Source organism: Sinohyriopsis cumingii, unplaced genomic scaffold (assembly GCF_028554795.1).
Source record: "Sinohyriopsis cumingii isolate HCF-2022 unplaced genomic scaffold, ASM2855479v2 utg001170l, whole genome shotgun sequence".
In the NCBI taxonomy this organism is placed as follows: Eukaryota; Metazoa; Mollusca; class Bivalvia; order Unionida; family Unionidae; genus Sinohyriopsis; species Sinohyriopsis cumingii.
In genome coordinates this window covers 675,785-964,142 of record NW_028315967.1, presented here as the reverse complement: position 1 = coordinate 964,142, position 288,358 = coordinate 675,785, and the positions used below count along the sequence as shown (strand labels likewise).

The 288,358-nt window shown below is 37.1% G+C and overlaps 4 protein-coding genes and 1 pseudogene across 12 annotated transcripts in view; 3 read left to right on the top strand and 2 right to left on the bottom strand.

Annotated features, from left to right (window-relative positions):
- LOC149772817 (aminopeptidase Ey-like) overlaps positions 1–22,965 on the top strand; it is a 51,085-nt gene extending 28,120 nt beyond the window's left edge. Inside the window, exons 10-20 of the mRNA XM_089947257.1 lie at positions 758–823; positions 1,578–1,643; positions 3,370–3,551; positions 7,552–7,652; positions 9,262–9,416; positions 11,493–11,548; positions 12,480–12,627; positions 13,332–13,408; positions 17,134–17,241; positions 20,168–20,335; positions 22,818–22,965. Coding sequence (XP_089803383.1) covers positions 758–823; positions 1,578–1,643; positions 3,370–3,551; positions 7,552–7,652; positions 9,262–9,416; positions 11,493–11,548; positions 12,480–12,627; positions 13,332–13,408; positions 17,134–17,241; positions 20,168–20,335; positions 22,818–22,965 — 1,275 coding nt within the window. The remainder of the gene's footprint in view (positions 1–757; positions 824–1,577; positions 1,644–3,369; positions 3,552–7,551; positions 7,653–9,261; positions 9,417–11,492; positions 11,549–12,479; positions 12,628–13,331; positions 13,409–17,133; positions 17,242–20,167; positions 20,336–22,817) is intronic.
- A 46,869-nt stretch (positions 22,966–69,834) lies between these two features.
- Positions 69,835–209,134, top strand: LOC149772815 (aminopeptidase N-like). Of its 6 annotated transcripts, XR_016417590.1 has the most exons (24): positions 69,854–69,880; positions 108,952–109,532; positions 141,660–141,941; positions 149,944–150,160; positions 150,930–151,085; positions 160,960–161,077; positions 163,816–163,936; positions 166,259–166,413; positions 166,943–167,056; positions 168,486–168,620; positions 169,856–169,921; positions 170,804–170,869; positions 172,551–172,732; positions 178,472–178,572; positions 179,867–180,021; positions 182,005–182,060; positions 183,147–183,294; positions 183,926–184,002; positions 187,893–188,000; positions 190,781–190,948; positions 193,245–193,388; positions 200,120–200,201; positions 205,407–206,829; positions 206,879–209,134. XR_016417590.1 is itself a non-coding variant. In XM_089947267.1 (23 exons), exons 2-23 carry the CDS (start codon positions 109,202–109,204, stop codon positions 205,557–205,559), a joined length of 3,135 nt encoding a protein of 1,044 aa, XP_089803393.1. In that variant the 5' UTR covers positions 69,835–69,857; positions 108,952–109,201; the 3' UTR covers positions 205,560–209,134. The 6 variants fall into 6 exon arrangements, 5 of the variants coding, with proteins under 5 accessions (XP_089803393.1, XP_089803397.1, XP_089803396.1 ...); XM_089947267.1 differs by having other exon boundaries at positions 69,835–69,857; positions 205,407–209,134; XM_089947271.1 differs by lacking the exon at positions 200,120–200,201 and adding an exon at positions 194,092–194,170 and having other exon boundaries at positions 69,850–69,880; positions 205,407–209,134.
- Positions 200,210–205,399, bottom strand: LOC149772816 (uncharacterized; annotated as a pseudogene).
- A 5,186-nt stretch (positions 209,135–214,320) lies between the features above and the next one.
- Positions 214,321–238,785, bottom strand: LOC149772814 (uncharacterized). Of its 4 annotated transcripts, none has more exons than XM_089947252.1 (5): positions 238,478–238,785; positions 234,430–234,552; positions 232,992–233,148; positions 223,693–223,851; positions 214,321–220,014 (listed from the first exon to the last, which is right to left on the bottom strand). In XM_089947252.1, the coding sequence occupies exons 2-5, from the start codon at positions 234,520–234,522 to the stop codon at positions 218,774–218,776; spliced, it is 1,650 nt and encodes a 549-aa protein (XP_089803378.1). In that variant the 5' UTR covers positions 234,523–234,552; positions 238,478–238,785; the 3' UTR covers positions 214,321–218,773. The 4 variants fall into 4 exon arrangements, with proteins under 4 accessions (XP_089803378.1, XP_089803377.1, XP_089803380.1 ...); XM_089947251.1 differs by having other exon boundaries at positions 238,537–238,785; XM_089947254.1 differs by having other exon boundaries at positions 238,503–238,523.
- A 44,427-nt stretch (positions 238,786–283,212) lies between these two features.
- Positions 283,213–288,358, top strand: part of LOC149772813 (uncharacterized) — a 10,326-nt gene continuing 5,180 nt past the window's right edge. Inside the window, exons 1-4 of the mRNA XM_089947258.1 lie at positions 283,213–283,340; positions 285,164–285,264; positions 286,266–286,422; positions 288,241–288,312. Of these exons, the coding sequence (XP_089803384.1) occupies positions 285,178–285,264; positions 286,266–286,422; positions 288,241–288,312 (316 nt within the window). The 5' untranslated portion in view covers positions 283,213–283,340; positions 285,164–285,177. The remainder of the gene's footprint in view (positions 283,341–285,163; positions 285,265–286,265; positions 286,423–288,240; positions 288,313–288,358) is intronic.

Below are 288,358 nucleotides of genomic sequence, written 5' to 3'. Positions count from 1 at the left end.
GTGAGATGGCAGTGATCCGTAACGGAGAGCGCTTTAGACCACTCGGCCACTGGGGGCCTCCATACATACAGACAGACGTACATACATTCATACATACATACATACAAACAGAAACACACACAGACATACAGACAGACAGACTAACAGACATTCATACATAGACATTCATAGATACATGCGTACATACATACATACATGCATGCATACAGATAGATAGACAGACATGCATAGATGCATACATACATACATACATACATACACACATACATACATACATACAGACAGACAGACATAGAGACAGACATACATACATAGAGACATACATGCACACATACATACATACAGACATACATACAGACAGACATACATACATACAGACAGACAGGGGGCCCAGAGTATCTGAGTGGTCTAAAGCGCTTTCTGTTACAGTTCACTGCCATCTCACCTCTGCCTGCGTGGGTACGAGACTCGGATTCAGCCAATGTAGGTATGTGAGAAAGCTTGCCAGTAGATTCTCGTGGGTCGGTGGTTCTTCCCGGGGTTTTCCCGGGTTTTTCCTCCACCATTAATACTGGCCGCCATGTATAGCCTATCATGTGCTGAAAAATGGTGTTAAAGCCCACAACAACAACAACAGACAGATATACACACATACAGACATATACACGTACATACTGAGAGACATACAGACAGATATACACACATACAGACAGACAGACAGACATAGGGACATACATATTTTTTATTTTTCTTCCAGGGAGCCTCTATTATCAGAATGATGAGGTTTTTCTTGGGAGAGAAAACTTTCCAGAAAGGTTTGACGGTAAGTTGGAGTTAATTTGCAGTACTGGCTAAAACCAAGAAGGAGGAAGTGGTGATGTGTGTGTGTGTCTGTGTGTGTGTGTAATGAACAAATTAAAAGTAAATTTAAACAGCTTCACATGTTAGGAAGAAACAAATATGTTTTACCCTTGAACAGAATTAACAATTACTCATTGACATCTTTATATGATACAAGTTTGTGATATATATATATATATATATATATATATATATATATATATATATATATATATATATATATATATATATATATATATATATATATATATGTATGTATGTATGTATGTATGTATTTATATTGAGGTTTCTCATAACTTTGCATTTTTAGAATAGAGTAAATTAAACTTGGGCTAGGTAGATACTAAAGTTGCGATTTTGCAACGGAGATTAAAAGAATGCTATGTTAAGGTTGTATCGATACATTTATTTCATTGTTGCAAAAATATTGTTATCAAAAGAGACTGCACATACATGCTTTATACCGAAAAGACCTTTTTATTCTTACTTCCTCAATTAAGGAAGGCATCTTTTTGGTCTACGTTGTTCAGTAGGATTCTAGTGTTGTCCAAGTCGAGTGCCTCATTCTCCAAACCTGCACAAATACCAAGTTAATTATGGCATATTAGTAACTCTTCATTGATTCTTTCAGGAACTCTATATATAGATTTAAATGGCAGTTTCATATTACATTATAAAATAAAAATTATTTTTTCTTGTTGTTTCAAACATTTCAGAGGTATCTGAAAAATAGGACATATGGTGCTGCTTCCCACAAAGACCTCTGGAATGCCCTGACTGAGGTAGGCAAACTTTTGCAACTTAATTGTCAGTAGATTTTATCTGTCCAGTAGAAGGTATGGTACTGCTATCCATGATGACCTCTGGAGTGCCCTAACACAGGATAGCCAGGGCCAGATTAAGGTTTTGGGTGCCTTTGGCACAACCAACATAGGGGCCCATAGCTATCCTGCCTTGTCCATAGATATGGTTGTAGTATTATTAACAACACTGCCTGTGAAATCAGATGATACTATATGGGGTCCCTTGAGCCTTGGGGGCCCTGCCTGTGAAATCAGACGATACTATACGATCCCCTTGAGCCTTGGAGGCACTGCCAGTGAAATCAGATGATAATATACAGGGCCCCTTGAGCATCAGGGGCCCTGCCTGTGAAATCAGGCGATAATATATGGGGTCCCTTGAGCCTCGGGGGTCCTGGGCACGTTGTCCACTTTGCCCAATGGATAATCCAGCCCTGAGGGTAGCACTACTTTACCAGCAGTAAAAGATATGGTGCTGCTTTCCATGATGACCTTTTGGATTGCTCTGATACAGGTAGGACTACTTTTAATGCAGTGATACAGGTAGGACTACTTTTAATGCAGTGATACAGGTAGGACTACTTTTAAAGCTACATTAACTGTCAGCATATTTTAATGCCCCCCTCCCTTCCCCCGCTTTTTAGAGGAAGGTGGGGACATCGCATTTGCATATCCATTCATTTGTTCGTCCATCTGCTTGTTATACTTCCTTCTCCACTCTGTATCATTAATGCCATTTGAGACAAGTTAATGAGTTGATGAAACTTGTTACAATGCTATATCACTGCTACGGGGCATATTGGGTTCCACCGTTATGATAATTGATTTAAAGACATAGATTAGTGTTTTCAGTATTGCCTTTCTTTAATGTAACTCTGCACCTGTTTCATGATAGATAGGTAAAACTGGTTTCAAGTTAGGTGTTTAAAGTGTGATGGGAATCACCTTCAAGGTCCTATATTCAAGAGCAAAGTCACAGATCAGAGGACTGACTTTCTTCCATCTGCTTTTTACATATGAAGCCAGAAGAAAAAAATCCTCATTCTAGCATCTCCGGATAAAACCTGTTAATTATATATATATATATATATATATATATATATATATATATATATATATATATATATATATATATATATATATATATATATATATATATATATTTGACGAGTTACATTTTTGGAGTTCTTATTCAAAGTAAATATCTTTTACTGTCGCTACGGGACTAACATTCACTAATGTGCTAGTTTCTCATTGACCATGCAAAAATATACAAAATATTGTATTCAGAAACTTATTATTATGAATGTGTTCTAGTACAGCTGAATTTACCTACATTTATCTAGGAAGAATTAACACTAATTTTTGCATGTTTTCTTCAGTCAATTTACCATGAAATGGGGAGACAATTGTCTTCAGAATTCTGTTTTACAAATAATTGGTTATTTAAGCGACATTCTATTCTTTACAAATTATCCTTACATTATGTACATAAAAGGAAAAGGAATATACAATACAATATATATATATATATATATATATATATATATATATATATATATATATATATATATATATATATATATATATATATATAGAGATATAGATATATATATATAATAGTTAGCATGTATTAAAATGACCGTTGTTTTCCCTAATTCCCATATTATTATTATTATTATTATTATTATTATTTCGGTCTCAGCAATCTCATGATGAAAAGAAACCAGTGAATGTTGGAGACATAATGGACACCTGGGTTCTGCAGATGAACTATCCGACAGTATATGTGAAGGTTGTAGATGAAAGCACACTTCAGCTGATCCAGACCCGATACCTTAGGGATCCCAATGCTACAGATCCTTTGAAATATAATTCATCATTCGGGTACTCGTTTTATGTCTATCTGTCTGTCTGTATGCAGTTATTGTGTGCTTGAGTGCATCTATACTTGTCAGTGTGTCTGTTTATCATTGTAATCCCGACCCATATTCGGGTATTAGTTTTTGAGTCTGCCCATCTATCTGCCGGTTTCTCCATTTCTCAGCCTACACATGCCAGATATACCATCAGCATTTTTAGTATCAAGGACTTCATTAAATACTTCAATACTGCAAATTTCTCCATTCCCAAATCACTATGGTGGTTAATGAAACCCCTTATAATAATATTAGACCTTGACAGGTCATAAAAACAAACATTTAAAATCCTGTCATCTTTCAGAGTAAATTCAAAGAAATAATGGCCTCAAAGTGTGGTCGTGCAATCCTGCATACAGCCAGCTTGAAAGATGCAAACAAATGTGTAGCTACAGTTGCAATACCTGAAAATACTATCTCGTGCTGAGTACCGGTCACAGCCTCTAATATTTTTACCTAGAATTCACCACTGTACTGAAATTAATTCAATATGTCAAAACATCTCTCTCTTCAAAAAATCATTATTCGTTCATGTTGCCTTTCCATACCAAATCCGTTTATATCCCAAATCTTACAGAAACATGATTTGTTCATATATATTGAAAATGCATTTGGGCACTGTATGCTGCCATGGCATGTTTGGTATCAATGGAGAGGTAACATATAATACAACCAAGGTTGCCCCGTATCCGCCCATTTGAATTTGGCAGACAAGCAACAACAGGTAAATTCTCTGAAAGTTTTGTCAAAGCCTTTAAGCAATCAAAATTATTTAGAAAACGATAAAGAACCATACAAAAATGGCCTCACTTGCTTATAAAATTATTAACTCATCAAAAACACCCATTCGAAAAAATTCACAAAATTCACCTCCAAGTACCATTCAATAGAAACTGAACCTATCAAAACCAGACAGTTACTGATTTTGCAAATGACGGGATATTTATAATTGTATAGACAGAACGTTCTGTAAGATTTTCATTGGTCCGCGTAGATGACACATCAACAAGAACGTGTATTTATGCATATTTCTGAAATCAAGGCGTGCCAGTAACCTCAGTCACATTATATCGCAGTAGATCTGGCATTTTGTAAATAAAAAATCACAATGTATTAGAATGTGAGGAATTTTCATCACCAAGAGGCATCTCTGTGAACCATTGGAAATCCCAATCCCAGTGCAACAGAAATTAAAATGAAAATCTGGCCTCGCATATTTTTGATAGACATGTATAACCAAAAACAATTAAAACTCAGTATGTTCATTCTTTTACATGCTTATCATTTGTGTGAACTAATTATGCTACCTAACAATTAAATTTCAGAATGTGTGTTGCATGCTGTGATCAAACCATTTGCCTCAGCAACCCGTTTAACTGATGGTACTGTTATATGGTATTCATCACCGCTCTGGTGGCCTAGTGGTTAGAGCATCCGCATTGGATGCGGGAGGTTGTGAGTTCAAACCCCGGCCGAGTCATACCAAAGACTAATGAAAATGGTACTAACATCTGCCTCGCTTGGCGCTCAGCATTAAGAAGTTAATGTTAGGACTGGTTGACCTGGTGTCAGGATAATGTGACTGGGTGGAACATCATGCTACATGTATGCGGCATGACGCCCCAGTGCTAGACATCACTATAAACTGCCACACTGCAGACATCATAGCGATATGAGTGAAAAAATTGTTAAAGCTATGTTAAAAATGCAACTCACACACACATATAGTATTCATCACTGATGGTACTGTTATATCGTATTCATCACTGATGGTACTGTTATATCGTATTCATCAATGATGGTAATGTTATATAATATTCATCATGGATGTACTGTTATATCGTATTCATCACTGATGGTACTGTTACATTGTATCCATCACTGATGGTACTGTTATATCGTATTCATCAATGATGGTAATGTTATATCGTATCCATCACTGATGGTACTGTTATATCGTATTCATCACTGATAGTACTGTTATATCGTATCCATCACTGATGGTACTGTTATATCGTATTCATCAATGGTGGTAATGTTATATAATATTCATCATGGATGTACTGTTATATCGTATTCATCACTGATAGTACTGTTACATCGTATTCATTACTGATGCTACTGTTACATCGTATCCATCACTGATGGTACTGTTATATCATATTCATCACTGATGGTACTGTTACATCGTATTCAATGGAATATAATTAAAAAAAAACAGGATAAGAAGTGTGAAGTTTGATATATATTAAAAGGCCGTATACTTATTTTGCCTTCACAAAATGAGTACTGAAAAATGATGTCAGTTCTTGATGAGATGCACAAAATACATATTCGGAAGTGGGGCATGTAATAATTACAAGTGGCATGAAATATTTGTTAGAATGTGGGGCATGTAATGATTACAAGTTACATGAAATACGTATTTGGAAGCGGGGCAGGTAATAATTACAAGTGACATGAAATACGTATTCGGAAGCGGGGCATGTAATAATTACAAGTGACATGAAATATTTGTTAGAATGTGGGGCATGTAATAATTACAAGTTACATGAAATACGTAATTGGAAATGGGGCAGGTAATAATTACAAGTGACATGATATACGTATTCGGAAGTGGGGCATGTAATAATTACAAGTGACATGAAATACATATTCGGAAGTGGGGCATATAATAATTACAAATGACATGAAATACGTATCCCAAAGTGGGGCATGTAATAAGTGCAAGTGACATAAAATATTTATTAGAATGTTGGGCATATAATAATTGCATGTTACATAAAATATTTAATAGAAAATGATGCATGTAATAATTACATGTGACATAAATGCTAGCGCAATAGATAGCTATAGAGTAACAATTTCAAATTGTAATGAATTTAACGACTTTTTAAGCCTGGAACTGCGGACAAGTGATCAATGTTTTGCCAAACTGGGCATGACCGATGCATTCATATACAACTCAACCATGGGTTTATTATTAAACAATGTTTTATGGTGTCTATTTCATCCTAATGATGCCATTCATGCATTCAGTATGCATGCCATAGTTGCCATCTTGAAAATCTTGTCATGTCTCCAGAACCGAACGTTGTCATGTTGATTTCGCCAGAAGACCTCTTTTGATGTCTAGTTCATCCTTAATGAAAATGGTGCCAAGCTGACATACATCTGACAAAATGGTGCCCGGCTGACATTTTGATAATTTGGAAGTCTTTATTGCAGAAGAATATCATAGGTGGTTTAAACAGTAGAAATGCAATTAACTTGAATTCCTGGAAATTCTCTTTAGTCAGTTGAGCATCAGTCCATTTGCGGGACTCTTGTTATCTTTTGTCTTTGTTGTTTTTGAACACATTGATATGGTAGGAGCAGAATAATTAAACTCAGATATCTTGGACAATTTCGGTTGTCATAATGAATAACAATCTTGATTGAAGATATCTTACGTGAATTAAAACTTGTTTATCTGTGATAGATTTAGAAGCCATATGTGTCATTACACATTTTGAAGTAAAAATATCAATGTCAAAAGCACCAGTTTAATACGTTATGTTTGTCTGTGTGTATATTATTGATTATTATACACTGCATCATACTTATAAAGGCCGTTTAAGCTGAAAGGGTATGTGGCAATTGTTATACTTTAGTTGCATCGGATAATTAACGAGACCAGCCAACTAATCGGATGTTGATAGGTGGCAATGTTTCTCATAGCATTCACCCCACCCACCTTTAATAGTAAAGTCTTAATTGTCTATCATTTTTCCAACCTTGTCAAGACAGGGACTTTGGAGGTCTTGATATACTATGCAAGGTATTAAATGTGTAACGATGTTTGAATGTATCTGCTTTCCAGGGTGAGAGGTGGTGTGATTGTACATATGGAAGAAAGGAGAGAGAATGACTGGCCAAAGGGCAGGCTTATGTGTTGCATATGATTATAAAATATGATTATTTTGTAGGTACAAGTGGGAAATACCATTTACTTTTACGACCAGTGTCCTATTGGATTTCAACCAAACAGACGCCGACGTGAAATGGTTTCACAAGAACCAGTCAACAAGTAAATATGTTTTCCTGTCCCTTAAAATTTCACAAAGAATCACGAAGATTATATAATGCGGACTTTGTATAGCACCTAATCTTTAGAAGCTCTAAGCGCTTTACAACATTAGACAACACCTATAAGATAAAAAACATATATAATGATATGATTACAAAAACAAACACCATGAAATTAGAAAACATAAAAAAACATGCTGAGAATATTTAAGGCAGGAAACATTATTAGGTCTTTAAGTTTGTTCTTGCAGTCGAAATAAGTGAGTTTTGAGAGCACTCTTGAATGGGATCACTATATGTGTGTGTGTGTATGTGTGTGTGTGTGTGTGTGTGTGTGTGTGTGTGTGTGTGATTAACATAATTCTACAACTGATCTGACGTAATGACTTTCACTTAAAGCAGTAAAGGAAAATATTACACACACACACATGCACACCCACACACACACTGTTAAGACTTAAAAATTAACGGGAACGAGTGAAAACCAACAAGTTTTTTTAAAATTCAACAAATAATTTGTTTCTCTACAAAACAAAGTGAAAATTTAAAAAGAACCTACAGTAGTATGAATTAGATCCCAAATAGTCCTTAAAGTTCTATCACAAGTCCCAAATAGTCCTAAACATTCTCTCACAAGTCCCAAATAGTCCTAAAAGTTATATCACAAGTCGCAAATAGTCCTAAAAGTTCTATCACAAGTCCAAATATATATGAAGATCCAACTGAATTTTAATGGTATTCCAAATAAAGTCCGATATTAGATGTGTTGATGTGCCTACTGTCTCAAATGTGCTAATGTGCAAATTATCCGCAGATTGGTGATGGGCTTACAGTCTGTTCATGTATCACAATAATATAATCCAACATGTTCTTGTCTGCATTCACTATAATTCCAAATTAATGTCCCATTCCAAGATTATTATTATGCATTTTGTAATTCCAGAGAATAATAATTTGAAAAAATAAATCCACCCAAATAAAAAACTGAACACATCAGTAAGAATGATTCTACTTCAGATGTTAAGGCAAGAATGAATAATATCAATGTAAACATACCCCTCTTCTTGACCTAGATCAGAATTACCATTTTCTGGAATTACTCGGTCAGCTTAATGGACATTTCCATTCTAGGAGTTTCTAAGGTCCGAATCAAGACTGTATCTTTAACTCAGATCAGAGTAAACATGTTTACCATTAATAATGATCTCAATGTTGAATCCACAATCATAGGGGAACATTTAGATATGTATTTTGTTGTTAATATATACATCATTAACTTGATTTTAGACAAAGGTCAAGGACAAACTCCAGACGTACATATCATATAATCAATGAGGAAAGCCAACAAATGATACAAATTAAATATACATAACAATCCATCCATCCATACATACATTCATACATATATATGTACATACTTGCATGCATAAACATTAGTATACACTCATACAGAGACAAAGGGACCTACAGAGAAACAGACATAAACACAGGCAAATGCATAGGTGTATGGAAAGAAACAGAGATTCAGACAGACAGACAGACAATGAATGACATAATGAATTTTATCTTTTATTTTTAGAATTTACTGTGTATTTTAATTTCCCCTACAGTGACATTGATGAATGTAAATGTCCCAATTCCTGACAATAACACAGCCTCACCACAGTGGATCATAGGAAATGTGATGCAGTACGGTTACTACAGGGTCAACTATGACCTTAATAATTGGAATGCCTTGATCCAACAGTTAAATACTGATCACACGGTAAATACAAATTGCTTTTTTGTAGTCTTCATCTTTTTAGCTTTATTGATGAGAGTCCTAAATGAAAATGCTGCTGCTCAGACACCCAATATGGCCAGTACCGTGACCATCTTGGAAATCATTATATTGTTGCTAATTCTAAATTGATCGTCATATCAACATCAGTTTTTATATATAATTTAGCTGGTTACAAATGAAAATGAGTCCGAACTGATATCCAATAAAGCGGCCATAGTGGCAATCTTGAAAGAAAATTATTTGTTACTCCTTGTATGCGGATGGCCATATCAGCATGGTGTTTGACTAAAATCTTCATATGATGTCAAGCTGGTGCTTAATACAAATGGTGTTTGACTACATAATCTTCCTATGATGTCTAGCTGGTGCTAAGTACAAAGGTGTTTGTCTAAAACATCTTCATATGATGTCAAGCTGGTGCTTAATACAAATGGTACTGATCTACATCATATATGGCCACCACAGCAGCCAGCTTGAAAATATTATCGCTGATCCTCTGGAATGGAAGCCATACTTACATGGGGTGTTCGCAAAAAGACTTCTTATGGTGACTAGTTGGACCTAAATAAAAATGGTGCCGATGTGAGGTCCAGTAAGGATGCCACGGGTTTTCACCAGATGTCGTATGATATCTAGCTAGTCATTGACGAAATGGTAAGAATCTAGTGTCGAATATGACTGCCCAAGCGGCAAGCTCGAAAATCTTGTTATCACTGATTTCCTGAATGAATGGTCTAATCAGCATAGGGTTTTCACTAAAAGATTTCTTAAAATGTTTTGTTGATCCTAAGGTAAATGGTGTTGATTTTATGTCCGATATGTGACCAAACTAAAAATCTTTTCCCAACTCATCTTAATGGAAAGTCTTTCTGACATTGACTTTTCATCTCAAGAGTTCTTATGGATTGATTTAATCTTTAATGAAATTGAATAGCCCTCAGTATGATGACTATGGTGGCCATCTAAAAAACGTTGCTATGTCTACTTCTCCGAAATGGACAGCTATGTGGTTTTCATCATTACATGTCTTAGTTCTTCTAAATGAAATCAGTATCAGTCATACATCCAATATGGCTGCCACAAAACTTGTGATTATTTTCCCTAAATGGATGATGTTATGACAGGTTTTCACTACAAAATTTCTAATGATGTATACATGTCTGAAATGAAAAGCTGACATCCAATATGTGGACCAGACCATCGGATTTGAAGATCTTGTCATTGCTGAAGAATCTCATATATGGTTTCAACACTCAGCAGTTAAAAGGAAGAAACAGTCAAATTTTGAATTCATCGAAATTCTTTTCACCCAGTTGTGTCAGGGCAATTGCTACTCCCAACCCCCAACCTCTCTCGCATTACCACTTTATGCTGGTACACGGTTATGAATAGTTTCAAGCTTTGACATTATTATTTTCAGCGACAGAAAATGCAGATGAGATCAATATTTGTTTCAAATACGTGAAAATCCACACAATTATCAATGCCACGGTAAAATTCAAATACTCCATAAAAATCGGACATTTTGTTTCTCGATCTCAGTCCATGAATAAAACACATCATTGTGGCAGGCTGGAATATGAATGCAAGAGTTTTCATCCCTACACAATTTATTTTATATATATAACCCTTTATTTTATGTATTCTTTTTATATGTGACCCCTATGTCCCAACAACATTTTACCCAGTGATTAATCATTCATTTGTAATAAACTCTTTCTACACCCTTTAGATATTGCTTATAGAATTAGTTTTAATCTTTGTTTTAGATGTGTGTAGGATATTAATAAACACGTCAGTGGTTAAGAGCATAAAAGTATGAATGAATGACTGAAGAAAGGAATAAATAAATTGATTGATTCGTCAATTGTTGATTGAATAAATGAAAGAAAGGAGGAAAAGTTGAATATTTAAATTTCCTTACTTACTATATATTTAAAAATGTTCGGCTGAAGAAAATCTATAAATATGTTTAATTGACAATGGTTACATTCTATCAAACAATTATGAAATAGTTCCTTTGACAATAATGTAGCAGTTATATATTGTAAATTTCAGGTCATCCACACAATCAATCGAGCCCAGATTATAAATGATGCCTGGAATTTAGCTAAGTAAGTCTCTTTTAGCTTTTCTCCTTAATTCCTGATATTTTTATTAGATTCTGTTATTTCATTCCATAATTATCAGGTTGGAATAATTTACAGTAATTATTGTCCTTATACAAAATCATAGTCTTTTACTATAGAACTTAATCGTATACCCGATAAAGAGAAAAAAAAATGTAGTTTTATGACTGCTACAAGTCAAAGAGCAAAAGAAATTATATGATGACCTTTTGTCCGTCCATCAGTTATCACAAGTTTTTAATCTCTACTCATCAATTACTGTGAGGATCGCCACCAAATTTTCATTCTAAGGGATTTTCAACAAAAGACTTTTTTGTTGGTTCTAATAGAACATGGTGCTGATCTAACATCCAGTATGGCTGCCAGATCATTTGGTGCTGATCTAACATCCAGTATGGCTGCCAGATCATATGGTGCTGATCTTACATCCAGTATGGCTGCCAGATCATTTGGTGCTGATCTAACATCCAGTATGGCTGCCAGATCATTTGGTGCTGATCTTACATCCAGTATGGCTGCCAGATCATTTGGTGCTGATCTTACATCCAGTATGGCTGCCAGATCATTTGGTGCTGATCTTACATCCAGTATGGCTGCCAGATCATTTGGTGCTGATCTTACATCCAGTATGGCTGCCAGATCATTTGGTGCTGATCTTACATCCAGTATGGCTGCCAGATCATTTGGTGCTGATCTTACATCCAGTATGGCTGCCAGATCGTTTAAACTAATAAGCAGTCTTATCTTGGTTTCCTTGAAATGATGTCAGACCTTTCAAAAGAGTCTTATCACACTGTATTATTCCTACTTATGCATGGACTACATTATTAAAATTCAAAATGCACAAGAAAATAAAATAAAAACTCGAAAAATTGTGATGGTGTTATTTAAAACTTTGTTCTTTTTCATTTCCTAGGTCAGGAGAATTAGATATGTCTGTAGCCTTGATGACGCTAGGATATCTGAACAAAGAAGAGGAATATATACCATGGAGTGCTGCAGTTTCTGAGCTTAATTTTATTAATAAAATGCTGAAACGACATTCCCTCTATGGCAATTTCAGTGTAAGTTTGGTTGTGAAAGAAGTTTTGAAGAATTCAGAAATTTTAAAGAATTATTAACTACTCTCAAAAGGTTATTTAATATGTCATTATATTTAAAACACAAAATTATTATCAAAATTATATACTGTAACATGATTTCTGAAATCAGTTTGGTCATACAATGTGTATATTCTATATTACTCATATTTTAATTTCACATTACTGCTGATTCTTTTTAAAACAATTTTCTTCACCTAATAGCACATGCACACATACACATGCACATAAACATATATTTAAAGCATATATACATGCATATCAATAATAAAATACATACTTCATTATATACATTATGCACATTGTTTGGCATCATCTAGTCTGAGATTTTTTCATCTCATGTAGTCACCTCGAGTATTCATGCTGTTACTTCAACTACTCTGTTGTCACTTCGAGTACTCATGTTGTCACTTTGAGTACCCATATTGTCACTTTGAGCACTCATGTTGTTACTTTGAGTGCTCATGTTGTCACTTCAAGTGTCATGTTATTACTTTGACTGCTAGTGTTGTCACTTTAAGTACTCCTGTTGTCACTTTGAGTACTCCTGTTGTCACTTCAAGTACTCCCATTGTCGCTTCAAGTACTCATCTTGTCACATTGATACTCCTGTTTTCACTTTGAGTACTCCTGTTGTAAAAAATAATATTATATATTTTCTTCTGTAGAAATTCATGTTAAAAAGGCTACGGGAGCCTTATAATAGAACCGGTCTTAACAACACAGGCGCTACTCATCTTGAATCGTAAGTATTGACTGGTTATATTTCTAATTCTATATGCTATTAAATGAGATATTTGCAACTAAATGTTATTGTCCTCCACACCAAAGAAAAAGAAGAAAATTTTGCAAAGGTGAGAAAATAATTTAAGACAATTTTGTTGACTTCCTAATTATTCCTTGGTGTGGAGAATGTGGGATGGTAATTTTGACTGTATAATGGTTTTATAGTTGCCCTAAAGTTGCCTTGTCCAGAGACTATTCAAGTTTGAGCTGATTTGAGATTATGTTTTAATTTTCTACCAATGAAAGTTGACTTTTAAAAGTAGATTGCTTTTTGATTGGTCAACAAAAATGTCAAGTTCACATTCAAGCTTGTATGATCCTAGATATTACCAAACTCGGAGCCTGAGTTTGAGCTCACGATTTTGTGTCAACCAGTCACAAAAAACTTAACATTGCAATGCCACCTTTGACTGGATAAAAGTAAAGAAGTTAGTGTGATATTTAGCACACTTGTTTCTTGCCTTTTCAAACGTTTTTTCGAGTCATCTCTTTATCAGACCACCTTTTAATTTTCGGGGCTGGGTGGTACCGTATGCTGGTATTTTCTTTTAAAGCACTGTAAAAATAAATGTTTACTTCCAGATAATAAAAGTTACCAAGAATATAATTTATAAGAAATTGACTATGACTTGGAGTGGTTTTTAGTCGGCTGGAAATTTCCTTAGGAGACGAGTTTTTATTTTCCTTCCTTCTATTGTCTCAAGACATCTTATTTAGTACGAATAATATAATTCATATAATAGGTAGTTTTTCTATAACTCGGGACAAGAATATATTTTGCATGCTACTTGACAGCCTCCCATTCTAAAACTTAAATGCTAAATACATATTGTTTCTTTGGGTCACCTTTCTGGCCTTTTGTCTCTTCATCCATTCGTGCTTCTTGCAACCACTGTAGCTCTGCAACCCTTACACAATGCTGGACGCCATTTGGTAGGTGATTTGCCTATTGCTTGATTTTTTGTAGATAAGACCTTTGAATGTTTCATTTTCCATCTCTCCATCGGCAATTCGTTCACACTTCCTGTCACCACAATAACTCTGGAATCTTTACACTTCATCTGATTCCATGTTGTTGGTAAATAACCTATGACAAATAAATCTGCCTTTTTAAGGTGTCATCTTTTCAGGTGAATTTTGATGGAATGATTGCTCTTTTTCGATTAATTTTAAATTTCAAATGCAGTATATCCTTGTAACCAGAATAGGTCTCAGAAACTATTTAACACATTTTTTTATTGCAGTTTGGTCTGTTCATTTTTTGTCTTGTAGTCCTAGCTATACCTTTTATGGGTTCATTCTCATCAGTTATATATTATAACCCTTCACAATTAACTCCCTGACCTCAAGGTGGACGTTGCCTGTCACTGGCCTACCGTATAACATATTCTAAGACATATTGCCATGAACATTGCATCAAAGACCTACATGTGCCTATTTGGGTTTAGCCTTATCTAATCCATTTTTCATCATTTATTGGAGATATACCCCAGATGGCTTGTCCACCTGACCTTGTTTTGGCAGCATTTGAGACCAGCCATTTGATTTTCATGCTACTTGTGGGGGTCAGGGATTTTCATTCGAACCAGATGATTTTACTTCTTATACATCAACATAATTTATTTTTTCAGCTAATATAATCGATAAAACAACAAAAAATGTGTTCTTCCAATCAGAGCAACATCTTTTGCAAGCCATTTGAAGATCTGGCATTGCAAACAAAATCTCATACCTCAGCTCCCCACAACTGAAATTTGAATTTTGGTGGTTGGTACCTTACATTCCTGAAGATTGTACACTTAAACCGAATCTGGGTTGCCTTGAACAACTTGGATTTTAAGCATCCTACAGCATCATTTACAAAGTTATACCCCGTGATTCTCTATCCCCCAGACTTTGGTTCCTGTAGTTTAACTTTACCAAGGATTTTAGTATTTTAACCATATCTGGCATTCAGCTTTACGTTGATGAGGTCATGGATGAGTGAAGAAGAGCTATGGCTCTCTATTGCCTCCTCTCCTAACTGTCACTTCCATGGCATAATTTAACTAAGGAACTGTCTCCTCTCCTAACTGTCACTTCCATGGCATAATTGAACTAAGGAACTGTCTCCTCTCCTAACTGTCACTTCCACAGCATAATTTAACTAAGGAACTGTCTCCTCTTCTGACTGTCACTTCCATGGCATAAGTTTGCTAAGGAACTGTCTCCTTTCCTAACTGTCACTTCCATGGCATAATTTTACTAAGGAACTGTCTCCTCTCCTATCACTTTCATGGCATAATTTTGCTAAGGAACTGTCTCCTCTCCTGTCACTTCCATGACAAAAGTTTACTAAAGAACTGTCTCCTATCCTAACTGTCACTTCCATGGCATAATTTTACTAAGGAACTGTCTCCTCTTCTAACTGTCACTTCCATGGCATAATTTTACTAAGGAACTGTCTCCTCTCCTGTCATTTTCATGGCATAATTTTACTAAGGAACCGTCTCCTCTCCTAACTATCATTTTCATGGCACAAGTTTACTAAGGAACTGTCTCCTCTCCTAACTGTCACTTCCATGACAAAAGTTTACTAAGGAACTGTCTCCTCTCCTGTCACTTCCATGGCATAATTTTGCTAAGAAATATTAGATTTCAACCAAATGTTTCATGCATCTGTATATTAATGAAACCTTGACTGAGCAAGATTTCCAGTTTTACATCAACATGTAGAGAAGTTGTAACTTTTGAACACCGATTCTCCTAACTTAATTTCCCAAAACAAGTTTATCTGTTTAAACTCCATCAAGTAAGTTGTAATAACTGGGGTCCTTTGGCCTCTCAAGAAAGATGTAGTAAATGGGCCCATTATAATCTACCTATCTCAACCAGCTCCAGATCTTGATAAAAAATACTTACCTGGTAGACAAAACAAATGCAAGCATGGGTATGAATTTCAAGATAAACAAATAGCTTGCAAACAATGTTTGTTGGTATTTTCGTTTCATTTTGACCAATTTCTTGATGAATGTTTGTCAAAATACAAATTGCTCTTAGTATCTGAGGACAAAGGAACTTATATTTTGTTGCTAAATATGTTTAGTCATGCTGTGTAAGTCCCCTTTTTGTCTTTATGTTAGGGAACATTACAAGCTAGTTATAGAATGTCAGTTATATGCCATATTTGCTGTTGCATCTGTCCCAAACTAAGATGCCATTCACTATACAAATTTGTCTCTTTCTGTTTATTTTTATTTTCCTTTGGTTCATCTCATTATTCTGTCACAACTTTCCGGTCAAGCATCGGTGGTTGAATGGGTTGCTGTCTTGATAAAATAACATGCACCAGAATTCACTGTTATAAATGTCTCTGGGAATTAAAAATCCTCAAACTTCGCTGCATACAAAATCGCATCATGGGAGGGTATTTAATTTTGATCTATTCTGCTTATCATAATAAATCCACCAAAAAGTTCATTTTTCTGTACTAAAATAAATCAACATTTGTGCACACATAAGTAAAAATAGCACAGCACCGCAGGTGAGACTAACCGTAGCTCTTTTATTCGAAAGAGAAATTCAAATTTTATTACTGGGTACCATCAAGTGATTCCGAAAATCAAAACTGGATTCAAATAAAGAATTTTGTAACTTAGTTCCATGCACAGCAATAAAGTATAATATAAGATTCTTTCTTTTTAGCTACTACCGATCCCTGATCGTTGGTCAAGCATGTTCCTATGGAAACAAGGACTGCAGGGAGGCAGCAAAAGAATCCTTCAAGTTGTGGATGACAACCAAAAACAATACGTAATGGAATATTTACCATTTTGGTGTAATCATGTGCATCACATTTGTATGCTCCTTCTTTTAATGGTACCATAAAAACATCCAAAGACGTGTGTCTGTTGAAATTAAAGTTTAGGCTTATGTGTCCATCATGGTCGTTACACAATGTATTTTGACCACATGACTCGCAATAAGCACAGCAGATACTGTACATTGCAATTACTTCTGATAAGAGGACATAGACTACCTGGTAATTACAAATAAATATAAGTAGTTAAGCAACTGCCACTAGATCAAGCACTTATTTTGTAATTTCAACACTTCAAAATTTTGTTTTGAACATGTAATAGTTAAGTCCTTCTCTGTGCATCCCTGGGGAAAGACGCTTAGCTCCTATTTCCTTCAACGATATAGCCAATAATGTCTTTAAAATGCCAATAAAATTAACAAAAGCAAAACAAAATTAATGTGGAAATAATTTTTCCTCAGGTCTTTATTAAATTTTACTCTTATTTTATAGTGAATGGCGATTTACTGTGAACAAGCACTGTCTAACATGATCATGATAGCACCTTATTCCATGCCTTATAAAAGCTATAGTCTGTTTGAAAATAGGTGACAGCATTTCCCATGCCTTACAAAAGTTATAGTCTGTTTGAAAATATGCACTGCCAAGTGACAGCATTTACCATGCCTTACAAAAGCTATAGTCTGTTTGAAAATGTGCACTACCAAATGACAGCAATTCCCATGCCTTAAAAAGCTATAGTCTGTTTGAAAATGTGCACTCCAAGTGACAGCAATTCCAATTCCTTACAAAAGCTATAGTCTGTTTGAAAATATGCACTGCCAAGTTACAGCAATTCCAAAGGGTTATGAATGCAATAGTCTGAAAATACACACTGTCAGGTGACAGACATTCATTTCCATGGGTTACAAATTGTATAGCCTGTTTGAAAATGTGCACTCCCAGCAGTAATAGTCTTAGAAAACATGGGGCCTGATTTGGATCATTTTGGCGGGGTCCCCTGGATTTGTGCATGATGCCCCTGTGAGCATGGCAGATGGAAATAAACTGTTAAACAAGTTTTGTATCATATTGAACTTAAAATTTGTATCCCATCACTTTAAAATTACTTTCACTCTTTATATATATTTTTACAAATTACAAATGCACGGGGCCCATGTTAACGTGGGGACCGATTGTGCCAAATTGGTCTAAGTGACCAAAGGCCGGCCCTGACTACCAGATGACAGACAATAATTCCCATGGGTTAAAAATGCTATAGTCTCTTTGAAAATGTACACTGGCAGCTGACAGTGATTGCATGGCTTACAAATGCTATAGTCTGTTTGAAATTGCACACTGCCTGGTGACATGCAGTCATTCACATGGGTTACAAATGCCACAGTCTGTTTGAAAATGTGCACTGGCAGCTGACAGTGATTGCATTGCTTACAAATGCTATAGTCTGTTTGAAATTGCACACTGCCTGGTGACATACAGTCATTCCCATGGGTTACAAATGCTATAGTCTGTTTGTAAACGTGCACTGGCAGCTGACAGTGATTGCATTGCTTACAAATGCTATAGTCTGTTTGAAATTGCGCACTGCCTGGTGACATACAGTCATTCCCATGGGTTACAAAAATGCAATAATCTGTTTGAAATGCACACTGCTAGGTGATGGGATGTTATTTCCATGGGTTACAAATGTTATAGTCTTTGTGAAAATGAACAATGCAAGGTGACGGAAAGTCATTCCCATGGGTTACAAATACAATAATCCATTTGAAAATGGAAACTGCTAGGTGACAGAAACTCATCCCCATGGGTTACAAATGCTATAGTCTCTTGGAAAATGAACACTGCAAGGTGACGGAAAGTCATTCCCATGGGTTACAAATGCAACAGTCTGTTTGAAAATGCACACTGCCAGGTGACGGAATGTCATTCCCATGCGTTACAAATGCAATAGTCTGTTTAAAAATGAACAGTGCAAGATGACGGAAAGTCATTCCCATAGGTTACATATGCTGTAGTCTTTTTGGAAATGCGCACTGACAGGTGAAGGAAACCCATTTCGACTGGTTACAAATGCAACAGTCTGTTTGAAAATGCGCACTACCAGATGACGAAAAGTCATTCCAATGGGTTACAAATGCAATAGTCTGTTTTAAAATGCACACTGCAAAGTGATAGTCATTCCCATGTGTTACAAATGCTATAGTCGGTGCACAGACCAGCAATTGGTTGCAGTTATTGTTTAAAGCAGACTATGTATTCTACTTAAAGTGATCACTTTTAATATCCAGCATATTGATATGTTGATTGGATAATAAATTAATTGTTTGCATTTTTACCATTATCAGTTGTTTTGAACATCAGAAAATCATACTAATTACGGGTTTGATTTTAGCTATCCTGGTTTTCATATTTTCCTCAAACTGATGAAATCAGAAATAGTTGGAAAATATATTTAATTTCAAAAAGAACTCAAAGATAATTTCCCACCATTGAAAACATGAAACTTAGAGCATCTGTAGTGATACTGATCATGTTTCTCCAGATTTTCAAACGTTGACGTTGGTTTTTCTGTCCTAAATATAGCGTTACTATGGGTATAATACTTGAGTGTAATACGGTCTTCACAAAAACGTCTTCCAATCCGATATATAGAGATTTTTCTCCGTTATAAACCATGTGTATGTCATGTACATTATAGGAAACTTCATACAGAGGTTGTGGAATGTAATCATAAGTGAGTTTAACAGCCTCTACATCTTTAGGTGTGTCATTGTATGTCAGTGGATATATATATAATCTGAGAGATCTTGAATCCGTGCAGTTTTATCATTGATTTAACTGGTAAAAAATTTTAAGTTTAGCTAAATACTTTGCTGATGTTTTTAATACTTTTCATCATGGCTGTCTTTTCTACTTTAGAATTGATCCAGAACTCAAATCAACTGTTTACTGCACTGCTATTGAAGAGGGTGGCCAAGAGGAATGGGAATTTGCTTACAGCCAATACAAAATAGAGAATCTAGCAGCCGAGCAATCTAGACTTCTCTCTGCTATGTCTTGCAGCAGACAAACGTGGATTTTAAGCCGGTAAGGGACTTTTAGAGCATTCTGGAGTGCAAACATTCCTTCTGTGTGCTTTCTCTTTTCGTTTAACATCCAGGCCATACAGAAGGTCTGAAATGACACAGAGGCCATGCTGTGAGTGGTGGAATATGTGGTATGTGTCATGAAGCTATCAGCCATGCATCTCGTCTTGGACTGGGTTTTGGATTATACTCTTCTGTTTACTAGGAATGGATCATTCTCTTGAATTTGGAAGTCTATCTCCAATTTCTACACACATGCTATTGCCATATCCTATCATTAATGGAACAGCTTACATCAGCTGTATACATCAAAATCAATTCTGTACACATTCCATATAGATGGTTGCTGACAACCAACGAGCAATCTGGTATTTCTTCTTTTCTTTTAAAACCTTCTTTTCACATGGTTCGTAAAATTTTGCCACTACTAGTTCATACATTCATGCGCACTGAAAGATATTTAAAACAAAGCTGAAAAATATGTTTTGTGTGTTCACAATTTCATTTCATTTTATTTCTCAGTCATAAAATGCTTTTGAAGGAAGTCGTATACCTAGGATAAAATATGAAAAGCTCAGCTATTAAATTACCTTAAGTTTTTCATTGTTTTGAATGATTACCGTTTTGATGAATGATTTAATGCTTCATATAATGGCAGTACTATTACTGGAATAATTCAAGACTAATTGTATTGAAAAAAATGGGAACCAGCCTGGAAATGGGGGAAGATAAGATAGGGTATATATTTGGTTGGCTGACCAGGATTGGTTGATAATGTAAATTATGTTTTAGGAAAAAGAATCTTTTGAGAGCTTATCATAGTTGTACATTAAATTTGTTTAGAGACATTGTTTTATTGATGGAATTTCAGTCCTTTAACAGACTTGATTTTGGAACACTCATGGCTGAAATTAGCACCTGACTCTTTGGTGCGGGATTGGAAGCACGTGTTTCATAGACACGTGGATCCAGAAAATGCCGTGGCTCATCTCCTTTTCTCTACACAGAAGCTGTCATTCAAGTTTCATCTATATTGATAAATATAGGTTTGATCATGAGTGCTCAGAAATTTAAAGTTATTGAACTTTTAATATCATGGTGTTTGCATAGGTTTAATATGGAAACTGAATTAGTACCGTGAGTCGCAGTATTCACAGGCAAATAGGTGAAGGTACTTCACTATTCTAGTCACACTAAAACAAAATGTGACTTCCATATCTGCTGTGATAACATGACTAGTTTTCCCACAATGCAGCTAGCAAATTGCTTTCACCCTCTATGTTGCTGATAAAAGTTGCCTCTCTGTCAACTTTGTCATATTGACTCCTTTGAGTTACACCGTCAACATGACTAGATAGGAGTACTAGTGAGAATAGAAATGTCTGCACATTTATTCACATGATATTCCTTTATCTAAAAAAATTACTTTGCCATGAAGTGGAAAATCACATTGCAGAGACTGAACAGTATATGTAGATATAATCTAGTGACCACTTAAGGCAGGGAGAAACGATTGTTTGGTTAGGAAACACTGTAAAAGGTTAGGGAATGTTACATAAGGACATTGATAATGAATTTGGCAGTGGAATATGAGAATGGCCATTTTGAACAGGGGACAGCTTAGTAGAGGTGACCGTTAGGACAGGTTTGACTGTATGTGAATTTGCTCAGCATTTATCATTGTAGATATGATGACTTTGAAAATGAATTTGATACACATTTATCTACCACGCCATTTTTGTAACAATGAATTTGATACACATGTATCTACCATGCCGTTTTTGCAACAATGAGTTTGATATACATGTATCTACCATGCCGGTTTTGTAACAATGAATTTGATACACATGTATCTACCATGCCGTTTTTGTAACAATGAATTTGATACACATGTATCTACCATGCCGTTTTTGTAACAATGAATTTGATACACATGTATCTACCATGCCGTTTTTGTAACAATGAATTTGATACACATGTATCTACCATGCCGTTTTTGTAACAATGAATTTGATACACGTGTATCTACCATGCCGTTTTTGTAACAATGATAAATATTATTTATCATGAGAAGTCTGATTATACAATAATATTTTGTATATTGATTTGTTTTCTTCACTTATTACAAACTGGACTGTGGCCTGAAGGCAAAGGTCATGGATTTGCTTTGGCATACTGCAGTGACGATATATGTTGTGTTTTTTGTTATGTCCAAGGTGTTATACTACATAAACTCTGAATAATGTGGTATATTTCTTACCCATTTATCCCGTATCATAGCTTTGTGTGTCTCATAATTTCCGAATCATGAAGAATAATAATAATTAAATGTCAAAGACATGTCCTACAGTAATGTTCTTCGTCAGTCAAAAGAAACATTTGCATCTATTTCAAATTTTAGTCATGAACTCTATTTCTATTTATTTCTAATATTTTCATTATTATGCAAATCTGCATCAATTCTACATTTTTAATTTTTGCAGATATTTAGAAATGGCATTCATGGATAATGGTGATATCAGGCTGCAAGATTCATTGTCTGTAATTCTTTGGATATCAATTAATTCAGTAGGGCGTGCTTTAGCATGGGACTTTTTAAGGGAACGCTTCCAGTCATTACTAGAAAAGTAAGTACATTATATCCTTACTTACTACATCTTGTGTTGTTGATTTAGAACTTGAGAACTATTTTCGAAACTTCAAATGCTTCATTCAGTCGTTATGGACAGATACTGTAAGTTTGACAACAAAAAGAGCTTGTTTGAAACCTCAGAGGCTAAAATGTGATAATTTACACATCAACCGGACTTCCGCCTGAGAAGAAGTTAGTTTGTCACATTTATCAAATTCCCAGTGTGTTTAATTGATTAAATGCTCATGTAGGTTTCACAGAGAATCCAAGAATAATGTAGTAGGACATGCATATAGTTGAATATTGGGTTACTATAAGGTGTGCCATGTTTACCTGTATAAGGTGTGCCATGTTTCCCTGTATTATTATGTGCACTCAGTATTAAACAGTGTTGACTGATATTTTAGGTTGCAGCGAAATGTGTATTTTTGCATCATATGATAAAGACAATGTTTTCATTGGTTACAGCATTGAAGGATATATTTTCTGCCAATAATATTGTTTTCAAGCAATCTGAAATCTGCAGTTTTCAGGTAGGACTTTACATTAGGTTTCATGTTGACAAAAATAGTGTTTATGTCGAGATTCCTCATGACTTGACATAATGTCTACGTGTATTAATTATCTTCCTATATCTTGCCATACCAGCATTCATAGTGGGGATAACAACCTCTTTCAACAGAGAGTTTGAATTACAGCAGGTATTTTTATAAGGTACAGGTGGTGGCACTCTTTTGTTCAGCAGAGAAAATGTGTGAGAAAAAATAAGATAAATATCTCATTTGTAAGTAAGACACATAAATGTGTGTGTGTGGATATATATATATATATATATATATATATATATATATATATATATATATATATATATGTTACATTTCAAGTCACTTTTCTTATGAAATATGAAAATTATTCACTTGAATAGTATGTGATATTTTAAAATATTTCATCTACTTATCCTCATGAAATATGAAAATTATTCACTTGAATAGCATGTGATATTTTAAAATGTTTCATCTACTCATCCTTTTGAAAAGAAAGATGGCATTTGCAAATGAATTGAAATAAAACAATAAAATGATTGTCCAGCATGTTTTCAAACAAATATGTGTTTAAATAACACATAATACATAGGTTCATTATAAACTTTATTGTAAATATAAATAATCTTTGGCATAATGGGAGCAAATCCTGTCACAGCACACTGTATCAGCCGAACTATGAAATGTTTCGATAGGAATACCTCAGGAAGAGAGACTTGGGGGAGTTTGTAGGGTTGTGAAGAGTGTCCGATACCTGTATGTGGAGCCACAAGGGGCTGATACGAGTTATATAGGGACACTGATAACCGAAACTCGATAAGTCTGATCCTGATGATTGCTATGATAACAAACATCAGCCGATACTCCATACATGCACCATATAAAACGGGTATGAAGTATATGGGCATAATAGCTGAGTACATTTAAGTACTGACACAAATTGGGAGTCAAAAGCAAACTTGTTAATTCATGAAACTTGGCAATGGCCCCTGGATTGTTTCTATAGGAATACCTCAGGAAGAGAGACTCGGGGGAGTTTGTAGGGTTGTGAAGAGTGCCCGATACCTGTATGTGGAGCCGCAAGGGGCTGATACGAGGTATATAGGGAGGAATGGTACGCTATGCAAGAAATGTCCCAGATAAACAACATGGTGGAGGGAAGGGAGGGGATGGTTCTTTCCGCAAATAATGTTAAAAACTAAATGCAACATCTGCACTGAAAGGAATGCATCTCTACAGGTGTATCAGTTATATGAATGATGCCTAACTGACACATAGTTTGATCACATGTCAGTCGTCTGATTAGTTCAAAATGACAATGTAGACAAAGAGGGACCAGCAAGGAACCAGAGAAGGACGCACTGTGTATTACTTAAACTACATTTAACCAATTAAATTATAATTTATAGCATAATTCTGATATGTAACATGGAACAGCCAAATTAATGTCCTTAAGATGATGTGGAACACACAATAGCCTCTACAAGCCAAATTAATGTCCTAACGATGATGTGGAATACAGAATAGTCTCTAACAGCAAAATTAATGTCCTAATGATGATGTGGAGCATGGAATAGCCTCTAAAAGCCAAATTAATGTCCTAACGATGATGTGGAACATGGGATAGCCTCTAAGAGCCAAATTAATGTCCTGAAGATCATAAATGATGTGGAACACAGAATAGTCTCTAACAGCAAAATTAATGTCCTAATGATGATGTGGAACATGGAATAGCCTCTAAAAGCCAAATTAATGTCCTAACGATGATATGGAACATGGAATAGCCTCTAACGGCCAAATTAATGTCCTAATGATGACGTGGAACACGAAATAGCCTCTACAAGCCAAATTAATGTCATAAATATGATGTGGAACACAGAATAGTCTCTAACAGCAAAATCAATGTCCTAATGATGATGTGGAATATGGAATAGCCTCTAAAAGCCTAATTAATGTCCTAACGAAGATGTGGAACACGAAATATCCTCTAACAGCCAAATTAATGTCCTAATGATGATGTGGAACAAGGGATAGCTTCTAACAGCTAAATTAATGTCATAAAGATAATGTGGAAAAGGAAATAGCCTCTAACGGCCAAATTGATGTCCTAACGATCATAGATGATGTGGAACACAGAATAGCCTCTAATGGCCAAATTAATGTCCTAATGATGATGTGGAACATGGAATAGCCTCTAAGGGCCAAATTAATGTCCTAAAGATGATGTGGAACATGGAATAGCCTCTAAGGGCCAAATTAATGTCCTAAAGATGATGTGGAACACGAAATAGCCTCTAACAGCCAGATTAATGTCCTAATGATGATGTGGAACATGGAAAAGCCTCTAACAGTCAAATTAATGTGCTAACGATGATGTGGAACATGGAAAAGCCGCTAACGGCCAAAGTAATGTCCTAACGATGATGTGCAACATGGAAAAGCCTTTAAGAGTCATCTAAATATTCTATTGAACATAAAGAACATGGAGTAGTCTGGAACAACCACAAATTTTCACGTGAATGTGTAGAGCAAGGAATTATCTGCAATAAGTAAATAAATGTTGTAGGGATAATATTGGACAGTGAATAATCAGAAATAGAAAGTTATTGTTCAAGAGAATATGTAGAACAAAGGAATTGTTTGGAACAACCAAGTTGTTCAAGAATAAGAAGTCCATCAAGGAAACCAATGATGATGGTTCTTACAATGAAGACTTTTAAGACCATGAGTCCCAGAAGTAACACATGATGATGGTTCTTACAATGAAGAAGTTTAAGTCCATGAGTCCCAGAAGGCAACACATGAATAAGCAACTATTATGCTTTAAATCAAAAATAAGAAGACCAACATCGAAATAATAAAGATTGTCTTAACATCAAGACCAAAAAACACGTGAAGGAAACTACTGAGAAGTACATCATAGAAAAAAACTTATGGAAATACTGAGACATACATCAAAGAAACCACTGACATCTGATCTTAAAAAATCAGTTGCTGAAAATGTGGCTTGTTCATATTTACAACTTTTCATTTAGCCTTTAGTGCTATCAGTAAGAGTGTTAATTTCATTAATTGCATTACTGAACTTTAATTGCAAATGTCGTGTTCTGAATTTTGAATATTGATCAATTTGACTGTTTTCACTTCTTTTTGAAGAGAAACAGCATTGTCTACAAATATGCGATGTTTATCATGTTACTACTCGTTCCATTGTCCATATGCATGGGAAATGGATTATAGCTATAACAGTGAAGGTGGCTTTGCAATAACTGAATGCAGGGGACAGGGATTATAGCTATAACAGTGAAGGTGGCTTTGCAATAACTGAATGCAGTGGACAGGGACTATAGCTATAACAGTGAAGGTGGCTTTGCAATAACTGAATGCAGGGGGCTTTATGCAAGTTCATTGCTATATTGGAAACATTGCATGTGAATTAAATTTAGTGCAAAACTGTTTTCTATCATGAGATGGAACACCCCTGTATAAAAAATCATTGACATTTCATTCAGTCAGTGTATATTGCTGTATCCCCTGCATTTTATGGTGTCAATCAGAACTAATTCCCAGCATCCGGTGAGGGTGACAACATGTCAGTAAAAGCTATTATGAATGCCTTCAGACTTAGATATCAACTGCTTGAAACTTTATGTTTAAAAAAAATTGTGAATAAGATAGAAAACTAATATGTACCGTACTTCAGATATATATTCATGCCATCAATTCTATTTAAGTTTTAGCTCACCTGTCTATTAGACTAAGTGATATTATGGCGTGATATGGTCCTACAGCCATCTTGCATGATGCAGTACTCATCATATGTCAAAAATTATTGTTTTTGAGGATCTTTTTCTACAAAACAAACAAATAAAAACAACCACACAATTTCAACCAGACATGACGAAGAACACCCTAGCATGAAGGTGTATGAAGTAATTTCAGTTGATGTTGATCCACAATTAAATATGGCTGCCATTACTAAAAATAGAAAAAAGGTTTAAGCTTCTTTTCAGAATTCACTGAATCAGATTTGACAGAGCTGGTATGAAGAACGTTAAAGTTTGTACAGTAGATTCTGATGTGCTGTCAAATATGGCCACTGTTACTAGAAACCCTAAAAAAAAACTTCTCAGAATCTAATGCAGAGAATTTGACATTATGCTAACCTGCCTTCAAATATGCCGTCTATTGCAACCCAACACCCCCAAAAACATTTAAACCATTGCTTCCTCTAGAAGCTTCTGGACCAATTTTGACTTTATATAACACACATAATCCTTCCTTATTCACATGATATTGATCTGGCATCACATATAACCACTGTTTTTAAATGCAGTAGAAGTCTTTAAACAACTTTTTAAAAACTGCTTAACAGGATTCAACCAAACCGAATGAAAAACATCCTGTTATGAAAGCCATTCAGTTTTGCAAAAATTACTCGTCTGACAACCATTACTAGCATTATAAGCAAATATGTCTACAGTTTGAAATGAATGTCTTTTAAGCTCCACTTGACAGAGTTAGAAGACAGCAATAGTATTGCACATCATTGTGGCTATCATCAAGTTGGTTTTCACAATAGCTTTACCACGAATGTGTGGATTTTAACAAACTTCGTTTGAAGCTTTATCTTGATGAGATCCCAAATTAGTTGCCTGCCTTTCCATCATAAGTGCTAGGCGCATAAAAAATACACAAATCTAAATAAGTGCTTAAAATGTCTGCCACAGTGACAACTTGAAAACCTTGCCATTCTTATATTAGAATGACTGCCACAGTAACAACTTGAAAACCTTGCCTTTCATATATTAGAATGTCCTCCACAGTGGCAACTTGAGGGTCATATTGATATTGTGCTTTATCTAGAGATTCTTATGGGGTCTAGTTGGTATAACATATACATGATGTCTAGTTGGTATAACATATACATGATGTCTAGTTGGTATAACATATACATGATGTCTAGTTGGTATAACATAAATGATGTCTAGTTGGTATAACATATACATGATGTCTAGTTGGTATAACATATAAATTATGTCTAGTTTGTATAACATATACATGATGTCTAGTTGGTATAACATACTTGATGTCAAATTGGTATAACATATACATGATGTCTAGTTGGTATAACATATACATGATGTCTAGTTGTTATAACATATACATGATGTCTAGTTGGTATAACATATAAATGATGTCTAGTTGGTATAATATATACATGATGTCTAGTCGGTTATATATATACATGATGTCTAGCTGGTATAACATATACATGATGTCTAGTTGGTATAACATATACATGATGTCAAGTTGGTATAACATATAAATGATGTCTAGTTGGTATAACATATACATGGTCCCATTCTGACTTTTGAATATGGCATCCATCTTGCAATCTTGTTATCATTGCTCATCCGAAATGAAACGTCATGTCAAGACAATATTTCCAGCGTAATTATTATACCTTGTTGGTCATAAATGAAAATCATGCCAAGCTGATATCCTGTACAGTATGTAAACCACATCAGCTAATTTGAGAATCATGTAATTACTGAAAAATATCACAGATGGTTTCAACACTCTGTAGTTAAAAGGAAGAAATTGTCTTAGTTTAAATTCCTGGAAATTGTTTTCTCCCAGTAAAACGTCAGCCCCTCTGTGGGACTGTTGCTTGTATACATTATGTGAGCTCTGTGCTAATAGGCCTGCTATATAATCATATACGTAAAACCATTTTCTCCAGTGTAAAATTAAATCAGTAATTGACCCAAGTGATGGTACGGCCTTGATATTGTCACATAATTACCTACATAACCACCCATCAGTCTCATGTATAGTGCAAGAATGTCTCTAAAACCCTGAAAGGTACCTATCATGTTTTGAGTGACTGGGATTGTGAATATAGTTGACACTGGCTTTTCCAGTTATAAAACGGACACTTCTGTCTTTATTTATGAAGTTCAATCTTCGAAGAATGTGAATGAATCCCATAATCTACGGTTATCTCTGAAAAATCATTGTGAACATAAATATCTGGCATTACTAATTTTCTTGTACTCACAACTGAACATGCTTTAAACCTAAACCATGGTACGTATATTATCAGATATGACTTTCCTTAAATGAAAATATTTGTGGCAAATCTTCACGGTAACCTGTTGACACTCTATTTTACAGGTGCATAAAAATACACAAATCTATATATGTGCTTTGAATGGAGTAGGTGGAAAAACGAGTTTGATGCGGCATAATGATATGTCTAGACCACCAGGCTGAGACGTACTAGTATTATTCCACATCACACAAGTTCATTCTCCCAACATAGAAAACAAAACTTGAACATGGTTTTGTATTTACTGGTATTGAATACTTTTTCATATCTCGGTTCATGCTGCAAATGGAATTTGAGCACATTGGGGTTTATAAAAGTTGATTTAATATTACAGAGACGTCAGTGAAAACACCTGAATAGTTCCAGTTTGGTTGTGTGATACAGAAGTATGGATTGAGCATCCAAGTCAAACACATGATCAACCATATTCGATAAAGTGCTAAAATGAGAATATAATAAACCATCGTCTTGTGTACATGATCTTGTCGGAATATTTGCTGCCTAATTCATGTGTTCTATTTTGCTTTATATACAGATATGGTGGTGAATCACTTTCATTTTCGTTCCTAGTACGTGGCATTACAGAACTATTTAACACCGATTTTGAGCTGGGACAGGTAATATTGGAGCAGCTAATTTTGTGATTTTATCTATATCTCCTTGCATGGTTATGGACTCTTTATAACTGTTGTTTTCTTGTATGGACATTTAAATTATAACTGCTTCTAAATCAGCTTCATAATAGACTTTAAATGGCAGTGTAATTAGAGGGGTGAATTTAACAGAATATATTATTTTGTTTTAGAATAATTCAATATTTTGCAAAACAAGTTTTGTTTGTGTTTGTGTGTTTGCAAAGATTGACAGCATATTAATTTTACAATCTGCATGGTAACTTCGATATTGTCAGTTCATTTATGATGTTGGACCCTATCATAAACTTAGTGGCTTCTTTTCTCAAGGACAACTTTTTTCCAAAGAGTTTGTTGAAACGGGAAGAAGAAATGACCTTAATTTCATTAAGATGGAATGATTCTGACTCAACAGTTTATGTATTATGTTGTAATGAAATTTAAAATATTTACCAACATACAAAGGCCGATTATTTTTTTTAAATTTGTTTTTAAAAATCTATTTAAAATATATTCGTGGGGACAGATCATGACAAAAATATGCTTGCGTCTAATACAATTGTTCCAGTTCCTTTTGTCCTTTTAGTGGCAGATATTATGTTTAAATTCATCTCTTTACAGAAGGGAATAAAAAGTAATGTAATGTTCACGATATAGACAAGAAGAGTTTGACAAATTAATCGACTTAGTGAAACATGTTTATAAATGACACTCAAGGATGCGTGAGTATTAGTTTTTAATGAACATGTTTCCTTATATGGTGGTGAACATTACAAATGTACGAAAGGGGTTTATTGAAAATATCATTTTGAAGTAGGTATTCTTTAAATAGATGTTTACTAAGGTAATTTGATCTGCATGGCCATTTTGTATGTTACCATGGTGGGGAGATCATATGATTTTCCAATATAAACCAATCGGAAACAAGCTGTCAAAAGTAACATTATTTGTGATTGGTCTAAACAAAAGCTTGAGCTCAAGAGTTTTATGATTTCCAGCTTTGGTCATAGGTTCCAGTTCATAGTTTCACAACTTGTTGTTAGTCATCTAGGTGAGTCAGTTCAGAGAAGTTTGTTTATACTGCATTCAGTCTCCTCTATTAATGACATGATGGCTTGTTCAAATCCAGTTAAAATGTATGTGATTGTGAATGGATCTGTGTTTTGTCATTTAAATAAAAAATACTTGGTCTCAACCTAAATGAGAAAAATGGTACGGGTATGAAATGGATTTTATTTTCAGTTGTACTAGTACATTTTCCATCTAATTACCACATTTCAACTCTCACCCTTTCTACCACATTCTAAATCTTACTGTCTGTATCTAGCACATTCTAACTCGTGCTGTCTGTATCTACCACATTCTAACTTGTGCTGTCTATATCTACCACATTCTAACTCGTGCTGTCTGCATCCACCACATTCTAACTTGTGCTGTCTGTATCTACCACATTCTAACTTGTGCTGTCTATATCTACCACATTCTAACTTGTGCTGTCTGTATCTACCACATTATAACTTGTGCTGTCTGCACCCACCACATTCTAACTTGTGCTGTCTGCATCTACCACATTCTAACTTGTGCTGTCTGTGTCTACTACAATCTAACTTGTGCTGTCTCTGTCTACCACATACTAACTCGTGCTGTCTGTATCCACCAAATTCTAACTTGTGCTGTCTGTATCTACCACATTCTAAATCGCGCTGTCAGTATCTACCACATTCTAACTCGTTCTGTATCTACCACATTCTAAATCTTACGAGTTTGATGCGGCATAAAGATATGTCACATTCTACTCATGCTGTCTGGATCTACCACATTCTACTCATGCTGTCTGTTTCTACCACATTCTAACTTGTGTTATCTGTATCTACCACATTCTAACTCATGCTGTCGGTATCTACCACATTCTAACTTGTGCTGTCGGTATCTACCACATTTGGGGCCCCCAGTGGCGAGTGCTCTAAAGCGCTCTCCGTTACGGATCACTGCCATCTCACCTCTGTCTGCGTGGGTTGAAGTCTCGGATTCTGCCAATGTGGGTATGTGAGAAAGTTTGTCAGTAGTTTCTCATGGGTCGGTGGTTCCTTCCGGGGTTTTCCCGGGTTCTTCCTCCACCATTAATACTGGCCACCATGTATAGCCTATCTTGTGCTGAAAAATGGCAGTAGTGAAGGGGGATACCCTACGGACAATGGGAATTAGCATTACAGAACCCCTTGTGACACTCTACGGCCAATGGAAATTTAACATGGCGAAAAATCGTGGGACACTCTACGGACAAGGGGAATTAACATGAGAATAAATCGTGGGACACTCTACGGACAAGGGGAATTTAACATGGGAATAAATCGTGGGACAATCTACGGACAAGGGGAATTTAACATGGATTTTTTTTTTTTTTTAAATTTTTTAAAAAAGGGGTAGGCAATGGAAAGGCTATCTCTTTTCGAGAAATATGGCTGGCCCTGAAAAGGGCCTTTGGTTTATGTTAATATGCCCTTAACATAAAGGGCATTTGCGACATCTTCTTTTCCTCAAACTTCGTCTTACAGCAGGGCCATACATCAGAGTCCTCTTGAGGCAACCTTGTCTCTCTATATAGACTCTTCTTATCCACAGGCTGCTGTTGGTCCTGTGGACAACGGTCCACTTGGATCGGACATACATGAGCATGTCCGTCCTGAACATCATTGTTGACACAAGGGTTGAAGATTCAACGTCTGTCCACATGTTGAGGCTCCGAGAATAGGTGAATCAATGCAGTGAACGGCGCTTATTTATAGGGACAGGAAGGATTGAAACGGATTGAGTTCATTCACCAATCCGAACACGCGTTACAGAATTCAGTCAGCCCGCATCCAATCCGAAGAGTGCAGTCTGTGACGTCACGTAGTCTATATAGATTCGCTAGCGCTTGTGTGCAGTCAATCTATGCGACAGTGATTCAACATGACGGAAACTCAGAAAACGATCCATTGGGGTGCACCAGTAGGGGAGACTGCCCAAGGGAACTCGGACTTATTTTCAGAAGAGGTGAATTGGGATTTTGTGGATTTTCTCTCCTCGCAAGAATTTGTTCCGGAACCTTCGTTACCTTCTTCATTACCGCAAGTGGAGAATTTTAGACAGAGACAGAAAGAAGAATTGGAGAAATTTATACAACGACAAAAGGAAGCGGAACAGGCTTTTCTCCTACAGCAACAGCAACAAGAAGAAGAGGTAAGAAAAAAACAACAGCAACAACAGTAAGAAGAAGTAGCAGCAAAGAAACAAGAGGGTGAAAATCAAACGGTCACGGTACTGTTGGACATTTTAGCGGAGTTAAGAAGTCTGAAACAAATGTATCAGACTTCTTTATCACGACCGAAGAGAATACGACCTTCCCGAGCTAAACACGTCAACCCTGTGACTAAGCCTACCGTACCACCCTTAGTGATTTCAACCCAATCATCATCAACATTACGCAGTCCAGAAGTAGGCCTTGGCCGTGGCAAAGGCATAAGGCAGTTAAAGTTGATTGCTTAAACTCACCCCTTCACCATGAAGAAAAAGGCCCTTTTCAGGGCCACCCACATTTCTCGAAAAGAAATACAATTTCAATTTGCCAATAACTCAAAAAAAAAACCACCCATTTTACCCTTATAGTACGTGTCTGTGTATGAGTGCGTGAGTGTAGCTTCTTATTTTAAAATCACAACTCAAAGACACTTACCTTATATCATTCATTTATTCTTTTCTCCATTTTTTTACAATCCAATTCACAACACAACACTTTAATAAAAAGTTCAATTACTTCTTCTTTCTCCTTGTTTACTCTCTCTGTTTTTTAAATTTCTTCACCGTCTTTTCCTCATTTTCTTCCCTTCTTCTTTTCTTCTTCTCCTGTTTCTTTGCCTCTTGTAAATAGAATTGTCTTTTTTCTTCCTCTTCTTCCTCAGAAGAATCCCTCTCTTCCTCTGAAGAATCCCTCTCTTCTTCTTCTGAAGAATTCCTCTTTTCTTCTGACTCCTCTTGTTTCTTTTTTGGGCAATCTGGAGACCAATGTCCTTTTTCTTTACAATAATAACAGGTATCTTGACTTTTGTCTTTTTTAGTCCCTGTTCTTGTTCTTTTTTGACGGTCTGGACACTCTGAAGACCAATGCCCTTTCTTCTGACAGATATAGCAAGTATCTTGACTTTTATCTCTAAAGGAAGGAGAGTAGTCCGTAGGCTGGTCTGAAGAGAATTTTCTAATGACCCCTCGCAAAGCTCTGACGAAACGTTCCATCTGGTTAGTCTCTTCCATCGTTGTGCTCGGCTTGAGAGTGAAATGAATAGTGAAAGGACAAGACACACACCCTTTTATATACGCTGGTCTGCTATGACTATAAAGTAGTTTATGGTGTTTGAACTTGAGTCATTTGACTTTTTGCTTTCAAGATGAAACGATCCCATTCATTCGAGAAGAAAGAAGAAGAAAGTAAGAGGCAGAAACGTGATCTATCGCCTCGTACCAGGGCTGAAATCTTGGCACAAATTCATGCCAGTGATTTTGAAGAGGACATGAGTGAACCAGAATCCGAACCCTCTAAACCAAGTCCACCACCCTTAGTCAACCCTGAAAAATACTATTCCATTCGAGAGACGGAAAAGCGCTCCTCTAGAAAATTTAGAACCACGGCTTACAAATACACGGTGAAGTTTAAAGATTTCAAGTCCGAAGTACCGTTAGAGAAAGCAGAAGTGTTCATCACCGAGGTGTGGGATTCTTTGCTCACTGCACTCAAGCGACAATGTCAACCCAAAGAAGACGATCGCTTGAGACTTTCCATACAACACGACGGTTTGAAATCCCCTGTTTGGATCGAGTTTAGCACCCCTGCAGAATTGACTGCTTCCAAAGTCATGGACAAGAGTCAACACGTACAACAATCTAATGATCAGTTTGACATCACCGATGGTAAAGCCACACTGGACATGACCCACGTCTCTCCTCCTCAAGGGACAGGACGCAAAAAGATGTTATTGGTGGACGACCTTCGCAACACCAAAACGAGTCTCGTCCGAATTAACAACCCTCATGACCAGATGTGTTTAGCCCGTGCCATCGTGGTGGGACGAATCTATGCCAACAAGAACGACACGGTAGAATGGAAAAGAACCTGGAACACTATTCAACGTTCCGACCGAGCGAAACAACGAAACGAAGCAGAACTCCTGTTACAACAAGCCGGACTGCCCAAAGACACACCCTGCGGCATTCCTGAGATGCAAAAATTGCAAGATGTCCTAGCTCCACGATACACCTTGAAAGTGCACCCTCAAGAAATGCGCGGACCTCTATTGTTTCGAGGCCAAGATTTTAAGGACGGAAAATACATTCATGTTTATCATCACGATGACCATTTCGATACCATTACCAGTATCACCGGATTCCTAGTATACGGTTATTACTGTGAGAAATGTGACCATGGTTATAACAATCGAGAGCAACACAAGCATTGTGGATCGAAATGCACAGGATGTTTGGCCTCTTCACCCTGTCTGAGCGAAGAACCAGTGCCTTGTTCCACTTGTCTGCGCACGTTTGTCAGCCCTACCTGTTACCAACAACATTTGAAGACGCAAGGTTCACAGAAAAAATGCGCTTGTCAACTCCTGAGATTGTGCTCTACGTGTGAACAAGTCATACGTACCAATAATACCAAGGCACACGTATGTTCAGGAAAGAAAAAATGTCACATTTGTCACCACATCGTGGACTTGGAACACCAATGTTACGTGCAAAAATACCAACCCCCAACAGAGAAAGAGGACGGTCACAAGAAGAAAGGCAATTTCATCTTTTTCGATTTCGAATGCATGCAAGAGACTGGCATTCACATTCCTAATTTCTGCGTGGCTCATCGAGCGTGCGAGAAGTGCATTCAAGAACCTATCTTCAGTCATTGCCCTCACTGCAGCAAGATTCCCGGAGGGCGTGAAAAAATCTTTCGGGGACCAAACACGTTAGCCGATTTTGCCCAATGGGTCTTAGACCCCGTCGACAAGACGTGGAGCCAAGAGGACATCGAACGTTACGGAGATTGTCATCGTCATGCCACGGTGATGGCTCACAATTTCTCCGGATACGATGGACAGTTTCTTTTGAGGTACTATACGGAACAAGGCACCGAGCGTCCTAAAGTGACTTTGAACGGAGCCAAAATCATTTTCATGCAAGTGGGACAAGTACAGTTTAAAGATTCGATGAGCTATTTGGCCATGCCTTTGAGTCGAATGCCTAAAACGTTTGGAATGACAGAAATGGCTAAAGGGTACTTTCCACACTTTTTCAATACGGAAGCCAATCAACACGCCGTTCTACCCCATTTACCTGAGGCTCACTATTACGACCCCGACAACATGCGTACCGAACAACGAGAAGCTTTCTACGCCTGGTACCAGGCTCACGCCTCGGACCCTTTCGACTTTCAGGAAGAAATGCTAAAGTATTGTCGTTCCGACGTGGACATTTTACGGCGTTGCTGTGGAAAATTTCGAGAACTGTTCATGGAACACGGAGGGGTCGATCCTTTGAAAGAAGCTTGCACCATTGCCAAAGCGTGTTCCTTAGTGTACCGCCAACGATTCATGCCTGAAAACACCGTGGCTGTCATCAGCCCTCAAACGACCCACTTTGTCAAACGTCAATACTCGGTCAAAGCCTTACGCTGGTTACATTACTTGTGCGACAAGGAAGACAAGTGGATTCAGCATGCCCGCAACGGAGGGGGCGAAAAGACCATCGGAACGTATTCGGTCGATGGCTGGGACTTAGAAAACCCCAAGATCGTGTACGAGTTTAACGGTTGCTTATTTCACGGATGTCCCGTTTGTTACCCTGACCGTGGCACTAAAAATCAGTTTTTCCAACGAACCATGGAAGACTTGTACCAGGACACTTGTCAGCGACGCCTAAAGTTAGAACAGCAAGGATACCAAGTGGTGGAAATGTGGGAACACGAGTACGATCACCGTTTGAAAACCGATCCCGAGTTTAAACATGCCGTGGAAAGTTACCAGTTCATGGACCCGCTGAACCCGAGGGATAGTTTGTACGGAGGAAGGACCAATGCCACCTGTTTGCTGTACCAAGCCGACGAAGAGAAAGGAGAAAAAATCAAATACTTGGACGTGTGTTCGCTGTATCCCTACGTGTGCAAATATTGTCGCTTTCCTGTAGGGCACCCGCAATTGTTAACGGAACACATCGACCTGAAAAACATTCGACAATACGAAGGCTTGATCAAGTGTAAAGTTTTGCCTCCCACGAACCTATACCATCCCGTCTTACCTCACCATTGTCAAGGCAAACTGATGTTTCCCTTGTGCCGTACTTGTGCCGAAACGTGCAACCAAGACCAGCCTTGTCATCACAGCCAGGAAGAACGGGCCTTGACGGGAACCTGGGTCAGCGTAGAATTGTTCAAAGCTCTGGACATGGGATACCAACTGTTAGAAGTGTACGAAATTTGCCACTTTCCCAAGACACAACAGTACCGCAAGGGTGATCCCAGTCAGAAAGGCATTTTCGCAGACTACGTGGATGCCTTTTTGAAACTGAAGCAAGAAGCCAGCGGCTATCCTTCCTGGTGTCACACTCCCGAAGACCACATACAATTCAAAGAGAAATACTACGAACAAGAAGGCATCACTTTAGACCACATCGAGAAAAACGAAGGTAGGAGATCGTTTGCCAAAGTGATGTTAAATTGCTTGTGGGGTAAAATGGCACAACGACCGTGTTTACCCAAGACGGAATATTTGACAGAACCTTCCCGCTACTTCCAGATGATTCACGACAAAACCAAATACATGAAACACGTGGACGTCGTTCGAGAGAATTTGATCTTGGTCAATTATGAAGAAGATCTGAACTTTGTACAAGACGACCCTTTTGGAAATGTCATCATTGCGGCTTACGTGACAGCTCATGCTCGCTTAAAATTGTACGAAGCTTTAGAACTGTTAGAAGAACGCGTCCTGTACTTTGACACGGACAGTTGCATTTACATCCATCACCCGATTCAACATCACCCTAACATCGAAGGAGACCGTTTAGGAGCCTGGACAGACGAGCATCCCGACGACAAGATTCTAAGTTTCGTCAGTGGCGGTCCCAAAAATTACGGCTACGAATACCGTGACAAACAAGGAGAAGTGCACACGACGTGCAAAGTGAAAGGACTGACTCTGAATTATCGTACCAGTCGTGTGGTCAACTTTGGGGTATTGAAAGAAGCCTTGCAATCGGGAGAGGATGGAAACTTTAAAGTGACCACTTACCAACCGAACAAGATTGTACGTTTACCCACTCACCACATCGTCAGTCGACCTTTGGAAAAAGTTTATCAAATCGTGTACCAGAAGCGAGTTCGACTTCCCAATCATTTCACCTTACCGTATGGACACGTTGGTATAAAACATTGGTTGTAAGAGGATAGCCACCCACCAGAAAGATGACTTCGCCACAGCAAGAATCGAGTGAGAAACCCGATGAGAACTCCAAGTTCAAACCCTACCATTTTCCAGTCTTCTTACCTGACTATTGTGATTGTGCCCGTCGATTGGACACGTTTCAGAAATGGCCTACGGATAGGGAAGGATTACCTTCTTCGCATGTTTTAGCTAGAACAGGATTTGTCTACTTGGGACCTGAGTCAGGATTGGGATACGAGGTACAGTGTTTCGCTTGCGGACTGAAGTTACGAATGGATCTATGTATCTATAAAGATTCAGCTATTCTGGAGCATACTCGATGGTCTCCGCATTGCCCTTACCTTTCTATGGCCTTTCCACCCATCACACTACGGTACAATGTTGACGGTACCTTAGAGACGGTACCTTCCAGAACAGGACATAAAAAACGTAAAAAAGGAAAGATGTACAAGCTGGAGACTGCATTGCGACTAGTATAAAAAAGGGGCTATGGTCAAGATCGATAGTTCATTGTGACTACCAAGACCGAGCGAACAAGATGAATACTTTGAAAGAGACATCGTTCCAGTTTGGGGATTGTGAAAAAGTTGTATCTTCCTCTAGTGTGACTAATATTGGATGGATAAGACCCATGCATTGCGACGGAAAATGTCCGGAAGGAAACTGCGATTGTCCATGTGGTTACCATTGTAATTGCGTAACGGAGTTTGCAGACGAGTGCGATTGTGAGCCTTGCGATGGATACGATGCTGTACCTTGTGACCTGAGCGATGATGTAAAGCATCATGGGAACTTTGTTCTCACTGCCCCTATCATGGAAAGTGATGCTGTGCGTGTCAAACCTGACGGATGCGAAAGCGATGCCGCTCGTCCTCTTAGACATTTTACCGGGTTTAAAGGGGAATGTCGACCTTCACGTTTACCTCCCTACGGATGTCATCCAGCCCTGAGCAAACTCCTGTTCATGTCACCCAACCCTCATCGAAACGAACCTGTGAAAGACGAATATTCGTTTCCTGTGCGTTTGTCGGAATACTGCGACTTTGAAAATCGTCTTCAATCGTTCAAAGGAAAATTGCCAAAGTATCTGGGAGGACCGACCCCTGAAGAATTAGCCAGAACCGGATTTTTCTACTTGGGCGAAGGAGATAAAGTCAAGTGCTTCAGTTGCAGTGTGTCACTTCACCACTGGGAACCGCAAGATTCGGCCTACGTTGAACATGCTCGATGGTCACCGAATTGTCATTACTTACCTTTAGTGGGACCGAGACATTGAAGTAACTTCTTACCATAATAATCTGTTCATGGATACTTTACAAGAGAACATTCGTGCTTTGCCTGTGGAGTTGAGAGAACGCATTTATCGAGAGCTGGTCAAAATACAAGTGAAACGTAAAGAACAATTGCATCCGTTACGTCACCGGTGTTTGAACCACTGGTACCTTCAGGCTATACAAGGACTGATTGAGTTGAAAGTGTTCCATTGGACAGACATTGATCAACGACCTCCTGGTTATAAAAAGGAATGGTTTGGTATTGACGATTCTATCTACTACATTGTAAACGTACTGCATCGAATTCCAGAGGAAGAGTTAACGAATTACCAACATCTTTCACGCAATGTCAACTTGGTGAAAGAGGAAACTTCTGAACGAATTGTAATGTGTAGATTAGTGGTGAAACGATTTAGATTCGACAATGAATTAAAACCATGTTTGTGCAAACAGTACATTTCTTGTGTCAGACCAAAGAGGATTTAGTATGACCTATTCATGGATACTTTGCTAGAGAACATTCGTGCTTTGCCTGTGGAGTTGAGAGAAAGGATTTACCGAGAGCTGGTCAAAATACAAGTGAAACGTAAAGAACAATTGCATCCGTTACGTCACCAGATCTTTAACCACTGGTACCTGAATGGTATAAGAGAACTGATTCGTCAGAAATTGTTTCAGTGGTCAGACCTTGTTCAATACTTCCAGGCCCCCGATGATTCACGTGTTGATCATTTTGGTTACTTCGAGATTCACCTAGAGCAACCCATTGAGGAAGACGAGGTAAAGGATTACCAACATTTGTTACGTGGAATCTACTTAGCGGAAGAGGAAACTTCTAATCGAACTCTGACGTTTCGGTTACAGTATGCAAGATTTACATTCCCAACTGGAAAACGAACATCACTGGCTAGAAAGTACGTGTATTCTTTTCGAAACAAAGAGACTATAAAAACAGGCTGCTATGCCACGACTTATGTCGTATGTCATCCAACAGATTCCGTGGAAGGAACTCAATGACCATATTCAAACCGTGGATCATTACCATCAATTATTACAAGAACTGTATCCATTCAATTTGGGACGACAAGTGGTGTGTGTCTTAGTGACTTGTTTTCTGGGATTTCGTTTACCAGCCGATTCCTTGTGGACTCTTTACGATCAGTACTTACCACCTCCATGGCCTTAAATGGTCACGAAAAACTTCTTTTGCTCAAAGCCTTGCGTTTTCATCTGGATACTTCTCGACCTCAACAGGAAAAAAAGATTCGTCAACTTTTAGCTACCCAAGACGTGTATGACGATGTGTGTGTAGCTTGTGACTTACATCCCCATTGGACAGATGTCCGTGCCTGGAAAGAATGGGGTTTTGAGGCTTGGACCCAAGAAGTGGCCCAGTATGCACGAGAGTTGTTCAAGGAAAAAAGTTACTTTTCAACCCGTGTTAGTGACGGTGCCAGAAGAACCCGTCACCCAGGACAGGACTGTCGTGGACAGGCCTGAAAGACCCTTTCGGGAGGACACTTGTGTGACCTTACCCCCTACTATAGAACTGGTTAGAACATTACCCAAAACATGTGATTGTTGTACAGACACTTGTGTTTATTCCACGTTCATAGTTATCATGTGCCTTTTATTGTTGTACTTAAGCCTTTGGCTTTTATGTATTTTTGTCTTTCGTATTCATGTTTGAAAAAAAAACATTCAATAAACGTGTTCTGAAAAAAGTATATAAACTCTTGTCTTGTTTGTTTTTCGTGTCACAAGTGACATTTCTCACACCATGGCTACCTCTACTGTCTCTGCTCCCTCTTCCTCTACTGTCAAAGTCATCGACGAACACTTAGATCGTGCCAGTTGGGAGGCTTTGTATCTTCGCCATCCCTTTAACATGCTCATTGCTGGACCTAGCGGTTCAGGCAAAACCGAATTCGTCAAACGTTTGATCGAACATAAACATCATTTGATCGATCGGCCCCCTCAACGGATCGTGTGGTGTTACAAAGAGTGGCAATCGGCGTACAGCCTCTTGCGAGAAAGTCAAGGCGATTCCATCGTGTTTGTGGAAGGCATTCCTAAAGAAGACGATGGCATCGTCTCTGACTCCCGTCTAACCCATTTGGTCATTTTCGACGACATGTTAGGAGAAGACGAAGAAGAAATTAAATTGTGGTTTACGCGCAAAGGGCATCACCGTAATGCCAGTGTCGTTTACATCACCCAAAATTTATTTCAACAAAGTAAAGCCCATCGCACCATCAGTCTCAATGCGCATTACGTGGTCTTGTTTAAAAGCCCTCGAGATAAATCGCAAGTGCAAGTCTTAGCCAAACAGTTAGGAACGCCTTGGCTGACTCAGGCGTACGACGATGCCACTCAAACTCCACACGCCTATTTACTCGTCGATTTGAAACCTACGACCCCCGAGGATTTGCGATTTCGTACCCACTTGTTTCACCACTGGTGCCAAGACGGAGGGCCTGTCCTGTACACGTCTCCGTCCTCGACTTCATTTCACTCCCCATGAAAAAAAATCTATAAAAACCTCAGACCCTTTTTCGTCTGTCTCACACAGTGCGAACATGACGTCCCTTCAGTCGCATCTTCCCGTCAAATTGATTCGTGCCTTGTATGGCATCAGTCGAGAAAAAGATCCACAAACACGAGCCCGTTTCTTAGAAGCTAGTCTCAAAGAAGTCTTACGATGGTTCACGGTGACGGCACGTCAATTACTCCAAGGAATCATTCAGATTCCTCATCAAACCCAACGCTTTTTCGATCGAAACAAAGTCGCTTTGGTCCAACTGGCCGATCCCCGCATCGACACTCAAACCAAAAAACAAATCATTTTGAAACCTGGAGGGAGCGGTACTCTAGGAGGGGTCATCATTCGCTCACTCTTAAGATGGGATCCTAATGCCCCCAAAGTTATCCCCAAGACAAAAGTCCAACGAAGCCCCAAGAAGAAAAAGAAAAAGACCAGGTCCCCAAGAAGAATAACTTCTCCAGTGGCAGGGCCCTCCTCTTACCAGACACCACCACCATCACCCCGGAAAAAGAAAAGAAGCCCCCATAAAAAGAAACAGAGAAAAAGTCCCCAGAAAAAGAAAAGTCCACAGAAGAAAACTAGTCGCAAGAGAGGCACATCGGCCAGGACGCAACCTTACACTCGCAAACCGCGACCTGCCACGGCAATGACTGCGTCTCCGGCAGCCTCACGTTTGTCCACTTCTCCGTTGATGTCACCAGGATCTGAAGAGTACTTGGAGACGTTGATCACACCAAGAACTTCTCCGTTGATGACCCCCAAAAGAACTTCCCCAGTGGCAGGACCTTCCAATTTAGCGGCAGTGGCTGCTGCTCACAAAGTACCTTCTCCCAAAATCAAAGTCCATGAAAGATCGGGCATGTTACAAAGTTTACTGGATTTGTCCAAGCAAGAACTGGCTCGATTTAGTCCGTTACGTACCCCTGCACGACGTGTCATGCCTGTCCTCAAACTGATACGACGTAAAGACAATCAATGGCGACGCGTTCCAGTATAAAAAAGACCTGTGACCGAGTAGGGTATCAGTGTTTTTTCGGTGCTCCTAAAGACTCAAAGATGTCACCCTCCAGAAAACCCCAAGGAAAGAAAAGGAAAGGACTGCCACCACGTTTAGCCAAACATGGGGACATGTTATCTGTCCTGTCCAAAGCTTCTCCACCCCTACGAAAAAAACTCATTCAAACGGCCTCCAAAGAGGTCATCGATACCGTGTGCGAATGTTGTTTGAACGTTTTGAAAGGCACGATCCCTTTGTCCAAACACCAGAAACAATGCTTAGGCAAACATCGTCACGTTCTTCGGAAAATGGTTCAAAAGAAAATTCCCATTCGTCAAAAAAAGAAGATGTTAGTCCAACGTGGAGGTATTTTACCTCTCTTGTTAGGCCCCATACTGAAAGGAGTCTTGGGAACCATGTTGGGAGGACTGGTGGGAGCAAGATAAAAAGGCCCTCGGAAGTCCCAAGATCTCAGAATTGACCCCTGACAACCCCATGGAAGGACGAAAACTAGCTTTAGTGCCTTACAAACGATGGATGGAATACCATCGGTGGCAAGAACAACGCACCCCGCATTTACCTCCCAATCCCAATTTGAGCGAGATGTCCCAGTTACAACACGAATTGCAATCCTTGATGGATCGCCAAGATTTGTCCGAAACAGAAAAATCGCAAAAGTACGGTCAACTCTTGCAAAGACTGCAACTCTTTCACCAGAAAGCTTTAGACGAAACAGCTTTACCCACTCTAAAAGATTTTAAGACCTTGATGAAAAGTCCAGCACCATCATCATCATTACCACCACCACCACCACCACCACCACTACCATCCCCAAGGGTCACCAGAGATGCTACCCCACAAAGACCTGAGGAAGAAGAGACGCGCGAAGTGTTTCAAACACCGTCAGGAGCTCCCATTTCGAGTAAGATTGCAGCATCCTTGTTGACCTTGTCCCCCACACCCCAACGAGAAGAAATGAAAGCTTGGGTTAAAAAGATGATGTCCACGCCTCCTTCGACAGAAGTGAAAAAGAAAGAAGGGAAACCAGAAGCGAAAAAAGAAAAGAAAACCAAAGCCATTCCATTGCCACCTCCACCACCACCACCACTACCTTCGACTTCTACTCCCGTAGCCCATCGGACACGTAAATCCGTTTCCAAACCACCCTTTCGACCCACCCAAAGTAGCATCACCGAAGAGTGGGTGACTTATTAACACACCAACACAAAAAATGGAAAAAGTCTTAGCCAGCATTTACTACGATCCCTCGCATCCTGCAGGTTACGCAGGAGTTCAAAAATTGTATCGTGCTGCCAAAACGCGACTGAAAAGTCTCCGTTTACCTCAAGTGCAACGATGGTTACAAGAACAAGCTACCTACACTTTACACAAACCCATTCGACGCAAGTTTGCCAGAAGTCGCACCCGAGTGGAAGGCATCGATCATCAATGGCAAGCCGATTTAGCCGATGTCTCTCATTTGGCCAGCTACAATCGTGGCTACAAATATTTGTTTTGTGTCATCGACGTCTTTTCCAAATTTGCCTGGGTCGTGCCCTTGACTTCCAATTCGAGCAGCGAGTTAGTGCGAGCCCTGCAACGGGTGTTGAAACAAAGCGGTCGTCACCCTCTTCGATGGCAAACGGACAAAGGCACCGAATTTCTGAACCAAGCTTTCCAAAAAGAATTAAAGAAACGTGACATTCATTTTTTTACCACCGAGAATCCCGAAACCAAAGCCAGCATCGTGGAACGTTTTCAACGCACTTTGAAAGAACGCATGTGGAAATATTTTACGCATCACCACACTCTGAAGTACATCGACATCTTACCGCACCTGGTGCAAGCGTACAACCAATCTTACCATCGAAGCATCGGACGTGCCCCGCAAGACGTGACCCCCGAGAACGAAGTGTTGGTGTTTGAGCGCCTGTTTGGTACATCCCCGACGAGGGCTGTCCCCAAGAAAAGTGGAGAGTTGACCGTAGGAGATTGGGTGCGCATTGGCAAAACCAAACGCACTTTCGACAAAGGTTACTTACCTAACTGGACGACCGAATTGTTTCGCGTCACTGGACGAGTGCATGGCCGTCATCCTGCCGTCTATAAATTGGAAGACATGAACGGAGAAGTGCTCAAAGGAACGTTTTATTTGCCCGAGTTACAACGTGTCACCAAAAAAGAAGACGACGTGTACGACATCGAAAGCATTCTCGAACGCAGAACCCGTAAAGTGGGCAAACGACGTGTCAAAGAAGTCAAAGTACGTTGGAAAGGATATCCACCCAGTTTCGATTCTTGGATCGACGCTTCGCAAGTCATCGACTATAAAAAGAAGAAGTGACCATCATGCCCTTTCACACAGCAGACGCAGCTACGTCGACCACTCCTTCTTCCCCTAGTTCTTCTGTGCAAGATTTACAAAAACAACCCTTGTGGGTGTGGTGCGGAGAACGTGTGCCTAAAACGCAAATCGTCTTTTTCTGCCAAATCTTCGTGGTGTATTGTGTCATCGGGGCAGCCATTGCCAATTTGAGTTTGCAACAAGGAGACAAACAATTGTGGACCATTTTATTGAGCAGTTGCATCGGTTACCTGCTTCCCAATCCCTCCCTGAAATTCTCCTCGAACGGGAACGTTGTGTCCAGTGCCAGTGCCAGTCACCACTCCAACAACAACCACAACCAGAACCCCATTTTGGGCGGAGACACACCTCTGACATCCACTAATATTCCCTCGGACAGCCACAGAACTCTGGAATTATGAGTCACCAAAACCAATTTTACTTAACCTGACCCAGTGACAGTTCCATGGAGGTGTTTCCCAACAACACGTTGTGCTGTTACACGGCCAAATTACCTCAGGCCATCCCCTTAGATCACGAAGCCCATTGGGAAGTGGCTTTAGTAGAAATGATTCACCCGACCCAAGTCCTCAATGTCCTTCCCAATCAAAATTATTTTACGGTTCAAGTTCATGACAATCAAGTGCAACAGTGGATGGATACCCATAGCAAATATACCATGAAAAACCCTAACAAAGAAAATGCAAAGTGGACCGACTATCACTTGTTCATTCCCCCAGGTTATTATTTTAGTGGTCAACATTTGGTCAACACCATAGCCACCAAGTTTAATGGTGTGTTTCTGAAAGCTTTGGTGACTGCCCAAAAAAGTGTCACCCTGGAGTACCACAAAACAGCTCGTCGCTTCCTGATAAAATTTCCTGAGGGGGATAAAATCATGTCTTTCTTATTTTGTCCTGAATTGTTTGACATGTTGGGCGGTGACATGGAGCTGAGGAAGAGAGGAGAACAAAAAACAAAACCCGAATTATCAGTCATTTCTGACAACGATTCTTTTGCCAAGTATTTTCGTACCCCGGTAGAACTGAACCAAGGACTGAATTTGATGTTCGTGTATTCCGATGTGGTGGAATATAACGTGGTGGGACACACCTCCGTGCCGTTACTGCGTGTCATTCCTTTCAAAGTGGATTCTGCCGCAAACGCTGAAGAGGAAGGTGGAAACACTTACCACGTTCACCGCGAATTTGTCCATCCTCACTATTTGCCGGTCAGCAAGTCGTATTTGGACACGGTCAACATTACTATAAAAGGAGATTTGGGACAAAATATTCCATTCACCAAAGGAAAAGTCACGGTGAAACTCCATTTTCGAAAACGGTTCTCTCACGACTCGTAAGCAAGTCATGTATCCAGTGTACCGAGGGGTGGCTCGACAGCGAGGACACGGTTTAGGAGATATGTTAAAATCGGCTTTTCGTTCGGTGGCCCCGGTGTTGAAACCGATGGTGACACGCGGATTACACGCCTTGAAAGATGCGGCACTGACACAAGGCAAAGAATTTCTCCAAAATGTCATCATCGACAAACAAAACCCTAAAGAAGCCTTCATGAGGGCAGGCAAAAATGTCTTGCTGCAAACGGGCAAAGACCTTTTGGGCCGACGAGACACACCTATAAATGCCCTGCACGCTACCGAATCAAGCATTCAGCAAGGACAAGGCAGAAAGAGACGACGAAGAAGAAAACACCCTTTCACCAGACTTCAAGCTAGAAAGGCCAAGAAAAGAAGAACCGTTCGAGACTTAGACGTTTTCGATTATTGAGAAAGAGACAAAAAAATGATGCACCGAGAATCTTGCGCCTGTTCCAAGACAGAACTGGATATGTTTGCCATGCCCCCCACCATGATGACGATGCAAGAATCCCAATGGGTGGAATTTCATCCCGTCTCCTCATTGACCGATTCCGCTCCCATCGAGTTTGAAATCAAAGGACAGCCCGAAGATTACATCGATCTGAATAGTAGTTACCTATACTTGAAAGTGAAAGTGATCGAACCACCCAACGCTAACATAGACGCTGATGAAGCAGTAGCTCCCGTCAATAATTTCATGCATTCCTTGTTTAGCGAAGTGGACTTGTACTTGAATAACAAACTGGTCAGCAGCAGCATGGATACTTACCCTTACCGAGCGTACCTGGAAAATCTCTTGACGTACGGAATAAATGCCAAGGACAGTCATCTGGATGCTTGCGTGGTATGGAGACCTGACAAAGCGACTAAGTTCAACGGCATTGTACTTGCTGGGGATGCTTCGAATCCAACGGGATTTGTAGGACGACAAAAGAAAATTTCTGGAAGTCGTAGTTTAGAACTGATGGATCGTTTGCATTTGGACATGTGGTTACAAGAAAAGTATTTGCTGAACGGGGTGGATGTCCGCCTGAGACTGAATCGCAGTAGTGCTGCTTTCCATTTGATGGCTGCTGCTGATGCCACTTACAAAACCATCATCCAAGAAGCCAGACTCTACGTGCGTCGTGTGGAAGTGTTACCTAAAGTAGGTAACGACATCAGTCAGACGTTGAGCAGAACAACCGCCAAGTATCCGATACGACGCGTAGAAGTGAAAACGTTCACCATTCCTGCTGGACAGCGATCCATGATCGAAGATCATCTGTTCCAAGGACAGTTACCCAAGCGTTTGATTGTTGGTATCGTCAAGAATACAGCCTTCAACGGAGCCTACAACGAAAATCCTTTTGAGTTTAAGCATTACAATGTGTCCAAAATCGAGGTCAGTCGCGATGGCAAGACCTTGTGTACCCGACCTTTCGAGCCTAACTTTGCCCAGAACAATTACTTGAGATCGTACTTGTCCCTGTACGAAGCTACCGGACAGTTAGGAACCAACACCAGTCACGGTATTAAGTACGAAGATTATACAGGAGGCTATGCTTTGTGGGCTTTCGATTTCACTCCTGACCAAGGCAGCGACGAGGGACATTTCCACCCTATAAAATCCGGCCAGATTCGTGTGGAACTTCAGTTTGCGAGTCCACTACCCGCAGATAACACAGTGAACGTCCTCCTGTATGCCGAATTCGATAATACCATAGAAATCAACAGTTTGAGAGAAGTCATTCTAGATTACTAGAAGCCATGGAAGACTGTTATCCCTCTTTACCTAGTGGAGAAACTTTAAAGATGAAATGTGAGGAGACCGTGGAAAAAGAAGAAGAAGTGATCATAATGAAGTCGAGATGGCCAGAACAAGAAGCCCATTTAGTCTCCTGTTTTGCCAAACACTTGGTCGACAAAATAACGGAATTGATCAAGAAAAATTGCTATGGATGTCAAAACGATCATCCCAGTCAAATTCAACACGATAAATGCCTGATGTTGAGTCAAGAAGAAAAATTGGACGAGTATCTGGACGAAGCTTGGAGTCTCATCTCGAACAAAGACGTGTTGCACCAGTGGTATAAAGACTTGCGTGAACATTCTTGTCCACCATTAACCACTCAAGAGATCCATCGTATCGAAGCTCTCCTGAATCAGAGTGAGGAAACAGAACGAATAACCGTTTATTCGTCAGACATTTTCAAGCAAAAAGTCAGGATCGAATTGACGACTTATTATTACCTGTGAAGAAGAAAAAAGCACACACAAAACATGGATACCTGGGAACTTTATTACCTTTTGAACCACAGTTCGTATACAGCTTCTTGGAATCCTGTCGTCTGTGCTAAAGACCATCAAGCTTACGTGATCAACACGGACGACAGTCATCTCCCAGGAACCCACTGGGTAGCCGTCTACTTTCCTCAAGAAGGATGTGTGGAATATTTCGATTCGTACGGATTGCCCCCTTTGGAAGACGATATCATCGACTTTATGAGAAGAAATGCTCAGACCACCCGATTCAATAACGTGAAATTGCAAGGCACAGATTCTTTGGTGTGTGGACAGTACTGTGTGTATTTTCTGCATCATCGCAGCCTGGGCTATTCCTTAGAACATTTAGTGACTCATTTCGATCCTCGTTCTTCTGCTAGAAACGATGTGAAAGTAGATCGATGGTTTTGTGACCATTATGCTTATCTTTTGTCTCAAGCTAGGAAACGTAGTGTCCATCAATGGCCTAATGATTTCCAACAGTGGAAATCACAATTTCATTCACAACGTTGTCAGCCCTGTTCAAAGTATATTATGAATTGAGAAAAAATGTTTGTGATTTGAAAAAAATTGTTTGATGTTATAGTGTTGGATTATTGTTAAAAATGTTAGAGTTGTTGTTTAGTGTTAAGTGATTTTTGAATAAAAATGTTGTGTTTTGAAAAAAATGCCTTTGTGGTTTGTTTAGCTATAAGAATGTTGGATTGATGCTCTTTCATTTCTTACTATCCCTCTCATGACACTCACTGAACGTTGCGACTCGAAAACCGTGTGGGGATGTTTTCCTTCACGTCCGCGCTTTGACTTTAAGAACCGGGGTTGTTTCAAGTCTGACCATCCATTGTCGACTCATCCTCCTAAGAAGATGTGTTCCAAACTAGCTAAGCTCAACGAAGCCTACGTGAATTTGCATAGGGTCAGACACAGTCTGATACCGAAGCCAGAAGAAATAGAGAATGTGAGAATGTTAAAAATCACTGAAGACCTGATAGAAGAGCTCTTCAGAGAAGAAATGAACAGAGAGAAAGAAGAATGGACAGAGAAGTACAGACTTCAGAGACAGCAGCAACAGCAGCAACAACAACAGCAGCATCAACCTGAAGCTGACAGAGGCTTTGTCGATTGCCGTATCGACACCAAAGAGTTCTTCTTCTCTTTCCGAAGAAGCAGACCTATTGCCAGAAAGTCTATCCTCAGAGGACATCGCATTCTTAGAAACTAAAAAAGAATGCCATAGCAAAAAACAAAAAAAAAACAGCCCTTTTCAGGGCTACCCAATACTCTAGAAAAGAAATAACCATCGATTTGCCAATGTGTGTAGATAGAGTAGTGTGAAAATAAACACTAACTCTTTTTCAAAAAATGTGAGGGTATGTGTTTGTGTATAGGATTGTGTGTTTGTGTGTTTGTAAGTGATAAAGTAGGTTGGTGTGGATAGTAGATTAAAATGATGTTTGTTTTTTTTTGGCTGTTAGAGGTGTATATTTGGAGTTAGATTGGATTGCTTTGCGTATGTGGATAGTCTATTGAAGTGATTTATAAAAAATTTTACAATAGTGATGGGTAGCATAAAAAAGTGAGTGAGTGTTTCTTTTAGGTCCGCCCGTTGCTGTTTTTTTTGGGTCACGATCTAGGTAAGATCAATTTTATGTTATTAGGGGATGTTTTCCATCACGTCCGCGCTTTCACTATAAATTGAAACTCGCTGGGCAGTCTAGCTACCCTTGTTGATTGATCAACACCAAAAATGAACACGAGACTGGAGAAACTGTTGGAACTTCATGTGCATCTTGAATATGCCAGGCGCATATTAAATGAACTGGCCGCGGAAGCCATTGTCGAGGAGGGAAGGATAAGAGAGGAGGAAAGAAGAAACAAAGAAGAGGAGGAGAGAAGATATAAAGAAGAAGAGGAAAGAAGATACAAAGAGGAGGAGAGAAGATACAAAGAAGAGGAGGAGGAGGAAAAGGAGAGAAGAAAAAATTTCAGAATCCCAGAGAGCGAAAATTGGGATTCTGAAGCGACATATCCTGCCTCTGCTCTCTCCCCCCAAAAGGTAAAAAGTAACTGGGGGATAAGATGTGTATGTGGTGCCAGGCCTGGAAGGTGCCACCATTAACCAGGTGTCCATGAAGTTCCAAACAAAACAGCCCTTTTCAGGGCTACCCAATACTCTAGAAAAGAAATAACGATCGATTTGCCAAAGTGTGTAGGTAGAGTAGTGTGAATATAAACACTAACTCTTTTTAAAAGATGTGAGGGTATGTGTTTGTGTGTTTGCGTGTTTGTAAGAGCTCAGGTATGTTTGTGTGAATAGTAGATTATGGGTTTCTTAGCGTATGTGGAGAGTATAGTTTGGGTTATATTATATGAAATGAAAAAGTAGGGGGATGTTTTCCTTCACGTTCGCGCGTTGTTGGGTCATGATCTAGGTAAGATCCATTTTATGTTTTTAGGGGGATGTTTTCCTTCACGTACGCGCTTTAAGTATAAGAACCCACAGTATTCGTCGTTCAAACCATTCTTCATAAAAGATGGCTTCAAACCACCTGGATAAATTTCAATCATTGCAAGACGTCCTTGACAATTTGGGAATGATAGAACAAATGCTCGTACGACTAGTTGAAGATCACTATTCTTATAGTCCGCATAGAGTAAAAATGGAAATTAATAATTTAAGAAAAGCAAAGGATATGATAAGTGGTGTGATGAAGGAAATAAAGGAGGAGAAGGAGGATGAAGAGGAAAAGATAAGAATAAGAACATGGAACGAAAAAATTGAAAAAGAAGAAGAAAATGAGAAGAGGAAGAAAGAAGAAGAGGAGGAAGAGAAGAAAGAAGAGAAGGAGAAAAAAAAGAAGAGAAAGAGTGTTGGAGATAAAATAAGAAGTTGGTGGAGGAAAAGAAGAAATTAGAAGCAGAAGAAAACCCAAAGGCCCTTTTCAGGGCCAGCCATATTTCTCGAAAAGAGATAGCCTTTCCGTTGCCTACCCCTTTTTTAAAAAATAAAAAATAAAAAAATCCCATGTTAAATTCCCCTTGTCCGTAGATTGTCCCACGATTTATTCCCATGTTAAATTCCCCTTGTCCGTAGAGTGTCCCACGATTTATTCCCATGTTAATTCCCCTTGTCCGTAGAGTGTCCCACGATTTTTCGCCATGTTAAATTTCCATTGTCCGTAGAGTGTCCCAAGGGGTTCTGTAATGCTAATTCCCATTGTCCGTAGGGTATCCCCCTTCACTACTAATGGCGTTAAACCCTACAACAACAGCAACAACATCTATCACATTCTAACTCGTGCTGTCGGTATCTGCCACATTCTAACTTGTGCTGTCTGTATCTACCACATTCTAACTTGTGCTGTCTTTATCTACCATATTCTAACTCAAGCTGTCTCTATCTACCACACTCTAACTCATGATGTCGTTATCTACCACATTCTAACTTGTACTATCTGTATATACCACATTCTAACTTATACTGTCTGTATCTACCACATTCTAACTTGTACTATCTGTATCTACCACATTCTAACTTGTACTATCTGTATATACCACATTCTAACTTGTACTATCTGTATCTACCACACTCTAACTTGTACTATCTGTATCTACCACATTCTAACTTCTACTATCTGTATATACCACATTCTAACTTATACTGTCTGTATCTACCACATTCTAACTTGTACTATCTGTATCTACCACATTCTAACTTGTACTATCTGTATCTACCACATTCTAACTTGTACTATCTGTATCTACCACATTCTAACTTATACTGTCTGTATCTACCACATTCTAACTTCTACTATGTGTATCTACCACATGCTACTCTTGCTCTCATCATCACATTTGAACTCTTGCTCTTTCTATAATATTTTAACATGCATGGATAACATTCTGATTAACCGTAGTGTTTATTAATCTTCCCATATATCATATTTTGCAATGATTGCTTTCTATTTGGTTTCACCAGATCTACAAAATAACTTCGAAAACATGCATGCATCCATCTCAAATGCTCTGCCACCAAAGAGTGTCTTCTTGGAATTATTCTGCAAGACTCCCAAGACTAATATATATTTTCTTTCCTCAGCTCTTTGTCAGTTGTTTCTTCACTTCATACGATGCCTTCTGTATGCCCTCTGTACATTTTTTAAAAATCTTTCCCAAACTAACATCAGCAATATTGCCTAAGAGTAAGTTGTCCACAGAAAATAGTCTTGTGTTGGTCAACTGCATTTAAATGAACTTAACAGATGATAAAATACATTTGTACATGACACTGGAAATTTAAATCAATAGATAGATAAAGGAATACATCAGTGGAAGGTCATGTCAAAAATACAGAGTTAACATTAAGTTGATATTTTATGTTAAATAAGGACTATATACGTCTTTCTCAATAGTCAACAAACTAAAAATATTAAATTATTAATGCCGTCCTTTGCTTTTTTGGGCATCTGTCCCTTTCTGTAGATAAATTAAATACAGTTGCAGTATTGTATCTTCATTCACTGTATATTTACTTTTATTTCTTTCGAAAAGCTGAGGGACTTTATGGCGAAATTTCCCAACCTGGGAGCAGGTGTGAGGGCCTTTGAGCAGGCTGTGGAGAAGACAAAGAGTAACATACAATGGATGACGAAAAACGTACCCCAAATCGATAAATGGCTGCAAGGTCAATTGATAACTGGATAGTGAAAAATGGGAAAGTCCAGGGAACATACAATACTGCAAAGAGAACTCATCCTGTTGTTATGACACATCTTGTGCACAAACTTTTTTCTCGGGTCAAAACTCGAGTGTCTTTATTGTTAACAACTTTGTTCAAAGTTATAAACACGAAAACATCTGTATTATTTTGCTGATTGGCCAGCACTGCAGTACAAGAGTCACTTTAACTCAAACAAACTATGATACAATTAGACAAAAACATACACAGGATGGAATCGACATTGTTTTGCTTGGTGTTAAAATAATACAGTCTATTTCAAATTTCTCATTAGGAAATTACTGCTGATCATATTTGTGAATTTTAAAGTATATTGGGACATTATATTGGATTGAAATGTAACTGTGTATTATCATTTAATTTTGGAGAAAAGAGATTTTGTTGTCTTCTGACAGATCAAAAGAGTCTATCAGTTACATATTAAGATAGACTGTATCATTTGCAAACCATTTAAATCAACGTGAAGATTCTTCTGATGTTTTGGTAACAATATTGTGTTAGGGATTGTTTGTTGGAGATATTATTAATTTAGCTTATGTACACACAGTTTAAAAGGAAAACGATGTTACAAGACATCCTGTATGTCTTTTTTATATTTTTTATTTTGTACATATATGGATCAAATTAATTTTTGTGCTCTAATCCTCTTACAGCTGTGGAGCCTGGCCTATAAACTCACAGGTCCTCTTACAGCTGGAGCCTGGTCTATAAGTTTACAGATCCTCTTACAGCTGTGGAGCCTGGCCTATAAGCTTACAGATTCTCTTACAGCTGTGGAGCCTGGCCTATAAACTTACAGATCGTCTTACAGCTGTGGAGCATGGTCTATAATTTTACAGGTCCTCTTACAGCTGTGGCGCCTGGCCTATAAGCTTACAGATCCTCTTACAGCTGTTGAGCCTGGTCTATAAGCTTACAGACCCTCTTACAGCTGTGGAACCTGGCCTATAATCTTACAGGTCCTCTTACAGTTGTGAAGCCTGGCCCATAAGCTTACAGGTCATCTTACAACTGTTGCGCCTTACCTATAATCTTACAGGTCCTCTTACAGCTGTGGGGCCTGGCATATAAGCCTACAGGTCATCTTACAACTGTTGCGCCTTACCTATAATCTTACAGGTCCTCTTACAGCTGTGGAGCCTGGCCTATAAGCTTACAGATCCTCTTACAGCTGTAGAGTCTGGCCTATAAACTTACAGATCCTCTTACAGCTGTAGAGCCTGGCATATAAGCTTACAGGTCCTCTTACAGCTATGGAACCTGGCCTATAAATTTACAGAACTTTCATTTAAGCAGAAACCCAGATTGAAATTTGAAAACTAATAATCAAAGGTACAGATATAGATTTTCAAAGAGATGAAAAAGATTAGCTTATGCATGCCCATTTCATTATATAAAGGGAATTTGTTGGTTGTGAAAATACTGAACATTAATTGTTAAATGTGCTCAAAAGTTTCTTTTGGTAATCCCCAGGCCATATCGCAGTGTCAGAGTTTAAAAAATAAAGCTGTGTTAATCCCCAGGCCATATCCCAGTGTCAGAGTTTAAAAATAAAGATTTGGTAATCCCCAGGCCGTATCCCAGTGTCAGAGTTTAAAAATAAAGATTTGGTAATCCCAAAGCCACATCCCAGTGTCAGAGTTTAAAAATTAAGATTTGGTAATCCCCAGGCCACATCCCAGTGTCAGAGTTTTAAAAAAAGGACTTGGTAAATGTCAGTGCATCATTACTGTACATATTTTAAAAAATTATATATGTTCATTTGCTTTGTTTTTTCACATGATGTTGTAGTATCAAATTTGTACAAGTTACACAGTGACAATACATTCATCACCATTTCTAATGCAAATACATTTTTACCTCTCTTTTCATTAATTTGATTCTGAGGACTTTTGAAATTAAAATTTTACTTCTTTAAAATTGTAAAGGACGGAAATTTTGTAAAGTAAAATATATAACCAAACTGCGTTGATTGTAAACGGACATAAAAATATGGCTGTTCAAAACATGTCATGTGACATTAAAGACAAACTATTTAAAATCAGGAACTTCAGTAGTATTAATGTTTTTTAATATTGAACTTGAAATACCCAACAATTTTAAAACTTACATAAACTTTACTGGAAATTTGTTATGAAAGGATGATACAGGTTGTATATAAGTGTAATAAATATTTTTGTATTGTAAAATAAAAACTGATTTTAAGGTACAAGGTAAAAGTAATGATTATTCTCCTCTACAAGTTAGACTTATCTTAAGAAATTTGATGATGAAAGGACATTGTTTCAGTCAGGGATAAAACTTAAAATTTATCAGAGGATAAAGTGTACATACAGAAATTACCAATGAAAAGGCTGCAATTTATATTAAGGATTGCATGGTATGTTTTGTTATTTATAAAAGGAAAAGCTAATATTATTCTGCTGGGTGTGTGAATATATATATATATATATATATATATATATATATATATATATATATATATATATATATATATATATATATATATATATATATATATATCTTATGTGCCTTCATAGATCCTACAAAAAAACTGCAGTGTTGTCTACTCAGCACTCATTCACTGTAAGGAACTTCACTATAACATGATTCCTGTTACAGATTGATTAAAGTCACAGATGTTATTTCATTAAGTGGTGATAAATTACTAGTATATAATATGTTAACATACTTCATCTTAAGGTAGCCTTACTATATGGTAGTACACTCTATGGCTCTAACGAATGGCATTATAATGAGGGAGTGTTGTAATCCATCTTCTAATGAATGACATTATAATGAGGGAGTGTTGTAATCTATCTTCTATGAATGGCATTATAGTGAGAGAGTGTTGTTGTCCCTCTTCTAATGAATGGCATTATAATGAGGGAGTGTTGTAATCCATCTTAATATACTGGTGTTTATAACAACCATAATGTTTGTAAAATATTGCTCATAGGTGACTGTACGAAGCTTTACAAATTCAATTTATTTTTATGATTTTAATACATAATTAGCTCTTGTACTGTCATTTTGTGAATAAATGACCAGCTTTTTTTATTGATTCATTGCAAAACAAAATAGACCACTCCGGTGGCCTGGTGGCTAGAGTGTCCGCCTCGGATGTGGGAGGTCATGGGTTCAATCCCCGGCCGAGTCATACCAAAGACTTACAAAAATGGTACTAACAGCTACCTCGCTTGGCGCTCAGCATTAAGAGGTTAGTGTTAGTACTGGTCGGCCTGGTGTCAGGATAATGTGACTGGGTGGGACATCATGCTACATGTCTGCGGCATGATGCCCCAGTGCTAGACATCACTATAAACTGTCACACTGCAGACATCGTAGCGATATGACTGAAAAATTGTTAAAGCTACATTAAAAATCCAAATCACACACACACACGCAAAACAAAATACAATATTCCAGGTTTTATGCACACCTGCCTTAAAAACATAAGCACTTGTACTTCTTTTTGCCCCAAATTCAGATAAAACCCATATTTCAACTGGACATTTTGATTGCAGTATGGCTGAAGGCATGAGGCTGCTTAAACCAATCCAGACATCAAGATTTGGATGAAACTTTGCCACGTGGGTTATATCTCAGTTGATGCTACATGTACTTTATTAGATGCTGCATGTACTTTATTAGATGTACATGTACTCAATTGATGCTACATGTACTTTATTAGATGCTGCATGTACTTTATTAGATGTACATGTACTTAATTGATGATACGTGTATTTTATTAGATGTGACCATCATGGATAGAGTAAAAGTTTTTTAGAGCCCCAACATTAACAAAGGGGGTGGGGAATTCTTCTAACAGGTGACATTGTTTAAAATATGACCTTGTTATCTTAAAATGAACATGGCATACTTCTCAAGTGCACAGTATGGAAGATAAATCAAAATATGGCATGTTCCGTGAGAATAAAATCTTAAATATTGAATTCAAATTTAAATTACAAGTTTAAATTTAAACCCAGGAATCTCCAGTTTGGCTGGAAAGTGTTATAATCAATCATGGTACAAATCCACCTACTTTACAACTTTAATAAAAATGTTTATGTCTTCGTGTAGTTTTAAAGAATCCATTTTGAAATTAAAATCTTAACCTGCATTGCAGAATAAAATACCACATATATCATCAGAAAACACAATCTTTGCATTAAACAAAGATACTTATTATTTACAAAAGTTTTGATTCATGATATATATATATATATTCTTTAATTTTTTAAATGTCAATACATGTACTACTGATGTCTTGAACTGTACACATAGTACACATATAGTATGTACACGTTAACAAAAAGGAACGGCTTTTTACAATGTAACCCGTTCTTGTGTGTGCATAGATACCTTGCATTTTAAGCAGAATCATTGATCATTGATTTTATATGAATTTTTATTATGCTATGAAAGGCTGAATAAATTTTAAATTAACCACTTGTTCTTTTTTTCTTGAAATCTCTGCTGTGATTGCCAGTGGCTTCTCGTGGGCCAGTGGTTCTTACCAGGGCTCTTCCTTCACAATTAATACTGCCTGCCATGTATAGCCTATCCTGTGCCTTGAAATTGCATTAAATCCAAAACAACAGCAAGATTCTGATTGCTAAAGATGTAAAATCAAGCAACAGAATCAAGACAGACCTATTCCAAATGCTTTTATTTTTAAGAGTTTAGTATCACACTTATGTATTGAAAACAATACGTTTGGTGAGTCAAACAAACCCCAGTCTGATTTTATTATGGAGAATTATGAACCAGTCATATCAAAGGGTTCTGTATCACTCATCTATGATTCTGCCAATCCTATCCCTATTGAAATTTTAAGATACACTGACACTGGAACTTCCGAGTCTGTTATTATCAGGAACTATCCCTTTATTATCAGGTACGGTCATTTTTCTTTGTTAATGTTCCTCTCCATTGTGTAAATTTGCCATCAGACTTAGTCTTGGGACCCGTGACTGTTGGAATAGTGCTGCTTTACCCGTTGAGGGCATTCGTTTATTACTAGGCAATGACCTAGCTGGAGATAAGGTTGTGGTTAATCCAGTTGTAACTGACAAGCTTTGTTTGGATCAGAAAGGTGATCCTATTGAAAAAGAAATCCCTGGTTTATACCCAGTTTGTGCAGTTACTAGAGCTATGGCAAAGAAACGCATTTGAGAATGGTGTTGATCAGGAGAGTATTTCTTTAGCTTACACATGTATTAGTCTGGCTTTTGATGAGACCGCTTCCGCTCCTCGTACTAATCAGTCAACAGGTACTGATCACAGTGATAGTGATGCTCCTTTCACCCCTCATTTTCTTTATTCTAATCAAGCTGACATACGACAATCACTTGACAAGCAGTAAATATATCCTGATATCTCCTGTTTGTTTCAGAGAATCATTAGCTAAACTGAAGCCACACAAGTACATGCTTTTTATTTTGTTGAAAATGAGGTCCTTATGAGAACATGCTAACGATTGGTCGGTGATCTACTATGTTTTACTTGGCTGCTCATTTAGGGATCAGAAAGATTTATTATGAGATCGTGAAACGTTTTTAATGGCCAAAAATTAAATTGCAATGTTTGTAAATACTGCAGATATTGTCACACTAGTCAAATGGTAGAAAACCCAATAGGTAGTAATTTAAGGCTCATCTGCAACCTATTCCAGCATTTGATGAACCGTTTAGCAGAAAAATTGGCAGATTATGTCGGTCCCTTACCTAAGAACAAGTCATGGGAATGATTTATATGAGAATGCTGTAATCACAGAAGTCAGATCATAAACTAATAAATATAGAAATTTGTGTAAAAAGTAGGGTTGAATATGGAAAAGGAATATGGAAACTCAATAATGAAATATTAGAGGAAAATGAATTAGCAGAGATAATAAAGAAATTGGGGGATTCATCAAAAGAGGAAAAAAGATATTATTAGAGAGTTGGACATGCCAGAAAGTTCAAAAATTGGAGAAGTAAGAAATATATTTAAAAAAGCTAGGGAAAATAAATACTGAAGAAATGGGGAAAAAAAAACTAAAAGGAAGATTAAATAAAATTCTGGAAGAAGAAAATAAAGGAAGGGAAATAAGGGCAGTGAAATTCACAAAACTATATAAAAGTGCAGAATAATTATATAAGAGTGAAGAGCTGAGAAAGGGAGGGGAGAAACATCTGGAACAATTAAGAGACAACAATTAAAGGCTAATAGGCAAAACGGCAATCATGGGCCATATTCGAAAATACTACACGGAGTTATACACAACTCAAATATTGATCAAAATAATATAAATGAATATCTATGTGAGAGAATATCGTCAGAACATTTGGACAAATGTGACGAATTTATCTTCAGAGAAGAAATAAGAAGTACTATTAAACAATTAACGAAAGATAAATCCCCAGGTAGAGATGGATTCATTGAGGAATTTTAATGAGAGTTATCACCGATCCTTGAATCGTTATACAATATTTTTTGATAAATGAAACAATGTCACCGTCAATGAGGGAGGGTTTAATCACATTAATCTACAAAGGGAAGTAGATTACAAAAGTTTAAGTAGAATTCTAGCGAATAGGTTGAAGAAGGGCATGGATGAAATGATAAATATAAATAAAACATGTGGGGCAAAATGGCGTGATATTCGAAAATAATATTAGGTATAAGAACAGTGATAGATTTCATACAGGAAACGGGTCAGAAAGGTGCCATTGTACTTTTCGACGAAGAAAAAGCTTTCGATAGATTGGAAGATAACTACATATAGAAAGTTCTAGAAATATTTTGATTTGGAAATTACTTCCGAAGATGGACTAAAATCCTGTATAATAAGATAACTTCAAGAATACGGGTAAATGGGGCAGTCACGGAAAAATTTGATATACAGAGATCAGTGAGGCAAGGATGCCCACTGTCAATGCTATTATACGTAATAGCAATTGAAATCCTAAGTATCAAAACGGATAAAAATCCTCAGTTTAAAAGAAGAATTCAAGATGTTCCTGCATGCAGATGATTGTACTAACTTTATGTGATGTGATGTGATTTTAATTTTTAACGTAGCTTTAACAATTTTTCAGTCATATCGCTACGATGTCTGCAATGTGGCAGTTTATAGTGATGTCTAGCACTGGGGCATCATGCCGCAGACATGTAGCATGATGTCCCACCCAGTCACATTATCCTGACACCAGGCCGACCAGTACTAACACTAACCTCTTAATGCTGAGCGCCAAGCGAGGCAGCTGTTAGTACCTTTTTTGTAAGTCTTTGGTATGACTCGGCCGGGGATCGAACCCACGACTTCCCGCATCCGAGGCGGACGCTCTAACCACTAGGCCACCGGGGCGGTTACTAACTTTATGAGGGATCCAATATCAGTTTAAGAACCAAGAAAAAACATCGAATCATTTGGAAAAGCTTCTGGGTAAAAAATAAATCACGATAAAACTGAGATATTAAAAACTAGGAAACTGGCAGGGAAATCATTTGGACTCACCACCACCACCACCATCTAATAAAAGATCGTGTAAAAACATTAGATTTTTTTATGGAAAGGAAGATGAGATAGAAAGCTATAGAAACATGATAAAGAAAATCAAAGAAAACACAAATATCTCTGCACTTACGCCACGTTGGATAATAGAGCGGGCCCAAGTGGCCAAGACATATCTGTATTCAAACATAAATTACACATTAAAATCGATTGACATAGAAAATAAGAAGCTAGATAAACTAGAAAATGAAATTATTAACTATATATGGGGTTGCAAGACGCACTATATAAAAAGGAAACTTTATATAGGGCAATAAAATAGGGGAGGGCTAGCATTGCACAGCCCAATACTATTAAAATGCACAATTATCTTAAATATAATAAAAATAATAAATTCTCTACCTAAAACACCATGGAACGTCCTCTATGTTTTTTGGTTTGATTTTACAATCAGGAATAAGGAAGAGACAAAAATAACACCTTAACAAAAAAATTACAAGTGCCCAGGAAAATTAGAAACATCAAGGAATTATTAGTCAAATATAGGATAAAAGGAATTCTGGGAAATAGATAAATATCAAACTTATGAATGGCTAAGAGAAGATATTACAAAAAACATACATAGCAAAGTTGAGCTGAGCGCCAAGCGAGGCAGCTGTAAGTACTATTGTATAAGTCTTTGGTATGACTCGGCCAGGGATCGAACCCTCGACCTCCCGCATCCGAGGCGGAAAGACTAGGAAATTGAAGCCTAGATCGGATGAACAACCTTTTAGGATACACTAGGGATAACATACCCCATCACAAATTTGTATTTAAATATTTTTTGATCAAAATTATATCTGGAAAAAAAAAGGAAATACATTCACACGCACCTTAGGGGGATACATAAACACATGAAAACACTATATAATTTTGGTAAATGGGGGGGGATCTGTCTAGTACCCCCCCAAAAAAAAAAAAAATTTTTTTTTAGACATTTTATAAGTGTTTTCATATTAGAAGTTCTTTTAGTGTTTTCTGATTAGAAGTTCATCAGTGTTTTCTGATTAGAAGTTTTAACGTTGTTTTTTCTAGTCAGAATTTGTATTATTGTTTTCTAATTAGAAGTTTATTGGTGTCTCCTACACTTTGTCAAAAGTAATTGACTGAAATAAATTAATTCAAGGAATAAGCAAATATTGGAGAGAGAGAGAGAGAGAGAGAGAGGGATGCTTATTAACTTAATAACATTTTTCATAAAGTTCTGTTTGGTAATATAATCACTTTAAATCGTGTACGGGTAAATTTTCTAACTCAGTTTATAAATTCAAGTTTACTTCAAATTGTTCGACATGTATATAGATAAATGTAACACATTATCAATCACGAAATAAAAAGAAAACATTCACGCTGAATACTGAATGCTCCTTTGTCTTGTCAACATTATAATTATGGCGTTGAACCTTACTATGTGTTTCCTTTCAAACGTGTGCCTTCAAAGTATCCAGATGATTGTATAACAAGGTGTGTCCCTAATGGATGGCTAATTTTGTACTTTGACCTATCACCATTAACGTTCGGTCATAAGTTTAAGTCGCACAACCCTCGCTTTGTAAACGTACAACAGTCACTTGTCCTTCTCGCGATCCTAGAACTTGGATTTTCTTGAACCGATATCCTTCTGAATTTTATTTCAGTCAGATCGCACAGGGTGAGACACTCAGGATAAGGATAAAGATGCGTCTCTCTCTCTCTCTCTCTCTCTCTCTCTCTCTCTCTGTTGCTGCTGCTATTGCTTATTTCTATATTTTGCCATTTTCCAACCTCGCTATATAGAGATATGATCAGAGATGCCGAAATTCGGAAATATAATAAAGGTTTAATGGATGTCGATTAAAATTATTTTTCATCCGCCGCCATTTTGTTTCTCCACTTCCGGTTTTATTCACATATGTACTTGTTTGCATTTGCATCTTGCAGATGGAGAGAATGGTGACATACCTCTAAAACTATATTTATTCAAGAAGATATATTAAAAATTAATGAATTAATTTTTCATGCGAAATGTTTTAAAATATCTTCTATGCGTGTTGAGTAAATGTAAAGAAATATTTCACAAGCGAAGTGGGAAACTGTATTGTCACGAGCGACAGTCTAAAGTTGGCCTCTTCGCAAGCGAAATAGTTTCTTATATATATATATAATTTTATGTTTATTAAAAATGTATATTTTTATTTATTTTAAAAAAAATATATTTTCTTTTTATTATATGTTTCTTTTATGCTCATCAAACTAGAAAGTATCGCAAATATCTTTTGACTAGAACTCCCCCTTTTTAAAAAATGTATTTAATGAAAATGTTTTCTTGGAATTAAAAGTTTCATTTCAAATGGAAGTTTTTCTGTTTAAAAATGTAAAATCTCTTAAATTTTTATGAGGAAAAACATTTGTTAAAATAGTTCAGAGGATGTAATGTAATAATTTCTGCACAAACAATATACTTATTTTTGTTGCTGTTTTGTTTATGATATGTTGTATGGTTTAAAAATGACATGCCTTCAAAGCATTGTGACTTATAATACTAAAATACATATATAAAAGATGCAGAAAGATCAAGATAGTATTTTTAGGGAATTGTTCCTATAAAATTGTCCTCAAAGAAATCTATCATGGGTAAGGTTTTGTTTATGGAAAATTGCCAAACCTGATATCATATAAAAATAAAGAAGTAAATACATTTTTTATATTAATTAGACTTAAATGATATTGTTTCAATAATATACTTAAATTTCAAAAATTCTACAATTATCGAGCATATAACAAAATTCCCTCTGCATTATTTTTTTAATAAAAGCCAATACTTTATTTTTTGCATCTAATATTTTCTCAAATCCTCTTTCTTTGCAAATATAAAAATTAGAGAAATTTCTCTTACTTTTATGTAAAAATTTATTTATTATTAAAACTAAATATTTTCTATGCAATAATTTAACAATTTAGAAAAATTAAAATAAAGGTTTTCTCATTATTTGCAACATAGTAGTAGCGGTGATGGTGGTAGCAATTGCAGTAGTAGTTGTAGTAGTAGTAGTAGTAGTAGTAGTTGTAGTAATTGCAGTAGTAGCTCTAGTAGTAATAGTAAAAGTAGTAATAGTAGTAGTAGTAGCAGCAGTAGTATTATTAATAGTAGTAATAGTAGTAGTAGCAGTAGTAGTAATAATAGTAGTGGTAGTAGTAATATTGTAGGCTGGTGATGGTAGTAGTACTATGATTATTGATAATAATATTAATAATAGTAGTGGTGGTGGTGGTGGTAGTGGTGGTGGTGATGGTGGTATTAGTAATAATAGTAGTAGTGGTTGTAGTTATAGTGAGGGTTGGTGGTGGTAGAAGTAGTAGTAATATTATTATTAATGATAATAATATTAATAGTAGTACTGGTGGTGTGGGTAGCAGCAGTTAGTAGTAGTGGTAGTGGCAGCAGTTAGTAGTAGTGGTAGTGGCAGTAGTAGTGGTGGTAGTGGCAGCAAAAGTAGCGATGATGGTTGTGTTGATGTTGGTACTAGTAATAGTAGTAGCTGCAGCAGTATTAGTAGTCGTCTTAACAGTAGTTTTAGTAGGAGGAGGAGGAGCAGGGGAGATGTTGTTGTTGTTAGAACAACAGTGCTGTGAGTATTGATTTGGTAATCATCATCGTCTGTTGATGACAGTAACATAGGGAGTGTTAATTATAACGGTTGTGGTGGTAGTGATTACATGACATCCGAATGCGATAGCCTGAAGGACCAAGAATGATATCAATGGCACAAGAGCAAGAAAATTCGAAGCAGTAACATCAATGACGATGACAAAAAGAGATGGAATAATGGCTTTGGCAACTAAGTGTTTTGTTTTTCACTCAAGTGACAAACTTCGCACCAGCTAATAAGTCTAACTTTCATCACCAGCCTATTATGATCTAAAAATGCAATTTATGTCCCGGAATTACACGTTATATTGCCCCATTTTCACTCACTAATGTTCTACAAAGATGGCCAAATCGTCAACAGTTCAATGATTTTATCGGCAGACGGTAAAACGTCTTTTATTTAGCATGTATGTTACTTAGTGTAGTGATTGGAAAATCAGTTATCAGAGAGAAAAACAAATATGTACGTTTTTTTAATCTCCCCCATACACCCCTGTAATAGATGTTACAAGTCTGTCGGGATGAGGTGCTGAACGGCGTTAACACCATCCCCTATAATAACTATCATATCTTCATAAATATTTCGCGGTGTTCATTATTTTTTCAGACACATATTTACCTATGAACAGTACTGCCAATAGGATCTGGAGATCCTTGACACTGAGTGTTTCTATCATTCTTTTATATGTATAACACAACTTTTCACTATGAAGCGAAAGCTTTAAAATCTATATATAAAAAAAAAAAACTTTAAGGGTAAACATATTGAGGACAAGAAACAATGCATGTGGATTAAGCATATTGAGAAGAAAACAAATACAGATTAAAAAGAAATAAATCTTAGTAATTCGATCAATATATGTCAAATTACGGTAGGCGATCTCTGCATTGTTCTTAATACGGTCCGAAAGCAATCACATGAAAAAGTCTCATGTAATATAAGTACTAACAAACAACAATAATAATTAGTCCAACTTGAGCTCATAGTTATGTTCACAACTATGACTTTGTTAGAGGAGGCATTGATAGATGGATAGATGGAGATACACAAAGATGATTTCGTTAGAGGAGGCAGAGATTGATGAAACAATTTTTAATTACACAAGTTTTAAAACTGCCACAAACTTACTTATTTGGTTGGACTTTAATATTTGAATGGTTAAGCTTTAATGTTTGATTGGTTAGGCTCTAATGTTTGATTGGTTTGATTGGTTATGCTTTAATCTTTTATTGGTTAGGCTTTAATGTTTAATTGGTTAGGCCTTATGGTTTGATTGGTTAGGCTTTAATGTTAGTTTGGTTAGGCTTTAATTGCACTTTCATCATTTATCATGCGGAACAAAATCGGGACTAAGTGCTCTTCTCCAGGATAAATCGAGAAAACCGAGCTGGTATGAGCAGATATCAAACCAGGAACCCTTGGATTATCAGTCCGCCTCGTCACTAGATGAATTGCAGCAGGTCCCCTCAAACTCGAAACTGTGTAATGGCCTTATTACTCGGTTTGAGGAAAAGATCACGGACTATGTTTGACAAGACCGAGGATCTGTACATAAACGTTGACAAGTATGATTCTTCACACGGTATCTCTGATATGGAGTTACCTCGATGAGCACCTTGATCCCATTAACTTGTATGCATTGGTAACGAAGCCAACACGTGCTTGTGAAAACTTTAGGTGGGAAAATAAGATCAGAACTTACTAGATAACCCCGACAATGATGATATCGACAACATGTTAGAAGTTGATCTGGAGATTCCAAAACTTCATCACGACATAAATGACTACCCATTAGCTACAGTGAAATTAATTTTCAACGAATATGATATATCTGATTCGCAGAAGAAATTCATAGAAGAAAAGGCTATTAATGCAACTGTACACAAATTACCATGCACACTGCAAAACAGAATGCCATATGTAATTCACTACAGTATCTTAAAGCTTTGCACTCAGGTCTAAAATTAACGAAAGTTTCATAAATCGTATTCTCTAATCCACAGTTTTGCTTGAAGCCGTGAATGGAGTTATATACCAGCTTAAGACAGAAGGCAATCATGTGGCTCAGCGTCGTCTAATCGATAGCCTTGGTTAAAGCCATGCATAGCGTTCTTCATCAGCGTAAAGCTTAATTCAAGCAATACATTTCTGATATAGGAAAACAAGATGGACAATCATAGGAAAACCTCATTTAAGGTGCGTACAAACGAAAAGAAATCCAGAACATCTAAAAGGACATTTCATTTGCGGATAACAAAAAATAATTTATCGCGATTTCGTATTGATCAGTATCAAAAAACGTGATTGACCAGACCAATCTATGTTGGATTGAAGATATTCGATTATAGAAAATGTTTATGTATGAACTATATTACAACAAGCGCAAACACAAATACAGCAGTCTGATGAGGCTACCTTTATTTGAAACTGAATCACTGCGCATCGTGTTAAGACAGGTCATCTTTTACTGGATTGTTTAAAGTGTTTGTGAATTTAAGATCAAAATTGTGCCCGTTTAAAACGGACGACGCAGATCCTTTTTTTAACTGAACAAAGAAAATCCACATCAGACAAATACGAAATTCGACATTTGCAGATATTGTATAAATTCGTTATTTGTGGGAATGTATGAATTCGTTATTTGCAGGGATTGTATGAATTCGTTATTTGCAGGGACTGTACTAATTTGATATTAGAGAATGTACAAATTCGATATTCGCAGGGACTGTATAAATATATTAGGGAATGTCTAAACTGGATAATTTCAGGAACTGTATGAATTGATACTAGCAGGAATTGTATAAATTCTGTATTTGCAGGGATTGTATAAATTCTGAATTTGCAGGGATTGCATAAATTCTGTATTTGCAGGCATTGTATAAATTCTGTATTTTCACGGATTGTATAAATTCTGTATTTTCACGGATTGTATAAATTCTGTATTTGCAGAGATTGTATAAATCCTGTATTTGCAGGGATTGTATAAATCCTGTATTTGCAGGGATTGTATAAATCCTGTATTTGCAGGGATTGTATAAATCCTGTATTTTCAGGGATTGTACAAATTCTGTATTTGCTGGAATTGCATGAATTCAATATTTAAATGCAGGTATTGTATATTCAGTCACGGTGACAATTATCGAGATATCCGCCGACGGAGATTTTGATGTCACGACTTGTATCATTACGACATACGTTTTCTAATTGATGGTGTGAAAATAGTGCCTTAAGGCTATTTCAAGTAAATCACTTTAAACAAATTAAATGTTTTGTAATATGGAGATAGTAGTGGAGTAGCGGCGAGTTATCGAGTATTAGCTAATCCTAATGAGTGAGTTTCCTTTGTCATTTTGTATAGTAATCCTTTCATTAATATATTATTGTGATGCATGTGACGCGTTGATGTGAATATACAAAGTTACTACAACTTCGTTTGCAGTTAATATTTAGTATGTCTTTTTAGCACTCCTTTTAAATTTGAAAAAAAAAAAACGCTTGATAAAAAAGCGATTGCGCTAATTCTCATTGCTTCAGTACTACATGTACGCTTTCTAATGACGTCATAACTTCTAGAAAATGACCCGGATGTCTAATGCTATCATCGGGGTGAAGATACGTGATTTATGTTTTTCTGAGAACAGAAAGAAGAATAATCCATCATGCTGGCGTGGAATAAGGAAACGTCAGCTTGTGGATCAATTTAATTTTTGTGTGGCCATGGACTGGAAAAGTTTCGTTTCTTCTTATTCTAACCCTTAGATTAGATTTCACTGTCCCACATCACTGCATACAGAGACTATAGTACTACTAATCTCAATCGATGTATCAATCAATCAATCAATCAATCAATCAACCAATCAATCAATCGAAAATGTGGAATTTAGAAGCGAAACATACATATATTAAGTAAATATTATGTTATATCTATTACATTCATTTTCCATCATGTCTTTGTTAATGTCCCACATAAGTGCATATTGGAATTATATTGCTCTCTCTCTCTCTCTCTCTCTCTCTCTCTGCACCATTCCAAGGTTCAAAAGATTTATACTATCTCGCAATAAGCGCAATGTTGTATGCGACGCCGATAAATTCAAAATTATCGAACACTCGAACTACATAAATTTAAAAAAGAGACAGCTCAGTATCTTAAAATGTTATGGTCATTAACCGCATTCGGATTAGAAAGTACTAGGCTCCCTTGTTAATATATTTCTTGCCAAAGTGTTAATTTTAGTTTTGCATCCTAACTGGTATACACTCCCAAACCATACAGTGTGATCGTGAATTTAATTAAAGTAAACAGTACCTAAACACGTCCATGTCACATGAGGGCTTGCAACATCCGTTTTGACTTGAATAAATAACTAGCGTCTCGGCTAGGACCAATACTATGTCACAGGATGTGAAAACGATTACAGGTAAATCTACTCTCTACGCTTAAGTAAGTGTCAACGTACATGTACTTGTGATCATTCAAATTTCGAACAGTCCTTCATCTATCTGTCTCTCTCAGTATGGGCTAAATTATAAATAATTTTGCTTACTTTGTGATGCTTTATGCTATCAGTTTAACCATCCAGTAATCGATCGATCGATAGATCTATCTGTATGTTTATCTGTCTGTCTGTATGTATGTATGTCAGTTTCTGAACAAGTCTAATGATGGGTTGGATCAGTATTCCTAAAAAGCGCATTCGGTACATGGTGTTTATCTCCCCAAAACAGTTGGCTTGAAAGTCGAGAGAAGAAAACAACAATATTTTAAAAGAAAAAAGGCGGCAAGATTTTAGAGGTAACATTTTGTCATGTATGCCCCTACCCCAATTCTTTTTTTAACGAGTAGCACTGTTTTCATTACATGTTTACTTTGAGGGGACAACGTATCTATTACATGATTATGATGACATATTTTTCTTCCGCTGCTTGTCAACATTTTTCCCGTGTAAATACTGTTATGAACTTTTGACATTTGTCACTTTCATTTAAGCATAGCTCGCTATGATAGATGCAACATACACTGTGCCAGTCTATACAATATTCTAATCATAATATATCCAGTCGACCTTTATGTGTCTTCTCGCTTCTGTATTTGTTCCGTTTCTTCTTGCTTTATTTCCCCTTTTCCTCGTAAACTCCTTACTGAATTGTCATTTATACGAATTTTCTGTATGGAATATCAGAAAGTGGTGGGGTGGGAGATTTGAGCTTTCTTCGTTGCTACACTCACATATGCTCCTCCTACCTTAGTTACAGGAATTAGATATCCTTGATCATTGACCATAGCTAGGACCATGCGGTATTTTAGTTGATTTCTAAATCCCGGATCTGACGTCACACCATGGGACATCAGATCAAGGTCAATATTGTTTGCATTTGGACATGACTTACAAGTTTTTAGACCAATCCGGTGGCCTAGTGATTCGAGCGTCCACTTCGAATACGGGAGGCCGCGGGTTCGAACCCTGGCCGAGTCATACCAAAGACTTTTAAACAAATTGTACAAACAGCTGCCTCGCTAGGCGCTCAAAAATAATATGATGTACGCTATATCACTGATATACCACGAGATGTATACATTTTTCATTAAAAGGAAACGAGGCTTGCAACTCAGTGCAAGGAGGAAGGTGTGACAGTAACATTCGTCCGCCTCATAAAGGAACGATCCCACTGGGATGGATCAAATATATATACATTTCGACTAAATGTAAATGTACTGGATAAAGATTTTGAACTGATGATGAATAATGAATCATTTTGGAGTTCTGGAATAAAATGTAGGGAATGGATAACAAACAGAAAATGGAGAGAAGGCTACTCACTTGATGAAACGCATGAGAATTACAAAATATATTCCTAATGGGCATAGCCATATGACTAGTAATTGCTTCTTAATTATAATTATGCTCATTATTTCAACATGGAATGTACGTGGTATAATGTCTAGCACGCAGAAACTAATTGAATTGTTACCAGACACAGATATATTTGTTATCACTGAACATTGGCTTTGTACAAAGAATCTAACGTATTTAGATAAATTACATGATGATTTCAAAGTAGTTGCGCTACCTACTGAAGAGATACAACAATGCTATAGAGGTAGTGGCGGGTTTGCCGTATTTTATAGATCATCACTATGCAAAGTAAGCACCTTACAAAATGAGTTCCCAAATATTATGGCGGTGAAAATCTTAGTGAGAGACTTGGAACCTATAATTTTGATTGCAACCTACTTTCCCTCGACAACTAGAACTGATGATGCATATGACAAATTTTGTGAAAATGTTTTTGATGTGTATGATAGGTATTCTGCTGAAAATATATGCATAATTATAGGCGACATGAATGCAGATCTTGTGTGTAAAAATCCATCAAGAAGAGATCTTGCTCTCAAAAAAAGAATAGAACAGAGAAACATAGTTGCTACGCTGGTGATAAAACCACATGAACATTACATCACGTATAGATCAAAAGACATGTCACGAACGTCCACACTTGATTATATATTAATACCTGAAATAATTAGAGGTGCTGTAAAAAGACACATAGTAAATGACAAAATTGATTTCTCAATATCGGATCACCTACCTATTACAGCGGCACTTGCAAAAGATATATTGAAGGAAAATAAAAAGACATGTGTATCTCCAAGAATGAAATAGAACTTGGCAAATTCATTAGAAATGAGTATGTATAAATCTGATGTTAGTGCATTCTTGAATTTCACCTATGAGTGTAAAAAGGTAGAAGATTTAGAGAAGTATAATGAATTGATAACTAAGAATGTAATAACTGCATCAGACCGATATATTCCAAAGTCCGAATTCAAATCGCACTTGAAACCATACTGGAAGAAAAGTGGGCTTGAAAAATTACATCAGAATATGAGAAAAGCGCGCGGAGAATGGATCAAAGCAGGAAAAAAATAGAAGCACAGAGTGTAGCATCAAAAGAAGATACATGGACGTGAAAAGAAAGTTTAGAAAGAAACATAGGCTAGAGAAAAAGGTATATAAAGAGTGCATATTTGAAGAGATAGAAAAGAGTGCAGAAATGGGAATAGACGAATTCTATGCAGTCATACGAGAAAATAGAAAAGATAAATCGGACATTGGTAATATTGCATTTCGAGGAGTAGAATCTAATACTTTGGATGAATGTGTCAATCTATGGAAACTATATTTTTCTGAATTAAGCGGTACAACAGATGAGGAACATAATGATTGTGTCAAAATGAAGAATATGTACGAAGAAAGCAAACTAGAGACTGATAACATAAAATGTAATAATATTACAGAGGAAGAAGTGTTGCAGCATATCAAGTCTCTAAAAACAAAAAAATCACCAGGCATTGATTGCATATCGAATGAACACTTAAAGTATGGTGGAAAATATTTAATCAGACATTTAACTGCCCTTTTTAATTACATGATCCAGTATGAGTATTTACCTAATGTATATAGATGTGGGATGATTATAACGATATACAAACAAAATGGTAAAGATAAAAAGGATCCGGTGAATTATCGTGGTATAACATTGACATCTTGTCTGGGAAAATTGTTTGAAAAAATATTGATGACCAGAATTCAAAAGTATTTAGACAAAATAAGCTTTCCACATCCTTATCAATTTGGATTTCGTAAGGAGGCTGGATCTATCTCCGCTGCTTTTACTCTTCAAGAATGTTTGATGTACTTTAATAATCATAACTCTAATGTATATGCTGTTTTTCTGGATAACGAAAAGGCATTCGATAGACTGTGGCATTGTGGACTACTAAAAAAAACTAAAAATATTAGGAATTAATGCAAAAATATGGAGAATAATCGTCCATTCCTACACACAGTCAAGTGCCTGTATAGCGTGTAGAGGATGTATATCTAACACATTTCCATTACGGAGAGGCGTTTCTCAAGGGCGTGTAATGTCGGCTTTTTTATTTCTCGTGTACATAAATGACCTATTGAATGAGCTAGTAATGACTAATTGCGGGATAACAGTGAATCAGATGAACATACCTGGCATGCTTTTGGTAGACGACACTACTCTACTAAGCTCTACGCTGAATGGATTGCAAATACTCGTGAATACAGCTTATCAGTATGCACAGAAGTGGAAATTGAAATATAACTCTAACAAGAGTAATTGGATGATATTTAGTAAAAAAAAGGAAGTGTACTCATCAAATGGAATTACTCTGGGATCACAGAATATTCCTAGAGCAAAAAAAGTAAAATATGCAGGAGTTACCTTTTCGCAATCAACGAAAACTAATGATCGTATAGTCTGTTCCTACGATAAAGCTAAACGTGTAACAAACTCACTATACTCAATTGGACTAAATGCAAATGAATCCTATAGTCTCTGTGAAAGTCTGGGAAAGAGATATATTGCCATCTGCTTTGTATGGCTCAGAACTCTGGTTTAATATGTCATATCAGGGCATTGAATCAATGGAGAAAATACAACGATATTTCGCCCGGAGAGTACAAGGCTTCCCTCAAAGATCGCCTATTGGATCTACGACATCATGCTTGGGGATGATATCAATGGAAGCTCGCATAGATAAGCAAAAACTCGTATTCCTTGGTCGCATGTGTAGAACATCAGCAAACTAAACTGCTAAAAAGGTTTTCTTCTGGGCTGTTGGAAATTTGATTTTTGACCCCCAACATAGCTACAACTCTTTTATATATGATGTAAATACTGTACTAAAAAGGTATGATTTAGAAGACTATCTCAACGACTTTATTTTCAATGGAAAATTTCCAGACAAAATAACATGGAAAAACTTAATTGAGACAAGAATACAGATATTTGAGGAGAGAAAACATGAAATGAGTATCAGAAATCCATCAGAGGGATTTGGTAGATTTTTAAAAATTAATCCAGGACTAAAAATGCATCATCTATGGAAAATAGCTTACACTGACTCAAGCAGAAAAATGGAATATGGGACATTAATTCGTATTGGAGGAATGCAAGCAAGACCTGGACTGTGTCCCCTATGTGGCAAAATGAGTCATGACCGTATTTTGCACATTTCGATGAATTGTGCCTTAACCTCAGACGACAGAAACCACTTGATGGAAAGTCTATTTTCGTATATGCCTCCAGTGATCTACCGTGATTTCTGTGATCAGATCGATGATGTTATACTGATTATACTACTTGGTGGTTTAAATGATATATCAGAACGTTTAGAATCTGAGGCATGGATAAATATGATCAGACTATCTACCAAGTATTTCATTAAGATAAAGGATATTATATATTCGATTCAATAGAGAACTCACACAGAATATAAGGAAAGAAATACTTGTACTGGATTGCAAAGCGATTAGGAAACTATTTTTGTTGTGAGGATACATTTTCAAATGTTCTATCGTATATATATATATATCTATCTAGATTAGTAATGATTTTAATTCATTTATTCGTTTGCTATTGGAAATAATTCAATAAGTAACGAATCCACTATTTTTGTGATTCTATGTATTTAAATGCATTTCTTTTTTGTCTTAAAATCTTCAGAAAATGGAGGAATAAAAGAATATCATCATCATCATCCTTTGCTCGGTTTGACTTCACTATTACCACCATTCAGAGAGAGAGAGATATGTCTTTGGACATTTTCATATTTGATTAATATTAATCGATATTTAGAACATTATAGTATCTTTAAGAAACACATCGCAGTATGTGTACCGCGTAACTTAGGAATTCACTGTATAATGTCGACGTGGTTTGCAACTTTTTATCATTGATAAACACTGTGGATAAATCCCAAGGAAAGCGTACACGTATCGTTACGAAGAATCATATTTTTGTAGGTTACTTGGTGCAATATATATTTCAAGTTTTAAATCCAGCCCAAATTTCTTTTCTCTCTCACTCCTGATTTCTGCGTAGTTCAGAAAGGATTGTGATGGAAATGTGTATCATATTAAATTCATTTAGAAAACGATAATTATTCATTCTTTTTAACGTTATTTTCATACGTCACTAATGATCAATGTGTGAAAATTCATCATTGATCTAGAATCAGCTACAGACGTTCGCTAGAATGTTTATATATGCGTATTATTGCGCCATGGGCAAACCACAATTTGATATACCACTAGTACTGATATATCAAATTGATTTATACAACACTTTAAATGCCATGCTATTTTATATATATATATATATATATATATATATATATATATATATATATATATATATATATATATATATATATATATATGGCATGAAAAGTCTGTGCAACTGGCTCTAATTTATAGGTTTATTTTTTCTTTAATATGCTGTGATTTGTGCAAAGTTCACTAGCACTGTACCGCAAATCGTCCAACAGCATTGCGCTTTCGCCTTCTGAAATGAGAAACTCTAAAACTTGTAAATATTCAATTCTCCCCCCCCCCCCCACCGTGCTAACATTTGTCAGACTTATTCGTTAGTTTCCAGTGTTGTCCACATTTTAAAAAAAAATCTTTTGATAATTTTAATAGGTGTTTACACACAACAGTAAGCAAACTTTCTAATATTTAACAGTGTTTAACACAGTTAAGAAAACAGCAATTTGCATACACACGTATTCTTCTGGATGAAGAGGGAAATATGAGCTTTTTTCTAATATTATTTATTGGTTTTTACTTGCAGCCACTTACCAAACTTGCAAAGCCATTTGTTCCCTACTACTGATGCGTGCTAATATATGCAGCTCATAAAATGAAAATATGGCAAATTTTGAATTATAAATATGTTAAAACATATCAGATGTTGAGTTATAAATGTGTTAATGGGCTGGTTTCCTATCATTTTGCAATAATATAACATTCTTGCAATATCATCTTTCTAAATTAGCTAATGAATATGTCATAATAAACAGTCATCAATGTTCGCTACTGACGCAATATTATTGAAGTTGAAAATTTTTCTATACTCTTTGATCGTACCGACGGTAACACTAATAACACATATTATATTTTCATGTCATGGACAAAATAATACAACAACAAAAAACACAATCTTGAGGTAAAATAATAAACAAGATTCGAAAGTGTTTTTATCCTGTCCTTCACCACAGTCTTGCTGTGTCCATTAGCACTGGACTTGAACACGATGGCCTAGTCGTTGTAAAAACTTATAATTGATGATGTACCACGATGGCCTAGTCGCTGTAAACACTTGTACGTGACACTGTACCACGATGGGCTAGTCGCTGTAAAGACTTGTCAGTAATGATGGACCATGATGGCCTGGTCGCTATAAAGACTTGTACGTGATGATGTACCCCGATGGCCTAGTCGTTGCAAAGACTTGTAATGATGATGTACTACTATGGCCTAGGCGCCGTAAAGACTTGTATGTGATGATGTACCACGATGACCTAGTCGTTATAAAGACTTGTACGTGATGATGTACCACAATGACCTAGTCTTTATAAAGACTTGTACGTGATGATGTACACTTAAACATCTTTCAATTAATCAATCAAATTTCACCCCAAAAAGGCATGCATATTGTTGCTCGGATTTATCCAACATAATGTATTATAACGTAGGTTGACGGCATAGCGGCATTGATGGAAAATAAAGAATAATTTTACATCATCTATAGATTTAGTCAAATTGTGATGGCTTGATGGATAGAAAAATATCTCAGGAGTAAAACAAGCCATATAGTATGGACGTGTGCATTTAAAGACGGAAATAGCAGAAAGAAATCGAGGGTCATGGGTGGAACGACGTGTTTGAAGTTCCGTACCTTCTCTCTCATATATTATGATAGAGAGGGTCTTATGTCAGAACGGGTCATCTATGGTATTTTTGTCACTCCGTGTGATTTTTTCCTTCAGATTATTGGGTTTTTTCCCCTCCACATCAAGCTCGCGTCGAGTAACTGTGCATTGTACAAGGACCAATTTTCACTTTTGCCGGTTGTGCTGACTGGTAGATGTGAGGCTGTCATTTAGGTAGGAAATCATTCATCTTTCTTAATTCTGTGTAATCGAATGGCATACAAATTTTTCATTAATAACGCAATAAAGGATTGTATCATTACGTTAATGCAGTTCATTGAGTACACAGTCATTTCACCATCCATGTAAAAGCTTAAAGACCACGCGAAAAGGGACTACACTAAACTTTAAAATGTTATTCACTCAGTACGTATTAGGAAGGCGTTTTGTCTTCATTTTTTCTCAGTTGGAGATGGGGCAAAACGCCTCTAAGTCTTTCCCACTCCATTGCACACACTGTTTCGATCTTTGACAGATGACCTTCAATGTTGCATAACGAATACACATAATGGTAGATACGGGGGACTGTGAAGTTCCAAATTATTGATAATCTCATAAAACATAATGTTCGCAGATAATAAATCATCCTAATAAAATATTAGATTTAATAAAACCGATTAAAAAAACGGTATTTGTTTTAGAAGTGACCTCGTGTGTTGCATGGTCGAATGCGCTCGCCTTTACGTGTCACTGACATCTCTGTCCACGCGGGTTCGAGTCACGGCTCGGTCAAACGTGTCTAAGACAGCTTGCTAGTAACTTCCTGTGGGTCCGCAGATCCAACCGGGATTTACCAGGTTCTTGTTCTACCAAATATACTGGCCGTTAGGAATATGTTATCATGTTCTTAAAAAATTGCGTTAATCTAACCAAGCAGACCAACTGATTTCCTTAGTGTACTGCTAAAGGTTTGCTCTACGAAGAGTTGTTCTTACTGCTACAGAAAAGGTTCAGAGGTCCCGTAAAAGTAATTTGGAAACTGAAGATTCGAAATTGTTATACAATGTTTGATTGACAATTACCAGCCACAAAAGGGTTTCGGGAACTAATTTTGTAGAAATTTATATTAACGAATTCAATTATTTTTTCTTCTCCAAATTATGACAACAATCCGCATCCGCAGAGAAATCATTCTTGCAAATAATCACATTCTCCAGTTTCACATATAAAAAAAACTTAAAATAAGTAAGTTATAAGAAGACATTTGTGCCGAACCGTAGATAGTTTTTATTCTCTTCTTCATAACCGGGTATTACCCTCACGTTTGCTATCGCGAAATAATATTAAGGCGTGGAGAGATTACAGTGAGGTCAAGAGATGTAAAAAAACAAAACAAAAACAATAAAACGTCCCTTTCGACAGCGAGCCTCACTGTAAAAACACCCGGCTATCATGTTTGTACATAGACAAGTTACCGACAAGGCCGTGGGTCCCCGAGTGGCCGAGTGGTCTAAAGCGCTCACCGTTACGGATCATTGCCATCTCACCTCTGCCTGCGTGGGTTCGAGTCTAAGGTTCGGCCAATGTGGGTGTGTGAGAAAGCTTGCCAGTAGTTTCTCGTGGGTTGGTGATTCTTTCAGGGATTTTCCCGGGTTCTTCCTCCACCATTAATACTGGCCGCCATGTATACCCTATTTTGTGCTGAAAAATGGCGTTAAACACAACAACAACCGACAAGGCCGGCCCAAGGAGTTTTGGCGCCCTAGTCGATAAGCCACTTTGCCCCCGCCCCTCTCCCCAGAGAACAAAATATCATTAAAGCACGAGAGCAGACCAGATTGTTAAACAAGAAGATTGTGTCGCGTCGTTTAAATTAGCGAACTAGAATTGTCTTTGTATTCTGGAACGCCTCGTCATCATGGGTAAAAATGCAGACCGTACAGTGATCTTAGAAATATCTTAACTGCCAACGCCGTGTCTTTTTCCAATGAATTGGATAATTTTGTCACTTTTTAAAATGCCATAATATGCATCAAAACGTGATGTAAAATTTTTTATAAGGTAATCCTCGATCAGGTGCAATATATAAGCCGAGCTTTACATTATTTTAGGTATCTTTTCGATTAACTGCGTACTGTACGTTGTTTAGGTCCATATCTCGGATTCTCAAGCGAGTTAACAGGGTTGATAATTAGGATGTTGGAGGGGGTCTTCTTTGTTTTTACTTCCAGTTGGGGATCTGACATCAATTAATCCCAGTATGTGAAGTTGAAACGTGTGTACATTTGTTTTGTATTGGATTATGTTAACACTGTATGGTCCTATTAAGTTACCTATGTCGGTGTTGTGCTTTCAGTCTAGAATAGATGTATTGTGGCACATCGCTGGGAACCTTTTGTGGACTGTGGGTGGCACATCGTTATCCAAATTACCATGGAGATTGCCTTCTGTGTTGGATTGATAGACGGAAAGACGGAAAAAAGTGTCAGCTGAATGCCTTACTTTTGACGTATTTCTTCTGTCGAGGCAAGATATTCATTGTTGTTTCTAATGTCAAAACCTTGGGAAGTTAGGATTTTTAAAAAAATCAAACGACTGCGTACAAGACAAAGTTGACGAACTTAAATCAGATTATTTTTTCTTCCTGTTTTCTTAATTTTTCTCGATTTGATCTCATTCCGTTTTATTAGGCTGGCAATAGCTATGATTATTGGCGTGTCATTTGTGTCTCACGGTCGTTGCCTGTTTTTAACAATTTTTATGTTTCGCTATATAATTCTACACTTAGACGTGGTTGAGCAATTAACTGTTTACCATTGCAGTTATCCAAGATGAAACGACTCATTGTAGTTGTGTGAGAAAAAGTGTAAAGAACCAGAACTGCCCAAAGAACTGCAACTGAATGTGAAAGTAGTAACAGAGGTATCACTGCGAGTACCTTTCTTCCAAAATACCTATTAATAGAAAACAGTATGATGCAATATTCTTTAATATATACACCCACATTTGTTGAAACCATATGGTTTTGTATTAAGGACATGCGCGTTAACACTATTCATTTGTAGGATTTTGTGGGTTTAAGTAGGATGTGATGTGATGTGATTTTGATTTTTAACGTAGCTTTAACAATTTTTCAGTCATATCGCTACGATGTCTGCAATGTGGCAGTTTATAGTGATGTCTAGCACTGGGGCATCATGCCGCAGACATGTAGCATGATGTCCCACCCAGTCACATTATCCTGACACCAGGCCGACCAGTCCTAACACTAACCTCTTAATGCTGAACGCCAAGTGAGGCAGCTGTTAGTACTATTTTTTAAGTCTCTGGTATGACTCGGCCGGGGATCGAACCCACGACCTCCCGCATCCGAGGCGGACGCTCTAACCACTAGGCCACCGGAACGGTGGGTTTAAGTAGGTACTAAAATGATTATACGAACGTCCTTAGAAATATTATGCATGTTGGATTATTCTGTGTAGTAATGATTTGTAGCCTGTTGTGACATACACAGATGGTTTTAATACATTTTGTTTGATAACTATGACAATATTCATATATTGCATGCCAAAAATATGTAAAATTTTTATATTAAATTGCTTTCGAATCTGTACACGTTGTATTACAAAATAGACAAATTAATAAAGGATTCAAGGGAGACTGTTGTACGCCATAGTAAATACAGTTCCAATAAATAAATAAATAAATAAATAAATATATACATAAACAGTCTTTTTTTAAAACAATGAGCAGTGAAAATGCATAATATTGTAAATATCAAAGCACAAGGGACGTTTGCTATACCCCTGAGTGGATTTTGTCGTAGGGCCTTTTATTCAGACAAGGGGCTTCTGTCCTAGTGAGTTTTGTCCTAAGGGACTTTTCTCATGGAATCACATAAATCATCCACCAGAAACGATCCATACAAGTTTCCAAAACGTATTTCCAGCTGGGTCCTTTGGGTTGGATCATTCAGGCAATTCAGTTAGTAAAATATCTTGAATCTCTTGTCTTGCTTTGTTTTTAAAATGTATGACTTAACATTCTTTTTGAAATTTTGTATATCTGAAGTGTTTTTGATACAATTTGGTAACATATTCTGGTGCTTTATTTCCAGGGCCGGCCTTATCCCGATTGGATAAATTTGGTCCAATCGGCCGCCGCGCTCACAGAGAGAAAGTAATTTTAAAGCGGCGGAAGAAAATTTTGTTCAATATCATATAAAACTTGTTTAAAAGTTTATTTCCAAATGCCGTGCTAGCAGGGGGCCTCGAGTAAATTCAGCTGGCCCCACCAAAATGATTCAAATCGGGCCCCGCGTTTGTTAAGACCATGACAGTTTATGGCATTGTAGAAGAAAGTCATCTAGTCTACGCTACAAACACATATCTAACATAATTATATTCACTTCTCCTTGTGGCAAATGGTGATGATCACTAATTTTGGCTTGAATACATAGAACTTTTCTCATAATGAACTCTCCGGTGGCCTAGTGGTTAGAGCTTCCACCTAGGATGTGGGAGGTCGCGGGTTCGCAATCTAGCCAAGCCATACCAAAGACATAATAAAATCGAACTAACAGCTGTCTCACTAGGTGCTCAGAATTAAGAGGTTAGTGTTAGGTCTGGTCTGCCTAATGTCAAGATAATTTCACTGGGTGGAACATAATGCTACATGTCTGCACGATGCCCCAGTAGGCCTACTAAACGTCACTGTAAACTGCCACACTGCAGACATCGTAGCGATATGACTAAGAGCTACGTTAAAAATCCAAAATCACACACACTCACACACACTTTTATCATAATTTTTTATGACCATGAAAAACTCAATTGTTTTACACTGTTCAGAGTATGTCATACTGTACTTAAAGTAAATCCAAATAGAGAAATGCAAATTAAGCGGTATAACTTATCATTTTCTCATCTTTGAAAGACGTTGTTTAAAATACACGTATGGCTTCAACTGGTGATTGTTTCTATACTGTCAAACAATCGCCTCGGGGCAACTAACTGACAATAGAGCTACGTAGGTTTATATACGTAACCAATCCAAGGAACGCTTAAGGCTATTGCTTTTGCTGTACTGTTTCAGTGAGCACACATACTAAACAGGTATATAAAAAAAGGTTTTACTTATTTTAGTTATATATCAGACCACATGCATATAAGAACTTGACAACTAATTTATAAGCGGTTTCAAACTGTATTATGAATATATTACAAATATCTGGTACATTTATAATTCAGAAAGAAAACACGTATATATAATTTGGTATAAAAATTATCATTTATATAGATACTTGGAAGTGTTACATTTGTATTTTTAAACAAGAATTGTCTTTCTTTCATCCCATGCAAATGAAGTGACTTTGAAGTGACTAACCGGTTTCAGTACACAATTTCTTTGCTGATGTGTGCGTGAGTCAGTGTCGCAATTTGTATTTTATTTATAGTTTTTCATTTTGATATTGGATGATCTTCTGGTTCTAAAGTAAAGTTAATGCACACTGTTTTATTACCGATAGTTAGGAAAATTATTATGCATGCCGTGCATAATTCCGTGGCTTTTCTAACTTCATTTGCCGAGCAGAAAATTGGTGTGGCCTTAATGCAGTCCTAAAAAAGGACCTGCAATAAAAATAAGGGACTTGTTCAGCAGACGAGAACATTGAAAACAAACATTGAAAATCACTAGACCGGCACATTGTGGAGTATTTTAAAACTCGTATTTGCTGTACAATCCAGAAGTTAATAAGCGAACGCATGTGCAGAGCATCACCATTAACCACAACTCTACACTGTATCAAATTAAATAGCTTTTAGCGGATAATTCATGAATTGGTCATGAAAGTAACTATGTCGGTATCAGATAATGTGAGTTAATTGGATGCAATAAAACTTTAAGTGAGATGTATTGAAGAAGGACAAGATGATTCAATGTTGATTTGTGTAATTTCATATAGCTATTTTAAGTCCCAGCTTCGTAAAAGTTCCTGACCTAAACTTATGTAAAAAAATTTATTTACTTTCAATCCAAATAAATTTGATAACGTCAATTTTAAATACAAAGGTATGAAGATTAAAGAGACTTCTCTCTAAATTGTTTGATAAAGAGATTTGTATACATGTAATGTACTTTAAGAAGGGTCTAACCTGTTGGGTCTTGTTTGTCTGTCCCGCTAGGTTCTCTACTGCATCTGACCTGCTAGGTCATGTCTGTCTGGCTTCGGGATAAGGGGAGACCAGTGGTATTTTATTAAAAACACTAACTAATGTTTATATCTATCTAAATAACACATTTAACGTTCTTTCCACCTCTCTAATTTATATCTATTACACCTTATATATATTAGGTATTATAACTGTGTTTCTTTTTCTGAGGTAACTTTAAGTTCTTTTATGTAGTTTCTCTCCGAAGTTCCCATTTTCCGTATATCAAACTTGTATGCATATAATCCCACCCACCCCCTCAACTTATCTCCAGAATATGATTGGCTAACTATTACTAAACTGAAGGACAGCTCACCCCCACCCCATCATACCAGAACTAAATGGTGTTGAAACAGCATTGCATAGGATCCAGTTACCCAGATTTGACATGATGCTGCAATATTTACCTAGATTTGTCCTAGCCTTCCTGAAACCCCAAAACTTGACCTGCTAATGATATATTTTCCCGCTCGCACGCCCAATGATGCTGACCTAGTTACCCAGATATATAATTACTTCACCCACATCCATTCCAGATATTCATATATTTCTCAAATTTTCACACCCAGCATAGTACTAGTAAGAGACCTGATACTGGTGCTGCTTTTCTGTTATTTCCTGTCCATTCGAACTTGTATATTTTACTTTTCCCACACACTAAAAAAGCCTTTGGTCATAAAGTGTATCATCTTGTCTTAGAATGATAATGTAAGTTGCCGCAAAAAAGGAAGTATATAAACTCTTATTATTTATCTAATTTTATTAAATTACTAAATTCCACGAGATCAGCAGGGTTTAGAAATCGATAAATTATAACAATAGAGGACTAACTGAATGATAATAATAATAATAATAAAGTTTTATGTAAATCGGTGACAATTAATCATCATTGTATCCCCTTATAATGCGCGTATTTATATAATACTGCACAGCTGTAAACAAAATGCAGATGGATAATAAGATCGTGTCAAGGACATAATATTTTTTTTTAAATGTGTAAATAAATGCTCTAATTAGATACATTATGTATCTACAGTACCAAAACAGTGAGACAGCAAAGTTGAGGGTTTTATTTGGTTTTGCAATGGAAATTTGGTAGGTTGAAACTGATCTTAAATTGGGAATGCTGCGTAGTTTTCCAGCGTGGAAATATTGATTGCTGACATTGATCTTAAATTGTGAGTGTTACGTGAAAATGATTCCAAAATTGGTACTGTTGCCTTGCTTTATAGCACGGAAAGGTAGTTAGCTGCAATGAATCTTAAATTGAGAGTGTTGCTTTGGTTTCTGGAAAGGAAATGTGGTTAGCTAAAATTGGGAGTGTTGTCTGAAACTGATTTAAATTGGGAAGTGTTGCTTGAAAGTTATGTTAAATTGAGAGTGCGGCCTTATTTTTCGTTATGGAAGGTTGGTTAGCTGAAATTGATCTCAGACTGGGAGAGTTGCCTTGTTTTGTAGCATGGAAAGGTGGTTTCTAGTATATGATGAATGTTTCTAAAAGTTACATACAATTACACGATTTAATTACTTTTATTATTATTATTATTATTATTATTATTTTCTTATGATGTTCGCTGTTACTTTCGTCTGGTCATTGACTAATTCATGCATTATTATGTAATATGTTCCATGTACTATGTTTTTAGTGTAATGCGTTTACTGAGAAAACATTTTGACTAATGCTTATAAATTGATGACACTTTCTGGTCTTCTCCCAAAGTAGAGTTATGTAAGTACGCGAAAAAGACTGCAATTTATATCTTGTCGCATAAGAGGGCATCAGATACCTTTTCTAATATATATGTTATAATAGTCTGCCAGTGACTCTGCGTACATCAGGCCTTTAGTACAGACCATTCTATATAGGCATGGTACAAGTGTAATCAGGAATTCAGATAACAAGAAATTCCTCTGCGAGTCTGGTGACTAGAGTTCAGATGGGAGACAGACACGCAGTACATTATTATGTTTCATTCTCCAGATCAGGGGTCGGCAACCTGCGGGACCAATGCCACCAGGAGGCACGTCAAGAGGTTTTGTGTCGCACGCGAAGAGCAGCCAAAACTCTCGTTTTTTAACAGTGTTACTCTCTTACTGGTGGCACGTGCTCGTTCATTTTGTAATTATTCCAGAAAAAAGTGACACGCTATGCAATTATCTCATGAAACTGACGCTTCCGACGTGGATGTTTCCAGTAAAAATGAAAAACGTAAAAGGTTTCCAAAGGTCTGCAACACGATGTTAGGAAACGCAGAGTACCTTGAAAAGAAAAAAAAAATCCAAGGAAACAGTGCTTAACGTCAAAAACCGGAACATACCTTACATAATGTATGAATCAGTCCAAACATGGATGTGGATAAGAGCAATTACCGCAGCGGACAATGATGCAGCATACATCCATTGATCGACCGCATTTCGGAATGAATCAATTAAAGCTTGTACAAATGTATATGTTTTGCGAAAACTTCGCTATCACAAGTTATATATATATATATATATATATATATATATATATATATATATATATATATATATATATATATTTGGTTTGAAAAAACCTAGTATTGATCTCGAAACAGCAGGTTATCCAATAACATACAAAATCAAGCAAGAGAAATTCGTTTCGTTTTCCTTCGTCATATATACCAAATTTTCAAGAGGTAAACTTGTCTATTCTCTAAATATAAATAGGTTTTGATAGAACAATCTAATGACAGGTATTTCTCTTGCTATCAATAAATAAGGACAAAAATCTAGCAAAAGAGAAACATTTCGATCTCTTAGATATATCAGGGTTTCAGAAGTTAAACTTTTTTTTTTAATATCCTATTTTTTTAAAGAAATAAAATCAATTAAGAAAAAAAATTGTTCAGTAATTATTTTAAAAATACGAAGTAGTTGTTGAATATGCTTCTCAAATTTATTTCGAAGATAAAATATAACATCGGACCTATCCAACCCCCATAACCCCGTGTCAAACAACAATCAACCAAATCATATTACATTCATGACTGATTTCTCACATTACTTCCAGTTCATTGAACCAGATCGCTCATGTGGCCTAAGTGGTTAGAGAATCCGCCTCAGATGCGGGAGGTCACGGGTTCGAACCATGGCCGAGTCACGTAACAAAGACATAAAAATGGTACAAGCAGATGCCTTACTTGGCGCTCAACATTAAGAAGGAAATGTTAGGACGTGTCATCCTGGTGTCAGGATAATGCGACTGGGACATAATGCAACACGTTTGAGGCATGATGCTAGACTGCAGACATCGTAGCGATATGACTAAAAAATTTTAAACGATGTTAAAAATCAAAATAACACACACACACACACACACACACACACACACACCATTCAAATGACCTATTCCCCGCAATAGTTCCAGGTAATTGATTCTGGAAAAGAGCAGCCGCTGGCTGCTTTGGAGATGAAGCACTGAGATGGGAGGGTGTGGGAGTGGTGATGATCTGTCATATTACATGAAATTTCCTGAAATGTTAGCAGTTAAGACAGACTTTATGTAGCTAGGTCAGGAAATCGTTTACATGTTCCATTTGTGAGGAAATGCAGAGAAAGAGAGAGAGCAATCGCGTCTATGGCTAAAGTTACGTCTATTTCTAGCCCCGGTTCACATTGACAGTTTTATGACATGTGATCGAGTGAGTGGTGGTGGGGTTCCAGTTTCTCCTCTGTCTCCAAACAAACTAAAGTCAAAATATAATGTAAGGTCCCGATAGATTTGATATTAATATACAAATACATGCATACATACATACATACATACATACATACATACATACATACTCAGGCACCAGCTTTAAAATTAATTATATCATAATTCTCAAACATAATCAAATACACACATAACAGTCGGTATCGTATCTATTCCTTGGTTACTGTTAATCGTGTAATAATATATGCTTGATGTACACACTCGCTGTGGCATTAGCAGTTCCGGGTAAATATGTAAAAATGGTTGGGGCCATATTATGTCAAGGAATATTTAGTTACAAAATTTCCTAGAGATTTTTTATATGATTGTATGTATTGATATATTTCATCTTGCAAAGGCGTTAGTTGACGCATTATTTTTCTCGTTTACGTTCTCGGTTGTTTGTTGTGTCTCATGATCTTGTATTATTTATAATCCGCGTTTTTATTAACCTGGTGTAATTTTTGCTGAAGAGGTAATAAAGTCATTTAGTCTGTCAATCATGGATACTCTTACGCACGCACTCACACACGCACGCACGTACGCACTCACACATGCATGCAAACATATACGTGCATTACTTTTGTCATGTAGAAAGACATACACATATTATTACGCTTGAATAAGTTTTTCATTTCCTTTTCTTTGATATTTCAAATTTAATATTAATTACAACAGAATATAGACGTACTGACATTCGTTGTATCGATTATCATCATCAAGCAAATGTTAAAAGAAGATCAGTGCCATTCCAAACCAAATACAAGTTAGCTCGGACTACATATTTGTGTGATTGCAGGTATTGAGGTGTTTCGTTTTATCAGTACGGTAGCTGACATAGTACTACTCTTTTATTTTAGTAACTTTTTGTGTTAAATGATCTTGTGTTATCCTGAATTTGATTAATCTGATACAAACTCCGTTCAACAAAACAACAGCGCTATATAAATAAATTACTAAGTTGTTGTTCAAGCTGTTTATTGACTTTTGTCCATAATCTAACAATGCAGGTACACATAAACAAACAAACCAAAACATTATCATCGTTAAAGTTATTACAAATGAGAAATGTTTTAAAAATAATAATAACAAAATAATAATATATGTGTATGTGGTCGTGGAGGTAACCCTTTGATTGACTGTCATACAAACTGATATTATATGTGGACGTAACCCCTTGACTGACTGTCATACAAACTGATCATATATGTGTATATGTATATATGTGGGTGTAACCCGTTGAATGACTGTCATACAAACTGATCATATATGTGTATACGTATATATGTGGGTGTAACCCGTTGAATGACTCTCATACAAACTGATTATATATGTGTATATGTGGACGTAACCCCTTGACTGACTGTCATACAAACTGATCATATATGTGTATATGTATATATGTGGGTGTAACCCGTTGAATGACTGTCATACAAACTGATTATATATGTGTATATGTGGACGTAACCCCTTGATTGACTGTCATACAAACTGATATTATATGTGGACGTAACCCCTTGACTGACTGTCATATAAACTGATCATATATGTGTATATGTATATATGTGGGTGTAACCCGTTGAAAGACTGTCATACAAACTGATTATATATGTGTATATGTGGACGTAACCCCTTGACTGAATGTCATACAAACTGATCATATATGTGTATATGTATATATGTGGGTGTAACCCGTTGAATGACTGTCATACAAACTGATTATATATGTGTATATGTGGACGTAACCCCTTGATTGACTGTCATACAAACTGATCTTATATGTGGACGTAACCCCTTGACTGACTGTCATACAAACTGATCATATATGTGTAAATGTGGACGTAACCCCTTGACTGACTGTCATACAAACTGATCATATATGTGTAAATGTGGACGTAACCCCTTGACTGACTGTCATACAAACTGATCATATATGTGTATATGTGGAGGTAACCCCATGATAAACTGCCATACAAACTGATCATAAATGTGTATTTGTGGAGGTAACCCCTTGACTGACTGAGGTATAAAAAATCATATTTGTGCAATGGTCGTGGACGTAACCCCTTGACTGACTGAAATACAAACTAATCATATATGTGTTTACACTAATTGTATACAAATAATAAACAGGATTTTCCAATCCTGAGAATTAAAATTAATTTTACTAAAACTTCGTCAGCCTAAAGCGAGTTAGATAAGTGATTATTGTTATAAGCACACATACCGAGAAACAGATCACGAGGATCCACGCGAGGTTGTGGAATAAGATACAAAGAAATGCAAGAAAAGCAGATACGCTTGCGCTATTAGAGTTCACAGATTAGCCACGGCCGGTTGTAGGCAAACCAGATAAACCAAAGCCCATTGAAAGACAACTGTGAGTCAGATCAGGTAATATGCGTAAAAAAGTGGAATACGGATACAGGTGGGAGCAAGAAGAGCCGAGTTATTTGCGTTATAAGGACTTCCCCTAGATGAACACCATCCGACTGTGAGACAGCTTCGTACACTGGCACATCGGTTACTTATCCAAATTCCTTCATGGACAAGCTAGCTGGATTCGCGTGAGTGGCCACTGATGAACACGACCACCACTATATTGATTTAACGCACTACTCCGTATTGCAGAGGTATGCGTTGCTGTCGAAAACCAAGGTCGAGTTGGAACTGATAATTTACATTGACCAGCCACGTTTTTGTTTAACGTGAAATACATGACGGGAATTCAATGGCGAATCATAGCTACGATCAAACGTGAACGAATACCTAGAAAAGTTATATGAATTATTTGGTCGATAATAATCTGTACGAAAATATCCTAGGCGCGTTTCAGTGGATAAAACCTGCACACGTGTATATACACAAACATGTACGAAAGCAACATCTCCGTCAGGTACTTCTTCGTTGTTGACTTGGAATACCCGGATGAGCTTCAACGCGCACAACAATTATTCTTCGGCCACATACACAGTATCACGTTCCACAGAAAGTTGATCCGTACCAGTGTGCTCTAGTGAAATATTACGGCATAAGTTTACGGAAATCCCAAAGCTTGTGCGAAACTGCGCCAGAAAATACTATATTGTCCACGTACGAAACAAAGAAGAAGAAAAAAAAACGCAAAGATTTGAAGGCTCTGCTTAAAGAAAAATCTCAGACTTCTCTTTGCGGTCAAAGCCACAATCACCCAAGCACGGCGATAAATCAAGTTCATTGTTTCCAAAATCGGTTTGCGCGTACCTGATGTTGAATCTGATCATTCTATATTGACGCAGGATCGACTACAAGCAGCCATGTTACTCAGACAGGCTTACGTATGAGACATCTGATGAACTATCATCGGCCGTCCAGTTCCTTCTGACAATCAATGAAGCCCTTACGGTTGATGACCCTGACCCGGAGCGTAATAATCTTATCGCGTACGACTATGTAATACTTGACCGGCCAGACGACCCTGTGAAGTTACCCTAGATATCAAAACATTATGCGCGCGTATCCCAAAGTGATCCTTGAGAACTGAAACATCTTAATCATGCATGGCGTCACAAAACATTCAGTAAAACTGGTATGCCACCGACGCTTCGTGTGTACGGTATTGCTCCAGGCACGTTTAGGATCACCACCATGATGCATTCTAATATAACCCGTGACGCAACCGGCGGATGTTACAGAACCTCTGGCTCTATCATGACCTCTCAAGATTACATAATCTTAGGTATCGTCTCAAATGCGCCCCTGAGTGGTCTGATATCGATTAATTTGTATATTTCATGTAATATATCTCGAATCACACATGTAAGTTTTACATCGTGTACTGAGACAGGCTGGTGCTGAACCTTCGCGGCGACAATACTGTTAAAACTGTATAATAATATAAAAATTAGGTCGATCTAATATAATGCACATCATGACAACTGTAAGTGGACGTGTAACACCCGTACGTATTGTCAACGTAAGAAGACCCGTTTACGCGGTAGAGTACGGCAATGGCCTTGGTAATGTCGTAAAAGGATTGTTTATAGGCACGACCAAAGGTGATGGTGGGTTGGCCTCGCGCGCAGCAACGATAGTCAAACAATTGCAATGTCATCGTTGACAGCATCAAAATCTCAGATATTACCCGGATTAAAAATCTGGAATCGCATGCGTTTCAAACGATTCGAGATTTACTTCGACGGTTCGTGACTCTGGCACCACCACAGTCGGATGCGCTTCCACATGAAAGTTTCACTCCCATCCATGGCAGCAATGCTTGCTTCGGCCGTTACAATTATCAATTAAGCTGTTCAAAATGTATTAGGCTAAACGGATAAAAGTGGCCGAATTCAGAAATGCACCAGATCCGACGCGGAACATGGTTTCATTCAAAATGATCAATATTACTCGTTCGATGCTGTGGATTTACAAGAAGGACGGGCAAAAAGAACCTTTCACGCAGGACACATCTCATTATTTTCTTGATTGTGATGCATTTTTAGAAACCCATGTAAAGATTTTACGTTGTGACAAAAATGCTGCATACGGGTTGAACAAGAAAATAGGATTTATCAAACCGAAATCATGCCGTAGCCCATTATCGCACGCTATCTCATGGTCAAAAAGGAAATCGAATCAATTCTAGATAATATCGAATGCGCTAGAACAATTCTTGGACTTTCTCGATACATCGACGATTTCGCGAGTTACACTGGCCCGTCGATCGTATTTGTTAAAGACACAAATGATCACCCTGACATATCAACTACAACGCTGAGGCCACTATGATCACTAGAAACAATAATGAATTCAACGGTTGATTAGTGCAGAGTGGAGCTCGCCTTTCCTGTACAATCCACCCACACACATATTTGTGTTTTGCACAGACTTTTGCAGTGTGATTGTCTGGCCCAAACACACAGTCGATTTAAACCGTGAAGCCAACGCAGCTACTGTTAAACTTGTGTTATGAGTCCATCACTAGCAACAGAATACCATTTGACATCATTTATGGATTTCCACGGAACATCTACGATTTCATTACTCGCGATGACCTCAGACTTGCACCGAATACATGTATGAGAATTCCCGTGGCAAATAAATATCCTAAAAACAATGAATTCAACGATTGACTCGTAATTGATTATATTTTTTATTAAAATAAAATGAGGGCCCCGAGTGGCCGAGTGGTCTAAAGCGCTCTCCGTTACGGATCACTGCCATCTCACCTCTGTCTGCGTGGGTTCGAGTCTTGGATTCGGCCAATGTCTGTATGTGAGAAAGCTTGCCAGTAGCTTTTCGAGGGTCGGTGGTTCTTTCTGGGGATTTCCCAGGTTCTTCCTCTGCCCGTCCTTCTTGTAAATCCACAGCATCGAACGAGTAATATTGATCATTTTGAATGAAACCATTAATACTGGCCACCATGTATAGCAGCATATCGTGTGCTGAAAATGGCGTTAAACCCTACAACAACAAATAAAATGTTGTACTAGCGGTGAAGCAGTTCAAAGCAGCCAAACGCCAACGAGGCGGAATAATTCTTAAGTAGTCCGCGGCCGAGGTCACGGCGATGAAACACGACCCTGGAATATTTCCAGTGCTCCCAGTTATTCCAGAGCCGATAGCATCTGCGTCCTCCATTGCTGCGTTAGGGGTCATCCGAAGCGCATCCGGTATAGCTCTAAAAACTTGGAACCAAGGTCTTCAGATGTGGATACCATATCACCATTATCAAATTTTGATTTACTCGGGATGAATTCGGACACCAATGGTATCAGGCGAGGACTGTTCACACGTGGAAAACTGGCATTGGCAACATGGATTCGCCAACACGACCTGGAACTCACTGATGACACCTCACCATATTTTGTATTTGAATCGTTCTGGCTGGAAATGGCCAGGTTTGCCACCAAAGTCGATTCGACGGAATGACGTAACTGGCTTGTTGAAGGAGCTGACTGAAATCAACTCTTGCTTTTCCAAGATAAAACCTGAACACCGCAAATATCCAACGTGAATATTATCCATATTATTGTCAAGCCACGTGACACTGTAGCGCAAAACCTGACCGAAATCGAATAGAGACTCCGGTTTGTCGGCGACGTTTATAAAATAATAACACATTTAAATACGAATAAAATATTACAAAATCAGGTGATGAAATGAGAGAGATCTCATCTTAAACATAAACGTTTTTAAATTGGTGCAATTTGCTGAGACTAAACAATTCGTAGATGCAAAACTTAGCTATCGATTACCTGATAACAACCTGTGGTTGACAACATAAGATTGTCAGTGAAATTTATATAGGAATCTGACGGCACGTGTCGGTTTCTACAAACAGAAAGAGGATGAGGAGCAGTAACACCTGGGGCATTTCGTGTAACACGTGGAAATATTGATGGATTTCATCTGACGTGTTGCAGACATATCCGGATATCATTTTATCACGTGCGTGTCCACTGACACATGATGGACTTTTAGTATTCGATTAGTAGAACAAAGACAATCATTGGAGAATCCTAAACTAAAATACCAATCTGTAGGGATGTTTTTTAAAGTCAGATAATAACTCATAATTATTTTTCGGTTGCTTGCCCTTTTAAGCTCAAAGAACAGAGATATATGACACAAATGCTTGGGATGAAGCTATGTTAACCGCCCTTGGTATTGTTTTCTAAAAGCCACTAGTCTTGTATATATGGCGGACAGCATGCATGTAGAAAAACTTGTTGCTTGAGATGATGGGGTAAACCTGAAATCAGAAGATGGTGTATTGGGCCAAGTGGGAGAGAGTGCCACCATGATGCTGATTTTGTAATATCTATGTGAAAATGATGTTAATAACTCATCGTATACAATTTAATATCTTTATACTGAGGGATAGACAGAAACTGATAGTTGGAACCACCTGCATATACCACTGCCATCTCGAGGTTAGCATGGAATCCTTGCATTAGCACTCACAATTTCCTGGTCGCTGGTAGCTACATCGCCGTCGGACGTGAAAACATCATAGGATGGTGTCCACAACGATGAACTGAAATTCACCTACAAACCACCGCGATAAAATTTCATGAACGTTATATCGAAGCACTAACATTAACTCGACCGGCAAATGAAAAATCCACACTGATATTTAACAAAGACGCGATTGTCCGTAATAGATCATGAAGCAAAATGAACACGATCGTTGATGACAACAAGCATTGGTACATTTTACCTACTTCTATGTCAATCTAAACGCGTGCAAGCAATCATTTGAGACGAAAATATTCCCCATGAAAATATTATAATAATTGCATGACAATTGTATCCGTATTGAAAATTGCTTAGTTTGGGAGTGCATATGCGTGTTGCAGCTAACCAATGCCAGCCTGTTGAGCAATTGTACTTCGCGGTTATATTATTAATAGAAGATCCGTGACGGACCCACACTATGCTACCCATGCGAAAAACTAATCGAAGCCGAATAACATATGCAAGATGAAATCACAATAAAGACCGTCTTATTCGTGCATGTTTTGTTGTGGATGCTATTTGCGTAATCACCGCTCTGCGACCACAGTTGGCCTGAATACTGCTTAAATGGCGACCACAGCGACTATCATAGGGACACCTGTTGAAATTTTGGTCGGAAATATATCAGTAGCAACTTGTGTGGCTGGCGCCGCGAGAAAAATACTTTCGTTACGGCTGCGTTCGCGAATACGTGTCTATTCGGAAATTATCAGGGCCGTCCAAAACAGTCTCATCACAATTACCAAGCTGTGCTCACGAGTCATCAAACGTAAAACAATTACAACGAGGTGCACACGAGCCATCATACATAAAACAATTAGTACGATGTGCTCACGGGACGTCAAATATAAAACAATTACCACGAGGCGATCACGAGCCATCAAACAGAAAACAATTATTAAGAGGTGCTCACGGGCCGTCAAATATAAAACAATTGCCATGATGTGCTCATGAACCATCAAACATAAAACAATTACAACGAGGTGCTCACGAGCCATCAAACATAAAACAATTACCACGAGACGCTAATGGGCCGTCAAACATAAAAAAATAATTACCACGTAGTGCTCACGAGCCGCCAAACATAAAACATTTACCACGAGGTGCTCACGAGCCATCAAACATAAAACAATTAGTACGAGGTGCTCACGGGCCGTCAAATATAGAACAATTACCACGAGGTGCTCATGAACCATCAAATATAAAACAATTAGTACGAGGTGCTCACGGGCCGTCAAATATAAAACAATTACCACGAGACGCTAATGGGCCGTCAAACATAAAAAAAAAAAAAAATTACCACGAGGTGCTCACGAGCCGTCAAACATAAAACATTTACCACGAGGCGCTCACGAGCCATCACACATGAAACATTTACCATGGGGCGCTCATCGGCCATCAAACATAAAACAATTACAATGAGGAGCTCACGGGCAAAATTGTGTTTGGACCCAGGATTGTCACCTATGGGAATGCGCGTGTGTAAAATGGGTCAAGTGATGTGGGTAGGCGTCGACCCAGATCCGTAACCTAAATTCCTTACTTTCACACAAATCGGCATTCTTTGCTTTTCACTAATGGCAGGCAGAGGCTGCATACCTTTAACATCTGGATTTTTAAAAAACCCACATTAACCCCTTATCATTTTATCATCTTTATGTTTATTAGGAATTCCAGTTATTTCCTATTGTCGATAACTTTTAAACTGAGATCGCCCAGTTACTGGACTGCGAGTAAAGAATTTTACGTCTGTGTGTTTGGCATGAAATTTGCTCATGGCTAACACTACATATTAAGTTATTTAGTTTTAGCAAAATCTAATTTTAAAAATGTCGGAAAATATTTGATTTAATGACTTGACAAGTACCTATATTGCCGAAGCACCATATGTTGCGATTACAAGTACCTATATTGCCGAAGCACCATATGTTGCGATTATCTTTTTTTTAAGTTATGAAAATGTTGTGTTTTTAACAGAGACACGTACTCAAGCCGACGTAATATACTTATGCTGATCAAAATATTTTTAGTATCTTGCTTTTTCAGATACGTGTATGAAAACAAACTTTCATTCAAGGCACTTCACCACAACGTTGCCGACTGCACATTCCCACATTAACCGACATAGCTGTAAACATAACGTATCTACCGTTGTAACAGTTCATCCGAATGTGGATAGCGTAGATGTAGACTTGTTAGTACACCATTGCATCATGTACCTGAAGAGCAGTGTCTGTGCTGATTGCTTTTTAATCACGAGTGGAACGACACTGAATCTAATCTGCCAATGCATTTTGAGACCACATATCAGGGTCTATGATGTTCCATTATCGATGTGTGTGTTGTGCACGGATAACTCTCTCTCTCTCTCTCTCTCTCTCTCTCTCTCTCTCTCTCTCTATATATATATATATATATATATATATATATATATATATATATATATATAGGGCACACTGCAACGCTAAACAAGATTCCAGCGGAAAATAATAATTATCATTGAAAATTGACGTCATATGGAAGCATTCCATACGTCATAATCATCGTTTCTCTATTACTATTTATGACATTTGCCTAAAACCAACTTTATTTTACACAGTAGAACACAAATAGATGGCATCATCAAGCTGGATACAAAAATAATCCGTTTTTTAAGTATGTTATACACTTTAGCTATCCAATACATTCCAGACATTACTAGAAATAATTGGGGGGTGGGGTGGTCTGAGAGTATAAAGGATATATTTCACATTGTGGGCGATTACCTCGAGTATTTTCGCCTACAAGATGAAATATATCCATTATTTAGACGATATAAGTAATATATGCTGTTCGTCTTGGAAACAAACCACAGTGACTCAGATCTTCCGATGATAATTTGGGTACCGACTGACCTCTGTTGGACGTGCGTTGTACCACGCATCGTTGTTTATAATTTCCCTATCAATTTAAAATGAACGACACAACATAGCATTCTAATTTCCCTTTAAATATAAAATGTACTACACGTAAAAACATTACAATGACAGATAGATGGTGTGTCAGGCAAGGCAATTACCCGGGGTGTCAGGCAAGGCAATTACCCGGGGTTCTAAAATATATATATATATATATATATATATATATATATATATATATATATATATATATATATATATATATATATATATATATAATGTACGCTGTATCGTTGATGTATCACCCACGAGATATTAAAATGTTTTATTAAAGGAAGTGAGGCTTTTCTCGTTTACTTATAATGAAAAAGTTGTACAAGGAGCTGCATAAGTCGTATATCAAAGATACAGCGGTACATACTATACATACGTTTTATTTATAGCAATTCTATTTTCATTCATGTTGATTAAATAAATATAAAACACACTTATGATTTAAGCATGAAAGATGGTTTAAATCAGGGCTCTCAAACTCAAACCACCCTGAGAGCCGCATGAGGGCATTTTCGATGGCCCAAGAGTCGCACCACCTTTGTTAACTCTCATGACACCTTGTGACGCCAATCATTTGGCGGGCCGCGTGTTTGAGATCCCAGGTTTAAATTAAGAAAGTGTGAAGAAAGTAGAGCACTACAAACGCAGCATGGTTAACTTGGACGTGTAGCCATCGACAATCCGACTGATAATGAAACGAGAGGAAAAATAAACTAAGAGAAACGAGGAAATAGCAAGAGGTAATTAAAACATTTAAATGTATTTACAGTTCATCTAAGTCATTATTATCATTTAATTAAAATATCTACCAATCCATACAATTGTTTCTATCCTCTATTTCTAATTTTCCCAGTTCATTTGGGTTCGTGTGAATACATCTTGCATCATTCATAGGTCCATATATATATATATATATATATATATATATATATATATATATATATATATATATATATATATATATATATATATATATATATATGTGTGTGTGTGTGTGTGTGTGTGTGTGTGAGAGAGAGAGAGAGAGAGAGAGAGAGGGAGTGTGTGTGTGTGTGAGAGAGAGAGAGAGACTACGCGAGGAAACGTCCTTTCAGACAATATGACGGCATATTTACAAACTGACGTAATATGAAGGATTTTCTAATGTCAAACCCTTGTTGCATTATGCATTATGCATTGATACCGTTTGTATCTCGATTAAATATTATCGATATTAACATGAAATAAAATGGGATGTATTCAGGAAAGATTGTTGTTTCAAAGCACCTTGAATCTCGTTATCTTAATGTTTATGCTACACTGGAAGAGTGAGAAAGAGAAAGAGAGAGAGACGTGGTTAGTGTAAATATGATTAATCACCTGCATTACAGCCAGTTTAATGTGTCAGTACTGTTGACAGTGAACTAGTTATTAATACTGTAGACACGTGTAACATCCTCCGGGTCGAGCGTATTCAAACGATGTACAACTGTTTTATGGTAGATAAAGAGTTTAATAAGAAGAAATGGTGTTAGTCCAACTGCCAATGATTCTCAGAAAGGTATGTTTATACTTATATGCATATATCTGAAGAAAATATGTCCAGTGGTCCTTTATTTGCAGGGTACAATTTTAATTGATACATTCCGTTTTCAGAGATAGATACATTGCGATATAATGCAACCGTACGATGCATCCCTTTTATGCTCGATAATAGATACTGTTGCACTTATCTCTCTCCCTCTCTCTCTCTCTCTCTCTCTCTCTCTCTCTTACACACATGCCTTTCCTTACAGCCAGGATACATCACGGATCACTATATCTGAGCAGATTTTGACGGAGTGCAGATTACAAGTGAGCCTGCTATCAGGTTCACAGTTAGATGCAAGGACATCGACGACAATTAGTGTTCCCAGTAATTTTGTGTAAAATTGCGGACATAAAACTTTTATCAGTAGACCCATTTTAAAGGTAAGCTATCATTATACTCTCTACACCCACCATCAACTGAGACGGATCTCAGCAAAACATATGATTTGCTCAGGAAATATAATCTACATGTCACCAAAAGAACCTTTTCGGCCGACGAAAGCTGCACAGCCACGAGAAATAGCGGTACGTGTATAACTAGGCCGATAAATCAGCTCTTCACCCGTAATGATATTGATGTTTGGATGAGGGGCTGATATCACATATTCATTATAAGCTGCAATTATCTGCATGCAAATTTGGCTGCACACATTGATGTATACTTATTACACTTACTGGTATTTCCTGTGACTGTGCAGCTACCATCGGCTGAAGGGTTCTTTTGGTGACATGTGGATTATATGTTCTGAGCAAATCATAGGTTTGGTGACTTGTAAATCCACATGGAATAACACAAACATCTGTCATGTGGCCATTTTGAATTTCGCGCTTGATATGGCTGTTACCAATTATCGGCATGTTTCTAAAGAGCATGCGGGTTTGTTCCTGAATGATCTGCTTGCAGCAAAATTACATATTTGAATGAACATTTGACATCATGTATTACTGTGGGATACGGACTTCATGTATTACTGTGGGATGTAGCCTTTGTTTTACTGTGGGATATAACCTTCAAGTGGTCCTGTGCTATATAGACCTCATGTATTAATGTGGGATACGGACTTCATATCTTACTGTGGGATACAGAATTTATGTATTACAGTGGGATACGGACTTCAAGTGTTACTGTGGGATTCAGCTGTCGTATGTTACTGTGGGATATAACCTTCATGTGTTACGGTCCTATATAGCCTTCATGCGTCGAAGTGCTTTATAGCCTTCGTGTGGTACTGTGTTATATAACTTCCATGTGTTAATGTGCTGTACAGCGTTCATGTGTTACTGTCTTTTATAACCTTCATGTGTTACTTTAAGATATGGTCATCATATTTTTCTGTGCTATAAGACCTTCATGTGTTACCGTGGAATGTAGTCTAAATGTGATAATGTGCTATATACCCTTCATGTGTTACTTGTAGGCTATATCATTCATGTGTTACTGCGTTATACAGCCTTCGTGTGTTACTGTGTGGTATAGCGTTCACGTGTTACTGCGCTATATATCCTTCATGTGTTACTGTGTTATATATCCTTCATGTGTTACTGTAGGGTATATCATTCATGTGTTACTGCGCTATACAGCCTTCATGTGTTACTGTGCTATATATCCTTCATGTGTTACTGTAGGCTATATCATTCAAGTGTTACTGCGCTATATGGACTTCGTGTGTTACTGTGCTATATAGCGTTCATGTGTTACTGTGTGGTATAGCGTTCGTGTGTTACTGTGTTATACAGCCTTCGTGTGTTACTGTGCTATATATCCTTCATGTGTTATTGTAGGCTATATCATTCATGTGTTACTGCACTATATGGACTTCGTGTGTTACTGTGCTATATAGCGTTCATGTGTTACTGTGTGGTATAGCGTTCGTGTGTTACTGTGTTATACAGCCTTCGTGTGTTACTGTGCTATATATCCTTCATGTGTTATTGTAGGCTATATCATTCATGTGTTACTGCGCTATATGGACTTCGTGTGTTACTGTGCTATATAGCGTTCATGTGTTACTGTGTGGTATAGCGTTCGTGTGTTACTGTGTTATACAGCCTTCGTGTGTTACTTTGTGGTATAGCGTTCATGTGTAACTGTGTGGTATATCATTCATGTGTTACTGCGCTATATATCCTTCATGTGTTAATGTAGGCTATATCATTCATGTGTTACTGTAGGGTATATCATTCATGTGTTATTGTTGGGTATAGCATTCATGTGTTACTGTGCTATATATCCTTCATGTGTTAATGTAGGCTATATCATTCATGTGTTACTGTAGGGTATATCATTCATGTGTTATTGTGCTATATATCCTTCATGTGTTAATGTAGGCTATGTCATTCATGTGTTACTGTAGGGTATATCATTCATGTGTTATTGTTGGGTATAGCATTCATGTGTTACTGTGCTATATAGCCTTCGTGTGTTACTGTGTGGTATAGCGTTCATATGTTACTGTGCGATATTTGTATACATGTGTCCTCAGTGCTGAAAGATATAGTTGGAGAAAAGAAGTTTAATCTTATTTTTTCTTTCTATAATTGAAAAATAGTATTGTATCGATATTCCATTGGCGGCATTAATCTCACTATCTTACCTCACTTGCATTTGGTTCACTTCGTACGTTACTATATTAGCTTTAAATCTTAACCTATTAAAACAACTTGTCGAAGTGTTTCAGCCGTTTGGACCGGTTTTCGATTTGGTTTTCTTGTCTGTGTGGCATTGGTTGCGTCAAAAACACTTCGACCATTTGTTGCACTTTACTGACACATTATACCATTGGCAACAAGCCAGAAGTGTTTCGCATGATCATGGTATAGAATGGTGACATTTGGCGTCCTTCCGTTGGATGTACAAATTAAGCAAATTAGTTAGGGTAAACCGTTTAGTATTGAAAGCGTCTGTGCAAAGAAAATCAGAAATAGTTGGACATTTTTAGCAATACTTTGTTTCCAGAATCTCGTCTGATTTTTCCTCACAAAAGATATAATTATTTTCCATCCCTTTATTCAAGATATCTTTCCATTGTATTTATAACTCGACCTACCTAAGATTTTACGAATATATGAAATATTTCAGAAGAAAATAATCATCTGTCTACTCCATTGTACTTATTCAGTTGTAACCATATCTAATTTTGTAATCCATAATACCTCATTTGTTATACTTAATTATTTTGTTCAAAACCATCGTACCGCTTCGTCTACAACGTCGGAATCTATCACGCAGGCTTCAGACGATGCCGTTTTTATCAAGCATGCCTATCACCAATGCTCGATTATCCTAGTAGCAAAAGTAGAATATGCTACGGGCCCCGCACTTTCAAGGGCCCCGTGCTAAATGCTTTCAAGCTATCAATTACCTATAAGTATATAATACTAGTAAGATAAGCTATGCAAGTCAGATTTAAATGGACTCGTATGGTAATCCAAACTTAACATAAAAATCACACACACACACACGCGCGCGCGCGCACGCACGCACGCACGCACTCTTCAAATACCGTAAAATCTGAACAATAAGAGCGTAAGGAAAAATGTGCATATGGAGAACTAGCGTATAATGAAAAGAGCATAAGGAAAATGAACACACATGGCAAATAAGAGCTCACGAAAAATGCGCACGTATGGAACATAATAGGAGGATGCATGGAATGCGTGGAATGCGTGCGAGTGTAAATTAGAGTATATATGGGCCTTCATATTTTTTCGCAGTTCGTATAATTTCGTCGTTCATATATTTTCGTAGCAAATCTAAGGAACATCTGTCTGTAAAGTAAAAACAAAGGCTATAACTTTAAATTTCATTATTTGTCTATTGATTTATTCGTAACTCGATGACAGGCGGGCATATTTTGTTTACTTTGATCGAATCTGCATGTTATTTCCTTTCGAATTAATCATCCGCAAGTAACATACTGTCGTATTATCTGGCTGTATAGCAAATGAAGAAAATACAATTACTTTATTATGCAAGCTAAAAATGTATGTGTTTTAAAATATTTTTAAAAAAATGTATGTCCCCTTTACAATATATGCTACAGGCCCCGCACTAACTTAATCCGGCACTGCCTATCACACGTGTGCTTCCGACGATACTTTTTCTACCAAGTTTGTTCATAACACGTGGGCTTTTGACGATACCATAACTACCAAGTATGTCTATAACACGTGGGCTTTTGACGATACCATAACTACCAAGTATGTCTATAACACGTGGGCTTTTGACGATACCATAACTACCAAGTATGTCTATAACACGTGGGCTTTTGACGATACCATAACTACCAAGTATGTCTATAACACGTGGGCTTTTGACGATACCATAACTACCAAGTATGTCCATAACACGTGGGCTTTTGACGATACCATAACTACCAAGTATGTCCATAACACGTGGGCTTTTGACGATACCATAACTACCAAGTATGTCTATAACACGTGGGCTTTTGACGATACCATAACTACCAAGCGTGCATTGCTTTATACTATATATCCCAAATTTGCTGCTGAAAATGACTAATTAACTAATTTTTTGTGAACGTAAATAAGTTTCTCCTTACCTGCAAGGACGTCATTGGGGACGGGGGCAAGGCTGTAAAATGTAAATGTGCTGTTGCCTATATACGAAAATTAACAAGCCCGTCAAGTTTTTGCCCCACCCCACATCATGTTCCGCCCCCCATAAAGTTTTGCCCCCCTCACAAAAAAAAAGATAAAGTTGAAATGACGTCCCTGCTTACCTGTAGTTAGAAGTATTAGTATTTTACTTATTAAATAACTGTTCCAATCTTTGTAAGTTTCTTCCTTGTTTCTTTCCATGTATCCTTCATTATGTTTTTCACTGTCTTCATCCTGAAAGTTTGAAGTTTTCTATTTTTTTTCCCTTTCTATTTCCCTTATCTATTTATGTTCCTCAAGATTTGTACAGCAGAAAATTTTGACCGTCAGTCATAATATAACATTCTGTCCCATGTTTGGTGCATCATACGACGATTGCAGAAACTGTAACCAACTCCATTAATGTCACTGCGTTTTATTTCATGAACATGTTCTACCAAAAGAACTTTCATGATTTCTCGGCCATTATAGCAAAGGCTGAAAAATTATATATTGGATGTAAGCAATAGAAAGTAACGTAGTTGTTACTGAATGCTATTCGCCTTTGATGGCATGCACCAGTATTTGCATGAGGGTCATTACTTTTTATTGTGTGGTACTTTGCTATGTGCAGATGGTGCCAATAATGGTCTCTTAAGGCTCGTGAAAACCTTTTGTTTTGAAGAAAACGAAATTAGAACTGTTGAATGGCCTGAGCAATCGCCTGACTCAGGTAGTATAGAAATACTCGTTAGACGGTGGAGAGAAGTCTGCAAAACACTTCGGAAGATATTTACCACATTTGATAAACCCTTCAGCGGATTCGTGCAATTTGCCCCACCCACCCACCCCGCACAAAAAAGTAACTTTAAGTTATGTTAAAGGACGTTTTCAACTATTCCAATTTTTTTCTGAATATTATTAATTCGATTCATGAGACCATGCAGTATGTCATTCAAATTAAAGAAGTTATCCTTTCACAACACCAACAATCAGTGGCAAACTCAGCGGGTTGCAGTGGGGGAGGTCCACCCAGGGCGACAGACTTAAGGTGGCGTGTCCGTCGGGAGAGTTGAAATACCAGTACATTTTTTTTTCAAAAACCAAATGAAAAATTCGCCAAAGTAAAAGTTATTTACAATTCGCTTATGACAGCACTTTACTGTTTAAAAATCTACTTGCAATCATAATATTTTTTCTGTGTGCTTACATTTTAAAATTATTTTTGGGGGTGCCAAAGAAAAGATCCGCCCCGGGTACCAAATACTTTAGGTACGCCCCTACGAAAAATAGCCACGTCGTCTTTATAATCCTCGCCGAGCACGTCTAGCTGTCATTTTCACCTGTACGTTGCTGTTCTCGATTTCATTTTCCCAGTTTGCAGTGGCAAATCATAAACTCATTTTTAAGATTTCAAGATCTTTTTAAATAGGAGACTTGTTCAATTTTAGAATACCTAATGCCCGAGATGCATCACAGCATCGAACACAGGTTGAACTGGGTAGAATTCCAATTCGCCAACTTTGGTTTGCGAGCCTGGTATGCTAACTTCTGAGTCACCGCGATTCACAGGTTTATAGTACAAAGCGTTAGTATAATTTCACTTACCGGTATAAAACTTTGAAATTAATCTAAATCTAAGTAAATAAATAAATTGTAATTTCTTTTTCTTCAGACGTTAAAAATCTAGAATATATCCTTTTCAATTAGTGCAATTCTTATTCAGTTGTATTTATCTCTATTGGTCTTTCAGCAGAAGAGCGTAGTTGATGGTCTCGTGCCCGTCGTATGTATATTTAAAATAAGTCTGTTATCACTACTCCTAAACTGCATGAAGGATTACCGTGAAATTTTACACACATGGTCCAGTTGTTCCTAAATGAAAATGATGTTGATCTAACATCCAAGATGACAGCCACGACAGCCATCTTAAACACCATGTTATCGCTTCTCCTCCTGAATGGATGGCCAAATCAACATGGAGTTTTCACAAGAACCTTCTTATGGCGTCGAGTTCTGTGAAAATCATGCTGGTCTTACGCCCATTGTGGCCGCCACCTCGACTTCTTGAAAATTCTGTCATCGCTAATTCCTCCTACATTGACGGTCATAGCACCATGGGGTTTTCACTAACAGACTCTTTACTATGTCTAAATGAAAACGGCGCCGATCTGACATCCACTATGGCCACCATGGCAAACGTCTTAAAATTAATGGTACAGCATCTCCACTTAAACAGAAAGTCACATTGATGTAAAGTTTTCACCAGCAGACCTCTTATGACGTCTAGCTTGTCCTAAATGAAAATGGTGCCGATCTGTGTGTGTGTGTGTGTGCTTTTGATTTTTAACGTAGCTTTAACAATGTTTCAGTCATATCGCTACGATGTCTGCAGTGTGGCAATTTATAGTGATGCTTAACACTGTCACATTATCCTTACACCAAGCTGACCAGTCCTAACACTAACCTCTTAATGCTGAGTGCCAAGCGAGGCAGCTGTTAAGTACCATTTTTATGTCTTTGGTATGACTCGGCCAGGGTTCAAACCCACGAGCTCCCGCATTGGTGGCGGACGCTCTTACATCTAGGCCACCGGAGAGGTCCTGTGCCGATCTGATGTCCAACTCGAAAATATTTGTATTGCTTCTGCTGAAAGGAAAGTCATATTTTGAGAATAGTGTTATATCTGATCGTCTATAAATGGATGGCTATATCAACATGGCATTTTTACCACAATCTCTCGCATAATACATCGAGTATGGCGGCCATGACAACTGTCGTTAAAATCCTCTTTAACTTTTCCCAATAAATATATGACATTTATGACATGGGGTTATCACCAATAGACTTCTAATGATTTCTACTTTGTTCTAAACAAATATGGTACCGAGCTGATGTCCAATATGTGCACCACAGCAGTTAATTTTAAATTCTTGTTATTGCTGAAAAATATCATAGGTGGTTTCAACACTTAATAGTTAAAAGGAAGAAATGATCTTATCTTGAATTCCTAGAAATTATTTAAGCCCAGTAGAACGTAGGTATATTGGATAAACTTTTGCGCATATGTGCTTAATGACAATGAAATGTATCAAGATGCAAGTCTTGAACAAGTTTCAATATGTACATGCGAATTAACCATATTAAACACAGTATGTTACGGATTATTAATTCGAAAGGAAATAACATGCAGATTCGATCAAAGTAAACAAAATATATGAACTACGAAATTATACGAACTGCGAAAAAATATGAAGGCCCATGTATACTCTAATTTACACTCGCACGCATTCCACACATTCCATGCATCCTCCTATTATGTTCCATACGTGCGCATTTTTCGTGAGCTCTTATTTGCCATGTGTGTTCATTTTCTATATGCTCTTTTCATTATAAACTAGTTCTCCATATGCACATTTTTCCTTACGCTCTTATTGTTCAGATTTTATGGTATTAAAAGAGTGAATGCGTGCGTGCGTGAGTGTGTGCGTGTGTGTGATTTTTATGTTAAGTTTGGATTACCATACGAGTCCATTTAAATCTGACTTGCATAGCTTATCTTGCATACTTTCACAGTTATTAACTTCAAACAAAAGACGATGGAAAATAAATATTGCATGCAAAGTTTTGTTGTTGCTTTGTTTCTTCTTCATTTGTGACGAAATAATATCTAACACCCCACCCACCGCCCAGCCCCCTCGACCGATCCAGCTTCATAGCTAATTGGACCTTAGCATAAAAGAGTGACTGCAAGAGATAGGAAAAACGGAAAATGGAAATTCCGGCTTTATTACCTGCACTTAACCCTGTCTATCTCAGTCTTTATTCCCTGCATTTTACGCGGTCTTCTTCGTCTTTATTCCCTGCATTTTACGCGGTCTTCTTCGTCTTTATTCCCTGCATTTTACGCGGTCTTCTTCGTCTTTATTCACATTATTAGCCTTGTCTGTCTACGTCTTTATTCCCTGTATTAACCAGGTATATCTCCGTCTTTATTCCCCTTTACCCCGTCTATCTCCGTCTTTATTCCCTGCATTTAACCCTGTCTCCGTCTTTATTCCCTGTATTAACCCGGTATATCTCCGTCTTTATTCCCCTTTGCCCCGTCTATCTCCGTCTTTATTCCATGCATTTAACCCTGTCTCTCCGTCTTTATCCCCTGCATTTAACCGGTTTATATTCGTCTTTATTCCATACATTTAATCCGGTATCTCTCCGTCTTTATTCCTTGTATTTAACCCAGTCTCTCTCCGTCTCTATTCCGTGCATTTAACCTGTCCTATATCCGTCCTCTTTTCCTGTATTTCATCCGCTCTCTCCCGTTTTGTTTTTGTTTTTTGTTTTTTTGTTCCCTGCGTTTAACCCGGGCTATATCTATCTTTATTCCCTGCATTTTGTCCGGTCTATATCTGTCTTTATTCCCTTCCTTTAATCCAGTCTCTCTCCGTCTTTATTCCCTGCGTATAATCTGGTCTCTTTCCGTCTTTATTCCCTGCATTTAACCCGATCCGATATCTCGCCAGCTTTATTGTCTCTAAAATATTTGTATTGTTTTAAATAAAAGCAAAAAAGTCAGATTGATTATCTTTTAAAGGGTTATATTTTGACCAGTGTGTAACTCTTAAGCTTATAATATTTGTAACCAAAAAGAAATGTATCAGTGTGGGTTGAATGTAATATTTTGATTTCACCTGCGCATGTGGTGATGTAAAAAAAAAAAAGAGGGAACAAAAACCAATTGCCCAACCACTTGCTTTTTGGAATCCCTTTATTAAGAGAGTGTCTGTATCGTGTGAAGTAGATCGTTTAGGAAAACATGTGAACGGCGTCATTCAGCTATTGATTATGTAATTCTATGCTGGCATAACATATATGTGGTGCGAAACGTACATCGTATGTTATCCTTTTTGTAAACATTAAAGGGGAAACAACAAGCATAGTGATGAGTCTTTTGTCCTTCTGTTATCTCTGTATATTCAGTGCAATGTCTTTTTTTTTCCCGACGGACTTTGCTGTTAGAATGAGATGCTGAGCATTGAATTTTGAGGAAAATAGAGCCGGAGGTAAAAGCTGGTTTCAAGTTAACTTTAAAAATAATTAAAAAATTTATGTATAATTTTAAGCCAGTCGAAGGTACGCCATATTTCAAATTTGATTTAACACTAAAAGTTTAGTTGGAATGCTTATCTGCAAATGGAATTTAAATATCTTGAACTAAATGCACAACGATTAAAGAATATCAAGGAATATTCAAATAATAATAATAATAATAATAATAATAATTTATATTTTCGTTTTATATCCCTTAAAATGCTAAGAAATGATGCGGGTGTAGAATGATACCTTTTTTAGTTAGCATCGCTGTTCCATTGTGGTGTTCATCATACTTCATATAAATTGTTCTTTGGCTCAGCGTAATTCCTTCGTTTCTTCAGATTAAAAACGTACTGAGAAAAGGGTGAGAAAATACACGGACTGGAAAGTTTTATAAGTTGTCTTCTCTGTTATCTAGACTTGTTCTTTTCATTCTGTTTTTCTCTTAAAATTATGGGAATGGAAAAATATACAATTACTTATCCAGAACAGAAAGTACATATAGAACAATCATAATAGTTATCTTCATTATTTTTACATTTTGTAAAATTGATTTACGACTAAAGCATAAATCAGCAACTGGAGTCGCAATATATATGACACTATTTTTCATCTCTTTAACAGGTTGGTAAACACGATTATCGTCCAAGTCGAATAATAAAGACTCCTCAGCGCTACTCCGAAAACCTGCGCGGGGTTTTTCGATAGCCAGTATATATAATACGGGCAGCGCATCACCCGATTCTATCAAATCAAGCCTGACTCCAGAAGCTCATATCTTAAGACAAGGACCTCGCCTTCTCCATTGCTCGTATTTCACTTTACGTCATTGTCATAAGAGATTTTCTCAGGCTTTTAAGGATTTCTTTTCAAAATGGGGGCCGATGCCTATGAAATGAAATCTTTCTCTAGTGATGTGTCATTGACTCACGGCAACGAAGGAAAACGAGGATGCTACGTAAGCACGGCTATGGGATTCGCTTTGGCCCTTATAGGGGTCCTCATTGCAGTTGGTGTCGGAATAATAGTTCATTTTGCTGGAAATAAAGGGACAATCCAGTGTCACTGCAACTTTCCGGGATCCAACGGAGATTCATCTGCAATTATAGGAGACAAATCCACGACAAAAGAACCGAACATACCCACTCCGACACCAAGCATCGGACAATGCAAACTTTGGGCATCTCAAGGAAACAAAGAAATATGTAAGTTTCTTTCTTTATCCTTGTTTCGCTCCAAATATTTCTTTCTAACGTAAGATCAAACTCATGTCTGTGTGTGTGCGTGTGTGTGTGTGTTTATATCTGACATATGTTCCAACCTATTTTTTCTTTTCATTTGCATTGTTCAGCGAAATCACTATTAACAAATTACATACATTTCGATTTAAAAATTGTGCAGAAAAAGTTCCTAAAACAGTATATGTATCGTACCTTGTGCTGAATACATATTTTGCAACTTTGCTTACACTCCAAAGGGAAGAATACATCCGTTTACATGTTTCAATATATTTAATTGCCTTGAGAAAACTAATGTCCAGGAATGGCGACAGAATTAGAAAAGGCTTAAAGCAGGAATGTCGACGAATATACCATATTATAATTTCTGCATACTGCTGGAAACGTCTTCCGGAGTTTCACTATTACCTTTCGTGACCAATTAAAACAAAACATCAGCTGCAAATAGAAGAGGGTGTTATACTGGCAATAATGTAATAGTGTAGTAATAATAGCAGGGACCATATGAAGACAAGGGAACTGGGGTTTGGGGAGATTTTTTTGTTTAATGCGCGGACCACATTTTTACACGTTCCGATGAAAATCGTGTCCCATCCGTGGATCGTTCATCGCTTCGTCCTTTGGAGCTAAGGACACTACACAATTACTGTTTTTCTATTTTTTTGTTTTATAAAGAAAATTTATATGCTGCTCATCGGTTTCAAGAATACAAACTATTGCTCCAGTTATAAACAGAAATATAACATACAACCCTGAATTATGCGTTTTAAACTCGAGTTCTCTTTAATGGAGGAAAAATAATAACAACCCGAATTTGACTTGGTCGCATGATTTATATCAATTAGGCCCAGTGTAACGCGATGAATACAATCTAACCTATTTTACTGGGTATCATATTTGCATCATGACCTCGACTGGATGAAACGTCATTGGACATTTTTACCAATCATTTGTGCAAACAAACGTGGACTTGAACAAAAACTACGTAAAATGACCTCATTCATATACGTTAAGGGCCTTCAGGTAACAAAAATGTACCGAAAGAAATACTGCTGAAAGTGGAAGAGTAAATATATACCTTTCAGTTATGATTGGCAGTCATACTGGATTACATCTAAAATATTGAATTATTGCTTATATTAGTGGCCTTGCACCCAAACAAACAGACACAGAGCAACTTCGGGGCGGGGGGGGGGGGGTGGCATGGGGCAGGAGTACGCCCAGTGGGGATCCAAATATCCCATTAAACTACTTTTTATTGGAGGGGCCCCACTAATTATGTTTGCAGGGAAGGGGATTTATTGCTAATTTAATGACTTATATGCATGTTTAAAATGATTATAAATGTGTTAACTGAAGTAATATATGTGAGTGTGCGGAAAACGGCAGAACACATTCCACAGTAGAATAACAGAAAACGTTTTCAGCTCTTTGTCTGTATTGCTAACGCTGTTGAAAAGGAAACAATTGCTCGATTGTTTTATGTTCTCCACAGAAAAGTGGCAAACTTATCAGCAATAGCTAAAATTGTATGATTGTGACCTTACTGTGGCCTTTAGTGTTCGCTTTAGCTTTGGGGCATTGTGTAATTACCGAAACAGACAACACTACATTCTCTTGCTGGTCTTACCTCTCTCTATTTCAAGCATACACAACGTAATCAACTATTGTTGGTGATTCCCCAGATGTTTTCATTGAGCGTTGTGCAACCTTCCGAAATTATGTCATTAAATTAGCGCATTCGAAAGGGATACATTTGAAAGATAGGGAAGGTCGAAAGTTCACAAATTTGGTACAAGACAATAAAGAACACTGTGAAGAAAGATAAGACTACGAACAGTTCGGAATCGTCTCATAGTTTTACTGATCCTGGAGGTCTTGGGGAGTTGGATGTTGAGATCGAGTTCTGTATTGTTTCGTGATTCCTGGCTTAATATCCGCACTATTCGACTCATAGTTCCGGGATGAATGTTACAAGGGTAGATTTTATATTGCAGTAGGGTATGTTGAAAGGACAAATATTGGTACAACATGATATCCTATATCCAAGTCACCTGTAGTGATCCGGATATCGGTACAGCATGATATCCTATATCCAAGTCACTTGTAGTGATCCGAATATCGGTACAACATGATATCCTATATCCAAGTCACTTGTAGTGATCCGGATATCGGTACAGCATGATATCCTATATCCAAGTCACTTGTAGTGATCCGAATATCGGTACAACATGATATCTTATATCCAAGTCACGTGTAGTGATCCGAATATCGGTACAACATGATATCCTATATCCAAGTCACCTGTAGTGATCCGAATGTCGGTACAACATTATATCCTATATCCAAGTCACCTGTAGTGATCCGAATATCGGTACAACATGATATCCTATATCCAAGTCACGTGTAGTGATCCGAATATCGGTACAACATGATATCCTATATCCAAGTCACGTGTAGTGATCCAGATAGTATTACTCCTTTGGCATCTCAAAGATTCCATTCACAAGACCTATAATGGCGTTCTGACAAGGTCGTAGCATCGGTTTCAACACTTCACAAACTGATAACTTTTTGAGTTTGCTCTTACCATTTTGGCATCCAGTTGGTTTATTCAGAAATGTGCCATATATAAAACAATCGTGTATGCATTCAAATGCCACCACCACCACAATAATAATAATAATAATAATAACTACAACAATAATACTGATAATAAGAGTATTCTTAATGATATAATAATAACAATAATAATAATAATGATAATAATTAATATTATTATTATTATTATCATTATTCGCAATAAGTTAATACTTCTTGTCTTCATTACTACGGCTACATTCTAAAAGCCAGACCTTGAATTTGTGCGTCATTATTAACTCGTATCATACGACAGACTTGATAGCAAAGCAATTATGGTCAAAGGACCCGGATTAGGTGTTTTGGAAATTTGTATATTTGTTGTCCATTCTGCTACACACTGCTTGAATTGCCCTCTCTTCCACTGAGGAAGAGGACTTCTCACATTCTTGTACATAAATAGCACATGAGCAGGTAGGCTTTCGGTCTGTATCCCCATTCTAATGGTAGTCAGTAGTTCCCTATCCTGCATCAAATGCCACCAGCGATACATCTTTAAAACTTAGGGAAAATTCATTGGAACTATAGTTATTGCCATACTATGGTATTTTCACTTATGAAGCATATTTGTGTTTTATCATTTGTCGTAATCACAAGGTCGAAAAATAAATTGAGTTAATCCTGGCAAGTTATATCTTATGTGGAATTGATAATATAGACATTTCTACGGACGAAATTTTCATAAGAGAAGATATAGGGAATTGGAGTGGTTATTACGTCATTTTATATTTAAATTTGATCAAACGTTACACGATTATATATGTTACGTTTGTCTGCCTGATTTCAAATTCGGCTCAAATCCATGTGACCTAAGCGTACTTTTTAAAAAGAATACCTGATATTATCACTAGGGAACCACAGAAACCCAATTGGTGCTACAATTTATTCCTAAGGTTTTTACAAGATTAGTTTTGAGAATTCTTTGAGAACGGAATTAAAGAAAATCTAATGATAAGGACTCAGATAAATAAAACATTTTCACTTACGGGAGATGAGGGTCTAGACGGGTTTTGTCAGTATGTTTAAATCATAGATTCAAGAAAATGGGAAGGTGACAGACGTGGACCCAACTACAGCGATTCACAGTCAGACAAAAGCAACACTCTATTTGTCATTCCTTAATAAATGTTATTGTTGTTCGTTCTGGGTTTAACGCCATTTTTCAGAACACAACGAACTATACAAGGTGAACAGTTTCACTGGTGGGGAAAGAAGACGCGTAAACCCCGGGAAGAGCCTCATACATGAATGAAGCTAGTGGCAAGCTTTCTCACATACCAACATTGGCTGAGCTCGAGACTCGACTCTGGCGCCAGGGGCCCTTTTAATAAATCAAACAGAGCCCGACTTGTGAGCTTCTGAATGAACAAACACATATTTGATAACTGGTCGTTAAGTTGGTGGCGCATGGGGAGTCGTCAATTGAAGACGAAGTTGACTCTCTCTCTCTCTCTCTCTCTCTCTCTCTCAGTGTTATCACCCATCACACGTAACAGAGGCACGTAAAGTACTTAGATATGCACTGTTTCTACTGAATAATAAATAGGGACAGAATATTCAAAAGTTCTACTCGACAACGAACAGTAAAACATGTTCATAGTTCTACTGGACAATGGAGAGTGACAGAATATTCAAAGTTATAATGGACAGTGGACACTGACAGAATATTCAAAGTTCTACTGAACAATGGACTGTGACAAAATATTCAAAAGTTACACTTGATGATAAACGGTTATAGAATATTCAAAGTTCTACTTTATAGTGGACAGTAAGAGAATATTCAAAGTTTAACCGGACAATGGACAAAGGGCATACTATTTAGAATTCTACTGGATAATGGACAGAATATACAAAGTTCTACTTTATAGTGGACAGTAACAGAATATTCAGAGACCTCAAAGATGAAGCTCATAAAATGCCTGGGACAACTTTCTGAGTCGAGTGGTCGTATTTCAAGTCAAGTAACACTACCTTGACTGTAAAGGGTTTAAAACTCGGAATACAAACAGGTGGTGCAATAAATGACAAATAAATCATGACCATTTCTATTATAGCACATAACGGCAATAAAAACGTTATTACTTAGTGTAATGCAATAAGCATGCTACAGGGTGTACGGCAATAAATGCAAGGCTCTCGATGTCTCAATTTGCTGAACAGGTTTCTTCTTGCCATTGTCACTTTTCAGGACAGTAGTTTCATTCAAGAAGAAAGGTATATTAAACAGCAGCAGCGAGTTTAAAACGCAAGGAGAATTTTATAGCATTGTATACAGTAAATGGAAGAGTATCTGACAAAGGGACAGTATTTAAACTGAGGCAGCTATTATAGCTATTGTATAGCATGGAATTGGATATGGCAAAAGGACAGTATGTAACATTGGGACAGCTATTATATAACTAATGAATTTATATGACACAGTGACATTATACCGCACTGAGATAGCTAATAAATAACACGTGGGAGGTCGCACAAGAACAACTATTATATAGCATTGAATTGGATATGGGACAGGGATATTGTATAGAACTGCTACAGCTAATATATAACGTGTGAGAGAGTATATCGCACAGGGATAATACATACACTAGGACAGCTAGTATATTACACAAGGACAGTATATAGCATAGGGACAGTTAGGATATAACATGGGGACAGTATATAACACGGGGACACTACATAACACAGGGACACTACATATCACAGGGACAATAGACAACACCGAGATTTGTAACTTCAGAGAACTTGCATTGCTAATGTCAGTAACAAAAGAAACCTTAGCTTTTCTCCATCTTAATTTATGTTCGTAATTGTATGATAAATAGTGGCGCAGAGAACGTCAGTGAATAGAGCATATACAAGTAAATTGTGTACATGTACGTGTCATACTAAATTTGTAATTTGATTTGCAAGAAGTGAACGTGCAAATTTCCGCGTAAATTCCAAATTGATTCTCTTCGCCTCTCATCTTTTGTCTTTCCCAAAACTGTTGCTTAATAAAACAAATTACATCTATGCACTTTCATGTGTTTTGCTAATCAAATGATATCTATATTTCCTATGTTAAAGACTGCATTATATACTTTTGCATAGTTTTGTTGAATTTCTGATAGATCTCTCTGATTTCCATAAAAGAAGCTTTCACAATGTTTACAGAAAACTATGCATGCTTTATTGTTATTGAGGTCGATTGGTGTTATTAAGGTTGAATCATGCATGCTGTATTGTTGTTGAGGACGAATGGCGTTACTGAGGTTGAATCATGTATGCTGTATTGTTATTGATGAAGACTGGTGTTACTGAGGTTTAATCATGCATGCTGTATTGTTATTGAGGAAGACTGGCATTACTGAGGTTTAATCGTGCATGCTTATTGTTATTGAGGAAGACTGGCATTACTGAGGTTTAATCATGCATGCTTATTGTTATTGAGGAAGACTGGCATTACTGAGGTTTAATCGTGCATGCTTATTGTTATTGAGGAAGACTGGTGTTACTGAGGTTTAGACCGCCCTATTCGTGAATTTGTTGTTTGATTTCGCATGAACTATTTACCTTCAAAATGTCAGAGTTCGCCATGCGACGAAATTCTATATTCACAAATATATCAGTTTTCGTCATACGACGAAAGTATTTTATTCACACCCAGCTAAAGTATGTATTCACAGAAATTTCATTTTACATATTCTCTGAAAATATCCTCTTCCTTTTTTAAACAAAGCAAAAATGTGACGATCTTTAAAAGCATTACATTTGTTTGAAATCAAGTTTAAAAAGTCACCAAGGGAAAAAATATTCATGTCGACAAAAGACTTTGGATTATTGAATATTCATTGATATATTTAAAGTTTAATTGTATATTTTACACGATGCTAATTTTGTCGCAAGTAATCTCTGATACACATTACAGGGCAAATCTTTCAGACGTTGTATAAGAAGTCTACCGACACCAAGTGTGCGTGCGTGGACACACGCCTTAATAAGAGTTATATGGTCCCCTCTTTGCATTAAAAAAATTATCGGCAGAAAAGGAGGGAGGTATGAAGAACTAAGGGTCTAATAAAAGCGCCTTCTAACGCCAAATTAAGGGAGGAAAAATGAGGTCAGACCGCAGGTGAAAACTACCAGGTATAGCTTTGGTAGTCTGTAACGTTAGGTTTACATACATTGATTACGTGCCTGTGATAAAAGAGTACCAGTGGTTTAGAACAGTGGGCAATAATTTATCGCTTAGACACGGACAGTATATAACACAGGGACTGGCAACTCCAGACAGCTACCAGATATTACCTGTCCTCTTTGGATCTGGCAAATGAGGATCTCCGAGGTCAGTCGGTCAATAAGATCAAACACACATCAGAGGTGAATATTGGCTTCATGCTAGAAATCTGTATGTAGTCACCTAGGACGAAGCTATATTATTTTATTTTATACCATTCCGATTTTAAAAATATTATTATTATTATTATTATTATATATATATATATATATATATATATATATATATATATATATATATATATATATATATATATAGTGATAAGCATCATCCTTCAACAAAAGAGAGAGGCCTATATAGAATGGCAGAACGACGGTGACTCAGTCTCAAAACGTGATCGCTTCAAATACATGCAGAGCAAAGCTCAGAGAGAACTCTGCATTATGCAAAATAGCTGGTGGGGCCGCAAAGCAGATGAAGCCCAGTATTAGGCAGACACTAAGAACTCGAAAGAGTTTTTCAAATCTCTGAAAGATGTCTATGGACCGTCGAAATCCTGCAGCACCCCACTTATCTCTTCTGACGGGACCACCCAGCTCAAGGAAAAAGAGAGTATCATCGAAAGGTAAAAGGAACACTTTTCCAACCTACTTAACATGTCCTCCACTGAAGACTCTGCTGCGTTAGACGCAATTGTCCTGAAGTCAACTATCTCGGACCTAGACTTTCCCCTACCACGGACGAAGTCGAGCGAGCCATCAAAATGATCAGCTCTGGAAATGCACCAGGCGCGGTTGGAATTCCTGTTGAACACATCAAAGCAGCTGGCCCTAGGGTACTTGAGGCACTGCACAGCACCCTGATCAACATTTTGGAGGAGTTTATGTCACAATAGTTCAAAGACACAGTGATCGTCACCTTATACAAAAACAAAGGGAACAAAGCTGACTGTGGTAACTACAGAGGCGTATCACTCCTGTCGATTGCAGGCAAGATTATGGCGCACGTCCTTCTCAACCGTATGGTCGGTAATGTCCCCGAAGGCCCAATGTAGCTTCAGACCAGATCGGAGCATGATCGACATGATCTTTAACAGTGAGACGAATACAGGACAAGTGCATTGAACAAAACATGAACTTCTACGGTGTCTTCATAGACCTCACAAAGGCCTTCGATACGGTCAACATAGATGCATTATGGGTCATATTATCACGACTCGGTTGCCCTAGGAAGTTCATTAAGATGATCCTAGAAGTGATGCGCCAAGGATAGACCTGGCTGGCGTGCAGCTGCTAGTAATGGGTGCAAAACTTTCGAGGATGTCCGCAGAACGAACGTCGCTGACGCCAGAGAACGCAGGAAGGCCTCAACGTCAAGAAGCAACCCATGCCTCCAGTGTACACACTGCTCAAAGGACATGCACATTTCGTATCGGACTCATCATCAGCGCAGGATTGACTTCATCGGGCCCGATGGTCAACCAACGATATATATATATATATATATATATATATATATATATATATATATATATATATATATATAATATATATATATATATATATATATATATATATATTGTGTGTGTGCGAGTGTGTTGTACCAAGAACTCTCTTTGTTATGTTAACTGTCTAACATATATAGGTCTCTGTTCAACTTAATTTTGAATTTGCCATAGTTGACAACACACTATTCGTTATTTTATTTATTTAAAAATATTAGTCCAAACTTTAAGTAAAACCAAGTTTAATTGTTTTACCCTCACGTTGGAGCATGCGTTACCGTCCCCTGATCCGTGTTCAGAAATGACGTACCATGGGAATAAGGAACTCGCTAAACGAAGTGATGAAAGCACGGTGGATTCACGACAGGCTTTGAAATGTACAACGATCATGGGGAAATTGAAGATATTTAAACGATTAACGTTATATCTATATTTAGATTAGTTATCACTGGCTAAAAATACGCCTTTAGTGATAACAATAGTTTGTGCACTTCTGCAGTCTCAATTTTCTGGCTATATTTTCTAAGCTTTATGTCATATTTAAAGATTTGAAGTAATCTAATTAGTAATTTTGTTGTTTCTCTTAATGGACAACCTTTTAGAATGCTACGACTGATTCGGTCTTTCATGGTAGGCAAGACGTGATTTTGAAAACGTTTAGGTCTCTTGTTTAAAGAAAACTCTCAATTATTACTCAATACCATTATATACTACAGTCAGTCATTCAAAATAAAAAACCACTTCTTCATTATATTATGAAGGGATACAATCGGTTGATTTTACCTTAGTGGAATATGAGATCCTCCCAAAATATGTGGATGTAAAATTGTCCTTGAAGTCATACTCATTGTTTTTGTATTTTTTTAAGTATTATTTCACAATTGAGCATTCACGAAGTCATTAGGCTTGAAAGTCGATCACACGCCATGCATGAACGGCCTTCGCTTGAAAATCGACCAAACATTTTGCATGAGTGGAATTCACTTGAAAACCGATTATACACCATGCATGCACGGCTTTAACTTGAAAATCGAATATACATCATGCATGAACGGTCTTCACCTGAAAATCGATTATGCACCATGCATGAACGACCTTCACTAGAAAATCGATTGCACATCATGCATGAACGGTCTTCACCTGAAAATCGATTATGCACCATGTATGAACGGCCTTCACTAGAAAATCGATTGCACATCATGCATGAACGGTCTTCACCTGAAAATCGATTATGCACCATGCATGAACGGCCTTCACTAGAAAATCGATTACACATCATGCATGAACGGTCTTCACCTGAAAATCGATTATGCACCATGCATGAACGGCCTTCACTTGAAAATCGATTACACATCATGCATGAATGGTCTTCACCTGAAAATCGATTACACATCATGCATGAACGGTCTTCACATGAAAATCGACTATACACTATCATTGAACGGCCTTCACTTGAAAATGGATCACACAGTATGTATGAACAGCCATGGCGAAGCGATTGTTGTTATTTGCAATCGACTTTCACGATTCATGAATGTAGTAAAAGTTATCATTAAATTAGTATAAATACAAATTGTTTAAAATAAACGAATCTCAACAACTAAATGAAACTAAATAATATAATTATATTTTAACCACTGTTTACAAATAGGTTCAAAACACGTAAGAGGACCCTTGAATACATTTTAGAAGGTATATCGAGTATCAACATGTATTCATGTATTTCGCATCAAAATTCAGATTTCTTTTTTAAGCTATCATTTTTCCGAAACCTTTTGCATAAGTGTCAAGGATAATTATTTAATCACGCACTCTCACAACTGTAGACAATAAAAGCATATCTGTATGTATTATATTCACTGTGAAATATGGTAGTAGTGCGGTTTGCAAGATACGTGTATGTGTACTATGAATGGGATTTTCTGTCCCTTTCCACAATCCACACTTTGATATTTGGCGGAGTATGAAATGAGTTTCCGGTTTCAGTCTATGTTAGAATCAGCCTTCAATTAACTTTTATTAGATTTATTTGTTAAAGACAGCCAGTAATTGTTCTAATTAGCCATTAAACAGATAACAACGTTTGCATTCCATGTTGCAATCTCTAACCTTTCACAGTTTGTCAAGTTATGGAAGTCGAGACATGGGGAGGGTTGGGTGGGCAAATCACAATAACAATGAATGGAAAGTCACGCGTTCACTGTGGGAAAAGATTGTTAAAAATATTGGGGAGGGGTGTAAGATGATATGAAATCGGATAGTAATAAGGCGAGAAGAATTTTTAAAATTGTTCCTAACTCCCCAATTAATCCAGCTTTGTGGGAAATTTGTAAGCATTTTCAATATCAACTTTACAATAAAACACATTCCTTTATGTACACATTGCTGGGTGTATTATCTTCGTGTTAGTGTCATTCTCTGTGTGTATTATCCTCGTGTTAGTGTTGTGTTATTGCTGTGTATAATCGTCGTGTTAGCGTCGTGCGCTGTGTGTATTATCGTCGTGTTAGTGTCGTGTTCTGATACTTTAGCATGTCCGGTTACTAACGATAGCATGGGCGTCTGGAACATTAATTCACAATATATTCTTGTAGACCTAAACAAGTATTCTTTGCTTTAATTCAATAGCAGTGTTGTCATTGAAAGCTGAAGCCAAGATAAGCGTAAAGTTAATTTTACCGAATCTATCGTGTCCACGACATGGTGCTGACAGAGAAACGCGATCTTACGGACATACCATATACCATTTCAAGGCGAGGGTATTATTTCCCCCTGTTCACTAGATAAAAGTCATTTCTAGAAAATTTCAAGCAAATTTTAGGTGATTTATATACACAAATATAATCAAGTTAGTGTTTCTGTGTTGCCAGGACCGAGTACGTGTTTCCATGGTTGGTCATGCGGCGACTTGAATTTCGTCGTGTGACGTAGATGTACTGACTAAAGTGTGATCCTCAGTTAAAACCGTGTAACAATATGGTAGATAAGTAGACGACCCTATATACAGGCACATTGCTTGTCGCCTAATGGAAAGCTAACCATTAAATAAATTAATTTAAAGTTAATAAAGGCTATTCTTTTCTTTTCATAAACGAAACGTCAAGAGTTTGAATTAGCGTAATTTTATTCCTAATTTGACGAAACACATTTTTTTTTTTTGCGCGTAAGCAAGAATATATTTTGAAGTCTTTTTGGTACAGCAGCACATCGGTGACTCTTTAGTGCAAAAGCAGTGGGAATAACGTGCCTTGACAGTTCGAAACCTCGACCTTTGCGGTGTGATCCAGTCCACCACCGAACCATCGCGCCACCTACCCCTAAGTCAGAACAAGCTTATTTAGTTAGACCGCCAAAACGCATACTAGGTTTTATTTCCAATCAGATCTACCTCCCCCGGAAACAGCTGTCCACCATCTTGTAGGTCAACGTGCCTTAGCCAGTTCTCATGTTCATAAGAAAAGTACCTTGCTACAGTGTTATACATGTTTCGTAAACTTGTACATTGTTGCGTTATATACTTAACAATACATGTGCTAATCTTACGCAAAAAAGATGGTTTGAAATCATGCAGGTTTTGATGGAACAGTTTGAAATCATGCAGGTTTTGATGGAATAGTTTGGAATCATGTAATTTTTTATGGAATAGTTTGGAATCATGTAATTTTTTATGGAATAGTTTGGAATCATGTAGTTTTTGATGGAATAGTTTGCATATATGCAGTTGTTAGCAGGTTACCCATTTGATGACTGACAAGTAATTTTAAAAGACTATGGCACCATATGAAAGCTATACTCGGAATCTCCTCTGCTAATTCCGTTAATTAATCTCAATGCGGCATCAGATGTTGATCGAATGCCGTGATGGGACTTCGTTTCATAAAATAGAAGTTTGACTTGATATATCACTCAGTACTCGTTACTCCAGCGTCTATCATGTTTAGGTAGAGGATCAATGTGAGCCAAAACGTTAGTCTCGGGCAGCAATGTATATTTCATTTTAATGCCGATTCTATTACATTTTGAAAATGACTTTCTGTGGAGTAGTGGGTTTTGTCATCTGGATCATTCCAAAGAATATAGTGTATATACATCCATTGACCACGAATTTAAGTATAAATCGGGCGAATAATTTAATAATTTTGATGTAAATCTAACGACAGACGAGTCGAATTTTGAGACGAGGCTGTCCATAATGAACGTACTATATCTTAGATGATATTTCTACAATAATGGCTTAAGAATTTGCTAAATATGTCAAAGTTCTTGACAATGCTAGCTAATAGGACACTGTTATATTTCTAAATGCTTTGAAATCGTGTAAGAAAGATAGTCAAAATTTTGACCCGAAAGGAATTATTAGCCAAAATATATTACGCTTAAAAGTCTATGCAGTAAAGCCGCTTAATCTATATATTTTTGTTTACACTTAAAGCAGTTCGTTATTGCTAATTTCTAATTAATTTATACGATCTGTGTTGGAACAAAAGTGTTTGGATTAGCGGAGTTTCATTGTAAACTTATTCCATTCTTGTGGAAGAGGAAGTTTTTTCTTAAAGTTTTGTAATTCTTTGTGTATCCTTTGTAAAATCCATACACTATCGATTAATTTTAGTACTTCTTTGTGTATCCTTTGTAAAATCCATACATTATCGATTAATTTTAGTAATTCTTTGTGTATCCTTTGTAAAATCCATACAGTATCGATTAATTTTAGTAATTCTTTGTGTATCTATGTCAAAGCTAAGACCCATCTGGAGAGACAAGAATATCTGTCTGAAAACTAAAATCAGACTATTGCGAGCTCTAGTCATCTCAGTCTTTTTATACTCATGTGAGGCATGGACCCTGACAGCAGAATTACAACGAAGAATCCAGTCACTTGAAATGAGATGCTACCGAACCATCCTTGGCATCTCTTACATGGACATGAAGAAGTGCGTAACACCATCAGGCGCGAAGTAGGCCAATATGAGGACCTCCTCACCACCGTCAAAAAGAGAAAGCTGAAATGGTATGGCCATGTCACTAGAGCCAACAGTCTATCCACAATAGTCCTGCAAGGCAGCGTCCAGGGTGGCAGAAGGAGAGGTAGACAGAGAAAAAAGTGGACTGACAACATCACAGAATGGACCAGGAAAAGTTTTGCGGAGACACAGGCATTGGCACATGATCGAGACAAGTGGAGGGAACTGGTCAGATGTTCACCAGCACAGTGCCTCGACGACAACACTAGGTCATGAGACTGATGATGATAATGATGATGACCGTGTATTCCACCCTGATTGGTACTAAAATAACTTTATTTTTATGAAGCATTATAGGCATGCACATTTGGGAAAAGTAACCATCCTATTGAGAAGCAGCCCTGAGGTCAAAGTTGAAAGCTAACATTGTCAGTTTGGGTTTCACATGATATGTCCACTTTCCTCATGTTTCCCGTTTCCCACTTTTTATCAACTTCATAGTTGCAAAATACGGAATGGCAACTATTGCGTCTCACGAACAAAAGGTCAAAACCATCAAGGTCACTGAACGTGATTTTTTTTCTTTCTTGATTTGTACATAATAACTCTTAACATGGACCCAGTTTTCATCACAACTCTTAACATGGACCCAATTTTCATAACTTTTAACATGGACCCAGTTTTCATCCTAACTATTAACATGGAACCAGTTTTCATAATAACTTTTAACATGGACCCAATTTTCATCCTAACTCCAGACATGGACCCAGTTTTCATCCTAACTCTTAACATTGACCCAACTTTCATCCTAACTCTTAACATGGAACCAATTTTCATAATAACTCTTAACATGGACTCAATTTTCATCCTAATTCCAGACATGGACCCAGTTTTCATCCTAACTCTTAACATTGACCCAATTTTCATCCTAATTCCAGACATGGACCCAGTTTTCATCCTAACTCTTAACATTGACCCAACTTTCATCCTAACTCTTAACATGGAACCAATTTTCATAATAACTTTTAACATGGACCCAATTTTCATCCTAATTCCAGACATCGACCCAACTTTCATCTTAACTCTTAACATGGATCGAGTTTTATCAAACTTCATTGACATACCACACTTTACAGCAGTAGCTTCTAATCAATATTGGGGACAGATTGATCTAAGGTCAAGGTCGCTGATCCTGAAATTGCATTGTTTTTACTCTCTCTCTCTCTCTCTCTCTCTCTCTCTCTCTCTCTCTCTCTCTCACACACACACACACACATGTACCCTTCCAGTCAAATAGCACGGAGAGCTTTGGATTTTATGGAGGGTCATTCAAACCTCAAGTTGACTTGTGTTAATGTTTTGATTTGGTTTATGCATAACGATATCAGGTCAGATGATTACGGTTCAAGATCATTTGAGGTCACAATGTCGTTGATTTTGCATTTGCAATAGCTTCAATGGCTGTTTTCTTCCGCTGAGTCACTTTCTAGCTGCTTACAACCATCATGATAATATACATAAACTTTTCGACATAAATATTGGTTCAATAACATTTCTAATCAGAATCTGGATCAATTGTTTGAGTTGAAGATTCCTGTAGCTACATCATGATTGTCGTCGTCGTCTTTGTCGTCATTTTCGTCATCATTATCATCATAAACAGCAGCACCATCACCATCACCAACATAATCAACAACAATAATATCCTTCCAGGCTATTGATCAAAAAGGGTGCGGGTTCGAATCCTGCCATCTTATCAGACCGGGTTGTTTCTTGTGGTTTTCAATGACCTTTATGTGTTTATGTTCCCTTCCGTACTTTTTGCCCTCGTAAATTCTCTGTAACCATTTATTAAAAAGAAGTATTGACTTATAAATAAATCTTACCCAGTAAGAACCTGAAGTGTTATCGACATTGATTTATAACCTTGTTGATGGATCGAAATGACATTCTCTCCTAGGTTGGGTCTATATTGGGTTAAGAAATAAGACATAGCAGTTATAAACATCGTATAAAATATAAGGCACTTATTGAGGGCCTATCGAAAGTGAAATAAATCCAGTCTAATCAACGGTTCCACTTAAAAATGCTATGACATTTTCTTGGGTTATATTGTCTTCCTTACAAGGACTTAATAGCTTAGAAAAAGTATTTTTAAGCTTAAACACCCTGAAAGCATTGCATTCACAAATCACGATGGAACCTCAACACAATCCAACAAGCTGTTTATTGTGTCTGCCATATATAAACGTGAATCTTCAAGTTAGAAGATTTACGTTTATTTCTCAAAACCCATGAATAATGTTTCTTTTCGTCTGCAATAAACGATTTCCATATTTATTTTCCGATTTATGTTCCAATTTAATTCCAGGTTTATTTTCTTGTTCATCGTCTTTATCTTGTTTTTTCTTTTCTTCAAACAACACTACTGCTATTACTATTACTGACCGCTCCGGTGACCTAATGGTTAGAGCGCCCGACTCGGATGCGGGAGGTCGCCGCGGGAGGTCGCAGGTTCGAACCCCGGCCGAGTCATACCAAAGACTTACAAAAACGGTACTAACAGCTGCCTCGCTTGACGCTCAGCATTAAGAGGTTTGTGTAAGGACTAGTCGGCTTGGTGTAAGTATAATGTGACTGGCTGGGACATCATGCTACATGTCTGCGGCATGATGCCCCAGTGCTAGACATCACTATAAACTGCCACACTGCAGACATTGTAGCGATATGACTGAAAACTTGTTAAAGATACGTTAAAAATCTAAATCACAAACACACACACTACTACTACTACTACTACTACTACTAATACTAATAATAATAATAACTTGAGCGACTACACTAGCTAACCATAGCTAATTCCCATATGACATTATTATAATCATCACTACTACAACCATTATCACCATGACCATCATCACCTTTTTTCATTCATATCCGCTTATCACATATTTCCCAGTTCATCATAGGCTAAAAGACAACCCATCCTTACAATGATTTTTAGATGTCATCAATTTAGTCCCTGTATAGTTGTAATCCTGTCCAAGTTCATCCTTGCAAAAATGAAGCATTTCAAGTGAAAACATGACGTACATGTTTAAATTATTCCAGCTGAACAACATCATGCACATGTTGACATAATTCCAAAACTACCCAACTGTTATGTATATTCAGTTTAATTGTTTGTTACTTTTTTTTATTTCATTACACGCTATTGTAATGTAACAGTGTATGCTGGACTTGACATTGTCCAAAACTGAGTCAATTTCTACTTAACCTGATTGACTTTTTAAATATATTTTTCATTTTATGTAAACAACTAATACATAGCTAAATTATTCTCTATGTATATGGGCTTTATATCAGGATCATTATTAATAGAAGAAGTATATATGTTTGTTTGGGTCAGAGTTTTGGACTTTCCTAAGTGAATTTTTCAGGTTATGGTTTTGATTTTGTAAACATCATAATCATTCTAGAAGGTTATTTTCCATCAGTTTATTTTAAAAATAGAAAATGCTAATTGTGACCTGAGGTCTAGTAGAGAACAATATAATCTTTTGATTGTGAGGAGTTGGTCATTCGTACTTTAACTAGCACTTTCAAGTTGTATTATGTTGTGACGAGTTGGGCTGAATTTTATTTTCTTCAAATTATTGAATTCAAGTGATTATTTTCTCTGGTAATACAAAGTGCTCTGATAACATTCTTGGATAACGACATTCACTGGAATTTATATTGAATTCAAACCTGGAATTATACGAGTGTGATTCAACAAAAGACTGTTGACACATCAGCACTCCATAAGCTATAACAGATACGTCACCGACTTCAGTTTTGGGATTTTTTTCCCTGGACTTGTACTTAATTTTATTCAGGACTTTAAATTACTTGGACTTGTGTCTGTAATTCTTGGATTATTTTGGGTATTATTCGCAATACCGTAAGTTCTCTTTTCTCATTTTCACTTTGTATTCTAGGAAAATAAATTATTTGCGAAATTTTACAAAGTTTATTGTTTTTCGCTCTTTTATGTTACTTATTTTAGGAGCATATACTCGTAACACAACATCATGTACATCCTGACGTCATTCCAATCCCCAACATCACGTTTATCTTGACATCATTCCAACTAAACAACATCACGTACGTACATGTTGACATCATTCTAGCTAAACAAGATCACGTACGTACATGTTGAAATATTCCAACTAAACAACATCACGTACATGTTGACATATTCCAACTAACAACATCACGTACGTACATGCTGACATATTCCAACTAAACAACATTACGTACGTACACATGCTGACATCATTCTAGCTAAACAACATCACGTACATGACATAATTCCAACTAGCCATCTGTAATATCACATCTATATTGACAATTTTATTATGATCATCGTTATCGTATATGCAATAAATATCGACCAAAAATGCTCTTCATTATGAAGAATAAAAGTTATGGTACTTGACAATTTGAATTTGGTTCTTAAGTCAAAAGTAGAACAAATAAAACTCTCGACGTAAATTAACATAGCCATATATTTTGGTACATGGACTAAAGAGCTATGCATGTGTTTGCCAAACGTATACATAAATATGTAAATGCAAACTGTGTATCCAATGCTATTATTTTTTCCTTTTATTAGTGTTCCTTCCGAAAGATACAATCCATTGTAATGGAAGACAAGAAGATGAATTTCAGTGTCTTCACTGTGCTTGTTGCATGGTGTGCGTGTGTGTGTGTGTGTGTGTGTGTGTGGTGATAATTGGAATGGATGAAGGAGCGAAGTTATCAACTGAACAAGTAACAAAAGACGTATAGAAATAAATTTGTAGACAAGCAGTAAAAACGGGCCAAACGGACGGAGAAACCAATGGATGGAAACAGTAGCGTATTAACGGGGGGGGGGGGGGGGAGGAGAGATGGACGGGGCGGTTGTCACCAGCGGCAGGTGTCCTGGGGCGCCACAACCCCTTTTTGCCTTCATAGTAGCCCCGGGCGCCATTTACCCTTAATACGCTACTGGATAGAAACAAGTTAAACAAATAGATATATAGATACAATGCAGTTATTAGATAGTGTCATAGCTCTTCATTTCAAGGATTTATTAGATTTTCGTGATTACTGGTTCAGTTACGAGACGTCGGTGTTGAGGAAATAGTCCCCAGCCCGAATAATTAGCCAGCTGCAGAAGGCAAACGTCACAGAGTGCAGTGTTGATAAGATTTCATAATGACATGGTTTAATTATTTTCGTAGTGAGTTCAGTCCAAAGCCGCATTAATGTCCAAACAGTCCCTATTAAAATCTAGTTGTTTGGATTGATTGTGTGTCTCCATGTGAAGTATTTATCATAGTGGCTGCTATATTGTACAGTTGAATAATTGAGAAGAGACTATTAAATTATCTTGAGACGCCTGCTATGATGGTAAATATGGTGTAGAGTTACAGTCGAAATGAGGTTTAAAATCATGATTTGACTGATCTAGGGTAGAATAAGGAAAGTAGTTCCTTGTATTTGGTGCTTGAGTTGTGTGGTTTTTTTTTTACGGCGTGAAATACTGGCACTACGTCATGGAAATGTAATAAGGAGACACCATGCAGTTGTAAGGTTTCCAATGTAATAAGGAGACACCATGCAGTTGTAAGGTTTCCATGCAATTGTGAAACTGTGATATGAATGTGTAGTTGTATATTTGTGCTCATGCATTGATTAGAGGAAAATAATGTATAGTCTGGACGCGTTGGAATTTCTAGTAGACAACGATTGTTGTCGAGAAGTCCTTGGAAATAAGGGAAAAAGAAGCGACTTCTAGAAGGATCCCATCAGGGTTGATTTCGCTCGGTAAAGAGACCCCTTGGCTTATGACAGTATTAAGGCAGATGAGTAGATAGTTTAGTATATTAGTATGATAAACAGATGGGTAGACAGTTTAGTATATTAGTATGATAAACATATAAAAAGACAGTTTAGTATATTAGTATGATAAACAAATGAGTAGACGGTTTAGTATATTAGTATGATGAACAGACGAGTAGACAATTTAGTATATTAGTATGATAAACAGATGAGTAGACGGTTTAGTATATTAGTATGATGACCAGATGAGTGGACAGTTTAGTATATTAGTGTGATCAACAGATGAGTAGACGGTTTAGTATATTAGTATGATGAACAGATGAGTGGACACTTTAGTATATTATTATGATAAACAGTAGACAGTTTAATATATTAGTATGATAAACAGATGAGTGGACACTTTAGTATATTATTATGATAAACAGTAGACAGTTTAATATATTAGTATGATAAACAGACGAGTGGACAGTTTAGTATATTAGTATGATGAACAGATGAGTAGACAGTTTAGTATATTAGTATGATAAACAGATGAGTGGGCAGTTTAGTATATTAGTATGATAAACAGAGTAGACGGTTTAGTATATTAGTACGATAAACAGATGAGTAGACAGTTTAGTATATTAGTATGATAAACAGATGAGTAGACAGTTTAGTTTATTAGTATGATACGCAGATGAGTGAACAGTTTAGTATATTAGTATGATAAACAGATGAGTAGACAGTTTAGTATATTAGCATGATAAACTGATGAGTAGACGGTTTAGTATATATGATAAACAGATGAGTGAACAGTTTATTATATTAGTATGATAAACAGATGAGTGGGCAGTTTAGTATATTAGTATGATAAACAGATGAGTGGGCAGTTTAGTATATTAGTATGATAAACAGAGTAGACGGTTTAGTATATTAGTACGATAAACAGATGAGTAGACAGTTTAGTATATTAGTATGATAAACAGATGAGTAGACAGTTTAGTTTATTAGTATGATACGCAGATGAGTGAACAGTTTAGTATATTAGTATGATAAACAGATGAGTAGACAGTTTAGTATATTAGTATGATAAACAGATGAGTATGAGTAGACAGTTTATCATATTAATATGATAAACAGATGAGTGAACAGTTTAGTATATTAGTATGATAAGCAGATGAGTAGACAGTTTAGTATATTAGTATGATAAACAGAGTAGACAGTTTAGTATATTAGTATGATAAACAGAGTAGACAGGTTAGTATATTAGTATGATAAACAGATGAGTATGAATAGACAGTTTATCGTATTAATATGATAAACAGATGAGTAAACGGTGTAGTATATTAGTATGATAAACAGATGAGTTGACAGTTTAGTATATTAGTATGATAAACAGATGAGTATGAGTAGACAGTTTATCATATTAATATGATAAACAGATGAGTGAACAGTTTAGTATATTAGTATGATAAACAGATGAGTAGACAGTTTAGTATATTAGTATGATAAACAGAGTAGACAGTTTAGTCTATTAGTATGATAAACAGAGTAGACAGATTAGTATATTAGTATGATAAACAGATGAGTAGACAGTTTAGTATATTAGTATGATAAACAAATGAGTAGACGGTTTAGTATGTTAGTATGATAACCAGATGAGTAGACAGTTTAGCATATTAGTATGATAAACAGATGAGTGAACAGTTTAGTATATCAGTATGATAAACAGATGAGTGAACAGTTTAGCATATTAGTATGTCGAACAGATGAGTGAACAGTTTAGCATATTAGTATGACGAACAGATGAGTAGACAGTTTATTATATTGGTATGATGAACAGATGAGTAGGCAGTTTATTATATTAATATGATCAACATAGCAGACAGTTGTTAATGTGCGGAACAGATGAGTAGACAGTTTTGATTATTAGTATGATAGACAGATGAGTGGACAGTTTAGTATGTTAGTATGATAAACAGATGAGTAGACATTTTTGTATATTAGTATTTTGAACAGATGAGTGAACAGTTTAGTATATTAGTATGATGAACAGATTGATAAACAGTTTAGTATATTAGTATGATAAGCAGATGAGTAGACATTTTAGTATATTAGTATGACGAACAGATATTGTTGTTGTTGTAAGGTTTAACGCCATTTTTCAGCACACAATAGGCTATACATGGCGGCCAGTATTAATGGTGGAGGAAGAACTTGGGAAATCCCCGGAAAGAACCACCGACCCTCGAGAAGCTACTGGCAATCTTTCTCACATTCCCACATTGGCCGAATCGGAGATTCGAACCCACGCAGACAGAGATGGAATGGCATTGATCCGTAACGGATAGCGCTTTAGACCACTCTGCCATTCGGGGCCCCGACGAACAGATCAGTGGACAGTTTAGTATTTATAGGTTACTGCTTTTTTATGGGAAATTATTATATGCTCATTTTTTCCCCCTTTAACTTTACATTGTCAGAATCGTTCAATATTCCCCGATACTGAACGTGCGCGACAATACACATATAGCATTCACGTGAATAAAGGAACTACTTTATATTGTAAACAAACAATGATGCAGACGCCAGCACTTTTGATTTGTAAACAAATTATATACACTCGCGTAAGAGGCTCTTTACGTTGTGGTTGTTTAAGTTTGTTTCTGAATGAACTAAAACATGTTTCGTAGACTGCAAAAACCCCAGCTGTTTTGGCACATTCCGCGTTGATACAATGTTACTGATTTAGGCTAGCTACATTATATAAAAGACGGAAGATTAGGTCCTTACAATAACATACAAGTGACAAGGCATATACTGTCTTCTTTATCTGGTGATAAGAATGGCAAAATAAAATATACTTACAGTTTTACATCCTGAATTTCCTCAAAATGTTTTTTCTTAATTCTGCAAATCCCAATTACATGAGCCATGTCATAGGTTTTCAATCTGGATGACACATTTCGAAATTGTGCTGTAATTTCGATGATAAGTGCAATTGCATCCTCCTTACTGCACTCAAAATGAAATAAGCATTAAATTCCATAGCGTCTTTTTGATAATTGCAATTGAAAGACTTCATATTTTTCCCACGTTATGATTTCAAACTTTCAATGACAGAAACAGAAACACATTTGCAGACGCAAACACGCTTCTCCCGCGCCATTCCAATCCGATGTATTTCATGTATAATTTGCACAGATGAATCCAGTCCAAAATTGCAAACTTTCGTCGAATCGAAACAAAATACCAAAATCTATTCATTCCTGATCAAATGGAAAAGTTGTTGCAATGCGCATTCATTCACAATATGACTGCAAATTTCAATTTTAACTAGACACGCCATTTTCTTTCGAAAGTTATGTCGAGCGCGCGACTAAGTTCATATTTATCTGCGTTTGGGTATTTAGTTTGGAATACGGCATTCATTCATTTAAAACCTTAGGTAGAATTAAAAAAATGAGCATATAATAAAACGGTTACTGCATTTATATGGGAAAATATGAACTCGTTTTTTCGGAAGGATATACTGCACTCACAAGTTCGTGCAGTATTCCATCCCAAAACTCGTTCATATTTTCCCATACAAATGCAGTAACCTATTAATATGAACTAGTTTTGGGATGGAATACTGCACGATCTTGGAAGTGAAGTATAACCTTCCGACAAAACGAGTTCATATTTTCCCATACAAATGCAGTAACCTTTTTATTATATGCTCATTTTTTTAAAATTCTACCTAAGGTTTAATTATATAAACAAAATGCACTACAAAAAACAACGTAAATGAATGTATGCCGCATTCCAAACTAAATACACAAGCGCAGATTTATCATTACACAACATTATTATTAATGCGCACGTAACTCCGCCCAGATAAATTTGAAGTTAGTCGCGCGCTCAACATAACTTTTGAAAGAAAATGGCGTCTAGTTAAAATTGAAATTTGCAGTCATATTGTGAATGAATGCGCATTGCAACAACTTTTCCATTTGATCAGGAATGAATAGATTTTGGTATTTTGTTTCGATTCGACGAAAGTTCGTGATTTTGGACTGGATTCATCTGTGCAAATTGTACATGAAATACATCGGATTGAAGCGGCGTGTGAGACGCGTGTTTACATCTGCAAGTGTTTGTTCTGTCATTGACTATTTGAAATCATTATGTGGGAAAAATATGAAGTGTTTCAAAAAGACGCTATTGAATTTAATGTTTATTTCATTTTGAGTACAGTAAGGAAGATGTAATTGCACTTGGAATATAGTGGACTTGATTATCAAGCTTGAGAACTCGTGACATGGCTCATGTAATTCGGATTTGCAGAACTAAGAAAGTACATTTTCAGGAAATTCTGGATGTAAAACTGTAAGTATATTTTTTTTTTTTTTTGCCGTTCTTATTACCAGCTAAAGGAGACAGTTTATGCCTTTAAAGCTTGCATGTTATTTGTAGGTACCAGGCGATTTTATGAAATCTGGTGTCTATCGCAAAATCTGAAACAATGTATAGTTAACGTGGAATGTAGCAAAACAGTTGGTATGTTGCAGTCCACGAAACATCTGCTTTCGTTCATTCAGAAACAAATTTAATCAACCAAAACGTATTGCGTCTACTATGCGAATGTACATGATTTGTTTACAAAGTAGTTCGTAATACACTATTGGCCAGCGCGTGGGTGCAATATGAAGGTGTGCAATATCGTAATATATTGAACGATTCTGATAATGTAAAGTTAACGGAGAAAAAAATGAGCATATAATAAATTAGTATGATAAACAGATGAGTGGGCGGTTTAGTATATTAGTATGATGAACAGATGAGTGAACAGTTTAGTATATTAGTATGATAAACAGATGAATAGGCAGTTTAGCAGATGAGTAGACAGTTTAGTATACTAGTATGACGAACAGATGAGTGGACAGTTTAGTATATTAGCATGATGAACAGATAAATAGACAGTTTAGTATATTAGTATGATGAACAGATAAATAGACAGTTTAGTATATTAGTATGATGAACAGATAAATAGACAGTTTAGTATATTAGTATGATAAGCAGATGAGTAGACAGTTTAGTATACTAGTATGACGAACAGATGAGTAGACAGTTTAGTATATTAGCATGATGAACAGATAAATAGACAGTTTAGTATATTAGTATGATGAACAGATAAATAGACAGTTTAGTATATTAGTATGATAAGTAGATGTGTAGACAGTTTAGTATATTAGCATGATGAACAGATAAATAGACAGTTTAGTATATTAGTATGATAAGCAGATGAGTAGACAGTTTAGTATACTAGTATGATGAACAGATGAGTGGACGATTTAGTATATTAGTATGATCAACAGATGAGTAGACAGTTTATTATATTAACATGATCAACAGATGAATAGACAGTTTAGTATATTAGTATGATAAACAGATGAGTAGACAGTTTAGATTATTAGTATGATAAACAGATGAGTGGACAGTTTAATATATTAGTATAATGAACAGATGGGTGGGTAGAGAGTTAAGTATATTGGTATGATAAACAGATTACTGCATATTTGACAATGTGATTTTGTTTGTTTGGTATTACAAATGAGTTACCTTAAACAGTTTCAATCTCTCAAAACATGTTTTAGTTTGTCCAGTGTAAACATGAATGATGATATATGGCGAAATCTTTGCGGAAAGTAATTCTGCAAGAGTCAACAGAATAAAATATAACAGCTTTATTTGTTTAAATGTGGGCTATTATTCTGTGTTGGCAGATGTATCCCTCGGTGACAAGTCTGTGCAAGACTTCTGTAACAAGATAACCGGGTTGGATTTCAGATTTATAACAGTACACTTTTGATGGTGATACAAATACAATGTTTAATGATGAATGACTTGAATGTGAAAAGAATTATGATTAATACATGCGTGTATAAGATCCAGATATTGGACAAATCAACATAATCCCCACGAACCTAATGATGCAACAAATGAAAATACAAATAAATGACCGTACACAGTACAAGGACAATGGTGAATAATTCACTAATTTCACACAACGACAAAAATGAGTTTTACTCAATTAGTAAAAGTGAATTCACTAAATTTGTGAAAAATGAGGTATTTTGCTCAAATAGTAAAATGATGAAAGCAGAGGGACAGATATACACAGTATCTTTATAGTCCCAAAACACTGGATATTACAATCCCCAAATTAGCCTACGGCTGAAAGATTACATGTATGGAGTTACACACTCCGTCAACAGCACACTTGGCAACCAGTCACAGGGTCAATCAAGCAGTCAGTATTCCAGCTAGTCACCGACCACCATTCAGTTCCTTGGTCAATCAAGCAGTCAGTGCCCACTAATTGGTCAGCAACACCGATCACCTGCTACTCGACCAACAACACTCTTCACTCAGCTCTATGGTTGCTATGGTTCAGCTTTACAGCTGCTATGGTCAGCTTCTGTGGTTAGCTCTACAGCTGATACTGCGTCAGTTCCGATCAGCTGAAAATACACCTGACACCATGTACCGTGCATGACACGGGCATATACGATAAAACGTAATGACATTATATACGGTAAGCTATACAGATTACATTATCGGCATAATAAATACAAAACAATAAACAGGTTCAGACATGAACCTACCCATGCCTGATAAGAATCCTACAGTACTAAAAATTTCTTAAAAATGCAACTTTATATTGCTAATATAAATCTCTTGCTAAGTCGCAAACAAGAATAGAAAATATAAGCATCATACTACGTAAGCTGAAGCTACATAGAAAATATACAAAAATAAATGTGGTAGTAAAATAGTTATAACTTATACACAAGAAATTAATAAATAACTTAAATACCTCTACAGCTGAAGATGTGCAAGTCCTTAAGTAGACTGCTCACTGACAAGACATTCCGTAATGTGAAGATTTAGTCTTACGGTGAGGCATTTATACACAGACGATGCAGCCATACATCATCTGTGTGGTTTAAGTGTTCGGTTTTTCCCATTGAAAGCACATCGCATGTGCGGCATTGGATGAACCGAACTGTTTTGAAATATTGTACAATATACATGAATCACCCTCGGGTATCGTTGTACACAAAAAACGAAACCCGAGTACATGTATTTAATAAATAAAGAGATTTATACAATTCCGTGACAACTTTTTGGATGCTTGTTATTAAATTGAATCTTTAAATTGTTATTAACGCAGCGACTGACACTCTAGGATGTTAAGAAACTTTTGGAAAATTAAGATTTAGGTCAAAACATAACTTATCCAGATATATATATATATATATATATATATATATATATATATATATATATATATATCTGGGTATCAATACAAATCTGTACAACGGTATAGCGAAATTATATTGGAGATCCAAAATTTAATGTTCTGGGGCAGGAGCCTATGACTTTCTTTTTCTTAATAAGATTATTCCATCTGTCAATAGCTGTAAAAATATTTTGCCCTGATTTACAGCAAAATGATATATATTATATCCATTGCATTATTTAAAAAAATATTTATATCTTGAGATAAAAGAAAGTAAATTATCTCAGCTCAAAAGAAAGTCGCACTCACTCTCCCCAAGAATATCTGGTTTGTAAAAATGTTTGTAATTATTTTGTCATAAAAACTGAAAACATGTTAATTTCATTAAATTCATAAGAAGATTACTATGGAATTTTCGTACATTCTTTACTAACTGAAATTACCGACGTAATGATACAGTGTAGAAGTACTGTGGCACGTACAAATGTAAAAAATTACCCCCATAAAACAGAATACTAGTAATACCACACACCTCTAACAATATCAATCTTGAAGATCTTGTCACTACGTATCCTAGATGGCTGGGCATATCGACATTATGGTTGCAACAAAAAGACATCTTACCGGTACGATATCACCACTTCTCCAAAGTGGCCATTTTATAAATGTATCATCATTCTTTCTCCAGAAAGAACAGTCTTATCAGCGTGAAGTTTTCACTGAAAGACATTTTGTGATTTGGTGCCAAACAGCCATCATGAAAATCTTTTTATCACTACTACTCCTAGATGGCTCGTCATATACACACTGTGCTTCTAGTAAAAGACGTATTACAGTATCTAATTGGTATAACTAGAAATGGCACCTGTCTGACATCGAATATGGCTACCATGGCACCCATCTGGAAAATCTTTTTACCATTTCTTCTACAAATGGAAATGTCACATGAGCATGGGATTTACACAAGAAGACTTCTTATTATATATTATTGGTCCTAAATGAAAATAGCGCCAAGTTAACATCCAGTATGGGACCGTCCATTTAGTACATACGGATGGAGGGGGAGGGGGTTAACCCAAATGCATATGCTTGCGTATGGGTGGGTGGAGGTCTACTGATAATGTACGTACACATAGGAAATGGAGGGATGGGTGAAACTTCGATTATAGTTTGTGTAATATGTAACCTGTTCGACTGGTTCAGTCGGTGTTTGAATTTTAGCGGACACTAGACAAACTTTTTAAAATTATACAACTTATTTGTTTGATTCAGTCCTGAGTGATATTCAATGTCACTGGACTAACTGTTTTATTAAACACATTAATATTATTAATCCTTGATCATTTCTGCATGGATTAAATATAGGCAGTTCTATAGAATTGGGGGTTGGTTTGCTTCGAGTGTGTGTGTCTGTGTGTGTAAAAAGTACGCATGTGTACAGGGAAAGGGAGGGGTCAGGCTTGCCAGATTTTTGCACACATACTGAATGGATGGCCTCTATGTCCACAGCAGCTAATTTCAAAATATAATTATTCCTGAAGAATATCAAATATGGTTTTTACACTCATCAGTAAAAAGGAGGAAATGATCGTATCTGTAATTTCCGTAATTTCATTTCAGCCAATAGGGCTTCAGTCCCATCTGTTTTGTGCACGATTATATCTATATATAATTATAGTAATATCATACATACATTTTATCTTCTTTGCACAGTAGAAGACTATGACGCTGTTTTTTTAAAGGGACATACAAATTTAGATATTAAGTTTCATCGTTGTTCTTCTATTTATTTTTATTTATTTAGTTTTTAGGAGATTGTACATACCTTGCCGACTTATCTTTTATCTGCTCGTTGATTGCAATGTTGTCATATTATTATTTCATGATTCTGCAACTGATGAGTCAGTATTAGAGAAATTGAATATATGTCAAATGAGTCAATATTAGAGAAATAGAATAGTATTAAATAAATCAATATTAGAGAAACAGAATGTATACTAAATGTTGGTCTCAAAGCTGTAACTGTCATATAAAATATTTTCTAATGTATTAATAAAAATGATTATCATTGTTGAGAACTAATTTTAATAATATCTTTGGCGACATTTGTAACTGGAACATTTAATCTATTGTTTTAAAGAAATAATGCTCTATAATCAGTGTAATTTTAGCCTATATCTAGTCATTGCAACACTTTGCTCTGGGCGATTTTATGCTTTGTGTCAGTTTTATATTGTGTCTGTATTGACATGAATAGCCTATTTTGTGTCTTTATTAACATGAATAACCTTAGCTTTAGTCTTTATTGACATGATTAGCCAATCTTGTGTCTTTTTTGACAGGAATAGCCTATCTTGTGTAAATATTGACAGGAATAGCCTATATTATATCCTTATTGACACGAATAACCAATGCTTCTTTATTAGCATGAATAGCCAATCAATGTGTCGCTATTGACAGGAATAGCCTATATTGTGTCAATATTGACATGAACAGCCTATAGAATATCTTTATTGACATGAATAACGAATGCTTGTGTCTTTATTGGCATGAACAGCCAATCTTGTGTCTTTATTGACATGAATAGCCTATTTTGTGTCTTTATTAACATGAATAACCTTAGCTTTAGTCTTTATTGGCATAAATAGCCAATCTTGTGTCTTTATTGACAGGAATAGCCTATCTTGTGTAAATATTGACAGGAATAGCCTATATTATATCCTTATTGACATGAATAACCAATGCTTGTGTCTTTATTGGCATGAATAGCCAATCATTAGTCGCTATTGACAGGAATAGCCTATATTGTGTCTATATTGACATGAATAGCCTATAGTATATCTTTATTGACATGAATAACCAATGCTTGTGTCTTTATTGGCATGAATAGCCAATCTTGTGTCTTTATTGACAGGAATAGGCTTTCTTGTGTAAATATTTACAGGAATATCCTATATTATATCTTTATTGACATGAATAACCAATGCTTGTGTCTTTATTGGTATGAATAGGCAATCTTGTGTCTTTATTGACAGGAATAGGCTTTCTTGTGTAAATTTTGACAGGGATAGCCTATATTATATCTTTATTGACATGAATAACCAATGCTTGTGTCTTTATTGGCATGAACAGCCAATCATGTGTCGCTGTTGACAGGAATAGCCTATATTGTATCTATATTGGCATGAATAACCTATGTTGTGTTTATATTGATAGGAATAGCCTATTTTGTGTCTTTATTGACATGAATAGCTTATTTTGTTGTTTTTATTGACATGAATTGCCTATGTTTGGTACCAGTGTATTACGTTTATCTGTTTTCCACTGTTCTCTTCAACTGCTTGGATATTCAAAATTCCCAAAATGTACTGAACTATTTTAGGAATATTTAAATTCTTTTCTAACCTTTTGACTGGGAACTCATTTATTTGTGAGCCAATGTTGCTGATTATCTTTTGAAAATAATAATTTATGCGAGTCAAATAGTTTGTGTATATTAAAGCCAGTTCTAATCCTTTCAAAGTATAAGACAATGCAGCTATAAAAGAATGGAACCATTCAAAGACAACTAAATCTGAACCTTACTAAACAAAAATATACTTCTCTCACGGAAAAAGAAGCTACATAGTGAAATTAAATGTAAACTAAAACGCTACCTTTTTCTTACAACTATATAAATATTTTGACCTTAAGTTTAGCAATTGGGGTAGTGTTTTGAAAATATTGCAGTTTAAGCTAAGTAGAAAAATTGGGGAAAAAAAGCATTTCACCTAAACTGTCTCATTATTAGAATATACAGATGTTTTTTGTTCTTCCTCAGATTCCAAAACTTTTGAAAAACTAGAATTAGAAACGACTAGAAATTTACTGGCCTTAAACGAAGTACCTATACTTGTAATATACACAGCGCTTGGGGTTGACTTCTTCTAGACAGATTTTGCTTCCACATTGTTTATTTTATCCCTTCCTCTTGTATGTATGGTATTTCACGCATGTTGGTAGCTGATATATCTAGCTTTAATTTTTCAGGTATAAAATTTTCAGCAAAATCGATTTTAAATTACACATAGCCTTTGGAATGTTATGCATGATTGAACTGAAACATAGCAGATCTTTACATCATTCTCAGGTCTTGTGTCACTGCCAAAAACTCATGTAATAGTGATAGAAAATATACATAATAATTGTAGTGGCTTAAAGGTAGATTTATTTATTAATCGTTTAATATACAGTGTTGTGTGTAGTTGGTATGGTATTTAAAATATTCATTGTTATTTATATTATAAACCTGTCAAAGAAAAAATTGCTTGTTATATAATTGGATACGTTCTTGCTCTCATTCTCACGAAGAAATGTCTTTTGTTTAATGAATGGCATCTTTACTCTAAAACACTCATATATGGGTTTACTTTATCGATAATTTTCTCAATTGTATCTTTTACATCGTCAGTTTAGGTGCTTGATTGTCTGTCCTCAAATTTACAAATAGTGTTTGGGGACTGAATGTAGGGAATGGGGTTTTGTAAAAAGGTGTCCTTTCTTTCCCGTAAAACTATTTTTCCCACCCACTCTATGTGTCAGCATGTAATATATCATAAAGTACAAAGAAGAGGTACATGATGTCTCGCCATGATAAACCCTGACCATTTTCATAATATGTATACCAATACACTCATTCAATCTGGCCTAATGAGCAGAAACCAAAATCCAAAACATATAGTATGTTTTCCTACCATGACAATATACACAAATTTTTTTATATAAAATATATCTGAAAATGGCATCCTTTGTACATTTTTTTACCTTTAACCTTCACCCCCACCCCCTGGTTTCCAGTGGATGAATTAAAAAAACAATACCCTTCAAATATACCAGCTACCTATAAAGTTTAAAGAATGTTTGTCTCACTCTCATTAGGAGATGTAGTAATGGACAAATGGAATATCACAATATTATTACACACAAAGGGTCTCATACCTAGCGAATCAAACTTATGCATGAGCATAGCTCAATGTCCATTGTTTCCCATTTCCAAAGACGTAAAGACACAATATGGTGTCAGCGGAAGAGTTCTGAAGTGTGTGAATACTGCACATATCTTTTCTAATTACCTAATGACCACACATAACGAAACTCTAAGTTCACACTTGCATGGAATTTCTTGTTTCACAAGTGCATGGCTCATCAGAAGTGGTTTCTAAGCTGACTAATACTTCTTGCAATGCAGTACAAAACTCGACCTAAGCTCGTAATGCAAAGAATTATTCCTATTTCAGATTAATGAACACATATAACTTAAAACTACAGACTTGGGTTGAGAAATATTTTCCCAACAACGACTCCCCATCATCAACAAATAGTTACTAAAGTCAAACAAAGCTAAACATGGAAACACAAATACAAATAACACATATCTTAGGTTTGTTACAATATCTCCAGCGTGTAATTTTTAACTTAACCTTGAGAAAAACAAACGAGAGAAAGTCCTTGTCTGACAGATATGTCTGTTTCCTTTTAGCCTTTCAATTGCATTTCACTTCACTACTGTGACAAGACAAGACGAAAAGACATCAACACTCCAGAGAAGAATACATGCATGTATATAAAAGAAAGTTTTTAATTTTCATAGGCGATGCCTGTCCAGTCCTGTCAACAGCAGCGACATCGTCTACACCGACACCTGCAGCGACTACTATGCCATCAACACCGACTCCAACCGAAAAACCACGTGTTACGGATGTTCGCCTTCCGACCGCTGTCAAACCTATTTTGTATACAGTTGAACTACAGCCTGATATGTACGGAAATAATCCATCAAACTTCAAGTTTAACGGTTCACTAACGCTGAATGTTCAATGTCTAAGTGCAACATGGAACATTACACTCCATATGAAACAACTGAACATCACAGGTAAGATGGATTATACTTTTATAAAACATGTTTGATTTTTTTCCATTTAAATAAAATAAATTTGTACTTCATTTAACTTATCTGCAACGAAAGGTTGAATTAATTTATCAGTATGACACACACACACACACACATACATATATATATATATATATATATATATATATATATATATATATATATATATATATATATATATATATATATATACATACATACATACCTGCTGCATACATAAATACAAGTAAAATTAAATCACATGATTTAAAATTATTGTAATATACTACTGTAATTCATTGTTAGCAATTTTTTTAACTCCTTTTGGTGAGGTTTTTTCTTAAGACGACTGCTTAAATGAGAACAAGTGCAAAGGTCAAAACAGCTTTGTTCACTTGATACTATAGCATGCATAGGATTCCGTAAAATGGTCCAGACATTACGAAAACTCTACAAATAAAAGTCCACATATATAGAGCGTCCACCTCAGGCGCTGGTGGTCTTGGGTTTGATTCCAGCCAAGTCATACCAAAGACTTCTAAAAAATGGTACTAACAGCTGCCTTGCTTAGCACTCAGCATTAAGAGGTTAGTGTTGGGACTGGTCGTCCTGGTGTCAGGATAATATGACTGGGTGAGACAGCATGCTACATGTCTGCAGCATGATGCCCCAGTGCTAGACATCACTATAAACTGTTACAGTGCAGACATCATAGCGATATGATTGAAAAATTGTTTAAGCCATGTTAAAAATTTGGGTCTCACGCACAAACGCACACACACACACACACACACACACACACATATATATAGTAAAAAAGAAAGATCAATTTCAGTACTCCAGTAAAATGTATACATATAGTATACTATTATAAACCTGAATGCCTGTTTTGAGTACTTAGCTAAAATTTACACATACATATCACTCCGAAGACATTAAAACTCTTTCACTTCGACTGACGTGTATATCCGCTGTATAAATGTGCCTAGCCTCACCAGTGACTGATAAATCCGCTTGTAAACAGAGCACTATTACTCCCGGTGACTGATATATCCGCTTGCCTTTTATGCTTCCTATACCCTAGTGACGGATAGATCCGCTCTGTATGTTCATGTTACAATTGGTCTTATTGGTCAATATATGGAAGTAAAAGGATATTCAACCAATCAAAATAGAGTTAACAAATGATTGTTCTGACTAAATCCGGGTTTCTTTTTCAAATATGTACCGCGTGTTTGTTAATACATGCATTTGTAGTTGACTGAAAACAATGGCGTTAGCTTATGATAGTGATTCAGATTCCGAATTTTCTGGTTTTTCTGAGGACGAATTTGACCACATTGAATTAAGAAGCATTGGTAGTGACATTGATCTATCTTCTTTGTCAAGTCTATCAGAAATTGAGACAGAATCCGATGATGAAGACGACGAATTGTGGACAAGAGATCGACGTGCCCCGAGAGTCACAGAGTTTACGGAAAGCGTCGGTTCAACTTTTGTTTTGGATGAGGGGAAAAAAGAAATTGATTTTTTCTATAAATTTTTTTCCCTGGCAATGATTGAAAGCATTGTTGCACAAACGAATGGATATGCGGCAAGATGTATCGAAGAAAAGCCTGATTCACTCTGGCAACCCACGACAATGGACGAAATGCTGGCCTTTCTAGGAATACATTTGATTATGTCAATCCTGGCACTTCCAGAATACAGTCTAGCTTGGCGATCAACATGGCCCTTCCAGATAATAAGTATTCCCACAATTATGACCAGAGTACGTTTTGAAAAGTTGTCGAAGTATTTCCATGTAAATGACACCAGGCAGAATCCTCCAAGACGCCAGCCCGGGCATGACAAATTGTGTCATGTAAGACCAGTTTTAGACGAAATTTCCAAAACGTGTCTCGAAAATTACAATGGTCATAAAGAGCAGAGTGTGGATGAAGGGATGATAGCATATAAAGGTAGATTATCCTTCAAGCAATATTTGCCTGCGAAGCCAACAAAGTTTGGAATAAAAGTTTGGGAGCGGGCAGACCCACACAATGGTTATGTGCACGAGTTTCAAGTGTACACTGGAAGAGAAGAAAGCCAGGCTGGACGCACAAAAGAAGAGGGCCTTGGTGCACGTGTGATAACTGATCCTACATCAAAAATACGTGGGAAATCACATGTAGTTTACATGGACAATTTTTTCTCCAGTCCAGCACTCTTTGAAGCACTCAGGAAAGAAAAAATTTATTGTCTCGGTACAGTGCGAGCAAATAGAAAGGGAATGCCAGAGGAAATAAAATCTGCCAAATTAAAGAACAGAGGCGACAGTGTCCTGATGACAAAAGGAAGCCTGTGTGCTATAGCTTGGAAGGACAAAAAAATTGTCCATTATCTTTCAACAAGTTGCAATCCAAGCGAGAGCAAGATGGTGCGTAGGAGACAAAAAAATGGAACCTACCAGGAAGTGCCAGCTCCGATTGTCTCTGAACTTTATAATAAATACATGTTTGGGGTTGACCTGGCAGACCAGAAAAGAATGCAGTACTCTACCTGTCGCAAAGCTACCAAATGGTGGAAATATCTGTTTTGGTTCTGCTTTGATGTTGCATTAGTTAATGCATTAATAACTATGCAGGAGTCGCCCAACCACAAACTTGTCACCAAAAAAAATAAAGAAATCAGACGGAGACAACTTGATTTTAGAATTGCACTTGCACAGCAGATGATAGGGACATTCCGAGGATCGAGAAAGAGAAAGGTTGTATCTGCAATTGATAACTGTGGAAATGCACATTGGCCCATACAAGCAGAGAAACCAGGGCGATGCAAAATGTGTACCAGAGAAAAAAGGCGGCATGAGGTGTCCATCATGTGCAAACAGTGTGATATCCGTCTATGTATAAAACATAACTGTTTCTCTAGATACCATGAGGAACTACTTAAGAAATAGTAGAACACAGTGACTAGGCATTTTTAGTAATTACATGTATATATTTGATAAATAACTTTGTATAAAAGACTCACAGATAAATTTTAGTGTTTTTACAAACAGTGTTTTGTGTTATATTCCTGGATTTTATATCATTCATGTGGATGTCAGCAGGATAAAATAATCAAACAGATATAAGGTAGTTATAGCTTTTATATATGCATGGTTTTAGTCTATAAATCAGAAAATAACTAACACAATTAGCCCATATCTCCACATCATCAGCTAAAAAGTTGAGATTTGGCTGCAGCAGCATTAGGCTCTGGTAGTCAGCCCACAAATCAGCTGCAGTAGTGACCCCAGCAGCTAGGCATAGCAGTGAGCCACTACAGTATCACTAGAAGTTAAAGAGTTAAGGTTTATTCTGAGTACTCACCTGAAATATACACATACATATCACTCCACAGATTTAACCAGATTGGGCATCTCGAAGTCAAGTGGACTGCTGTATGTGAGGTGATGTCCATGTACAGTGGAAGTTTCTCATTGGCATGGGCCTTAGCCAACACTTTTGTGGGTGCTTCCTGGTGATGCAGATGTGGAGGAGGAATGTTGCTAAGTACTTGCAGCCATGGTAAAGGAGTTGGAAGTAGTGTTCCAGAGATTATGCACATTGTTGTGTTGAGCTGGACATCAATTAACTTAGTGTAGGATGATCGAGCCCAGACAGGAGTGCAATACTCAGCTGTCAAATAAGAGGGCCAGTGCTGATGTCCTGAGTGTCTGAGCACTAGCACCCCAGGTTGAGCCAGCCAGTTTGCCGAGTAGGTTGTTTCAAGTGCTAAGTTTTGCTGCAGTTTTCTTCAGGTGGTTGTAGAATGTCAATGATCTGTCCAGAGTCACACTAAAGTTTGTTGGTGTCGGGTCGTGTTTTATTTGCTGCCCACTGAGGAGGATGCAATGCTCACATTTCGCATTTGCATTGTTAAGGTGGAAGACGCTGGAGACTGTCCTTGTTGTGCTTGGCTTTAGGTGGCATTTCTTGAAGAAGTCCATCATATCCTCCAGGTCCTTGTCCTGCAAATGAGCAACTTCAGGTCCCAAGAGCAATGTCATCTGAATACATGAACTTGCACGACTGTGTGTTACTGGTTAGTCAATGTTATAGATATTGAACAAACTTGGCAAAAGAACAGATCCTTGTGGGAGTCCATTAGTCTGATGCCTCCACGAGCTTCAGCTCTCTCTAATGTGCACTTCAAAGCGCCTGTTGTGAAGGAACAATTCAGTGGTCTAAACTATCCAGCACGGCAATACTCTGGAAGTTTTCAACAACAGCCCTGCATGCTAGACCATGTCATATGCCCAGTTGGAGCCAGAAAAACAACTCCAGTTCTAAGGTTCCTCTGAAACCCATTTTCAACAAATGTAGTCAGGGCAAGGACTTGATCGCAAGTGCTATGGCCATGCCTGAAGCCTGCCTGCTCAACAGTTATGATATTCAACAAGTCAGGACAAATTCTTTGGAGAATCAGGCGCTCCAGTACCTTGAAACAGACTGAAAGCAAGGAGATCGGCCGATAACCCGATACATTGTTGGGATCTTTGGCAGGCTTTGGGATCGCAGTAATCTTTGCCTGGTGCCACAAAGTCAGCATGAACTTTTCCCCACTAGCCTGGGTGTAAAAAGCAGCAAAGGCATTCCTGTGCCTTTGGGACAAGATGCTTTATGAACTCAGGCACTATGTTGTCATATCCTTTTGCTTTGCCTGATTTGATGCTGCAAAGCACCGTTTCAAGTTAAGATTTGTTGCCACTCATCTCTTACTTGACGTCGGTGCTGTTTCTCCAAGGGGGCCTCTGCCACTTGTAATAAGTGGCTAGCAACAGCATTTTGCTTGATGATAGAGTGAGCATGAACTGGTTGTTGCTAAGCAGTGCCAAGTCTTTGAATCAAGCTGCAGCATTTCTGGCTGGAGTGCATAAAGTTGAGTGACCCTGTAGTTTGCTCCCAGTGAGTGCACCTGGCAATGTGCTGGGAATCGATCAGGTGATCTGCTATGTCTGGATCTCTACATGCTTCATATTCCTTGAGAAGAGGCTGACATTCTTCATCCAAGCAGGGTGTATACAACTGGCCAATGATGGTCACCAATGGAGTTGATGCAGCAGAGGTCAGGTGAAAGGTCATGGGTAAGAAGGAGGTCATTGTTCATTTCCCTCTCTACCAGTCAGAGTGTGAGTAGCCCCAGTCAGGGGAATGGCTGTTGAAGTCACCAATATAGACGGTTGGGTGTTCTATATTTGGAATCATATTGTTGCCCCAGTGGGCACTGGGTAGTTTGTACACATTAGCAGTCTTGTACCCTCCAACCAGGACCACATCGCAGAATCTGGTTGAGGAAACTGGAGATGCACCATTAATGTCTCAGCGTGTATACATAGCATGGCCGAATTTGGAGTCAGGTATTGATGAAATAAGGTCAAAGCCTTCAATGGTGTATCGTTCTGCTACCTGGTCTGCTATGTGAGTCTCTGGCAGACATATTATGACGGTGGGCTATAGTGCTGATGATGGTTCATTTGACTGCTGTGAGACCCTTGATGTTAAGGTGTAAAAGTCGTAGGGCTGGTCCGATGGCTTGAAAGTCAGCGGACATTGACACGTCAGGGACTGCTATTGGTAGTGGCATGTAACCATAATTAATTGCTGTATTTGGTTTGCAAGTTGGATCCTTTGTTTCCACATCCCCGGGCAGAACCTTGGCTGACTACTGACGGGGAGTGCAACGTGAATTCAGATCCATGTTCTACGAAATATATGGCTTAGTTAAGACAATACTAGTAATACAAAATGAAGGTCTCTTTGGAGCATTTCACTAAAATGTACACATATAGTATACTACTCAAAAGAATCAAGGGTCCATTTTTTCTTGACGATACCTCTCAAACCGTTCTTTGGTATATATGTAAAGTAAGTTTCGCAGAGGTGCTTTTTGAATACTTATAATTTTTCGCCTGTAGTACTTTTTATATTACCATGGAAACAAAGTGTAGCATAAATACCACATAAATTGAGAGGACACCATAAGTAGTATACAGGCAGAGTCCTGGACCATAAGGTAAAATGGGTTTCTTAACATAAGGTGGAGAATTGGGAAGTATGCCATCTCTAGATGTTGTTTTGTGCATCTCTAGTGCACACCAGTGGTTTCGTTTGAAACTTTTTTTTGAGCAGACTTAGTCAAACCAAACCAACATCGTATGCGTGTCTGATCACACAAATATTTTCAGTGTCTTTCTTGTGGGTGATGAACCTTTGAAAAAGTACATAGTCAAAGCAGTTCTGTCTGATACATTATCACATTGCAGTTGCTATCATAAAAGGGCAGCGGCACCTCCTACTGCTGATGTTTCTGTCGTCCTCTATGGCGAATGATCTAGGTGTTCTACAGTTCTTAAGTCCAAAGTCCTTTCAGGTTCAGCTGGAAGGTCGTTGCTTGTTTAGCAACCCAGATTTTGTTCAGTGAAGGTAATGTGGACTTATACACCGGGGAAGCTTATCATGGCGATCTTGGCTGGACATCTTCGATGAGCATCTTCCATTTTAGCAAATCTTCTCTGACTTTCAATAGATAAAGCATTTGTGTTGGTATCCTCAGCTCAGTATCAATTTTGCATAGTAGTGACTTGTTAGAAATGATGTGAGGATAAGAGAATATGTTTGGCTTACATGAAGTCTGCAAAATATATGGGCTAGTTTAGACAATATGTATCATTTGTTTGTTTACGTAAGTCATAGACAAATGGATTTCTGTGAGTCGTCACTGCTTACTATAAATAGTACCACTTTGCTTGGTAAGAAAATAGGCTTACTTTTAAGAAATTGAGTCTCGAGAAACGTGTCTTTGGATTATTAATTTGATTAGGAAAAGATTACTCTATTGAAAAGACTTTGCACACATTATTCATTATTATCCTGTATTAAGGAAGAATAAAACTCTGCAGTGCTGTATTGCTTTAAACTCTGACAGAAAAATGCCCCATTTTATCAAGATTGAATGCAGTAAGGTGCGACATCTAAAATTATCAAAACACAAACTCCATTGGACATTCAATCACGTAAAGCTTTGTAAATTCATCTACTTTTTGGCCTTTATTATTTTGTCTTGTTTGTCATTGTTTTTCAACAAGATTCAGTGAGAATGGACAGTGCTTGGACTAGTTAAAAAGTAGTTTTGTATTGTTTGTGATCAGTTTTAGTACTACTGTTCATATAGCAGAAGAACTGATGCGACGGTCTTTCATCTGTCCATCCATCCATTAGCACAAGTTTGTTATTGCTACTTTTCCTAATCTGCTTTATTGATTGCCATGAAATTGGTGATCATCGAACATTCAATATGGGTGCCAGTCCTCCTGAACTGATTCTCATATGGACTTAACGTTTTCGCTAAAGGACTTCTTATCATGCTTAGTTGGTCTAAAAGAAAAAGGTGCTGATCTGACATTCATGATTACTGCCATGGAAGCCATCTTGAAAATCTATCATGATTCCTCCTAAAGATAGTGTTTTCACCAGAAGACTTCCAATGATGTCTATAGTTAGTCCAAAATGAAAATGGTGCCGATGTGACATTTAATGTAACCACCACATTCGAAAATCTTGTTCTTGCTATCATTACACCCCTTGAATGGATTAACATATCAACATGAGGTTTTCACATTTTAGACTTCTTATGCCATCCTGACATCCAATACGGCCACAGCAGTGGTCATAATGAAAATCTTATTATCTCCACTACAACTGTTTTTTGTTCAAGAGGGATTGGGAGGGACTAAGATTTGTTTTCGAAAACAAAGTTGGTCCCACACTTTGCTTAAAAAATGTTTATGGTCCCAGTCTAGTCTTTATCTCTATATCATTGTATGAACATTTTCTATCCTTCTTAAGGAATACAAAGAATATTTTGAGTCAAGAAATAATTACCTCCACTTCTTGATTGGTACGTGTCTCTTTACCTAACACGGAATAATGCTGGAATACACACTGGTCTCTAATTGGATGGTAATTTTATCCTTCAGGATCAATATCTGTTAAGGAGGTCAATGACAATGTAGACATTTTCAACGGGACTCAAGTGATCGATGCGGCTAGGGAGTTTCTGATACTTCCTGTAACTAAAGAGTTGCGGTCTGGCCACAATTACACAGTCACTATCAGTCAGTTCGAGGGAGCATTGAAAGACGATTTACATGGCCTGTATTTGAGCCGATATCAGAATGGTTCTGGCCAAACAGTGTATGATCTCTCTCTCTCTCTCGATCTCTCTCTCTTTCTCTCACACACACACAGAAACACACACATACGCATGTGCACAGTTATACAATTCTGTGAACCACTATTAAGCTAAGATATACTTTGCTGTATCTGACAGTTTCAGTTGTGGAAACTAGCCAAGACATATCTCATGTTTTTTCGTATATATTACATTGAAATTCTGTGTTTCTAAATGTTGTTAAGTGTAATTTATGAAATGGTAAATAAGAAAAATTGGAGATAAAAAATGGTTTTGGTGATGTCTGTTCACATCGTGATACTTAAAAGCATATTCAATCTATAAAAAGTCTAAGAAATTTTTTTAAAACTTTACATGTCAGTGGCATCTATATGGGAAAAGTTCGATGACACTTAAATAATATTAAGTAAACTGCAAACTCAATAAAACATACTTTTTTTCTCGAATTAAACATTTAGCCCTTCTTTCAGTATAGTGTTTTGGTATTATTGTTAAAAGCTACTATTACTACAGTTATAATATAAACTATTTTGCCCAGTATACACATGTAACTCAACCATAACTATTTTTTGTAGCTAAATTAGTTTAGCTATCCTAAAGGGATTTTGTTTTAAAGTTTGGTCTCAGTTAGAAAGCTTTTGCTCTTGGTCGATTTTACACATATGCCATCTAGAGATTTAACGTTTTGGTGAGCTACATTAAACCAGATTCTCATTTGCATGAAATAAACTATTTGCATGAAATAAAACTTTTTTGTCATACTTATTTCAGATATATTGCCACCACTCAGTTCCAGCCTACCGACGCAAGAAAGGCTTTTCCCTGTTTTGACGAGCCGGCTATAAAAGCTGCATTCGATATAACTCTAGTGAGAAAAGAACATATGAAGGCATTATCAAACATGCCTATAATACGAAATACAACAAGGTGAGGAAATAAAGTCTGTCCACTGAGCCAAATCCTTCATTTAAATAATTCCATTCTTTCATTGCACACCTGCAAGAATTATAAAGGAAATATTTCTGACTCAGTTGGCTGAAACTGAGGCTGAGCATTATCTAAACAAAACTGAGAGTGAGATAATTTAATGAACAAAAAAATTAAATATTCTAGGTATTTGGCCACAACTTTTCTTGCGCCAACAGATGCTAGGAAAGTATTTCCATGTCTGGATGAGCCAGCGATAAAGGCAAGATTTAACGTGACCCTTGTACATAAACAAGGGATGACAGCGCTATCCAATATGCCGATAATGCAGACGGAATCCAGGTGAGATATTGATATCCAAAAGCTTTTTTGTCAAAACTTCTTGAAAACTAAGCTGAACGTGAATCTCAGACCCCATTGAATTGTTAGGCGAGCAAGAGTGACCTAGGCTATGGAAATCCTTCATGTTATGTCATTGTAGCTTTTGTCCGAATAAAATTTGAGGCTTCCAGTGTTTTGTCTAAATAAAATATGAGGCTGCCAATGTTTGGTCAAAGAAAAATAAGCGGCGACTAATGTTTTGTCCAAACAATAATAGCCTGTCAGAGTTTTGTTTAAATAAAGTAAAAGGCTGCCAACTTTTTGGGACATTTAGCTTCAATTTAAGCTGCTTGCTAGAAAAAGTTTTGAGATTACAGGGATGACATTCTGAAGAAAAGTGTTTCAAACAGATCATGCCTTCTGGAATATGAATGTAACTAAATAATTTATATCACTTAATAATACTGTTTTATTTCATTCTGTCAGTGAAAAATGTCTAAGTATTGTATAAACAACCTAACCGTATTTAATACAAGATGATGTTTTTAATATTATTTTTACAAGGGTAAATTAATGCTTAAACCTTGAGATGATTAATTCGGATCTGTCTCATTTTGTCTCTGGATCAGTCCCATTCCATCTCTGATATAATTTATGCTAATCTGGTCAAGTCCCAACCAGTCTGCTCTGCAAATTCATCTACTCGTCTTCCTTGTCAGTTTTCAGACTCCAAACCTTTCTACTTGACTACAAATTCTGTACCCAAACATTTTATTGGGAAATGTGTATTTTAGGTCTACTAGTGACTGTTACTCTACTCCTCCTGATTGAACGAGAGTGACCCAGGCTATGGAAATCCTTCATGTTATGTCATTGTAGCTTATATCAGAATAAAAATTGAGGTGTCTAGTGTTTTTTCTAAATAAACTGAGGCTGCCAATGTTTGGTCAAAGTAAAAAAAGCAACTACTAATGTTTTGTCCAAATAAAATAATAGCCTGTCAGTTTTGTTTGAATTCTGTATTACAAAACGTGTATTTGTTACAAAGGGGTACTGGTGATAGTCCAGAAGAGCTTTCGGAATGGTCTGACGTCCATTCGTTCAATGTGGCTGCTACAGCGGCAGTATTGAAAATATTGCTGTCTCTACTCCTTCTGATTGGATGGGCGTATAAAATAGGGGTTTCACCAAAAGACTTCATATGATGTCTCATTCATCCAAAATGACTGATGCCTATCTGACATCCTATATGGTCACCAAGGCAGCCATTTAAAACTGTTATCGCTACCCCTCCTGAATCAATGGTCATATCATCATGGGGTTTTAAAACAATACTTTATACGATGTCAAGCTGTTCCTGAATAAGAATGATTATACTGTATTCTGAATCTTAAAAATTCTTATTATCACAATTATACCTGTTGGGTATGTACTTGTTTGTGGCAGTTTTATTTTTCCTTTTTCTGTACAGTGCCTATGCATGTATATAAAATTCAATATTTTGTAATATACAATCATTTTCTTAAAATAACAAAATAGACATGTCTCTCATTGTCCAAATAAGTCTGTTAAGCTGTTGTGTTCTCTCCAAGAAATTTTGCTTTTCAGGGACAAGAGATTTGTATGTTTTGTATTTAAATTATTTTATAATTAATTATGCATTGCCTGTTCAAATTTAATCTTTAAAAAATAATTTTCTTCTAAAGTTTTTATCTTGATGCCTGTTCATTGTGTACTTGAAGAGATGCCAGCATCACGTTACCTCTTTGTTTTTACATATTGCATGGAATTGGCCATGTAATTATCCACAGAGCAAACTTGCTAAGAAAATAGACAGTAAAGCATATCATATTGGACACCTGTATAAACGGAATAGTTGCTGTTAAAATGATCCTTAAGAACATTTTCTTTATTCCATTTACATACTGAACCTCTATAAAAGGGACACATGATAATCTGAAACATGATGTTCGTTTTAATGTCCTTTACATAATGATTTCACTTTGCATATATTAAATAAGTTTTTTGACTTAAATCAAAAATGTTATCCAAAACTTAATGTAGAACATATAATATTTCACCTCAAAAAATTCTGACAACTCAGCATCACTATATCAGATCTGAATGGCAGCAAACTGAACAGTAAAGAAAGTATACCTTACTCTGCACTATATGACACCAGTGATTTATTTTACTTTCCCATAAAAGGTATATAATCTGTTTAGAAATTGAAATAATCAAAAGATTTATAGTTTAAAAAACCAAGATCTGAATGCTTGGCAAGGGTGAAGAGAAATTGCCAAACATTGCATTTATCGAATGCTTCTTTAATTGTAGCTATAATTCATCTGTACATATCTGTAGAAATAGTTTTTTTCACCATAGATTTTTTCACTTGTGCAAATCAAAATCAATGCTTGATTTCAAATTAAATATGTTATCCAAATGCAGTATGTCCATCAACCACATCGAAAATCGAGGCCTCCTAGGTTAAAAAGATTACATTTAATGCGTCAGGTTAAGCACAAGAGATGCTTCAAGATGATTTGTTTGTGTAGGTAGAAGTGAGACTATAGTGGTCTCCCCATGGAAAGATGTCATGGCTCCAAATCGGCAGTTACTACTTTGACCCTTACCTGTTTTACACGTTTTTTTTACAAGGCCTTGCCATTAAGATCTACTTTGTGCACTTTCATCATCTGAAAGATTCCACTGAAACTTTTTACTTCATTATACGCAAGCTTCTACATAATCTCATTCTATTTTCATCGTAAGTGATTATTTTGCATTTCATTTGTCTAACATTATCATATTGATGAGCAAAACGTTGCCATTTTCATTACCTACAAGATGGTTTATAGTATTTATTATTAAATTCAGTAGTCAACTCCCCATGTAATAAGTTATGTGAGTAAATGTCTCTGCCATTTACCTTATTTCACAGACCACATTCACTCCAATTCCGACACAGATCAGGTCTGAGTACGATTATCTATTGCCATCGTATACAAAGTTGACAATCAGAGCATTCCATCATGATAAAGACTGCCTTGCCAGTACTGACATAGTACAGAGGTCTACCTGGAGCAGACATGGACATTCCTTCACCTATACAAACCCCAGTATTGGCTATGGTGATAATTTCATCGTTCAACAATTCCTGACTTCCACACCAGAAGTGATTCGTTACTGGGACCACAACTCCACCTCCTGCACAGCCTCAACCTACGTCATCTACCACCGGCACTGGGTCCTGTAATCTGGCACCCATCACGCCAGGAGCAGCCTCGGATCTGTTAGGGCACACAGCAAAACTGGCACCAGATTTTTTTCCATTCCACTGCCCTATTCTATAATGAACCCATGGAAATATTTTGGATAGGCACCGGACAGCACCTGGGTCCATCACCACCCAGTGTGATCTACGGTGACTCTCTTTTCATGGAATTATGGAATCCACATCGCACTTTTGGTGACTATCAGAGATCACTGTGTCCCAGTATGAATAGGCCGTCAGATACCCTGCTTCATCAGCTTAGTCTTTGCTACCTTTTCAGGAGGTTTCCTTACACCCAGTCTTGCGAGTTAGAAGTCACACACTCAAAGGCATCATCTCTTTTCCTCGTTCTGACATTGTTGAGAATCTTTGCATTGATGTCCAGTGAAGGCCCAGTCATCCTTTGATTGATTTCAGGAATCTTCTGGTCCCTAGCTCCCTTCTTGGACTCTCACAGAATTCCGAAACGTATAAAGCTCTTAACAAAAAGGACAAAACGACCAGTCTTGTTCCAAACAGCTTCCACAGTCTAGTCAAGTTGCTTATTTCTTGAACTTCTTTGAAAGGGAACTTCATGACCTAACTGTCAACATGCTTTTCATTTTGCAATGCGACTCCTAACAGGTTCTATCCCCTGTCTTTTTACATGAATTTTGAAATTCTTCCTAAACGCGCATGGACTGAAATCCGCATCTTGCAACGTTGTATAGATAGCTTCCATGCATGATGATTATCAATGTATGTAGTTAAGCAATCTGAACATAGCCTACTTCCTTCCATTGAGAGAGAACCCGCAGGCAAACATGTTCTGGAGTCATTCTCTTGTGTTGCTTGTGTTTTCTCAATGTGGCTGCTAACCTTATCACCCTTCAGTGCTAGTACAAGAGGACTCTGCAATTCATCCACCTATTTCAGTGATGGTTTTAGCATTGTCTGTCAAACCCAGTGATCACACATTCAGGTTGAATAGGATCCCCTATCAGCAAACGGATGGGAGGACCATGCCCATCTCAGGGTTGGTATGTCGCTGAATGATCAACCGATGAAAATTATAACCTGCATGTGGACATGCTTTTAGAAGAATGCTTCGGTTCAACAAGTCCAAAAACAACTCTCAGTTGAGCTAAGGTTTGTCTTTCCAGGAACATTCTGCTGGAGATGAATACCATAATGAATGCAGTTCGATCGTGCTGTCATTCTTACCATCACCTCAGATGTTGCCAGTTACTTAAGAAGACAAGGGAGAAAAAGTACCCAGGCCTCTGGCTTTCTTTTTTGGATCTTCTAAGTGTATTTGTCCACAAATCTACATTCCAGTCCACTACACTCAAGTTCTTAATGGATAGTTACAACCAATCCTTACGGCATGGTCCTTTAACTCCTCAGTCTTAAGTTAAATCTGTACCGGTTGGGGTCGACCCTCTTCGGACCTCCTTGCGATGAGCATTGACAAGCTCTAGACAAAAGTCTTACCAACTACTAAAAGCGCAGATGTTTTCTAACTGACGTCATCTAAGTGTGAGAATGGGACCAAAGACAGCCATCTCAAGTGTTAACCTCAAAGACCTGTCATCTCGGAGGATCTTTCTTAGTAGCACAAAAGACAACCTTTTTAGGTTGTTTAGCAGCTTTGCAATGAAGTAGGTTACTTTACTTCCACTGGATCTTAGGGAGTGGTGACACATTCTCCTCAGAACATTGGCCTATAAATAATATGATGTACTAATCTGCCTGTATATTACATGATTTCAAGTTCTAACATCTGCCTGTATATTACATGATATCATGTACTAACACTTGCCTGTATATTACATGATATCAGGTACAAACACTTGTCTGTATATTACATAATATCATGTACTAACATTTGCCTGTATATTACATAATATCATGTACTAACATTTGCCTGTATATTACATAATATCATGTAATAACACTTGCCTGTATATTACATGATATCAGGTACAAACACTTGTCTGTATATTACATAATATCATGTACTAACATTTGCCTGTATATTACATAATATCATGTACTAACATTTGCCTGTATATTACATAATATCATGTAATAACACTTGCCTGTATATTACATGATATCATGTACTAATATTTGCCTGTATATTACATGATATCATGTACTAACACTTGCCTTAATATTACATAACATCATGTACTAACACTTAACTGTATATTACATTATATCATGTACTAACACTTGCCTTAATATTAGATAATATCATGCACTAACACTTGCCTTAATATTACATAACATCATGTACTAACCCTTGACTGTATATTACATAGCATCATGTACTAACCCTTGACTGTATATTACATATCATGTACTAACACTTGACTGTATATTACATGAAATCATATACTAACACTTGCCTGAATATTACATGATATCATGTACATGTACTAACACTTGCCTGCATATTACATAATATCATGTAATAACCCTTACCTGTATATTACATGATATCATGTACTAACACTTGCGTGTATATTACATAATATCATGTACTAACACTTGCCTGTATATTACATGATATCATGTACTAACATGATATCATGTAGCAAGTTGGGGTTTACAGGGTCAGGTTGCTAGCCCCACGCCCAACCGTCCTCCTTTTACATCCGGGCTTGGGACCAGCAGTGACGGAGTTACACAATCAATTTACTCCACTAATATACCATCTGTTTCATCTTTTAATCTTAAACACAAAAATCAGGAAATGAGACCACAGAAAATCAAAGCTTTTGTTTGATTTTTATTTTGTTCTGAGCAGATGAAAAAGGCGGTAAAAGTTTATGTCCCAAATGATTGATTCAATACAAATTTGCATGCCAGAACAGAAATCATGTGATCTCCAGGCTAGATCGTTGTATTACACATGCTAATTGTGTGATCTCCAGGCTAGGGCATTGTATTACATGTGTTCATCATGTGATCTTCGCATATAAAGAGTATGATTTATCTCAAAGTAAAATATAAGACAAAGAAGTCGGAAATTTGTTTTATCTCTTAAAGATAATACTGATAATTTATCTGTGTGAGATAAGTATCCCAGATGAACCTTAAGTCTGAGAATGGCATTTCTAGATCTCAAAGTAAGCTTTGAGATAGAGAAGTGTTATATTATCACAGCAAGAAAAAACCCTGATAATTTAGGTCATGAGACAAGATCTCAAATGAACCTTAAGTCTGAGAATGGCATTTCTAGATCTCAAAGTAAGCTTTGAGATGGAGAAGTGTTATATTATCACAGCAAGAAAAAACCCTGATAATTTAGGTCATGAGACAAGATCTCAAATGAACATTAAGTCTGAGAATGACATTGCTAGACTGCAGAGTAAAATATGAGATAAAGAAGTGATAAAGTTGTATTATCTCTGCAAGAAAAATTGTCAGTTTAGGCCTTTGTGATAAGTATCTTGGATGAACTTAAAATCTGGGGTTATGATTTCTTGATCTCAGAGCAAAGTATGAGATGCAGATGTTAGGTATTCATATTCTCTGTAAAATAATACCAAGTATTTAAGCCAGTGAAATAAACCCCAGCTGAAACTTATGTCTCAGAACATGATTGCTTCATCTAAAAATAAAATATGAAATGGAGAAATCAGAAGTGTGATTTGCATCTGTAAGATTATACTGATAAAAAATCTCTACTGGACCTTGCATCTGAATATAGGATTGCTTTATGATAGTCAATTCTGTCAAAATGCAATATATACTTTTTTCCATTAGCAACTAATAAAGATGGAGCATGAAAGTTCAGCTGTACTATATGCGAAGTGTAGGACATCAGAAACTATCCAGGAAGAAATGTTTGATTAGTTTACATGTGGCAGTGTGTTTTCTGTTTTCTTTCTTCTTCTTGATGATGTTGTTGTTATACTCCAAGACCAATTGACACATGCAAAATGTTACTTCATTACTTCAGAATGTAGTACCAACGTGGCAAAGATATTAACTTTTATCAAGATTCTTGTGATACATATTTGGTCCTAAAAAGAAATGGTGCATGTCGTACATCCAATATGTCTGCCATGGTTGTCTTAAAAATCTTGCAGTCACAACTTCACCTGGATGGATGACCATTATGAAATGGGGTTTCACCCAAATGCTTCTAATGATGATTTGTCCGAAAAGAAAATATTACTGAGCTAGCCTCCAATGTGTGCCCGAAAGCAGTTAATTTGAAAATATTCTTATCGCTGAATAATAATAGAGATTGTTTCAACAGTTAAAAGGAAGAAATGGTCTTATATTGAATTCTTGGAGATTCTTTTTGCCCCATTGAGTGTTTGTCCCTTTGGGAGACTATTGTTTATTAGTCATAAACAAGAACTTATGGGATGGGATGGTTTTTCGTCCATCATCAGTCCATCCTTTAGCACAAGTGTGTTATCCTTCTAAGCTACTTGCAAGATTGTCATGAAGCTTTATCCACACATTTATCCAATCATTTAGTACTTGAATTGGTCCTGAATACAAAACAATATTGCTTGGACATCCAATATGGCCACCACAATGGCCATCTTGAAAATCGTGTCATCGCTACTCCTCCAGAACGAATTGTCATATCAACATAGGGTTTTAACTAAAAGATTTCTCATGATGTCTAGATGGTGCTAAATGACAATGGTTTTGATCTGATCTCCATCTTGAAAATCTTGTATCGCTAATCCTCCTACATAAACGGTCATATAAACACGGAGTCTTCAACACAGGGTCGTCACTAAAGGGTTTGTTACACTCTCCAGTTGGTTATATGACAATGGTGCCAATCTGATGTCCAGTATGGCTGCCATGACAACTATTATTTGCTCATCTCCTCAATGGATGGTCACATCAACATGGAGTTTTCATTAAAGCATTTCTACTGATGTCCAGTTGGTTCTAAATGAAAATTATATGGATCTGACAGCCAATATGGCCCCCTCAGTGGCCATCTTAAAAATAGTGTTATTGCTACTCCACCTGCATGGATGGTCAGATCAAAATGGGGTTTCACTAAAAGACTTAATATGTCACCTAGCTTGTCCTCAATAAAAGTGACATCCAATATGGCAAACATCTTAAAAGGGTCTAGGTATCACAATTCCATCTGAACAGCCATACGGATGTGTGGTTTTCACCAGAGAATGTCTTATGATGTTAAGTTGGTTCGAATTGCAAATAGTGTTGATATGATGACCATTATGAATGCCACAGCAGCCATGTAAAGAAGTCATATTGGCATATTGTTTCTACCAGAAGACTTTTATGATATCTAGTTAGTAATGATGAATATTGTTTTGATCTCTTGTCTAATATGGATAACACAATGTACAGTATGGATGCCACAGTGTCAAGAGTTGAGATGTTGTTATCACTGCTTTTTTTAATGAATACTCATATCAGTATAGTGTTGTCACCAAAAGACACTGTACAAAGTTTTGTTGCTAATAATTTAAATGATGCTGATCTGACATCTAACACTAGCCCAGCATGAAAATCTTGTTTTCATTCCTTCTTTTCAATGGAAAGTTATTTTTGGCATGGTGTTCTCATCAGACGAGCGCTTATGGTGTTTAGTTGGTCCTTAATAAAAATGTCTATTCTTAATTATAAGGGATCCACTGGGGCTCTCTTGAAAAAATTGTTAGTGCTGCATCTCCCAATAGTTTTGATATATCTGCATTGGGGTTTTCACCAATAGACTTATTATAATACCTAATTTGTCCTTAATGAAAATGGTGCCAATTGTGCATCCAATATGGCTGATATGATGACTGTCTTAAAAATCTTGTTGGCACTACTTTCCCGATTCATATGACAAGGGGTTTTAACCAAAAGACTTTTAATTAAGTCTACTTTGTCCTTCAGGGAACTCGTGTCATTTTTGCCTGGCTTATCATTTACGTTACTATGGCTCTGTGTGCAACAGTGGAGCTTCTAGTATCCAAACCTAGTTATAGGAACTTTCAATGAATTTAAACTACTGTAATGCCATGTTAAGGTTTCTAATACAATATACAATAAAAACTTCATTATCCGAACTGTTGATTGCCAGAAATATTTCACGTCACCAGATAAGTTGATGAAACCACTATTTTATTATATTTGTAATTTGTCTCACTTTGATAAGCAGTTATCACCCGAATTATTTTCATAGCCATGCATGTTTGTGCCTGCATTCATTTTAATTTGTATGACATGCTTTATTTAGGAAAAAGATATTAAACAATGTTTCGAATAATATTTAAACTGTTGATTTTTTAGGGGTGATGGATGGGTCGCTGATCATTTTCAAACGACACCGATTATGTCAACATACCTCCTTGCTTTCATCATTTGCGATTTCAATGTCCTCACTAATACTACGTCTGGTAATGTTACGGTAGGTACTTCATGTCATGAAAATAAGTTTACTCTAAATCAGGTGAGATTAATTTATTTCTTAGCAATGATAAAGAGTAACAACAAAATTTGCCCCACCATCAAATTACATAGAAGGTACGGCAAATAAGTGCATGTGTTTTAGCTCTGCTGGTCATAGACCAGAAGAGCTTGATGGATGGTCTCTTGTCCATTGTTTGTTAGCACAAGTTTGTTATCACCACTCCTCCTAAACTATTTGGATAATCACCATGAAACTTTAATACACACACACTCATCACAAGGTTTGGTTGGTCCAAAGTGAAAATGGCACCTCTCTGACATCCAATTTGGTCATCATTGTGGCTGTCTTGGAAACCTTGTTATGGCTACTCCTCCACAATGAATGGTCATATCAACATGGGGTTTAAACTAATACACATTTGTGTGATACTTGTTTGGTTCTGAATGAAAATGGAACCGATAGTATATCCAGTGTGGCCACCAAAGCAGCAATCTTGAAAGTTATCGCTACTTCTCCTGAACAGAAAGGCATATTGACATGTAGTTTTCACCAGAAGACTTCTTGTAATATCTAGTTGGTCTTAAACAAAAAAAATGGAAGCAATTTGGTACTAAATCGGCTTTCACAGCACTCATCATGAAAATCTTGTTATTGCCACTCCTTCTGAATGGATGGTTCAATCAACATGGGATTTCCACTGAAATACTTCTTATAATGTCTAGTGGTTCTTAAATGAACATTGTGCCATAACACAAGATTGGTTTCAAAGAAATGTCATAGATGCATCCTGTACAGAAATTTTTGACCACACTGTAATTCGTGTATAGTACTTGATTCTCATTGGAAAAGCTCTTGAATTAGAGTAAACTCTCACTGACAGCACTGTAATTTCAGCACATTACTGACAGCGCTGTAATTTCAGCACATTACTGACAGCACTGTAATTTCAGCACATTACTGACAGCGCTGTAATTTCAGCACAATATTGCTGAACTTTAGTTCAAAATAATTTAGCTAAATTGAACAAATTTATTTAGACTTAGCTTTTCGTTGAGTATTCAACGATCTGTTTTGCATAGAAATATATGAAAATTCTATATTTTATATGTTAGCTCTGCTTTTACCTATGATAAAACTTGCGATGTGAGGGGTGTCAAGGTATCATTCAATTTCGAGTGGGCTAATTCCATTGTTTTTAATGACTTAAATATAGTATTGAAACAAGCAAATAAAAATATCTTGCCACTCTAAACCAATCTGTTTTTCTCCTCAATAACATGGGCTGCTAAACACTATAATGTTGCAGTGGGGCAGAATCTGCTATAGCCATTGTCTTAACTCCGTATCTTGTATAGCATGACAATTCTAGATATGGTTTGAATGTCTGACAAACACTTTTAGAAAGGACTCCAAAATACGCATATACATACATGCATACATACATACATACATAGATGTATTTGCTTTATTAGGTACAAATGCTGTACCTACAATTTAAGTCTAAAGTGATTTTGGTTTTATTTTGCGTTTCACTGATAATTATGGTTTTTGCATGTTTTGGAGTCCTTTTTCTATGCTTTGGTCTATTTTTGAGTGGTTTGTCCGAGCCAAAAACTACTCATATGTTTATCATTGTCGTTACTCGTTCTCACAATATCCAAAGTTAAGTCAGTTTTGCAGAGCCCGACTTAATCGGAAATTCTCCATAGCAATCACTTTTGCATCACTGTATATGTCCGTTCTTACTTCCATCCACACCATAGATTAACCACAAAGTTAAGCAATATTTCTTCCCTGTATTAAAGGCGATCTTGATAAATAATAGGGACTCTTTTTTTATTAAAATTTTTTACTAAAATTTCAGATTATTAGCCTTAGTACAAATAAAGTAAAAAAGTAAACACATGACAATAATTCTTGGAACAATTTACACCTTTTCATTGTGACCACCCCTGTATTAATACCACCCCCATATTACAAACTTACCAGTTTTTCCCATTTAACAACAAATGCTAATGATGAGGATCAGTTCAATGTAAAGATGTACATTTATTTGAGCAGAAAACATCAACCAATGATTTTAATTAGTTGGAGATATCTTCAATATATTTGATGGACACTACTGTGGCATACTGATGCTTTATGTCCCGTAAAGTCCAATTATTTATTTAGATGATAACTTAGTTGTTGAACATCTGTTGTTTACAATTAACATCGAAAATTAAGTCATCTCACTCTTGCATCCAATCTTCTAGCAGCTGTAGTGACCATCAGTTACAACCATACTCAGCCCATTCATAATTTTTATTTTAGCAAAAAGAGCAACAGCAACTGCAATGACTGGTCCCCACGGACATATTCCAATTTTTGCTAGTTCATACCCTCGTCTCCCTAAACCATTGACATTGATGTATGAGTTATAATGCAGAACACATTTTACTAAGGCTCTAAGTTACCATTATTATGAGGTAGTTGTAGCAGTAATTGTTGTTGTCATCAAAATCATTACTACTATCACTGCCAATAATAATAATAATAATAATAATAATAATAATTTTGGATTAAATGTGTTTTAGGAAGTGAATGATGCAAGAATAGCTGACTGAAGTATGTATACCACATGCTAAAATAATTACAATTTTATAAATATATAATCCTGGTTTCATTTTTTTGTTAACATAAAGATTATATTTCTATTATTATTATTATTATCATGATTATTATTATTATTACAGTACGGCGCATGGGCCAGACCAGCAGCTATTCAACAAGCCAATTACTCACTGGATGTAGGAGTTAGAATTCTAGAATATTTTGAGAAATATTTTGATGTTAAATACCCGCTACCTAAGCAAGGTAGGATTGTAATACATGTATACACATATTATTCAATAGATAATGGATCTCTTCCTAGTAGTTATTTATTGTTATTTTATTAGTTTCCTTTAACTTACACCTTTTCATCCAAATGGGTAGTTTTTCCACCCTGCCAAAATGTACAAATTTATTGTTTTACACTTTGTGTGTGTTTGCCTGTTTTGATGTAATTCATTGTTTTTAGAGGAAGACCTTGCTTTAGGTTGAAATGAAGGCAAACTATATTTCTCTATGCCGCCTACCTGTTATGTGTGTGTGCGTGTATGTGTGTGTGTGTGTGTGTGTATGTGTATATATATATATATATATATATATATATATATATATATATATATATATACAAATACTACTTTCATACAGGTAGGACAATTTTCAGTTCGTACTCTACAGAGATTCGAACCCGGGTCCACGGGTAAATGGCACCCATCGCCTTGCCTGCACACATGAGCCCATATTCTGTCATGACTAAGCATACATCACCAAAAATGATGTTATTCAATCTACACATGACTGCATATAACACCGATTGAATAACATCAATGTTGGTGATGTGTGCTTAGTTGTGAGGGAATATGGACTTGTGTGTGCAGGCAAGGCGATGGGTGCCATTTACCCATGAACCTGGGTTTGAATCTCTGTAGAGTATAAATTAAACATTCTCTAACCTGTATGATAGTATTATTTGTATTAAAATATTAATTCTGCCTAGTGCTATGATCAAGCATTCTTCTATAGAATCCAGGGCTAGCACTTTCCATTCTGTCTGGTGTATATGTATGTATGTATGTATCTATATACATACATATATATATATATATATATATATATATATATATATATATATATATATATATATGACCAGATTTTGTCCTGTATGTATAGCAGCAATAGTTGCCCTTTATAATTAAGCATGAAATGAAAATGTATGTAAGAAAAGAGGCTTATTAATATTGTTCTATAAAACTTTTATTTATAGAGATAATACGAATAAATAAATATTCTTTCAACTGCAGGCCAGATCAATGATGAATTTCCACTCATTAATCATAAATAACATATGAAAAATAATGATAAAAAGTATTAATGGTCTCCATTTTGTAAATGAAATTAAAATGGTGCACAGTTTCATTGGAATTCTTTCTTTTTCCATTCCCCTCTCCCCTCTCATCTGTAAGGGACAAAATAAGTCAAAAATCTGGAGTGAGAGAGAAAAACAAATTGTGCTGGATGAAAACATTCAAACTGAACTTGTATCAAGTAACCAACTCTAATATGGTTCATGGTAATGGTATGTTTACACTTTCCTTGGGATCTATGTACAGTGTTTATAATATCAGTGATACACAGTTGCAATAGCCAGTTGACACTATGTTAAATTTTTTGGTTACGAGGCACTCATACTGTATAGTATTTAAAGCTCTGTTGTTGTTTCTGAAACCTATTATAATATTCTAAAAACCAATGAATAAATATGAACATTTCCAAACATATATGAGCATTGGGGATTTTCGCTTGTGTTATACAACAATGACTCTGGATCTATGAATGATGGTTATGTTAAACCATCCAAAGGGGGTGAGGAAGAGAGAGAGACAGAGAGAGAATTTTATATTCCTTTTAAATGTTAATAAGAGCAGAATAATGACTTAGATCAACTGTACATACATTAAAATATTTTAATTACCTCTTGTTGGTTCCTCATTTCACTTAGTTTCTATTCCATGCTAATTTCCATACGCCAATACATGAATGCCTGGTGTTCAAGTTCATTGTACAAGAAGCTAACTGTGTTTGTAGTGCACTAATTTCTTCATAAAAACCATATTTCATGTTTAAATTTTGAGTGTGTCTTATGTTGATTTAATTAATGTGAATAAAATAGAAATTCAAAAAGAAAACAATCAGCTTATGAATTTGCATATATGATTGTGAACAACAACAAGAGGCATACGTCTATATTTTGTAGCGGACTCACTCACAGGGATGTCAGTTCATTCACTCTGTCAATACACAGGTGCCTCGAGCATATCTTAACTTTGTATTTGTATGTGATATAAACAAAATATATGTATAATATTACGCTGTATTAATGATATACCACTCGCTGAATAAATTTTTCATTCAAAGAAAATGAGGCCATTCAAAGGTTTTCTTTTTAAGACAAATCTCATTAAAAGCAATATTAATACTACTATATAATGCAGTTCTAAATGTTTATTGTATATATCACCCAAAGAGTTGTTGGATTTGAATTTGCATTTTCGAATGGGCCCCATCGTACATGTATTTTTTTCATGGCAGACATGATAGCTATCCCAGACTTCTCAGCTGGAGCAATGGAAAACTGGGGCCTGATCACATACCGTGAAACTGCCATGTTGTATGAAGAGGGCGTGTCCTCAGCAGGAAACAAGCAAAGAGTCGCTGTAGTGGTGTCTCATGAATTGGCACATCAGGTGAGAAGAAAAAATTTGTTTGATAAAATTTTAATATCAGATAAATGCAGTGAACAGTTACCATTTATTTGTCTTTTGTATTATATAAATGAAAGTCATTTTAAAACATTTTTGTAAACAGTATAATGCAAAAACTATGCTATACTAATCATCAAATAACAATTATGACTGCAAATGAATTCCAGTGCTTCTCTTCCTATGATAGAATCAATCCAGTGCTTCATTATGAAAGATGTAGTAGGCAAGGATAGGCCTGCTGTGTATGAAAAATTAATACAAAATAAAAATGTATTTCATCTGATGAGCAACAACGAAGGTTACTATTCGTCCCTTTTGCAGAGCTGGTGGACTATAGTGTCTTCTCTTCAAAGATATTTCAGTCTCAACCATATTGGTGTATTGAATGGAATAAAATAAACATTTGGTCAACTACCATTTTTGTAGTACATGTTATATATGTCTGGCTATCTTACACAATGCCATATTTTGTATCTACTAGCTAATTTGTAACATCTGTTTTCCAATGTAGTGGTTCGGCAATCTGGTAACACCATCATGGTGGGACGATCTATGGCTCAATGAAGGATTTGCCAGTTTCGTGGAGTATATGGGTGTTGACCATGTTCATCCAGACTGGAAAATGGTAAATTGAAGCATAATTCAACAAAGAATAATTGTCCATGAGCAGTTCACTTAGGCAGTACATTCAGAATTGTAAAACTGGAAAATTCATGACAGAAATTGCCATGTGAATGATTGTTCTTTGGGAATTAACCAACATATTATGTAAGCATACGACCAACGCTTCAGGTTCGTGGTTCAGAAATTTCACTCGAGAAGAGAGCTAGTCTAAAAAAAATTCCATTTACGCTCCTGTCATATAAATAGTTCTTTTGCATAACATTGGCTACTTAATCTACACAATCTTCTTTTTGTTTTAATGGGTCCTATATCTTACGACAGTGCAAAAACGCGATTTAATGGTATACGTAGATTAATCTGACGGCAAAAACCAATTTGTTTGAAACAGATGCTTTTACAGCAATTGTGCATGGTTAAATCTAGCATTGTAAAATTATGTAAAGATAAACATTGAAAGCAAAAGTTTCAGTGTCATTCTTTAATTGGTATGTAAAACTGACATAGTGTTAAAAGGTTTTGTTCAATCCCTCAATCAGTTCATGTGCAACAATGAACTGTCAGTTGCAGGCACATTTGCTCATACTATATTAACACTGTTCTTATGACCCACTATATCAATGGGGTGGAATATGTCTGCCTTGTAACATTCAGAATTTGTTTCCGCACAATAACTTTTGTAGGATTTCGTGATCTGAAATCCAGTTTGGACTTTACACTGCCAAGACCTAGGTCAGTTTCAAATTTCAGCCTTTTTCCCCACAACATTTTATTGTGTTTTGACCCCTGTTTAACTCAAAACTTGCACTCTTAAAACTTTTGAAGGATTTAATGGAATTAAACCAAATATTTCATAAGGCTTTTCATTAAGAAGAACCAGGTAAAATTTAATTTTACCATTTAATGGAGTTATGGCCCCTGTTTTGGAGTATAAAATTGTCATTCAATTGTACAATATTGGCAGGTGTATCTGTTTCGTATAGGCATATTTTTAATTAGGAAATTTATCTTTGATGCCCATGAAACATTGACACTCTTTTCTGTTGCAGTTAAATATCAAAGTTAAAATATAATTTCAATGAAAAGGAAAACTTCTTGTCACCATGGTATACTACTGCCTTATAACTCCTTCCATTGTGATGTGCAGAGTTTATGAGGACTGCAAAGAACACATGACCTTATGGAGTGAAAGAGAATGCTATTTTACACTGTTGGAAGTATTTTTACAGGTGATTAAAAATATCACCAATTTTTGTAAGTAAACCAGTGTTATGAAAATCAACAAATCAATACCATAAATCGATGCTATTTTCAAACAGGTTTACTAACTTGACCTAACAATATTTTGGTGGCAAAACTATTTCCCAATCATTGTTTCTTTAAGAAATAAATAAAACATGCATAATAAAGTCAGCTGATGTGTTTGCTTTCAGTTTGAACAAATTGTCATCGATGATGTACAAGACGTATTTAATTTTGATGGTTTGGTATCCTCTCATCCTGTATATGTACCAGTGAGCCATCCTGATGAAATCAATGAGATTTTTGACAGAATATCCTATGGAAAGGTAGGTTTGTGATATATTGATTTTTAGCTCTTATGGTAAAAAATTAGAAGAGCTTATGGGATGGTATGTTGTCCGCCATTCATCCGTCCATGGCACAAGTTTGTTATCATTATTCCTCCTAAACTGCTAGGAGATGACCATGAAATTTTCAACACACATTCATCCCATGGTCTAATTGGTCATAAATGAAAAGGGTGCTGCCCGGACATCCAATATGACCGACACAGCAGTCATCTTGAAATCTTGCCAGCGCTACTCCTCCTGATCGATGATCATATCAAAATGAGGTTTTCACTGAAAGACTTCTTATAATACTTTGCTGGAACTAAGTCAAAAAGGTTATACCTATCTGAGGACCAATATGACTGCCACAGCGGCATCTTGAAAATCTTGTTATTGCAATCCCCCCTGAATGGATGGTCATATCAGCATGCAGTTCTCATTAAACGTCTTCTTAAATAAAGGTGATTCCAGTCTAACATTCAATATAGCCTTCATGGCAGCCATCATAAAAGGCAACTTGTTATCAAATATAGAATTTCAGTTTCAGCTCTACTGGTCATAGGCACACACACACACACACAGATATAAACATAGATATATACATGCATACACACACACACATATACATACATACATACACACATACACACACATGCATACATACAGACAGACAGACAGCCATATATACATACAGACAGACATTCATACATAGACATTCATATATACATGCATACAGACAGACAGACATACATACATACATACAGACATACAGACAGACAGACATAGATACTGACATACAGACAGACAGACCAACATACATGCACACATACATACAGACATACTGACAGACAGACAGACACACACACATACAGACATACATACGCACATACAGACAGACGGGGGGCCCTGAATGGTCTAAAGCACTTTCCGTTACAGATCACTGCCATCTCACCTCTGTCTGTGTGGGTTCGAGTCTCGGATTTGGCCAATGTGGGTATATGAGAAAGCTTGCCAGTAGCTTCTCGTGGGTCGGTGGTTCTGTTTGAGGTTTTCCTGGTTATCTCCACCATTAATACTGGCAGCCATGTTTAGCCTATCGTGTGCTGAAAAATGGTGTTAAAGCCCACAACAACAACAACAACAACAACAGACAGACAGATATACACACATACAGACAGATATACACATACAGACATACATAGGGACATACATATTTTTAATTTTTCTTCCAGGGAGCCTCTATTATCAGAATGATGAGGTTTTTCTTGGGAGAGGAAACTTTCCAGAAAGGTTTGACGGTAAGTTGGAGTTAATTTGCAGTGCTGGCTAAAACCAAGAAGGAGGAAGTGGTGATGTGTGTGTGTGTATTAATGCACATATGTATGTATGTATGTATGTATGTATGTATGTATGTATGTATGTATGTAATGAACAAATTAAAAGTAAATTTAAACAGCATCACATGTTAGGAAGAAACAAATATTTTTCACCCTTGAACAGAATTAACAATTACTCCTTGACATCTTTATATGGAGGCCCCAAGTGGCCAAGTGGTCTAAAGCGCTTTCTGTTACGGATCATTGCCATTGTTCTTCCTCCACCATTAATACTGGCCGCCATGTATAGCCTATCATGTACTGAAAAATGGCATTAAACCCTACAACAACAACAACAACAACATCTTTATATGATACAAGTTTGTGATATATATGTTTGTGTGTGTGTGTGTGTGTATATATATTGAGGTTTTTCATAACTTTGCATTTTTAGAATAGAGTAAATTAAACTTGGACTAGAGAGATACTAAAGTTGCAATTTTGCAACGAGATATTAAAAGAATTCTATGTTAATTGCTTTACCCTGTTAAGGTTGTATCGATAAATTTATTTCATTGTTACAAAAATATTCTTATCAAAAGAGACTGCACATAAAAGCTTTGTACCAAAAAGACCTTTTTATTCTTATTTTCTCAATTAAGGAAGGCATCTTGTTAGTCTACGTTGTTCAGTAGGATTCTAGTATTGTCCAAGCCGAGTGCCTCATTGACCAAACCTGGACAAATACCACGTTAATTATGGTATATTAGTAACTCTTCATTGATTCTTTCAGGAACTCTGTATATAGATTTAAATGGCAGTTTCATATTAAATTATTTTTTCTTGTTGTTTCAAACATTTCAGAGGTATCTGAATAATATAAGGTATGGTGCTGCTTTCCATGATGACCTCTGGGATGCCCTGACTCAGGTAGGCAAACTTTTACAACTTAATTAATTGTCAGTAGATTTTATCTGTCCAGTAGAAGGTATGGTATTGCTTTCCATGAAGACCTCTGGAATGCCCTAACACAGGGTAGCCAGGGCCAGATTAAGGCCTTTGGGGGCCTTTCGCACAATCAACATAGGGGCCCTTAGCTATCATGCCTTGTCCATAGATATGGTTATAGTATTATTAACAACACTGCCTGTGAAATCAGATGATACTATATGGGGTCCCTTGAGCCTTGGGGGCCCTGCCTGTGAAATCAGATGATACTATATGGGACCCCTTGAGCCTTGGGGGCCCTGCCTGTGAAATCAGTCAATATACGGGGCCCCTTGAGCCTTGGGGGCCCTGGCTGTGAAATCAGTCAATATACGGGGCCCCTTGAGCCTTGGGGGCCCTGGCTGTGAAATCAGACAATAGTATATGGGGCCCCTTGAGCTTTGGGGGTCCTGGGCACATTGCCCACTTTGCTCAATGGATAATCCAGCCGTGAGGGTAGCACTACTTTAACAGCAGTAAAAGATATGGTGCAGCTTTCCACTATGACCTTTTGGAATGCTCTGATACAGGTAGGACTAATTTTAATGCTACATTAACTGTCAGCATATTTTAATGCCCCCTTATCCCCTACCCCCCCCCGGAGTTTTAGAGGAAAGTGGGGACATAGCATTTTCATTTCTGTCCGTCCAACTATTTGTTCATTTGTTTGTCCATCTGCTCGTTATACTTCCTTCTCCACTCTCTATCATTAATGCCATTTGAGACAAGTTAATGAAACTTGTTACAGTGCTATATCACTGCTATGGGGCATATTGGGTGCCACTTTTAGGATAATTGATTTAAAGCTAAAGGTTAGTGTTTTCAGTATTGCCTTTCTTTAATGTAACTCTGCACCTGTTTCAAATAGATGGGTAAAACTTGGTTCAAGTTAGGTATTTGAAGTGTGATGGGCATCACCTTCAAGGTCATATATTCAAGGGCAAGGTCACAGATCAGAGTACTGACTTTCCTCCGTCTGCTTTTTACGTATCAGGTCAGAAGAAGAAGAAATCCTGATACATGCATCTCCAGATAAAATATAAAACAAGTTAATTTTATTTATAACTGCAAGAAAATTTGACGGGTTAAATTTTTTTGAATTCTTATTCAGAGTAAATATCTTGAACTGTCACTACGGGACTAATATCCACTATTGTGCTAGTTTCTCATATACAATGCAAAAATGTACAAAATATTGTATTTAGAAACTTGAAACTTTATCACATCCCAAAGTATTATGATATTATGAAGGTGTTCTTGTAATTTATATATATCTTTAATTATCTATGTTCTAGTAATTTATATATATCTGTAATTATCTAGGAAGAATTAACAATAATTTTTGCATGTTTTCTTCAGTCAATTTACCATGAAATGGGGAGACAATTGTTTTCAGAATTCTGTTTTACAAATAATTGGTTATTTAAGTGAATTCTATTCTTTCTTAATTATCCTTACATTATATACATAAAATACGATCAATATATATATATATATATATATATATATATATATATATATATATATATATATATATATATATATATATATAGCATGTATTAAAAAACTGATATTTTCTCTGATTCCCATATTATTATTATGATTATTATTATTTCGGCCTCAGCAATCCCAAGATGAAAATAAAGCAGTGAATGTTAAAGACATAATGGACACCTGGGTTCTGCAGATGAACTATCCGACAGTATATGTGAAGGTTGTAAATGGAAACACACTTCAGCTGCTCCAGACACGATACCTTAGGGATCGCAATGCCACAGATCCTATGAAATATAATTCATCATTCGGGTACTCTTTTTATATCTGTCTGTCTGTCTTTATGCAGTTATTGTGTGTTCGAGTGCATCTGCACTTGGATGCATGTGTCTGTTTGTTGTTGTAGTCCCTGTACATATGCTGGTATGTATCTGTCCATCTTTCTGTTTGTGGGGTTCTCCGTTTCTCAGCCGACACAATCCATATACATGTATACCATATGGACTTTTAATATCAAGGACTTCATTAAATACTTCAATACTGCAAATTTCTCCATTCCCAAATCACCATGGTGGTTAATGAAACCCATTTAATAATATTTGACCTTGCCAGGTCATAGAAACAAACATTTAAAATCCTGTTGTCTTTTGAGTAAATTCAAAGAAATAATGGCCTCAAAGTGTGGTCATGCGATCCTGCATACAGCCAGCTTGAAAGATGCAAACAAATGTGTAGCTGCAGTTACAGTACCTGACAATACTATCTCGTGCTGAGTACCGGTCACAGCCTCTAATATTTTTACCTAGAATTCACCACTGTACTGAAATTAATTCATTATGTCAAAACATCTCTCTCTCTTCAAAAAATCATTATCAGTTCATGTTGCCTTTTCATACCAAATCCATTTATATCCCAAATCTTATAGAAACATGAATTGTCCCTCATATATTGAAAACATATTGGCATGTTGGTATCAGCGTAGAAGTGACATATAATACAGCCAAGGTTGCCCTGTATCCACCCATTTGAATTTGGTGGACAAGCAACAAAAGGTAAATTCATTGAAAGTTTTGTGAAAGCCTTTAAGCAATTGAAATTATTTAGAAAATGATAAAGAACGATGCAAAAACAATTGTCCTCACTTGTTTATACAATGATTATCTCATAAAAAACAGCCATTCAAAAAAATTCACCTCCAAGTACAATCCAAATGAAATTGAACCTCTCAAAACCAGACAATTACTGATTTTGCAAACAAGGAGATATTTATAAGTGTATAGACAAAACGTTTTGTAAGATTTTCATTGGTGGCATAGATGACACATCAACAGGAACGTGTATTTATGCATATTTCTCAAATCAAGGCATACCAGTAACCTCAGTCGCATTATATCGCAGTAGATCTGGCATTTTGTATGCATGTGTCAATATAAAATCACAATGTACAAGGGTTAGAATGAGAGGAATTTTCATGACCAAAAGGCATCTCTGTGAACCATTGGAAATCCAAATCCCAGGGCAAAAGAAATTAAAATGAAAATATGGCCTCGCACATTTTTGATTGACATGTGTAACCAAAAACAATTAAAACTCAGTATGTTCATTCCTGTACATGCATATTATTTGTGTGAACTAATTATGCTACCAAAGATTAAACTTCAGAATGTGAGATGCATGCTGTGATCGAACCATTTGCCTCAGCAACCCGTTTAACTGATGGTACTGTTTTGTGGTATTAATCACTGATTGTATGTTATATGGTATTTATCACCACTTGGGTGGCCTAGTGGGTTGAGCATCCACATTGCATGCGGAAAGTTGTGGGTTTGAACCCTGGTCGAGTCACACCAAAGACTTAATGAAAATGGTACTAACAGCTGCCTCACTAGGCACTCTGCATTAAGAGGTTAGTGTTAGGTCTGGTCTGCCTGGTGTCAAGATAATGTGACTGGGTGGGATATCATGCTACATGTCTGCGGCATGATGCCCCAGTGCAAGATATCACTATAAACTGTCACACTGTAGACATCATAGGGATATGACTTAAAAAATTGTTAAAGATATGTTAAAAATCCGAATCACACACAGTCACACACACATATGGTATTCATCACTGATGGTAGTGTTCTATCATATTCATCACATATGGTACTGTTATATCATATTCATCACTTATGGTACTGTTATATGGCATTCATCACTGATAGTACTGTTATATCATATTCATCATGGATGGTACTTTTATATCGTATTCATCACATATGTTAATGTTATATCGTATTTATCACTTATGGTACTGTTATATTGTATTCATCACAGATAGTACTGTTATATGGCATTCATCACAGATGGTACTTTTATATTGTATTCATCACTTATGGTACTGTTATATCATATTCATCACTGACGGTACTGCTATATCGTATTCATCATGGATGGTACTGTTATATCATATTCATCAAGGATGGTACTGTTATATCGTATTCGTCAAGGATGGTACTGTTATTTCATATTCATCTCTGATGGTATTTTTATATCGTGTTCATCATGATTGTTACTGTTATGTCGTATTCATAACTTATGGTACTGTTATATCATATTCATCATTTATGGTACTGTTATATCGAATTCATTACTTATGGTATTGTTATATCGTATTCATCAAGGATGGTACTGTTATATTGTATTCATCTCTGATGGTACTGTTATATCAGATTCATCACTGATGGTATTGTTATATCGTATTCACCACTGATGGTACTGTTATATCCTATTCATCAAGGATGGTACTGTTATATGGTATTCATCACAGATGGTATTGTTATTTCGTATTCATTACTGATGGTACTGTGATATCGTATTCATCACTGATGGTACTGTTATATCGTATTCATCACTGATGGTACTGTTATATCGTATTCATCAAGGATGGTACTGTTATATGGCATTCATCATGGATGGTACTGTTATATCGTATTTATCAATGAATACAAGCATTGTCCCTGCAATGATTTGCTTTGGGATTCTATAAATGACAAACACAGTAGTTTTACATGTTGTGAAGGCATGTCTGATCCCATTTGCCTCAAGTTACTTGTGGTAATTTAATGTTTTGCTCATGAATCAAAAGGAACTTTGAACGAGAATAAAGTCAGTGTAATATAGAAACAACAGGATAAGAAGTGTGAAGTTTGATATATGTATATTAAAAGTCCATATACTTATTTTTGGGCATACACAAAATGATATCAAAAATGGTGTCAGTTCTTGATGAGATGCATGAAATACATATTCACAAGTGGGGCATGTAATAATTGCAAGTGACATGAAATACTTATCTGGAAGTGGGGCATGTAATAATTACAAGTGACATGAAAGACGTATTTGGAAGTGGGGCATGTAATAATTATAAGGGACATGAAATACATATTTGGACGTGGGACATGTAATAATTCCAAATGACATGAAATACCTATTCAGAAGTGGGGCATGTAATAATTCCAAATGACATGAAATACCTATTCAGAAGTGGGGCATGTAATATTAAAAGTGACATGAAATATGTATTTGGAAGTGGGGCATGTAATGATTACAAGTGACATGAAATACATATTCTGAAGTGGGGCATGTAATAATTACAAGTGACATGAAATACATATTCTGAAGTGGGGCATGTAATAATTTCAAGTGACATGAAATATGTATTCAGAAGTGGGACATGTAATAATTACAAGTGGCATGAAATACATATTCTGAAGTGGGGCATGTAATAATTACAAGTGACATGATATATGTATTCGAAGTGGGACATATAATAATTACAGGTGACATGAAATACCTATTCAGAAGTGGGGCATGTAATAATTACAAGTGACATGGAATACGTATTCAAAAGTGGGGCATGTAATAATTGCATGTGAAATAAAATATTTGTTACAATTTTGGGCATGTAATAATCGCATATTACAAAAAATATTTATTAGAAAATGAAGCATGTAATAATTACATATGACATAAAATGCTAATGCAATAGGTAGCTTTAGAGTAACAATTTCAAAGTGTAATGAATTTAACAACTTTTTAAGCCTGGAACTGCAGGCAAGCAATCAATATTTCACCAAACTGGGCATGACCAAAGTATTCATATACAAATAAGTGAACTTAATACATAGTGATGTATATATGATGTTTAATGTATCAAGCTGTGAAACAGTGATTTTATGAAAATGGGATCACTAGAATATATTTTGTTAATCTGACCCAAAACAGCGTGCACCAGATTTATTACAAGTACAAGATCAAATGGCATGGCACAGAGTTGACAAAAACTTGACCTGTGATGTTTAAATCTTACTGACCTGAAACTTATAGAAAAACTCACTGTCAAATATAAACTATTATGTAGCAATCTATTTAAGTGTGTGCTGAAAACCACAAGTGATACATGTTAAGACATGTAAAGCAATGGAACGTGAAGCTGGCATTGTCTGACTCAAACAAGGTAGACCACGTGGTCTTCAAATTCAATTGTGCAAAAATGGATTAATGTACTGACCAGTACTCAGCAGCTGTTTCATTTGCAGATCACTTCACCATCCTGTACGCTCTAAAAGATCATTCTTGTATGCTCTGAAAAACCATGCTTATTGTTACAGTAATTGCTATAATAATATAGAGCAGGTAATTTCTAGCCTCAAACAATAGCTGAGGAAATATTGATGGAAACAAGAATTTATAGATGATATCACCTGTCCAGTGCTATCAAGCCTTGATAAGGTCAAAAGCGTCCATCTTGAAAGTCTAGTTATTGCTACATCTCCAAAACAGAAAGTTATGTTGACATGGGTTTTTCATCAAAATACATCATATTATGTCAAAATGGTACTAAATGAACATGGTGCCAGTCCCCTAACCAATGTGGCTACTGGAATTACCATTGTAAAGATCTTGTAATTGTTGCACGCTCTGAATGGATGGACATATCAACATGGGGTTTTCTCTTAAAGACTTCTTGCGATGTCTAGTTGGTCCTAAATAAAAATAGTGCCTCTCTGATGTCTAGTAAGGTCGCCATTATGAAAATATTGTCTACAGAAGGAAATGTAATATTGCCAAGGGGTTATGACTAGAAGGTGTCTTACGACATATATTTGGTTCAAAATAAAAATTAGTGTTGATCTGATGGCCAGTATGGTCAAAACAGTGGTCATCTTGAAATTATTATCACCTCAACTCCTCTTTAGTGTATGCTTGCTTAGAATGGGTTTTATTATTAAACAATGTCTTATGGTGTCTAATTCATCCTAATGATGCCACTCATGCATTCAGTATGCATGCCATAGCTGCCATCTTGAAAATTTTGTTATCTGTCCTGAACAGAAAGTTATATGGACATGTTGATTTCACCAGAGAGTTCTTTTGATGTCTGCTAGTAGTTCATCCAAATGAAAATGGTGCCAAGCTAACATAGAATATGTTCACCACAGCAGAGAATTTGGAAGTCTTTTACTGTAGAAGAATAATATCAAAGATAGTTTAAACACTCCTTGTTTAAACAGTAGAAATGCAGTAAATTCTGTTTAGTCAGTTGAGCATCAGTCCATTCAAGGGACTCTTGTTATCTTTTGTCCTGGTTTTTTTTTTTTTTTAAACACATTGATACAGGAGGAGCAGCATAGCTAAATTCAGACAATTTCAGGTGTCATAATGAATAACAATCTTGATTGAAGATATCTTACGTGAATTAAAACTTGTTTATCTGTGATAGATTTAGAAGCCATATGTTTCATTACACATTTTTAAGTAAAAATATCAGTGTCAAAAAGAAAAGTTTAATATGTTATGTTTGTCTGTGTGTACGTTATTGATTACTACACAGTGCACCATATTTATAAAGGCTGTTTAAGCTAAAAGGATAGGTAGCAATTGTTTTACTTTAGTTGTATCAGATAATTAACGAGACCAGCCAACTAATTGAATGTTGACTGGTCACAAAAAGCACAGGGCAGGCTTATGTGTTGCATATGATCATAAAATGTGATTATTTTATAGGTACAAGTGGGAAATACCATTTACTTTTACAACCAGCGCCCTGTTGGATTTCAACCAAACAGATACCGATGTGAAATGGTTTCACAGGAACCTTTCAACAAGTAAATTTGTTTTCCTGTCACTTAAAAGTTCACAAACAATCATAAAGAATGTGTGTGTGTGTCTCTCTCTCTCTCTGTGTCTGTGTGTGTGTATGTGTGTGTGTGTGTGACTAACATAATTCTACAACTGTTCTGATGTAATGATTTTCAATTAAAGCAGTACAGGAAAATATTACACACACACACTGTTACAACTCTATTGTCTCAAATTAAGTAACAGGAACAAGTGAAAACCAACAGATTTTTAAAATTCAACAAAAAATTGTTTCCCTACAAAAGAAAGTGAAAATTTAAATAGAACGTACATTATTATGAATTAGATCCCAAATAGTCCAAAAAGTTCTATCACAAGTCCCAAATAGTCCTAAAAGTTCTATCACAAGTCCAAATATATATGAAGATCCAACTGAATTTTAATGGTATTCCAAATAAAGTCCGATATTAGATGTTTGATGTGCCTATTGTCTCAAATGTGCTAATGTGCAAATTATCCGCAGATTGGTGATGGGCGTACAGTCTGTTGATGTATCACAATAATATAATCCAACATGTTCTTGTCTGCATTCACTATAATTCCAAATTAATGTCCCATTCCAAGCTTATTATTAAGCATTTTGTAATTCTAGAGAATAATAACTTGAATAAATAAATCCACCCAAGTTAAAAACTGAACACAACAATAAGAATGATTCTGCTTCAGATGTTAAGGCAAGAATGAATAATATTAATGTAAACATACCCATCTACTTGACATAGATCAGAATTTCCATTTTCTGGAATTACTCGTTCAGCTTAATGGAGATTTCCATTCTAGGAGTTTCTAAGGTCCGAATCAAGACTGTATCTTTAACTCAGATCAGAGTAAACATGTTTACCATTAATAATGATCTGAATATTGAATCCACAATCATAGAGAAACATTTAGATATGTATTTTGTTATTTAATATATACATCATTAACTTGATTTTGGACAAAGGTCAGGTACAAACTACAGATGTACATAGCATATAATCAATGAGGAAAGCCAACAAATGATACAAATTAAATATACATAACAATCCATCCATCCATCTATACATTCATACATATATATGTACATACTTGCATGCATAAACATTACTATACACTCATACCAAGACAAAGGGACCTACAGAGAAACAGACATAAACACAGGCAAATGCATAGGTGTATGGAAAGAAACAGAAATTCAGACAGACAGACAGACAATGAATGACATAATGAATCTTATCTTTTATTTTTAGAATTTACTGTGTATTTTAATTTCCCCTACAGTGATGTTGATGAATGTAAATGTCCCAATTCCTGACAATAACCCAGCCTCACCACAGTGGATCATAGGAAATGTGATGCAGTATGGTTACTATAGGGTCAACTATGACCTTAATAATTGGAATGCCTTGATCCAACAGTTAAATACTGATCACACGGTAAATACAAATTGCTTTTTTGTAGTCCTCATCTTTTTAGCTTTACTGATGATAGTCCTAATTGAAAATACTGCTGCTCAGACACCCAATATGGCCAGTACCGTGACCATCTTGGAAATCACTATATTGTTGCTAATTCTAAATGGAATGTCATATCAACATCAGTTTTTATATATAATTTAGTTGGTTATAAATGAAAATGAGTCCAAACTGATATCCAATAAGGCGGCCATAGTGGCAATCTTGAAAGAAAATTGTTTGTTACTCCTTGTATGTGGATGGCCATATTAGTATGGTGTTTGACTATAAAATCTTTCTATGATATCTAGCTGGTGCTAAATACAAATGGTGCTGATCTACATCATATATGGCCACCACAGCAGCCAGCTTGAAAATATTATCGCTAATCCACTGGAATGGAAGCCATAATTACATGGGGTGTTCGCAAAAAGACTTCTTATGATGACTTGTTGGCCCTAAATAAAAATGGTGCAGATGTAAGGTCCTGTAATGATGCCATGGGTTTTCACCAGATGTCGCATGATGTCTAGTTAGTCACTGATAAAATGGTAAGAATCTAGTGTTGAATGTGATTGCCCAAGTGGCAAGCTCAAAAATCTTGTTATCGCTAATTTCCTGAATGAATGGTCAAATCAACTTGGGATCCTCACTAAAAGATTTCTTAAAATGTTTTGTTGATCTTAAGGTAAATGGTCTTGGTTCGATATCTAGTATGTGGCCAAACTAAAAATCGTTTCCCTACTCATCTTAAATGGAAAGTCTTTCTGACACTGACTTTTCATCTGAAGAGTTCTTATGGATTGATTTAATCTTTAATGAAATTGAATAGCCCTCAGTATGATGACTATGGTGGCCATCTAAAAAACATTGCTATCTCTACTTCTCCGAAATGGACGGCTATGTGGTTTTCATTATATGTCTTATGATACCTAGTTGGTTCTAAATGAAATTAGTATCAGTCTTACATCCAATATGGCTGCCACAAAACTTGTGATTATTTTCCCTAAATGGATGATGTTATGACATGAGGTTTTCACTACAAAATTTCTAATGATGTATACATGTCTGAAATGAAAAGCTGACATCCAATATGTGGACTGGACCATCTGATTTGAAGATTTTGTCATTGCTAAAGAATCTCGTATATGGTTTCAACACTCAGCAGTTAAAAGGAAGAAACAGTCAAATTTTGAATTCATTGAAGTTCTTTTCACCCAGTAGTGTCAGGGCAATTGCTACTCCCAACCCCCATCCTCCCTCGCACTGCCACTTTATGCTGGTACACAGTTGTGATAAGTTTCAAGCTTTGAGTCATTATCATTTTGAGCGACAGAAAATGCAGATGAAATCAATATTTGTTTCTTGTATGAGAAATCCACACAATTATCAATGCCACGGTAAAACCCAAATACTCAGTAAAAATCAGACATTTTGTTTCTCGATCTCAGTCCATGAAGAAAACACATCATTATGGCAGGCTCGAATAAGAATGCAAGAGTTTTCATCCCTACACAATTTTTTTTATATATAACCCTTTATTTTATATATTATTTTTATATGTAACCCCTATGTCCCAACGACATTTTACCCAGTGATTAATCACTCATTTGTAATATACTCTTTCTACACCCTTTAGATATTGCTTATAGAATTAGTTTTAATCTTTGTTTTAGTTGTGTGTAGGATATTAATAAACACGTCAGTGGTTAAGAGCATAAAAGTATGAATGAATGACTGGAGAAAGGAATAAATAAATTGATTGATTCGTCAATTGTTGATTGAATAAATGAAAGAAAGGAGGAAAAGTTCAATATTTAAATTTCCTTACTTACTATATATTTAAAAATGTTCAGCTGTAGAAAGTCTATAAATATGTTTAATTGACAATGGTTACATTCTATCAAACAATTATGAAATAGTTCCTTTAACAATAATGTAGCAATTATATATTGTAAATTTCAGGTCATCCACACAATAAATCGAGCCCAGATTATAAATGATGCCTGGAATTTAGCTAAGTAAGTCTCTTTTAGGTTTTCTTCTTAATTCCTGATATTTTTATTAGATTCTGTTATTTCATTCCATAATTATCAGGTTGGAATAATATACAGTAATTATTCTCCTTATACAAAATTATAGTCTTTTACTATAGAAGTTAATCATGTACTCAACAAAGAGAATAAGACATGTAGTTTATTACTGTTACAAGTCAAAGAACAAAAGAACTTATGTGATGACCTATCGTCCATCCATCAGTTATCACAAGTTTGTAATCTCTACTCATCAATTACTGTGAGGATCACCACCAAATTTTCATTCTAAGGGATTTTCAACAAAAGACTTTTTTAGTTGGTTCTAATAGAACATGGTGCTGATCTAACATTCATTATGGCTGCCAGATCATTTGGTGCTGATCTTACATCCAGTATGGCTGCCAGATCATTTGGTGCTGATCTAACATCCAGTATGGCTGCCAGATCGTTTGGTGCTGATCTTACATCCAGTATGGCTGCCAGATTGTTTGGTGCTGATCTTACATCCATTATGGTTGCCAGATCATTTGGTGCTGATCTTACATCCAGTATGGCTGCCAGATCATTTGGTGCTGATCTTACATCCAGTATGGCTGCCAGATCATTTGGTGCCGATCTTACATCCAGTATGGCTGCCAGATCATTTGGTGTTGATTTTACATCCAGTATGGCTGCCAGATCATTTGGTGCTGATCTTACATCCAGTATGGCTGCCAGATCATTTGGTGCCGATCTTACATCCAGTATGGCTGCCAGATCATTTGGTGCTGATCTTACATCCATTATGGCTGCCAGATCATTTGGTGCTGATCTTACATCCAGTATGGCTGCCAGATCGTTTGTTGCTGATCTTACATCCAGTATGGCTGCCAGATCGTTTAAACTAATAAGCAGTCTTATCTTGGTTTCCTTGAAATGATGTCAGACCTTTCAAAGAGTCTTATCACACTGTATTATTCCTACTTATGCATGGACTACATTATTAAAATTCAAAATGCACAAGAAAATAAAATAAAAACTCGAAGAATTGTGATGGTGTTATTTAAAACTTGGTTCTTTTTTATTTCCCAGGTCAGGAGAATTAGACATGTCTGTAGCCTTGATGACGCTAGGATATCTGAACAAAGAAGAGGAATATATACCATGGAGTGCTGCAGTTTCTGAGCTTAATTTTGTTAATACAATGCTGAAACGACATTCCCTCTATGGCAATTTCAGTGTAAGTTTAGCTGTGAAAGAAGTTTTCAAGAATTCAGAAATTTTAAAGAATTCTTAACTACTCTCAAAAGGTTTTTTCATATGTCATTATATTTAAAACACAAAATTATTATCAAAATAATATACTGTGACATGATTTCTGAAATCAGTTTGATCATACAATGTGTATATTCTGTATTACTCATATTTTAATTTCACGTTACTGCTGATTCTTTTTAAAACAATTTTCTTCACCTAATAGCACATGCACACATACACATGCACATTATATTTAAAGCATATATACATGCATATCAATAATACATACTTCAGTATATACATTATACACATTGTTTGGCATCATCTAGTCTACGATTTTTTCATCTCATTAGTCACCTCGAGTATTCATGCTGTTACTTCAACTACTCTGTTGTCACTTCAAGTAACCATATTGTCACTTTGAGCACTCATTTTGTTACTTTGAGTGCTCATGTTGTCACTTCAAGTGTCATGCTATTACTTTGACTGCCAGTGTTGTCACTTTGAGTACTCCTGTTGTCACTTCAAGTACTCATCTTGTCACATTGATTACTCCTGTTTTCACTTTGAGTACTCCTGCTGTAAAAAATAATGTTATATCTTTTCTTCTGTAGAAATTCATGTTAAAAAAGCTACAGGAGCCTTATAATAGAACCGGTCTTAACAACACAGGTGCTACTCATCTTGAATCGTAAGTATTGACTGGTTATATTTCTAAGTCTGTATGCTATTAAATGAGATATTTGCAACTAAATGTTATTGTCCTCCACACCAAAGAAAAAGGAGAAAATTTCGCAAAGGTGAGAAAATAATTTAAGACAATTTTGTTGACTTCCTAATTATTCCTTGGTGTGGAGAATGTGGGATGGTAATTTTGACTGTATAATGGTTTTATAGTTGCCCTAAAGTTGCCTTGTCCAGAGACTATTCCAGTTTTAGCCTGATTTGAGACTATGTTTTAATTCTCTACCAAATAAAGGCGACTTTTAAAAGTAAATTGCTTTTTGATTGGTCAGCAAAAATCTCAAGCTCACATTCAAGCTTGTATGATCCTAGATATTACCAAACTCGGAGCCTGAGTTTGAGCTCAAGATTTTGTGTCAACCAGTCACAAAAAACTTAACATTGCAATGCCACCTTTGATTGGATAAAAAAAAAGTTAGTCTGATATTTTGATGTTCTTCAGGCCAGATCAATGCTGCCCTATAGCCAATCTTCCTTCTGTGTAGCACACTTGTTTCTTGCCTTTTCAAACTTTTTTTCGAGTCATCTCTGTATCAGTCCATCATTTAATTTTCAGGGCTGGCTGGTACTGTATGCAGGTATTTTCTTTTAAAGCACTATTTTATTTTTTTATCTTCCAGATAATAAAAGTTACCAAAAATATAATTTATAAGAAATTGACTATTACTTGGAATGGTGTTTAGTCAGCTGGAAATTTCCACTGGAGATAAGTTTTTATTTTCCTTCCTTCTATTGTCTCAAGACATCTTATTTAGTATGAATAATATAATTCTATAACTCGGGGGGGGGGAAATAATATATTTTGCATGCTACTTGACAGCCTCCCATTCTAAAACTTAAATGCTAAATACATATTGTTTCTTAGGGTCACCTTTCTGGCCTTTTGTCTTTTCATCCATTCGTGCTTGTTGCAACCACTATAGCTCTGCAATCCTTACACAATGCTGGATGCCATCTGGTAGGTGATTGGCCTATTACTTAATTTCTTGTAGATAAGACCTTTGAATGTTTCTTTTTCCATCTGTCCATCAGCAATTTGTTCACACTTCCTGTCACCACCATAACTCTAGAATCTTTACACTTCACCTGATTCCATGTTGTTGGTAAATAACCCATGACATATAAATTTGCCTTTTGAAGGTGTCATCTTTTCAGGTGAATTTTGATGGAATGATTGCTCTTTTTCGATTGATTTTAAATTTCAAATATAGTATATCCTTGTAACCAGAATAGGTCTCAGAAACTATTCAACACATTTTTTATTGCAGTTTGGTCTGTTCATTTCTTGTCTTGTAGTCCTAGCTATACCTTTTATGGGCTCATTCTCATCAGTTATATGTCATAACCCTTTACAATTAACTCCCTGACCTCAAGGTGGACATTGCCTGTACAACATATTCTTAGACAAATTGCTATGAACATTGCATCAAAGATCTACATGTGCCTTATATGGATTTAGTCTTATCTAATCCATTTTACATCATTTGCTGGAGATATGCCCCAGATGGCTTGTCCACCTGACCTTGTTTTGGCAGCATTTGAGACCAGCCATTTGATTTTCATGCTACTTGTGGGGGTCAGGGATTTTCATTCGAACCAGATGATTTAACTTCTTACACATCAACATAATTTATTTTTTCAGCTAATATAATCGATAAAACAAAAAAAAATGTGTTTTTCCAATTGGAGCAACATCTTTTGCAAGCCCTTGTTGAAGATCTTGCATTGAAAACGAAACCTCAGACCTCCCCTCCTCACAACTGAAAATTAAATTTTGGTGGTTGGTACCTTATATTCCTGTGATTTTACACTTAAACCAAATCTGGGTTGCCTTGAATAACTTGTATTTTTAAGCATCCCATAGCATCGTTTACAAAGTTATAGCCCATGATTGTCTATCCCCCAGACTTTGGTTCCTGCAGTTTAACAAGGATTTTAGGATTTGAACCATATCTGGCAGCTTTACGTTAATGAGGTCATTGATGAGTGAAGAAAAGCTATGGCTCTCTATTGTCTCCTCTCCTAACTGTCACTTCCATGGCATAATTTAACTAAGGAGTATTGGATGTCAAATGTTTCATGCATCTGTATATTAATGAAACCTTGAATGAGCTAGATTTCCAGTTTTGTACCTGATTCTCCTAACTTAATTTCCAAAAAACGTTCATCTGTTTAAAGCCCATTGAGCAAGTTATAATAACTGGGCCCTTTATGGTGTACCCATTTCAAGAAATTTGTAGTAAGTGGGGCCCATTACGATGTACCCATTTTAACCATGTAGAGGAGTTGTGGCCCTTGAACCCTGATTCTCCTAACTTAATTTTCCAATACAATTTCAAGTTAAAACCCATCGAGTAAGTTGTAGTAACTGAGTCCCTTTACAATCTACCTATCTCAACCAGCTCTAGATCTTGATCAAAATATATACCTGGTAGACAAAACAAATGCAATCATGGGTATGAATTTCAAAGAAAATAAATAGCTTGCAAATAATTTTTTGTTTTATTTTTTGGAACATTTTGACCAATTTTTTTATGAATTTGTTTCAAAATGCAAATTGCTCTTAATACCTGAGGACAAAGGAACTTATATTTTGTTGCTAAATCTGTTTAGTCATGCTGTGCAAGTCCTCTTTTTGTCTTTATGTTAGGGAACATTACAAGCTAGTTATAGAATGTCAGTTTTACGCCATATTTCGTGTTTCATCTGTCCTAAACTAAGATGCCATTCACTATACAAATTTGTCTCGTTCTGTTTATTTGTATTTTCGTTTGGTTCATCTCATTATTATGTCACAGCTTTCTGGTCAAGCATCAGTGGTTGAATGGGTTGCTGTCTTCATAAAATAACATGCACCATATTCACTGTCATAAATGTTTCTGGGAATTAAAAATCCTCAAACTTCGCTGCATACAAAATCGCATCATGGGAGGGTATTTAATTTTGATCTATTCTGCTTATCATAATAAATCCACAAAAAAGTGCATTTTTCTGTACTAAAATAAATCAACATTTGTGCACACATAAGTAAAAATAGCACAGCACCGCAGGTGAGACTAACCGTAGCTCTTTTATTCGAAAGAGAAATTAAAATTTTATTACTGGGTACCATTAGGTGATTCCGAAAATCACAACTGGATTCAAATAAAGAATTTCGTAACTTAGTTCCATGCATAAATGTCTCTGGGAATGAAAATTGTCCAACTTCACTGCATACAAATTCACATCATGAGAAAGGATTTAATTTTGATCTATTCTGCTTATTATGATAAATCTGCAAAAAGTGCATTTTTCTGTATTAAAAATAAATCAACATTTGTGCCAGCCTGCACGCATAAGTAATAATAGCAGAACAGAGCAGGTGAGACTAACAGTTGCTTACCTTTTATTCGAAAGAGAAATTCAAATTTTATTATGGGTACCATCAAGTGATTCTGAAAATCACAACTGGATTCAAATAAAGAATTTCATAACTTAGTTCCATGCATAAATGTCTCTGGGAATGAAAATTGTCCAACTTCACTGCATACAAATTCACATCATGAGAAAGGATTTAATTTTGATCTATTCTGCTTATTATGATAAATCTGCAAAAAGTGCATTTTTCTGTATTAAAAATAAATCAACATTTGTGCCAGCCTGCACGCATAAGTAAAAATAGCAGAACAGAGCCGGTGAGACTAACAGTTGCTTACCTTTTATTCGAAAGAGAAATTCAAATTTTATTATGGGTACCATCAAGTGATTCTGAAAATCACAACTGGATTCAAATAAAGATATGAGTAACTTAGTTCTATGCACAGCAATAAAATCTAACATAACATGCTTTCATTTCAGCTACTACCGATCCCTGATCGTTGGTCAAGCATGTTCCTATGGAAACAATGACTGCAGGAAGAAAGCAAAAGACTACTTCATGGACTGGTTGGCAACAAAAAAGAATACGTAATGGAATGTTTACCTTTTTTGATGCAATCGCACTTATACGCGCCTTCATTTGAGAGTACCATAAAAACTTGAACTGTGTCTGTTGAAATAAAAATTAAGGCTTACGTGCTCTTCATGGTCATTACACAACATACTTTGACCACATGACTCCAAATAAGCACCGCAGATACTATACATTCCAATTACTTCTGATAAGAGGGCCTAGACTACCTGGTAATTACAAATAAATATAAGTAGTTAAGCAACTGCCACTAGATCAAGCACTTATTTTGTAATTTCAACACTTCAAGATTTTGTTTTGAACATGTAATAGTTAAGTCCTTCTCTGTGCATCCCTGGGGAAAGGCGCTTAGCTCCTATTTCCTTCAACGATATAGCCAATAACGTCTTTAAAATGCCAATAAAATTAACAAAAGCAAAACAAAAATAATATGGAAATAATTTTTCCGCAGGTCTTTATTAAATTTTACTCTTATTTTATAGTGAATGGCGATTTACTGTGAACAAGCACTGTCTAACATGATCATGACAGCACCTTATTCCATGCCTTACAAAAGCTATAGTCTGTTTGAAAATATGTGACAGCATTTCCCATGCCTTACAAAAGCTATAGTCTGTTTGAAAATGTGCACTGCCAAGTGACAGCAATTCCATACCTTACAAAAGCTATAGTTTGTTTGAAAATGTGCACTGCCAAGTGACAACATTTCCCATGCCTTACAAAAGCTATAGTCTGTTTGAAAATGTGCACTGCCAAGTGACAACAATTCCAATGGGTTATGAATGCAATAGTCTGAAAATGCACACTGTCAGGTGACATACATTCATTTCCATGGGTTACAAATTGTATAGCCTGTTTGACAATGTGCACTCCCAGCAGTAACAGTCTTTGAAAATATGGGGCCTGATTTGAATCACTTTGGCAGGGTCCCCTGGATTTACCCATGCAGCCCCCTGTGAGCAGGGCATATGGAAATAAACTTTTAAACAAGTTTTATATGATATTGAACTTAAAATGTTATCCCATCACTTTAAAATTACTTTCTCTCTTTAGATATGTTTTTACAAATTACAAATGCATGGAGCCCATGTTAACGTGAGGATCAATTGTGCCGAACTGGTCTAAGCGACCTAAGGCCAGCCCTGACTACCAGGTGACAGACAGTAATTCCCATGGGGTACAAATGCTATAGTCTCTTTGAAAATGTGTACTGGCAGCTGAGTGATTCCCATGGGTTACAAATGCTATGTCTGTTTGAAAATGTGTACTGGCAGCTGACAGTGATTGCATGGCTTACAAATGCTATAGTCTGTTTGAAATTGTGCACTGCCCAGTGACAGACAGTCATTCCCATGGGTTACAAAAATGCAATAATCTGTTTGAAATGCACACTGCCAGGTGACAGAATGTCATTTCCATGGGTTACAAATGTTAGTCTTTGTGAAAATGAACAATGCAAGGTGACAGAAAGTCATTCCCCTGTGTTGCAAATGCAATAATCCATTTGAAAACGGACACTGTTAGGTGACAGAAACTCATTCCCATGGGTTACAAATGCTATAGTCTCTTTGAAAACGAACACTGCAATGTGACAGAAAGTCATTCTCATGGGTTACAAATGCAACAGTCAGTTTGAAAATGCACACTGCCAGGTGATGGAATGTCATTCCCATGGGTTATAAATGCAATAGTCTGTTTAAAAATGAACACTGCAAGGTGACGGAAAGTCATTCCCATAGGTTACAAATGCTATAGTCTTTTTGGAAATGCGCACTCACAGGTGAAGGAACGCCATTTTCATTGGTTACAAATGCAACAGTCGGTTTAAAAATGTGCACTATCAGATGATGGAAAGACATTCCAATGGGTTACAAATGCAATAGTCTGTTTTAAAATGTACACTGCAAGGTGATAGTCATTTCCATGTGTTACAAATGCTATAGTCGGTGCACAGACCAGCAATTGGTTGCAGTTATTGTTTAAAGAAGCCTATGTATTCTACTTAAAGTGATCACTTTTGATATCCACCATGTTGATATGTTGATTGGATAATAAATTACATGTTTGCATTTTTACCATTATCAGTTGTTTTTAAACATCAGAAAATCATACTTATTACTAGTATGATTTTAGCTATCCTGGTTTTCAGATTTTCCTGAAACTGATGCAATCAGAAATAGTTGGAAAATATATTTAATTTCAAAAAGAACTCACTGATAATTTCCCACCATTGAAAACATGAAACTTAAAGCATCTGTAGTGATAATGATCATGTTTCTCCAGATTTTCAAACGTTGACATTGGTTTTTCTGTCCTAAATATAGCGTTACTATGGGTATAATACTTGAGTGTAATACGGTCGTCACAAAAACGTCTTCCAATCCGATATATAGAGATTTTTCTCCATTATAAACCATGTGTATGTCATGTACATTATAGGAAACTTCATACAGTGGTTGTGGAATGTAATCATGACTTTAACTGTCTTTACATCTGTACATCTTCAAGTGTGTCATTGTATGTCACTGGATATATATATATATATATATATATATATATATATATATATATATATATATATAATCTGAGAGATCTTGAATCCGTGCCGTTTTATCATTGATTTAACTTATACAATTTTTTAAGTTTTAGCTAAATACTTTGCTGATGTGTGTAATACTTGTCATCATGACTAATAGTATTCATAAGTATATTAATCTCTTCTTTTCATAAATAATTAATGGACAGGAAATCAGTTTCACTGTCTTTTCTACTTTAGAATTGATCCAGGACTCAAATCAACTGTTTACTGCACTGCTATTGAAGAGGGTGGCCAAGAGGAATGGGAATTTGCTTACAGCCAATACAAAATAGAGAATCTAGCAGCCGAGCAATCCAGACTTCTCTCTGCTATGTCTTGCAGCAAACAAACGTGGATTTTAAGCCGGTAAGGGGTGCAAACATGCCCTCTGTGTGCTTTCTCTTTCCATTTAACATCCAGGTCATACAGAAGGTCTGAAATGACACAGAGACCATGCTGTGAGTGGTGGAATATGTAGTATGGGTCATAAAGCTATTAGCCATGCATCTCGTCTTGGACTGGTTTTTGGATTATACTCTTCTGTTTACTAGGAACGGATCATTCTCTTGAATTTGGAAGTCTATCTCCAATTTCTACACACATGCTATTGCCATATCCTATCATTAATGGAACAGCTTATATCAGCTGTATACATCAAAATCAATTCTGTACACATTCCATCTGGATGGTTGCTGACAACCAGTGAGCAATCTGGCTTTTCTTCTTTTCGTTTAAAACCTTGTTTTTTTCTTTTAACATGGTTCATAAACTTCGGCACTAGTAGTTCATACATTCATTGTTTTGAATGATTACCGTTTTGATGAATGATTTAATGTTTAAGATCATGGCAATAATATTAACCAATCAGAAGCTTCTTTCATGTTTCATTTGTACAGTCAAAGCTGTGAATAGTGGCCACAGATGAGAAAAAGTAAATCTGGCTGTTGCACACAAGTGACCGCTGTACACATGTTAACCTTTTAAGATTGTTTTTGAATAAATAATATGCACACTATTTTCTTCTTCTTAATGTTATTCTTATTATTATTCCTGTTTTTCTTCATATTATTATTACATGATCAAGCTTGCTTAAAGTTAACTGTACAACAAAATCATAATTACTGGTATGTGTTGTTCTCTCTCAAATTTGTTGTATTCTGATAAGTTAAACTTAAACCATGTTATAAATGAAATCACTGAGTTAAAAATACACACCCATTTTAGTTTGTTCATGCTGTTAAAACATCTGGATTAAAACAATATCTGGATTAAAACAATATCTGGATTAGTCATATGCTCACCTAGTCAAGATCAAATGACAGTCGGATTAAGTGAGAAGCCTGCAATGAAAACATGACATGTAAAGAAGTCATATTTGGCTATTCTTTGTGACCAATGAACCTAAACTTCACTGGCCTTTTACAAACATGTTTTGAATACTGGAATAATTCAAGATCCTAATAAAGAGGGAAGTAACTCATATCTCTTCTCAGAGGCAATCTTTTTTTGTCAGAGATAGTTTTAGGACACATGGTACTAATTGTATGGAAAAAAAATGGGAACCAGCCTGGAAATGGGGGAAGATAAGATAGAGTATATATTGGTTTGGCTGACCAGGATTGGTTAATAATGTAAGTTATGTTTTTAGGAAAAATAATCTTTTGAGAGCTTATTCTAGTTGTACGTGAAAAAAATGGAGACATTGTTTTATTGATGGAATTTCAATTGTTTAACAGACTTGAGTTTGGAACATTCATTACTGAAATGAGCACCTGACTCTTTCGAAGCACATGTTTCAAAGAGACATAGATCCAGAAAATGCCGTGGCTCATAGTACACGTTTCAAACATGTGTAGATCTAAAAATGACGCTTCTTATCTCCTTTTCTCTACACATAAGCTGACATCCAGGTTCATCTATATTGATAAATATAGGTTTGATCATGAGTGCTCAGAAATTTAAAGTTATTCGTTAGGAAACACTGTAAAAGGTGTGGGAATGTTACATAATGACATTTATATGGAATTTGGCAGTGGAATATGAGAATGGCCATTTTGAACAGGGGACAGCTTAGTAGAGGTGACCGTTAGGACAGTTTTGACTGTGTGTGAATTTGCTCAGCATTTATCATTGTAGATATGACTTTGAAAATGAATTTGATACACATGTATCTACCATGCCATTTTTGTAACAATGAATTTGATACACATGTATCTACCATGCCGTTTTTGTAACAATGATAAATATTATTTATCATGAGAAGTCTGATTATACAATATTTTGTATATTGATTTGTTTTCTTCACTTATTACAAACTGGACTGAAGGCAGATGTCATGGATTTGCTTTGGCATACTGCATTGACAATACATGTTGTGTTTTTTGTTATGTCCAAGGTGTTATATTACATAAACTCTGAATAATGTGGTATATTTCTTATCCATTTATCCTGTATCATAGCTTTATGTGTCTCATAATTTCCGAATCATGAACAATAATAATAATTAAATGTCAAAGGCATGTCCTACAGTAATGTTCTTCATCAGTCAAAAGAAACATTTACATCTATTTCAAATTTTAGTCATGAACTATATTTCTATTTATTTCTGATATTTTCATTATTATACAAATCTGCATCCATTCAGTATTCTTAAATTTTGCAGATATTTACAAATGGCATTAGAGGATAATGGTGATATCAGGCGGCAAGATGCAGTGTCTGTAATTGTTTGGATATCAAGGAATTCAGTAGGGCGTGCTTTAGCATGGGACTTTTTCCGGGAACGCTTCCAGTCATTACTAGAAAAGTAAGTACATTATATCCTTACTTACTACATCTTGTGTTGTTGATTTAGAACTTGTCAACTATTTTCGAAACTTCAAATGCTTTATTCAGTCGTTATGGACAGATATTGTAAGTTTGACAACAAAAAGAGCTTGCTGGAAACCTCAAAGGCTAAAATGTGATAATTTACACATCAACCGGACTTCCACCTGAGAAGAAGTTAGTTTGTCACATTTATCAAATTCCCAATGTGTTTGATTGATTAATTAAATACTCATGTAGGTTTCACAGAGAATACAAGAATAATGTAGTAGGAGATGCATGTAGTTGAATATTGGGGTACTATAATGTGTGCCATGTTTACCTGTATAAGGTGTGCCATGTTTAACTGTATTATTATGTGCACTCAATATTGAACAGCGTTGACTGATATTTTATGTTGCAGCAAAATGTTTAATATGCCTGCATTATATGATAAAGACAATTTTTTCATTGGTTACAGCATTGAAGGATATATTTTCTACCAATAAAATTGTTTTCAATAATCTGTAATCTGCAGTTTTCAGGTAGGACTTTACAGTAGGTTTCCTGTTGACGAAAAAAGTGTTTAAGTCGAGATTCCTCGTGACTTGATATAATGTCTACATGTATTAATTATCTTCCTACATCTTTCTCCATATATATAAAGAGAAAAAGATTTCATTTGCATGCCAAAACATTTCCAGGTTCAACATGGCTTTTGCCATACCAACAATCATAGAGGGGATAACAGCCTCTTTCAACAGAGAGTTTGAATTACAGCAGGTATTTTTATAATGTACAGGTGATGGCAATATCTTGTTCAGCAGAGAAAAAGTGTGAGAAAAAAATAAGATAAATATCGCATTCATAAGTAAGACACATAAATGTGTGTGTATATATGTTACATTTCAAGTCATTTTTCTCATGAAATATGAAAATTATTCACTTGAATAGTATGTGATATTTTAAAACATTTCATCTACTCATCTTTATGAAAACAGCCAAATTAATGTCCTAAAGATGATGAGGAACATGGAAAAGCCTCTAACAGCCAAATTAATGTCCTAATGTTGATGTGTAACACAGAATAGTCTCTAACAACCAAATTAATATCCTAAAGATGATGTGGAACATGGACTAGCCTAAAAAAAGCCAAACTAATGTCCTAATGATGATGTGGAACATGAAATAGCCTCTAACAGCTAAATTAATGTCCTAACGATGATGTGGAACACGAAATAGCCTTTAATAGCCAAATTAATGTTCTAAAGATGATGTGGAACATGGAAAATCCTCTAACAGCTAAATTAATGTCCTAAAGATGATGTGGAACATGGAAAAGCCTCTAACAGCGAAATTAATGTCCTAATGTTGATGTGTAACACAGAATAGTCTCTAACAGCCAAATTAATGTCCTAATGTTGATGTGTAACACAGAATAGTCTCTAACAGCCAAATTAATGTCCTAAAGATGATGTGGAACATGGAAAAGCCTCTAACAGCCAAATTAATGTCCTAATGTTGATGTGTAACACAGAATAGTCTCTAACAGCCAAATTAATGTCCTAAAGATGATGTGGAACATGGAAAAGCCTCTAACAGCCAAGTTAATGTCCTAATGTTGATGTGTAACACAGAATAGTCTCTAAAAGCCAAATTAATGTCCTAAAGATGACGTGGAACACAGAATAACCTCTAATAGCCAAATTAATGTCCTAAAGATGATGTGCAACATGGAATAGCCTCTAACAGCCAAATTAATGTCCTAAAGATCATAGATGATGTGGAACACAGAATAGCCTCTAACGGCCAAATTAATGTCCTAAAGATATGTGTAACACAGAATAGTCTTTAACGGCCAAATTAATGTCCTAAAGATGATGTGGAACACAGAATAGCCTCTAACAGCCAAATTAATGTCCTAAAGATCATAGATGATGTGGAACACAGAATAACCTCTAACGGCCAAATTAATGTCCTAACGATGATGTATAACACAGGATAGCCTCTAACAGCCAAATTAATGTCCTAAAGATCATAGATGATGTGGAACACAGAATAACCTCTAATGGCCAAATTTATGTCCTAATGATGATGTGGAACACGGGATAGCCTCTAACAGCCATATTAATGTCCTAAAGATGATGTGGAACACGGAATAGCCTCTAACGGCCAAATTAATGTCCTAGCAATGATGTGGAACATGGAAAAGCCTCTAACAGCCAAGTTAATGTCCTAAAGATGATGTGGAACATGGGAAAGCCTCTGACAGCCATTTTAATGTCCTAACGATGATGTTGAACACGAAATAGCCTCTAATGGCCAAATTAATGTCCTAACAATGATGTAGAACATGGGATAGCCTCTAAGGGTCAAATTGATGTCCTAACGATGATGTGGAACACAAAATATCCTCTAACAGCCATATTAATGTCCTAACGATGATGTTGAACACGAAATAGCCTCTAACAGCCAAATTAATGTCCTAACGATGATGTGGAACATGGAAAAGCCTTTAAGAGTCATCTAAATATTCTAATGAACATAAAGAACATGGAGTAGTCTGGAACAACCACAAATTTTCACGTGAATGTGTAGAGCAAGGAATTATCTGCAATAAGTAAATAAATGTTGTAGGGATAATATTGGACAGTGAATAATCAGAAATAGAAAGTTATTGTTCAAGAGAATATGTAGAACAAAGGAATTGTTTGGAACAACCAAGTTGTTCAAGAATAAGAAGTCCGTCAAGGAAACCAATGATGATGGTTCTTACAATGAAGAATTTTAAGACCATGAGTCCCAGAAGTAACACATGATGATGGTTCTTACAATGAATAAAAAGTCCATGAAAGAAAGCAGCAACCGTTATGCTTTAAATCAAGAATAAGAAGACCAAGATGGAACCAATGAAGGTGGTCTTAAAATCAAGATAATAAACACGTGAAGGAAACCACTGAATACAGAATACATATACAAATTACTGACACGTACATCATAAGAAATCACTGACATGTGATCTTTAAAAAAATCAGTTGCTGAAAATGTGGCTTGTTCATATTTACAACTTTTCATCATTATCCTTTACTGCTTTCAATAAGAGCATTAATTTCATTCATTGCGTTACTGAACTTTAATTGCAAATGTCATGTTTTAAATTTTGAATATTGATTAATTTGACTGTTTTTGCTTCCTTTTGAAGAGACAGCATTTTTTACACAAATGCGATATTTATCATGTTACTACTTGTTCCATTTTCCATATGCATGGGAAAGGGGCTATAGTTATAACAGTGAAGGTGGCTTTGCAATAACTGAATGCAAGGGAAAGGGGCTATAGCTATAACAGTGAAGGTGGCTTTGCAATAACTGAATGCAGGGGAAAGGGGCTATAACAGTGAAGGTGGCTTTGCAATAACCGAATGCAGTGGGCTTTATGCAAGTTCATTGCTATATTGGAAACGTTGCATGTAAATCAAATTTAGTGCAAAACTGTTTTAAATCATGAGATGGAACACTCCTGTATTATAAATCATTGACATTTCATTTGGTCAGTGCATATTACTGTATCCCCTACATTTTCTGGTGTCAATCAGAACTGATTCCCAGCATCCTGTGAGGATGACAACATGTCCAACATGTCAATAAAAGCTGTTATGAATGCCTTCAGACTTAGATATCAACTGCTTGAAACTCTTTGTTCAAAAAATTTTGTGAATAAGATAGAAAACTAATATGTACTGTACTTCGGATATATATTCATGCCATCAGTTCTATTTAAGACTAAGTGATATTATGGTGTGATATGGTCCATGTACTATGCATGACAAGCGCATATAAGATCAAACGTAATGATATTATATACGGTAAGTTATACAGATTACATTATCGACACAACTACAGAACAACAAACAGGTTCAGAAGTAAACCTAACCATGTCTGACAAGAATCCTATGGTATTAAATGTTTCTTAAAAATGCAGCTGTATATTGCTAATATAAATCCCTTGCTAAGTCACAAACAAGAATAGAAAATATTTGCATTATACTACACATCCAAAGCTACATAACAAACATACAAAATAAATATGGTAGTACAATAATTATAACTTATACACAAGAAATTAATAATTCAGATACCACTACAGCTGAAGATGTGCAAGTCCTTAAAGTAGTCCGTTCACTAACAAGACGTTTCATAATGTGAAGATTTAATCTTACGTTGAGGCATTTATACACAGACAAAGCTGTCATACATTGTGTGCTGGAAGCATTCGGTTTTTCCCATTAGAAGCCTTTTGCATGTGCGGCATAGGATGAACAGAAGTCACTATTTTTAATTATTTTGAATATACATAAATCACACTAGGGTATCATTGTACACAAACACGAAACCTGGGTACATGTATTTAATAAATAATAGGATTTATATAATTCCGTGACAAATAGAACAAATCAGAATCATGTTCATGATATTGCTATTCCTCCTGGTTGGTCCTAATCTTGCCATTCATATATTAGAATGTCTGCCGCAGTGGCTAATTGAAAATCTTGCCATTCATATATTATAGTGTCTGCCACAGTGGCTACTTGAAAATCTTGCCATTCATATATTAGAATGCCTGCCACAATGGCAACTTGAAAATCTTGTCATTCATATGTTAGAATGTCTGCCACAACGGCAACTTGAAAATCTTGTCATTCATATGTTAGAATGTCTGCCACAGTGGCAATTTGAAAATCTTGCCATTCATATATTATAATGTCTGCCATAGTGGCAACTTGAAAACCTTGCCATTCATATATTAGAATGTCTGCCACAGTGGCAACTTGAAAATCATTCCATTCATATATTAGAATGTCTGCCACAGTGGCAACTTGAAAACCATTTTATTAATATTTGTCATGAATGAATGGTCGTAGAAGCATGGGGTTTTCACTGAAAGAGTTCTTAAGATGTCTAGTTGGTTCAGTTTAAAGCTGTATTGATCAACCTCTAATATGGCTCTCTTGAAAATCTTGTTATCACTACTTCTTCAAGACTGAGGGTCATTATATTGTGCCTTATCTAGAGATTCTTATGATGTCTAGCTGATGTAACATATACATGATGTCTAGCTGGTATAACATATACATGATATCTAGTTGGTATAACATATACATGATGTCTAGTTGGTATAACATATACATGATGTCTAGTTGGTATAACATACATGATGTCTAGTTGGTATAACATAAACATGATGTCTAGTTGGTATAACATACATGATGTCTAGTTGGTATAACGAATACATGGTGTCTAGTTGGTATAACATACACGATATCTAGTTGGTATAACATACATGATGTCTAGTTGGTATAACATACATGATGTCTAGTTGGTGTAACATAATACACGATGTCTAGTTGGTATAACAAATACACGATGTCAAATTGGTATAATATACATGATGTCTAGTTGGTATAACATATACCATAGACATCATGTCTAGTCTGACTTTTGAATATGACATTCATCTTGCAGATCTTGTTATCATTGCTCATCCAAAATGAAACATCATGTCAACACGATATTTCCACCAGAATTCTTTTTATACCTTGTTGGTCATAAATGAAAATCATGTCAAGTACAGAATGTACACCACATCAGCTAATTTGAGAATCTTGTTATTGCTGAAAAATATCAAAGATGGCTTCAATACCCTGCAGTTAAGAGGAACAAATTGTCTTTTCTTAAATTCCTGGAAATTGTTTCCTCCCAGTAGAGTGTCAGGCTCTCTGCGTGACTGTTGCTTGACGTATACATTATGTGAACTCTGTGCTGATAGGCCTGCCATATAATCATAAACATTAAACCATTTTCTCCAGTATAAAACTAAATCAGTAATTGACCTAAGTGATGGTATGGCCTTGATATTGTCATATAATCACCTATATAACCACCCATTTGTCTCGTGTATCTCTAAAATCCTGAAAGTTACCTATCATGTTTTGAGTGATTGGGATTGTGAATGTAGTTGACACTGGCTTTTCCAGTTATAAAACGGACACTTCTGTCATTTTTTATCAAGTTATAGCATCGAAAAATGTGAATGAATCCTGAAAAATCATTGTAAACATAAATATCTGGCATTACTAATTTTCTTGTACTCACAACTGAACATGCTTAAAACCTAAACCATGGTACATGTATTATCAGATATGACTTTCCTTAAATGAAAATATTTGTGGCAAACCATCATGGTAACCTGTTGACACTATTTCACAGGTGCATAAAAATACACAAATCTACATATGTGCTTTGAATGGAGTAGGTGGAAAAATGTGTTTGATGCGGCATAATGATATGTCTAGACCACCAGGCTGAGATGTACTTGTATCCATATCACACAAGTTCATTCTCCCAACATAGAAAACAAAACTTGAACATGGTTTTGTATTTACTGGTATTGAATACTTTTTAATATCTCGGTTCATGCTGCAAATGGAATTTGAGCACATTGGGGTTTATAAAAGTTGATTTAATATTACAGAGACATCAGTGAAAACACCTGAATAGTTCCAGTTTGGTTGTGTGATACAGAAGTATGGATTGAGCATCCAAGTCAAACACATAATCAACCACATTTCATAAAATGATAAAATGAGGATGTAATAAACTATCGTCTTGTGTACATGATCTTGCCAGAATATTTGTTGCCTAATTCATATGTTCTCTTTTGCTTTATATACAGATATGGTGGTGGTTCATTTTCATTTTCAAGCCTAATAAGTGGCATTACAGAATCATTTAACAACGAATTTGAGCTTGGACAGGTAATATTGGAGCAGTTTATTTTGTAATTTTATCTATATCTCCTATGCATGGTTATGGACTCTTTATAACTGTTGTTTTCTTGCATGGACATTTAAATTGTAACTATTTCTAAATCAGCTTCATAATAGACTTTAAATGGCAGTGTAATTAGAGGGGTGAATTTAACAGAATATATAATTTTATTTTAGAATAATTCATTATTTTGCAAAACAAGTTTTGTGTCTGTTTGTGTGTTTGCAAACATTGACAACATATTAATTTTACAATCTGCATGGCAACTTCGATATTGTCAGATCATTTATAATGTTGGACCCTGTCATAAACTTAGTGGCTTCTTTTCTTAAGCACAACTTTTTTTCCAAATAGGTAACTTTCTACAAAAAATAACAATCCCGTGCTCACAAGTTTGTAAATCCCTTCCAGTATGATTTAGAAATGTGTTGGCTAAAAATACGCAAATTTCAGTGTGATTATCCAGCAAAATGCTACATGACCACAGTATTTAATTTACATTTTATCAAGAATTTACGGTTCTGAGTTTGTTGAAATGGGAAGAAGAAATGACCTTAATTTCATTAAGATGGAATGATTCTGACTCAAGAGTTTCTGTATTATATTTTAATGAAATCTAAAATCTTTACCAACATTCAAAAGTCGATTATTTTAAAAACATTTTTAAAAAATCTATTTAAAATAAATTCATGGGGACATACCATGACTAAAATATGCTTGCGTCTTATACACTTGTTCCAGTTCCTTTTGTCCTTTTAGTGGCAGATATTATGTTTAAATTCATCTCTTTTCAAAAGGGAATAACAAGTAATGCAATGTTCATGATATAGACATGTTCACAATATAGACAAGTTCACAATATAGACATGTTCACAATATAGACATGTTCACAATATAGACAAGAAAAGTCTGACAAGTTAATCTACTTAGTGAAACCTGTTTATAAATGACACTCAAGGATGCCTGAGTATTAGTTTTTAATGGACATGTTTCCTTATATGGCGGTGAAAATTATAATTGTACGGAAGGGGTTTATTGAAAATATCCTTTTGAAGCAGGTATTCTTTAAATAGATGTTCACTGAAGTAACTTGATCTGCATGGCCATTTTGTATGTTTCCATGGTGGGGAGATCATATGATTTTCCAATATAAACCAATCAGAAACAAGCTGTCAAAAGTAACATTATTTGTGATTGGTCTAAAGTAAAGCTTGAAGTCAAGAGTTTTATGATTTCCAGGTTTGGTCATAGGTTCCAGTTCAGTTTCACAACTTTTTGTTAGTCATCTAGGTGAGTCAGTTTCAGAGAAGTTTGTTTATACTGCATTCAGTCTCCTCTATTACTGATGTGATGGCTTGTTCAAATCTAGCTAAAATTTATACAATCGTGAATGGATCTATATCCTGTCATTTAAAAAAAAATACTTGATCTCAGCCTAAATGAGAAAAATGGTACGAGTATGAAATGGATTTGATTTTCAGTTCTATTAGTACTTTTTCCATCTATCTACCACATTTCAACTCTCACCCACATTCTAAATCTTCTTGTCTGTATCTACCACATTCTAACTTGTGCTGTCTGCATCAACCACATTCTAACTTGGGCTGTCTGTATCTACCACATTCTAACTTGTGCTGTCTGCATCTACCACATTCTTATTTCTGCTGTCTGTATCTACCACATTCTAACTTGTGCTGTCTGTATCTACCACATTCTAACTTGTGCTGTCTGCATCTACCACATTCTTATTTCTGCTGTCTGTATCTACCACATTCTAACTTCTGCTGTCTGTATCTACCACATTCTAACTCATGCTGTCTGTATATACATCATTCTAACTTGTGCTGTGTGTATTTACCACATACTAACTCATGCTGTCTGTATCTACCCGTACAGAAATTTCTCATGGATTCCGTATGGAATACTTATGGAATCGTTATGGAATAGATATGGACTGAAAAACGTATGGAATCAGACAATTTATTCCATGTCAATTCCATAAGTACTTCACAGCAAGTGAAAATTCCATATGGAATAAAGTTTTCCATATGGAAAGCAGGCTCATGTATTATAGCATCATGGAAAATACTCTCTGAAGAATTAGTAACCTAAACTATCTGATTAAAATAGAAATTCTAAATCGCGCTGTCAATATCTACCACATTCTAACTCGTTCTGCCTGTATCTACCACATTCTAACTTGTCCTACCGGTAACTACCACATTCTAACTTGTGATGTCTGTATCTACCACATTCAAACTTGTGCTGTCTGTATCTACCATATTCTAACTTGTGATGTTGGTATCTACCACATTTGGGGCCCCGAGTGGTCTAAAGCACTCTCTTACGGATCACGGCCATCTCACCTCTGTCTTCATGGGTTCAGGTCTCGGATTCAGCCAATGTGGGTATGTGAAAAAGCTTGGCAGTAGCTTCTCGTGGGTCGGTGGTTCTTTCTGGGGTTTTCCCGGGTTCTTCCTCCACCATTAATATTGGCCGCCATGTATAGCCTATCTTGTGCTGAAAAATGGCGTTAAACCCTACAACAACAACAACAACAACATCTAACTCATGCTGTTGGTATCTACCACATTCTGACTTGCGCTGTCTTTATCTACCACATTCTAATTTATGCTGTCTGTATCTACCACATTCTAACTCATGCTGTCTGTATCTACCACATTCTAACTCATTCTGTCGATATCTACCACATTCTAACTTTGTACTGTCTGTATCAACCACAGTTCAACATGTGCTGTCAGTATCTACCACATTCTATCTTGTACTATTTGTATCTACCACATTCTAACTCATGTTGTCCGTATCTACCACATTCTAACTCATGCTGTCAGTATCTACCACATTCTAACTCATGCTGTTGGTATCTACCACATTCTAACTTCTACTGTCTGTATCTCCCACATTCTAACGTGTGCTGTCTGTATCTACCACGTTCTAACTCATGCTGTCTGTATCTACCACATTCTAACTCATGCTGTCTGTATCTTCCACAAATTTAACTCATGCTGTCAGTATCTACCACATTCTAACTAATAGTGTCTGTATCTCCCACATTCTAACGTGTGTTATCTGTATTTACCATATTCTAACTCATGCTGTCTGCATATACCACATTCCAACTCATGCTGTCTGTATCTACCACATTCTAACTTGTACTGTCTGTATCTCCCATATTCTAACCTGTGATGTCTGTATCTACCACATTCTAACTTGTACTATCTGTATCTACTACATTCTAACTCATGCTGTCTTCATCTACCACATTCTGAATCATGTTGTCTGTGTCTACCACATTCTAACTCATGTTGTCAATATCTACCACATTCTAACTCATGCTGTCGGTATCTACCACAGTCTAACTTGTACTGCCTGTATCTCCCACATTCTAACATGTGTTATCTGTATCTACCATATTCTAACTCATGCTGTCTGTATCTACCACATTCTAACTCATGCTGTTTGTATCTACCACATTCTAACGTGTGCTGCATTTATCTACCACATTTAAACTCATGCTATCAGTATCTACCATCTAACGTGTGTTATCTGTATCTACCATATTCTAACTCATGCTGTCTGTATCTACCACATTCCAACTCATGCTGTCAGTATCTACCTCATTCGAACTTGTACTGTCTGTGTCTGCCACATTCTAATGTATGATGTCTGTATCTACCACATTCTAACTCGTGCTGTCTGTATCTACCACATTCTAAATCATGCTGTCTGTATCTACCACATTCCAACACATTCTGTCGGTATCTAACACATTCTAACTTGTACTCTCTGTATCTCCCACATTCTAATGTGTGCTGTCTGTTTCTACCACATTCTAACTCATGCTGTCTGTATCTACCACATTCTAACTCATACTGTCTGTATCTACCACATTTTAACTTGTACTATCTGTATCTACCACATTCTAACTCGTGCTGTCTGTATCTACCACATTCTAACTCATGCTGTCTGTGTCTACCACATTCTAACTCATGCTGTCAGTATCTACCACATTCCAACTCACGCTGTCAGTATCTACCACATTCTAACTCATGCTGTCTGTATCTACCACATATCTAACTCATGCTGCCTGTATCTACCACTTTCCAACTCCTGCTGTCTGTATCTACCACATTCTAACTTGTACTGTCTGTATCTCCCATATTCTAACGTGTGATGTCTGTATCTACCACATTCTTACTCATGGTATCTGTATCTACCACATTCTACTCTTGCTCTCATCATCACAGTCTAACTCATGCTGTCTGTATCTACCACATTCTGACTCATGCTGTCTGTATCTACCACATTCTAACTCATGCTGTCTGTATCTACCACATTCTGACTCATGCTGTCTGTATCTACCACATTCTGACTCATGCTGTCTGTATCTACCACATTCTGACTCATGCTGTCTGTATCTACCACATTCTAACTTGTACTATGTGTATCTACCACATTCTACTCTTGCTCTCATCATCACATTTGAACTCTTAATCTTTCTATAACATTTCAACATGCGTGGATAACACTCTAATTAACTGTAGAGTTTATTACTCTTCACATATATTATATTTTGCAATGATTGCTTTCAATTTGGTTTCACCAGATCTACAAAATAACATTGAAAACATGCATGCATCCATCTCAAATGCCCTTCCACCAAAGCTTGTCTTGGAATTATTCTGCAAGACTCCCAAAACTAATATATATTTTCTTTCTTCAGCTCTTTGTCAGTTGTTTCTTCACTTCATACGACGCCTTCTGTATGCCCTCTGTATATTTTTTAAAAATCTTTCCCAAACTAACGTCAGCAATATTGCCCAAGAGTAAGTTGTCCACAGAAAATAGTCTTGTTTTGGTCAACTGCATTTAAATGAACATAGCAGATGATAAAATACATTTGTACATGATACTGGAAATTTAAATCAATAGATAAAGGAATACATCAGTGGAAGGTCATGTCAAAAATAGTGACTTAACTTTAAGGTGATATTTTATGTTTAAATAAGACTATATACGTCTTTCTCAATAGTCAACACACTAAAAATGTTAAATTATTAATGCCGTCATTTGCTTCTTTTGGCATCTGTCCTTTTCTGTAGATAAATTAAATATAGTTGCAGTATTGTATCTTCATTCACTGTATATTTACTTTTATTTCTTTCAATAAGCTGAGGGACTTTATGGTGAAATTTCCCAACCTGGGAGCAGGTGCGAGGGCCTTTGAGCAGGCTGTGGAGAAGACAAAGAGTAACATACAATGGATGACGAAAAACGTACCCGAAATCGATAAATGGCTGCAAGGTCAATTGATAACTGGATAGTGAAAAATGGGAAAGTCCAGGGAACATACAATACTGCAAAGAAAACTCATCCTGTTGTTAACAACTTTGTTCAAAATTAAGTTACAAACACAAAAACATCTGTATTATTTTGCTGATTGGCCAGCACTGCTGTACAAGAGTCACTTTAACTCAAACAAACTATGATACAATTAGACAAAAACATACACAAGATGGAATCGACATCGTTTTGCTTGGTGTTAAAATAATAGTCTATTTCAAATTTCTCATTAGGAAATTACTGCTGATCATATTTGTGAATTTTAAAGTATATTGGGACATTATATTGGATTGAAATGTAGTTGTGTATTATCATTTAATTTTGGAGAAAAGAGATTTTGTTGTCTTCTGACAGATCAAAAGAGTCTATCAGTTACATATTAAGATAGACTGTATCATTTGCAAACCATTTAAATGAACATGAAGATTCTTCTGATGTTTTAGTAATGAGATAGGAATTGTTTGTTGGAGTTATTATTAATTTTGCTTATGTACACACAATTTAAAAGAAAAATGATGTTACAAGACATCCTGTATGTTTTTTTATTTTTTTTATTTTGTACATATAAGGATCAAATTAATTTTGGTGCTCTGATCCTCTTACAGCTGTGGAGCCTGGCCTATAAGCTTGCATATCCTCTTACAACTGTGGAGCCTGGCCTATAAGCTTACAGATCCTCTTACAGCTGTAGAGCCTAGCCTATAAACTTACAGATCTTCTTACAGCTGTGGAGCCTGGCCTATAAGCTTATTGATCCTCTTACAGCTATGGAGCCTGGCCTATAAGCTTACAGATCCTCTTACAGCTGTGGAGCCTGGCCTATAAGCTTATTAATCCTCTTACAGCTATGGAGCCTGGCCTATAAGCTTACAAATCGTCTTACAGCTGTGGAGCCTGGCCTAAAAGCTTATTGATCCTCTTACAGCTATGGAGCGTGGCCTATAAGTGTACAGATCCTCTTACAGCTGTGGAGTCTAGCCTATAAGCTTATTGATCATCTTACAGCTGTGGAGACTGGCCTATAAACTTACAGAACTTTCATTTAAGCAGAAACCCAGATTAAAATTTGAAAACTGATAATCAAAGGTACAGACATAGATTTTCTTAAAAACTTTTCCCAATGACATGAAAAAGATTAGCTTATTCATGCACATTTCATTCTAAAACTGTATATAAAGGGAATTTGTTGGTTGTGAAAATACTGAGCATTAGTTGTTAAATTTGCTCAAAAGTTTCTTTTGGTAATCCCATGCCATATCCCAGTGTCAGAGTTTAAAAATAAAGATGTGTTAATCCCCAGGCCATATCCCAGTGTCAGAGTTAAAACAAAAGATTTGGTAAATGTCAATGCATCATTACTGTACATTTTAAAAAAATTCTAAATGTTCTTTTGCTTTGGTTTTTTTTTTCACATGATGTTGAAGTATCAATTTTGTACAAGTTACACAGTGACAATACTTTCATCACCATTTCTAATGCAAATACATTTTTACTTCTCATTTCATTAATTTGATTCTTAGGACTTTTGAAATTGAAATTTTACTTCTTTAAAATTGTAAAGGACAGAAATTTTGTAAAGTAAAAAATATAATCAAACTGCATTGATTGTAAACAGACATAAAAATATGGCTGTTCAAAACATGTCAGGTGACATTAAAGACAAACTATTTAAAATCAGGAATTTCAGTAGTATTAATGTTTTTTTTATATTGAACTTGAAATACCCAACAATTTTTAAAACTTACATAAACTTTACTGGAAATTTGTTATGAAAGGATGATACATGTTGTATATAAGTGTAATAAATATTTTCTGCATTGTAAAATAAAAACTGATACTAAGGTACAAGGTAAAAGTAATGATCATTCTCCTTTACAAGTTAGACTTATCTTAAGAAATTTGATGATGAAAGGACATTGTTTCAGTCAGGGATAAAACTTAACATTTATCAGGGGATAAAGCGTACATACAGAAATTACCAATGAAAAGGCTGGATTTTATATTAAGGATTGCATTATATGTTTTGTTATTTATAAAAGCAAAAGCTAATATTATTCTGCCTGGGTGTATGTACACATACACACACACACACACACACACACACACACACACACATATCCTACAAAAAAAACTGCAGTGTTGTCTACTCAGCACTCATTCACTGTAAGGAACGTCATTATAACATGATTCCTGTTACAGATTGATTAAAGTCATGGATGTTATTTCATTAAGTGGTGATAAATTAGTAGTATACAATATGTTAACATACTTCATCATAAGGTAGCCTTACTATATGGTAGTACACTCTACGGCTCTAATGAATGGCATTATAATGAGGGAGTGTTGTAATCCATCTTAATATACTGGTGTTTATAACAACCATAATGTTTGTTACATATTGCTCATAGGTGACTGTATGAAGCTTTAAAAATTCAAAATATTTTTATGATTTTAATACATAATTAGCTTTTGTATTGTCATTTTGTGAATAAATAACCAGCTTTTTTATTGATTCATTGCAAAATAAAATACAATGTTCCAGGTGATATGCACACCTGCCTTAAAAACATAAGCACTTGCAACTTCTTTTTGTCCCATATTCAGATAAAACGCATTTTTAAACTGGACATTTTGATTGCAGTATGGCTGAAGGCAAGAGGCTACTTAAACCAATCCAGACATAAAGATTTTGATGAAACTTTGCCATCATGTTTTTCTGCTGTCTTGTTACCAGTTAACCTTGTGGGTTAAATCTTAATTGATGCTACATGTACTTTATTAGATGTACATGTACTTAATTGATGCTACATGTACTTTATTAGATGTACATGTACTTCATTGATGATGTGACCATCATGGGATGGAGAAAAAACTCGGCCAATTTGTAGAGCCCCAACCTTAACAAAGGGGGGTAATTCTTCTAACAGGTGACATTGTTTAAAATATGACCTTGTTATCATAAGATGAATATGGCATGCCTCTCAAGTGCACAGTATGGAAGATAAATCAAATTACGACCTGTTCCGTGAGAATAAAATGTTAAATATTGAATTTAAATTTAAATTACAAGTTTAAAATTTAAACCCAGGAATCTCCAGTTTGGCTGGAAAGTGTTATATTCCATCATGGTACAAATCCACCTACTTTACAACTTTTATAAAAATGTTTATGTCTTCATGTAGTTTTAAAGAATCCATTTTGAAAGCAAAATCTTAACCTGCATTGCAGAATAAAATATCATATATTTCATCAGAAAACACAATCCTTGCATTAAACAAAGATACTTCTTATTTACAAAAGTTTTGATTCATGATCTATATATATATATATAATTTTTTTTATATTCTTTAATTTTTTTTAATGTCAATATTTGTACTGCTGATGTCTTGAACTGTACATATAGTATGTACACGTTAAGGAAAAGGAACATCTTTTTACAATGTAACCCATCTTTTGTGTGTGCATAGATACCTTGCATTTTAAGCAGAATCATTGGTCATTGATTTTATATGAATTTGTATTATGCTATGAAAGGTTGAATAAATTTTAAATTAACCACATGTTCTTTTTTTCTTGAAATCTGTGCTATGATTTGGAGACAACATTGTAGTTCATTGCACATCAACCTTTGAAATGTATCTGACCATGTAGGGGACCCAAGTAGCAGAGCTGTCTAAAGTGCTCAACTTTGCCAGTCATTTACCTCTGTCAGCATGGTTTTGTGTCTCAGGCTATGCTACTCTTTGTAGGTGAGGAAGCTTGCCAGTGGCTTCTCATGGGCCAGTGGTTTTTACGGCCAGTATTAATGGTGGAGGAAGAACCCGGGAAAACCCCGGAAAGAACCACCGACCCATGAGAAGGTACTGGCAAGCTTTCTCACAGACCCATGTACCAGGGCTCTTCCTTCACAATTAATACTGCCTGTCATGTATAGTCTATCCTGTGCCTTGAAATGGCATTAAAGCCAAAACAGCAAGATTCTGATAAGATTGATAAGAAATCCTTTTCTCTTTCTACATGCACTTATTGCAAGAAGAAAGGGCACATTATTTCTGGTTGCTACAAATTTTAAATCAAGCAACAGAATCAAGACATACCTATTCCAAATGCTTTTATTTCTAAGAGTTCAGTATCACACTCATATATTGAAAATATTACTTTTGGTGAGTGAAACAAACCCCAGTCTGATTTTGTTATGGAGAATTATGAACCATTCATATCAAAGGGTTCTATATCACTCATCTGTGATTCTGCCAATCCTATCCCTATTGAAATTTTAAGATACACTGACACTGGAACTTCTGAGTCTGTTATTATCAGGAACTATCCCTTTATTATCAGGTACTTTCATTTTTCTTTGTTAATGTTCCTCTCCATTGTGTAAATTTGTCATCAGACTTAGTCTTAGGACTCGTGATAGTCGGAAAAGTGTTTGCTTTACCCATTGACTGCATTAATTTATTTCTAGGCAGCGACCTAGCTGGAGATAATGTTGCGATTAATCCACTTGTAACTGACAAGCCTTGCTTGGATCAGAAAGTTGATCCTATTGAAAAAGAATCCCTGATTTATACTAGTTTGTGCAATTACTAGCGCTATGGCAAAAAAAAAACGTTTGAGAATGATGTTGGTCAGGAGAGTATTCCTTTAGCTGACACATGTATTAGTCTGGCTTTTGATGAGACCACTTCTGCTCCTTGTACTAATCAATCAACAGGTACTGATCACAGTGATAGTGATGCTTCTTTCACCCCTCATTCTCTTTATTCTAACCAAGCTGACAAACGACAATCACTTGTTGTCAAACAGTAAATATATCCTGATATCTCCTGTTTGTTTCAGAGAGTCATCAGCTAAACTGAAGCCACACAAGTACATGCTTTTTATTTTGTTGAAAATGAGGTCCTTATGAGAACATGGTAACAATTGGTCGGTGATCTACTATGCTTTATTTGGCTGCTCATTTAAGGATAAAAAAGATTTATAATGAGATCGTGAATCATTTTTAATGGCCAAAAACTAAATACTGCAGATCTTGTCACACTGGTCAATTGGTAGAAAACCTAATAAGAAGATATTTAAGACCCACCTGCAACCTATTCCAGCATTTGACAAACCGTTTAGGAGAATAATGGTAGATTATGTCGGCCCCTTACCTAAGACCAAGTCTTGCTGACCATAATGCATGCATAAGTTAGGTATCCAGCAATTCAAGTACTCTATCAACATGAAAGCCAATGGGCTTTAAAAGATTTCATCAAATTATGAATATGATTTGAACATATTGTTTTATTGGGATGAAGGTGTTCTTTTACTGTTGTTTGCTATTAGTGTGTCAGTTCAAGAATCTTTAGGATTTAGTCCCTTTGAACTAGTTCTTGGACACATTATTTGTGAGCCCTTGAAGTTGTTAAAAGATAAACTTCATTTTTGTTAAGATACATAAGTTAATCTCAATGATTATGTTTCTTATTTTAAATACAAGTTGTCAAAGACTTGTGAGGTTGCAAGAGCTAATCTACACTCTACTCAGTCAAAAATAAACTAATGCATGACAAAAATACAAAGGAAAAAAGTTTTCATCCTGGTCTTCACCCCCTTGCCCATACCACAAAATTCTCTTCTGGCTAAATACTATGGTCCTTTCACAGTTGAAATGAAAGAGATTTAAATTATATAAAAAATACTAATGGGAGGTGAAAACAAACAAAATTTGCCGTACACATATGTTATAGGAGTATACTGATAGAAGTACAAAGGTTAATCAGGGAATCCGTTTCGTTGTACCTGTCCCACACAGTGAGGATTTAAGGGATGGAATGCAATTGGACTGTGTTGACTTTGGAGTAACCAATCTTCGGAATTCAGAAATTATGAATAATCTAGACTAAATACTTTCAAATCTGCAACAACAGGAAAAGAATGAACTTAAACAGCTGTGACGTAAAAACGAGCTCTTCTTTCTGATATTTCTACACGAATAAATAAAATCTACCATGATACTGAAATTCTACATTCTACACCAGTGAAACAGTATATGTACAGGATGAGCCCTCTCAAACAGGAATGTTTAAAAAAACAAATTATTATTTGCTGGAGAATGGTTTATAGAATCGAGTAATGGTGACTGGAATTCACTATGTATACATGCACCGAAACCAGATAATACTATCCACATGTGCAAAGACTATAGAAAAGAAAGAAGAATCATTTCCATTGCAAAGAAATGATGACTCTAGATGTATGTTATCAAGATAAAGTGATGCCATTTGGGATGAAAGGTTTGCCTTGATTTTTTCAACATCTTATTGAACATAATTACATCTGGTCAAGATAATTGTGATGCTTACATCAATGATGTCATCTACAATGACACCTGGTAAGGTTACTTAGAGACAATTCAGAACTTCTTTGACAGACTCACTAATGCAAATCTGATGATCAATTTATCCAAAAGTGTGTGTGTGGTTGTGTGTTTTGTATTTTTAATGTAGCTTTAACAAGTTTTCAGTCATATCACTACGATGTCTGCATAGTGGTAGTTTATAGTGATGTCTAGCACTGGAGTGCCATGTCGACTTATGTCCCATCCAGTCACATTATCCTGACACCAGCTGACCAGTCCTAATACTAACCTCTTAATGCCGAGCGCCAAGCGAGGCAACTGTTAGTACCATTTTTATAAGTCTTTGGTATGACTCAGCTTGACCCAAAGTGACTTTTTCATTTTATTCATTGCAATCAACTAATACATAGCTAAAATATTCTCCATATGCTTTGGTTTAAAATCAGTATTATTATTAATAGAAGAATATGTTTACTTGGGTCTAAATTTTGGAATTTCCTGAGTTTAATCCAGGTCATGGCTATTGTTTTGTAAACATCAGGATCATTCTAGAAGGTTATTTTCCATTAGGTAATGTTTTTCTTTTAGAAAATGATAATTGTGACTTGAGGACAATTAGAGAACTCTATAAATATATATAGTAACTGAGAGGATTTTGTCATTCATGCTTAAACATCTAGCACCTTGAAATTGTAATATGTTGTGTCCACTTGGGATGAATTTTTTAAATTAAAATTATTGAATTCAAGTGATTGTTTTCTCTGGTCATACAAAATTGCTCTGAAAAAATTCTTGGATAGTGAATTCAGACCTAGAATTATATTTCTCTGATTCAACAAAAGACTGTTGGCACATCAACACACTAGGGACTATAACAGACACATAATCGCTGCCAGCTTTTGGATAAAATTCTGGATGTTTACCAAATTTTAGTCGCACTTTAGATTATTAGGACTTGTGTTTGTAATTCTTGGATTATTTTGGGATTTAATTTGCAATAGCCTAAGTTTTTTTTCTTTCATTTACACTTTACATTCTAAGGAAAAAAACTATTGTTAAATTTTACTAAGCTTGTTATCTTGCACTCTTTTCTGTTACTTATTTAAAGAGCACAGACTTGTAACAAAAAATAAGCACAGAGGTAAATATTTTATGAAATTAGCCAGACAACTGAACCTCTGATAAATTTATTCCACACTCAATAACTTCAACACTGGTCTGAATTTTAAGATATTTTCAGCTACTTCAAACACATGATTAACAGTACAAAATCAAAAAATCAAATTAACCCAGTAAGTTTTGCCTCTTTAAGGATTACTAATGATTCTGAGCAAACTTTTTCTTTTGGAAACTGTATCACTTCACTGGAGATACATTTCCTACTGACAGTGAAATTTCATAGAATTATGAAGTGAATTAATGCAGCATAACCCCAAATTTATAACACAAAATTTATATACGTTTTCAGATACAAACTCTCGATGTATATCCCCATTAGGACATTAGCTGCCCCCATTACCAAGCCTGGCACAATGGATTTCATTATGTAACGGATCAAACATTGCCATAGATAATACTTGTTACTGTTCCATTGAAACTTAAAATAAACATTAACCAACTGACAATTGGTAGTAGATGGGTGGAAATGTGCCAATCTTGTGTGTGACTGTTACAATCTATAGTCAAAAAGTTTTGCAAAAGTTAACAAATAATTTAATTAGTTATTAATGAAAATGTGAGAGTAAATTACAGTATTATGAAGTGAATAAAAAATAATCCTGATAAATTTCTATTAGAATAAAAGAATGAAAAATTCTATATAAATTTCAAAGCTGGAAATGTACTCTTCCGCCAAGAAAGGTGACATTGTCAAGCTGGTGTTGTCCAGAACTTCTTTGAATAATTAACAATTCCAGAATTACATTATAGTCCTAATAATGAGTGCTTTCTGCTTCCATTGGAGAGTCCGAACAAATGTTTTATCCTCTCAAATAATATTTAAGTACGACATAAAACATGTCTGCAGACTTACAACAGGAACACAAAAAATGAGGATGACTCCAAAATCAGACTGAAACTGATTTCTTAGTTCTCTCCTTATTATGACTATATTTTGCAATACATCCCATGTGAAAGATTCTACTACTCATTTTGCCTCAAAACTGCCTATTCATGTGACATAGTCCAACCAATGGGAAGTTACTGAATTCTAGAACAGTCCAAACCCCATCAGCAAATTAGAAATTAATCCAAAGATGCCATTAAGCTTTATTATCAAGATTATTATTAGCAATTGTCAACATATACAGCAGCATCTATTTATAGATCCTATGTAATTTTACCGACTCAGGCATTCTTGACAACTTACTACCGTCAATAAAAATTACCACCCAAAATTAAATAAAATCATTTACTAGGAGTTGCCAAAAATATAGATATACATAACAGTGAAATTATTGTAAACATCGTGTAGAATAGTGATCCTTCATAGCATGGTCTTTAAGAATTTAACATTAACATCGTGTCCCATGTTACAAATTATTAGAAAGGTAGAACATAAAAACTGACAAGAGGCTCAAGTGTGTCTGATATCCCTCACTAGGCTAACTTCAAAGTTTACTTTGAAATATACAATCAATAAACACTTTATAATAGTTTTTCTAAAGAGTTGATTAATCACTTCATATCACAATAAACCAAATACTGTGATGATACCTCTTTGTTCTGGCTACCTGTTTCATTTCTATCTAAATAAAAATTACCAATAAATCACTCCCCTCTTGCTCGCTTGCAAATGGTGGAATTTTGTTCCTCTGTAAAAAAAAAATTGTTGCTGTTCACCACTGATGTATGACATTATTTCTAGTTTGTTTGGAGCAAGCTTGATTTGTGTTGTTTATACTAGAGACTTTAGTCTCCTGTATTGCAGTCCAGCCTGTCACAGTGAAACTGACGCATTTTTTGTGGGTTGGGTGTGGTACGTTTAAGCTTTTTCTGTACGCCAAAAAATGTTGCTTAAGCCAAAACTTGTGACTGTAAGTAATCCATCTCACCAGTTACTTCCCTTGCATTACGCAAACAAGAAATCTACCTCAGTAGGGCATTAATGTTGAAATTTCTTCCAGTTCTATTGACTGCATATGACATGAAAGCAGTTGTTTCAAGGTGTCTCTAGTTTTTGTATACTCTTTCAGATTTGTTGGCAGAAAGGCTCCTATGGCAGGAAACTTTGTGTTAAAGTTCGTACAATTCTGTTTGGCAGCTTTGAGCTAATGCTATGTTAATATTTTCTAATATTTACAAATGGCAGTCATGTCTTTAGAAAAAACTGTTATCATCTGTAAAAATCTAAAAGACAATCAAGCAACACTTTAAAATTTCATCAAAGTCTGATAGGTGGTGTTTTCGAATAAATTGTTCCAGATTTTTCTATTTTCGTAACATCATCCTTATTTGATGCAAACTGGCATCATTTGTACAAATTTTAAAGCATTCATGTCTGACTTATTTCTGTAAAATTGGGTCATCTCAGGGTGAGTAGCTTTTGATAACACATTTACAGAATTTTCCATTTTTAGCAATGGCAGCCATATAATATGTAAAAAATTTGAAAACTTTTACTACCAGATGTTTTCAATAAAATTTAACCAATTCTGCTAAGCAATTGCAAAATCATGTCAAGTTTTTTTTCCATTATTTTTCTTACAATCGCAACCATATTTGGTAGTGGATTGTTAAAAACTTTAAAGCCGTGTATATCCAGATGTTTCTGCCGGATTTTGTCAAATTCTGTTGAGAAGATATCGTTTTGCAGCTTTTTCTATTTTTAGCAATAGTTGGCAGGCTTGTTAAATGATAGATCAGCATCAGATGTGCAAAACACATATGCCAGAATGCTGTTAAATCGGGATAAATTCTGTTTACCAAATTTTGAGAAGTCATTTCCATGTTTCTCCATTTTTAGAAATTACAGCCATATTTAATGACAATTCGGCATAACCTGTTACCAGCCGAAAAATACGTCAGTCCTTCCAAAAAAGCTTTCAAAGAGTCACTAAAAAATGTAGACCATGAAAGTCCCACTTCTATTTACAGTAGAGGACCTGGCAAGCTATCAATATAAATACAGATCCTTCAAAGAAAAGAAAAATTATAGGAATTATCCTTCATCAGATCTGCTTCTAGTGAAAGTTCCCAAGAAACAAGGCATACATAAAACTGAATGACATGCAGATTTCTGTGAATATTTTTTTAAAATAAAAAACCGTAAACTTGCAATCTGTTGGTATTCATCATATTCAATGAATTAAATGTTTTAAATATGTACATTTTTTATTCTGATATCAGTTAAATTGTAACATAAAATCTGATCAAAAAAATAAGTTATTTAACAAATTCTCATTAATCAAGTATTTCGTATTGACCCAGCTATAGGCCCTGAGTCTCCTGTAATAACACAAGGCAACAGGTTACTATGACGGACCAAGGACCTATAACTGCCAATATGACATTTGTGTAATAACATAATATTAAAGAGGGATACTGTAGAAGTCTAGTTGGATGCCATATTAACACCATTTTCATGCCATATTAACACCATTTTCATTTAAGAATAACAATATCTGGTGAAAACCCTCTATAATGATAAGACAATCAGTTCAGCAGGAATAGCAAAAACTTGATTTTCAAGATGGCCACAATGGTGTTCAAGGTCAGGTCAGCAGCATTTCCATGTAGGACCATATGACACCATAAGAAGTCCTCTAGCAAAGACCCCATGTCAATATGACTTCCCACATTTCCATGTAGGACCATAAAACACCATAAGAAGTCCTCCATAAGACACCATAAGAAGTCCTCTAGCAAAGACCCCATGTCAATATGACTTCCATTTCATGATGTGTAACGTTACACAAATTTCAAATATAACTGCATGGTGACCATTTTCAAGGAGGACCAACTAGCCATTATAATAAATCAATATGACTTTACATATAGGATGAGTGGTGATAAAAATGTTTCAAGAAAACATAAGCATGACATTTATTTATGAAGTTTTATGGCAATTCATGCAAACTGACAACTGCAAACTCATACGATTATGTGTAGGAAGAAAGAACAGCTAAATTAATGCATGCTATTTCTTTACTTACCAACCTGGAGAGGGGTAAATAATAATAATAATAATAATAATGATAATTATCATAATGATAATAAAACAAATATATATTTCATCAGTATGTAGATCAATACATTTGCAAAGTGGTAAAATTTCTATAAATTTAGCCAGGCAACTGAATTTATTTATTTAATGATTTTATTCAAGTACATGCAAATAACAACATGAATGGCAATGTTTACAACAATGGTCTGAATTTTCAAAGTTTGTGAACGTTTTCAGCTACCAAAAATGCATGATTAACACTGAAAATCATATTACCCAGGAACTTTTACTTCTATATGGATGACTAAGCATTCTAATGGGTTTTTGGTCACTGTTTGTCGAATTCTGTTGAGCACTGTTCGAGAAGATCCCATCTTTAGGTTTTCTATGTTTAGTAACAGCTGGTAGGCATATCAGAGAGCAAATCAGCATCATATGTGCAAAATTTGTGCCAGGACGCTTTCCATCAAATCTGGTCAAATTCTGTTGACTAGGCTTTGTGAAGTTATTGAAATGTTTCTCTATTTTTAGTAATGGCAGCCATATTTGATGGTGAATCTTACTTGTACAGAATTATAGATATATATTAATATTCACCCATATCTTCCAGTCATACAAAAAATTAACAGTAACAATAATAATGAAGATGAGTTCAGGTGTTTTCAGTTATAGTCACTTCAATACCTTTAACTAATCTACCAACAGCAAAACTAACTACTCTACTAACATAAACTACAATTAAATCAATACCTAATGATACAAATGAGAACTGTTGCCACTTGATGCAACAAGCCTTATCATTAATGTGAAAATGTTCGCCATATTAAAGACACTTTTATAACAATAAGAATCAAATCGATAAATTTTAATGGAAAACAGAAAAGAACTTCTTCCTTCTGCATATACAGTAAAACCTTGGATTGCAAGTATCTTGGTCTGCGAGTGTTTTGCAAGATGAGCAAATATTTAAAATTTAACTTGATAAACAAGTGAGGTCTTGCAATACGAGTGTACGTATACGCTTTGTCTGCCGAGTGTCACGTGATCACAACTGAGTCAATGGTTCTCCTCTCTCTCGCTGCAGGATTGTGGGTAATCATCTCCCATGCTTGGTCTCAATCGGCATGCCTCACTCGTATAGTCAACATCCGTGCGAGCGTATATTGTTTACTATAGTGTTGTGACCACGTGTGTGTGCGTAAAGCATTTTTTTATTTTGTGTCCAAGTGTAGTGACTGTTCTTTAGTAACTGTACTGCAACAATGGCCACCATGAAGAAAAAGGTTGAAAAGGAAGGCAGTAAGAAGGAGATGATTACGGTGGAAGTAGGTATTTTGTATTAATCATTTTTATATGAATATTTTTGGTTTGTGGAACGAATCATCTGAGTTTCCATTATTTCTTATGGGGAAATTTGCTTTGATATACGAGTGCTTTGGATTACAAACACGTTTCCAGGATGAATTATTCTTGCAATCCAAGGTTTTACTGTAGATTTATACACCAGAGCACACAAACCAAACATATCACTCATAATGTTGATGCACGTCATTTGATGTTCTCTGTTGTATATGTTTTCATCATTCTGCATTAAGAACAGGCAGGAGAGAACTGTATAAGAAATATCTGTTATTTGATTATAAATAAATCAGAATGCCATTCATGATTATGCAACACCAAAAATCTCATTTTTGAAGAAAAGCCTGGTGTTTCCTTTCAAAGTGAGACACCATGGAATCACGCCGATTAAAAGTTTGACCACAAACATAGCACTTATGTGGTTTGATTCCTGTGTGAAGCTTCATATGACGTCGCTTATTTGATAAATCAGAAAACTGCCTTCCACAGACAGAACATTCAAAGGGACGTAAGCCAATATGTATGCGCCAGTGTGTATCCATATAATTTTTGCTTTGCAAAATTTTGTTGCATAAAAGGCACTTTATCATACCACCAATCTGTGTGAAGGACTTTTCTTTGAGACTTTGATCTGGGGTTGGCAATACTGACATCTCTGCTGGCAGGCTGCTCATTTCTACAACCTCCATATTTTGACCAATCATATTACTGCTTTCCCTGCTACCCTGAACACACGTCATCAAGGTATCAAATGTATTGACATCTTGAGAACATTCATCTTTTATTTCAATGGGTACGCTCTGAATTTCTGAAAGTTCCATGTTTTGGAGATCAGAATGATCCTTCTTTCCTGGAATTATTCCTGTCAAATTACTTTCAGTGCCAGATGTATTACAGTTAAAATTTGCACCATCTCTATCTGGTTCAGGACCCTTGTGTATTGTCATCCTTGATGATACAGAATTCTCAGAATTTGACTTTTGCAGTGATTTTCTTGGACTCACATAAGCTTGACTGTATAAATCTGTACCAGTCCTTAAATCAGTACAGGAAAAGCTGCTCTGTTCTTTTTGCTTTTCCTCCCCTGAAGGATCCATTTTGAACGGCACTGCTTTCTCAGTTTTATTAGAAACTAGTAAATAAGAACAGTCTTCTTCAGTTGAATTGTTTGTTAAAATGTTTTTGTTTGAAACTGTTTGATAGCTGTTCTTGTTACTGACTGATTTTGACAAGCTGGACCTTTCTTTTAAATATGTGTTTGTGTCAGCACAGTCATTATAACTACATAAAGGTTTATCACTGACATCAAACCTCTCAGGCAATTCCTCTCTCTTTCCTCTATGCTGAATAACTATATCTTCCTGCCTGTTCATTGCTTTGTCTATTGAAAGAGATGAATTATTATCCTGGTTGCTCAGATTTCTCCAAATGGGGCTGAAAATCTGGTCATTTAACGACACACCAGAGTTAATGGCAAATAACTGACAAGGCACAACAGAACTAGTGGATTTCTTGATCGATTTTCCATCAAAATCAAAAGTTGACTCAATTTTTTTCATAAGGGAACCTGAAAAAAAGGATGTAAATAAAATAGATAAATAAACAAGGAGATTCAAGGTCAGAGTCCCATTGGTGTACAAACATGTAATCAGACTGATATTTTGTGACAAACCTGTAATATACCAGGCAGGCATGGAATGTAAACAAGTTTCACTGCTCTGTCTATTAGGGCATTAGAGTAAAAGCATAGAAAATGGAAACAATAGTCTCTTGACAGGTATGATGCTCTAATGGCCCTCAAAAATGCCCTGAAATCCACAATAAGTCTGTCCTTTATTCCTTTTAACTGAAACCATGTCAGATATCCTTAAGAAATTCCAACGTAACAAAATTGGTTAGAAAAGATATTTTCTATTATGTCTACGTTAACATGTTCCCAAGACTGCCTGTAATACGAAACATTTTGTCATCGCCATGTTCACAAGACTACCTGTAATACAGAATTTTTTGTCATTGCCATGTTCACAAGATTACCTGTTATATAACATATTTTGTCATCACCATGTTCACAAGATTACTTCTAATACAAATGTTTTTGTCATCGCCATGTTCGTAAGATTACCTGTAATACAATTATTTTTGTCATCGCCAAAAACATTAAACCTGATGTCAAGGACAGGAGATCACATATTGTTCTATTTCTGGATAACAAGCAAAATTAATGCCTTTTATAAACCTCTGAGTGACTTTCAGTGGCATATTAAATATATATTCAGATATGGCAAGTGTTGCCCAATGGGGATCGTGCAGTGTGTATAGTGTGTAGATTTGACTCTGCTAGGTGGAGTGTTTTGCACTTTGGTTAAAACTATGTAATCACGTGCACAAAGTCTATACAATTTACCATTTATAGAGTAATTATGATCAGCAATATGATATCTCCAAGCAATATTGAAACATTATGCTTTAGATATGACCACTTAGGTACCTACCGTCATGCTAAATGGTGATGAGCCCTCATGGTTTTGTGTCCCACCAAATTCATCCTGTGAATGTTTTGAATTTTCACTAACTTATGCCTACCTTACTTTAATTTTAAATTATATGTGTTTTGGGGGAATTTTTAGGTTATTCATGTCATTTAAATCACCTTTTCTGTAAAAAATAAATGCACATTATATAGATGACCACTGTGACCTTTTACGCATTAATTACATAATATGACAAGGTAAGTAATATATTTCAATCTTAAACAGCTTTAAATAAAGCTAAAATACTTAAATGTTTCCTGAAATGCACCATTACTTCCCTGTGTCTTTATACTGGATAGACAGGAATGATAAAATAATTTATCCTTTTGTCATGGCTGGATTCATGTGATCAGGGAAAGCTGCCAAAGGAAAAAACACATTACTGAACTGGCATCATTCAATGGATTCTTCAGATAACCCCCAAACTGGGCTTCGTAAAAATCCATCCATACTTGTTTGCACAGTCATGCTAAAAGCTACTAAAACCTTGAACAACACATTAAAATCAATGTAAGAGTGTTCATTATCAACTTGCTTGTTTTTATTGTAACTGAATACAAAGTCTGCTCAAACAAGCAGTTTTGTGAAGAAGTCATTCAATTTTTTCTATCGGTCACAGTGGCCACCTTGCATGGCAGCAAGGTTGTTCAAATGGTTATCTAACTATCTATCTATCTCTATATATATATATATATATATATATATATATTAGTATTGGTGGATTTATTTATCACAGATCAGAATGAGTTGTATAAATTTAAAAAGTCTTCAGGCCAAAATGTTATATATAAAGAATGGGTAAATTCTGTTCCATGGTTTTTGAGAAGAGCTCATTTAAAGTATATTTTTTTTTAGTAATGGCAGTTGTATTTGATGATGGATAGATATAATTTACACAGATTTGGAAGACCTTCATTCCAAGTTGTTTTCTGCCAAATTCCACTCAATAGTTTTACAGAAGTCATATCAAGGTTTCCAAATTTTCAGTAATGGTTGCTATATCTGATGGATCAGAATCGGTTGTAAAAATATTTAAATTCTCCATAGTCAGGTGACATTCTGTCAAATTTGGAAAGGTTAGAAAGCCAGGAGACTTTCTGTCAAATTTAGAATGCCCCCAAATCCTGAGACCTTCTGTCAAATTTTGAAAGCCCCTAAACCTAGGAGACATTCTGTCAAATTTTGAAAGCCCCCAAAGCCAGAGATCTTCTGTCAAATTTGGAAAGCAATCAAAACCAGAGACCTTTTGTCAAATTTGGAAAGCCCACAAAGCCATAAGACTCCTCTCAAATTTAGAAAGCCCACCAAGCCAGAGACCTTCTGTCAAATTTAGAAAGCCCCCAAAGCCAGAGACCTTCGGTCAAATTTGGAAAGCCCACAAAGCCATATGACTCTCTCTCAAATTTAGAAAGCCCACAAAGCCAGAGACCTTGTCAAATTTGTAAAACCCACAAAGCCAAAGACCTTCTGTCAAATTTTGAAAGCCTCTAAAACCAGGAGACTTCTGTCAAATTTGAAAACCCACAAAGTCATAAGACTCTCTCTCAAATTTAGAAAGCCCACCAAGCCAGAGACCTTCTGTCAAATTTAGAAAGCCCCCAAAGCCAGAGACCCTCTGTCAAATTTGGAAAGCCCCCAATACCAGAGATCTTCTGTCAAATTTGGAAAGCCCACAAAGTCATAAGACTCCTCTCAAATTTAGAAAGCCCACCAAGCCAGAGACCTTCTGTCAAATTTAGAAAGCCCCCAAAGCCAGAGACCTTCTGTCAAATTTGGAAAGCCCCCAAAACCAGAGACCTTCTGTCAAATTTGGAAAGCCCACAAAGCCATACGACTCTCTCTCAAATTTAGAAAGCCCACAAAGCCAGAGACCTTGTCAAATTTGTAAAACCCACAAAACCAAAGACCTTCTGTCAAATTTTGAAAGCCCCTAAAACCAGGAGACCTTCTGTCAAATTTGGAAACCCACAAAGTCATAAGACTCTCTCTCAAATTTAGAAAGCCCACCAAGCCAGAGACCTTCTGTCAAATTTGGAAAGCCCCCAAAACCACAGACCTTCTGTCAAATTTGGAAAGCCCCCAAAACCACAGACCTTCTGTCAAATTTGGAAAGCCCACAAAGCCATAAGACTCTCTCTCAAATTTAGAAAGCCCACAAAGCCAGAGACCTTCTGTCAAATTTAGAAAGCCCACCAAGCCAGGAAAGCCCCCAAAACCAGAGGCCTTCTGTCAAATTTGGAAAGCCCAAAAAACCATAGATACTTTAGTCAAATTTGGAAAGCCCCCAAAACCAGAGACCTTCTGTCAAATTTGGAAAGCCCAAAAAGCCATAGATACTTCAGTCAAATTTGGAAAGCCCCCAAAACCAGAGACCTTCTGTCAAATTTGGCCACATTTGATGATTGATCACCATCTGTTGCAGAAAACTAAAATCCCTCAATGCCAATATGCTCTCTGCCAGACTTGGTCAAATACAGTTCAGCAGTTTTTGAGACAACCATTTAAGGTAGCAAGTGTTGATGAATGCATTATGATTATGATTTGGTTTGGTGTTTTATGGCACTGTAAGACATGGAGATTTAATGCAATGGCACTTGGAGTAACAACATATGTGCCATATGCACACTTGACCTTATAGCAAACCAAGCTAATAATAAAAACGGTGATTTTCCTTTGCAAGTGATGGAAGTGGCTCAAGTTAAATTAAAGTTTACCATCAGTGATTCTTTCCTGACAATCTTCACTGAATGACTGATGACCATCCATAAAATCATGTGCAGCATAGCCTTCATTATCTACAACTTCCTGTTTGACCGCAACCTGATCGAATGAATTGGGAGGCATGTTTCTTCTCTCAGCAATATTCTCTTCACCTGAGAAGAAATTACGAACATCATTCAATGGGAGCAGGTAAAAGTCAAAACATTTTAAGCAGCACAGGTTTGAAGATACAAATTAAACTTTTCTCAGTTAATTATATGAATAATACAATGTACAAATACCACAATGGTGGTCATACAGGCTAGCAGGTCAACACAGGTGGACAATACTTAGTGTAGAGCTCACGCAACTCCAGTAATATTGAAGTAAGTCCTTCCTGACTGCTCCCCAATCTACATTTGCTACTTGCATTAAATCCCTTTTTTATACATTTGTCCCTGATTTATTTAAATGAAAAGTAATGTTACTTAACAGTCAAGAATAAGTCCTAAAATAATAAAAGAACCAATAGAGTTTTAGTCCTCAAAAATTTTTATATGTATTTGGCATAAGTGCATATGGTTTTATATTTTCTAACCATTTCATAAATCAAAACATATATAGCTGATGCTCAACAGCATGCATACTTTGTGATCTACAGCTGATATGTAGCTGATGTTCAATAGCATGCATACTTTGTGATCTACAGCTGATATGTAGTTGATGTTCAATAGCATGCATACTGTGTGATCTTCAACTGATCTGTAGCTGAAACTCAATAGCATGCATACTTTGATGCACAGCTGATATGAACCTGACACTCAACAGCATACATACTTTGTGATCTAAAACTGATCTGCAGTTGACACTCAATAGCATGCATACTTTGTGTTCTATGGCTGATCCATGTGTATATGTGTGTGATTTTGATTTTTTTTTTGTTTTGATCTACAGCTGATCTGTAGTTGACACTCAATAGCATGCATACTTTGTGATCTACAACTGATCTGTAGTTGACACTCAATAGCATGCACACCTTGTGATCTACAACTAATTTGTAGTTGACACTCAATAGCATGCACACTTTGTGATCTACAACTGATCAGTAGTTGACACTCAATAGCATGCATACTTTGTGGTCTATGGCTGATCCATGTGTATGTGTGTGTGATCTGGATTTTTAATGTAGCTTTAACAATTTTTCAGTCATATCGCTATGATATCTGTAGTGTGGCAGTTTATAGTGATATCTAGTACTGGGGCATCATGCCACAGACATATGGCATGATGTCCCACCCAGTCACATTATCCTGACACCAGGCCAACCAGTCCTAACACTAATTTCTTAATGCTGAGCACCAAGCGAGGAAGCTGTTAGTACCATTTTTATAAGTATTTGGTATGACTCTGCCGGGTATCGAACCCATGACCTCCCATATCCAAGATGGATGCTCTAACCACTAGGCCACCGGAGCGGTTGATCCACATGTATAACTGATATTCAATACCATACATACTTTATGATCTATGGCTGATCCACATTCTTATGTTATGTGTTTACGTGTAAACAGTAACAAAAGAAAGTGTGAAAACAACACACTTTGAAAAATTTAACAAATAATTTATATCCCTGGAAAAACAATGTAAAAAATGAAAAATTAAGAACTTACAGTTTTAAGAATCAAATCTATAAATAATCCCAGAATAATCCACGAATTAAATTTTAGAAGTCCTAGCAATGAAAATTCTAATGAAATTTGAGTTCCAGTCACGGTGAAAAATCCAAAATGGAAGGTGATGACATATACTGTAGCCTTTATATTATGGATGTGTCTACAGCTTTTTGATGATCCACAAACAATATTTCTGGTGTTTGAATTTTCGAATAAAACTTAAATAAATGTCTTTGTCCAAGAATTCTGCATGTGCACTAAAATATTTCCAGGAAAATGAATTAAATCTTTTGGAATCCAAATAATTTGAATAAAAATTAAACTGTATCTCCAAACTGGCCACAAACAAACACTTACCAGTGTCCAAGGTAAAAGCCCAATTGAGATTATTTCTCTATAGACAAAGGTTATACAGTGAAATATTGCACAAAATAGATGCCCCTATGAGGGTCATGTGATCACATTCCAGAACAGTTTAGAATCTAGTAACATGTGTAAGGTCATGCATTCCAGTACAGCCTTGATATCACTATTATCATTCACACATAAAGAATGAATTTTAAAAAAGTTGTTTACATGATTCTGAATCAAGGCCAGGAACTAGGTCAGCAAAAGATACAACGTTCGGTGTTTACAACTAAAAGATCAGGTCAAACTAATTTCTGGAAAATATTAAATTCGTAGTAAACAAAATTACATTACTTTGAAATGTAATGAAATTAAAAATGAAAAGATTTTAAAACTTACAATTAAATTAAATCAAATATAAATTAAATCAAATATATATAACAATATGTATAGCTGATACTCAATACCATGCACACTTTTATGATCTATGGTTGATCCAAATGTATAGCTGACACTCAGTACCATGCATATTTTGTGATCTATGGCTGATCCACATTTATAGCTGACACTCAGTACCATGCATACTTTGTGATCTATGGCTGATCCACATTTATAGCTGACACTCAACAGCATGCATACTTTGTGATCTATGGCTGATCCACATTTATAGCTGACACTCAATAGCATGCATACTTTGTGATCTATGGCTGATCCACATGTATAGCTGATACTCAATACTATGCATACTTTGTGATCTATGGCTGATCCACATGTATAGCTGACATTAAATACCATCCATCTTTATGATCTATGGCTGATCCACATGTATAGCTGATACTCAATACCATGCATACTTTGTGACCTATGGTTGATCCACATGTATAGCTGACATTCAATACCAGGCATACTTTATGATCTATGGCTGATCCACATGTATTGCTGATACTCAATACCATACTTTGTGATCTATGGCTGATACATACATATAGCTTACATTCAATATCATCCATACTTTATGATCTATGACTGATCCACATGTATAGCTGATACTCAATACCATCCATACTTTGTGATCTATGGCTGATCCACATGTATAGATGATACCCAAAACCATGCATACTTTATGCTCAATACCATCCATACTTTGTGATCTATGGCTGATCCACATGTATAGGTGATACTTAATACCATACATACGTGTTGATCTACAGCAGATCCAAAAGTTGTTGACATACTGTACAATGAGCCATCCACAATGCTGTAAATTTTGATCTTGAAAACAGTAACAATATCCTGTTCTGTGGTATAAATATTCTAAGGATAGCTTTCAGAAAGGGCAAAGTATACCTAGACTCCCAAATGTGTATCTTTAAACAATACTAGTAATAAAAAAGACTGACATCTTGTCAGACCTAACTGTGCAGTCATTCAATAAGCTGTCACGGCTCAGGAAAAGTACTCGTTCACTGGTCCTGTTTGGGTAAAAACTGACTCAGCCAAGTAAAAAAATACTTGTTCACTGGTCCTGTTTGGGTAAAAAGTGACTCAACCAAGTAAAAAAATACTTTGTACTTGCCCACATGCTGAGCAGATGCACAAATGCACCTAAGAATAAATTGGAGTGCATTAAGGGAACAAGTTTAGCATCAATTAACATTAAGTATGTGTCACTGCTTTCACATGTGTCTAATCTGCTTACTTGTCAAGTCAAAACATGTTGCAAAGGAAATAACTTTATTTCTTTTACAAAGGCAGCTAATGTAAGCTTCATACCTAACAGGGTATATATTATGAACAAATGCTGCAGTTCCACACTTAGCCCTTGACTGTACTTTAGGCATCGTTTCACTTTCAATAAGCTATCGCATATCTTTATGAGTCAGAAGTTGAGAGACACAGAATGTCAAAATGTGTGTGATTCTTCATCTGGTTAGGCCATGTTACAGTTGGCACCTTTACTTGGCTTGGGTAAATAAATAAAGCCACTTCTTCTTAAAAATATACATATCAAGCATAAACATGTCTAACCAGATGAAATTCATGAAATTTTAACATTCTCTGCCTCTTAACTTCTTCCATATCTAAGTCCTAAAGATTTGTGATAAATCTTTGAAACATTTATGACACTTTGAATACTGAAATAGGAATAACATTAAGAAATCAAGGGCTATATTTGCAACTCCAATTTCTCAAGTTAAACTTATGTGTTTTTATGTCTATCCAAGAAGTCATGTATTACATAATATTTTCATGATATGGACCCATGTCAGTTTCAAGCCATAGTTCTTTAAAGAAGCATATGCACTGGAGCAGAAAAGTCAACTGTGCCAAGTATATTGTTGACAGGGACAGTAACTCTTGTAACCCACTCATCCCTGGAATGAGTGCAAGAAAAAAAATTCCTGAGCCCTGGCTGTAATTCCATTTGGTGTCATGATCTTCTCCAAAATTAAATCAAATTGACAAACCTGATCCTGTGAGACACTGAGAGTATGCTGATTCAATAACAACCTTGTGAGGATGTCTTGCTTTCGTGCCTTTCAGCAGTACGAATAGCATTTTTCACTTGATGGAGATATTGTCCATTCATCTCAGGTAATATCTTAGGATACATAGGGTCTCCTGCAGCTTTGCATCTCTAAATTAATTGATCAAGGTGAGGGAGTGAATAGCCATTTGTTGGTTGATTAGCGACTGTAAGCTGTTCTATGAAAGGGAACCAAGATGTTATCATTAAAAAATCTGAAACATCAGAACAAATCTGCATGTAGTTTGGATCAATGGATATCCTAGATAACTCACTCACTCTGCATGCTGAAGCTAGCATTATCATTAATTGCAGGTCTTCTTTGACAGGTGCTTCAGTGAGGTGGAAGAATGTGGTTCAAACTAGTTTGACCATGTCAAAATCAAGGAGAGATTCCATTTCGGATTCATGTGAGGGAGCATGGTCCAGTTATGCAAAACCTGGACAGCAAGTTGGAGATTTCCTTGTTGCAGTAACACTTTCTCTTCCAAGAAGTCTGAAGGTGTCTGAAATAAAGGAATCTGAAGGTGTCTGAAATAATGGAATCTGAAGGTGTCTGAAATAATAGAATCTGAAGGTGTCTGAAATAATGGAATCTGAAGGTGTCTGAAATAATAGAATCTGAAGGTGTCTGAAATAATAGAATCTGAAGGTGTCTGAAATAATGGTAAAGTATCTCTTGATTGTGATAGGCATAACTTTGTGTTGTCAGAGAGAAAGAGAAAGAAGTCTGCCATCAGGGAATGGGTGTCTAGAGTGGTGTGAGGTGACTGACAGCACACAATTTCCCCCCATATGTCCTCAAAGTGGAGGATCTTCAGCTGTTGTGCTCCTTTCCAAGGCTGAACCTTGAAGTTCCTTTTCACTCAATACATCCCTGAAAGGGGTCAAGCGTGAAGGAGCTTCTCTGGACATGGAAGGAACAGTGGCCATCTAAACTGCCTTAGTGGAGTGGATATCACTATCTTAATGTCTGTGTATATCTGTTTGCTGAATCAAGCCGTTTTGGGTCCAGGATGTTCCATCTTAGTGGAGCAATCAGAACTATCTGAACTGTGCCCCTCATTTCTTAATTATCTTCAGAATCAAAACTGATGGAGGTAAGGAGTATGCCCACATTTCCTCCCAGCTTATTATAAAAGTATCAATGTTCCATGCTTCTGAGCCCAGTGTCAAAAAGTAAAGTATTAGATAGCCCCAAAAAGCACAGACCTGATGGCAGGTTCATGGAGGGACAACACTGTATGAAACAGGCATACTCTCATAATGAGTCAACCAGAACAATACGCCATTTGAAGGACATAAATATTACCTCATATTGGAAGCAGCAATGAAAGTATTCCCATACTGTGGGGCAAAGGTCTGGTGACTCTCCCCCACCCCACCCCTTTGCTGAGGTATATCAACACAACCAATTTATCTGACATTATCAGGTCTGTGTTTCTAAGGATGCATTTAATCAACACAAAAAGGTGGACTGGCTTTCATTTCTAAGTAGTTGATATGAACAGCCTTCTCTTGAAGCAACCACTTGCCACTGATCATTGCCACTGACCATCGCAAAGTCCAGTAATCAGTGTGCTCCCCAACCCAATAACTGGCATTGTAAGAGGTCCATCACTGCAATAAGTGGGTAGGCATGCTTCAATAAACTTCCTCATCTAAATTTTTTGTTTGATCCTCTCTCCAACATATGAGCCATACATTTGGGAGAAAGACACCAAGTTACTATGTGCTAAGAGTTCCATACACAGTACAGATAGACAAAATGATGAAAAGAGATAAAGTCTGACGTTTCTACATTATCCACTCTGAATGAGGGAAGAAGGTTTATCATGGTGTGAACCATTACCATATTTGCCGAATGTTTTTTGTAGCATGTCACCCTGGTGTGCAGCATTCTGTGGAGGATGTTCTGAACTGAGATATGACTTGGTCTAAAATGTTATTGAAGGTCAAATGTTAACGTCTTGGTTGATGCCTTTTCTAACAATACTTCGATATATGAAGGATGGCAAGTTGATATATATTAAGGGTTCCATACTTAAATGGCCTAGTCAGGAGAAAAAAAAATCCCACTATTGAGAAGTGCCTCTATTTTCTCTGTCAACAATCATCCATTCCCTTGTGTTTCTTATAGAGTTGTGCTGAGATAGAAGCTTGTGCTGAAAGCCAAAGGGTCAACTCTAGTGTTTCCTTATTGAGTTGTGCTGAGATAGAAGCTTGTGCTGAAAGCCAAAGGGGCAACTCTTGTGTTTCCTTATAGAGTTGTGCAGAAAAAGAGACTTGTGCTGAAAGCCAAAGGGGCAACATTTGAGTTTCCTAATAGAGCTGTGCAAAGACAGAAGTACGTGCTGAAAGCCAAAGGGGCAACTCTTGTGTTTCCGTAAAGAGTTGTGAAGAAATAGAAGCTTGTGCTGAGATAGAAGCTTATGCTGAAAGCCAAAGGGGCAACTCTTGTGTTTCCTTATACAGCTGTGAAGAGATAGGAGCTTGTGCTGAAAGCCAAAGGGGCAACTCTAGTGATTCTTTATAGAGTTGTACAGAGATAGAAGCTTGTGCTGAAAGCCAGTGGGGCAACTCTAGTGTTTCCTTATAGAGTTGTGCAGAAATAGAAGCTTGTGCTGAAAGTCAAAGGGGCCCATGCCAAAGGGGCAACTTTTGTGTTTCTTTATAGAGTTGTGCAGAAATAGAAGTTTGTGCTGAAAGCCAAAGGGGCAACTCATGTGTTTCCTTACAGAGTTGTGCAGAGATAGAAGTTTTGTGCTGAAAGCCAAAGAAGCAACTCTTGTGTTTCCTTACAGAGTTGTACAGAGATAGAAGCTTGTGCTGAAAGCCAAAGGGGCAACTCTTGTGCCTCTTGCTTTCTCACCTCTTTAATTTGATGCCCTAACAGTAGTGGAAAACTGAAAGGGAGGGAGCATAAAAACTGTCAGATTTGTCATGTAGGGAGGAAATAACATCAGAGTATTCAGCAGAGAGAACAATACTCTGAGGAGGAGAAGCTACTGAAATCATGGAGGGGGAGCCAGTATTGAACCATAATTCGTGATTGGAACTTTGACTGTTGTAAACAAGGGTTTTATCATATGGTCAACATTTGGTTAATCACGTGATTCCAGTCCAGAAGTCAATCCTTTGATGAAGGCCTTGTGATATGGGCCAAAAGCTAAGAAGTTATTACCTATTATGCTCAGAAATGTATCTATTCTTAGTTTCAATGTATCTATTCTTAGCTTCAATGTATCTATTCTTAGTTTCAATATATCTATTCTTAGTTTCAGTGAATGCAGGTAGCAGAACATAATATTCATTCTAAAAAAGTTAAAATTTTTTAAAACTAATTCTATCTGGCCATCATGGAATTTAAATGTGGTGCATCTCTGAAAGATGTGAAAAATTTCACTAGCTGACAAGTTTTCATTTCTCTTTGAATGGCCTCATCCTTTTGATAGCATCAGCAATATGATTACATTATCACAGGCAGACCAAAATCTAGGCCAATTTATGTACATGTAACATGTAAACTACCACTATCCAACCAGATATTATTGGTGACAATGGATATGGTAGTGACTTGTTTAGTGGTACAAGTTTGTTGACGATGGGATACAGATCAAAGGACTACCATATTTTTAACATAAGTGTTTATTTTTTATTTTTGTATGTGTTTTCTATCGGATATGAGTGATATATAAATTTTCTAACATTTGATATTTACTTGAATTCATAGATTTTTCATATACATATATGGTACTTAATGTGTTTCAGATTGCACTGCAAAAAGGTAACACAGATGTAAGTTGTTACAAGTGTATTTCAAACTAGTTTTGTTTTCATATAATCAAAATTTCCATTATTTATCTTACAGGTGACCACTTACACATTTCTCTTATATGCAAAATTAAAGTTTTTTCCAGTCCCCACCCAAAAATATTATCTTGACAATGGCTTATGTCAACAATATTGTTTGGGAAGTTGCTTATAAAATCTGGCTGAAAGCCAATTACAACTAAGGAATTAATTTTGTGGGCTTGAAAAACAGGAGCCATAACTCCTCTAAAGTTGATGAAGAATCTGAGAATCAAATGCAACCAAGGTAACACCAAAAACAAGCTGCAAAATGAAGTGAAGTTGCAATGAAAAATAATGGAGAGAGTTATTATGAGGAAACAATAGTGGGTGTATGACTGACAATCAGGAATTATAACTCTGTATAAAGAAGACAGAGAACATCAACAATTGAACATATCCATGGTCAAACCAGTATCAAGCAGCATAATAAAACTGGTTGAAATTCAATAACAGCTAAGGGAATTATTGTGTGGAAATGAAACAGAAGTACATGTAAAAATCAGGGGCAATAAATCTGCAGAATAATGATGCTGATTGCTGTCAAACACCCTCAGACATGATCTTATGAAAATCAGGTCTCATGCTAAATTTGGATGAAACATAATAATAATAAAGTGAGTTACTATGTGGAAATGAATTTGAACATGTCTGACAGTCAGGGACTATAAATGTGCTAAATAATGACATAGAAAACTGACAATCAAATATAACCAAGGTCTTATCAATACCAAGGTGCATGCCAAATTTAGTTGAAATCCAGTAATAAAAATGAAATGAAATCAGGATGAACAGAAGCATGTAGGACTGAAAGGACTGACAGGCTCAATTAAATACTCCCCATTTATATGAGAGTCAGAGGGACCAATGCAAACTCTGATGGATGAAATGTTATGGATACAGATTTTTATACCTGTACAAGACTGCCAAAATCTCTTTTTAATGTCATCCATTTCACTGGAGGTGGCAAACTTCACTGCCCTAGAAGAAAAGAAATGACTAAGCCTTCCATCATTCATACTGGCTGTTATCACCATGGACTCCTCCCCAGTCTTTGCAAGTCTTTGAAGCTGTAAGAAATTACGAGGTATTTAATTGCTGACAATCAAAGAATATGCAGCATATGCGTTTTTCAGAAAGTAGTTACTAACTGCACATACTCTTACCTGGAATATGCACTCTCAAAGAATAACATGGCAATGAAATTGGATAATGCAAATCTATAGACAATGCAACTAAAAAATTCACAAATTAGTCTGAAAGCTTTAGAAGGCAAGGTTTTCTTAAGTATAGTTCATATCTTCATCTTAATCGAGTTTTCAATTCATATTTTCCTCATTTTCTTTATCAACTATACAGCACTAACCAGCAATAATCTGGTAATTTGGCATCCATTAGCAATAATGTGGTAGGTGGGGTCCCAAACTATAATGTAGTAGTTGCAGTCCATAGTATTAATGTGGCAGTTGGGGTCAATAGTTATAATGTGGTAGTTGGGGTCCCTGTTTGTAATGTTTTAGTTTGGTTTCATAACAGCTAACTTAGAGAAATGGATACAGACCACAGAGATGAGATGTTCCCTAAAGATCCTCGTCATCAAATACAAAGACCATGTCACCAATGAAGAAATGCAAAAAAAGGATAAGACAAGACATTGGGCCTCACAATGACCTCCTGATCACAGTGAAAAAATGTAAACTGCAGTGGTATGGGCATGTCTCACGATCATCAGGACTTGCCAAGACAATCCTACAAGGCACTGTACAAGGAAGAAGAAAGAGAGGCAGTCAAAGAAAGATGTGGGAAGATAACATTTGAGAGTAGAAAGGCTTGACATTGAGCGACTCACTGAGAATGACAAGAGGAATGGAGGAAGCTGCTTGTTTGATCTTGTGCGGTGCCCCAACAGTCTATCAGACTACAGGACTGATGATGATGAGTTTGGTTTCCTAGTTAAGTGGTTAGTTGGGATCCCTACTTATGTAACAGTTTGGGTCCCTAGTTATAATGTGACAGTTGGGGTCCCAAGTTATGTGGTAGTTGGGGTTCCTAGTTAAAACATGGTAGTTGGAGTCCCTAATTATAATGTGGTTGTTGTTGTTGTTGTAGGGTTTTCAGGAAATATTAGCAACTTAAACCCTTTAACCAAAACCTGAACAAACTGTTAAAAATGATGCAGCAGCCACTGCAGCTGTAAAAAAGTGACTGCAATATCTAATTTCTACACTAACATAAAGTCATAAAAATAACAAAAGAGCAAGGATAATAACCTAAAACTGAAACCAAGACTATCACTTACCTTACTGAATAAAAGAGACCAAATGTGATATCTACGTAAAGAATGGACTTACCAAAGACTGGATCTCACATTTAATCACCAATTTTAATGCATTTCTGAACTCTTCTGTGTCACAGTCCGAGTCTGTCAACTTCATAGGATCCATTTTCTGACTGGTTTACTGCATCTTATGTTTCTGTAAGGACAAAATTAAAAGCTTTGATAAACTGAGAAGTTCTAGCACTTCAGACCAAGAAGAAAATAAAAGTTAATATAGACCCAGTAAAAGTTGTAAATTGGGAACCCTAACAGTCTGTATATTAATTTATCAGCATGTGTCAATAATACATGAAACAACAAAAATGTTGAAGTCTAAGTAAGAATTCTTTATGTAAAATTAAAAAGTGGAGGTGTAGCAAATTACATGAACTCCATTCTTTGGTAAACTTTTCTGACTCTAATGAGCAGACTTACATGTACTTGAGGCCTGAATTGATTACCCACAAATGACAGCTTGCTCTGAGAAATTTAATTAAACAATCCTTTTTATACTACAAACTTTTGCACTTGTTTTCTGCAAAAGATACTCAGATTCTTTACAATTTTGTAAGCTGTTTGTTACAAACATACCTCCGTTTGTCTTACTGTCTTAGTCCAAACTGATATGTTAATAACAAGTACCACTCATCCAGAAAGTTATTACTGTAACATGAACTGTATGAATAGTGGTCCAACCAAACAAACATTAATTTCTGTTTTCTGTTTCCTGTTTTTCATGATATATTGTGTACGAGTATTTCGGAAGTAAATAATAAAACCCTAAGAAGGTGGTTAACTCAATTATTTCCTGAGACAACTTCATAATTTAAAATACATTTTTGATTTTTATTGAAGAATTTAATTTTTCTGCAAAGATTTAAATGAAGCATTAACTAGACAATAAGTATCATTCACATCCCTTTGTTAACTTTGATCATGCTTCCATCACTTTCTTAACACTATTTGTCCCAAATTTTTCTCATCTTATTTTAACAAATTCCACCCACCCACCCCCTGAAAAACGTAGGATAAACAAAAGTCTCGGAAATGCTTAATCATGTGTATTTGGATGCCAGTTTTTTTATCTGGGACACAGACAATCACTGAGGCAGGAGTCCTCTGTACACATGTAATAGGTGTGCCTCAAAATTCAAAGACTTGCCAGTCCTGCTTCAGCCACCTGCTTTGTGGGAAAATGTGTTTATCAATTAGCTGTGCTGATATTTACACAATGACAGATTTCAGTGGCTGAAAGACCCCTTGATGTACATACATGTTGCCATTATAAGAGTACATCAAAAGAACATGAAGCAATAGCTGCGTGGCAAGTTCAAAGGCTTTAACTGGCCGCCAGGTGGGAAAATGTACTGATATCTACAGTGATTGAATTCAGAGGCAGAAAGACCCAGAGATGAACATGTGGTTATTTATAAGAGTACATCAAATAAACAACTTTAGCTTTTCTTATTGTGTTCTTTTCTGAATGTAGCGGAATAAGCAGTGCATGTGACCTCAAATCAAGACGTGTAGAGTTAGACAAAATAGCATTTGCAAATTCGGATAAGTATTTTGGGGTTAAATGGCAAACTTACGAAGATTGTAATGAGATTCAGAAGAGTGCTAAAGCTGCTCAAATTGATAGTTCAGATGGGACAGTAGCTAAGTGTAAGAAAGTGTGTGATGCCTAGCTTAGTGTTTGGAATAAGTCCTTACCTGGATTGACAAAATTAAGTCTCACTCTGATGGACAAACAAGACCTATGTCTGTGTTATAAAGAATATAGAAATTAAACTTAATGACAACCAATAGTTCTTCTAATTTTCATAGTTTTTTGGGAGGGCCAGTGTTCATGCTACCAGGCGAAGTAGGCGACTAAGTTGCCAAAAAAATGTAAACTTTGCCTTCTTCTGTTAGGAAAGCAAAAATGACTTTGTCCTGTGCTTTTTAAGAGGTACATTGACTGGCCATACTTTTTGAGATGCCCCCTCACTCTAGCCCGGTTAGTTCTAGTGTTGTAGCAAAATGTATTCATCAAGACATCAGTAACTAAGCCTAGTCTTGATATCAATTACGTTGACAAACAAACTCTTATACTTTCACAAGCATGTGTTTTGATAGTTGATTGACCATTAACCCTTTCCCGAGTAAGGTAGCAACTCTCACTACCCAATTTCCACATGCTATTCTTTAATGATAAAAACATACAAACTTGTGTTTTGAAACTTTAACAATAGTATGTAAATAGCAATTTGTGTTTTAAGATCAGAATCAGTGATCTGGATATATATTAACTGCCTCTTGTACACTATTTCATCAAAAAATTAGTTTGAAACTAAGTGAACCAGTAGGCCTAACATGAAATAATGGCAGACATCGCTAAGTCTGGGATAAACCAGTTTATTAGATTGTCTGTTTTCGTAAATCATCGGGCAAATATATTCAGAAAAATATACAATTCATTGAAAGCAAAGTCTAGGTATTATTTTATTAAAGATTTAACTTTAAAATGCAAATTATGAAGGTCAGAAACCTATGGAACAATGTTATGTAGTATGTTGTGGAATTCACAAGAAGAGTTTTATGGTCTAAGGTGTTTTCTGACTTGACTCATATTTGTGCAAATATGGAAAAAAGCAGCAAAGCAGATGCTATTTAACCACTGTTTAAAATCACTACAAGTATGTAGACAAATAAATAAACCATAAATTTGCAATCCTGTCAATGGACTGTTGTAATGAAGCTATATTAAAGTGAGTGGTTACATTACGAAAACCTCTCCTTCTAAAAATAGATGCACTCGTGTCTGTGTTGATTCTGTAGGAAAGACGGGTTTAGTTCATATACCGACTACAAAGGAGACATGTCTGTAAATTTATGCATTTCAGTGCGTCATGTATGAATAGTTATGGTAATATTTTATCTGCAACGAAGAAATGATGATTAACAGTATGATCTGAAGATACATGTGCATTTGCCCTCATGTACATGGTACAGGGGTTGTTTCTTTGAAAGTACCATTAATGTGAACTTTTAGAAAGTATAAATAAATAATAGAATTTAAAACAATGTATTAAGGGTAGTTGATTAAGCATTTTTACTAACCTGAAACTATAGTAACATAATCTGGTTACTCAGTTAAAATTTGTTGCACTGTTGTTTCTGTTATTCTCATTTAGAGTCATATGGCCAAAATAACTCACAAAATTGTCTACTTGAAAATAAAGGATTGCTTAAATCCAAAGTTAAATGCAAATATGAATACAGTACTGGGAAATAGAGGGTTTAATTCAAATAAGAGAACATATATATATATATATATATATATATATATATATATATATATATATATATATATTGCATTTCTAGCTTCACGCCCACTTCTCCCAGTTCTGTCCAAAAGGAGAAGTCACTTCTCCATAAAATTCAAGTCTAGCTTGACCCCTGGAGGGGACTACAGTTTTAGTTGCTTCCTGTCACATAGTACACTGGGCTAATGAAGATTCAATAGGTGAAGTACATTTCTCAATCAACTATGGTATTTGCCCACCCCTCCCTGGTAGTTTGACCCCCTTCCTGATTTTACAAATAAAAAGCCTCAGTGATATAAAAAAAAGTAGGAAATATAACATTTTCATACATTTATTGATAATTTCTAACCCAACTGTCACAAGGGGGTCCCTAAACATTATTACTGGTTCGTTTCGATATATGCACGGAGTTATTTTGTTTTTTTAAATAATTTTTTTCATACAACAGGAGAGACTAATACTGCTACATATTCATGCTAAATTCTAACCTGTTACAGAACCTACGATGCTTCTATGGTTTGATTATTTCATATTAGTTTTTTTTTTTTTGTTGTAAAAACATGTTATCGTAAAATGAATCAGCTATAATAGATTTTATTGTATTTTCATTCTCCAAAAGTATTCAGAGTTGCTCATTGCAGTCATCCTCGAAAACAAGTTACACAAAATATATTTTAAGACGAAAAACATCATGTATTGTGACTGTATGCTACAAACTTCAAACCATGTTCTTAAATACTGTGCAAACGTGAGCGGTGAAATAAATAAAATTACCACAGAAAAATATCAAAGTAGATACCAACGAAATTTCTGTGAGCTAGAGATATAGTTACCTCCCTTCCAAAATTAGTAATATTTCCTCATCTGTCACAATACAAACGTGGACGCGGAAACAATACGTTCAGTGAATGCTAGTGTAGTTTATGCTCGAATTCGGATAAAACTGTAGGATAGATCACTGTCTTCTTCTGACCGAATGACTATTTATTTATTAGCGTACACGCTGCTTTCCCCAACTAAGTCTTTCGTTAAACACACGCGCACGCACGCACACACACACATACACAAACACACACACACGGCATGACTTAAATACACAATGGAAAAATAAAACGTAACGGAAAAAAAGCAATGGTAAAACGTAACACATTGGAAACAAAATATGCAATGAAAATTAGTGGTTTTTTATGTTTTAGTTGTTAAGAAAAATCAAAAGAAGTGTTTAATCATCAGACGCATACATATATGTATCGGAAAATAGAAAATAGAATTAATTTAAAAAATTGACGATAATAATTGTATGAAACATAAGTACAGTGGAGCACTGGGTAAAATCCATGAAGCAAACACCAAGTGTTGCTCAAATAAGTTGGTAGAATTTTCTCCACAGGATACCTCAACATACATATATTCAAACTATAATTCTTAACTTAAAGACGTATTTCTTAACATACATAGGAGAAAATATTTCCATGCGCATCAGGCCGGTCATTGTTTTATGAAACACGGTACACCTAAATTATGACATTATTTAACACGAGTTTGCAAGCCGAAAGCTATGAAATTAAGAAATATTCAGAATAATAAAAATGTTTAAAAATAAAGTTTTAAATCAATAATTTACTAATTTTGAAATTCGAATAGTGCATGCGGATTTCTGTTGTGTGGTAGTCCGGTAACAATCATATGAACTGGGTTACACTATTTTTTAATATTAAATTGTAAGTTTTCAGTTAAGTTAATAGTATAACAATAACCAGTCAAACAATTATCCATGTTTCGATATAAATACAACTAAACGAAATTTACTTACTTCCGAAATCTCAGTTGCGTATGATGAGTTCCAATGCGCAGAAGGTCGATCACATTTAGTTGAAAAAAATCTTTGTGTAAATTTGCACTGTTATTTAACTTAAATATGAAAATGTTTTCATGTCAGTTTGTCACTAGAAATCATATTTAGTTCAAATTGAGACGAAAAAGTGTTATTATACAATTTTTTACTTTCCATTGCTCTCCATTTTTCAACTGCGTATTCGGTTAAAATCTGCTGAGTCGATTCGGCACAAGGTTGTCGCCGTTATATACAAAGTGATTTCACAACCACCGCCGTTTGCCCTACTTGAAACAATTTCGTTCGGCCTCAGTTTACACCTGTGGAGCTAGGCCGATAAATTAGCCCTTCACCCGTAAAAATATTGATTTTCGGGTTCTCAACATCGTCCATCTGTATCTACACAGATTTGTGGGGTTGATTTATCGGACTAGTGTGGAGCTAGAAGGCGAGCAACGTTGTGCAACTGACCCGGTATGGTCAGTCGATGCATTTACACAGGTGCTCGACGCGAGCTTGATGTTGATAAAAAAACCCAATAATCTAAAGGAAAAAATCATACAGAGTGACAAAAATACCTTAGATTACCCCCATAACCCGTTCTGACATAGGACCCTCTCTATCATAATATATAAGAGAGAAGGTACGGAACTTCCAAATACTTCGTTCCACCCATGACCCTCGATTTCCTTCTGCTATTTCCGTCTTTAAAGGCACACGTCCATACTGTATGGCTTGTTTTACTCCTGATATATTTTTCTATCCATCTAGCCATAATTTACTTTTCTGCGTTGTACCAAACTGAAGTTACGGACTCCGAAACGTTCGATTTTCGCGATTTTTTAAACAAGTCTGAGGTCATGTGATAATAAGTATAACCTTTTGAGCCAATCATATTTCGGCGTTGACGTGTGTGCCGCATAGTTTACCTATTTTGAAAAAGAGCCGCATGTATACAATGTATGTGCAGTGAAGAAGACAATGTCTAATTCTTGTATGGAACAGGGTTCCTAAAGTTGAATCGAGTTAATGGTAAGTAAAAACTTACTTTTGCATCTACCACTGTTCTGTAAAGAAGGATGCATCGTAGAGTCGTAAACATGGTACATGTAGATCTTGTCACCGGTTTTCACATGTGCACGCACTTGTCTCAGAGTAAAAAATTCGCGAAAATCGCACGTTTCGGAGCCTGTAATTTCAGTTTGGTACAACGCAGAAAAGTCAATAATGGCTTGATGAGTAGAAAAATAACTCGGGAGTAAAACAAGCCATACAGTATGGACGCGTGCCTTTAAAGACTAGCAGAAGGAAATCGAGGGTCATGGGTGGAACGAAGTATTAGGAAGTTCCGTACCTTCTCTCTTATATATTATGATAAAGAGGGTCCTATGTCAGAACGGGGCATGGGGGTAATCTAAGGTATATTTGTCACTCTGTATGTTTTTTCCTTTACATTATTGTTGTGTTTTTTTTTATTTTATTTTTTGTGTTTTTTTTTTTCCTTAACATCAAGCTCGCGTCGAGCACCTGTGTGCATTTACAGCATCAGACCGAACCAATTTTACAGACCAACCTACACGTAACCATTTAGCTCACACTGGCGAGAAAGCAGCAAACGTGGGTGTACTTCGTTCACCAGTCAGAGCATTTGAGCGAGAAGAATTCCAAGACACTCCAACAGCTACAAAACTACCACTAAGAATTATTTAATGCACAACTGCACTAATGCGTTGCGCCATCAATCGCAAGTCGATTGACAGTCACGTGGTGTCCCTACACACAAACGGCGATTCCGTCGGGGAATAAGAACCGCTTGGTGTCAAACTCACCTTGACGCAAGGATACGATGCTTCTTTGACTGGATTTGATTTGCTGTGTATACGAATGCGCGTTACACACGCAAACATCCCACACGCATGACCTGTTTGAGATCTTTTGCCACAGTAACACAGGGAATTCCTTCCGCCTTATTTTAATATTATTGCCTATGAGACCCGACTATAGTCCAGCCAAATTCGAATGCATTGTAGGATACAGTCGTAGACATTCTTTAATTTCATTGCCGGCACATACTTCTTCGAATTTGACAGCTACCTTTTTATTGGTGTTACCAAACAGATCTTTCAGATAATCAATTGTATCAAATTAATTTACAATTATTCCGATGCTATATCCACATAAACATTGTCATTGGTGATATGCATTAAAAAATGAATCGGTTTCTGTGCAGGGTATCTTGATACGATCCTGGTAAAACGGTTTTTAATATTGTCATAGTAGATCTCTTACATGTGGAGTTTTGACAAATCCAAAACGGATGCACTAGCATAAACTTGCTTTGGCAACTTAAGCTGGACCTTTCTACTGTGGGCAGCATCGAGTCCGCCATCGGATAGCTTGCATGACTGAAATGATGGGTCCGCGATGGTCCTGCGAAGTATTTCTTGTTCAATATTGCGGACAAGGTCGATACGGATACGATTACGGAGGTTTTCCTTTGTTTGTTTTTTGTTTTTTTGTTCGAACACATTATTGAACACGAGTTTAAATAAGTCTTTCTCAAACCCGTTCTTTGCCTTTTTGCACAGGTCTGTACTCATCTGGACGTATGGAGCCATCTACGCATGTTAATGAAACCTGCCCACCTGGTGGACTCTAAGCACACACATTCCTGCTCAAAGACAACTTTGCAGGTTTTTTTCTCCTAACATGTGCTAGATAGTTTGCTTTTAGTACTCGGGTTCGGAAACAGTTTCATACATACTGTATTGGAGCGGCCTAACTCTTCAAAGATCTGGCATTGATATGGAGACATTCGGGAATTAGGTACAGTCATTGCTTCTGGTGCTAGTGGTGGTTGTGCGGATGGTGAATGTTTTCTAGATACTCAAGATCAATTACATAAAAGTACCTACTGATGCTGTTATAATCGTAACCGCACATATGTTTTTGTATATTCAAAGATATGGGATGAATCCATTCCAATCCATCCCTACGTATGGCTGCATCATTGCCCTTTCATAAAGATTGTTGATGTAAGAAAAATAACGTAACTATTTGGGCCAGCGAGGACATATCCATCTATATTTGGATTGTTTACGCAAGCGTATTGATGAGTCTGAATTGATATTCCACAAATAAATAGATGCTGATCTAAGACTAGTTATGGGGGGCGATATACGGACAATGGAAAAGTTTGTCAAAATGGCGATATACTGACAAAATGGATAAGATCAATGGAAATCCCAGTCAAAAACACCCTGGAGCGATATACGCACAATGTGGAATTGAACATGGGGAATATTGGGCCTGTTTACGGACAAGGGAAAGTGGAGTTGTTGTATAGGGACAATATGAATGGAACATGTAAGATGACGTCACCGTACTGGAGATTGGTACCAATGTAGCAAGGGGCTGGCCTCAATCGGACCAAACAACGGAGAAAAAACCTAGAACGCTTGGCGGGTGAGACTGGCGTGACATAGACAGCACATACAACATACAGAAATACATAGACTGATGAACATCAGATACATATATGGCAAAGTGAATAAATATATTTTCGAGGCATATGAGTGGCCCTGAAAAGGGCCATTGGTTTTCTTCTTCTAATTTCTTCTTTTCCTCCACCAACTTCTTATTTTCTGTCCTACATTCTTCTGTGTCTTCTCCTCTTTCTCCTTCTCCTCTTCCTTTTTCTTCTTTTCATTCTCCTCTTCTTTTTCTATTTTTTCGTACCAGGCTGTCATCCTCTTTTTGTCCTCTTCTTCCTCCTTCTCCTCCTTTTCTTGTTTCATCAGCTCCCTTAGTCCTTCTTTCGTCTTTCTCAAATTGTTGATTTCCATTTCACTATATGTGCTTTAAAAATAATGCTCATCATATAGTTTGATGAGCATCTCATCCAAATCGTCTACTGCTTCCTGCAACGTTTTCATGCATGCACACACTCTACTATCCACATAAACGTACGTGAACTCATACAAACCTCAAATATACTATCCACACAAACGACGTGCACACATACAAACACAGACATACACACACACACTTAAGAGTGAAGAAGAAAAAAGAAACCCAAATATAATATCCACACAGAGGGAACAAGAAAAACAAACCCAAAATATACTATCCACACAAAAGGAAGAAGAAAAAACAAACCCAATATATAATATCCACACAAACATACGCGAACGCATACAAACACACACTCTACTTCTACACAAACGTACGCAAACCCCAAATATACTATCCACACAAACATACGCGCACACATACAAACACTCTCTATATCTCTCTCGCTCTCTCTCACACAAGCACACACACACACACACACACACACAGAGTCACATATCAGGAAAGGAGTGAGTGTTTATAATCACACTACTCCACACTCATCCAAATTGGCAACTTGAATAATCTCTTTTCTAGAGATTTGGTAAACCCTGAGAAGGGCTGTTGTTTTGTGCTTCAGATGCACCTGGCTAATGGTTACATCTCCCAGGCATGGCACAATGGTGGCTCCAGTCATTGTCCCAATCCACTGTAGCTGCTAGGAGCGCGGAGGCAGCTTGAGTGGCCTCATCATCCCAAGCTTCAGTTTGCAGGATCCTGAAGACTTCCCTCCTTCTCCTATTCTGCAGCCATGGATGCTACCTCCTTACCTCCTGCGGACGCTGAGGATCCCGCTCTTGCCTTTCCAATTCTTGGTCCCAATTCTCTATTTGTGGGACCACGGGTCTCTATGCTAGTAGATGCTGTGGTGATTGTCTCTGTGGAGGTGTTCTCACCAACGGATTGACTTCACAGCTCTGTCATATTATCAGGTGAGGCAGGATAATTTCATTCTTTTCCAGTTCCTCTTTCTTATTCTCCTCCTCTTCTTCTTCAAGCCTGGCACTTTCCTGGATCCCCTCCACAGCAAGCTCGTCCAGGAGGCGCCTGGCATATTTCAGGTGCATCTGGAGTTCAAGACGTTTGGTGAGGTTGCTCATCTTCTTTCATTTGATGAATCAACGACGGGTAGCCAGATTGACGAACGCTTTCGCTTTATATTTGTGAAGCACGGACGTGAAGGAAAATATACCCTGTCAAAAAACTTACATTGTCCTTTGTTGTTTGTTTAATTGAATTATAGAGGTGTTCGTCTGCAATAGACATGTACCTCTGGTTTATTTGCACACGGTGCAATAATTAATTACTCCTGAGGGGAGGAATGGTGCCACACCCCTCAGGCATTTATGTACTCACAGAGTACTAATTGATTGGGCCGTTAGTTCGTAGACAGTAGTGGCGTGCTCAAACGATACTAAATGTAAGGCCTAAGATATGAGTAGGAATAGCGCAAACCCACACTCATGTATTCAGTTTGCTTTTAATTGCCCCAGGTGTCAACCCAAGCAGTATGTAACGTCAGCAGCCATTGGCCAGCTGTTACTTCACATTTAGGACACCTGGGCTTGTGGCAAGTGGAAATCGTTCCACATCTTGCCACTTTTGTACGAAATCCGAGCGTGATAAGGGAGGACGAGGTGCTCAGCAAGCCAGCCATGGATGTTGTGTACTTCCCGAAACGCCAGCCCGTACATATTTCAAATCAAGTTCAGTTGTACTAATGTACATACCCAATACCAATAATGTGTAAGCCACCTGTGCAATTGAGTCAAATTCATTTAAGTTGTAGAATTTAGAATAAATATGAACGAACAAGTTGGAATTTCGTGTACAGAGTGTACATAAGAAATAAAAATTAATACCAATCAGCAAAATCTGTGCGACTTATATCAGTTTGAATCACGCTAGGTTTGAAAGTAGTAGGTGAGTTTGACGGTGGTACCAATTCAGATCATATTAGGTTGCGAAAAAAGTTAGCCAAAGAGGGAACCAAGCCAATCTGGTTCCCTATTACATTTACAGGCAATTTTGTAGCCCTAAGAAGGGTTTTTGTTTATGCAAACGTCCCCCTCTGGTCCTCATATTTTCTGCATACTTCCGCTGTTCTCTGCTCCTGTTTGGTTGTCTCAGGGAAGTAGAAGCCGTGTATGGTTGCGATGTGTCGAGCAGCTTTCGTTACGAGATCGAGGTTGTAGTAGTCGTAGGCATCTTGGTAGTACTGACTCAGAATACGTACGCCGTAGTGCCATTGGATCGGTCGTGGTCTCTGGATTGCTAGGGAGCGCCAATTTAGATATTGAACAGCACTGATGAGATGGCCGGCTTTCTTTATGTCTGTTACTGCTGCGCTGAACCCCAATTCCTTGATTAAATTTTTCGTACTAATTGGTAGATCTTCTTGTTCGCTTTCATCGCTACTTGTGGACAGCTCCAGATCCTCTTCCAGCGTAGACTTTTTAGCAGGTGGAGGCTTCGCTTGGGGAGTTTTTGCTGGCCTTGCCTGTTTTTTGCTGGGTATTGCCTTTTCCTCAGCTAGTTTTTGTTGTTGTTGTGGTTGTTTCTTTGACTGCACGGGTGTAGTCAATAAAGCAGCTTTTCCCTCTATCCTGGCCTCTGGAATGGTTGTAGTGGTGGTAGTGGTAGAGGGTATAGACTGCTGTTGAGTGTTGATCTGTGTAGCTGCTGGGCAGGGATCACGTGGTTGCGAGGGCAACTCTCGCACCACGTTTTTACTCTGTCTCCAGTTCCGACTTAAGGCCGTCTTGTAAATTTCTTTTTCTCTGTCGTTTTCCCAGATTAGGAGTAGAGTTGTTCGCTTAGACACGCGCTCTTATGCTCCATCCTGTGGCAACTTTAAGCCCTAACCCTTGAAGTGCACTCAGGACTTGTCCTGGGATTACATCCGTCGCTAGCTCTATTGTTCTTGATACGTGTTGCTGCTTCTACGTTCGCTGCAGACTTTTACATTGTCCATAGCATCGCCCAAATAAACATGGAACGCGCGGACCTAAAATAAATACTCACTGACTTTTTTAAATTACAAACACTAACCACAAACAAAAGCACACAGTCTATATTTTCACAAGTTACAGAAACGAAGTGCTTATAGACACACTTCTATTTTTTTAACATAAAACAAAGAAACGAAGTGCTAATAGACACCACACTTCTATTTTTCAACTTACGAACATACAATTGGCAATTGCACTAGTATGTCTTTTCCAGAGTATTGAGGTAGCCCTGAAAAGGTTTGTTTTGTGGACGGGGAGTTATGACAATCTTTTATCGTCTAAGATTGTGTCCCCGTCTGGAGGCAGGCTTTCCCATAGGATGGGGTCTGCTTCTTCGGAAAGAGAAAGAGAACTGTTTCGTACCCACACGACAGTCGACAAAACTTGTGTCTGGTTCCTGCTGTTGATGCTGCTGCTCTTGTTGCTGTTCTCTCTGCTGTCTTTGCTTCTGAAGTCTGTACTTCTCCGTCCATTCTTCTTTCTCTTTCTTGATTTCCTCTCTGAAGAGCTCTCCTATCAGGTCTTCGGTCACTTTCAACATTCTGACATTCTCTGTCTCTTCCGGTTGGGTATCAAGCTTTGTCTGACACGATGTAAACTCACGTAAGCTTCGTTCAGCTAGGCGAGTCTTGAACACATCTTCATAGGAGGATGAGTCAACAAGGGATGGTCAGACTGGAGACGGTCTCGCTTTATATGGTTCAAGCACGGACGCGATAGAAAACATTCCTACAATGTTTAAAGTCGGAACACTATGATAGTTGATTTTAGGGTGAGGGATATAGAGAAGTAAAAGAGCATGTATAATAATTAAAATTGAAAACAAAAGACAGACACATTTTTTCAAAACACAACATTTTTATTCAAATAACAAACAATCAACGATTAACCATAAAATATTTTCTTTTTCAAACAAACAGACATTTTTCAAATAAGAAACTATTTTTGAACGGTTGACAACGTTGTGAAGTTAAGCTAGACTTCCACTGATGGAAGTCATAGGGCCATTAATGTACACTACGTTTCCCAGCTAAAGACAAAAGATAACCATAATGGTCACTAAACCATCCATGTACTTTGATATCGTTTCTAGAAGAGTGACTGATCAAAATAAGTCACTAAATGTGCTAAAGAATATCCAAGACTGCGTAGATGCCGAAAATACACACAATACTCTCCACACACCATGGAATCTGTGCCTTGTAATTTTACATTATTGAATCGTGTCGTCTGGGCATTTCTTCTCATAAAGTCAATGATATCGTCTTCCAAAGGGGGCAATCCATACAAATCGAAATACTCCACACATCCTGCTTGAGGAAAGTAGACGGCTTCCCAGTGGTTTCCTGGGAGATGACTGTCGTCCGTGTTGAAGACATAAGCTTGATGCTCTTGAGGTTTGCGATGAGGAAGTTCATCTTTAGCACACACGACAGGATTCCAAGAAGCAGTGTACGAACTGTAGTTCAAAAGGTAATAAAGTTCCCAGGTATTCTTTTTTGGTCACGCGTTGTAAATTGGGCAAGTAAAACGTTCCTTTAAACACCTCCTCGTTCATATTTTTTCAATTTATAGACGGTAGGATGACGACCACGCACTCGTCCAGTGACAGGAAACAATGCGGTGGTCCAGTTGGGTAAGTAACCTTTGTTGAAAGTGCGTTTGGTTTTGCCAATGCGCATCCAATCTCCTGCTACCAGCACTCAACCTTTCTAGGGGGCAGCCACCTTCGGGAACGTACCAAACAGGCGTTCAAAAAAGTCACTTTGTTGTTGAGAATCACTTCTTTGGAGGCACATCCCATGCTCCGATGGGAAGATTAGCTGTACGCTTGGACAAGGTGAGGTAAGATGTCGATGTACTTGAGAGTTTATTGATGCGTAAAATATTTTTGCATACGTTCTTTCAAGGTGCATTGAAAGCGTTCCACGATGCTGGCATTGGTTTCGGGATTCTCGGTGGTGAAAAAAAATGAATGTAACGTTTCTTTAATTCCTTTTGGAAACCTTGACTCAGACATTCGGTGCCTTTATCGGTTTGCCATCGAAGAGGGTGACGACGGCTTTGTTTCAACACTAGTTGGAGGGCTCGCACTAACTCACTGTTCGATTTGGAAGTCAATGGCACGACCCAGGCAAATTTAGAAAAGACGTCGATGACACAAAATAAATATTTGTAGCCACGATTGTAGGTGGCCAAATGAGAGACATCTGCTAAATCGGCTTGTCATTGATGATCGGTGCCCTCCACTCGGGTGCGAGTTCTGGAACATTTTCGTCGAATGAGTTTATGCAAGTGTACGTGGCATCTTCTTGTAACCATCGTTGCACTTGAGGCAAACGGAGACTTTTCAGTCGCGTTTTGGCAGCACAATACAATTTCCGAACTCCCCCGTAACCTGCACGATGGGATGGATCGTAGTAAATGCTAGCTAACAATTTCTCCAGTTTTGGTTATTAGGCCACCCACTCCTCCAGACTGATACTACTCTTGTATTTTTCGTGTGGTGTTTTCCTGGCTTGTAATGCTTTGCGTTTCCGGCGAGGAATATGTGTCGAGGAGGAGGATGTCAGGGGTAATCGGTTCTTCTTCACTTACGTCTACAACTTCCTTTTCTCGTCTGTGGAAGAAGGGGTGGTCATCATCTTTTTAATCCATCCAATTCTGGATGTAGGTGGTGTTGTTAACATGCGTTCTTTCTCTGATGGTGATTAAAACTCTTCTACTTCTCCTTTTTCTGTATTGGTCACTGGGGGTAGTGGTGATGGACTTTTGGTCATAGTCTTAATATCTTTCAGGGTTGGTATAGCTGTTTCGTCTAAAGCTTTCTGTTGAAAGAGTTGCAGTCGTTGCAACATTTGACCGTAACTTTGCGATTTTTCTGTTTCTGACAAATCGTTGCTATCCATCAACGATTGCAATTCGTATTGTAACTGGGTCATCTCGGTCAAATGAGGATTGGGAGGCAAATGCGTTGTTCATTGTTCTTGCCAATGTTTGGCTAAACGAGGAGGAATTCCTTCCGTTTCTTTCCTTTGGGGTTAGAAGAGGGATTGCTTGTGTGTGTGTGTGTGTGTGTGTGTGTTGGGGTGTGACACTTTGTTTGTTCCGGAGCACAAAAACACTGAATGATTTGTTTTTCGGTTTGAGTGTCGATGCGGCATTCGGCCTGTTGCGTCAAGGCTACTTTGTTTCTGTCAACAAAGCGTATGGTTTGATGAGGAATGTGAATGATGCCTTGCAGTAATTGACGTGCTGTCACCGTAAACCACCGTAAGATTTCTTTGAGACTGGCTTCTAAGACACGAGCACGTATTTGTGGATTTTTTCGCGACTAATGTCGTACAAGGCACGAATCAATCTGACGGGAAGCTAAGACTGAAGGGACGTCATGTTGACGCTGTATGAGACAGACCCAAAGTGACCCAGGTTTTATAGATTTTTTTGTTAAGTCGACGACGAGGACGTGCACACGACAGGCCCTCCGTATTGGCACCTTTGGTGAAACAGATGGGTACTAAATCGCGAATGATCGGGGGTGGTGGCTTTTAAATCCACGAGTAAATAGGCATGTGGGGTTTGAGTGGCATCGTCGTACGCATGAGTCAGCCAAGACGTTCGTATCTGTTTGGCTAAGACTTGCACTTGCGATTTATCTCTAGGGCTTTTAAACAAGACCGCGTCATGGGCATTGAGACTAATGGCGCGATGGGCTTTACTTTGTTGAACCAAATTTGTGATGTAAATGACACTGGCATTAAGATGATGCCCTTTGAGCGTAAACCACAGTTTAATTTCTTCTTCGTCTTCTCCTAACATGTCGTCTAAGATGACCAGATGGGTTTTACTGACGTCAAACAGGATTCCGTCGTCTTCCCTAGGAATGCCTTCCACAAACATAATGGAACCGCCTTGACTTTCTCGCAAGAGGCTGTAAGCCGATTGCCACTCTTTGTAACACCACACGAGCCGTTGAGGTGGAAGATCGATCAAATTACGTTTTTGTTCGATCTAACGTTTTACAACGTCAGTTTTGCATGAACTGAAAGGTCTGCCAATTAACATGTTAAAGGGATGGCAAAGATACAAGGCCTCCCAACTGGCACGATCTAAGTGTTCGTCGATGACTTTGAAAGTCGAGGAAGAAGGCGCAGAGATAAAAGAGGTAGCCATAGTGCAGGGAATGTCACTTTTGACACGAAGACAGACAAGACAAGAGTTTTTATACTTTTTTTCAGGACAAGTTTTTTTTTTTAAAGTGAACAAAACGAAAGACAAAAAAACATAAAAGCCAAATGGTTAAGTACAACGATAAAATACACGTCACAAGGATCGAAATGAAGTATAAACAAATCTCTGTGCAACATATATTTGGTAACAAAGGTGTCTTAGTGACAGTGTGTAATGTTCGTACAGTCTCTACATTGGGTACAGTCACACAGGAGTCCTCCGGAATGAACCATTTAGCGAAGAACGCGACGATGTTTGGCTAAGCAATTCTTCTGGTGTTTAGACAAAGGTGCCTTTCAAGATGTTCAAACAACATTCACACACGGTTTCGGTGACGTCTTTAAAGTTTTTCTCGCATGGGTGGAGAAGCTTGAGACAGGATGGAGATCATGTCCCCACGTTTGACTAAACGAGGAGGGAGTCATTTCCTTTTGTTTCCTTTGGGGTTAGAAGAGGAATGGTTACTGTTGGGTGACATCTTTGGGTATTCAGGAGCACAAAAACACGGATTCCCATTCTTTTCCTCTGGTTTGTTTAATACTGGAATGAGTCGCCACTGATTGTCTTTTCATCATATCAACTTGATGACAGGCATCACACTTCATGGAGGGGTTCGCAACTGACTAAATTGGGACACTTTTTGATTGGAAAAATCCAGTAAACTCTGTAATATACCAGATCTATTTTGGACATTAATTTTGGGAGCAGGTACTTTGTGAACAGCTGCCACTGTATCCAAAGAGAAAGAGGGTGTCACCGCTGGACTAGATGTTTTTGGAGACGCGGGGTTTCATTGGGTCATCAAATGAGGAAGAACGGGTGTCAAATTGGGTTTGGCTGGCATCACCAGCAACGGAGAAGTGGAAGAACCTGAGGCTACTGAGGAGACGTGGTCACAGTCGCTGCAGGTCGTGGTTTGCAAATGTAAGGTTGCGTCCTGGCCGAAGTGTCTCTCTTGCGGGTAGTAACTGTTTTCTGTAGGCTTTTCTTTTTCTTAGGACATTTCCTTTTCTTTTTATGTGGGCTTTTTGTTTCTGGGGTTGTGACCTGGTCTTAACACCGTTGCTCTTTTTCTTATTTTTGGTTCGTTTGGCGTTTTTGGAAGCTGCTTTTTTTCTTGGGGAGAACATTGGGTTCATTAGGATCCCATTTTAAGAGGAAACGAACGATGGCACATCCTAGAGAACCCCTACCTCCAGGTTTCAAAATGATTTGCTTTTTGGTTTTGTGTCGATGCCAGTTGCGTCAAGGCAACTTTGTTTCTGTCAAAACAAGCGTTTGATTTGATGAGGAATGTGAATGATGCCTTGCAGTAATTGACGTGCTGTCACCGTAAACCATCGTAAGACTACTTCTAAGACAGGAGCTCGTATTTGTCGATTTTTCTCGTGAGTGATGCCGTACAAGGCACGAATCAATTTGACGGGAAGATGAGACTGAAGGGACGTCATGTCGACGCTGTGTGAGACAGACCCTAAGTGACCGTGGTTTTTTAAAGATTTTTTTGTTAAGTCGATGGCGGGAACGTGTACACGACAGGCCCTTCGTCTTGGCACCAGTGGTGAAACAGATGGGTACGAAATCTAAACAATCAATGGTTATGTGTTTTAAATCCACGGCTAAACGGGCGTGTGGGGATTTAAGTAACATCGTCGTACGCATGAGCCAGCCAAGGCTTTCCTAACTGTTTGACTAAGACTTGCACTTGCGATTTACCTCTAGGATTTTTAAACCAGACCACGTAATGAGCCTTTAGACTTATGGTCCGATGTGCTTTACCTTATTGAAACAAATTTTGAGTGATGTAAGTGACTTTGGCATTACGATGATACCCTTTGCGCGTAAACCACATTTTAATTTTTTCTTCGTCGTCTCCTAGCATGTCGTCGAAAATGACCAACTGGATTTGACTTTCGTCAGGTACGATCCCATCGTCTTCGCCAGGAATGCCTTCCACAAACACGATGGAATCGCCTCGACTTTCTCGCAAACGGCTGTATGCCGATTTCAACTCTTTGTAGCACCACACGATCCGTTGAGATGGACAATCGATCAAATGGTGTTTATGTTCGATCAAACGTTTGACAAATTCGGTTTTGCCTGAACCGCTAGGTCTGGCAATGAACATGTTAGAGGGATGGTGAAGATACAAGGCCTCCCAACTAGCACGATCTAATTGTTCGTCGTCGATGACTATGAAAGTTGACAAGAGTTTTTATACTTTTTTCAGGACAAGTTTATTGTAAGTTAAAATGAAACAAGACGAAAGACAACAATATATAAGAGCCAAATGGTTAAGTACGATGATAAAATACACATCAAAACGATCACAGTGGAATATAAACAAATCTCTGTACAACAAATTTTTGGTAACAAAGGTGTCCTAGGGACAGTGTGTAATGTTCTTAAAGTCTCTACATTGGGTACAGTCACACAGGTGTCCTCCTGGAATGGTCTCTCGGGAATGTCCATGACAGTCCTGTCCTGAAAGGAGTGGTTGTCCTCTGTGACGGTTTCTTCTTCTGGTACTGTCACTAACACAGGTTTAAAAGTTCCTTTGTTCACTGGACGTTTGAATTGAGGATCACAACTCTTGGGCATAATTGGCCACTTCTTTTCTCCAAGCCTCGAAACCCCAACTTTTCCAGTCACTTACATCTGTCCAGTGAGGGTGTAAGTCACAAGCTACACATATATCGTCGTACACATCTTTAGTACCTAAAAGTTGACAAATCTTTCTTCCCCTAGAGGTTGAGATGACAACGCAATGTTTTTAACATAACGAGTCTGTCGTGGACATTTAAAGGGTCCACTTTCATGTTTTATTTGGTGGTAAGTGCTGTTCGTAAATATTCCTCAAGGAATCGGCTGGTAAACGAAATCCCACAAAGGAAGTCACTAAGACACACCACATTTCGACCCCAATTCAATGGACACAGTTCTCATAATAAGTGTTGGTAATCCTCTACCGTTTGAATACTCTCGTTGATTTCCTTCCACGTAATCTGTTGTATCACCACCGATAAAATATGGTGGCATGGTAGCCCGTTTTTATACCTTTATTTTGTAGGAGGCAATAAGTGTACTTTCTGTACAGAGATGATCGTACTCCAGTGGCGAATCTAAATGGTTTAGTCACTAACTTGCACATCAAACTCCGTTCAGAAGTTTCCTCTTGAACTAAGTTTACATCGTGTAAAAGATTTTGGTAACCCTCTAACTCTTCCTCTGGAATTCGTTGTAGTAAGTTTACCTTGTAGTACAAAGAATGAGTCACAAGAAACCAATCCTTCTCGCCGTTGTCGAGTTTAACAATGTCTGACCACTGGAACACTTTCGTCTGAATCAGTCCTCTTATAGCATTCAAGTACCAGTGGTTTAAACATCGGTGATGTGACGGATGCAATTCTTCTTTGCGTTTCTTTTGTATTTTGACCATCTCTTAGTAAATGCGAAACGTTGGGATCACTTCTAATTGTCCTTATTTTATTTCAAATCTTCTCCTAGAGCGAAATTAATGGACATAGTGAGTAATTTCTGACCATTGCCTTTCAGGGTAACGGTCGAGAATGGTAATAAAATCTTCGAATGTAAAGAATAATCGGATGAACGCAGACTTGATCCAGAAAAATCTGACGAGTTTGTGACTTTTGTCAATTTCCTCTTGTTAATTTCTCGACACAAACGTTCCTCATTCACCAATTGATATTTTGCTCTGGCAAGTCCCTGCCAAACTTCCTTGCAGATCTTCTCTTGCAATTCGTTTGGTAATCCTTGAATATTAATTTTTAAATGGGGTTTAAATACTTGTCTAGGCGTTTCCAACAGTTGACTCCTAGCTAAGCTGGTTTCTTAAACGACATGGTATGCCACTTCAATGACTAGGGTCCCACTAAAGGTAGGTAGTGACAATCCGGACACAATCGAGCATGTTCCAAATAAGCCGAATCGTTCTGCTCACACTCATGAAGTGACTCACCGCAACTGAAGCACATGACTTTATCCCCTTTCGCCCAAGTAGATAAATACGACTCTGGCTAATTCTTCGGGGGTAGGTACTCCCAAATATTTAGGCCATTTTCCTTTGAAGGTTTAGAATCGATTTTGAACGTTGCAGTATTCAGGCAAACGCACATTGAACGAGTATTCGTCTTTCACAGGTTCATTTCAATGAGAATAAGTTGAAATCCGCTTGAGTTTACTTAGGGTTAGATGCGTAGGGTGGTAGACCCATGGTCTTGCGTCGAGGATGACATCCACCATGAAAGTCAGTAAAGAGTCCACGAAAACGAGTGGCATCGATTTCGTATCCGTCAGGTTTGACACGCACAACATCACTTTCCATGGTAGGTGTAGTGGTAGTAGTAGTCATAACAAAGCATCCAAGCAGTCTGCGAAAATGCCTTTCTGAGTCTCGTCGCCCTTGTGTTATTTTTCTGTCTTGGGAAAGTGGTAAATTTCGTCCACTTTTAACAGTTGGTATCCCAGGTCTAGAGCTTTAAACAATTCCATGCTGACCCACGTTCTCGTCAAGGCACGTTCTTTATGGGTGTGCTGACAAGGATGGTCTTGGTTGCACGTTTTGGCACAAGTACGGCACAAGGGAAACATCAGTTTTCCTTGGTAATGGTGAGGTAAAACGGGATGGTACAAGTCCGTGGTAGGTAAGACTTTACATTTAATCAATCTTTCGTATTGTCGAATGTTGTCCAGGTCGATGTGTTCCGTCAACAATTGCGGGTGTCCTGCGGAAAAGTGACAATATTTATACACGTAAGGATACAGCGAACACGCGTCCAAGCATTTGATTTCTTCTCCTTTCTCCTCGTCGGCGTGGTACAGCAAACAGGTGGCATTCATCCGTCCTCCATACAAACTTTCCCGAGGGTTCAGAGGGTCTACCAGCTTGCAACATTCCATGATAAGTTTAAACTCGAAATCTGTTTTCAAACTGTGATCGTACTCGTGTTCCCATATTTCCACCACTTGGTATCCTTGCTGTTCTAACTTCACGCTTCTCTGACAAGTGGCATTGTACAAGTCTCCCATGGTATGTTGTCAAAACTGATTGTTATTGTCACGTTGAGGGTAGCAGAGGGGACAGCCGTGAAATAAGCATCCGTTAAACTCGTACACGATCTTGAGGTTTTCTAAGTCCCAGCCATCCACCGAATACGGTCCGATGGTCTTTTCGCTTCCTCCGTTTCGGGCATGTTGAATCCATTTGTCTTCTTTGTCGAACAAGTAATGTAGCCAGCGTGGGGCTTTCACCTAGTATCGAGTTTGACAAAGTTTGTCGTTTGAGGGCTGAGGAATGTCATGGCATTTTCGGGAATTAATCGTTGGCGGTATACTAAGGAATACGCTTTGGCGATGGTGCAGGCTTCTTTCAAAGGATCGATCCCTCCGTGTTCCATGAACAGTTTTCGACAATACTTTAACATTTCTTCCTGAAAGTCGAAGGGGTCTGAGGCGTGAGTCTGATGTCAAGCGTAGACAGCTTCTCTTTTTTCGATACATATGTTGTCGAGGTCGTAGTAGTGAGCATCAGGCAAATGAGGTAGAACGGCGTGTTGATTGGCTTAGGTATTGAAAAGTGCGGAAAATAACCTGTTTCCATTTCTGTCATTCCAAATGTTTTAGGCATTCGGCTCAAAGGCCTGGCCAAGTAAATCATTGAATCTTTAAAATGCACTTGTCCCACTTGCATGGAAATGATTTTGGCTTACATTCCCATCGGTGATGTGAAACTTGTCGTTGGATTGTTACGTGTTGAATCTCGCCGATGACTTTGGAAGGTGTCAGTTATGTTGGGCTGCTGAACTCGATCCAAACGGGAGACTGCAGACTGTCGTGATGAATGGAAAGTCTCAAGCGATCGTCTTCTTTGGCTTCACATTGCCGTTTCATTGTGGTTAACAAAGAATCCTCGGTGATGAACCCTTCTGCTTTCACCAGCGGTTCGTCGGACTTGAAATCTTTTAACTTTACCGTGTACGTATAGGCTGTCGTTCTAAATATTCTAGAGTAGAGCTTTTCTGTCTCTCGAATGTGGTAATACTTTTGAGAAGTTTATAGTGGGCTTTGGTTGGTGTACACTCTCTAGGTCTGGATTCTCTTCCCTCTCGGTAATAATTTTACTCTCAAACCGACCAGAACGATGGAAGATCCCACACATATCGAACTTCTGATCAGATATTTACTATGTGTCATATGAAAGTTTTCTTCAGACAAGCCGACGGAATAATCCCTTAGTTTTGAGATAAATGTCAAGATACTTGCTATATTTGTAAGAAGAAAGGGAATAGGGCTACATATTGTCCAGACCGTCAGAAAGCAAGACAGGTATCAGAACAGACAAAAGTTAAGATACCTGTTATCATTGTCAAGAGAAAAGACACTGGTCTTCAGAATGCTAGAAAAAACAACAGGAGCAAGAGGAAGAGAGGGGATCAGAACAGGAAGAAGAGGTTCCCTCTCAAAAGGAAGAACAAGCGTTTGGAAAAGAAGAATCTATGTGGAGGGACAAGGCTGTCTGAAGAGAGTCCTCATCTACGGTCCAGAAGTCAGAAGATGTTTGTGGAAGAGAAGAAGACCTATGCGAAGCCCTCTATGTTAACGGAATGATGTTTAAAAAGACACCCAAAGGCCCATTTCACGGCCACTCATATGCCTTGAAAAGATATTTATTCACTTTGCCATATGTGTGTTTGATGTTCATCAATGTATGTATGTATGTATGTATGTATGTATGTATGTATGTATGTATGTATGTATGTATGTATGTATGTTGTAGGTATTATATATGTCTATGTCCCGCCAGTTCCACCCCGCCAAACGTTCTATGTTTTTTCTCCGCTGTTTGGTCCAATTGAGGTCAGCCCTTTGCTACATTGTTACCAATCTCACCTGTTCCATTCCTATTGTCCCTACACAAAAACTCCATTTCCCCTTGTCCGTATATAGTCCCAATATTCCCCATATTCAATTCCCCATTGTCCATATATCTCCCCAGTGTGTTTTTGACTGAGATTTCCATTGTCCGTCTAAATTTTGTCCGTATATCACCCCACGACCTTTTTGACTGGATTTTCTATTGTCCGTATATCGCCTGATGTAAATACTTCTAAGATCTTGCAGGTGTTGCGTGGTAAAATAAATGGAAGCAACGGCTGCATCGGGACATTTTCCCTTTATACTTGATGTTTCTGTTAAGCAACCGGGAAATATTCTTTATCCATACGTAATGCGACTCTGAACTATTCAGATCAAGCAGCAACAACAGATCTGAATCCGACCACGCGAAGATTTTTTTTTACCATTAGAGATAATGCAAGCGAGTAAAAACCTTTTTTTTGTTGAAAGTGAAGACATTAACAGTGATACTAGGTTTAAGTTCTTCAAAAATATTGAATGTGGCCTTAATAACCTCTATCGAAAATTCCATTTTTCCAAACTTGAATTCAGACACTGCTGATGTTTCTCCGCCTGTTCTGTAATGCAATAGCAAATCGCCTGAATGGCACTGTTCCATCCAAACACATGAACGGAGATGTTAGTGTTTAGTAACTTGAGTCGTTCAAATCTGCCGATGTCAATAACTTGTACATGGAATTCTCGGATGCCAAACTTGAGTTCACCCAAGTGTCGTCGGTACTTTTGAGGTTCATCTGTATTATCGCTTGCAAAGCGAACAAAATCGCCCATTCAAAACACCAGTTGTCGTCCATTTTCACGTTCACCATTGATTGCTGAGAATTAGCCTTGGAATAAAACTCGATACCTTGTGCGGAAAAATCCTAACATGAACTTCCAAGCACGCGTAAAGAGTCCATCCTGTACCTTCACGGGTGTAATAGTCAAGCATTTTAAGAACCTATGCACAACCTTCATCAATTTCATCCTTCATGACCTCGGTGTCTCCGTGGTGCAAGAAAACAAAGGTAACACACAGCAGTCAAATCAATCCTAGATATTTTTTCATTGACTGATATCTTTGTTATTTTTCCGCGATGGGATTGATGTTTTCCATATTCACATTGGCAAGTCTTTGTTGGCGAGAAATGATAATACTCACGAACAGATCCGAATGTTTGACAGTTGTTTATGCAACTTTACTCCAGTACCGCATACGAGGGATGGTCGATCAGTAGTGACAACACGTAACGCGAGCGCACGGTATTTTTCATAGCACGTTCTACTGCAAAGTTCATCTTTCAAAGGAAAACACCTTTCGATTTATTACGTCCCGTACAAATTTTTGGGATTTATTTCACTCACCAGCCACATATGCGTATTCTTTCCTATTACTGTATGTGTCAAATGGTTGCGCATTCAATGATATTATAGAATGATCGCTGAAATTATTTAATATAATATTCTCACATAAAAGTAGACAGTCTCCGCTATGATTGTAATTGTCAATAGTATTGAGCTAGATCTATAAGCACGCTGCTATCTTAAGGTTCTACACATATTTTATTTCACTGAACATGTTTTAGTCAAAATCTGTTGCACTACATCTCAAAGAATTATACATTCCTCATAGATTATCAACACTTTGTTTTACTTTAATATTTCATGTGCAACTCAGCGCTAGCTCAACCGCTTCCACAGTTAATAATGAAAAATACACAATAATATTTGAACCTGAAACTTATTTAACTCTTCAACCTATTAGGCCACTGCTTAACACTAGTCTAAAAATGAAAAGAAGTCAGACATAAACTTAACAGCACTGGTGGAGAAGGACAACAAAAACGAAGCACGATGCATTCTTTGCTAGTTTGACAATGTGAAAACGAATCAAGGGCACTCGCAGTAATTTTGTCAGGGATGGGGCGGGAGAAAACATGTAGAGGTCAGCTATTAAGTTTTATGGATGTAGGCCAAAACATGCTTAGAAGTCCCATGAAACGAATCCTTTTGAAAATTTTAATCCATCACCAGCTTATTCAGTGCAATGACCCTTTCTTGTGACGATGTTCTCGTGGTCCTTATGACGATGTTCTCATGGCCCTTATGACGATGTTCTCGTGGTCCTTATGACGATGTTCTCATGGCCCTTATGACGATGTTCTCGTGGTCCTTATGACGATGTTCTCATGGCCCTTATGACGATGTTCTCGTGGTCCTTATGACGATGTTCTCATGGCCCTTATGACGATGTTCTCATGGCCCTTATGACGATGTTCTCGTGGTCCTTATGAAGATGTTCTCATGACCCTTATGACGATGTTCTCATGGCCCTTATGACGATGTTCTCGTGGTCCTTATGACGATGTTCTCGTGGTCCTTATGACGATGTTCTCATGGCCCTTATGACGATGTTCTCATGGTCCTTATGACGATGTTCTCATGGCCCTTATGACGATGTTCTCATGGTCCTTATGACGATGTTCTCGTGGCCCTTATGACGATGTTCTCATGGCCCTTATGACGATGTTCTCGTGGTCCTTATGACGATGTTCTCATGGCCCTTATGACGATGTTCTCGTGGCCCTTATGACGATGTTCTCATGGCCCTTATGACGATGTTCTCATGGCCCTTATGACGATGTTCTCGTGGTCCTTATGACGATGTTCTCGTGGTCCTTATGACGATGTTCTCATGGCCCTTATGACGATGTTCTCATGGTCCTTATGACGATGTTCTCGTGGTCCTTATGACGATGTTCTCATGGCCCTTATGACGATGTTCTCGTGGTCCTTATGACGATGTTCTCATGGCCCTTATGACGATGTTCTCGTGGTCCTTATGACGATGTTCTCATGGCCCTTATGACGATGTTCTCATGGCCCTTATGACGATGTTCTCGTGGTCCTTATGACGATGTTCTCATGGCCCTTATGACGATGTTCTCATGGTCCTTATGACGATGTTCTCATGGCCCTTATGACGATGTTCTCATGGTCCTTATGACGATGTTCTCGTGGCCCTTATGACGATGTTCTCATGGCCCTTATGACGATGTTCTCGTGGTCCTTATGACGATGTTCTCATGGCCCTTATGACGATGTTCTCATGGCCCTTATGACGATGTTCTCATGGCCCTTATGACGATGTTCTCATGGCCCTTATGACGATGTTCTCGTGGTCCTTATGACGATGTTCTCGTGGTCCTTATGACGATGTTCTCATGGCCCTTATGACGATGTTCTCATGGCCCTTATGACGATGTTCTCGTTTTACAATATTAAAAATTGCGTACGTGCATTCAAGAATCATTATCAAAGCTGGTGTCTGGTGTAGTAATGTCCATGTCTCGAATTCTCAAATTAGTATATTCCCAAAAATAATTTCAGGGTTTTTTTACACATTAGTTATGGTCAATTGACTGGTAGACCTTAATCGAAGATTCCCTCTCTGAGAATTATATGCACGCAGGATGAAATTTCCCAGCCAAATCCGTCCGCAATAATGTGTTTTAAGCTTGTGTTGCTCTTTTGGGAATCCTATAGGTGATCAATAATACAGTGGGACTATCGCAGAGCAGTCTCTATGGTGGACTCACTACCGAAAATACCGTTTGCATACATATTACAAGGCTACCACGATAGCGTATGCCATGTAGGCGCACTCACTTGTCGTAATTAAATATAAATTATTGTTCTAAAATTTGATACTAATAAAATAGTAATATATTTCAAACAAAGTCATGATAATTGAATCAAGAAAATTCCAAGCAAAACATTTGATCGCTATGGACTTTTGCGACGATGGCCAGGTGATAAACTGGGTCAAGAAAGGATCACGTCGACTCTAATCGTCACAGCATTGGGTAGTACTTTTTTTCCACATGCGCGGCTTTCATTGTAACATAACAGCGCCTGACATTGAAACCGGTTTGTACTGGATCACACCTTTAGACTGACCTCGACCAAAATATCCACATATATAAACATCTAGTATTGCCGTAGGTATTTTTGGGTGCGTGGAAATAATGATCTTCGAAAGAAATATAGCTGGATGAGGATCCAAGTAAAGTGAATAATAGCCATTCAAGGGTATGTGTAATCAAATGTCTAAAAAAAAAAGACACCCTTCACAGTATGCATACTTGTACTGCTAAAAAATAATTGTGGTAACTCTACTTGGTGGACATTTTAGCCAAATGACCTGTACGATACTATAGTAAAAGTCATTCAGGTCATGTATGAATTCAACACGGATTATGTCAGCAATGGGTGTTATTTTTTAAAATTTGATTCAACATACCTTTAAATGGCAGTTATTCATTTTTCCTCATGCATCCATATTCTTTGAGAGGTACATAGGGTAAAATCAGTGTTAAAAAGTACGTGAAAATGTTTTGGACAATATCAACCAAAAGGTGTGATCGTGTACAATCCGGATTGAATGTCGCTTGCTGTGATGTCAGAATAAAAGCTATGCCTGTTGATAAAAAAAAAGTCGTACTACCCTATATTGTGACGATTAGACTCGACCTGATCTTTTCTTGGCACATTTTAGTAACTGACCAACATTGTAAAAGTTATTAGCGATTGATAATTATCGACTGGAAGTATCTTGATGATATTTAAGGTGCAGATCATTCAACAATCAAGATTCAACAGACTTGGTTAAACAAAATTAGTATTAAAGTTTAAAACAACAGTTTACATTTAATTTCAGATGAGTAAATGTGTATACATGGCCTTAGTCCGATAAATCAAGACCCCCAACTCTGTGTTGATATTGATTGACGATACGGGTGAAGGGCTGTTTTATCGGCCTAACATGATGTAGTAAATCAATACTATCACGGGTGAAGGGCTGTTTTATGGGCCTAACATGATGTAGTAAATCAATATTATCACGGGTGAAGGGCTGTTTTATGGGCCTAACATGGCCTGTGTGACTTTTAATACATATAAATATGGTGACGTTGTTGCGAATCTCTGTGTTACATACGCGTCTATTACTAGGAGGCGATGCTAGTAGTGAATAGGGATACCCTAGGGACAATGGGAATTACCATTACAGACACACCTGGGACACTCTGGGGACTATGTAAATTTAACATGGAGAAAAATCGTGGGACACTCTAGGGACAAGGGGAATTAGCATTACATGGGAATAGAGTTTGGGACTGTCTAGGGACAAGGGGAATAGAGTTTGGGACTGTCTAGGGACAAGGGGAATAGAGCTTGGGTCTGTCTAGGGACAAGGGGAATTGAACATGGGATTTTTTTAAAATTTAAAAAAATGTGCTAGGCAATTGAAAGTCATTCTCTTTTCGAGAAATATGGGTGGCCCTGAAAAGGGCCTTTGGTTTTTCTTCTTCTTCTGCTTCTAATTTCTTCTTTTTCTCCACCAACTTCTTATTTTCTCTCCTACACTCTTTCTCTTCTTTTTTTCTCCTCCTCTTCTTTCTTCTCCTCCTCTTCTTTCTTCCTCTTCTCATTTTCTTCTTCTTTTTCAATTTTTTCGTTCCATGCTCTTATCCTTATCCTTTCCTCTTCATCCTCCTTCTCCTCCTTTATTTCTTTCATCACACCACTTATCATGTCCTTTACCTTTCTTAAGTTGTTAATCTCCATTTTTACTCTATGCGGACTATAAGAATAGTGGTCTTCATTGAGTCTCACTAGCATTTGTTCCATCATGCCCAAATTGTCAAGGACGTCTTGCAATGTTTGCAATTTATCGAGGTGGTTTGAAGCCATCTTCTCTGTAGAATGGTTTGAACGACGAATACTGTGGGTTCTTATACGAAAAGCGCGGACGTGATGGAAAACATCCCCCTAAGACATAAAAAATGATCTTACCTAGATCATGACCAAACAACGCGCGGACGTGAAGGAAAACATCCCCCTACTTTTTCATTTCATATAATAAAACCCAAACTATACTCTCCAGATACGCTAAGAAACCCATAATCTACTATTCATACAAACATACTTGAGCTGTTACAAACACAAACACACAAACACATACCCTCACACTATGAAAAGAAGAGTCAGTGTTTATATTCACACTACTCTACCTGCACACATTGGCAAATGGATAGTTATTTCTTTTCTAAAGTATTGGGTAGCCCTGAAAAGGGCTGTTGGGTTTTTTTTGAACTCCAGATGCACCTATCTAATGATGGCACCTTCCTGGCCTGGCGCCACACACGCATCTTCTTCCCCAGTCTCCTTTCACCTTTCTTCTTGGGAGTGCAGAGGCGGGATGATTGGCTTCAGCACCCCAATCCTCTGTCTCTGGTATCTTGTAAGTCATCCTCTCTCCTATTTTCTTTTCCTCCTCTTCCCTCTCTCTTCTCTCCTCCTCTTCCTTCTTTATTCTTGCTTCTTCTACTATGGCTTCCGCGGATAGTTCATTTACTATGCGCCTGGCATATTCCAGGTGCATCTGGAGTTCTAGCAGTTTCACAATTCTGGTGTTCATTCTTCTGGTGGTGTTGATCAATCAACAAGGGTAGTTAGACTGCTGAGCGAGTTTCAATTTATACTGAAAGCGCGGACGTGATGGAAAACATCCCCCTAAAAACATAAAATTGATCTTACCTAGATCATGACCAAAAAACAACGCGCGGACCTAAAAGAAACACTCACTCACTTTTTATGCTACCCATTACTATTCTAAAAATTTTTTGTTATTAACCACTTCAATAGACTATCCACATACGCAAAGCAATCCAATCTAACCCCAAATATACACCTCAAACACCAAAAAAAAAGACATCATTTTAATCTACTATCCATACCAACGTACGTGAGCACTTACAAACACACAATCTTATACACAAACACAAACACATACCCTCTCACTATTTAAAAAAAGAGTTAGTGTTTATATTCACACTACTCTACCTACACACATTGGCAAATTGATGGCTATTTCTTTTCTAGAGTATTGGGGTAGCCTTGAAAACGGCTGTTTTTTTTGTTTGCTATGGCAATCTTTTTTAGTTTCTAAGAATGCGATGTCCTCTGAGGATAGACTTTTTGGCAATAGGTCTGCTTCTTCGGAAAGAGAAGAACTCTTTGGTGTCGATACGACAATCGACAAAGCCTCTGTCAGCTTCAGGTTGCTGCTGCTGCTGTTGTTGTTGTTGTTGTTGCTGTTGCTGTTACTGCTGTCTCTGAAGTCTGTACTTCTCTGTCCATTCTTCTTTCTCCCTGTTCACTTCTTCTCTGAAGAGCTCTTCTATCAGGTCTTCAGTGACTTTTAACATTCTCACATTCTCTATCTCTTCTGGCTTCGGTATCAGACTGTGTCTGACCCTATGCAAATTCACGTAGGCTTCGTTGAGCTTAGCTAGTTTGGAGCACATCTTCGTAGGAGGATGAGTCGACAATGGATGTTTAGACTGGAAACAACCCCGGTTCTTAAAGTCAAAGCGCGGACGTGAAGGAAAACATCCCCCACACGGTTTTCGAGTCGCAACGTTCAATGAGTGTCATGAGAGGGATAGTAAGAAATGAAAGAGCATCAATCAAACATTCTTATAGCCAAACAAAATACAAAGGCATTTTTTTTCAAAACACAACATTTTTATTCAAAAATCACTTAACACTAACCAACAACTCTAACATATTTTAAACAATAATCCAACATTATAACATCAAACATTTTTTTTTCAAATGGCAAACATTTTTTTCTCAATTTACACTCTACTTTAAACAGGGCTGACAACGTTGTGAATGAAATTGTGATTTCCACTGTTGGAAGTCATTATGCCATTGATGGACACTACGTTTCCTAGCTTGAGACAAAAGATAAGCATAATGGTCACAAAACCATCGATCTACTTTCACATCGTTTCTAGAAGAAGAACGAGGATCAAAATGAGTCACTAAATGTTCTAAGGAATAGCCCAGGCTGCGATGATGCAGAAAATACACACAGTACTGTCCACACACCAAGGAATCTGTGCCTTGTAATTTCACATTATTGCATCGGGTGGTCTGAGCATTTCTTCTCATAAATATCGTCTTCCAAAGGGGGCAATCCGTACGAATCGAAATATTCCACACATCCTTCTTGAGGAAAGTAGACGGCTACCCAGTGGGTTCCTGGGAGATGACTGTCGTCCGTGTTGATCACGTAAGCTAGATGGTCTTGAGGTTTGCGATGAGGGAGTTCATCTTTAGCACAGACGACAGGATTCCAAGAAGCCGTATACGAACTGTGGTTCAAAAGGTAATAAAGTTCGCAGGTATCCATGTTTTTTTCTTCTTCACAGGTAATAATAAGTCGTCAATTCGATCCTGACTTTTTGCTTGAAAATGTCTGACAAATAAGCGTTTCTTCGTTTCGTCTCCTCACTTTGATTCAGGAGGGCTTCGATACGATGGATCTCTTGAGTGGTTAATGGTGGACAAGAATGTTCACGCAAGTCTTTATACCACTGATGTAACACGTCTTCGTCCGAGATGAGACTCCAAGCTTCGTCCAGATACTCGTCCAATTTTTCTTCTTGACTCAACATCAGGCATTTATCGTGTTGAATTTGACTGGGATGATCGTTTTGACATCCATAGCAATTTTTCTTGATCAATTCCGTCATTTTTTCAGCCAAGTGTTTGGCAAAACAGCAGACTAAATGTGCTTCTTGTTCTGGCCATCTCGACTTCATCATGATCACTTCTTCTTTTTCCACGGTCTCCTCACATTCCATGTCTAAAGTTTCTCCACTAGGTAAAGAGGGATAACAGTTTTCCATGACTTCTAGTAATCTAGAATGACTTCTCTCAAACTGTTGATTTCTATGGTATTATCAAATTCTGCATACAGGATGACGTTCACTGTGTTCCCTGCATCCAGTGGACTCGCAAACTGAATTTCCATACGAATTTGGCCGGATTTTATAGGGTGGAAATGTCCCTCGTCGCTGCCTTGGTCTGGAGTGAAATCGAAAGCCCACAAAGCGTAGCCTCCTGCATAATCGTCGTACGTAATGCCGTGACTGGTGTTGGTTCCTAACTGTCCGGTAGCTTCGTACAGGGACAAGTACGATCTCAAATAATTCTTCGCGGCACCAAAGTTAGGCTCAAAGGGTCGGGTACACAAGGTCTTGCCATCGCGACTGACTTCAATCTTGGACACATTGTAATGATTAAAGTAGAAAGGATTTTCGTTGTAGACTCCATTGAAAGCTGAATTCTTGACGATACCAACAATCAAACGTTTGGGTAACTGTCCTTGGAACAGATGATCTTCGATCATGGATCGCTGTCCAGCAGGAATGGTGAAGGTTTTCACTTCCACGCGACGTATCGGATACTTGGCGGTCGTTCTGCTCAACGTCTGACTGATGTCGTTTCCCACTTTAGGCAACACTTCCACACGACGCACGTATAGTCTGGCTTCTTCGATTTTGGTTTTGTAAGTGGCATCAGCAGCAGCCATCAAATGGAAAGCAGCACTACTGCGATTCAGTCTCAGGCGGATATCCACCCCGTTCAGCAAATACTTTTCTTGTAACCACATGTCCAAATGCAAGCGATCCATCAGTTCTAAACTACGACTTCCAGCAATTTTCTTTTGTCGTTCTACAAATCCTGTTGGATTTGAAGCATCCCCAGCAAGTGTAATGCCGTTGAACCTAGTCGCTTGGTCAGGTTTCCATACCACGCAAGCATCCAGATGAGTGTTCTTGGCTTCTTTTCCGTACGTCAAGAGATTTTCCAGGTAGGCTCGATAAGGGTAAGTATCCATGCTGCTGCTGACCAGTTTGTTATTCAAGTACAAGTCCACTTCGCTAAACAAGGAATGCATGAAATTATTGACGGGAGCTACTGCTTCATCAGCGTCTATGTTAGCGTTGGGTGCTTCGATCACTTTCACTTTCAAGTATAGGTAACTGCTATTCAGATCGATGTAATCTTCGGGCTGTCCTTTGATTTCAAACTCGATGGGAGCGGAATCGGTCAATGAGGAGACCGGGTGAAATTCCACCCACTGGGATTCTTGCATCGTCATCATGGTGGGGGGCATGGCAAACAGATCCAGTTCCGTCTTGGAACAAGCGCAAGACTCTCGGTGCATCATTTTTTTTCTCCTTCTCAATAATCGAAAACGTCTAAGTCTCGAACGGTTCTTCTTTTCTTGGCCTTTCTAGCTTGAAGTCTGGTGAAAGGGTGTTTTCTTCGTCGTCTCTTTCTGCCTTGTCCTTGCTGAATGCCTGACTCGGTAGCGTGCAGGGCATTTATAGGTGTGTCTCGTCGGCCCAAAAGGTCTTTGCCCGTTTGCAGCAAGACATTTTTGCCTGCCCTCATGAAGGCTTCTTTAGGGTTTTGTTTGTCGATGATGACATTTTGGAGAAATTCTTTGCCTTGCGTCAGTGCCGTATCTTTCAAGGCGTGCAATCCGCGTGTCACCATCGGTTTCAACACCGGGGCCACCGAACGAAAGGCCGATTTTAACATATCTCCTAAACCGTGTCCTCGCTGTCGAGCAACCCCTCGGTACACTGGATACATGACTTACGAGTCGTGAGAGAACCGTTTTCGAAAATGGAGTTTCACCGTGACTTTTCCTTTGGTGAATGGAATATTTTGTCCCAAATCTCCTTTTATAGTAATGTTGACCGTGTCCAAATACGACTTGCTGACCGGCAAATAGTGAGGATAGACAAATTCGCGGTGGACGTGGTAAGTGTTTCCACCTTCCTCGTCAGCGTTCGTGGCAGAATCCACTTTGAAAGGAATGACACGCAGTAACGGTACGGAGGTGTGTCCCACCACGTTGTATTCCACCACATCGGAACAATCGAACATCAAATTCAGTCCTTGATTCAGTTCTACTGGGGTAAGAAAGAACTTGCTAAAAGACTCGTTGTCGGAAATCACTGCTAGCTCATCTTTTTGCTCAAATTTCTTTCTCATCTCCATGTCTCCGCCCAACATGTCAAACAATTCAGGACAAAATAAGAAAGACATGATTTTACGCCCCTCAGGAAATTTCATCAGGAAGCGACGAGCTGTTTTGTGGTACTCCAGGGTGATGACATTTTTATTGACAGTTTCCAAAGCTCTCAGAAACACGCCATTAAACCTGGTAGTTATGGTGCTGACCAAATGTTGACCACTAAAATAATAGCCTGGGGGAATGAACAAGTGATAGGTGGTGTACTTTTGATTTTTTGTGCCAGGGGTTTTCTTGTCATATTTGACGTTCTCATCCAAGTAGCGTTGCACTTGCTCGTCATGAACTTCCACATCAAATTTATTTTGATTGGGAAGGACATTGAGGACTTGGGTCGGGTGAATCATTTCTACTAAAGCCACTTCACAATGAGCTTCGTGATCTAAGGGGATGGCCTGAGGCAATTTGGCCGTGTAACAGCACAACGTGTTGTGGGGAAACACCTCCATGGAACTGTCACTGGGTAAGGTTAAGTAAAATTGGTTTTGGTGACTCATAATTCCAGAGTTCTGTGGCTGTCCGAGGGGTTACTGGACGTCAGAGCCGTGTCTCCGCCCAAAATGGGGTTTTGGTTGTGGTTGTTGTTGGAGTGGTGACTGACACTGGCACTGGACACAAGGTTCCCGTTCGAGGAGAATTTCAGGGAGGGATTAGGAAGCAGGTAACCGATGCAACTGCTCAATAAAATGGTCCACAATTGTTTGTCACCTTGTTGCAAACTCAAATTGGCGATGGCTGCCCCGATGACACAATACACCACGAAGATTTGGCAGATAAAGACGATTTGCGTTTTAGGCACACGTTCTCCACACCACACCCACAAGGGTTGTTTTTGTAAATCTTGCACAGAAGAACTAGGTGAAGGAGGAGTGGTCGACGTAGCTGCGTCTGTGTGAAAGGGCATGATGGTCACTTCTTTTTATAGTCGATGACTTGCGAAGCGTCGATCCAAGAATCAAAACTGGGTGGATATCCTTTCCAACGTACTTTGACTTCTTTGACACGTCGTTTGCCCACTTTACGGGTTCTGCGTTCGAGAATGCTTTCGATGTCGTACACGTCGTCTTCTTTTTTGGTCACACGTTGTAACTCGGGCAAATAAAACGTTCCTTTGAGCACTTCTCCGTTCATGTCTTCCAATTTATAGACGGCAGGATGACGGCCATGCACTCGTCCAGTGACGCGAAACAATTCGGTCGTCCAGTTAGGTAAGTCACTTTGTCAAAAGTGCGTTTGGTTTTACCAATGCGTACCCAATCTCCTACGGTCAACTCTCCACTTTTCTTGGGGACAGCCCTCGTCGGGGACGTACCAAACAGACGCTCAAACACCAACTCTTCGTTGTCGGGAGTCACTTCTTGCGGGGCACGTCCGATGCTTCGATGGTAAGATTGGTTGTACGCTTGCACCAGGTGCGGTAAGATGTCGATGTACTTCAGAGTGTGCTGATGCGTAAAATATTTCCACATGCGTTCTTTCAAAGTACGTTGAAAACGTTCCACGATGCTGGCTTTGGTTTCGGGATTCTCGGTGGTAAAAAAAATGAATGTCACGTTTCTTTAATTCTTTTTGGAAAGCTTGGTTCAGAAATTCGGTGCCTTTGTCCGTTTGCCATCGAAGAGGGTGACGACCGCTTTGTTTCAACACCCGTTGCAGGGCTCGCACTAACTCGCTGCTCGATTTGGAAGTCAAGGGCACGACCTAGTCAAATTTGGAAAAGACGTCGATGACACAAAACAAATATTTGAAGCCACGATTGTAGCTGGCCAAATGAGAGACATCGGCTAAATCGGCTTGCCATTGATGATCGATGCCTTCCACTCGGGTGCGACTTCTGGCAAACTTGCGTCGAATGTGTTTGTGTAAAGTGTAGGTAGCTTGTTCTTGTAACCATCGTTGCACTTGAGGTAAACGGAGACTTTTCAGTCGCGTTTTGGCAGCACGATACAATTTTTGAACTCCTGCGTAACCTGCAGGATGGGAGGGATCGTAGTAAATGCTGGCTAAGACTTTTTCCATTTTTTTGTGTGTTAATAAGTCACCCACTCTTCGGTGATGCTACTTTGGGTGGGTCGAAAGGGTGGGTTGGAAACGGATTTACGTGTCCGATGGGCTACGGGAGTAGAAGTCGAAGGTAGTGGTGAAGGTGGCAATGGAATGGCTTTGGTCTTCTTTTCTTTTTTCACCTCTGGTTTCCCTTCTTTCTTTTTCACTTCTGTCGAAGGAGGAGTGGACATCATCTTTTTAACCCAAGCTTTCATTTCTTCTCGTTGGGGTGTGGGGGACGGGGTCAACAAGGATGCTGCAATCTTACTTGAAATGGGAGCTGCTGACGGTGTTTGAAACACTTCTCGCATCTCTTCTTCCTCAGGTCTTCGTGGGGTAGCATCTCTGGTGACCCCTGGGGATGGTAGTAGTGGTGGTGGTGGTGGCGGTGGTGATGATGGTGCTGGACTTTTCATCAAGGTCTTAAAATCTTTCAGAGTGGGTAGAGCTGTTTCGTCTAAAGCTTTCTGGTGAAAGAGTTGCAGTTGTTGCAAGAGTTGACCGTACTTTTGCGATTTTTCTGTTTCGGACAAATCTTGGCGATCCATCAAGGACTGCAATTCGTGTTGTAACTGGGACATCTCGCTCAAATTGGGATTGGGAGGTAAATGTGGGGTGCGTTGTTCTTGCCACCGATGGTATTCCATCCATCGTTTGTAAGGCACTAAAGCTAGTTTTCGTCCTTCCATGGGGTTGTCAGGGGTTGATTCTGAGATCTTGGGACTTCCGAGGGCCTTTTTATCTTGCTCCCACCACTCCTCCCAACATGGTTCCCAAGACTCCTTTCAGTATGGGGCCTAACAAGAGGGGTAAAATGCCTCCACGTTGGACCAACATCTTTTTTTGACGAATGGGAATTTTCTTTTGAACCATTTGGCGAAGAACGTGACGATGCTTGCTTAAGCATTGTTTCTGGTGTTTGGACAAAGGGATCGTGCCTTTCAAAACGTTCAAACAACATTCGCACACGGTATCGATGACCTCTTTGGAGGCCGATTGAATGAGTTTTTTTTTTCGTAGAGGTGGAGAAGCTTTGGACAGGACAGATAACATGTCCCCATGTTTGACTAAACGTGTGGTAGTCCTTTCCTTTTCTTTCCTTGGGGTTTTCTGGAGGGTGACATCTTTGAGTCTTCAGGAGCACCAAAAAACACTGATACCCCCGACTTGGTCACAGGTCTTTTTTATACTGGAACGCGTCGCCACTGATTGTCTTTACGTCGTATTAGTTTGAGGACAGGCATGACACGTCGTGCAGGGGTACGTAACGGACTAAATCGAGCCAGTTCTTGGTTGGACAAATCCAGTAAACTTTGTAACATGCCCGATCTTTCTTGGACTTTGATTTTGGGAGAAGGTACTTTGTGAGCAGCAGCCACTGCTACTAAATTGGAGGGTCCTGCCACTGGGGAAGTTCTTTTTGGGGTCATCAACGGAGAAGTTCTTGGTGTGATCAACGTCTCCAAGTACTCTTCAGTTCTTGGTGTCATCAACGGAGAAGTGGATGAACGTGAGGCTGCCGGAGACGCAGTCACCGCCGTGGCAGGTAGTGGTTTGCGAGTGTAAGGTTGCGTCCTGGCCGAAGAAGAAGTGCCTCTCTTGCGACTAGTTTTCTTCTGTGGACTTTTATTTTTCTGGGGACTTTTTCTCTGTTTCTTTTTCTGGGGGCTTCTTTTCTTTTTCCGGGGTGGTGTCTGGTAAGAGGAGGGTCACGCCACTGGAGAAGTTCTTCTTGGGGACCTGGTCTTTTTCTTCTTCTTGGAGCTTCGTTGGACTTTTTTCTTGGGTATAACTTTGGGGGCATTAGGATCCCATCTTAAGAGAGAGCGAATGATGACCCCTCCTAGAGTACCGCTCCCTCCAGGTTTCAAAATGATTTGTTTTTTGGTTTGAGTGTCGATGCGGGGATCGGCCAGTTGGACCAAAGCGACTTTGTTTCGATCGAAAAAGCGTTTGGTTTGATGAGGAATCTGAATGATTCCTTGGAGTATTTGACGTGCCGTCACCGTGAACCATCGTAAGACTTCTTTGAGACTAGCTTCTAAGACACGAGCTCGTATTTGTGGATTTTTTTCTCGACTGATGCCATACAAGGCACGAATCAATTTGACGGGAAGATACGACTGAAGGGACGTCATGTTGACGTTGTGTGAGACAGACGAGAAAGGGTCTGAGGTTTTTATAGATTTTTTTTATGTGGAGTGAAATTATGTCGAGGACGGAGACGTGTACAGGACAGGCCCTCCGTCTTGGCACCAGTGGTGAAACAAGTGGGTACGAAATCGCAAATCCTCGGGGGTCGTAGGTTTCAAATCGACGAGTAAATAGGCGTGTGGCGTTTGAGTGGCATCGTCGTACGCCTGAGTCAGCCAAGGCGTTCCTAACTGTTTGGCTAAGACTTGCACTTGAGATTTATCTCGAGGGCTTTTAAACAAGACCACGTAATGCGCATTGAGACCGATGGTGCGATGGGCTTTACTTTGTTGAAACAAATTTTGGGTGATGTAAACGACACTGGCATTACGGTGATGCCCTTTGCGCGTAAACCACAGTTTAATTTCTTCTTCGTCTTATCCTAACATGTCGTCAAAAATGACCAGATGGGTTTGATGGGAGTCAGAGACGATGCCGTCGTCTTCTTTAGGAATGCCTTCCAAAAACACGATGGAATCGCCTTGACTTTCTCGCAAGAGGCTGTACGCCGATTGCCACTCTTTGTAACACCACACAATCCGCTGAGGGGGCCGATCGATCAAATGATGTTTATGTTCGATCAAACGTTTGACGAATTCGGTTTTGCCTGAACCGCTAGGTCCGGCAATGAGCATGTTAAAGGGATGGCGAAGATACAAAGCCTCCCAACTGGCACGATCTAAGTATTCGTCGATGACTTTGACAGTAGAGGAAGAGGGAGCAGAGACAGCAGAGGTAGCCATAGTGTGAGAAATGTCACTTGTGACACGAAAACAAACAAGACAAGAGTTTATATACTTTTTTCAGAACACGTTTATTGAATGTTTTTTCAAACATGAATACGAAAGACAAAAATACATAAAAGCCAAAGGCTTAAGTACAAGGATAAAAGGCACATGATAACCATTAACGTGGAATAAACACAAGTGTCTGTACAACATGTTTTGGGTAAAGTTCTGACCAGTTCTATAGTAGGGGGTAAGGTCACACAAGTGTCCTCCCGAAAGGATCTTTCAGGCCTGTCCACGACAGTCCTGTCCTGGGTGACGGGTTCTTCTTGCACCGTCACTAACACGGGTTGAAAAGTAACTTTTTTCCTTGAACAACTCTCGTGCATACTGGGCCACTTCTTGGGTCCAAGCCTCAAAATCCCATTCTTTCCAGGCACGGACATCTGTCCAATGGGGATGTAAGTCACAAGCTACACACACATCGTCATACACGTCTTGGGTAGCTAAAAGTTGACGAATCTTTTTTTCCCGTAGAGGTCGAGAAGTATCCAGATGAAACCGCAAGGCTTTGAGCAAAAGGAGTTTTTCGTGACCATTTAAGGCCATTGAGGTGGTAAGTACTGATCGTAAAGAGTCCACAAAGAATCGGCTGGTAAACGAAATCCCAGAAAGTCACTAAGACACACACCACTTGTCGACCCAAACTGAATGGATACAGTTCTTGTAATAATCGATGGTAATGATCCACAGTTTGAATATGGTCATTGAGTTCCTTCCACGGAATCTGTTCAATGACATGTGACATAAGTCGTGGCATGGCAGCCTGTTTTTATATTCTCTTTTTTTCGGATGCAATACACGTACTTTCTAGCCAGAGATCTTCGTTCTCCAGTAGGGAATTTAAATGTTACATACTGTAACCGAAACGTCAGAGTTCGTTTAGAAGTTTCGTCTTCCGCTAAGCAGATTCCACGTAACAAATGTTGGTAATCCTTTAACTCGTCTTCCTCAATACGTTGCAGTAAGTAAATCTCGAAGTAACCAAAATTATGAACATGTACATCATTGGCGACCTCAAAGTTTTGAACAATGTCTGACCACTGAAACAATTTCTGACGAATCAGTTTTCTTATACCATTCAGGTACCAGTGGTTAAAGATCTGGTGACGTAACGGATGCAATTGTTCTTTACGTTTGACTTGTATTTTCACCAGCTCTCGGTAAATCCTTTCTCTCAACTCCTCAGGCAAGCTCAAAATGTTCTCTTGTAAAGTATCCATAAGTATATACACTGTTTTTGGAATCCTTGGGTGGTGGCCAATAGCCTCGTTTACCTTTGTGCCTGATGGAATATCCACTCATAATTAGTCTTCTTATACTTTGGAACAGAGCATAATTTAAAAACGGTTCAATAACTTTGCGTTTGCGTTTCACTTGTATTTTGATCAGTTCTCGGTAAATGCGTTCTCTCAACTCCACAGGCAAAGCACGAATGTTCTCTTGTAAAGTGTCCATGAATAGGTCATACTAAATCCTCTTTGGTCTGACACAAGACATGTACTGTTTGCACAGACATGGTTTTAATTCATTGTCGAATCTAAATCGTTTAGTTACTAATTCACACGTTACAATTCGTTCAGAAGTTTCCTCTTTCACTAAGTCGACATTGCGTAAAAGATGTTGGTAATTCGTTAACTCTTCCTCTGGAATTCGATGCAGTACGTTTACAATGTAGTAGATAGAATCATCCAGAGCAAACCATTCCTTTTTAAAACCAGGGGGTCGTTGATCAATGTCTGTCCAATGGAACACTTTCAACTCAATCAGTCCTTGTATAGCCTGAAGGTACCAGTGGTTCAAACACCGGTGACGTAACGGATGCAATTGTTCTTTACGTTTCACTTGTATTTTGACCAGCTCTCGGTAAATGCGTTCTCTCAACTCCACAGGCAAAGCACGAATGTTCTCTTGTAAAGTATCCATGAACAGATTATGGTAAGTTACTTCAATGTCTCGGTCCCACTAAGAGTAAGTAATGACAATTCGGTGACCATCGAGCATGTTCTACGTAGGCCGAATCTTGCGGTTCCCAGTGGTGAAGTGACACACCGCAACTGAAGCACTTGACTTTATCTCCTTCGCCCAAGTAGAAAAATCCGGCTCTGGCTAATTCTTCGGGGGTCGGTCCTACCAGATGCTTAGGCCATTTTCCTTTGAACGATTGAAGACGATTTTCAAAGTCGCAGTATTCCGACAAACGCACAGGAAACGAATATTAGTCTTTCACAGGTTCGTTTCGATGAGGGTTGAGTGACATGGGCAGGAGTTTGCTCAGGGCTGGATGACATCCGTAGGGGGGTAGACGTGAAGGTGAACATTCCCCTTTAAACCCAGTAAAGTGTCCAAGAGGACGAGCGGCATTACTTTCGCATCCCACAGGTTTGACACGCACATCATCCCTTTCCATGATAGGGGTAGTGACACTAAAGTTCCCATGATGCTTTACGGCATCGCTAAGTTCACAGCATACAGCATCGAACCCATCGCAAGGCTCACAATCGCATTCCACTTCAGAAGCCTCACACTTGAATTGTGCCTTTCTAAACAACTTGTTCTGTGTTTCTCTGAAAGTATTCATCTTGTTCGCTCGGTCTTGGTAGTCACAATGAACTATCGATCTTGACCATAGCCCCTTTTTATACTAGTCGCAATGCAGTCTCCAGCTTGTACATCTTTCCTTTTTTACGTTTTTTATGTCCTGTTCTGGAAGGTACCGTCTCTAAGGTACCGTCAACATTGTACCGTAGTGTGATGGGTGGAAAGACCATAGAAAGGTAAGGGCAGTGCGGAGACCATCGAGTATGTTCCAGAATAGCTGAATCTTTATAGATACATAGATCCATTCGTAACTTCAGTCCGCAAGCGAAACACTGTACCTCGTATCCCAATCCTGACTCAGGTCCCAAGTAGACAAATCCTGTTCTAGCTAAAACATGCGAAGAAGGTAATCCTTCCCTATCCGTAGGCCATTTCTGAAACGTGTCCAATCGACGGGCACAATCACAATAGTCAGGTAAGAAGACTGGAAAATGGTAGGGTTTGAACTTGGAGTTCTCATTGGGTTTCTCACTCGATTCTTGCTGTGGCGAAGTCATCTTTCTGTTGAGTGACTATCCTTTTACAACCAATGTTTTATACCAACGTGTCCATACGGTAAGGTGAAATGATTGGGAAGTCGCACTCGCTTCTGGTACACGATTTGATAGACTTTTTCCAAGGGCCGACTGACGATGTGGTGAGTGGGTAAACGTACAATCTTGTTCGGTTGATAGGTGGTCACTTTAAAGTGTTCATCCTCTCCCGATTGCAAGGCTTCTTTCAATACCCCAAAGTTGACCACTCGACTGGTACGATACTTCAGAGTCAGTCCTTTCACTTTGCACGTCGTGTGCACTTCTCCTTGTTTGTCCCGGTATTCGTAGCCGTAATTTTTGGCACCGCCACTGACGAAACTTAAAATCTTGTCGTCGGGATGCTCGTCTGTCCAGGCTCCTAAACGGTCTCCTTCGATGTTAGGGTGCTGTTGACTCGGGTGATGGATGTAAATGCAACTGTCCGTGTCAAAGTACAGGACGCGTTCTCCTAACAGTTCTAAAGCTTCGTACAATTTTAAGCGAGCATGAGCTGCCACGTAAGCCGCAATGATGACATTTCCTAAAGGGTCGTCTTGTACAAAGTCCAGATCTTCTTCGTAATTGACCAAGATCAAATCCTCTCGAACGACGTCCACGTGTTTCATGTATTTGGTTTTGTCGTGAATCATCTGGAAGTAGCGGGAAGGTTCTGTCAAATACTCCGTCTTGGGTAAACACGGTCGTTGTGCCATTTTACCCCACAAGCAATTTAACATCACTTTGGCAAACGATCGCCTGCCTTCGTTTTTCTCGATGTTGTCTAAAGTGATGCCTTCTTGTTCATAGTATTTCTCTTTGAATTGTATTTGGTCTTCGGGAGTGTGATACCAGGAAGGATAGCCGCTGGCTTCTTGTTTCAGTTTCAAAAAGGCATCCACGTAGTCGGCGAAAATGCCTTTCTGCGTGGGGTCACCCTTGTGGTATTGTTGTGTCTTGGGAAAGTGGCAAATTTCGTACACTTCTAACAGTTGGTATCCCATGTCCAGAGCTTTGAACAATTCTACGCTGACCCAGGTTCCCGTCAAGGCACGTTCTTCCTGGGTGTGATGGCAAGGCTGATCTTGGTTGCACGTTTCGGCACAAGTACGGCACAAGGGAAACATCAGTTTGCCTTGACAATGGTGAGGTAAGACGGGATGGTATAGGTTCGTGGGAGGCAAAGCTTTGCACTTGATCAAGCCTTCTTATTGTCGAATGTTTTTCAGGTCGATGTGTTCTGTTAACAATTGCGGGTGCCCTACAGGAAAGCGACAATATTTGCACACGTAGGGATACAGCGAACACACGTCCAAGTATTTGATTTCTTCTCCTTTCTCTTCGTCGGCTTGGTACAGCAAACAGGTGGCATTGGTCCTTCCTCCGTACAAACTATCCCTCGGGTTCAGCGGGTCCATGAACTGGTAACTTTCCACGAGGCGTTTAAACTCGGGATCGGTTTTCATACGGTGATCGTACTCGTGTTCCCACATTTCCACCACTTGGTATCCTTCCTGTTCCAACTTTAGACGCCGCTGACATGTGTCCTGGTACAAGTCTTCCATGGTTCGTTGCAAAAACTGATTTTTAGTGCTACGATCAGGGTAACAGACGGGACATCCGTGAAATAAGCAACCGTTAAACTCGTACACGATCTTGGGGTTTTCTAAGTCCCAGCCATCTACCGAATACGTTCCGATGGTCTTTTCACCCCCTCCGTTGCGGGCATGCTGAATCCACTTGTCTTCCTTGTCGCACAAGTAATATAACCAACGTAGGGCTTTGACCGAGTATTGACGTTTGACAAAGTGGGTCGTTTGAGGGCTGATGACAGCTACGGTGTTTTCAGGCATGAATCGTTGTCGATACCCTAAGGAACACGCTTTGGCAATGGTGCAAGCTTCTTTCAAAGGATCGACCCCTCCGTGTTCCATGAACAGTTCTCGAAATTTTCCACAGCAACGTCGTAAAATGTCCACGTCGGAACGACAATACTTTAGCATTTCTTCCTGAAAGTCGAAAGGGTCCGAGGCGTGAGCCTGGTACCAAGCGTAGAAAGCTTCTCGTTGCTCGGTACGCATGTTGTCGGGGTCGTAATAGTGAGCCTCGGGCAAATGAGGTAGAACGGCGTGTTGATTGGCTTCCGTATTGAAAAAGTATGGAAAGTACCCTTTAGCCATTTCTGTCATTCCAAACGTTTTAGGCATTCGGCTCAAAGGCATGGCCAAATAGCTCATCGAATCTTTAAACTGTACTTGTCCCACTTGCATGAAAATGATTTTGGCTCCGTTCAAAGTGACTTTAGGACGCTCGGTGCCATGTTCCGTATAGTATCTCAAAAGAAACTGTCCATCGTATCCGGATAAATTGTGAGCCATCACCGTGGCATGACGATGACAATCTCCGTAACGTTCGATGTCCTCTTGGCTCCACGTCTTGTCGATGGGGTCTAAGACCCATTTGGCAAAATCGGCTAACGTGTTCGGTCCCCGAAAGATTTTTTCACGCCCTCCAGGAATCTTGCTGCAGTGAGGGCAATGACTGAAGATAGGTTCTTGAATGCACTTCTCGCACGCTCGATGAGCCACGCAGAAATTAGGAATGTGAATGCCGGTCTCTTGCATGCATTCGAAATCAAAAAAGATGAAATTGCCTTTCTTCTTGTGACCGTCCTCTTTATCTGGTGGGGGTTGGTATTTTTGCACGTAGCATTGGTGTTCCAAGTCCACGATGTGGTGACAAATGTGACATTTTTTCTTTCCTCGACATACGTGTGCCTTGGCAGTATTGGTACATATGCCTTGTCCAAAGGTAGGGCACAATCTCAGCAGTTGACAAGCACATTTCTTCTGTGAACCTTGCGTCTTCAAATGTTGTTGGTAACAGGTAGGGCTGACAAACGTGCGCAGACAAGTTGAACAAGGCACTGGTTCTTCGCTCAGACAGGGTGGAGAGGCCAAACATCCTGAGCATTTCCATCCACAATGCTTGTGTTGCTCTCGATTATTAAAACCATAATCACATTTCTCACAGTAATAACCGTATCCCAGGAATGCAGTGATACTGGTAATGGTATCGAAATGTTCATCGTGATAATAGACATGAATGTATTTTCCGTCCTTAAAGTCTTGGCCTCGAAACAACAGAGACCCACGCATTTTTTGAGGGTGCACTTTCAAGGTGTATCGTGGAGCTAGGGCATCTTGCAATTTTTGCATCTCAGGAATGCCACAGGGTGTGTCTTTGGACAGTCCGGCTTGTTGTAACAGGAGTTCTGCTTCGTTTCGTTGTTTGGCTCGGTTCGATTTTCGAATGTTCTCCCAGGTTCTTTTGCATTCTACCGTGTCGTTCTTGTTGGCATAGGTTCGTCCCACCACGATGGCACGGGCTAAACACATCTGGTCTTGAGGGTTGTGAATTTGGACGAGACTTGTTTTGGTGTTGCGAAGGTCGTCCACCAATAACATCTTTTTGCGTCCAGTCCCTTGAGGAGGAGAGACGTGGGTCATGTCCAGTGTGGCTTTTCCATCGGTGATGTCAAACTGGTCATTAGATTGTTGTACGTGTTGAATCTTGTCCATGACTTTGGAAGCGGTCAATTCTGCAGGGGTGCTAAACTCGATCCAAACAGGGGATTTCAAACCGTCGTGTTGTATGGAAAGTCTCAAGCGATCGTCTTCTTTGGGTTGACATTGTCGCTTGAGTGAGGTGAGCAAAGAATCCCACACCCCAGTGATGAACACTTCTGCTTTCTCTAACGGTACTTCAGCCTTGAAATCTTTAAACTTCACCGTGTATTTGTAAGCCGTGCTTCTAAATTTTCTAGAGGAGCGCTTTTCCGTCTCTCGAATGGAATAGTACTTTTCAGGGTTGACTAAGGGTGGTGAACTTGGTTTAGAGGGTTCGGATTCTGGTTCACTCATGTCCTCTTCAAAATCACTGGCATGAATTTGTGCCAAGATTTCAGCTCTGGTACGAGGCGATAGATCACGTTTCTGCCTCTTACTTTCTTCTTCTTTCTTCTCGAATGTATAGGATCGTTTCATCTTGAGTGCAAACGTCAAATGACTCAAGTGTAAACACCATAGACTAATTTATAGTCATGGCAAACCAGCGTATATAAAAGGGTGTGTGTCTTGTTCTTTCACTATTCATTTCACTCTCAAGCCGAGCACAACGATGGAAGAGACTAACCAAATCGAACGTTTCGTCAGAGCTTTGCGAGGGGTCATTAGAAAATTCTCTTCAGACCAGCCCACGGACTACTCTCCTTCCTTTCGAGATAAAAGTCAAGATACTTGCTATATCTGTCAGAAGAAAGGACATTGGTCTTCAGAGTGTCCAGACCGTCAAAAAAGAAAAAAAAACAGGGGCTAAAAAAGACAAAAGTCAAGATACCTGTTATTATTGTCAAGAAAAAGGACATTGGTCTCCAGATTGCCCAAAAAAGAAACAAGAGGAGTCAAAAGAAAATAGGAATTCTTCAGAAGAAGAGAGGGATTCTTCGGAAGAATAGAGGGATTTTTCAGAGGAAGAAAGCAGACAGGTGAAGAAAAAGAAACAGGAGAAGAAAAGAAGAAGGGAAGAAAGTGAGGAGGAAGAAGAGGAAAAGAGTGTGACGGTGAAGAAATTTAAAAAACAGAGAGAGTAAACAAGGAGACAGAAGAAGTCAATGAACTTTTTAAAGTGTTCTGTTGTGAATTGTGAATTGGATTGTAACAATGGATAAAAGAATAAATTAATGATATAAGGTAAGTGTCTTTGAGTTTTGATTTTAAAATAAGAAGCTACACTCACGCACTCATACAAAGACACGTACTATAGGGGGTAAAATGGGCTGTTAATTATTTTTTATTGAGTTATTGGCAAATTGAAATTGTATTTCTTTTCGAGAAATGTGGGTGGCCCTGAAAAGGGCCTTTTTTGGTGTAGGGGTGAGTTTAAGCAATCAACTTTAACTGCCTTAAGCCTTTGCCACGGCCAAGTCCTACTTCTGGACTGCGTAATGTTGATGATGATTGGGTTGAAATCACTAAGGGTGGTACGGTAGGCTTAGTCACAGGGTTGACGTGTTTAGCTCGGGAAGGTCGTATTCTCTTCGGTCGTAATAAAGAAGTCTGATACATTTGTTTCAGACTTCTTAACTCCGCTAAAATGTCCAACAGTACCGTGACCGTTTGATTTTCACCCTCTTGTTTCTTTGTTGCTACTTCTTCTTGCTGTTGTTGCTGTTGTTTTTTTCTTACCTCTTCTTGCTGCTGCTGTAGGAGAAAAGCTTGTTCCGCTTCCTTTTGTCGTTGTATAAATTTCTCCAATTCTTCTTTCTGTCTCTGTCTAAAATTCTCCACTTGCGGTAATGAAGAAGGTAACGAAGGTTCCGGAACAAATTCTTGCGAGGTAAGAAAATCCACAAAATCCCAATTCACCTCTTCTGAAAGTAAGTCCGGGTTCCCTTGGGCAGTCTCCCCTGCTGGTGCACCCCAATGAATCGTTTTCTGAGTTTCCGTCATGTTGAATCACTGTCACATAGATTGACTGTACACAAGCGCTAGCGAATCTATATAGACCACGTGACGTCACAGACTGCTCTCTTCGGATTGGATGCGGGCTGACTGAATTTTGTAACGCGTGTTCGGATTGGTGAATGAACTCAATCCGTTTCAATCCTTCCTCTACCTATAAATAAGCGCAGTTCACTGCATTGATTCACCTGTTCTCGTCGCTTCACGATGTGGACCACAGTCGAATCATCCACCCTTGTGTCTTCCATGATGTTTAGGACGGACATGCTCATGTATGTCCGGTCCAAGTGGACCGTTGTCGACAAGTCAGACACCAGTATGTGGATACGAAAAGTGTACGTAGAAAGACAAGGTTGCCTCAAGAGGACACTGATTTATGGCCCTCGAGTAAGACGCAGCTTGAGGACAAGACGATGCCGCAGATGCCCTTTATGTTAATGGATACATTAACATAAACCCAAAGGCCCTTTTCAGGGCCACCCATATTTCTCGAAAAGAGAATGACTTTCAATTGCCTAGCACATTTTTTTAAATTTTAAAAAAAATCCCATGTTCAATTCCCCTTGTCCCTAGACAGACCCAAACTCTATTCCCCTTGTCCCTAGACAGTCCCAAACTCTATTCCCCTTGTCCCTAGACAGTCCCAAACTCTATTCCCATGTAATGCTAATTCCCCTTGTCCCTAGAGTGTCCCACGATTTTTCTCCATGTTAAATTTACATAGTCCCCAGAGTGTCCCAGGGGTGTCTGTAATGGTAATTCCCATTGTCCCTAGGGTATCCCTATTCACTACTGATGCTAATAAAGTTTTTCTTCAGTTTTGTTATTTATCTTGATATTATGTTTTTCTATTATGTTTTTCATTTCATTCTTTTTCTCTTTTTTTCCGAGAAGAGTTAGTTAAAGCTACGTTAAAAAGTCCAAATCACACTCACACACATTCCGAGAAGAGTTCTCAGACTCAAATTTTCTATAGTCTTGATGCACTTCAATACGTTATTTATACAGAACCGGAAGTTTACAGATTAAGCTGCAAATTAGTGCAGTAATTCTATTGATCTATACAATTTTTACCTCTTTGGGGTAAAATAAGTATTTTTTAAAGAGACCATGCAAATTATTTTAAAGGTAAGTCACTGGTCCAAGTAGAAATGACGGTACGGGTAACATCATGAGAAACTAGCCTCGCATGTTGCACACAAATTTTGTAATGTATTTTCGAGGATATTTTTCGCCAAATACTTTGAAATGGTTGCAAAATATGTAACTCTCCCAATGGATATTAACGTATAAGTAAGTAAAATATTTTTGCTATGACTTCTTAAATCATCTTCGTAGCCTTAAGGCCATATTCTTAGAAGGATCTCATTCTGTCATTGATTCGTCTTTGTCTTCCATTGTATCTAATAATTAGGCCTATATACATCGGATCGTATTGGTGGTGGTGTAGCATCCTCTCTACATTTTATATCCATTTCACCCAAATAGTGTCAGACTATCAGCTGCTCGTTAGTAAGTAATACATTTATTTCAACTGACCTCCCAACCGCTCCGGTGGCTTAGTGGTTAGAGCGTCCGCCTCGGATGCGGGAGGTCGTGGGTTAGATCCCCCCCCCCCCCCGAGCCCTACCAAAGACTTACAAAAATGGTACTGACAGCTGCCTCGCTTGGCTCTCAGCATTAAGAAGTTAGTGTTAGGACTGGTCGGCCTGGTGTCAGGGTAATGTGACTGGTTGGATATCATGCTTCATGTCTATGGCATGATGCCCCAGTGCTAGCCATCACTATAAACTGCCACACTGCAGACATCATAGCAATATGACTGAAAAATTGTTAAAGCTATGTTAAAAATCCAAATCACATCACACGTCGACTGACCTTCTATGCAGTGTTAAGTAATTCCTCTTTCTTTGACATATCAGAATAATCACTATTTCTGTATTAATCCCAGTCAAAACAGAACAGAACAACTGTGTATCAATTGGTTATTGACCTGGAATTTTAAATTGCCGAAACAGGTGTTCACCGCAAGGTAAGAGTAACAGCATGACTTGACTGCAGCACTGTCCCAAGTATTAATCAGTCCTAGTGATATAGTCCTTTGCTGGACAGTCCCCATGCATAACTCTTACCTTCGGGTGGTACTGTCTTCCACAAATGCTTGTTTGAAAAGGTCAGTAACTGATAGATATGCAGGTTCCAATTTTGTGACAAAGAAGCACCAAGGTACTGATTAGCTACATGTACCTAGAGTCAGCACTCAGATATAATGTCAAAGGTTCTTGACTGTGAGCACTCAATCAAGTATGGATGGATTTTGATCAAACTTAGTTTGTGGATATATCTGAAGAATACCTTGAATGATGCTAGTCACTGAGTATTTGTTTAAAAACATGAAATACAGATTGAACCCAACACAGCACGTGGGTAATTACTTTGTTTTCTTCAATTTATTTGGATTTCAAGTTTCTTTTCCCTGGAAATACTAGTGCTCTAAATTAATTCTTAGACAAGGACAGTTATCAAAATTTACACCTAATTCAGACACTGGAATATTATTTTCTGTGAGTCAACAAAGAACTATTGATACATCAGTACGATGCCAAAGCATACATCATCACCTTCCATTTTGGATTTCATCAGGATTCGAACTCACTTTCATTAGGACCTTTTATTACTAGGACTAAAATTCTTTAAATCTTGGATTATTCTTAGATTAGTTTTGGATTTGATTTGCAGAACCATAAGTTCTTTTTCTCATTCCTTACCTTGTTTTTCTAGGGAAATAAATTATTTGTTAAATTTTACAAAGCTTGTTGTCTTCACTCTTCTTGTTACTGTTTGAAAGAGCCCAAACACATAACACGAGATATTCTTTTCATCTTGTAGTAAATGTGTTCCTTCACCTTTAGTTGTAATTGTGCATCTAATTACACTTGATTAAATTGTAGGACCAAGAATAAAAATGTCACGCATGAGAGAGCCTGATTTTTCTCACCCAGATATGAAGGAGGCCATGAAGTCAGTCTTGAAGTATGAGATTCAGACTCTGGTATGTCTCATTTAAGTGTACAGTATTTCTCATTTAAGTGTCAGAGTACAGTATTTCTCATTTAAGTGCCAGAGTACAGTATTTCTCATTTAAGTGTCAGAGTACAGTATTTCTCATTTAAGTGTCATAGTACAGTATTTCTCATTTAAGTGTCAAGAGTACAGTATTTCTCATTTAAGTGTCAAGAGTACAGTATTTCTCATTTAAGTGCCAGAGTACAGTATTTCTCAAAATCCTATAAATTCCTTCTTCCTGGTATGTAATAATACTACCAAGATTATACAGATTTATTATGATTAACTTCATGACTTTGTGTTGATATTGAATGTGCTAAGATATCATTTAAAAAGCAACTGTATATCAAGTAAAAATTAAGTAATTTTATTAGACTGTGCTTAAATTTAAGCCCATGTGCCACTCTTAAATGCTCTATGCATGCAAAGGATCATTTGAAATACAGCGTAAATCTATTCCATTTTATCTAAGTATTTGCATTTATATGTCATAAGATTCTTTTAGATATTGACATTTTTTGCCAACAACTTTTTCTGTTTTTATTTTAAATGTAAGATAAACAAATAAATAGTAAATTCTATGACATCAAGTATGTACTGTAATTTGTATTCTTACTTAACCTGTGTTTCTGCATTCCTTCTTCTCAGATCCTTCTTATTCCAATTATAAGAAACTACATCTCACTTTAATGCTGGGTTTCTTGCTTGATTGGTTTAGAACTTTAACACATTATTGGCTCAGGAAATGAAAGCTCTTCCAAGGCTACACCAAGTAAGCCAACCCAGACTTGCCTGGGTCGGTTGTTTTTATGCATATGAACTTTTTTTTTTTACATTTTCATTGGTATTTAAATTCAAGAATCGGATTGTTGCTTCATGGATCTTTAAATGTGTAACAACAATGAAATTTGCTAAAAGATTGGTACCTCACAATATTAGCCAGGGTGCCATGATCTTATTATCAGCAATATTATTCCATCTTTTCAGATTGAAAGACTTTCTGAATATGGAGTGGAATCAGTCCTGATTACAGCTAGCGTGGATCAGGGCAGTCATGGTCACATAGCCTCACAGAAAGGAGATAAATTTACAAAATTCAAGAATGTGGCTGATTTGGAGCAACAGTTTCTCTGCTTCTGTACAGGTGACAGATGTTTTGTAGAATAATTCCATTGGAATAATGTTTCATAAGTTAATCCATTTCATAATTTGGTGTATATTGACATCAGCTCCAGGGAGGAGTTTTACAGAAGAGTGGTCAAGAGATCAAGGTTTAAAATGAACTTTTAGAACCTGCTGTACTTTGGGTCAACAACATTTAAAACAAATAAAGTCTTTTCTAAAGTTGTTGACCCACTATTTTTGAGTAAACTTGGTGCATTAGACTTAAAAATCATGAAGGGTCCAGTCAGTTTTCTGATTAGAATGTACATCGTAATGAAATTCAGTGGAGTTAGAGGTTGAGTTTTCGTAACTGACGGGTCATAAAGAAGCCTCTGTTATGATTGGGACTTTGTTATGATTGGTACCTACGAATGTATGTATTGTTTCATCATTATTGTCTCATATATTATTTCCCAGAGTTGTTACCCTTTTTATATGAATTGTGTGTCTTATTTAAATGATATACTTAAATCACAAAATAATAGCAAACAGAAAAATGTGTCCCGCAGTGTTATTACTCTTTTTGATAAGGAGCTATTGTCAGGGACATCTATATCTTATATACACATAAACTGGAACTAATAACTGGAACTCATCCATTTGTATGCTATAAGACACAAACTATTAGTGCACATAACATTTTTTTCCTAGAGTTTATGATCTCTTTAGATAAAGAACAATTGGCAAGGACATCTTTGCCTTATTTTTTACATGTCTATATTCCATTTAAATAATTGAATCTCAGTGCATGTGACATGTTCATGGTTTGTATGTTTTAAATTATAAAACATGATTTAGCATACGATTTGTTCACAGAGTTTTGACCCTTTATGATAAAGATCTATTTGCAAAAGGATATAGGTGTTATATGTACACATATGTCGGTTAGTAAAATAATTTAGCTCAGTACATGTGACACCCATGTTTTTTGTTTAAATTACAGAAAACTAAGCAATAATTGTGAGCAGGTTGAAATTTTATGATAAAAATTTCAAATATAGTCACTGTTCACATGAACAATTCCTGAATTAGGGATAGAGTTTATAAAGGACATAACTCCAATTATAACCCTTCGTTATAATGAATAATCATGTTGGTTAACTGCCTTTATATGGTTTGATATCGTCTCAATAATTCTTCCAACAATACAGAAACAAAATGGTCATCAAAATAATTGCTTAAAGATTTGTTCAAATTATTTTAGGAATTGTATACTTTATACCATGCTAAGAGATAAAGAGGAGAAAAGTTTATAAAGAAGACTGCATTTATTTAGAGGGAAATGGGTATTGCTTTAAACTTATACAAGGAACATATTTTTGTCAATATTTCACAGGTTATGTTCATCCATTTGATCTTGTTTAATGTAATATCACTTAAATCCTCCAAGCCGGCAGGGGCACCTGTTGGATGAGTAGTCTAAAACACTTGACTTTACTGATCATTGCTATCTCATCGTAGGATGTGTGGGTTCAAGACTCAGGCTCAGCTAATGTGGGTGTGTGAGACAGCACGTCAGTGGCTTCCCATGGGTTGGTGGTTCTTCCTGGGGTTTTCCCTGGTTCTTCCTCCACCATTTTTACTGGCCATGTATAGTCTTTCATATACTGAAAAGATGGTGTTAAATCCACAACAGCATCAACAACAACAACCAGGTCATTAGTGTTCTTAATACTTTGATATGATCTGTCAACTTAAAAAGTTAGTGCAAAGGAAGATTTTAAAAAGTTACAAATATTGAAATATTCTGGATGCTCAATAATTTTCATAGGGTTTCTGGTTTCTGTATTTTATATAGGTGCTGCTCTGTTTCATCCTGAAAAGAATGACACACATGGAAGTAAAAACCAGAGATGGGGCTCTTATGGTGGTAAGAACAAGCTGTGTTTTTCCCATGGATATCTTAATAAAATTTC

What these genes read in the sequence shown, in the direction of transcription:
- LOC149772815 (XM_089947267.1), top strand. Translation starts at nt 109,202, where the DNA reads ATGGGGGCCGATGCCTATGAAATGAAATCTTTCTCTAGTGATGTGTCA. An exon ending in AAATATAATTCATCATTCGG is followed by an intron (nt 172,733 to 178,471) that starts GTACTCTTTTTA and finishes ATTATTTTATAG; the next exon opens with GTACAAGTGGGAAATACCAT. An exon ending in AGTTAAATACTGATCACACG is followed by an intron (nt 180,022 to 182,004) that starts GTAAATACAAAT and finishes TGTAAATTTCAG; the next exon opens with GTCATCCACACAATAAATCG.
- LOC149772814 (XM_089947252.1), bottom strand. Translation starts at nt 234,522, where the DNA reads ATGGATCCTATGAAGTTGACAGACTCGGACTGTGACACAGAAGAGTTC. An exon ending in AATGTGAGATCCAGTCTTTG is followed by an intron (nt 233,149 to 234,429) that starts GTAAGTCCATTC and finishes AATTTCTTACAG; the next exon opens with CTTCAAAGACTTGCAAAGAC. An exon ending in ATTTTGGCAGTCTTGTACAG is followed by an intron (nt 223,852 to 232,991) that starts GTATAAAAATCT and finishes ATTTCTTCTCAG; the next exon opens with GTGAAGAGAATATTGCTGAG.